General features: G+C 38.4%; 2 protein-coding genes and 1 long non-coding RNA gene across 11 annotated transcripts; 2 read left to right on the top strand and 1 right to left on the bottom strand.

Annotated features, from left to right (window-relative positions):
- Nucleotides 1-56,570: 56,570 nt before the first annotated feature.
- On the bottom strand, nucleotides 56,571-274,104 carry OCA2 (OCA2 melanosomal transmembrane protein). Of its 5 annotated transcripts, XM_034431376.3 has the most exons (24): nucleotides 273,766-274,104; nucleotides 240,767-241,050; nucleotides 221,915-222,013; nucleotides 220,598-220,789; nucleotides 214,874-214,931; nucleotides 214,106-214,178; nucleotides 202,826-202,974; nucleotides 201,339-201,421; nucleotides 199,865-200,018; nucleotides 182,316-182,387; nucleotides 180,677-180,742; nucleotides 178,607-178,663; nucleotides 176,274-176,398; nucleotides 171,302-171,440; nucleotides 168,118-168,250; nucleotides 137,160-137,307; nucleotides 135,108-135,165; nucleotides 131,636-131,744; nucleotides 122,744-122,871; nucleotides 105,770-105,829; nucleotides 104,008-104,112; nucleotides 102,369-102,462; nucleotides 92,528-92,621; nucleotides 56,571-59,688 (listed from the first exon to the last, which is right to left on the bottom strand). In XM_034431376.3, the coding sequence occupies exons 2-24, from the start codon at nucleotides 241,015-241,017 to the stop codon at nucleotides 59,604-59,606; spliced, it is 2,532 nt and encodes an 843-aa protein (XP_034287267.2). In that variant the 5' UTR covers nucleotides 241,018-241,050; nucleotides 273,766-274,104; the 3' UTR covers nucleotides 56,571-59,603. The 5 variants fall into 5 exon arrangements, with proteins under 5 accessions (XP_034287267.2, XP_087751455.1, XP_087751454.1 ...); XM_087895329.1 differs by lacking the exon at nucleotides 92,528-92,621 and having other exon boundaries at nucleotides 273,766-274,056; XM_087895328.1 differs by lacking the exon at nucleotides 105,770-105,829 and having other exon boundaries at nucleotides 273,766-274,056.
- Nucleotides 66,126-116,198, top strand: LOC148113521 (uncharacterized). 2 transcript variants are annotated; one of them, XR_015734527.1, is made up of 4 exons: nucleotides 66,126-66,608; nucleotides 74,695-74,747; nucleotides 114,402-114,509; nucleotides 115,821-116,198. It is a non-coding gene; the product is annotated as an uncharacterized LOC148113521 (long non-coding RNA). The 2 variants fall into 2 exon arrangements; XR_015734528.1 differs by lacking the exon at nucleotides 114,402-114,509.
- Nucleotides 192,398-210,668, top strand: LOC148113520 (uncharacterized). 4 transcript variants are annotated; one of them, XR_015734526.1, is made up of 5 exons: nucleotides 192,398-192,555; nucleotides 193,305-193,360; nucleotides 198,055-198,151; nucleotides 206,540-206,633; nucleotides 210,317-210,668. XR_015734526.1 is itself a non-coding variant. In XM_087895333.1 (5 exons), exons 1-5 carry the CDS (start codon nucleotides 192,814-192,816, stop codon nucleotides 210,465-210,467), a joined length of 318 nt encoding a protein of 105 aa, XP_087751459.1. In that variant the 5' UTR covers nucleotides 192,575-192,813; the 3' UTR covers nucleotides 210,468-210,668. The 4 variants fall into 4 exon arrangements, 3 of the variants coding, with proteins under 3 accessions (XP_087751459.1, XP_087751458.1, XP_087751460.1); XM_087895333.1 differs by lacking the exon at nucleotides 192,398-192,555 and adding an exon at nucleotides 192,575-192,838 and having other exon boundaries at nucleotides 210,422-210,668; XM_087895332.1 differs by lacking the exon at nucleotides 192,398-192,555 and adding an exon at nucleotides 192,575-192,838.
- Nucleotides 274,105-288,358: the final 14,254 nt, after the last annotated feature.

Here is a 288,358-nt window from a genome sequence, read left to right as displayed (position 1 = left end):
GGGCAAGGAGAAAGTGCAGATCACATCTTCATTAACACCAGCACAGTCTAAAGACTCTTCATGATACAATATAATACAATACAGCAATACAAAATATCAATGCTACAGAAGAGTAAAGTATCTATGATAAGCAAATTAGGAAAAATAAAAACAGCATTCATTTTAAAACAGCTGGAGCAACAATCTAGTAGCGATAATGGCATAATCATTTGAAATTAAAAAAGCTTGCGGGAAGAGGTTCAACTTAGATGACTTCTACAAGGCAAGCAACATTCAGACAAGTTAAATCTCCAAGGGAAGACTGTTCCAAAGCGCAAGGGTCATGACAGTGAAACATAACTTCCTGGCATCAATTACCCTAGCCTCCATAAGTGAGTGACCATCAGTACTTTTTCCTGTATTGTATTGAATGAGTCAGTTTCAAGTTGGACATCATGATCCTACAAGTGCTTCATTGCAAATCTTTTTTATCGGTTAGAGCCAGCACTTTAAATTAGACCTTAAGATTCACTGGCAATTAATTAGCAGATTACAGCACAGATGTAATATGTTTCTATTATGTTTCCCCAAATAGAAGACCCGGTCTTATTTTCTTTTCGGTCCCAAAAATAAGCACCAGGTCTTATTTTCAGGGAATGTCTTACCCTCTTACCTTAGGACCACTGAATCCCACACCCTGATATCTGTTGCACCATTGCCCAACTTCTTCTGCAGCCACTCACAGCAGGCTATGTGGTGTGTTGTGCTGTTGTATGCATAAGTGGTGGCAGCAGCACAACTTTGTGGCATTCTGCTGCGAGTAGTGGCGCCGGCGCAACAAATCTTGTGGCATTCTGTTGCGAGCGACTGCACTGGTGAGATGAGCCATGTGGTGTCCAGCTGTGAGTGGCCCCAAGTGGCTGCAGAATAAGTCGAGCAGTGGCATGACAGGTGTTGTGGCGTGAGAGGCCTGGCTGCAGCTATCCTAAGGTAAGCGGGTGCAGGATATGTGGGGCAGCTCCCCACCCTAGCTTGATTTTACACCTGTGCCTTGCCCTACCTTGTACAACCAGATGGTGGGTGGGGTTTAACTAGAGTTTATTGGGTAGGGCTTATATTAGGTGCAGGCGTGAAAATCGGGCTAGGGCTTGTTTTCGGGTTAGGTCATATTTTCAGGAAAACCCCATACATGGTTCACTGCAGTTTTCTACCATCTGCAGTTTCCGAAATATTGTGACTGAAAGAATTGAGCAATCCAATGTACCAGTGAGGATAACACATTTCTAAGTCAGGCTTTGAAGAATCCAGTATCTTTTCTTTTTTCTTGTCCTAACATATTTGTGCAACATTCATAAAAAGAAAATCCTGTATTCTGGAGTATATGTCTGCCAACACCAATCACAACTATTACCTCCTGCAACTATAAATATTTTACCAATTTTCTCCTTCTGTCTTTTTCTTCCATTTCTCATGTTCAGTCATTCTGTGGCATATCCATACACCAAAGAAATGTATTACAAATATTTAAATTGTTACTTTTTTTTTCTTTTTCTATTTAGGTTGCAAATACACAATTCCACTTTATCACAGAGGTCCCGGCAAGTGCAGCCACTTACATTTTTTACAATATTTGCCCAAGTCCTGACTGATGAAGATTCTCCTAATTATCTTCTTCTCCACTCCCAGGAGTCTATTTGTCCTGGACTCGCTAATCCATAACCCTGTGGCTCTATGGAAAGCTATCCAGGCAGTTAACCTTTCTTGCCATTTAATAAAGGGGACAGATGAGGTAAAAGTAGAAGAAAATAAACAATGGCATATGATTACAACATGAATACATAATAACTAGCAGCCATGCTCTATAAAAGAGACTATGTGGTCCTAACTGTAACGTGGCCTATTTACAGTCTAGGCCAAAAATATAACTGCTTCTTCACACACACCCCAGAGTCTAAATTGCCTAAAGGTGTGTAAGGATATGGTGCTCACCTGCGATATCCCCAGGTGGGTCACAGGGGTGGGTTCTACTTATCTTTACTACTGGTTTGCAATGCCCCCCCCCCGCGTGTGCGCTCACTTTGTGCATGCGCAGAAGCTTCCTGATGATGTCCGGGTCAGTGGGCGGAGCCTCCCAGCAGTTTTACTACCAGTTCTTGTGAACCGGTCCGAACCGTGGGTCAAGATTGCAGCTGAAAAACTAAGAGAGGCTTTTCTGAATGGAAGATGTGGGCTGAATGGCCTCTCTTCCCTTCTCTTTCCCATCAATGCTCTTTCCCATGAATGCAGAAAGTAAGGAGACAGGAAAGAGGAAATAAGTAATAATCCCTGAACTTCTCCCTTATGAAGGGAACATGCTGCACCTACTTTGGCCAGCAAGATCAGGGTTGCCAAATTTACATCTAAGCTAGCTAAACAGAAAGAAATTAACTCTGTCCTGCTAGAGTAGCAAATGTTCTGGGGACAGAACACTATTAATCTTTATAGGCACCTTTATCTTTGCTTCTTTAATAACAAATGGGTACATTTAGAAAGAAGGTAATTAGACTGCAAGCACTGTTCATTTTCACCTGTTTGGAAGAATCATGTGGTCTATTTGGAAATTAAGAGTTATTGGAAATAAATAGGATTCTGAACACTGGTGTTTTGCTTGGCAGTAGGCCATCTTCCTTATTTTTTGTTTGAAATTAAAATCCTACTTAAGTAAAATAATGTGTAGCAGGGCACCTGCTATAGGCTGCAAGAGGTTTCAGGACCATGTTGCTGACCATGAGTTTCTGATGGGAGATTTATCTTCCCCAAATATTACACGTTTGACTTTTACACTATTTTTTAAAAAATTAAAAAGAGTCTTGGGATGTCTTAAATATACAGAAAGTGGTCAATGTTTTTTGTTGTTGTTGTTTTTCTTTTTCCCATCTGCAAGCAAAAGATAAAGAACTTTGGAATTGAACAAGAGTTTAGGATTAGAGTATAAAATGCAAAATTCCTTCTCTTGCTTAAAGAGGCCCTTTTTGGATTTGGCAAAACTCTTTATTGCTCCAGTTTTTAAAAAAACATTATTTAACAATAATACAGCACATTCAGGTATATAAATCTAGCTAGCTAGAGATGTATATTCATTTCCCTCTTTAAAAAAGTGCATCATAAGTATGCTTTGTTTTTTTTAATTGTTATAATCCTTTTATTTTACGTAAGACAACAATGTATTCTCAAGAGAAATATTATTTATGAGTGAACAGATAATTACTGAGGTTGTACAATTATTACACTAATTGCATTATTTACTAAGGTTCCAATTATTACAGTTGGAACTTTAGTAAAGGTTCAAACGGAATATATATCTTTATGATATAAAAGGGAAGCAATCACTTTTATTTTAGTATCAAAAAATCCAGTATATTATTGTTTATAAATATTTTTAAAAGAAGTAAAAGAGGGGGGGAACCTAGTAAATATTTAATTTCTAAGTTCCTCTTTCATTGTATTCCAACTGATTTGCATTGTACTGTATGTTGGTATAAAGGTAAAGCTTTTTTGAATATCATTGTAACATAATATTGGTTTCTTTTATTTAAAGTCAAGATTTATTGAGCTCTAAGGATGGGTTTCAGAGTGAACAGATAAGACTTAATTCATGCCATATAGAGGCAGCCTTTCCTATTTGTAGATGACTCTGTCTTTCTTCTCTTGTACAGCCATTTCTGGATATGTTCTAGAAACACTTTGGACCATTTGATTTCATTCAGTACTGTATGTTTGGATAATGAATTCTGATCTTGTATTTGTTGAAGTCATAGGTGTACTAATCAGGTGTGAGTTCTGCTTACCTTTACTACCAGTTTGCATCGCGCCCGCACACTTGCTTTGATCATGTGCGCGCGCACTCTTCTGCACATGCGCAGATCACCTATGATAATGTCCGGGTCAGTGGGCGGAGCCTCCCACCAGTTTTACCACCGGTTCTTGTGAACCAGTCCAAACCAGGGACAACCCACCACTGCTACTAATACAAACAGATAACAATAGCAACCACTTCACAGTGCTTTAGAGCACTCTCTAAGCAGTTTATAGAGTCAGCATATTGCCCCCAACAATCTGGGTCCTCATTTTACTGACCAAGGAAGGATGGAAGGTTGAGTCAACCTTGAGCTGCTCAGGATTGAACTACTGGCAGTGGGCAGAGTCAACCTGCAATACTGCATTCTAACCACTGCGCCACTATGGCTCCTACAGTATATGTGATAGAATGGAATGGAAAACCAAAGCAAAAAAACCACAAAAAGGACTGAAGAACTGCAAAAATGAATTCAAACTGTCTTTTGAAATTTGAACACATAGTAATAAAAAACAAATGTACTGTACACAATGTTCTGTAGATAAATCTTTATGAAATAGTGTTGCAAAGAACCAAGAATGTTTTAGTTCACATAACAAAGATAGGTCATTTGAAAATAATCAATAATCTATTATTCCCATTTCCATAAGAATCAATTTCATTGATTGGACTGAGACTTTTCATCTGTCCAATGCTTCACCAAGCTGTGTCAATGCAAGGATCTTCCAAGACTCTTTTTAAACTGATTTTTGCAAATGTCAGAGCATTTGTTTTCTGGTAAACTAAATGTGGAATGTATGAAATGCATACATAAAATGTTGAATGCAAAGTAAAATATTCACAGATCATAGGAGCTAATGTTAGAATTCCATTATTGGGTAGTTTTCTCAAGCTGCTCCATTTTAGCTCTACAACTGAACAATATCTTATTCAATCCAAAATGCAGGTTCTTTAAATACAATCATGTAAGTATACTATAAGGATGAAGTCTTCAAGGGTTGGATGGTCTTTCAGATTTAATAAATACATATATAAATAAATCAGACCAGACGTAGAGTATTGTGTTCAGTTCTAGACACTCTACTTTGGAAAGGACACTGATAAACTGGAGCAGAGAGCAGCAAAAATCAAAGGCCTCAGAGAACAAAATATGAGAAAAGACTGGAGACATTAATCTGGAAAAGAATGCAAGGAGACACGATTGCTGTGTTCTAATACCTGAAGAATGTCAGCTAGAATACAAGGCAGAATTGTGTAGAGTTGCTTTGAAAGACAGGGCAAGAATCAACAGGTTGAAATTACATTTTGGTTAGACAGAAGGAAATATTTCCTAATGGTAACAGCTGTGCAGCAATAGAACAGAATGCCTCAGGGGGTGGTGGAGTCTGTTCACTGGAAGCAGACTAGATAGCCATTTGCCTGGAATGCTTTAGTTTTGAATTCCTGCACAGAGAGGGGTGAGATGTAGAAGATTGCCAAGATCTCTTCCAGGTCATATATTCTGTGAGTCCATAAAACTAATGGCAATATGTTGTATAACAGAGGATCCCAACATATACAACACATACTTCTTTAGCTAGGGCAAAACCTAATAAAATGCTGAGCCAAGCCTTGTTCTTCCTCATCTGTATCATCCTCCTGAACTCACTCTATGGATTCAATTGCTTGTCCACTTTGTGGTACCAACACTTCCAAAATTTCAAAGAGAGGATGTATATTGTAGCATCCCCCTTCTCTATTAGCTCTATTATTCTCAGTTAGCTATTATACTGTAGATCGATCTTGTTTCTTTGCAGGTGTATTACAATCGTACGTTCTTTACTTGTGTTTACTTGTGTCAATTTGCTTTAACTGATTTCAAAAAACATAATTTTATTATGCTGGCATAATTCTTTGATATTTTTGAATTATTTCCTGTCATCCTTCAGGCAGACCAATATATTGCATTGGACATTTATTGTCCAATATATTACATTGGACATTTATTGTCCAATTGTTGGATTTTTATTGGTACATTCTTGACAATAGACCACTATTGTCTATAAAGCACTGTCATTCTCTGTGACTGGAAGACATATGTGTTCCTCATAATCCTCTTTTTCCTTCCTGATATTCAATGAAAGAATGAAACAGATATGTGTTTCTGTTGGGTCTTGACATGACTTAATTCCCTTATTAAAACATGACTCTACCTTTCTCATTGTTTCCCTTTCTCTCTTTCCGTCTGCTCATGCCATCTGCAGTAGATAAACACTCACAGGCATGGATGAAATCTGAATGTATATAAAAGTTCCTCTGTTCCAATATCTTCTTGCCTCTCATTGCCATGTTCAACAATTGTGGATTTCTAGAAGTCAGCTAGATGGTATGGGACATTTTGAGACCAGTTATGTATCAATGTTTCCTTACCACTTAAACTTATATATGAGGTGAAAAATTCTGAATGAGCTCTGAAGTTTACAGATGATCTTAACCTGTGTGTTACCTATTCTAGTCTATAAGAAAGTCACCATATTCTTAGCCAGGCTTGTCCTTTAGCATCTTTGACACAGACTTACAGCACTGGGAAATATCACTCTTGGTATCAACAAAGAATTGCATCTGCACATTCATACCTCCCTGATCCCATTCTTAATTTTTAAAAAAGAGCCACCTAAATGTTTGGTGTCACTTATGGCCTAGTAGTATATTAAGTGCTTCAGCAAAGCACTTACTTTGCTACAAAGAAGTGGGGGTCAACCTATTCTCCAAAACTCTTGAAGGCAGGACAAGCAGTAATGGATGGAAACTAATCAAGGAGAGAAGCAACCTAAAACTAAGAAAAAACTTCCTGACAGTTAGAACAATTAATCAGTGGAATGACTTGCCTCTGTAAATTGTGGGTGCTCCACCAACACTGGAGATTTTTAAGAAGAGATTGGACAACCGTTTGTCTGAAATGGTATAGGGTTTCCTGCCTGAGAAGGGGGTTGGACTAGAAGACCTCGAAGGTTCCTTCCAACTCTGTTATTTTGTTATTCAAATCTGGCTGACCATTGATTTGAAGCTGCATCCTCTATGTGACACAACTTCCTTCTATTTCAGTTCCGTTGTACTCCTCAGGGCCTATTTTATTTCCACATTATGGCTATGCAAGGTGGAGTTGCTTAGCAACACTTCAGCAGGTCTCTGTCTTCAAAGACAATTGTATACAAATATCCATTTATTAGTAGAATTATCAGGTCTCCTCCCTAACCATTCCATGGAATGAATAGTCATTTTTAAAAGGACTAATTGGATAAGGTTTGATTATCTAATTTTGGTGTCAGCTTCCAGAACATTTATTATTGAACCTACTAACAAAAACAAAACATACAGCTCCTAATAAATCCCCAGTGCTCAGCTATTAACTAGAAGATCACAGCCCCTGAGACAACTTCACTTAAGGACTGAGTCTTGCCTGCTTGTGATTAGTGCTACGTTTGTGTATTCTACTACTCTCCATTAATCTATGTATTTAAACAAAAAAGAGAGAATTACTAAATGGGTCTGCATTGCTCCATGGCAACTGTATTTTCTTAGTGCTTATAAATTATTTTTTAGAATTCACAATCTACAAATAACCTAAGATTTGTTTAATATGGTTATAATTGCAGTCAATTATTTAAAACATTAGAACTAAATTAAATGGCCCAGAAAAATTTGCATTGTCCTCTCCCATTTTATTCTACTGAATTATGAAGCACTTTGTTTATTTATTTGTTTGTTTATTTGTTTATTTAATTATTTATTACATCTACAGTATATAGCCATCATCTTATATTGAAAGGCAACTCCCAAACAATAATTAACCATAAACATAAACTCCCAACCATAAACATTTACCATTAAACACCAAAGTTAATTTTCCAACATCCTTGTTAAATGGTCTCACCCTGTCTCCGTGCTTACTGGAAAAGCTACATCTTAAATGCTTTTCAGAAGGCTAGGAGGGTAAACTAGACATTAAAACCATTAAAAGGGGCAGAGGCATCACTGGAGAGGACCACCATTACAATTTTGAAGTATTCTGGAAAATGTAGCAGTACTCTGTATTGTTTTAAAGAGCAAAGAAGAATGGGGTTTTGGTGTCCCTTTTTTTTTTTCAGCTAAAACAATAAGATGCTGCTGGGTGGGTGGGTGGGTGGGAGATATAACCAATAAGGCACTAGGTCAATGAAGGAACATTTCCTTTCTGTGAGTTGAAGACAGTGTCTGATTAGACCACCTCAGTGCTATGTTTAATATTGGCTATCTTGACGTTAATAATGTAGTACTGGAAGGACTGGCAATTGCTAGGATGACCTGATGCAAAAAGGGGACAGATCTCCTGCACATGTAATAGCTGGGTGGAGGACAGCATATTAGCAGGTGTCTTTGCCAAGCATACTTCATTCCTTGATATCCTGTTCTGTTTGGTTACTGGAAGTACAAGAACACTCTTCTCCTTGTCATTTGGCCTTCTTTATTGGCATTGCTCATTTTTTTTCAACCGTCTGAAAGAGAATTGCAACACCATTCCAGAACCTGAGAAAAGGAATGGTAAAAATATCAAATGTGTTTGCCAATAATGACTGCACCACATGTGAACTTTCCCGATTTTCAAAATAACACTCCTGCCTCCGCAAAAATCAAACTTGGTATTGGCTACAACAGCTACAAATGAGGCTTAAAAGTGTCATAAACCTTTGATATGGAGATGTAATGATGGAAGGTAGTCTCTCGTATTATTTAATAGGGCACCTTCTGTAACACGATTCATTGATGTCTGGTACTTTGTTTCTAAATGCATTAGAAAAATCCAGAAGGATTGAAAAACATTTCTTCCACATCTGTAAAGGAGTAACACTTCAAAAATGTGTCAGAATGATATATTATGGCTTTAAAAAAGCATGAGAGAAGGAAATCTATAAATCCAATGATGCTTCTTTTATCCTCCCTGTCATCTTCAGAAATGACCAAGTATCAAGTCAAATAGGCTAGCAGTGTGTTTGAATAATACTTCTGTCACAAGATAGCTTATAGTTTTCTTTGGGAAACTGCAGAGAAAAAAGGGAGTTGTCTTCCCTAAATATTGTCATTGGATAATTTGTTCTAAAACAAAAACTAGAAGTACCATCAGTCTCCATTCTAATTTTTTGTACTTAGACATCATATACACTTGCAATGAAAAACCATTTGAGTTGTCTTTGATAATAATGTATGGTATGTATGGTATGAATTCTAATTGGAGAATGAGCATTTCTATTTTACATTTTAACATAGTTATTCTAAAGGTAAAAATAAAGGGAAGGCTGAAGACATTGTAGTTTGCCCCCCTCTTTATTCTCTCCCTCTTCCATTAAATAAAACTCTAAAGATGGTGAATATTTACTAAAGCCATTTATCAATTCAGATCATGAGGTTCCAGATGGGTTTGTTTAATTTTGTCTGAGTCTTATGCATCTTTGCATGGACTGCAGTCTATTTCCATCCACAGTTTTCCAATAGTTCAGACCAAATGATGAAAAAACACTTCTCCCTCTATCCTGCTTCCAGAAATCACCCATTGATCAAACAATCCAGCTAGCCAGAGACTACCGTATTTTCCGGCGTATAAGACGACTGGGCGTATAAGACGACCCCCAAATTTTCCTGTTAAAATATAGGATTTGGGCTATACTCGCTGTATAAGACTACCCCTCTTCCAACGCACACCCAAATAAAAATTAAAAAAACATCAACTGGCTCACCCACAATGTAAAAGCAGCTCTGCTAGACCCAAAATGGCCCCTGAAACAAGCAGGAACCTCACACAGCCACAAAAAGCCCAAAAACCCAACTTTCACACTTTACACACACAAAATTCCACATACAGCTTTGTGAGATTTTGTGTGTTTGTGTAGTTAGAGTGAAACACTACAGAAACACACTAAATCTCAAAAAGCTGCACAAATATTATTTTATTTTATTTTATTTTTATTTTTATATGAAAGCTAAATTTAAAACTTCCTAAACTTTAAATGGCTAGGTCTAAAAAAGAACAACTAAAAAAAACCCCAATTAACCATTTTTTTTAAAGATCCCAAAGGGGGAAAAAACTTACCCAATAGAATAGGAGTCTCCAACCTTGGCAACTTTAAGACTTGTAGACTTCAACTCCCAGAATTCCTCAGCCAGCTTTGTTTTGCTGGCTGAGGAATTCTGGGAGTTGAAGTCCACAACTTCCTGCCTGCTTGATTGCAGGCAGGGAGTTGCTTGCTGATGGAATGGATTCAGGCAAGCGAAGCAAGGCAAGCAGCTAAGGCAGTGGTTCTCAACCTTCCTAATGCCGCGACCCTTTAATACAGTTCCTCATGTTGTGGTGACCCCCAACAATAAAGTTATTCCTAAAACCATCAAAAATATGTGTTTTCCGATGGTCTTAGGTCAGGGGTCCCCAACCTTTTGAACCTCAGGGACCACCAACTTCATAATTTTAAATTTCGCGGACCACTAATATGAATCCAGTGCACCACTTGCTGAAACACCTGGACTCCCAGTATGGGATGGGGTCCTTCAGGCACTCTCCCTCCTCTCTGTCTCTCTCTCTCTCTGTCTCCCACTCTTTCTCTCTCATTCTCTCTTTCTCTCTCTCTCATTTTCGCTTTCTCTCTCTCTCTCCCTCTCTTTCTTTCTCTCCCACTCTTTCTCATTCTCTCTTTCTCTCTGTCACCCTTTCTCTCTCTCCCCCACTCTCTCTCTCTTTCTCCCTCCCCCTTTCTCTTTCTCTCTCCCACTCTTTCTCTCTCATTCTCTTTCTCTCTCCCCCTCTTTCTCTCTCTCTCCCCACTCTCTCCCTCTCATTCTGATTCTCTCATTCTGATTCTCTTTCATTTTCTCTCTCTCTCTCTCTCATTCTCTCTCTGATTCTTTGATTCTCTTTCATTCTCTGTCTCTTTCTCTGTCTCTCATTCTCTCTCTCTCTCTCTCTCTCTCTCTCTGATTCTCTCTGTCTCTGTCTCTTTCTCTCATTCTCTTTCATTCTGTCTTTCTCTCTCTTTCATTCTTTGTCTCTTTCTCTCTCTGTCTCATTCTGATTCTCTCTCTTTCTCTCTCTCTCTCATCTCATGGGCCAGCCAGTGTCTTGGGGCTGAGAAGAAGTCAAGCATCTCCCTGAGAGACTGAGGGCCGGAAGAAGTGTGGAAGCGAAGCACTACTTGAACTTGTGTGGCATGAGCATTCGCCTTGGTATATTTGCGCCAGCCGATGGCCAAGGCAGCCCTCATCTGTCTGCTGAAAGTGCAGCATCAGGATTCTGCCTTGGTATATTTGCGGCGCAAGGCAGCCTTCAGTTCCTGCTGCTTGGGACTCAGAGCGGTAAATGGTGACTGGTCCGGGGAGCAGCTGGATTTTGCTCTCCATTGCAGACACCAGATCGCCCCCCTGCAAGCTCTCCTCTCAAGCAGTCCAACCAAAGTTTCCAGCCCCGCTTCAGGGAGCGCTCCTCGAGAGACGAGAGTTTGCAGGGGGCCGATCTGGCATCCAGATTAGAGAGCAAAATCCAGCTGCTCCCCGGATCAGACGCCATTTACCAGGAGAGGAGGGCTGCCTTGCGCCACTGGCTGACACAAATATACCAAGGCGGAATGCTGTTGCCGTACAAATGAAAGTAGTGCTTCACTCTCACAGCTTCCAACCATCGCAAATGCTGCTTCTTCCCGCTTCTGCCGCCCCCTCCCCCACCGCCACAACAGCACCATTCATTCCGGATGGTGAGGGCTGCGCTTGTTTTTCTGTATTGCACCACCTGCAAAACCCCTGTGAAAGGGTTGTTTGACCCCCAACCACTGAGGAGGGGGAAAAGTTTTTCCCTTCTCCATGGCTCTGGCGATCCCAGCTGAGTTGCCTGATTAGCAGATCATCAGGGCTTGGATCGCCAGAGCCATTTAAGGCTCGTCAGAGCCTTTCGGGCTGGTCTGCCTGGTTACAGGAGAACGACACCTGGCGTATAAGACGACCCCCGACTTTTGAGAAGATTTTCATGTGTTAAAAAGTCATCTTATACACCGGAAAATACGGTAGTTAACATTGCTTTAAATCCATCTAAATTTCTTAGATCACAAGGAAAAGCAAGACAGTGCATTGGAACAGATGGGGTTTTAGTGAGTCTGAGACTAGTCCAGTGGTGGGTTGCCCCTGGTTCGTACCAGTTCTATAGAACCGGTAGTAAAACCATCGGGAGGCTCTGCCCACCAACCCCGATGTCATCAGAACGCTTCTGTGCATGCTCGTGGCCCTGTTGCAAACCGGTAGTAAAGGTAAGTAGAACCCACCCCTGGACTAGACTGTTATCTAAAGCAGTGGTCCCTAACCTTTTTGGCACCAGGGACTGTTTTGCGAAAGGCAATTTTTTCACCGGCTGGAAGGAGAATGGTTTCGGTTTTGCTTGTACATCCACTACTCATCTCCAGCTGTGTAGGCCTAAGCATTGGGGATTCCTGATCTAAAAACCAATATGTCTCTTAGTGTGTTATGTATATTATTTTTAAAAAACCTGGTGATTTTAAAAAAAAAACACTTTAATCATGTTGTAATTTTACTTTATAATTTATGGTCAGAACAATCCCAGTAAATTGATGTCATCTTTTATTGTGAGAGGAAGGTGCACCTCTTGTTAATTTTTCCGCTTATCATAACCATGCATTGCCTAGCTCATAATCACTATGGATTCAGAGATGCTTCAGAAATAATGTCAGGATGCTACATTGAAAGGGCTAGAGTTCAACTGGAGTAACGGACAAAAGAGTTTTTTCCCATCACGCTCACCAAAATAAAGGTGAGGAGCAGCCATTTCAGGCAGATGGAGAACACATAGATAATGCCATTTAAAAGATGTTTTAATGCAGCTAAATTAGTTTTAGCATTGTGGCCAGAGTGATCATTGAAATAACAAATGGATTGCTTGTTGGAAGCAGAGCCAGCAAATAAATGCTTAGGAGGAGGCTACCAATTTACATACTTAATATCGCAAAGATATTATAGTAGAATAAAACAATTTGGGGCCGGGTAATTCAAGTGAAGAGTAGAGCAATTACACAATGTGAGGGATCAAACTTCCAAAGGGAACAAAACTATTTTGCCCTACATATTACGAGGTTTAAAAACAGCCTAGCTGAAAGGGTTGAGGCAATAGTTTTTATCCAATGAATGAAAGGGACAGTAAATGTCCCCCTCCAGATTTGATGCCATTTGCTGCAGCTTTGACAGGATTTGGATAGATTTTTCCTGAACTGCTTTGTTGCCTCCTCTTGAGCTTATTTGGTGGTTCTAGTACAGCCATCATATACCCTTGACCAAAGATCACTATGCTCCTTGTATCTGGGATGGCTGCCCACTTCCACTAAGCATGCAGCTCCAGATGGGATGCACAAGGAGATATAAGGGAGGAAGGTGGACACCCGCCTAGCCAGCCGATCATCCAAATCATCCATCATTATCAATGTTAACAGATGTTGCAGTCAGACCAGTCTCACATATGTGCCACCTCTCTCTATGAACTCTCCAAGCAATAAACTTGAAGAAGCAGGGACTGTAAAGTTTTCCCCCTTGCAGAAAAAGACTTGAGAAGGTGGATATCTTCTCTAAGAGCAATTCATGTATTGATCTTGGAAAAGGAAACTCTTTTTATCTTGGGACATTTTGGACTATCTTCAAGAGCTAGAGAATTGTAAAAGGCTTCAATTTAAAGTGGGGACCATTTAAAAGAGAATGTCATGATTCTATCCATCAGCTGAGAGATATCCTCATTTCATATATGTCCATTTTAATTCTTGGAACAAAAATTGTTTTGTCTGCTAGAAATGTATAATAAAAGGAAGCTATTATATAACACGTTTAAGTGCAATGTTATGAATGTCACGTCATCAAAAGGTTCATTGGAACTCAAATATCATCAGACTGAAGTCTTGGACTATAATAAACTCAACCTGCCTCATTGTTTTTTTGTGGAGGAATGAAACAGAGGAATTTCCTCATGTAAGCCGTCTAGAAAAAATGGAAGGTAAATCACCATCATAATTTTATCCATGTCTACTCAGAAATACATTCCATTTAATACAATAAAAGCTAGTCCAAGTATATATGCTGAGGTCTATAGCTGTAGTTTTCATTTTTTTTTTAATATTATAGTAAAAAAAAAGGCTGCTAAATCACTATACTGTATGTATATTTCTATTTTTTAAAGATTTTTACAAAAAAACCCAACAACTTTAAACAGCTTTTTAGGGTAAGGCAGAATAAGACTATTTCAAAGTAAATACTTAAATATGTCACTGTACTGAGCCTTGAAATATGCTTGATCTAAGGCTGGAGTGAATACATGCTAAGTTACAACCAAAGCTACTCTTGAGCTTTTCTTTTTATTCCAGTGAACAAAAGAATAGAAAATATACTAGAACCAGTAAAGAATGAGTGTTCTTAAGGTATTCATTTAAAAATGATACCAGCAATTTTTAATTTATTCCTATGTTATGTTATTGTTTTCCAATTACACATTATCTTTGTTAAGTAACTCAGAAATACAGATTTCTTTTCAGAACTGGTTGAATCTTATTTATTCTATTTTTGATTGGGTTTTATTTATTTATGTTTATTTCTTATTGAATTTACAACTGCTTTTCTATTTATTTCAGCATTCAAGGCAACAAATATCTACAAATATCTGTCACAAACTCCACATGGCGTCAGGAAGAGCAACCGGCCAATAAATGCTCAGCTCCATCCAGTCGCCCCCAATTCTACCCCAAATTAAGGGATCATAAAAAGGGAAGGGTTTTTTTTAAGGCAGCTTACAATAAAAACTAACAAAACCCCTGCAATCAAAACTAAAATCAGCTCTTAAAATTATTAACCACTGAAATCTAGATGAAAAAAGGTTTCTTGTCATCTTTTTAATTGGGTGGGAATTCTTGTCATCTTTTTAATTTTAATTGGGTGGGAGCCCAATTCATCTCTTTATAAAGCATTTGCCATAATCTGGAAGTGATATTAAGGAAAAGTACTTTCTTCTGTACTTAAATAGTCAAGCTTCTTGCCATGGAGGCATCTCCTGCTGATGTAAGAAACAGTCATAAAAATAATCCAACCCTAAGGCATTTATACCTTTAAAGTTTAACATCAGCATCTTAAACTCTCCACAGTCAGCAACCGGTAGCCAGTTCAGATCATTCATTACAAGCTCTTACTATTGCTATTTACCTTTCCCAAGTTTTTAGCCATGCTATGTTTTTCAAACTTGCTTTCAGAGGACAAGCAGCACTGTGATAGCATCATCTTGCAATGTTTTAAACAGTTTGGTGGCATTTCATCAATTTCTGCAGTTTTCCTAAAAACATAAAATAGCCACTGATAGGTGTTTGTAAAATACCAGGCTGCAAGAGTTTATGAATAGCATGTATAAAATGTCAGCTTTCTCAGTGCCCCACTAGTAAATTTTATCTAGTAAGTGACAGCCAAAAAGTAGTGAAAGCTATTATTGAAGCCTAATTCAGTAACAGGATTTATTTATTTATTTTAAATAATCAGGCTATTTAGAAATGTGTTAACGGTTTTATAGGTCATCAGTTTTTAATATGTTAATGTTTCTTGGTTTTATATTATTATTTTACCTGTGCTATTTTATATTGTGACTGTATTTTAATGTATATTGTTGCTGTTTATGTTAATGTTGGTATACTCATTAACATAAACAGCAACAATATACACATTAAAATACAGTCACAATATAAAATAGCACAGGTAAAATTGTTGTGACATATACAGAGATATTCAAGGAACCAAGCACACGCAATAGTCCATTTAATATATTTAATAGATAAAAATGAATAAATATATATGAAAGACAGCTGGCATTCTGTGAGCTTCATAATGATTTGAAATGTAATAATTGTTAAAATTATAAAGTAATAGAGTGCTTAAGACAGGAATTTGAACGTTCTATTTGTTAACAATATTTTTGGAGACTCTTAAATGTTTTTGTATGATGAGAACAGCCTAGTGGTGAAATGTAAAATTTGGTACTACCAGTTCTATGGGCATGGCTTGGTATGTGTGTGGGATGGTGGTGGTGGTAATGTGACTGGGTGGGCATGGCCAACTTTTTTTTTTTTTTTTACTTTTAAAAGCATTTTTTCTACAATCTCTTCAGTTGAAGAGATTGTAGAAAGAATGCTTTTAAAAGCCTCTGATGATCAGGCAACTCAGCTGGGATCGTCAGAGGCTTTTAAAGGCATTTTTTTTCCTACAACTACTTCAGCCGAAAAGGTTGTAGAAAAAATGCTTTTAAAAGTTAAAAAAACAGCCTCTGATGATCCCACGGCTCAGCTGGGCATGTGGGGGGGAGGCGCAGGGATTTTTGCTACTGGTTCTCCAAACCACCTGCTGCCATCGCTACCGGATCGGGCGATCCGGTCCGAACTGGGAGCATTTCACCTCTGGAACAGCCTTTCTGCTGATGACTCTTTAATTCATATAACTGTTAGAGAGTGTGACCATTATAACCCAATAATTTGGAGAACATCAAGAAAAATATAGGCATCATTGAGGATCTGGTAAATTCATTACTACATGCCCATCTTACTGTTGTTTGCTGGTCGTAGTTCTTTAATAAAAGTATATGATACATGCACAAATAATAGCTTACCATCCCTTTCAAATGTTCTGCTACTTTCTAGTGTATATGTTAAAAGGTTTGTCTAAGAACTTATGTGACAATGGAATGAAGAATATCAATTATTTGAAGAATAAGCTACAATCATGTGAATCTATACTACAACTGCACAACACAAACCATAATTCATACTTTTAGAAACATTGTGTAAGTATCAAATGAGCTAAAGTACATGTCAGTTTATGGTAACTAGACAACTGATCTTCACAGTATTGGATAATAGCAGACTTCCCTAACTTCTTGTTTTCCAGAGATATTTGAATGACAATTTTTGACTGGCTGAGAATTCTGGAAATCATAATCCCAATGTCCCTTAAAGACACCAGCTTGATACATGCAGATTAATATCGGACAAGCATGTAGGACATAGACCTGGCAATTTCTAAAGAAAATACTATCACAGTTAGTTAAGGTTGGTTTTTATAATGATGTGCCCGGGTCTAGCATATGCCTGCTTGCTATCACTAAGATATACTGGGTCCAGAAGAATGGTTATGTGTAGTACACAATCTCTACTTTGAACAGAAAAAGTCATTTTAAATCAAACTTGTGACACCAACAAAGCAACAACATCATTTTTCAGTTGGTTTTGATGTCCTTATCTAATTTAAGCTGGAAAATATTTTTCAGATGGAGTAGGCCAAAATATCTCAGTATATATTGAAGTTCAAAGAAGACAAACTGGAAATCTTAGGGCTTTGTTATATGATATATAGTGTGTATATATACTACATAATCCTTCCTGGTGAACCAAATATGACCACCTTTTGAAATATTGCTTTCTGTGATCAGAAGAAACTGGTTCAGAGAAATTCTGCACAATTTGCCACCCAAATTATTTCAGAGAACTGAAACCTTGTTGCCACAGCAATATTTCACCATTCAGGCACTTCTCTCTTGAAAGATGCCTGCTATTTTTTCTTACTTGAGCTTCACCCTCTGTGTTATTTGATACAGATGGAAAGAAAGCTATTTTTGCTTTCTCTCCTTGCATCTTTTCCTGCAAAATAAGGTTACGACACAAAACCAATACAGAAAAAAAATAGTTTTCTTTTAATTTTAATAATCTTTTTCTTCAATAAAAAGCCAGGAATGAAAACTGTCATCCTTCTGCTAAAGCCTCACCTTTTGCTGGCACAGTGGTATTTTCTTTGCTTCTCATGTATCATAATTGGCATCTCAGAATCATTTTTACTGCAAATTAAAGCAAATGAAAGTACTAAGAAATAATAAATTAAAACAAACTCTTTGACAAATCCCATACGCAATTTTGTAATGCAATTTTCCACCTTTGCGGGGATTTTCAAGAGAACATATCCATTGAATTTGTCTTTTAGCAGAGAATGATGAGGTGTAGTATACAAGAGATGTTGCTTTCTTGTGCTGACATATAGGCTCTTTTGAAAATTCCCTGCTCAATTTGAAGGCAAGGAAATTGGGTAAATAATTGCTCTGAATTTCACCATCAGATGAGGTAAAAATCCCAAATGATTTCTCAAGTAAAGGTACAGTAATACTAATGGTATTGCTAATGGTAAATTGACAGCTACCAAAAAAGCCCTTGTGATTTAATTGACGCTTAGGATACCAATAAGGCTGCAGATGATTGGGAAGATGATTTTACAGAAGATGACAGATATTCACTCAAACACAGCATTTGGCCACCTTGTAACTAAATAAGGGCACAACTACCATTATCCACCCATGAGAATTTTCTCCAGAGCAAATTTTCTTTATCAATCTGAGTAAGAACTGATAAAGGAAAAGTACAGGGAAATGTTTCTGCCTAGCCCTATTGCTATCCCTCCATGTTGTAGAGGAATTGGCTTTTGCAAATAATGGCTACTAAAACTGTTCACATGGACGTAGAATGTAAACGTTCATGCCTCCTATTCAGTGATGAAATGATTCCTGGGTATGGTTTGAGACAATGAATCTGCACTAACAGGCAACTCTCTTTAGAGCAAACCTGACAATGAACTTGGCAGCTGTGGAAAGTTGAAGCATTCTTGTGTGAGTTAGAGGATGTTCTTGAATTTGACCTGATCAATCTTTAATGAAGAAGGTTTTATAACAATAACAGAGAAAAGAAAAGTAGAGAAGAGATTTATTAACAAAAATGCAATGTAGGGTTAGGCAAATATACATACATACATACATACATATATACATACATACATATTTGTAAATAACTGAGGATATCCTACCAGGATGAGAGTCAGAGAGCATAAGTCTGTGTGTATGTGTGTGCCAAGGAAGAAGGAAGTTATCTCAGACTAGCAATCTCTTTGACAAAGAGCAGGGATTAGTGACAAACAAAATGAGGATACAGACTATGTAACTGTCCATCTTCTCTCTTTACTGTTCTCTTCTGGTCAATTGACCATGAAGTGCTGAAAAGTCATTGCTGTTGGAATTAGGCTTCCCATATACCCTGCCTATGTTTAATGGAGTGACATGCTAACTAGCATGTAGTTGCTAACTACCGTGTAGATGACAGTGGATAATTGACTGTCTTGTGTTTTTAAGTCTGATAATCTTTTCACCCTCCTTAATTCTACATTCTATGGAACCGAGGGCTGTCAGAATTGGCTGAACACCAATCACAATGATCAAATCACATAATAGACCTGAAAAATGTCAGTATCCTGGCATGATTTCTCTATAATTATCAGAGAGACAATAGAAATGTATAAACATCTAAATAATTTAAATAGGGGGAAAGGTGAACAATTGTCACTTTATCTCTCTGCCACTGTGCCAGTTAAAGGTGAGGCTGCATGGCTGAATGTTGACAGCTCTTGTTCCTATTCTCCTTCCAGTGAGAAAGGTTATTTTAAAAGTTAAGTATATTCTTTTCTTCCCAGGTAATAATTGTACAGATTGAATTGCTTGATTTAAGCAAAGGAAAAGCCAGGCAAATTATATATCAAAAAGATTAGCTAAGAAAAAATGCACAAAATGCAAACTTTCAGGAAAAAAATCTCAATTTGTCTTATTTTTTCAGTCAAGAGTTGAAAGTAATGTTCGAGATTAATAGGATGATGTTTTGCTGTTGTAAACAGAAGAGTATGATGTATTCCTAAGAGAACATTTATTTCTTTATATATACAGGTGAAACTCAAAAAATTAGAATATCGTGCAAAAGTTCATTTATTTCAGTAATGCAATTTAAAAGGTGAAACTAATATATGAGATAGACTCATTACATGCAAAGCAAGATAGTTCAAGCCTTGATTTGTCATAATTTTGATGATTATGGCTTACAGCTCATGAAAACCTCAAATTCACAATCTCAGAAAATTAGAATATTGTGAAAAGGTTCAATATTCTAGGTTCAAAGTGTCCCATTTTAATCAGCTAAGTAAGCCATAACACCTGCAAAGGGTTCCTGAGCCTTTAAATGGTCTCTCAGTCTGGTTCAGTAGGAATCACAATCATGGGAAAGACTGCTGACCTGACAGTTGTGCAGAAAACCATCATTGACACCCTCCATAAGGAGGGAAAGCCTCAAAAGGTAATTGCAAAAGAAGTTGGATGTTACCAAAGTGCTGTATCAAAGCACATTAATAGAAAGTTATGTGGAAGGGAAAAGTGTGGAAGAAAAAGGTGCACAAGCAGCAGGGATGACCGCAGCCTGGAGAGGATTGTCAGGAAAAGGCCATTCAAAAGTGTTGGGGACTTTCACAAGGAGTGGGCAGAGGCTGGAGTCAGTGCATCAAGAGCCACCACACACAGACGGATCCTGGACATGGGCTTCAAATGTCATATTCCTCTTGTCAAGCTGCTCCTGAACAACAAACAACATCAGAAGCGTCTTACCTGGTCTAAAGAAAAAAAGAACTGGTCTGTTGCTCAGTGGTCCAAAGTCCTCTTTTCCGATGAGAGCAACTTTTGCATCTCATTTGGAAACCAAGGACCCAGAGTCTGGAGGAAGAATGGAGAGGCACACACTGCAAGATGCTTGAAGTCCAGTGTGAAGTTTCCACAGTCTGTGTTGATTTGGGGAGCCATGTCATCTGCTGGTGTTGGTCTGCTGGTAGACGGTTAACGCAACCGTCTACCAGGAGATTTTGGAGAACTTCATGCTTCCTTCCGCAGATGAGCTTTATGGGGATGCTGACTTCATTTTCCAGCAGGACTTGGCACCTGCCCACACTGCCAAAAATACCAAAACCTGGTTCAATGACCATGGGATTACTGTGCTTGATTGACCAGCAAACTCGCCTGACCTGAACCCCATAGAGAATCTATGGGGCATTGCCAAGAGAAAGTTGAGAGACATGAGACTGAACAATGCAGAAGAGCTGAAGACCGCTATTGAAGCATTCTGGTCTTCCATAACACCTCAAGCAGTGCCACAGGCTGATAGCATCCATGCCACCTCACATTGAGGCATTAACTGATGCAAAAGGGGCCCAAACCAAGTACTGAGTACATATGCATGCTTATACTTTTCAGAGGTCCGATATTGTTCTATGTACAATCCTTGTTTTATTGATTTCATGTAATATTCTAATTTTCTGAAATTGTGAATTTGGGGTTTTCATGAGCTGTAAGCCATAATCATCAAAATTATGACAAATCAAGGCTTGAACTATCTCGCTTTGAATGTAATGAGTCTATCTCATATATTAGTTTCACCTTTTAAGTTGCATTACTGAAATAAATGAACTTTTGCATGATATTCTAATTTTTCGAGTTTCACCTGTATTTGTATAGTTTTACTGCTTTTAACCTTGTAAGCCTCCCATAGTCTTACAAGGTTAAAAGTGTCAAGCTGGGCAGCAAATACATTTAATTAATTAATTAATTTCTCAGTCCATAATTTAATCAAAATGCCCATTCATTGTGAAACTGTAAGATCTGTGCAAATCCTTCAGAATTTCAGTTTTCTCAGCAAAGTGAAGGGGTTTGTACAAATACATGCATTCAAAGCATGTAACTGAAAGCATGAAGGCAGTTACTTTAAAAAGGGGATTCCATTCATATCCCTCATGTGTCAAAATATTTCAGTTGATAGGATTTGCATAATCCTAGAACCTGCATATCAGTGGTGGGTTCCTCCCGGTTCGGTCCGGTTGGGCCGAGCCGGTAGCGATGACGATATGACGTCACTGAACCAGTTCTCCCCCCCTCCCACCCCCCCACCCCCCCACGTTATTCTTACCTTTTATTTGGTCCCACCCCCAATCTATTGCTGCCTCCTGGGTCCCAGCTGATGACTAGAAGGAAAAAAACTGTTTAAACTCTTGCTGCGGGGCTTCAAAGGGCCATCCTACAGCTGATCAGTGTTAAAAGCAAACAAATGAGTCGGGTCGTAAATGCGAGGACTGGTCGTAAGTGCGAGGACCTTCCAGAAATGACTCTGACCAGCTAGCCACGCCCACCTAGTCACATGACCTCCAAGCCACACCCACAAAATAAGCCACGCCCACAGAACCGGTAGTAAAAAAAATTTAGAACCCACCCCTGCTGCATATGAAAGATCTTGAACTCAATAACTGTACAGTCCCATTAAAAATGTATTTACAGATCTAGACTGGATGAGTTTCAAGGCATAGCCAAACTAATTAACAAGCAAGCCATTACATAGGACTAAATACAATTGTCCTTTTCCAGTACATCTCCCTGCTTTGTAATACCAGTTATGAAGTGTTAGTTACAGTCTGCTACTGCCAGATGTGCACAAGTTTAGATGCTGTTACTTACGCTCTTGCCAATTCTTTTTTTAAGTCTAATGTTGTTCAAAGAGGATAGTAAAATATAAACAAATGCAAACTCTTTTCCAATGCACAGTTAATGTACATTTATAGATGAAATGGTGGCTTCTCAACTAGTACAGCTTATATTTTTATTTGAACATCTGTGCCTTCTCAAAGGGAATGTCTTATTTTCTGAGATGAAAGCAATTCAAGATCTCTAATCTCTTGTATACTGTTTCCAATAGATCTACCTTTTCACTTTCTGCTTTCTTTTTCTGTTATGGACATTCTTTTCTAGCATTGACCTAGATATACTCAAAGCTACATGTGAATACAGAAAGGTATAAAGGGTTCTTTATGTAACCTAATGCTAATTAAGCAGCTTCTCACTTTGTAGACAACTTAGAAGCTACAACTACTACAATAGACATCAGCCCCACAGCTGGTAGAGTGATCTCTACATTGCCCAATAACATCAATTTTACTGTCACTGCACAGGCTTCACTGCCCAATTCAGTGTTAGTCATTTACTTTAATGGTCTGTGTGACATAGTACTTTGAGTACTGTCATATCCAAAATGAGTCTGACTGTCCTGTTAAGTCGTCAAAATAAGGCTATTTAGGATGCCACCACCACAGCAAATAAAAAAGCCATGGACCAGGAGGCAGCTTCTTAGATTATACCCCTGTATAAACTCCCAAAACCAAGAAAAATATATTGAGGTTCTTCTAAGTGGCTTCCTTTATTGTTCCTCACCTACAGACAGAAATGTTGCCAAACTAAAGCAAACTAGTTGCATCAATAAAGATGTATTTTGAAAATTCCTAGAAAGGAATGACCTTAACTCTCTTTTTCTCAATCAAACTATCTAAATTTCACTGTCTCTTGCACCTCTAAAATGTATTCCCTCTCTCTTAGGAATCCAGATTGCATTCCATGAGTCACAGATTCCTCACCCCTACTTTATCAGAATGAGATGAGATGCTACTTTTTCCACTGTAAGACAGGGGGAAGTCTATTGTTATGAACAACTTGGGACTTTACACTCCAGTGTATTTGGAAGGCAGGAACACATGCACTGACTCTTAGTAGTCAAGCAGCATGCAATCCAATTACTCATGCAATGTATTTATTCAAAACATTTTGATTGCAATCAATCATGCCAATATCACTGAGGGACAACAAAAAGTAGCTTGCTGACATTCATGCCAAATTGACATTTTATCTTGAACAAAACATTGTTCCTATAGATGATGGACTTTTGACATTTCTGAAGCCAAAAGCTGATTCTTCAAATTGAAGACTTTGTATTCTTCTGACTTCATAGACCTTCCTCTCTGATTTTCCAATTTTCCTTTCTTTTCCTGAAAATGGGATTATGCATACAAACACTGTCAACACCAGCATTTTCATTGTCAACATCAGCATTTTGTCCTGATACGTCAACCCTTACAGAGGGCCTCCTGCTATCCTTGTGGCCATTTCTCCCTGACTTCTAGGAAATCCCAATCCCTTCCATTAACCTTATCAGAATATTGCTTCTATGAGCTATTAATAGGTCATATCCAGAAGTGGGTTTCAGTCGGTTCTGATCGGTTCTTGTGAACTGGTAGTGGAAATTTTGAATAGTTTGGAGAACCGGTAAATACCACCTCTGCATGGCCATACCCCCAATCTATTCACTGCCTCCCAGTCTCCCAGCTGATTGGCTAGAAGGAAAAAACCAAGGCTCGCTTTTCAGAGGGGAGATCGCTTGACAAAGAAGAGGAAAAAAAACAAGACACTGTCACTTTAAATTGACAAGCCAAGAAGCCTCCCAACTGACCAGCTAGAAAAAAATCAGGGCTCGCTTTTCAGCTGGGAGATTGCTTGGCAAAGAAAAAGAAGAAGAGGAAAAAACCAAGACACCGTCGCTTTAAATTGACAAGCCAAGAAGCAGCTGCTGGAAGGAGGTTTTTACTTGCAGAAGGGAAGTGACATTCAGCAGTTCATTTCTGGGTCAACTGAACAACAAACTGGATAAGAGGAGAGATTCTTATATGGTTCTATGTTTTTGAAATTTTGGGCTTTGTGCAACATGGGCTTTGTGTTTCTAAAATGGTTTGGGCAATTTCCATTGTGAAATGTCCTGTCTTGAATGAGTTTTCTGCCTGCTTGTAAATGGAGCCACTTTCTATTATCTCTAAGCACTGGTAGCTGTTTTCCTCTTACAAAGTTTCCTTTATGCAGCTAGCAGGAATGTGGAATGAGCCTCAGGCAGGTTTCTTTGTTAGCAGCTTGATTTTTCCTTGCTTTTCTGGGAGCCTTTTCTTATGAGTAATATTTTATTTGGGGATGTGAAGAGGGGGGAGTTTGATTCTTTCCCAGAGCAGATTAGTGGGATGGGGAGGAAATGGGGATTTTGAAGTAACCTTCCCCAGGAGTGGGGAGGGAATGAGGATTTTGCAGTATCCTTCCCCTGTCAGAGGACCTGGTTTGTGGGGGCAATAAGCTGACTTTGTATAAAAAAGAACACCACTTTGGGGGGTGGGGGCGAAAGCCCTACTAAGCAGGTATATACAAAAGTATGAAGGCTATTGCTTAACGCATTGTAAGCCGCCCTGAGTCTCCGGAGAAGGGCGGCATATAAATCGAACCAACAAATAAATAAATAAATAAATTTATGCATGTCAGAAGCATCACAATTAAAATAAGGCATACTATATGATATAAAATATAAAATACAAGCTTAAAATATGTACAAATTAAATAGATCTTGCCCAGAAACTAGTAACATTGGTTGCATTTTGTCATGCTGCCATGAGGTCCTCAAGTGAGTACTGATTGGGTCACAAAGGGCAGGTATACATATCTGTTGTTGTCTGCATGTCACCACAATTGCAAAGAACAGAAGCCACTGGATAATCATGTTCAGAGTATCTCTGGATCTTGTTGTACCCATACGCAATGATTTCCATACTTATCAGCTTTCATCAGGCCCAGGTGTCAGCTCCTGTTGGTTCTATCCAGCGTTGGTTCTTTGTAGCTTTCCATACATTCACTTTTCAAAATTTTCCATCAACCTAAGGAAGCTTTTCCTGGATTTTAATCTATGATGAGCTGGTTGTGGGACATAGAGAGGGTGTTGCCTTGATATTGATGATTTGAGTCTCCGTCTGTATGCTGTAGGGACGCAGTGGCTCAGTGGCTAAGACACTGAGCTTGTCAATCAGTGGTTTGAATCAGTAGCGCCGTGTAATGGAGTGAGCTCCCGTTACTTGTCCCAGCTTCTGCCAACCTAGCAGTTCGAAAGCACATAAAAAATGCAAGTAGAAAAATAGGGACCACTTTGGTGGGAAGGTAACAGTGCTCCGTGTGCCTTCGGCCTTTAGTCATGCCAGCCACATGACTATGGAGATGTCTTTGGATAGTGCTAGCTCTTCGGCTTAGAAATGGAGATGAGCACTGCCCCTAGAGCCAGAAACGACTAGCACGCATGTACGGGGGGACCTTTACCTTTACCTTACTGTATGCTGTTGTTTCTCTGTGAACAGCAGGGTGGGCAATGCCAACTAGGTGGTAGATCTTATGGAGAGGGGTAGGTTTAAGGCATCCAGTAATAATTCTGTTAGCTTCATTCAGAGCATTCATTCATTCATTTCCCAGCATGTGCTGATTTATGATTCTGAGCAGGTGTATTTGTCTGCTGAGTAGCAAAGAGCTAGAGCTCTTGTCTTAAGGACCCTTGATTTGGCACCCCAGGTAGGGCTGATTAATTTCTTGAAGATGTTATTTCATCCACTGACCTTCAGTTTAGGGTTGGTACAGTGCTCCTTATGTTACGGATTATAATTTTTTTATAGGCCCTTTTATTTCCTATTTTAAAAATAAAAATAAAATAAAAAATAAAAAATTCCTATTTATTTTATATGCTTTTTTATTTCTTATAAAATGCTAAAATGGGGGGAAAGCTGTATAAATGATGCATATATGTATTGTAGCCATTGAACTGAATTTATTGTAATGTGTGTTTTATTCAGATTCATGGCTATATATGGCATCATTGCATTGACAAAAGTAAGTCAATAGAAGTGGGATAGGCTAGCTGAGGTCCCTGAAGTCCAAATGCAGTACTCAAAGAAAAAGACTCCTAAGTGGGGGGGAAATCATATTAATATTATTATGGTATGTTGTACAGTCAGCCAGATGTCAGAATGAATTTGGTATTTTTGACTGCCTGTTGAGTGCTTCTCAAGCACCTGGCAGATGTGGATATTTGATGATATTACAGATATTGTCATAGGATATAAACTGTTCAGTGGTGGGATTCAGCCAGTTCGCACCACTTCGGGAGAACCAGTTGTTAACTTTCTGAGCAGTTTGGCAAACTGGTTTTTGGAAGAAATCATTAGGGCAGAGAACCCTATTACAAAGTCAGTTTATTGCCCCCACAGTCTGGGTCCTCATTTTACCTACCTTAGAAAGGATGGAAGGCTGAGTCAACCTTGAGCCTGGTGAGATTCGAACTTACAGTAATTGCAGACAGCTGGTGTTAATCACAATGCTATCAGTCTGCTGAGCCACCAGGCCCTTATTATTTTAAAGCATAGAGCAGATACTATCTTTAAAGGACAGAGCAGAGTATGATACTATAGCAATGGTGTTTCTGGATTATTTGTTACAATCAAAATACAGTGATGTTCTTTGGCACTAAATTGGGTTGCTCCGCCTTACTTCTATAGCTGACAAAATTAAGCAGAAATTTCCTAATTTCATTTTGGTTTAATGTGTTAACTACAATATAGAATAATGCTTCTTTTTAATGTGGGTTTAAGGCATTCTTTGATTTCTAAAACAGAAAGGACTTTTGGGCAGAAGAAGAGGAGAGAGATTAAATCAAGATGTATAAATCACTTCTAATTGCACAGAATTTCTAGATATAAGTCTAAAGTGCACATCATTGATCTTAATTATCCAAATTAGATTTTAAGAATAAATCACTTTGACTTGGTACCTTTCCTCTTCGCAGGTTTTTTTTATTATTATTTGACATTTTCATTTAAAATGTAAAGATTCTCTTGAGTCCTTGTGACTAGATTCTAGTGTTCTTGGCAATATTACATAGAAAGCTATCTATTTCTCTTTCAGGATACCCAAATGAAAACAAACATATTAGTGGAAGAGATTCATCACAATGTCTTTTAAAACATATTTATTAATGGAAAGATGCCAGACTTCTCATATTTGTGATTTGATTGCCAGGGCTGGCTTGCATTTCTAATGGAAGAAACTAATAATCTTATTCTGCCTATTTCATAGAACATTGAATCATAAGACGTCTACTAACCCAACTACCTGCCCAAGGCAGGAGACCTTATATTGTCCAGGACAAATGGCTGTCCAATCTTTTCTTTAAAATTTCAATATTTAAGGAAGCCCTAGACTAGACCCAATAATTGTTGAGAAAATGTTACTATATAGTAAAACAAAAACAAAAAAACCTCCAGGACATAAATTCACATTTTATACTAACTAGAATGCCTAAAACGTGTCTTGGGATTTTGGGATCAGTATGAGTCTGTTATAAAATATCCCTCTCAATGCCTAGCAAGGTCTCTACTTGACAAGGACTGTTGTTTTAAGAATTGCTTGAAAAAGATCTTCTGTGGAACTTTATTTTGTTATCATTTGAAGCATAAATGGCAATAACTGTTATTTTTCCAGATTCAGCCTGAAAGATCAATATTATGAATCTTCCTTCCTCAGATTGTACTTGTTTCTCTAAAGTTCATGGTAAATTCTTCACAGCTATAGTTAGCCCATTTTTTTTTCCATCTGTCCAAGTGAGACCACAAATTTTTGACTGAGGTGCATAAATAAGGGTTTCACTCAGTTGCCAATTTGGAGACAAGTCTGTTTTGCCATGTTCTGTTTGTATTATGGCTTCCAGACCTGAATATAGGTTTCTCATAAAGACAGTTATTTAAATACAATTACTTTATTTAGGCGACAAATACAATGGTTACAAACTTCAAGTAACATGACTATAATAACTGAGGACTCTTCTACGCAAGAAAATATAACTGCAAATGAGATCCTGATACTTTTAGAAATGTGACAGAAGTTTAAGTCGGTATTAAATGACTCAGCCAGGGCTGTTGATTGTCCACCATAGATGAATGATTTCTTACTAGTAAACAGTAAGCAGAGATGGAGAGAGAAATGCAAGACAACCAGCTTCCAGAATAAACTACTCAGCTAGTTAACAAAGTTTGCTAATAGGAACTTGCCTGTGGGGTTTGGTGGAGAGATCCAAATACAATGGTGCTCAATATCACCCATGATAAGGAAAAGTATAAAAGAAATAGAAACCCAGATGACACCAGAGTAAATGAAAAAGGGGGATGAGAGAGGGGGAAAAGAAAGAAGATAATAAGAATAAATGTACAATTCTGATGATAATACTGATAGATAGAATAGAAATAGAAATTGAAATTGAAGTATATACTATTAGAATACAGGAGTTGCTCAGATACCAAACAAGAAGAATATTCTACAGCAAAGAAGATAGAAAGGAGAGAGGAGTAGAGGGTAGGAAGAGGAGAGGGAGGGAGAGGAATGGAAGAAAGGGAAAAGGAGAGGAAGGAAGAGTAGGGGACAGGAGTAGAAGAGAAGGTGAGAAGGGGGAAAAGAAGAGAGGAGTGGGGGAAAGGAAGGGGAAGTAGGATGAGGTAGGAGAAGAGGAAGGAGAAAGTAGGAGAGAAGAGGAGGGTGGGAAGGTAAAGAGGAGAAGAAGAAGGGTTGTTGCGAAATGAGGGAAGGAAGGGTAGAAAAGCAACTCCGAATGTAATTAAAATGCATTATTTTAATGCTTTCTTTAAGGAAAATATGTATATGTAGGATTAATTATGTCTAAGAAAATGTACATTTTATGTTATGTGTATAAGAAATAAAGCTGAAAAACTTTTTTAAAAAAAGATAAGGAAAAGTATGATGAAACATGATGCAATACTATGGCATAAACTCTAGCTTTTCCTACTGGTGTCCTGATATCAAATGCATGTCATGTGGTTTGTGTCATAACATTGCAATACAAATAATTTTATCACTTGCTCTCTCTCTTTCAACAGATGCCTATATATCCATAATACCATTTTCTTTAAAAGCTTGCATTTGGCTAATCTGAAAGTCCAAAAGAAATAAGAAGAAAGACTGGCTTTCTACTACCGTGTTTCCCCAAAAATAAGACCGTCTTATATTTTTTTGAACCCTGAAATAAGCACTTGGCCTTATTGCCATGCGCTCAAAAGCCTGATTGGGTTTATTATCAGGGGATGTCTTATTTTGGGGGAAACAGGGTAATAGAAGATGAAAGTGGACATGGACGGATAGAAATATACCCTTTAAAGGCCCTCAACAATCTGGCATATATTTCCAGCAATGAAATTCTTGACTTCCTCTCTAAAGGGCATAAAAATACAGTTGTGCTAAGTTGATAACCCATTGGTACAAATAATTGAAAATAAATATGCACTGACAAGACCCATCAATTCATAAAGCATACTATCTGTCAGGCTTCTTAGTTCCTGTAGATCAGCCAGGAACTAATTATATAGGCTTACAATAATGCAGAAACTTGAGATAAGTAGTTTATTACAGAAAAGATAAGAAGCCATTACTAAATAACTCCAATTACTGCTGTGTATAAAGTGTGAATCTTATTTATAATAGAAAACAGTTATTTCAAAAAATGTGTGCCTCTTTTTCCAATAGGCTGGATAGCAAGAACAACTGCAATGAATTATTCTTTCTTCAGATAGTGAGAAATGCTACTACCAAGAACATCAGTTGCCACATAATCATGTATTTAGAATTTCAGGAAGAAACTTCAAAACCTTGGAGTTTATGTTATCTCACACCCTCTACTTGGGGCTCCCTTTGGGGTGCACCCAGAGGCTCCAACTGGTGCAAAATGCGGCTGCGCAGGGGATTATGGGAGCGATGGGACGCTCCCACGTGACACCTCTCCTGCGCGAGCTGCATTGGCTTCCGGTGGACTTTGGGGTGCGCTTCAAGGTGTTGGTGACCACCTTTAAAGCGCTCCATGGCTTAGGGCCGGGGTACTTATGGGACCGCCTTCTGCCACCAATTGCCTCCCACCGGCCGGTTCGCTCCCACAGAGCGGGCCTCCTCAGGGGCCATCACCCAGACAATGTCGGCTGGCGATCTCCAGGGGGAGAGCCTTCTCTGTGGTGGCACCTACCCTCTGGAACGATCTACCCCCAGAGATACGAGTGATTCCAGACCTCCGGACTTTTCGTCAGGCCCTAAAAACTTCCTTTTTTCAGTTAGCTGGGCTGGCCTGATTCCATGTTGGTTTTAAAGTTTGATACTGATTTTTAATTGAAATGTTTTAAATTATGGGCCAAATTTCATTTAATTATTTTTAAAATTATTTTAACTTTTGTGTACAAATGTTTTTATTTTGGCTGTTCACCACCCAGAGTCCAAAAGGAGAAGGGTGGTATACAAATCTAATAAAAGATAAAGAAAGAAAGATCTCATCAAAGAATATAAAAAGTCAATGGCTGACTAAATAAATGATATATGAGAGAGGTTTCATTAATTGGCCTTTGGACTAAATACTTGTATCATTTACAAATAAATTGTGAGCATTGAGTCATGCATTTCATGGGCTTTGTTGCAGTGGTGGGTTGCCCCCGGTTTGGACCAGTTCACAAGAACCAGTAGTAAAATCGGTGGGAGGCCCTGCCCACCGCCCCGGATGTCGTCATTGACGATCTGCGCATGCGCAGAAGCAAGGCGCATGCACGAGCAAAGCGATCACGCACACGCGATCCTGTTGTGAACTGGTAGTAAAGGTAAGTAGAACCCATCCCTGCTTTGTTGTGTGTACACCAAGGGGAAATAGATAAAATGTGTTTGAACTCTTAGTATAGGGAGAAAAATATAATTTAACTGGTTTAACCAAGACTTAGTAAGATAAGTCCCATGATTGTAGTACAACAGAATACAATTTGTTCAGAAGAAATGCAATCAACAGAAAAAGAGGCTACATTTTACTTTGTGTTGAAAGTATTAACTTCTGTTCAGAAATCTAGTTAATGAATTTAGCAACACTATAAGAGGTTGAACTAAAGTAATTGGCAGAATTGTTGGTATTTAACCTTCCTTATACAACCCAGGAGAGGTAGAAGGCAATGCTATCTAGAAATAAACTTCAGATCTTTCAAAAAGGCATGAAGTTGGAAGTATAGAAAGGTACACTATCCACCATTCCCATATTGGATGGCAATAATCGGAGCTGTAGTTCAACATATACAGAGAACATTATGCTACTACTTACAAACATGTATCATGTTTTATTTTAACTACAACTACATAACAATGGAAATCTTTCTATTACAAAGTCTATCCTGGAGTACTAACTCAAAGATAGTAAATAAGCCCAGGTAATGAAATTCAACAACCTATCTGCAATTTTGTTTCCAATCCTAGAGAGGATGATCACTGCATTCATCTAGTTCTCTTCTACGGTTTCATAGCAAACATGAATATCTTTCATCTTATGCATTCATTTATCTCTTTTGTGCAGCTTCACACCAAACATGCACATCTTTCATCTTGTACAGTTTCACACTTCACACCAACATGAATATATTTCAGACAGCTGAGGATGGGGTATGCATACTTCCACCATATTTTAGCTCCATAAGTGAGCAGAGAATAATTTTACCGCCCCTTAAGTGCATGTCCCTTCACTGTAAACATATGTTAATATTTATTCAGAATAATGTGTGAATATACCAATGTCTAAGCATAGAAACATAGATTTGGATCATGCCATGAGCACAGAAATCACATAAAATTTTCAAACTAGCCACATGTATACTTAATTTTCATGTCGTCTAATCCAGGGGCAGGTTCCAAGTCCCGTCGCTACCGGTTAGCTCGTGCATGCATGCAGACTTGTGTGCATGCGCAGCACTTCTGTGCATGCACAGAACATCTGGCCGGGTGGGTGGAGCCTCCCGCCGCCGCCGCTACTGGTTCCCCCAATCTGGTGCAAACCGGTAGCAACCCACCACTGATCTGACCCAGACTGAATCACTTAGTGCCATTTAAAATGGCCAACATCTAAAGTTAAGGAATATGTTCAGATAAACCACAGTATCCCTCAAAAGCCAATCTTAGTTTATAGTCCAAATTTGCATCCATAGTTTCATCTTCCTCACTCCATTTCACTTAACACCCCAAATCTTATTCACTTCTGAATAATTTCTGAATGAAGTAGGTTAACATGGATTTTCATCAGGATAAAATCTTTTATTCTGTGAATGCATCTAAGGTTAAAAAAAAAAAATCCTCACATCCTGCAATAGGATAAGATTGTTCCAGGGGTGAAATGCTCCCGGTTCGGACTGGATCACCTGAACTAGTAGCGATGGCGGCGGGTGGTTTGGAGAACCGGTAGCAAAAATCCCTGCGTACCCCCCCCCATGCCCAGCTGAGCTGCGTGATCATCAGAAGCTGGTTTTTTTTTTACTTTTAAAAGCATTTTTTCTACTACCTCTTCGGCCGAAAAAATGCTTTTAAAAAGAAAAAAAAAGCCCCTGATGATCCTGCAGCTCAGCTGGGATCATCAGAGGCTTTTAAAATCATTTTTTTCTGCAACCCCTTCGGCCGAAGAGATTGTAGGGGGAAAAAATGCCTTTAAAAGCCTCTGGCGATCCCAGCTGACTTGCCTGATCATCAGAGGCTTTTAAAAGCCTTTTTTTCTTCAACCTCTTAAGGTTGTAGAAGAAATGCTTTTAAAAGTAAAAACAAAAAAGTTGGCCACGCCCACTCAGTCATATTTCCCCTCCCCCACCAAGCCACGCCCACAGAACTGGTAGTAACAAATTTTAGATTTCACCCCTGGATTGTACCAACAAACATAATTGGTATGAAAGCACAGGTGACCTGGGGAAGCCTTTGAAGTAGCCTTTGAAGTAGTCATGTCAAATCTTAAAGATGTTGTAGCTGTCTCTGTGCTTCAGAAGTGGTATTGTGTTCATGTCACCTGTGAAGCACATCTCAAGCTTCTTAGCTTACGAGACTGTGATGATTTGGAATTAAATAAATGATGTAAAGACAATACTACTGACAGGGATGTATTGTAGGATGTCTGTTAGTTGATCACAGTGCCACATTGGAGCTTCTCATCTTGACTTCCTTGCCCATAGTTTCTGGACTCTCCTGACTATTTCTGAATGCCTGTATACTGTAGCATTACAAAAGAGCCTAAGAGTAAAAATGAAAATATTTCCATTGGGAATATTATTCTAAGGGTTAATGAGGCACTAATGAGGTAGCGCTTAATACTTTTAAACCTTCTATAATTATGAGGAAATACTGTATTAAAGAGTAAACAGAAGTATGTGGTAACCATGAAATCCCATAGAACTGCAAGGTTTAAAGAAAATCTGAAAGTATAATTTGTATTAGAGATCATTTGAATGCAATCAGGCAAGTGGGCAACTACTCCAAAAAAGATACTGTGATGCAAATTCAAATCTCAAGTTACAAATGAGTTCCAAGAGAGGCAGTGATTATCTTAAAGTTGTTGTACTGAGATGAACCGAGCTGACAAGATAAACATACATCTCATCAGATCAAGAATATTCATAAACATCTCACTCTTCTCATCTCTTTAGCTTGCATTCTTAGAACCATTTAAGAAGACTCAGTATGTAAATGATTCTAATCTGAGAGTTAATTTTTATTTCATCTCAATTACTGAATATTTGTATACAGTTACTGTACTTTAGAAACATGTTCTACATTTTTAATCTCCCCAGTTCTAGAAAACAGAAAAATTTGCATGGAGCACTATCACAGGCTCATCAAAAATGAGTTATGAGTTTGCTGCTGGCCGCCGCTAGACGTTCCTTTGGGATCGTCAGCTTCCACTGCCTGTCAGAGCCGCCTTCACAACGGAACGGCGGCTCGAAAAAACTCCGTTCCCATGAGGAAACGGAGATAGAGCCGGCAGGGGTGGGTAGAACTCTCTGCAGAGTCCCAAAAGTTTTTTTTTTACTTTTGGGATGGAGCGGATGAGATGCCCCATATCCCCAGCCGCTGCTCCGGGCTTTGGGAGACCTCTGCTAATGCAGAGCCAGGCGTCAAAAGCAAGCCTGCGAATTTGACAGATTACTCAAAGAAAATGTGAGCTGGACCTGTAATACTGAAGCGCAAGTATTTTACTTATCTTTTAAAAATTACTTAGGAGAATAGAGGAAGAGAAAGAGGGGGAAAAAAGTTTCTTTTTAAAATGGCGTCTGCCGCGGCTGGAGAAGAGTTTGAGAGGGAAAGTTCTTCCGTTTTTTATTATTACAATGTAGCGGAATAAATACCACTGGCTACATTTGTAGACAAAACTCCGCTCCTGTTTTTGTTTTTCTCTTTTTCCCCTGGAGGCATTGTTGCTGGCTGGAAGTCTTTTGTCTTGTTTTTTTTTTTTTTTTCTTCTAACAAAGCCTGCTTAGGCGGAAACATGGCACTGAGGCTTGTGAAGTCAGACAAACAAATAGGTGGGGGGGATTCCCCCACTAAGAATTTAAAGGAACAAGTTTTAACTCTTCAGTCCCAGAAACCTGATTTTAATATAATAGAATTTCTCTTAGAGGAGATTGAAAGAAGGGATGAGATTGTGAATCAGCAACTTGAAAAATTTAAGCAGGAAACTAAGGAATTGGTGAAATCCAAGTTTGACTTTTTGCAGCAAAAAATTTTAAAAGCGTCAGAATTCATGATTCGGTTGGATACAAATACTAATTTACTAGAGTCAAAAATGGATGAAATTCAAGATAAATTGGACAATAGAATTCAAAAAATTGAAAATGATTTGTTAAATATTCAGGATTATAGTTCAGAAGAAAAATTTAAAATGGATGCTGACCAAAAGTCTGGTAATGTAGAAAATCTGCAACAGAGGATTGAAAAAGAGGTTCTAAAGATACAACATAATTTCACAGAATATGCAATAAGACTTAGAGGTTTGCAGGAAAATAACAGAGATGACTTAAGGAAAATATCTTCTGAATTTCTAGCTGGGATTTTAAAGATTCAACCTGAGGAAGTGTTTTGTAGGATTGACAGAGCTTATCGAATAAACTCCTGGACTGCCAAGCAAAGGCAATTGCCTAGAGATGTGGTAATCTATTTTTCAGATAAAGAAATTAGGAATAAAATTGTGCAAAATTCCTTCAATTCTAATTTGCAATTGTATGGAAGAAAGATTTGGATTTACAAGGAACTCCCACCTAAGATATTAATGGAAAGGAAGAAATTTGGCTTTCTGGTGTCTGAGTTAAAAAGGAGAAATATTCAATTCCGGTGGGACGTCCCAGTTGGTATTATATTGAGATATCAAGGAGAAAGATACCAGTTAAATACTGTTGAAAGAGCGGAAGAATTTTATCAAAATAGGTTGAAAATGAATTTAACGTCTTCAGATATAATACAGGATAAGCAGAAGGAGCTGGAACTAAAGACAGAGACTGTACCAGATAAATTGCCTTTGGATTTATCGGATACCCCAGCTGGATTATCTACAAATTTGAGAGAAGTGCCATCTGATTTTAATGTGATGACTTATCAAGGCAAGGACAAGCATGGAAACCAATTAGAGGATATACAAGGGATAAAAAAGAAACGCGAGACACAAAAAATTAGGATGGAAGCCAAACCCACAAAAAGAAAACAAAAAAAGAAATAGGTTGTACAAAAATAGAAATTTCTAACCCAAGCAACAGTGAAGCCAGTGATTTTAAAATATGAATGATTATGTGAAAACATAGAGGAGGCGACATATTGGTCAATATCATCCTGAGGATAGTGGCAGATCTCTGCATTGCCGTAATTTTGGGACATGGAAAGAGCCTCAAATTGATGGTTTTGAATTATCTACTTTGAAACTTCTTTTTGTGTTGATAAATATATTATAATTATCTTGAATTATAAGGCAAGAGAATCACATTGGGACATGCAGAAGATCGGGTTGTTACCCAATACGATGATGGAAATTAATAATCCTGATGAAACCCACAATTATTATTATATGGAATATAATTATAATGTCACTCGGGTGGTTGTTTTTACTTTTATATATATAAGAAGATGTTTACTACTGATGGGGGCAGATATGATTGGAGATCTTGAATAAACTGTTGCATCAGCAAGCTATGTTACCCTATTATGGATGTTGGTTTTAACAATCCAGTGGAAAGACTTCAAGAAGATATTATATGGACTATAAATTTAAAGTTATTGTCTTTTCTTTTTTTATTTAGATATAATGGAATATATATATATATATATTTTTAAGTAGTGTGGGCAGTGAATTAAAGATATCAAGAATTGTTGTGTATGGTAAATTTGTAAGACAGTGGGTGAATAAGCTAGCTACAGACTGATTAGTTTAAGAAAAGGGATTTTTAAGTGATACATTTAGGGGAGTGGAGGAAATGGATAGAGTGGAATAAATGTTAAATTAGATTTTATGGGGAGCCCGCTTTGAAATGTTATTAAAGTAGGACTTATCGTATAGTTTTAAAGTGGAAGGTGGTTTTGAATTGTTGCAATAATGTATAGATATAAAACACTATTATGCTAAATTAGAAGTTATTTTATAATAGTTATAGTATAATGTGTTTGGTTTTTTTTGTTTTTTTTCTCTTCTTCTTTTCTGAAATGTATGGATAAAGGGGGATTTATAATACTTTTAGTAAGTAAAGGTCAGTATTTTGAGGAGGGAGTAAGTAATCTGTTATGAATTAGGGTTTTTTTTTGTTACGAAGAAGTCACAGGGGGGGAAGGGTGGGGAGGGGGGGTTAGGGAGGGGGGGGAGGGGGGGGGAAAAGGGGGAAAAATTTGTATTTGAAAACCTTTTCAATAAAAAAAAAAAAAAATGAGTTATGAGTTTATCTTGCCATGAGGGAATGCCTGCCTTTATTACTATTGCAAATAAATTCCTTCTTCTTTGCTCACATTAAAAAGGAGTTGTTTGAAGTTTGGCCTTGTCCCAATGCCTGCAGAGAATTGTTTTCTCATCATTCCGTAGCCAATCATCTCCACTGCATCAATGAATTTCTGAAGCTGTTTGCTCTGCCCATAACTAACTGTTATGCTCTCAACTGTTATGTCTGCACTCAACTGTAGTAAGGGGAGCTTCTCAGGAGCCCCTCAAATATAATTCTAATTCTTCTCCACAGCTGCATACGAATTCCATTGTTTCTGCTCCATGACAATTCCAAAAATACATTTGTGTGGGATGAAAATATCAGAATATTCACCAGAAAGATAATATTGCTGGATAATATTTTCCCAAACCCACCAAAACACAACCAGAGAGAATGGCAGTGCAGCAAAGAAATGTTTATTTGGAGCAAGAATAAGAACTATCCCTTATAATATGCAGAATGTTAAAGGAAAAGAACACAGAAAATGGTGTCAGGAGTATCTATAGAAGAGTCCGTAAAGAGAGACTGGTGACAATGTGACAACCATATGACTAAAACCCCATCCCTTTTTTACCTGGGTCACAATATATAAGGCAGTATATTTATTTTATTTATTTATTTTGTCAGATTTATATGCCGCCCTTCTCCAGTAGGACTTGGGGCGGCTCACAACAATAGAAAAACCTGACAATAAGTAAAAATTAAATAGTATTAAAACCAAATTAAAAATCCCCAAATACCCAAATCTGTGGCAGATCAGGGAAGTTGGTGGAAGAGCCATGTCTTTAGGTCGGCGCAGAAGGTGCGGAGGTTAGGGGCCGTCCGGAGCTCGGTGGGCAACCCATTCCAGAGGGTTGGTGCGGCCACAGAGAATGCCCTCATCCTGGGGACCGCCAGCTGACACTGTCTAGCTGAGGGGACCCAGAGGAGGGCAGCCCTATGTGAGCGCACTGGGTGGTGGGAGGCTGGTAGGAGGTGATCTTGCAAATACCCCGGGCTCATGCCATGAAGGGCTTTATAGGTGAGTACCAGCACCTTGAAGCGGATCCAGAGGACCACTGGCAGCCAGTGCAGCTCACACAATAGTGGTGTTATATGGGAGTAGCAAGACGCACCCGTAACTACTCGCGCGGCTGCATTCTGGACCAGTTGGAGCCTCTGGGTACACCCCAAGGGCAGCCCCATGTAGAGGGCATTGCAGTAATCCAACCAAGAGATAATGAGAGCCTGAGTGACTGTACGGAGGGCGTCCCTGTCTAGAAAAGGGCGTAGCTGGTGCACCAGGCGAACCTGTGCAAATGCCCCCCTTGTCACGGCCATTAGATGGTCCATTAAAGACAGCTGTGAATCAAGGAGGATGCCAAGATTACAAACCCTATCCAAAGGAGCAAGACACTCCCCTCCCATCAACAGTGATGGGGCAGTTAGATGATGGGATGCCGGAATCCACAGCCACTCTGTCTTGGAGGGGTTGAGTCTGAGCCTGTTCCTACCCATCCAGACCCTTACCGCCTCCAGGCACTTAGACATCAAGGAAAGGGCATCCGTAGGTTGGTCCGGGGTAGAGATGTACAGTTCGGTATTATCAGCATACTATTAAAGTGTGAAATTATATGAGGAATTCTTGCAAAATCATTAAACCACTACAAGCCATTAAAATAATTATTGCTTTATATTAAATTATTATCTAATATATTCTTCATTCTGTGTCTGTGGCTTGCTTTATTTTCTAAGAAAAATAAAAAAGTTCTTTTAAAAAGAATCATTATCACTTGACTTTAGTGGAAAATTTATTTATTTATTTATTTAATTAATTAATTAATTAATTATTAAATTTTATACCGCCCCCTCTCCCGAAGGACTCGGGGCGGTGAACAGCCAAGATTAAAAAACAAACAATATAAACATTAAAATACATTTAAAACAAAATTAAATCCCTAATGGCTTTCCCAATTTAAAACCCCTTACCCATAAAATTCACCAATAAAAATTTTAAGCCACCAATAAAAATTTTAAGCCAAAATGTCCATAGTTATGTTAAAAGCAAAAGTTTCTGGGGGCAGAAATGCAAAGAATGTAAACAGGACACTGTAACTGCAGACTGATTGTGGGAAATGCAAAGCAAGTTTTCCCTAAAGCAGGGGTGGGCAAATGTGGCCCTTTTAGAACCTGTGGACTTCAATTCCCAGAATTCCTGAGACAACCAAGCTGTCTCAGGAATTCTGGGAGTTGAAGTCCACAGGTTCTAAAAGGGCCACATTTGCCCACCCCTGCCCTAAAGCCAAGAACAATTCAAAAAGAGACACTGGAAATAAACCTAAAAGAATATAAGGAGGGCTACCAGCCCTAATTGTCAGAGGCAAACAGTTATAGTAATCCAATCAACTTCTGATGTTATTAAGAAATTTATTTATTTATTTATTATTTTATTGAATTTATATACCGCCCTACTCCCGAAGGACTCAGGGCGGTGAACAGCCATAGAATAAAACATATAGATACAAAATTTAAAATAAACTAAAACAAATTAATTAATTTGGCTGAACAAATTTAAAACCCCAATAATTTAAAACCAAATTTAAAATTTCCATTTAAAAAGGGGAAAGACTTAGGTCAGGCCAGCTTGATGAAATAAGAAAGTCTTGAGCGCGCGACGGAAGGTACGCAGATCCGGGATCCTCTATATCTCCGGGGGAAGCTCGTTCCAGATAGTAGGTGCCCCCATAGAGAAGGCTCTCCCCCTGGGGGCCACCAGTCAACATTGTTTGGCCGACGGCACCCGGAGGAGCCCCTCTCTATGGGAGCCTACTGGTCGGTGGGAGGCTATTGGTGGTAGCAGGCAGTTCTGTAAATAACCAGGTCCTAAGCCATGGAGCGCTCTAAAGGTGATAACCAAAACCTTGAAGCGCACTCGGAAGACCACCGGGAGCCAGTGCAGCTCGCATAGGAGAGGTGTTACATGGGAGTGCCACGTCGCTCCCATCACCACCCGCGCAGCCGCACTCTGCGCCAGTTGGAGCCTCCGAGTGCTCCTCAAGGGGAGCCCCATGTAGAGAGCGTTACAATAGTCCAGACGGGAGGTGAGGGCATGAGTGACCGTGCGTAAGGAGTCCCAATCTAGAAAGGGACGCAACTGGCGGATCAGGCGAACCTGATGAAAAATCCTCCCGGTCACGGCCATCAAGTGCTCTTCTAAAGACAGCCGTGAATCCAGGAGGACACCCAAGTTGCGAGCCCTTTCCGTGGGGGCCAATGATTCACCCCCAATAGTCAGCGATGGCACCAGCTGACTATATCGGGACGTCAGAAACCACAGCCACTCGGTCTTGGATGGGTTGAGCCTGAGCCTGTTTCTCCCCATCCAGATCCCTACGGCCTCCAGGCACCGGGACATCATTTCAAGGGCGTCGTTGGGCGTCTGGGGTGGAGATGTACAGCTGGGTGTCGTCAGCGTACTGATGGTACTCCACCCCAAAACCACGAATGATCTCGCCCAGCGGCTTTACATGAATGTTGAACAAAAGGGGCGAGAGGGGCCCTTGAATTTCAGTTCAAGCTAGGGAAGCTTCATCCACATTTTGTCCTACCATAGGAACCCAGCAAGGCTGACAGTTGTACTTTTGCTTGAGCTTTTTCTGCATTAACTATAAGGGCATTAACAGCTTCCACTGTCCATCCTTCCTTCTTTATTATGGGTTTTCTAATCAGGAATGCCATACCATTTGTATATTTTTCATTTAATTTTCAAATTTATGAATAAATAAAAACAGACAGGTACCAAGTTTTATGTTTTAATGGGAGAGAAACTTTAGCTGGTTTCCACTGTTTCATAAATTATACTTCCAGAAAACTTGCATTAGATTTTTAGGTCAAATTCCACAAGTAATCAAGTTCCATCTGCCCTTAAATCTATGCAGATGGATTTGTTTGTCTGTTTCATTTGCCTGAATGAATTGCGTGTATCTACAGCAGAGTAATAGAATCAGAAACTTTCCACTTCAAGTACCACAGTTCATACTGCTAAACTACTCTAAGCAAAAATTATTCTTGGGGCAAATTCCCAAGTCCGTGTAATGGATGAAACTTTGGATGAAAGTTTTTTCTAGATAAATCTAACTGTGCTACAACCTACATACCATACATACACATCATGCTTTTCCCTTTTCTGTATTATGCCATATGCAGAAAAAGTGTGAGTAGTACTAAATCAAAGAAATTAAAATTGGATTTAAAAATGTAATTAGGCATAGTTTATATCAATAGCATGCCCTATACCTATTCACATAACTTTCTGTCTATGCTATGCATGCTCTTTACAATATACTCATCCTACATTCCAACTACAGCTTTCCATACCACATGCTTATCAATAAATTATTTTTTTAAATAAACTTGTTAAATAAGATTAAGAAATATACTAAGTTACCTGCCTGTTCCCATGCCAAGTGTCACCTTATCTACTAACTGTAAGGACTTAATGTCTCAGTATGGACACATTTTAATTTGTGTGCCATAAGCATATCCAAAGTCCAATTTTATCCCAAGCATGCTCACACAGTTTTATGTATGACAGGGACTCTAATCTTACAAGTCAATATAGTGTAACCTTCATCAGACAAACTAGGAGTTATATGGAAAAGACTGACATACTTGGGATATGTGCTTTTATCTTGATTTTCTGAAGTTTTTGGATTTTAGAACAGGATAATCTTTCACCATGGTTTTATTCATTTGATTAGAATACATTGGCTTTAAACCAGTAGCATAGATGGCTCCTGAGTCACATACAGGTCCCTCCAGGGATCAGTTGTGGTCCCCACTATCTTTCCCAACAGTGTGTATGTATTAACCAAGCTTCTACACATTAATATATGATAACTACAGAGTGGCAATGGTTTCAAGAGGATTGTATGCCCAGTTATCTGCTTGCTTCTTTTCTATGGTTTCAACTCAGCCTTCCTATCTTCTCTTTCCTTTCAACTCAGGCATCCCTTAACTTTCTTTTATGTGGCCATTAGGTTTTGCATTGTGAGCCCCAATATGCTGCTGAAAAGCTAGTGCATCCGTCAGCCTTTGAAAGTTGAATGTTCCTGGCTTAAAGCTACAATTTGTAAAAGAATGAGCTGTCCCATGAGCGCAGAAGTATAGCAGAAGTTTCTAAATTGTTTTACTATTATCTCTTACTGCAAGCATATCTCAAAACAAGGGGCTATCAAGGGCAGCATACTATTTGATTAACTGAATTTCATCCTTTCTCTAGGACCTCAAGGCAGCTAACATTGGAAAACAAAAAATTTGCTTCCTGGGTGTTTTGGATGTATCTTTTTTTTTTTCAAAAATAACCTATAATGTAACCTATCACATACCATTTTATAGAAATATTCTGTTTTTTCACAATGGCAACTGTAACTTTTTAATATCTGTTAGCAATGCTGCACACATGGAAGAAACATACAAAAACATGAAACTGTTGTTGAAGCATATCTAATACACCAAATACAAATGAAATATCCATGGACTTCTAAAAACAGTGGTTCTGCTGCTTAGAATACAGTTCTGATATACCAAGTATTGTTGTTACATATGCAAATGGGACAACCATGCAAGAGAATCACATTACATTAAAAAGAAACTGTCACTCTGAAGAATTTGATTTCAGGGCAGAAAAACATGAACTATTTGTTGACCCAACAAAGATATTTTTGCTTCTGCTTCACATAAAACTTGGACTGATGAAATTTTTTATGAAAATGATGAACAAGGGAATTGAAGGCTTTCATTATCGGGGACAGATGTTTCCAAGAATAACTGATGCCAAGATTAAGAAAAGTATTTTTGTTGATCCACAGATCAGATATAGCATCAATGACAAGGGTTCAAACATTGTGGGACCAGAGAAAATCACCTGGAAAGATTCGAGGATGTCTTTGAGAATTTTCTTGGCAACTACAGAGCACCAAACTATATTCAGCTGGTTGACAAACTTCTCACAGCATATAAGACCATGAAATGCAACATCCCTGAAGATTCATTTTCTGCATTCTGTCCACATTTTGAACAGAGGACCACTGGTTTGAAAGAAGGGTCAAAGAGACCATCTATGTTAAAATTGAACAGCCCTCTCTCAATAGAAGAAGAAGGATACAACATTATCTATCTCCTGTCTACAACACAGTCCTTTCAGCAGTTCCAAGAAGGCTCCACACCCATTTGCACCAGTCAGGTGACCCTGAGGACACAAAGAAACTTCCAAATGAGGACACGGAGAAACATCCAAGTGGCTGCAATGGCTCTCTGAAGGAATGCAAATGACCAGCTTTCTGCAAGAAATATAAATCCTTCCATTGCCTATCATCCAGTCAGAGCTGAAGAAACTTCTTGGATGAGAAGTGAAATGTCTTCAAAGAAAAATGAAAGTCCAGTTGCCTCTTGAAAAAGCACCAAAGACTTCCTAGCTATTTTTTTCTGGTTGTTGTGATTCTTGCCTTGCTTTGGATTGACATCATGCCTTGACTTGGATCATGCCTTGTGAATTCTGGACTTTTCTTGTAAGAGGGCCTTGTGAGCCCTCTTACATTGTGGATTTAATTTTGCTTCATGGGTTTATTTTGATTGGAAAACTTTTAAGTGCCTTCTAGACTTGTTGGCCATTGCTCTGTGGACTGGCATTGGTCTGCTTGTGACCGGATTTAATTGGGACAGTTCTGGGTTTTTGGTGTAGGGAGTTGCGGGGGAATATTAATAAACCCAGTTACGTGTGTGAGAGAGAGAGCGGGACAGCACAGTAACTTGGGGATCTTGATTTTATTCTTATCACAACCCCATGAAATAGAATGAGCTGAAAGTGACTGTATTAAAGGCATATTTCCTTTGTTCCATATCTGTGCAACAAAGTTAAAACCAGCTTCCTACTACATCAGTTTTTGCCATGGGCCAAAAATTCAATAAGAATACACACTGTAGATCTGCCCTATATCTGAAACAACTGAAACAACACAGTGAAGTTCAGATTTCACACAAAGATCAATTTCAAGACAAGATTATATATATATATATATATATATACACACACACATACATATACATATACATACATACATACATACATACATACATACATATATATATATATATACATACATACTTATATTTCTCCTAATCTCTTCTGAACATTTCTTACTTACTCAGTTTAAGAGCATGGCAAATCTTTAAATCAGCAATCTCAAAAAGTTAGTAATCAGATCACAAATGTTTTCATTTTTTAACCATCAAAAAGAGGGAGTTTTGTTTCTTTTTTGCCTGCCAGTGAGTTCTATAATCATAAGGATATCTTTGAATGCATTCCACATGATACATCTGTGAAATATTCATATAATGAAGTGGTTGATTAATAAAAGTGTGCAGAAACCAGCTTGTGCAAATTTAGATGCTGTGGGCCAAAAAGCTTTTGGACATGAGATTTCATCACTAGTGGTAGACCAAAAAGAAAAAATGAACTAGAACCAAAGGAAGAAAAATTGCAGCTGTATCCACCCATTTGATAATCTCACATCCTATTGAAAATGCAATTTGGTGAAAAGTGCGGCCAAGAAAGAATATCAAAGTGGAATATTAGCATTGCCAAGACAAGGCCAGAATAAATGTGTGCATCCAATTTATGAAATCAAATTACTAAAGCAGCTGCCAATAAAGCTGTAAAGAGAAGAGAAAGGTGGAACAATTTATAGCATTGTTATCCAATCAAGTGAAACATAACTTTTTTTTATGTTGTCTTCTCTACAACCCAATCCACATCTCAAATCTGAAAATAATAATTACATTTGCCTAATACATGGCTCGTTCCTTAGGAACGGATATTTTCTGTATTTGCTTTTGTGAAGGTATATAAACCTGACATTTCTTTTCTTTTCTTTTCTTTTTTTTTTTTGTCTCTGCAGTCATGCTTTTATTTTCTACTTTGCATGCTGTAAAATGGCTATTTTCTTGAGCAATTAGAACAGGTTTTACTGCTCTTGCTGTGAAAATAGTCCAGATGATCAGGGGCAAGCGTTGGGGAAAAAATCCTTTCCATTACTAAGTTCTCAGGGAAACTGTTGATTGAAAAATCTACCACTAAATTGCTGCAGCCTATCAAAGCCATAATAGCAGCTTTCCGAATCATTATAATCAACGTTGGGATTGTATAACAGAAGCCTGTACCCTTTCCTACTGCTACATAATTTTGTCAAAATCTTTTCTGTTTTTTGTATTCATAAACATGAAAATTCTAATACTTGTCTTAGGATATGATAGAAACTATATTTTTCTTATTGGTTAGCATCAAATGCAAGTTCTTACGAAGTGTGCTTATCTCTTCTGTTCACACTGTTCCAGTGTGGAAAAGATCATATAAGAAGATAGTGAAAAGTACACACACCTGAAAATTACATGGTAGGGCATAGCATGAAAAACGGCTTCAATGATATTGCTCCAATCAAACTCACATTATTCTCACTGAAGTCACAGAATTGTTCTGTCAACTTCTCCACTCACCTTGTCATTGTTCTTGTGTGGTTGAGTGTAAACTTCTGTGTAGCATCTGAATGGAGCTATACTCTTTTCAGTTTGTTTTGTTATTATTTGTGAACATTGACATTCATAACTTTTTTATTCAACTTCTTCCTTTGGCACAGGTTTTTCTCACGCTGAGAACAAGATCTCAGCCATATGTCAATGTGCTAGGAAGAGTCACATTACTTGCTTATTCTGCATGTTTAGATTTTTGAAAAGAAGCTGTGATGAATGCACAATCTCTTACAATTGTCTCATGTATATAATTAAGTCATCACACTGCTGCCCAAGTAAGATAGATAGATAGATAGATAGATAGATAGATAGATAGATAGATAGATAGATAGATAGATGATAGATAGATAGAAATGATAGATAGATGATCGATGATAGATAGATAGAAATGATAGATAGATGATAGATGATAGATAGATAGAAATGATAGATAGATGATAGATGATAGATAGATGATTGATAGAGATAGATAGATAGATAGATAGATAGATAGATAGATAGATAGATAGATAGATGATAGAAATAGATGAGAAATAGATGATAGATGTTAGAGAGAGATGATAGAGAGATAGAGAGGATAGAGATAGAGGTTGAGGTTGAGGTAGAGGTAGAGGTAGAGGTAGAGGTAGAGGTAGAGGTAGGGATAGGGATAGGGATAGGGATAGGGATAGAGATAGAGATAGAGATAGAGATAGAGATAGAGATAGAGATTCACACACATGCACAAGTGCACGCATGCACGCACACATACACATACACATGTTGTTGAATAACAGGCTGCAGCCTTCATTGGTCTTTAGAGCTGAAGAGAGAGCATATTCAACATAGTGATGGAAATAGTGAACCACCAGCAACATGGTTATTGAAAGGAAATTGTGTAGAATGTTGGTATAGCAACAATTGGTTTTTAGAGAAGAGGTTGCTTCATACTAAGAGTCTTGTGGCCCCTCTGAAGAACCCTGACTGATGCTCTTGCAACAAACATATGTTTGGATTGTGACTTGAATTGGCACTGGTAGAATAGAAGACTAGAAAATGATTTACTACTCTCTTCGGATCTAATGACTTAGTCATTAGTAGTCTTTTAGTTGGAGATACACTTGGTGATTAAAAAAAATAGTCCTTGCTGTCCTTTTGTCTTTCATCCTGCCTTCCATTATTAGTTTCTTTAATGACCTCCAGTTCATACTTGCCAATGTTTAATATACTCCATCTTCCCATTCTTTAGAATAGACCCTCCCCTCCTATGCTGCCTTGCCACTCTGGACCCCATGATCCCATTGTTACGAAAAAGGGGATGCTAGTAGCACATTCAGCAACACAGCAGCAGGTCATATATTTTCCACCCCTTTCTATCATGTCTGGAAAGGGAAAGAGAATGGGCATTACCAGTGAATGTAAACAGGCATGTACATATAGGTAATGTGATCTGTCCCCGTCCACACACACACACAAACACAGCCAGCCGAGGGTTAAGGAAACACTTTGGCACACACCCAGGTCTTATCTCCAACTTGGCAGCGATATACACGCCGTCTGCCAAGTGCTTTTATTTCCACAAAACAGAAAGATAAGATACTTAGCGTACAAAAAGTCCAATCAGAATAATATTTCTCTCAGCAGTTCCGGACGAGGCTTTAGTGACTATCCAAGGTTTACTTTTTGTTCGTCACAAGGATCACTGGCCACCACCCTCTATTATATAGTCTCTGGGGTGTGGTCCAGTGACTCAGTTCTAATCCCTAGCATGCCTCCTGAGCTGCTGCAATCGTTTATCATGCCTTCGGAGGCGTGCGTCCAGGAATGATGTTTTTCCCTCACTCTCATCCGAGCCACCTGTCTCCCTGTTAATCTCCTCTCCCTCGGCCGGCACCTAAGACAGTGCCAGAGGGGAGGGGCCTGGAGAGGGAGGCCTGGCTGACTCCTCTTCCTCATGCTCGGAGCTTTCTTCTTCCGATGGGACAGGCTCAGAGGGCGGGGCTACAACATAATGCAGTTCACATTGTGCATTTGGACTTTGAAAAAGCTTTTGACAATGACCCTAGTCAAACCCTGTGAGTTAAGAAAACGAGCCCTCTCTGGATACACTGTTGGCTAAGAACAGGAAATGGAGCAGGAAGAAATATTACTACTAGAAGAACATTCATGAGGTTATTGTTATTATTGCCCTATTTCTTTTATAGACAGTAGCTGTTACAGAGTCCATTAATATAACATATTATAGAAAAATATAAAACAAAAAATAAGCATTTAAACATTAAAACATCTCATTCTGTTTATTCTTCTGCCCCTGGAAGTAGGGGTCTCTCTAAAAAAGATAATGTGATTTTTCAAAAATTACTATTTAATTTAACACTTTTATTTAATCCAGAATGTCTCTTCAGGATATAGCTTTAATTTTTAGTTCCGATTTTGTGAATAATTCATATTGAATACATAGTTTTAACATTTCATTTTGTAGAAATCCATCTATAGTATTTATCTAATCTTTGTTCCACAGCTTACTTACAATTAAAGAAGATGTTTAAAACATCCAGTAATTATTTTACTAGTCAATAAAGTTTTTCATCAAGGATATAAATAGAGATATTATATACTCTTTAGCTAGTGGAATTAGAAAAGCGAGGTTATTATATTTGTTTCTTATTTTAACATATTTTTTCTTTAGAGACCAGTTGTAAAAACTTTAAAAAATAAAATATATCCTCAAATAAAGCTCAGTTCCAGATAACTAGCCATATATAGCTGTGCTTGGCAACACTGACTAATGGGGTTGTCTTAGCTTTTTCCTAAGATGTTTTTTGAACACCCCAATTTTTATGAAGTGGTTTAATCTTTTGGAAAAGAAGCTCAAACTTCATTGTAATTATTCCTTACAAACTGATTAATGCAAGTAATCCTTTAGCCTCTTTCATCCTCCAGTGATATTCTTATCTGCAATCCAAAGTACAAATATGTATGAGTCTCAACTCAACTCAACTCAAATCTTTATTTTAGTCATAGATCAGTATAAGGAGGGAGGGTCCAGCCATTAAAAAGGAATAAAGAATGCATCAACAGTAAAAAATAAAGTTGTAAAAAATATAATAAAACTAGAAAATACATAAAGTAAAAGTTATACATAAAAAATAAAGTAACTAAAAGAAGGGGTAGTATAAAAGGTTAGTATGTGGAAGACTATATGAAGTCATAAAGCACTCTAATGTGATGAACTAGGTGCTCATTAAATGTAGTTTATAAATTTGGGTCCCAAACACAGATTAATATGCGACAAATTTTGAACACTGCTGCAAATCATAGCAATATTGTATGTTGTAGCATGGTTTGTATCTGAAAGCACCATAATGGTATAAAAATATGAACTCTGGATATTTATGTGATAATGATGACATGAGTCCAATATGAATGTGTCTGTTGTGGTGAGATTACTCACCTATGATGAAATTCTCAGCCTGGAAAGACAGAACAAGAGAACCATATTGATATTCCACTGTATTGATCAGGGAAGTTATAAGGTACCACTCACTTTCTAAACAGACAATCAGTATTATTTCAAATGATACCAATATATATCTTTTATACTGATAGCATATAAGGTATATAGTATATAAGATTTAGATATTGTATGTAGTATATATACTATGTATACTATATGGTATAGTATATAAAACTTGGAACAGCAGCATTTTTGAACCAAAGGAGTCAATTCATCACCTTCAGTGGCTAGGACAAGCTTCCGATTTCTTTGCAGAATTATTTCATCAGTAACTATTCCTTCTGGCTGAAGACTGAAAGATTATTTCATAGCAACTATAAAGAGTTATTTGTAAAGAAGTATGAGATCTGAGAAAGTTTGGGTAATGCTAAATTATTATGTAACCCCTCAAAGAGATATGCCCTTAGAATATCATTATGTGTAACAAGATATTTTTTTGAAGGCAATCTTGCAGAGAAAAAGGGAATGAGGACTAATTATAGCTTAAAACTACTAAGAATCAAAATAGGTCACAGCACCTGTTCAGGGAACATTCTTTCTCCTGTTTGCCTTTCATAAAGCTTTGATGATATGGCTCTATTACAGGGCATGGAGGTCAGTACATGTTGCAGAGCCCATGAGATAGCAAGGTTGGGGAGGGTTTGTGATTTTACCTTAGTTTCTTATTTTATAAAGGCAGGGCTAGATGAATTAAAAGTTAGAATTAAAATTGCTGGGATATGCAGATGATACCACTCTAATGGCAGAAAGTGAAGAGGAACTAAAGAGCCTCTTGATGCGGATGAAGAAGGAGAGTGCAAAAGTTGGCTTGAAACTCAACATTAAGAAAACTAAGATCAAAAATTAAAAAAAATTAAAGGGACAGGGAATAACCATAGATTGGTGGCCGTATCTTCAATCGCAATCTAGATACAGAAAAGATTTAGAGGAATTTGGATTTGAACTGAAATTTACACAATTAAATAAATTATTGACAGGCCCGGAAGAGAAATTATTATCTAAAATATATAATTATTTATTAAATTTTGATTTAGAAGAAGAAATTGTAAAGGGACCAATGATAGCATGGGCAAAAAATATTGGGCACAACATTGAGTTAGAAGAATGGGAAAAAATATGGGAGAAAAACTATACATTAACAAAATCCGTTGCATATAAAGAGAACCAGTATAAAATGTTCTATCAGTGGCACTTAGCCCCAACAAGACTCGCAAAAATGTACCCCAACTTAAAACCTAATTGCTGGAAATGAAATCAAGTACAAGGCACTTACTTCCATGTATGGTGGCTTTGCCCAGAAGTTAAAAAATTCTGGATTAAAATACAAAAACGGCTAAAAGAAATTACACACTATAAAATAGAATTTAAACCTGAACTGTTTGTTCTGGGGATTATTAAAGAAAATTATCCTAAAAGGATAAAATATTTAATTATTCATATAACTATAGCAGCTAGAATCGTACTTGCGCAAGCTTGGAAAATGTCCACTATTCCAACAGACTGTGCAATAATCCGGAAAATTTTCAAATGTGCAGAAATGAACAAACTTACTTTAGAATTAAACAATAAGGAAGACTCAGAATATTACTTAACTTGGGATAATTGGTATCAATGGATAGAAATGAAAAATAAGGAATGTATAGAACAAAATAAGATATAAAATGTGATTAAATATGTTGATTAAGTAGGAACATGTGGGAATAGATGAAGAAAGTTAAGAATTAAGTACTGTCAGAAAGACGTTGAATTGTAAAATTATTACGGATGTATTTTTGTTATAGAGATATTTTAACTTGTATTTTTGGATTTTAAGTGTTAATAAAGGTTTTTCAAAAAAGAAAGGAAAGAAGGAAGGAAGGAAGGAAGGAAGGAAGGAAGGAAGGAAGGAAGGAAGGAAGGAAGGAAGGAAGAAAGAAAGAAAGAAAGAAAGAAAGAAAGAAAGAAAGAAAGAAAGAAAGAAAGAAAGAAAGAAAGAAAACTAAGATCATGGCTCCCAGCCCTCTCAATTCCTGGCAAATGATGGGGAAGAAATGGAGGTAGTGACAGATTTTATTTTCCTGGGATCCAAGATCACCGCAGATAGGGACTGCAGCCAAGAAATTAAAAGATGCTTCCCCCTGAGGAGGAAAGCTATGGCAAATCTAGACAGCATTCTAAAAAGCAGAGACATCACCCTGCCAACAAAAGTGTGTATAGTCAAGGCTATAGTTTTCCCAGTAGCAATGTATGGCTGTGAAAGTTGGACCATAAGAATGGCTGAGCACCAAAGAATTGAGGCCTTTGAACTATGGTGCTGGAGAAGACTCTTGTGAATCCCTTGGACTGCAAGATGATCAAACCAGTCAGTCCTAGAGGAGATCAACCCTGACTGCTTTTTAGAAGGCCAGATCCTGAATATGAAACTGAAATACTTTGGCCACCTAATAAGAAGGAAGGACTCACTGGAGAAGAGCCTAGTGCTAGGAAAGATTGAGGGCAAAAGAAGAAGGAGACGACAGAGATTGAGGTGGCTGGATGAGTCACCGAAGCAGTAGGCATGGGCTTAAATGGACTCAAGAAGATGGTAGAGGACAGGAAGGCCTGGAGGAACGTTGTCCATGGGGTCACGATGGGTCGGACACAACTTCTCAACTAACAATATGTTGGATAACCACTGTTGAGAAGAGGAGAGGGGGAGGGGAGGGGAGGGGAGGGGAGGGGAGGGGAGGGGAGGGGAGGGGAGAGGAGAGGAGAGGAGAGGAGAGGAGAGGAGGGAAGGGAAGGGAAGGGAAGGGAAGGGAAGGGAAGGGAAGAGAAGAGAAGAGAAGAGAAGAGAAGAGAAGAGAAGAGAAGAGAAGAGAAGAGAAGAGAAGAGAAGAGAAGAGAAGAGAAGAGAAGAGAACTTTTCCTGGAACCAGAACTAAGCCATATATTTACAGTTGGTCAACTCTTCTTTAAGTTGTCAAAGCTTGAGAAAAGATATGTTACTTGAAGCTATATCTTCGAGAATGTTGCATTTGGGAAGACTTTTACTTATGTCCTGGTAGGATTTGTTTCCACTGTAATGTGTTGCAACACAAAGCTGAATTTAATATGTTTGCTGTAGGATTCATTCTTTCTAAAGGAATGACAGAACTTGATGCTATCAGCTTTAGGGAATGGCCCTCCAAATAATTCTTCAGCTCAGAAAACATGATTTTGAGCTTTCTATTCTTCTTGATCTCCAGAACTCTAAGACTGTTTTTCAAATTGAATTTTATTGTAAAATATTCATAAGCTACTAAAGCCACTGGGTTTTGGTGGTTTATACATTAGTTAAAATAAAAAATAAGGCACTGTTTCTGTTGGTCCTCCATTTGCCAATATACTTTATATTGGAAAGTGATATGTGAGAAAAATGTATCTCTCTGGTTCCCTCTCTACTGCCATACATATAATTTCCCCACTCCCAACTATGTATAGCATGTCCTTCTTTCTGTGAAGTAATAGAATTGATTTCCAAACTAATGTAGTATATAAAGAAAACAATATCTTTTTCCGCTATACTGTAATATTGCCTATATCTTTAATATTGTGATTTATTTTCAGATAGGGCATGAAGATATGGAAGACATATTTCAGTTCATTTATGTCTAACTGCATATTAGCATCACAATTACATTAGTATTGTAATTTTATTCACTTTACAGTTGAATTTTACTGCATTATCTCGAAATGTATAATATCGTCATTTTCATATATTCCAAGAAGCAAGCTAGCACAGATGGGAGAATTCCAGGAGCACATTTAATCATCTCTGTGCTTCCTCCAGTTAACATTAGATTACAATAATGAAAGGCAGATTGAGAGTTAGGCATAAACAAACAACTTCGTCTTGCATTATCCCTTATTTTGACATCTAGACTAGCAAGGAGACTTTGTAATTGCACATATGCATTACAAAGATGCTTTGGGAAATATATATTTTCGACAACAATGTCAGGAAGGAAAAACAGTAGATAGAAAACACTGCATTTATTATTTACTGCAGTTTTATCCTGCCTGTAAGGTAGGTATGTGGGGGGGGGAGGGGCGTGGTGGCTCAGTGGCTAAGATCAGAAGTGGCTAAGATCAGAAGTGGCTTGTCGATCAGAAGGTCTGCAGTTCAGCGATTCAAATCCCTAGTGCCGCATAATGGAGTAAGCTCCCGTTACTTGTCCCAGTTTCTGCCAACCTAGCAGTTTGAAAGCACATAAAAAATGCAAGTAGAAAAATAGGACCACTTTGGTGGGAAGGTAACAGAGCTCTGTGCTCCTTCGGCGTTGAATCATGCTATCCACATGACCACAGAGACGTCTTTGGACAGCGCTGGCTCTTTGGCTTAGAAACGGAGATGAGCAATGCCCCTAAAGCCAGAAATGACTAGCACGCATGTGCAGGGGAACCTTTACCTTTATCTTAAGCAGGGTGGATTTGATTTAAATCGAGTTAATTTAAATCACAATTTAAATCATGATTTAAATCACTAGTAAAAAGGCTTGATTTAAATCAACTCGATTTAAATCATAATTTTTAAAGAGCAACTGTCATCTCTGCTACTCCTTTGACCCACTGTTGACTCGCTGATAGTCCCAGTGTTGCAGAATATACAGCCTCATGCTACATAACTAAGCTCCATTTCATGCTGAATAAACTATTTATGTATTTTAAATAGAAAACTATCTTACATAGATTTTTACTCCAAAAGTTTTTTATTAAAATAAATTCGATAAAAATCGAAAAAAATTCGATTTAAATCAAAAAAATCCAATTTAAATTAAAAAAATCTGATTTTTTTGATTTTTTTTAAAAAAATCATTGATTTTTATTCACCCTAATCTTAAGGTAGGTATGAGAGAAGTCTGGAGCCCAAATCACCAAATGAGCTTTGTGGTCAAGTGAGGACTCAAATCTCTCCAGTCCTTGGCTTTATATATATTTATTCTTCAAGAGCTTGCCTCCAAATACCACTCCTTACTGAAGCAACAAAGAAGCACTTCAGATGTTCTTAAATTAAAGACATACACACATAATTCCCATACACGCTATCTGGAAATGTGTAGAATAGTATAGTATGGATAGCAGTGGTGGGATTCAGCCAGTTCGCACCACTTCGGGAGAACCGGTTGTTAACTTTCTGAGCAGTTTGGTGAACTGGTTGTTGGAAGAAATCATTATGACAGAGAACCAGTTGTTAAATTATTTGAATCCCACCACTGATGGATAGTATAGTATGGATTGCTTGTGAATTGATGTAATCTATTTAGAACTGTTTGGCTGTCCACATTTAGCCAAGTAGTATTGACCTCTGTACATTATTATTCTATACATTATTCTTCTGTGTTTAGTCCAGTTCTCTGCAAGAATCATGAATTCTTAATGGTATCATTATGAGAAATATTGGGAAATGTCTATTTTCTCTATACAATTCATAGAACATACAACATAATTACTTATCTCTGGTAGGTGACAGAGAATGAAGGAGTGAATTTAATTATTTCCTAATCAAAACCTGGACCCACAACTTGTATATTTTAAAGCAACCAGTGATTGAAAGGATAGGAGGCAGGTACTTTATCAAGATCCATTACAGCAATTACAGAAAGAGTAGGAACTTAATGTCTTCACCTCAGAAAAATGCCTTTAAGCTTGAGGATACCACAGTATATGGTAGGCAGGATTAACTGACAATTTAATTTTATTAAACTTGTATGCTGCCTGACTTTCAATGATTCCGAGCAGCATACAAATGCATGCCAGATCAATAGCAACACTGAGATGGTAGTTTTATACTACTGAGCTATTGGGTTTTGAATGAAATCAAAACAGTGGATGGATTGGCTGCTGGAAGAATGCACACACCTTGGTATACTGCAACAACTAGTTGCAAGCACTATAAGACTATATATGATTTGTCACACTTGTGCATAAAAATTATATATGTGAAACTCATTAAACAACTGATCATTAACCATCACTACATAACATTAATTGCCTATAACAATTTTGTAGAGTCCATGTAGTTTATCAGAATTAATCTATATATTACTAAAACTTCTTTGTTTGTTTGTCACCTTTAATTGGATGAAATGAAACAAAACAGGGCAACATTTTTTAATCAAAGTATCTCAAATAACCTGAGTTAAAAAATGCATCCAAGATCCAGAACCCATTATCTCTGTGTAATTGAAACTTCAAGGATCTTCACACCAGATGTATTCACAAAATTGTGGCCCACTGCAACATTGTCACAGTTAGACATGATCACATGACCATGGTTTCTAATGACATTTTCCAGAACCCCATTGGTTCCCTGTCCTCTTTCCTATCTCCCTCTTGCCTCTGCATTCAAACAGCTGGTAGCAAGTTCTGACTGGCAAGCAGTGATTGGCTGCTTGGGAACCAAGCCAAAATCTGAAACCTCTTACTGACAGTGGGCAGTAACAACAGGGAGGGACTCAGATGCATATTTGCAAGGTAGGGATGGCTTGGATGTGCTGTTGTTAGGTAAACACAAACTGGGAGAAAGAGGACCCTTTAGGACACAGCTTGATGGGGAGCAGGGCAAAGGTGGGTTTCAGCAGGTTCTGACCAGTTCTGGAGAACTGGTAGCGGAAATTTTGAGTAGTTTGGAGAACCAGTAAATACCACCTCTGACTGGCCCCGCCCCCATCTATTCTGTGCCTCCCAAGTCCCAGCTGATCGAGAGGAAATGGGGATTTTTCAGTAACCTTCCCCTGCCATGCCCACAAGCCATGCCATGTCTACCAAGCTATGCCACGCCCACCAAGCCACACCCACAGAACCAGTAGTAAAAAATTTTGAAACCCACCACTGGAGCAGGGTTGTAGTTTTCTTCAAGGCCAGCAACCCTTTTTGTTCCTGCTTCCCCTTGCAAAATGACAGGCAGTTCCATGGATCAGCTGAGTAGAAGGAGAAAGGAGGCGGCTTCACTAGGGCTCTGATGAGGTTCATGAGCGGAGGGAGAATAGCACCAGCCTATATTATATGTGGAAAGAAGGATGACCCTAGGTTTTCTAGTTGCTTATAATGTCTTGAAAAGTCATGTTGGCTGAAGGAACAGCATAAATCTAATAGTAGAAATCTAATGCTTCTAGAATCTCCAATTAGGTAACCCTTCAGTAAAGAACTACACGGTTTAGCGAGTAAAATTGAATCAATAAACTTTGAATTGTTATATTGTTGTTTTTAAAAATTATATTTAAGGAATATACTCTGGGGGGGAGCTAGTGGTAAGAAAAGAAAAAGACCCACACACTCATGGACAGGTATCGTGTATATTATTACAAAATTTCTTTTACAATGACATTTTTCTCTTGGTAAGGTACATCACTGGAAAAATACAGAATGCAGTTTTCTTGAGTTCTTAAGTTCTATTAAAAAAATACAATAGAAAATAATCCTATTGTGTGTATTCAGTATATTTAATCTTTTAAGCTCATCATATTTACTATTAAGCTCTCTGTAAGTAAATCATATATATGGATTTTTTTTTCCAGACAGCTGCTGAGAATGAATGAGAGAATTGCATATCTTCCATTCTCTGTTAGCCAAATGTCAAATGCACTGATTTTAATACAAAAGGAAAACTGTATTTTGTCACTCAAAAAATGCAGATTGTAATTTTGAAAGTTCTTAGCACTGAAACTCAAACTGTATAAAACGTGTCTCATATTATCAACTAGTTTAAGAAAATCAACTAAGGAATAAGATCAAAATCTATAAATAATATGTGGAATTATATTGACATTGGCATCATCAAAGAGAGAAAACAAGAACTTCACATTCATAATGTCATCACGTACTATAACATCATTGCAAAAAGGATCAAATTATATAACTTTACAATACTATTTGCATATCACAATAGGCTAACATTATAATAGATTCTTATATAGCACCTATTCATATTTAGCAAGAATAAGATGGTTTTCATTTGGTTTATTTTAAGTAATGTTAAATCTGGATCCAATTTATAGCAAATTATTTAATTCCTAGAACAGCCACTATAATACGATTAAATAGCAAGATTATGAAGGATTTTAAGGCAAAGGCATATTGTTTAATTCCTGAGGCAGAATCTTACTAAATGGGTTAAGAACTAAAAATTGGGAGAACAGCAGAACTATTATTTGATAACACATAATAGACAAGAAGTTCATCTATTTTATGAGATTGTGATGAGAAAAATGGGAAATCCTACATATTTCAGATTTCTCCTTCCATGTAACTGACACTGCAGTGCATTGAGCAGGATGTACGGTGTGTGTGTGTGTGTGTATTAGAGAGAGAGAAATGAAATATGTATTGCAGCAGTGTAATGCTATATCTACCATTACAGACTTTAGTGAGACACTGCGATGTACATGTGAAAGGATGGAGGATTTGTGTTTTGATGTCATAAGACATTTATCATCAATCTAGCGCCATGTGGGTAGGAATGATTACCTATAATAGCTCATAAGAGTCAGTAGACACAATCCAAAGAACAATCTTCATATCGGGAAAAAGTACTTATTACAATACAATATTGTTTTATTACATTATGGAGATGTTAGTACTGATTAAGAGCCAAGTCACATTTTAAATGGAACAGGCAGTCAGAAGGCCAAATCATAGGGGAGGTCAAAGAGATAGCAACTCTTCCTAGATTTGGAAAGTAGATATGGGAGCATAATGGATGCACTGCTTCAATCTATGGAGAAGTCATTCTCCACTTCTATATTTACAAACGTGATCCATAAAAATATTCTAACTAGTTTGCTATTCTTAAACTGTCCTGCTTAGCTAGAGCAACAATAAGCAAGCATGAATCCTTGATCACTAAATATATTAAAATTAAGCTGTTTACACATAGCCTTAGGTAAATACTCATGATAATTGTCCAAAATGTAGCTCATTTTGTTTATACATATGCATTTGAGTGAATAACAATTCTTCTGAAATTGGTAGAAACTATCACCCAAATTAAAATCATTGTTTATTTTAAAACAATGAAGTAATTTCATTATGCAAAGTATCCCTATTTACTTATTTATCACAGTAAGCATAAGGTGAATATCAGCGATCAGTGAGTAACATTACAAATTGGTAAACATATCACCAAGACAAAATAAAGTCCAAATGAGAAACGGAAAATATCTGTAATAGCAAGATTTTTACTCATGACTACACACAAAATTTAGCAATCCAAAATTTCAAGAGAAAATATAATCCCATGCACATTCATGCTTCAACTAATATAGATTATTATGAAATTATGTATATTTATTTTAGTGTTAATTAATAAATCTCCCTCCTTTGAGAATGTTTTGGATGAACCATTGCAGAAAAGTTTATTATTACTGCATAATGATCTTTACAGAAGATATAGACCTAGCATTTATTCATCTTCATTACCCTCAAGCATATTTTTTAAAAAGGTAAAGTTTAAATGTCTGGTTAGTCAAATTACCTTACCAAATTATTATTTCAGGAATGTGAAAAGTTATCTTTTATACATTTCACCTAGCCATAACTACTATCAGGAAGTCCATCTGGAATACATCAGAGGAACATTGATTTAGGACCGGAGCACATTATTGAAAGGGATACATGGCTTTTGTTCATCTGTGCCTTTTTAAACCAGAGACCCCAAATTGACATATCAAAGGGGAGGATTTTAATCTAGTTTTGACATGGTAGTTTCTTGACTGTGCTATCAGCCCTCCTGGGTAAATCAAACAGCAAATATTACTACTTTATTGTAATGCTACATTAACAGAATCTTGCAAATCTGAAGGCGCAAACTTCCCGCAAACACTTTTGACTGATTGACCCATTAATGTGGGTCCTTCGTAAGTTTGTCTTTATGACCATTAAGCCATTGGGGTCTCCTGCCTTTCTTGTCTGATTGTTTCCTAGGCAGCATCTCTTCCTTCCTTTTCTCATGTTCCATTTCATCTACAGACCACAATCTTTCCAATTGCAATATAAAATAGTACAAACCCTTCAAAGTTTGACATGGTAATCATAGAGTTATCACCTATTAAGTAAAATTATGGTGACTTGCATTCCACGTGGTTCTAGTAATCTCAGTCTCAATAGGGAGCACAGACTAAAAAAAATTTCCTACCAAAATCAATGCTTGATTTCATTCAGAAACTAGATTTTTTTGCACATGATGGAAAGCCAAGTTGGAACATTTTTTTTTTTAAAAAAATTCTGGTTTTCTTTCATTGTTCAAAAGATTTAACAAAAGCTGAAAACATTTGACAGAATATTTTGTTCATATAGTACATAATCAACATATAAAATTTAAGCCCATCCCAATACAACATGAGCAACAAGAAGATAACACATTCCAATGGTACAGGATATGACAGTCATGGGGAATCCCAACCTAAAAATTAAGAAAAAAGAAAGAAAAAAGGGAGTCAGCATTTTCTTGTTAACATTCTCATTGAAATTTAGCTATAATTAACAAGTACAATAACAAAGCAATGCCAAGTTAGCGTTGTAATTGATTGATGTGTTACAATTTTATAGACATAATTTACAAATGTATGTGCCTGTATAATACATCAGACAAAGGAAGGCAAATTATCATTATAAAATCCTGCTGAAAATACTAGATTAGAAACTAGTTTCAACCATGTATTAAAATGAGACTTAATTGTAATGATTTTTGATGGATTATGCCAATACATTGAGTAACAGTTATTTCAATTTTATTTAAATATCTAAAGTTTCATTCCCCAAGGGCATAAAGGAAGCATATAGTTTGCAGAATGAAGGTGGAAGAAAAAAAACTACTTTGCAGGCTATTTTCAGCCATTAACTGGAAATCAGAGAATAAAATTAAAGCCAGATATACCAAAGCATGTCTAAAAATACTTAACTCCTCTAGAATAGAGTACGTTACAACCTATTCTAAGTCTTCTATATTACTTACTACCAACTTGCTAGTGGTGTCTGAATATGCTTCTACAGTGTTGGCCATAACAATTGAGAGTCTAGGTTTTGCCAGCAAAGGACTGTTGGAAGAAATATCCTTCTGGGTTCAGTTCCAAGTGGGGAAAAAGACACTGGAAACATAGAGACTGTTTGGAAAGATGGTTTAATGGTGGACAGGAATCACATGGCTTGAGTTCCTGAACAGAAAAGGCGATCACATGCTTCAAGGTGTTGGGTGAAGAACCAAAGAAAAGGGCCAAGATGCTGAGAGTACCTGAGTTTATACCCTCTGTGGGCCCCACCTTAGTGTTTCCTGTTCCTGTATAAGAAGTGTATCCTGATTGGTTGTCAAACTCCCAGGGGGCAAGGTCTTAGCTAACTTTGTAGGTTGTCTTTCAAGCTTGCTTGAGCCTTGCCATGTGATGAGTTTCTGCTGCTAGTGAGTTTCTGTTGCTAGATGGATCCTATTGCGTTGCAGATGATGGCCCATTGACAAAGGTGGCGGGAATTAGTTTCTGCCTCTGGCCCATTGACAAAGGGGGGGGGGGCAAGAAGCTGCAGGGAGCTGCTTTGTCTTTAACATGTGTTTCTCCATTTCTCATCCAGGGAAATATAATATTCTGCCTTTTTAATATTTCCTAAAATATTTCATTCTTTTAGGAGAGGGATGGGTGCTAACTTCCTACAGAACCAAATCAGAATAATCATGGCATACTCTCACAAACCCCACATTATTGACTTAATGTTCCTCAGTAACATTGTTCTCTACCATATGGCAAATTTTGTATGATGCTCCTTTGCAGTATAAACTAAGACAGTAAAAGCAAGTGTCTGCTCTAAATTTAGTAGTTCAGAAGTTAAATAACACATCAGAATGGAGTTCTCTCCCTAAATGATCAGGAGAGTGCACCACAACAGCTGTTTATGTGTCCTGTTTTCCTTAAAGTGGTGCAGTTTTATCATGGCAGCCAACCCACAGGGAATTTTGGAATATTTGCAGCTTCTGATTTTTGGTGGCCTTTTGCTCACAGGCCACCAAACTCTCATCATGCCAAACCTTTAACCTTAAAATATTTCGTTTCAACTCCTGTCATGGCCTTCCTTCTGGCCACAAGAGGTTAGTTAGTCTCTTCATTCATCACATATTCTAACCCCCAGACATATCCTGTACCTGATCTCAGTTAGAAATGTTCAAATCACTGCCTAATTATAGACAAGACTCTTTTAACTCCTGGATGTTGAGCATTTTGTCTCTGCTCTCAATTTGCTATGTAGAAAACTACATTAAAAACCTTGCCATATTTTTTTTTAAAAAAAGGTGAATGACACCACTTACATTTATCCACCTATTTTCTTAATAAGAAAAATAAAAGAAACCTTAGGAGATTAGTTTCCTTATTAAAACCTATCTGTATGTTCTACTACTTTAAACAAAGCAATTATCCAAGTAACTTTTAAAGCCTCTTTGGACAGTTGTTCCAATACAGCAGAGCTGGAAGCATGGACCAGATGAGTATATATTACATTTCTACTAATTTAATTGAAATTCGGAAGCTCAAACATTTTAAAATTAAAAAGCTAATTTGTTTTTTAAAAGCCAGGGAAAGAAATTCAAATACTTTTGTATAGGAAAGCAGCACTTTCTAAAATGTATTTGCAGTTAGCAAATGCACCTAGCAGAAAAATGTCCTAGTTACATATATTATGGTTGGGAGCATTAGCGATGTGTTATTCATGTATCTAGAGGTAAACCTGGGATCAAGGGTCTGGGGTCTCCTCTGGAATTCTTAGATTAGCCTTTCATCTGATTTTACTCAAAACATATTTATCATCACTTTCTTCAGCTCTGCAATAAAATAGTAGATAAATAATAAATAAGTGGGCTTTTGTTTATACCATAGGCTGGAATCTCAGCATCGTTTAGCCTTTGTCTATAAACAGACATAGGACCCAAAGCTATTGAAGTTATTTTGAATCACAAGGCAGAATATCCCACAAGTTCTTTTCCCTTCCTCCTTTTGCAGTAAAGATTCAATAATATTATAAAATAAGCAACCATTTTATATGCATACATAACACCTCAAATCTGTTGTCTGAGGCAGACGTCCTTTTTACCTAATGATAGTATATATTTGCAGGCAATGATCAGACAAGACATTAGTCAGTATTCCATTCCTTCTAAAGACTGGGTATTTTTACATCTAGCTGTTTTCCAAAGCATTGACATCAACTCCCAGAATTTTTGATCATGTGCCTGCTAGTTGGATGTTGAAATTGACACATCTGAAAATTTCCAGGTTAAGAAGCACTGATGTAGTCTATTGCTGCCAAATTCACAGCAGCCTTCCATAGATACAAACAGGGAACTTTTTCTGGTACTTAACTAAAAAAAAGGATTGAAACTGAGCCTTTACATTGTGCTCTGATCCCTTCATCATGCTGTATGTGTGTACAGCCTAAACGTGACAAGCTGCTGCAACTGTGTTTTTGAGTTAAGCATCATCTTACATATATAACTCTTCACAATTCAGTTGGTCTCCTAAAAACAGTCTGAAATAGCATTTCTTCAATTACTTTTAATTATCTCATAGGTCACCTAAATGATAAGGGGAGAAAAGACGATACAATCTCAGTCTATTGCTATTGCATCTGCTGTTCCTCTGGCTTCATGGATTTTTTTAATGATTTATAAGCAGTTGACAAAAGGGGCTTTTCAATCTAATGAACTTTGAAGAGTCTCCACCACCAAGTAGATTTTTTTACTCATCTGTCTTTGAGTCAGCTGAAAACAATAACATCATGAAATTGTTTGACCATTGGTTAGGTTAGGTTAGGTTAGGTTAGGTTAGGTTAGGTTAGGTTAGGTTAGGTTAGGTTAGGCTACAGGAAGTAAAGGACCCTGCATGTATTTGAGTCTACATCTCAAAAAGAATGCCAATCCATGCTCATTTTTTCTCATCCATTGCAGAACCTAAGTCAAGCCTTTGTCCTAATAACAATTGGGACAGGTGTGGAATTTAAATATAAATTCACATTTAACTGATAGGTGGAAATGGTAACAAAAAGAAGCAAATAAATCACTTTACACAGAGGACAAGCATTGGATCGTGAGAACTGTCTTCTTGAATCCCCTAAAGAACACATTCATTTACACCATTACATCTGTTTGTTTGCATCAACATATGTTCACTTCACAGAAGGTTATGGCAATGTGTTAACAATCATATTAAATAAATTATTCTAAAATTAAATCTCCCAAACTTATTTCCTCATCATAGTTATATGCATTCATAACTTCATGGACTTTAGAAAAATAATAAAAGTAGTCTCTTTTAGATGGCATTGAATGAAAATCTCAATGGCTCAAACAGCTGTTTACGAGCAGTATTTAATCATTGTATTCATTATTATTTGCTTGTATGAATTGTTTTTATATGTGTTTTAGTCTTGTATATTGCGAGCTGTCTAGAATTTCTGGGATCCCCACCATACAAATGCAGGCAAAAAAGTAAAAAATTCAACTGTATCAGTCTGCAGTCACCCATGGCTCTCTAACAATCTGTCGTGTGCAACCTTTAAACATTAAGTGGACTCTGAGTTCAGAAATGATAACATGGATTCTTATAATTTTTTCATAGGAAATCGGAGCCCCTACTAAACTAGCAAGAAAAAGGAGAAAGGCAGAAACTTTAAAAGAACTCTAGGAAGAAAAAAAGAAGAGAGATGGATGTAAGGACTGAATTGTCCAACACAAGATTGCCTCAGCTTGCCTTTGGAAGTTGCGTGAGCTTCATCACTGGAGGCTTTCAAGAAGAGGCTGGACTGCCATCTGTCAGAAATGGTGTGAGGGTCCCCTGCTTGAGGGGTTGGACTAGATGACCTACAAGGTCCCTTCCAACTTGTCAATCTGTTAAATCTGTTAAATCCTGGGTGAAGCAGGGAGAGGCCTGAAGACCTATGAAACAATAAATGATCTGCCATGCGGCAAACCTGTCCTCCACAGAAAGTTTCCACGGCAGGTTGAAGAGAAAGAAGCCACCAAGAGAGAACTATAATGCTAACAAACATAATTATCAGTGAACTGGGAAAAATAATTGCAGCCAGGCACAAACACTTCTCACCTCATTTCCCTCATGCATTCATACATTCACTCACAACTTTATTCACAAGCATTCAAGCTATTGTTGCTACTGCCTGGATAATTGAGCCAGACCCTGGTATTTTCAAGGATATGCTAATGTCCAGAAACAGCCTCACCCTACCCAGGCTCTCTATTGACAAAAGTAAATGCTAGGACAGAGTGGGGAGATGTATGAAGAAGGTACATGATAAGCAAGTCACAGACAGGGAAGTAGACTAGAGGCAATATCTGGAGATTTGCAGCTGTTAAAAGCAAGCAAGAGGACTATCATTAAACTGCCAGTGAGTCACTTATCCTGGTGGAAGACCTGCTTGGAGCTTTGCCAAGAGGTTGGTAGCAACTATAAAATCAACCACACTGAAGCAGCTCTTCATCCCAACAACTATAAGAACCTTTGGAAGGAGGCAAAGGTTGTATGCTATTTTACAGACTTATCATTATTATTAAAGACTTATTTACATGACATCACCTTGCAAGTCCCAGAAGTGTGGAGGCAAATACACACTAAGTATGTGATGCAATAAAGCATTGTGCACAGATTTGCTACGATGTGTGGTGTGTCCTGTGAAAGCAAAGAACTCTCATACCCCATACTCATCTCTAAATAGGAAGTAGGGATAAAACCAGAGATGAAATACTACCAGTTCGGGCCGATTCACCCGTACCAGTAGTAAAAAATGCTACTGGTTCGCCAAACTGGTAGTAAAAAATATTTTTTAAAAAAGTTCCGACGATCAGCTGAGGAACGTGCGATCGTCGGAACTTTTTTTTTCCCCTTTTTTAGCATTTTTTTTTACTACCGGTTCTCTGGAACTGGTAGTTAAAAATGTTTTTAAAAGTTTTTTTTTAAAGTTCCGACGATCACGAGTCACTCAGCTGATCATCGGAACTTTTTTTTTTACTTTTTAGGCATTTTTTAACTACCGGTTCGGACGAATAGGTAGTAAAAAATGCTTTTAAAAAGTAAAAAGAAAAGCGCGATCGTCAGAGCTTTTTTTTTTTTACTTTTTTAAAGCATTTTTTTACTACCTATTCGCCTGAGCCAGTAGAAAAGGCTTTTGAAAGGTTAAAAAAAAGGTTCTGATGATCGTGCAGCCCAGCTGCGATCATCGGTGTTTGCATTTGGTGCACACTGCGTGTGCGCGGCACACATTTGGCGCATGGGGCACATGCGCGGCCAGTGAACCGGTAGTAAACTGGTTCAGATTTCACCACTGGATAAAACACAAGTATAACATTAGTCCTATTTAGTCAAAACTGGAGACTACACACATAACATGGTACACTTCAGTGGTGGGTTGCAATCGGTTCACTCCGGTTCAAGCGAACCAGTAGCAACAACAGTGGGAGGCTCCATCCACCCGCCTGAACGTCATCAAATATGCTATGCACATGCGCAGAAAACCGGTAGCAAAGGTAAGTGAAACCCACCACTGGTACACTTCACCAAGATATTTTATTTTAGTATTAGAGAAGTAATTTGTTTTATAATGCCTCAGCAGCTGCTCCTAACTCAGGCTACAATAAAAGAACACTGCCTAGAATCAAAGCTAAAGGATTGTGCTGCTTTGTTTGCTGACACAAGTAGTCTTTCATAGGCTCTGTCTTAAATCAAAATCCTACACACCCACAAATCCCAGTGGCATTTCCCCTTCAAAATCAGGAAAACTGCCCCTCCCATTGTGAAAGCACACAATTATTACATCTTCTTTTTAACACATGCATAAGAACATACACACTTCCTTTCTCTCAAATCCTTTCCCCTCCTCTTTGTTCCACCCAGTAACTGCTGATCTATTTCCCTTGATTAGTTTCTTCTGCCTTGGCTTTGGAAATCCTCATGAATGAATATATGTGTCCCAGGATAAATTGCAGGATCCAATCTGGGTCGGTCAGTGGGACCAGAAGTTTAGTCTTCCGAGCTTTCGGACTTCGTAAATCCTCCCTACCCCAACTTCTCCCAAATCTTATCCTCCCCACTTCTTTGCAACACTCTTCACCACTCACCATCTCCCCCATCTGTTCCTCAATTTTCCTCCCATTGGCTTTCTTTCTCAGTGTTTTTTGAAGGCTTCCTCTGCTGACTTTTCTGTCCCCTACCCAAATCACCCAACCTGCAATTAAACAGCTTCCCAGGTTTGGATTTCTTTGTTTTCAGATTTAACTAGAGGGCTTGGCTGGAAAGCAGAAAAGACTCTAAGAAAACAGAGCAAGGAGTGGCTGCTGTAAGTATTCACTATGTCAACTGTTTTTACATTATGAAGGGGGATATGTAACAAGATGAGTTTTAGTTCCAGTTTAAAAGGTGTTAATTCCCCAACACCGCCCATTTTATTAATTATATAATCTTTTAATAAAGCATCAAAACTACACATCTCCGAAATCTTCATCTATGTACAAACATGCTTTCAGACCCTCATTTTCTTCCATGTTAGAAGATCCTGCATTCCCTCTAATTCTGTGTGATACCATATATTGCTAAAGCTTCTGGGAAATCTTCTGATGTAACATGAAAATAGCTATGAATTTCCTATATTTATATAAAGATGCCTGTGCCCTTACTTTTTAGCTACCATATTAGTTAGCCAGGAATTGAAATTACAGGATGAAACCTATAATCCTGTTTTGTTCTGAATGCTAAAATTACAAGAATCACTTCTTATTTTTCTTCCCCTTGAACCTCTGCCCACTTTCTTCATGCAGCTGCTCTCAATTAAAAATTCTTAAACTAGTAGGAAATGGTGGGAATAGTTCTCAAGGCAAACAAATTAAAAGCTTGGTTAATTTATTTTTGTATGAAATCTGGACCTTCCCCCCCTCTCCGCCATCAACAAAATGTGCACTAAACATTTTCTTTGACCTTCTAGAGAAAGCACAATAAGCATCTCCCTTGGCAGCCGTTGACCTTGGGGCAGGATAGCTTCATGGGTTCTGCTGATGAAAAAGCCTTTTTTGTCGGGTGCCAGAACTTGGCATTTCAAGGTGACAATGTTTGAAAGGCCTTTTTTCATTAGATATTTCTGTTACTTGAGCAATCTGGCAATCTCATTTCACCCCATATCTCCATGCTTTTCTCCTGCTCCAAGGCCATGATTTACACAGCCATTTCCTATACCACAATACACTTGAATCTTTCACACAGAATGGCAGATTAGAGACACCTTTTGCTTAGCAACTTGTTCAGTTGCCACAGGAAGGAATGGATTCCACTAAGGGTCACTGGGCAGGGAAAGCACAAATCATAACCCCAACCCTTTAAAACTGCCATGGGTTCCTAGCAATGGTGGGTTTCAAATTTTTTTACTACCAGTTCTGTGGGCGTGGCTTGGTGGACATGGCAGGGGAAGGATACTGTAAAATCTCTATTCCCTCCCCAATCCAGGGGAAGGTTACTGCAAAATCCCAATTTCCTCCCGATCATCTGGGACTTGGGAGGCAGAGAATAAATGGGGGTGGGGCCAGTCAGAATTTTTACTACCGGTTCTCCGAACTACTCAAAGTTTCCACTACCTGTTCTCCAGAACTGGTCAGAACCTGCTGAAACCCACCTCTGGTTCCTAGCTTCTAACATAGCAAATCAGAAAAGAAGACAATTTGACCATAGGAACAATGCCTTGTTACTTTGTAACAATGTATTCTTCATAGGGCTATCTATGAAACATGCTCAAAAGCGATCAAAGTGCACGTGGCAAAAACAACAAAACGCTCTTTAAGGATATATTAGAGACCTTAGAATCATAAATAGAACAATATTTTTGAATTTTGACAATTTGGCTTGCCAAATGGTGGTATAAAACAAAACCTAACCGGAGCAATAGAAAATAATGCTAGAGGAGATGCAATTCTATTTCAGTCTTCCAACTTTAGGAAGCTTTGTAAGAATCAAACTGTAATGAAAAGTTAAGTATGTTCTATTTAATATGCATAGTTTTTTAAAAAAACAGAAAAAAACAGGTACTTCTTGTATAGTGACCACATTTGGGACTGACAACTGTGTTATGAAGCGAAGTGGTCACTAGATGGGAAATCAGATGACCGTGACTGTGCTTTCCCTTTTCCTACTCCTCCACCTTTTGAAATGCTAATTAACCCTGGCACTATGTTAGCCAGCTTGCAGCTACTTTCTGTAACTGACAAGACTGGTAGCTTACATACCTCTTGCTTTTGTTTTTCTCCTAATGATTTTACTTCATTTTCCCTTTTTCTCCACTCCCCCACTCTTTGAAATGCTCTCCAGTCACTGGGATAATTAGCAAGAAGCAAATTAATATTTACATTCAGTGGAAAGCAGACATGCTCAGAGATTATTGCTATGAGCACACTACATTAATAGTCTCGTGAATTTCCCCGCTGCGTATCTGCTTACTCTCTTGTAATTCCTTCCTCTCCAGTCTCTCCACTCAATGAGGGAGGGAGAAAAAAGCAGATCAAGCATAAGAGATTGCCTAGATTGCTTGGGTTATGTTTTTTCCCTCCTCACAGAGTGGACAAATTGCTTAAACAACCGAGGGGAGAAAAAAAAATACACCAGAATGTTTCCATAGCACTCTCAGGGCTGCTTGACATCCTCCACATTCCTTTCAATGTGCTCCCTATTGTTTGCCTGTTTGTTCTGTTGTAATTCTTTCCACTCCAATTTCTTCACTTTGCAAGAGACAAAAAAAGAAAAACGACAGGTTAGGCACAGGATTACATATATTGACTACGATAGTGTTCATGTGCCTGTGTATTAATGTTTGTATTTACATTCATCAGGAAGGAAGGAACTACAAAAGAGTAAGCAGACACACTGGAGAATGCACATTTAAAAGAATATGCTAATATTCCTTCGGAGGCAAAAAAAAAAAGTCTTCAGGATGAAATTAGGGTTAGGCAACACTACAAGCCTGCTACAGTGGTGGGGGGAGAGAGCAAAAGAGAGAGACATGCTATGAAGGTCATAAACATGATTCTTGATTGCAAAGTTACTTGCAGCAAAGAACCACTTTTATCATACAGTTATACCTGCAAATGATCATTATCCAAGACCGTCACTAAACAAGGGCTACCTGTATTTTGCTGTATTAAGAAGATGGTTTCTTAATTCGGCAATATTTTATGCTATCCATTTATGTACATCCATAGACATTACAGACAAGATAGTTCATTCACTAATTCTTAGGACTCTGCTTTGCAATTCAAGACATACAGGCCTCTCAAATTAAAATCGGTTTACAGTAATTGTTTATAAGCTATTCAAAAGTTAGACAAAGGATAAAGATATAATACCTTAACATATATGATGCTAAAATTTAAACATAGCATAAGGCAAGGAAGCTGAAGTCTGATGAATTTCACTTCGAGACATAACTTTAAAAGCAAACCAAAACATTGATTATAATATTGGAAACCACAGCTAGTGAATCAAATGATCTTGCTATGAAATTAATATTTGCAGAGCCCATCCAAAGTGAATATATCCAGCAGATATCTGTGAAGTTAAAAATTAAGGCTTGGAAAACTGTGATTCCAACATGTTTGCAGAACACAAATTGGGTAGTATAACAAATAATCTGATGGAAGTATATTGTGGATTCTCTGAATTAATTTTATAATATGTTAGCTGGAAATTGCACTACTTGGAGAAAAGTCCTAAAATCCACTGGCTGGACACTATAAAGGATGATATCGGAATGACTGTGGCAGATTTGAAGGAGGCAGTGAGAGACAGAGAGGCATGGAGAATGCTGCTCCATAGAGTGGCCGAGGGTCAGACATGACTGAATGGTGTACACGGACAAGATTATGATTAGAGCCATTCTCACTAAATAGTTTCAGATAGGTCTAGCACAATGATGGCTAACCTTTTTGCCATCGCATGCCAAAAGCGGGGGGAGTGTGTGGGGGGGTTATGTGCATGCATGCCCACACCCATAATTCAATGCGCCCCAACCCCCGCGGGGGCGCTTTTGGCATGCAATGGCACGGTGGGCCCAATAGGCCTGTTTTTGCCCTCCCCAGGCTCCAGAGGCTTTCTTGGAGTCTGGGGAGGGCGAAAACGGCCTTCCCCAGCCCCCTGGAGGCCCTCCAGAGGCTGGAAACGGCCTGTTTCCCAACTTCCAGTGGGCCCGGAAGGTCAGAAAATTAGCTGGCCAGCACGTGCATGTGGGCTGGAGCTGAGCTAGGGCAATGCTCGCGTGCCCACAGATATCGCTCCACGTGCCACCTGTGGCACGCGTGCCATAGGTTCGCCATCACGGGTCTAGCATATTCATAGTATATTTGCCTTAATGCAAATGTCTCTCTCCTGAATCAGCCCTGAAATCTTGCCTTAATCTCTTTGGAGATTCACTTCCTTAACAAACCAGTAAACAGAATAGACGATGGTAACAGATGTTCCACATTTTCTTCCTCAGTCAAATCATTGGATTTTTTAAAAATTCTCTTTGTTCTTATGAAACTAAATATTGCTGGAGGAAGAAAATATGAAAAAGAATATCAAGACATAATTCATTCACTGCATATCAACATGACATTCGTAGCTTAGATTTTTCATCATACATACACATGGTTTTATCTCTATGGCTTCAAGGATCCTTTTGTACTGTACAAAACGTTTGTACAGTAAGTAACTCTCACATTTTGCAAGCAGCATCTAGAATCTTGTTTTTAAAAGGTTGGCAATCTACAACCCTTGGGTTGTATGTGCCACTCTAGCACATCAACACCCACCATATCTAAAGACAAATCTTCTCACTCTTTTTAAAAAGTTATTATTTTAGAACTGGAGAACTCAGTGGGAAAACCAGATGCCTTAAACAAGTTGTTAAAATATCTCAAAGGTGCTTTTTTCAAAAGGCAACTGAACTTTGTTTTTCCTTGAAGACATTTCGCTTCTCATTCAAGAAGCTTCTTTAGTTGAACAAAAGCACCTTTGGGACAACCATGACCTGGATGACTCAGATTCTCCATAGACACCTTGTTGTGGCCCACCAGCAGCCTGCGCGGATCATAGCTGATCCTGACGACGAGGCTGGTGTGGTGTCGCGCCAGCAGCCTGCGGAGTCAGCGCTCGCGTCGGATAGCGAGGAGGCTGAAGAGGATGTGGTGCCAGAGGCAAAGACTCAGCCAGGGCCTTCAGAACCTCCAGAGTTCCTTCAAGTGGAGAGAGCGAAGTGGAGGAGCCTCTCCTCAATGCTCGAGCTTGCAGGGCTGCCAAAAGGCAGGAGTGGCTACTCAGGAGGAGGAGGTCTCCTCAAGAGTAAGGCTTGAGGATAATTGGCCACTCCCTTAGCCTATTTAAGTCACACGTGGTTAGTAAGTTTCTTGCTGGAAACAACTTGTAATTATCATCAGAGCATTTTTGGAAAAGTCTTATCGTATTTTGTTTTCTGGGCTGGTTGCCAACCTTTGCCGGACTTTGGTTTATTCTTGCTACTTAATAAATTTGATAAGGACCGTTGGTGTGTGTCAATATCCTCGGAAATCCGGAGCTGAGGCAGAACACACCTTAACTCCACAATAGATTTTACTAAAGACTCCAATTCCCACAGCATTCTTTGTATTAAGGTACAGTCTAACACGAATAACAACACAATTTAAGTTAACTATTTCTACATATGCACATTGTAAATTTAAGCTATAATTATGATGGAATCATACTTTTGAATAAAAGAATGACATTGAGATTACATAGATTTCAGTATAGAGTATGTATATGTTTCTGCATGACATACATATTCCTATGCACACATACAGACCACCCACCTAGATAAATTTTTATTTTGTACATTTGTGCATACTTAACTTGTGTATCATCAAATGTTAATATTATTACCATATTAAAGTCTATTGTATAGAAAAGTCTATTGTATAGAAAAATACATGTGTATTATGTTCAGTCTTTACCCACAAAGTTATAATCGTTATATGTGCCATTATATTGCTTCCAGGCACTTATTCCAGCATAAACATTTTTGTTGACTTTTTAATGAGTCTTGATTTAACCAATTTTTCTAGGAATAACAGTTTCTGCATTATTCCTGCCTATCAGGCAGATGGTCCACTTGCTTTTTTAAAAAGTATCATCATCATCTTTCTGCAAATTATAGTTAAACATTTTAACAGAAATTCTTTTTGTCAACATTTACTTATTGCAGTCTTAATTTTAGATTAGTATCTGAAATGATCTGCTTAGACTGATGGCCTTTTGTCACTTGCATCTAACAATGCTACAAATGTGTGCAGACTACCTTTTTATTCTGTCACATTCCTCTGATAGTGCCTTCATTCCCACCTCAGCTATGACCAGAGATTTATGACCTGTTCTGATTTCATTTTCCATTGAAGATAATCTGCCACACTTCCCATTTCATATTGGTGATGGCACAGTCCTGTATCTAACGTTATACAAAGATCTGTGTGGATGGATGAGCCAGTCGTGCATTGATCAGATTAGGCCACCTCTCTTGTTTTCTGAGAAATCCTTGACACCTTACAAAAGACACCTTATCTATGGGGTGCTTCACTGTGCAGCCACACCCCACTTATCAGTTGTCTCAAGATCAGTAACAGACAACTATATCCCTGTGTCTAACCACTAGTCAAAATCATCCACAAATCACATTTCTGGGATTGGTGGATGGTTTTTTTTTTGTTTTTTTTGTTTTTTTTAACAGATGATTAACACAAAAGTTTAGCTGTCTGTTTTCCACTAATTAGTGATACTGAGAAAAAATAAAGGTAGTTTAAATCCAGTGTTTTGCTTAATGTGCCCGACACACCCTATGTCACTACCAATCCAGAACAAATGATATCAGGCAGAATGAGAACTGGTAGACAAGACTGCAAATATCATGCTGTCACCAGCTGCCTCAAGAAAGCCTATAGACTGCTTTAACTAAGTAGTAGAGAAAAGCTCTTCGTAAAGAAATATTACCAAAACCTGTTTTATAATTAACTTAGATACATTTAAATCCCAAGACTACAGTTTTTCTTAAAGCTTGATATAATTAATATCATCAACTAATAATACAGTATATTCATCTTCTGAGAAGGAGTCCCACACAAGACTGTGATATTCAAAAATTACACCAAAAAATTTGGAACTTTCTTACTGATCCTATTTGCTCCTGAATCTTTCCCAAAAATACACTAAATACTTCTGACAAATAGAAGGAACTGTGTAAATTTAACTTTGAGAAAAGCCAACTGTTGGGGGGAGTTGATACTGTTATGTTATGTTATGTTATGTTATGTTATGTTATGTTATGTTATGTTATGTTATGTTATGTTATGTTATGTTATGTTATGTTATGTTATGTTATGGATATATATTCCCAATATATATTAAATAATATCATATAAAAATAAAGACTGGTTCTCTCTTTTCACAGAGAAAATATGAAATAGTGGGGTTTGGTTGTGAAAGACACATTACAATTGACTCTTATATATATATATATATACCTAAGATTAAGAGCAATTCAACAATGGACTTGGTTAATAAATTGCTGGGCTTCCCTTCAATGTATGATGTGTTCAGGTGGTGGCCAGTCAGCCATCTGTCTGTGTTACTTTCATCTATATTCCTGCATTGAGCAGGGATTTAACTCAGTTGCCTCAATATTCTCTTTCAGTATTTCTGTTAGTCCATCCTATGATTCTACAATGAAATCATTGTCTTTAACAAGCAATTCAAATACATACTGTCAAAGATGAGAGCCAAATATTGCTAGAGAATAATAGACTGTTGAATAAACAAATGGTCGGATAGAAGCAGATGCAGGGGCCTATCTCTAACATACATTTAAATATGAGATACTGCAATTTAGGAGCATACAAATCTCTCCAGAAGGAAAAGATTTCACAGGAACAAGCAATAAATAAATGGATGTAAATACTGGCATTTTAATTTGTTGAGCTAGTCAATAATACTTGGACAAAAGCCCAGGAAGACAGTGTTTAAAATTTAAGCACCTCAACCAATTTACTACTAAGTTCAGCTGGATCCAGCATATAGTTCCTCTTACCCATCTTACATCATCTTTTGAGCTGGGGCACAGCAAGAAGTCAAGACAAGTCAATTGCAAATTTTCAACCTACCAGAAAGAAAAAAATGCAAGTCCCAGAAATAAAGAAGGAGATTGGACACTAATAAACTTAGAAGGGTTTTGTTAATTGTGGAGATGTTCCTATGGTTGATCTTGGACTTTAAAAAAGTACATTAAAAAGGTTTATACAACAAAAAAGTCCAGAATCTCTGCCACACAAAATTACTAAATAAACTTTTAAATGTATGTTAAACTGAAGCAATTTCTCTTATTATTTCAGAGCTCATCCTACCCTGTAGTGGTTCCATTTACCTTCGCTACCAGTTCAGAAATGTGAGTACACGAACATGGTGCTTCTGCGCATATGCACCCGGACGGGTGGCCAGAACCTTCCGCTGCCGCCACTACCGGTTCGCCTGAACCTGGGCGAACCAGTAGAAACCCACTACTGATCCTACCCCAGTGTTATCTGGGGGAAAAGCTTTGGTTCAGGTTCTTGTTTGATAAAATAGTTTTTTTTTCCCCAGATCAAAGAATTGTTGTTATTTGCATTTCCCTAGTGCAAAGTCAAAAGAGGAAAATGTCATAGTGGCTCCATAGAAATTATTAGCTTTATGAATCTTATTATTCTCAAGTTCCCAAATCATTCCTGAGTGGCCTAGGTGCCAAATTCTGACAGCTGGAAACAATGTACTATATATTAAGATGCAGAATGGCAAGTTAAAGTAAGGAAAGCACATTTCATTTGCAGAAACATTAATCATCTATTAGATCTTTTGAAGTGCACTTTCCTTCAAAGCCAGCTTTGTTAACAAGATGAATTAGGATTGTCAATGAATTAAGAAATAAGATCTCTTCCTTGCCAGATGGACCTTTTAAAAAATATTAGACAACTTGACATTCAAACAGAAACTGAGGAAGGCCAAAAAAAAAAGACAAGTTGTGCATTCTAATATTAAGTATGTGAGTGGAGCAGGCCACGCAGAGAAGCTTGACAAGGTGATGCCACCTGAACTGCCACTCTTAAAGCCAAGAATGAAAGCACCTGCGAGACTGAAGAAACCTATTTCACCCTTTGAAGCCTCTAAAATAGGCGTCCCCAATCCCGGACTGCAGACCAGTATTGGGCTGCAAACCATCGGGAACTGAACTGCGCACGCAGCAGGCAAGTCTGTGGAACTTTATTTGCACATGTGAGGGTTTAGGTTACACACACAAAACCATCCCTTTCCGCCGCCACCATCACCATTGCTGGTTCATACAGCCAAAAATGTTGGGGACCATTGCTCTAAGATCAATGGGAGGAAAGGGGGTGGCATATACTTTGTCCCATCCACCAAAAGGGATATCCAGAAAAAGATGAATTAATTCAAAGGTGCAAAAAATTCAGCTGAGAGATGGAAAGAGAGCTTGTGGGCCATAAGTGATGTCTGCATTTTTTAATGCTTGGATTTGTCCACTTTTTTCATTACTTTTATGGAATTGGAATGCTGACTTAAGTTTTAATGGGATATCTTTACTGTACCAAGACTCAGTAGAATCCTGTCTGGATTATTAGAGTTTTCTTTAGCTCTTTCACTCTCGCTAAACCTGAGTCAATGCTTTGGAAACGATGGATCAGTTATCTGTTTTCATAATTCTCAAATAAATACTCGTGTTTGAACTATTGGTTCTGCCAATATGGTGAAAACAGGGGATTTATTATCGAAGACAAACATAAAAGTGTTCTATTTATGTTCTTCTGTAGAAGAGAGACTTGTGTCTTAGAAACAAATCCTATGTAATACAGCCATGGCCATGAATAAACTATACAGCCCTGGGTGGAAGGGGATGTTAAAAAGAGAAGAAGAAAACCAGAGGCTACAGGTTCAGATGTTATAGTTTCATAATAATCAAAAGAACTCACAATGATTTATCTTCAGGTTTTGTAAATTTCCAGCTCTACAAAGACCTAAACAGAAGTACTAGGTATTAGATGTTTCGAAGTTTTGAATCAGGTGGAATAAGGAACAACCAATGGAAAATTAGTGAGTAAGGAAGCTTAAGCATTTTTTTCGGTGCTTTCTTCAATACAATTCATCTTTTTATCAGGGTACTTACAAGGAACAAAGGTACATCAGGGTGCCACTCTTAGATCTCAATATTATTTGCAAGGTAAAAACTGTAACAGATCTGTAAGTATTGTTCTGTTGTCAGACTACTGGACATCAAGCACTAAACTGAGAATATAAGAAGCCAAATGAACTGATTATCAGTGAGACCTGGAAAAAAAAATCTTTGCTTTCATGTATATGATGTGAGGACTTCTAACACTTTGACTTTAATCTTGTTTAACTTTTTTTTTCCTTTTTCCCCCTCTTATAATTACACTGAAATTTATGACTACAAGGATACTCTTATCTCAAGAAAATTGCTCCCATGTTATAAAAGCAAGCAACTAGCCAGATACAGAAATTGATCTTTCCGGTTTTCTCTTTAATCTCAGTTTAGGAACTTCTCATTCATCTTGAAACATTTGTGCTGTACCAAATTTAGAAAATGGCTTAGCTAAAAGAAAAGGCTTAAAATTCACAGGGAGAGTATCTTTTAACAAAACATCATGTCTGAAGCATTATTCCTGGGCACCAAGGGAGCTTTTGATACATCTCCTATTGCATGGCAATGTAATTTATCAAATGTATGATAGATTTTCAGATCTGTATGAACACATAACTGTGTGTACATGAAAACAGATGTTCTGTTTTGTACAAGTTCTATATGCCATGCAAGTTGATACAGATATTGGCAATTTGTTTTCAAATAGATTTCCCTAGCCCCATTAAAAGTTTTCAACTATTCTTAGTAGCTGCAGCTTGTACTAAAATATTTATTACTTAAGAAATATACAAGAGCATCAGCTGCCAGGAGATAAATCACACTTCTTCCTCCAACCCTACAGGCACCCCATCCTTCCCCAACTGATGCCAAGAATAGAGAAAGACATGCAGAAAGAGAACTTAATAAAACATATGCAGAAGGCTTCTTCTAAGACTCATTTGTGGAATGACATTATGGTTAAGCAGGTAATTAAAGGCAATTGGGTACAGTTACAATAGGCTGAGCTTTAATAGACAGGCAAAATAGTAAGTAAATAAAAATGCGTAAAATCATAAGAATCATGTATAGTAAAGTTAAAATAAAGGCAACACGTGACATATTTCAGGCATTCAGTCAATATGTTGCCTTTGATCCTTATATAAAGAATGTCAGCCCATCAAGGCTGCCAAGATGAGGAAGCGCCACAAGATGACTAGAAATATACTTTAGTGAGACAAGCTATTGTAGTAGAACCTTAACAGAATAACAGAGTAACAGAATTGCAAACCTGTGTTTTTCCTCTTTTACCTCAGGGAATCAGAGGGGATCAGTTTGAGTTCCTTCCTAACATTTTCCTTGTTTCTTGGGCTCGAAGTATGTTTTTGCACATGTTGCTGTTGTAGCAGTTTCTGAATTGTTTCTCTAAGATCATGCCCATGAGTTTACCCTTTACAATTATTTAGTAAGTAGATCCTTTTGCAACAAGAACTTGATGGTTTTGTGCTCAAGCACATATAAGACACAGAAAGATGAAGCAATTAAATCAGCACTACCACAGATAAAATTGCTCATAGTGTATTATAGTAGTTCCAATCTTAGAACACTACAGAACAACATTCACTTTTTTTCTTTCCATATATTTAAGTACCAAATCTGAAGAATATGTATGTAACATGGCATGGTGGATGACACCAAACAACATAATTAAAGAGACTTCATTCCAAGAATTGCTTTCATAAACTTCAAACAATATATGAATCATTAGTTGGATACAATCCAAATCATAAAACGTAATGGCACTATTATATATTTCTACTTATTTTGGAACTAATGTTTATTTAATACAGATATGAGGATCTTAATTCTTTCAGACTGCTTTGGAACAACATTTTTTTTTAATTAATTTTTTATTAGAGTATAAATATTAAAAAAACATAACATGACATACACACAACACACATTTATACAACATATAAACAAAAAGAAATTATGTTTCCTTCTTAAGCATTGTTTCAAAGTGACATTCTGCTTGTTATATATTTCTTCCCCTCTCCTTAGTCTAATGACATTTTCTATACCGGTAATATTTCCCCTCTAGATTTTTTGTTTATTTCTAATTTTTAACCAATTATACCATTTATTCCATATTTTGTAGTAGTCTGATTCTTTTCTTTCTTGTATTTCTTTGGTTAACCTGTCCATTTCAGCGCATTCTAGAATTTTTTCTATTAAATCTGTTTCGTTTGGCGTTTTTTCTTGTTTCCAATTTTTTGCATATATTATTTTTGCAGCTGTTAGTATGTGAATTGTGAGATATTTAATATCTTTAGGGTATGATTTATTAAAAATTCCTAGTAAAAACGTTTCTGGTTCTTTATCTATCTGTGTTTCTGTTATTTGTTCCAACCATTTTTTGATGGTAGACCAAAATTTCTTTGCTGTCAGGCATGTCCACCATAAATGATAGAAGGTTCCTTGTGTCTTCTTACACTTCCAGCAGATCTTTTCCCATTTTTCCAAATTTATTGTATGTTTGATGTTTTGAGCCCATTTAATCATCATTTCCTTGACCGTCTCTTCTTCCATTTTATAGCGTAAAAGATATTTGTAGATTCTGCTAATTAATTTGTTTTCTGAATCTAATATAATTTTGTCTATTTCTTGTTTTTGTTTATGAATTTCATATATTTTTATGTGTTCTCTATATTTAGATTGTATTTGAGTATAAATCCACCAATCTATTTCCCTATTAAGTCTGTCTCCAATTGTTGTTTTGTCTTCAGTTTACCCTGATAGTCAATTAAATCTTTATATCTAATTATTTTTGTCTTATCTGTTAGATTTGGGTGTCTAATTGATTCTACCGGTGATAATCAACTTGATATTTTCATATAGTGTTGTTTTTTAATTTTAAGCCAAATTTGTAGTAATGAGTTTCTTATTGTATGTCTTTTGAAGTATGAATGTGTTTTGTATCTTTCGTCCCACATAAAAGAGTGCCAGCCAGTTTGAAGTTCGTGTCCCTCAATTGTTAAAATTCTAGAATTTTTTAATTCTATCCAGTCTTTGACCCAAGACAATACTGCTGCTTGATAGTATGTCTCCCAATCTGGAAGTGCAGCTCCTCCTCTATCTTTTGTGTCCTGAAGCAGCTTAAATTTTATTCGTGGCCTTTTCCCTTGCCATATGAATTTAGATGTCATTTTATTCAAATTTTCAAAGAATGATTTATCTATTTTTATCGGAATAACCTGAAACAGGTATAAAAATTTAGGCAGTATAGTCATTTTAATGGCCGAAATTCTTCCTAGGAGTGAAATGTGTAAGTTTTTCCATTTTTCTAAATCCTTCCTTGTTTGTTCTATTAGTTTATCATAATTATTTTCTTTTATTGCTGAAGTTCTTGTGGACAACCAGATTCCTAAGTATTTTATTTTTTTCGTGGAACAACATTTTTTTAATATACCTGGTATGTGCTTCTAAAGTTATTCTGAAAACCAAAGGAAAAAAATGACAAGTTTAGATGTTAATGGGCAGTAATACTTCTCAAAATCCTATGCAGTAGCCAAGGAAACTTTCTCCAGCTTTGTTTAGTATTTTAAAAGTTTGATATACTTACTAACAGAAATACGTGGCTTTTTGTAGAGACTTTTCCCTTCTCTTGTGCTTTTGAGACATAATACATGACAAAGTGACAAATGGATTCACATGAGTTCCAGTCAAAGGGTACAAAATTCTGTGATTAGGTCACTATACGAACAATGTGAGTAGATCACCCTCTCCATCACTGGGCTGTGAAATTATCTGAATGGTAGATAAATTTAATCTGAATATTTAGACCAGCCTGATATGACAAACCATTTGACAGGAGAAAATAAGGATTTTGTTTTATATAAGTTTCATTAGTAGAGATTAGATGTTAATTATCAACATAATATAGTACAGGTAGTCTTAGCTTAATGACCAATCACTTAATGATAGTTCAAAGTTACAACAGACTCAAAAAAAGGTATGTCATGTCCTTGACATTACAACTGCTTCCCCACCCCACCCCACCCTCACCCTGGAGCGATTTCGAGTGCTTGGCCACAGGCTCCTACTTATGACCAGTTACGTTCCACAATCACATGATCACAATTTACAATATTTTTGACATTTTCTGACAGAAAACAGCAAAAATTCTCATTGGATATGGTGAATTTGCTTAATGACCACACAGTTTGATTAATGACTACATGGTTCATTTAACAATCATGGTGACTCACTATACAGCTATTGTAAAAATAGTCATAAAATCAAGTTCCATCACATGATAACCATCTTAGATGGTCACAATGTCTTACAACCAAAATTTCAAAATTCCAATTACGGTATATAGAATAGAATAACAGAGTTGGAAGGGATCTTGGAGGTCTTCTAGTCCTACTCCCTGCTCAGGCAGGAAACCCTATATCATTTCAGACAAATGGTTGTCCAATCTTTAAAACTTCCAGTGTTGAAGAATTCACAACTTCTGGAGGCAAGTTGTTCCACTGGTTAATTGTTCTGTCAGGAAATTTCTTCTTAGTTCTAGGTTGTTTCTCTCCTTGATTGGTTTCCACCTATTGCTTCTTGTCCTGCTGTCAGGTGTTTTGGAGAATAGCTTGGCTTCCTCTTCTTTATGGCAACCCCTGAGATATCAGAACACTGCTATCATGTCACCCCTAGTCCTTCTTTTCATTAAACTAGATGTTTAGACTAGCTTAGACTAGCTTAGACTAGCTTAGACTAGACATGGTCATCAAGTGAGGATTATCTCAAATGTATTTCTCCATCACCAAGCAATTGAAATATCCATGTCAATTTATTTCATATGTTGGATTATGTCCATCCTTTGAGTATTTCTCAACCTTGGCAACTTTAAGACATGTGGACTTAAACTTCCAAAACCCCTATGCTAGATAGGGTCTGGGAGTTGAAGTATACACATTTTAAATTTGCCAACGTTGAGAAAGACTACTTTAGCCAAAAAATGTCCAAGGCTGGGAAATTTCAAGCAACTATGGCCTCCCTCTTGCATTCCCTTCCACAAACTTCCTCCAAAGAAATAGGGAATCCTCTAGAACAGTGTTTCTCAACCCAGGCCACTTGAAGATGTATGGATTTCAATTCCCAGAATTCTGGGAGTTGAAATCCACACATCTTCAAGTGGCCGAGATGAGAAACACTGCTCTAGAAAAGACATAGAGAACTACAGCACAGCAGGCTATAGAAAGAAATCAAATAATTAAACATTGCCCTCATCCTATAAAATATTTAAAGGTAATTGTGCTTTGCAATTATCTTTAATATTTTATAACCTGAAATAAGGGATATAAAAGAAACATAAGAAAGTTATAATGCTGCTTTTGCTGACCTAATTTCAATATATAAAGAGTTATTAACCTGAGATAGTGAAGATATCAACAGGAATTCTTATGAAATGTAGATACTAAAAATTTGGAAATCACATTCCAAAATTACTAGCTTCTGGAGTTAGGAATAGAAATAACTTGGAATATATAATTGATAAGAACCTTTGTCTAAGTCAAATTACATGGAAAATGTACTTATAGAATAGTCTTTATTTATACATCTAACAATTCTGAGGATAATGAGATCAGAAACTCATCAGATGAAATAAGAAATAATAGAAATCAGTTTAAAATAGCAGTGCTGTAGATATAAATAATTTTAGATTGGAATATTACAAAGATTTTTTTTCAAAAAAATCTTCATAATATTATAATATTATCAAGTTCCTGCCTCTTGCTAACACATCCAATTTCTGCTTATTCCTAAACCCAACAAACATCTTCAACATCATCGTTGTTGTTGTTGTTGTTGTTGTTGTTATTGTTGTTGTTGTTGTTGTTGTTGTTATTATTATTATTATTATTATTATTATTATTATTATTATTATTATTATTATTATTATTTAATCTTTAGTGAGATTCACAGTCTTTGAGGCTGGTTAATATCTCAGCAGCTCAAGTCCTAACCAAGGACCTAGGAACTGTTAAGGTATCGTCGGAGGATGTAAGCTGTTCCAAGTAAGGTGGTTTTTTGTAGAGTCAAAATGTTCAAGTCCGGTAAATTTAGAATTTCTAAATAGCAGGGTAACCCTTTGGGTATTGCCCCAAGGGCTCCAATTACAATCGGGACAACACACGATTTCTTTTTCCACAGTTGCTCAACTTCAATTTGCAAGTCCCGGTACTTTGTGATTTTTTCTTGCTGCTTATCTTCACCAGGTATTGCAATGTCAATGAACCATACTTTTTTCTTTTCAACTATTGTTATGTCAGGTGTGTTGTGGACCAAGTGCCTGTCAGTCTGAATCCTGAAGTCCCACAAGATCTTGAGTTTCTCATTCTCTAAAACTTTCTCAACCTGATGTTCCCAGTGGTTTTTGCTATACTCAAATCCAAACTTCTGGCACAATTTCCAGTGAATGATCTTAGCAACACGGTCATGGCGTTGTAGGTAGTCAGTTTGTGAAATTTTGCTGCACCCACTGATCAGGTGGTCGACTGTCTCATCTTTCTCATTACAGAGGAGGCATTTGCTGTTGGTGGTAACATGTTGAATTTTTGCCTTCATGCAGTTTGTGACTAGGGCTTGTTCTTGAGCTGCCAAAATAAAGCTTTCTGTTTCTTTTTTCAGTACTCCTGATCTTAACCAGTTCCAAGTTAGTTTCTGGTCAGCTTTGCCTTCATTACTTTTCAGGTATTGGCTATGCAGAGCTTTGCTTTTCCAATTTTCAGCTCACTGCTCAATTACTTCTTTCTTATATTCTGCTTTTGTTTTAGTTGTCTTTAAAAGGCCTCCTTTATTTACTTCCTTAATCATTGGTTCTTCACTTTTCTGGATGTAATCATTCAAGCTGTGTTTTTCTTCTTCCACAGTCTTTATTATTATTATTTATTGGATTTATATGCTGCCCTCTCTCCGAAGGACTCAGGGCGGCTTACATCAAATGAACAATCCCAATAAATACAAATTAAAACAGACTAAAACAGACTAAAAACCAATTTAAAACAGTAGATCCCATCAGTCCTGGCTAGGGCGTTTAAACAGCCAGGTCTTAAGCTCACGGCGGAAGGTACGAAGGTCAGGGGCCAGCCGAAGACCCACGGGAAGTTGATTCCAAAGGGTGGGCAGGGCCACAGAGAAGGCTCTACCCCTGGGGGTCGCCAGCCAACATTGTCTAGCCGACGGCACCCTGAGTAGGCCCTCTCTGTGGGAAAACACCGGGCGATGGGAAGTTGATGCTGGTTGCATGTGGTCCGACAGATATCCTGGGCCTAAGCCATGAAGGGCTTTATAGGTTAACACCAGCACCTTGAATCTCACCCGGAGGGTAACCAGCAACCAATGCAAGTCGCGCAGGAGCAGTATAACATGGGAGTATCGGGATCCTCCCATTATATATGTCATCATATCAGTCTATATTACTGTAAATCAGTTTAAAACTTACTGCCTTATTGGTTAATAGATTAAATACATTTTAAGTGATTACTTTTTTTTTTGGTCAATATAGGTATTTACAATGTAAATATAATAGATTCCGTCAGAAAGTATTAAATATAGTGAATTATAGCAAAGATGACAGAATTACTCTGACTTCTCTGCTATCTTCAAATTCTTTAAAATGTTTGATAGAGTGTAAAGTTGTTGGTTTTTTTATTAGAAATGGGATTTGAACACTTCATCAGCATAATTAATCAGTTATATTCAACACCACCAGCAGTAATTAGCACTAATGGATTAAACGTGGATGTCTTTCAAATAAATGGAGCCAAAAAAGATGCCCGCTCTCATTATGTATTTGATTTCATTATATACAGTATGTTTTAGCCCAGAAGATTAGGAAGAATATGAATACTGAAGGAGTTAATATAAAACAAAACATCGGTAATAAATATATTTGCAAATGATATGCTCATTTCCTTAAACATCTAAATACAAATATATCTTAATTGCAATTTTAATTAAGTTCCATGAAGTAATATATTTACAAGTTAGCTGTGATATATCTTCCACTGTGTTAATTAACATCCACAAACTATCATGGAAAGTAACAGCTTCAAAAGTAACATAGCTCCATATTGATTCATATGCATAGAGATACTTAAAAATAACTACTTCACAGCCTAGGCCAACTAAAAATATAATTTTAGCAATAGCAATAGCACTTATATACTGCTTCACAGTGCTTTCCAGCCCTCTCTAAGCAGTTTACAGAGTCAGCAGTTTGCCCCCAACAATCTGGGTCCTCATTTTAACCACCTCAGAAGGATGGAAGGCTGAGTCAACCTTGAGCCTGGTGAGATTCCAAATATCAGCAAGCTGTTAAGTATTAATCATTAAAATATTCCATTGGCAATATTACAATTCATTCAAACTATAAGATTGTTATTGTTCTTTAGAATGGGTTGGCAGGTTGACAGATACAATTCTAGCTAGATATGTATCCATTTAATTGTAATAAGCCACATTTTTAGTCATAATATCATGGAGTACTATATCAAACACTTTGCTGGAATCAAGATATATGATGCCTACAGCATTCTAATTATCTGCTAATGGTTATACATTTAAAAAAACAACAACAACAACAATCTGGTCAGATAAAATTAGTCTTCACAAACCTTTGCAAATTTTTATGGGACTCCACATTGTTCTTTGGGGGCTTATAGATTACCCTATGATCTGTTCTAAAAATTTTTCCAGAATTCAGAGACAGAAGAAAGTCCATCTTTGTATGAATCCATAGTACATAAAGGTGGCTGAACAGACCTGAAGTTTCTTTATTCCATTTGACAACTCTTTTGTGTCAAATGCAATAAGAATTGTCAGTACAAGCAGGACACACTAGCTGCTGAAACCAGCAGGATTGTAAGGAAAGGAGGCACATGTCCAGTTTCTACATAAGGCTTGCAATCAAGTTAAAATGTCAGATGGCCAACCTGTAGGAACCTCTATTACCTAGATAGCAAGTAATGTGCAGGAAATCCATTTTTTCTTTTCTTGTCCTTTCATGGGAATGTGTTTAATACAAAAGCAATGCATCTCCCTGAATAGCCAGCATCATTTTGAATTTAAAATCCATGAGATTGAAATTCTCTAGATAAATAGCCCAGGACCTGAATAGCAACTCTGTGTTGCCCTGAAGTCCTTAGTCCTTCGTTCATGTACCAATTTAAAAGGATGATCCAGTCATGCATATATTGAATAGTTAGGGAATAGCATTATTTACAGAACCTCCTTTTAGGTTTGATAAATGATGACTTAACTTGAATTTGAATAGAACTTATTATTTTCTAAAACCAGTGTATTAACTGTTTCCTATGTTAATTCCCAAGTTTAGATTCTTCATGTTAGCATAATGTAATCTCTTGCCTACAGTAGTGAGAAAAAGAAGAATTTTCTATTTGTATTAGAATTTCTCTTTCCCTTTGTGCGGAGGTTGAATTTAAATAACATGTCATCTTAAACTCTTTTATCTGCCTCATTTCTAAAGTCCTACCAATGTTATCAAGATACTTGCCAGTTCAAATCCGAATGGACAGACAGATTGAGTTACGTAAAGGTAGCCAAATTTTGTGTAGTGTTTTATAAATTCGGGGTGGGGAGTGGGGACTTGATTGCTGTTTCTTGGTATAAAAGTACTATTTTCTTTTTAACTGTGAAATTAAGATCAATCTGTTTTGTGATTTAGGGCTGAGGTTTTTGTTAATTTGAATCACCTTCTCGATGTGATCATACAGTGCAGCATGTATCTGAATTATAATTGACCAAAACAAATGGACCCATCTGGCTGTAAGGGTAGTTATACAATGAAAGCACAGTTGTGCCCTTGGAAAGCAAATATCATTCTTTCTTACATGCATAATGCAAATGAAAATTACAAAACTTGTATCACAAAGATATGACATCATTTGGACCTTTTGACCTCTGACTATCAAATGACTAATCAACTAGAATTTGACTAGAGTCTAATGAGGAGTAGCCACAGGAAGAGTACTCTCAAATTAAATACAAACAGAAACATAGATGGTTCTGCTATTCTTACAAAAACATGTTCTTTTTCTGGCTTTTCTGCTACTAATTTTTAATTGTACACATTGGAAGGCTTGCAAGATCCTGTGCAGATATTTGAAAACCAGTTGTAAATACCCCATTTTAGATAAGCCTTCCTCCTTGATAGGGTAGAACTTTAGTACTAGTTTGAAGGGTGTGAGATACAAGCAAGCTCACTTGATCAATAGTGCTCAAATCCCACAATTGGCATCTTACTTAATAATCTTACTGATTATTGCATTGGCTTTGTCTAATTGTGAAAATCCTGGTCATCCTTGAAAAACTCTCTCCAAACTCCACATCTTCAGTATCCAGAGCTTGGTGAAGAGAAAATTCCAATGACCAGCAATAAAGCCAGTTTGGTCTAAAGGTTAAGGCACTAGTTCCACCTTAACCATGAAAACTAGCTGGGTGACTTAGGGCATCTCTCTCACCCTAACCTATCTCACAGGATTGTTTCTGTGAGGGAAAATAGAAGGAAGAAGTGTTGAGTTATTTGTAAACATAATAAAGGTGGAATATAAATAAATAAATTAAAAATAAATAATTAAAATATTCTATCTAGTATATTATGCTGCTTCTGCTAAATGCTATACATGATTAACTGCAGTTTCTGATTCCTTACCTATTGGTTCCTGATATATCATGATCTTGCTTTTCTTTTTGCAGATGTTTCATTAGAAGACTATATAAAATTGTCAGTGTATGAGGAAATGTAATTTGCTGGCTGGATATATGAGGTAAACTTGTCCTGCCAACTATGATTCTTTTTCTTTTTTTGATTGTTCTTTGAATAGGTGATTATTTCTTCCTTGGCTGTTTCATTTCTCTGAATGTTAGTTAATAGGTGTGTAATGAGAAAGTATTGTTTAGGGCAGGGGTCCCCAACTCCCAGTCCATAGACCAGCACCAGCTGATGGCATGCCAGAAACTGGGCCGCACAAACAAGCGAAGCCCCATCTGTAGGATGCAGGCAGCATACAAAACCATGCTTCCTCCACTCTGTGGAAAAGCTTCTCTCCATGGAATTGGTCCCTGGTGCCCAAAAGGTTGATGGGCACTCACTGGTTTAGGGCTATTTGCCCTTTTCCTTCACCTTAAGATACTTTTTTTTTTTTGGAACTTATAGCAATATATCTGTTAATGGCTGATTTATGGGGTCCTTGGCGGTCTCTTTCTTACAAATGTTTCTAGGAAACATCATCAGTATTAGAAGGGAGTGAGTTTTGCACTCATTTTATATACTAGTGGCTTGCCCTGTCAATGTTAGTGGGAGTGGTCTTGGTGGTTGCTTGATTAGACTGTTGTTTACTGTTAGCTTATTTGCTTGCATTGGGAGTTCCTTGATTTGGGTATTGCTTACTTCTTGATTGTTGGTTGGATGTTAATCTTGGTGTTAATCTCTAATCATCTGGGTATTAATTGCCAGTGAGGAGGTGTTTTGGTCTTTTTGTTTCCTTTTGGATATTTTGATTTTTTCTTTTGAATATTCTGTAGAAGTTGTTTATATCTATGCACCTGTTGATGGTTGATTTGTTAGAGTACCAGGCTTCCAGGAATTCTCTAGCATTTTTGGAGTTGACTTGGTCTAGGATGCTCACAGTTTCCTAATTGAAACAATGGTTAGGTCTGTCTATATTCTGTAAAATTAAGGAGTTTTCATCACAGTTGGTCCTCTTGGACCAACTCATATACCTTTAATTCAAGAAAAAGACAGCATACAACAGTAATTCAGGCCACAATAATCTAATCAGAAGGCATAAAGTGGTGAGTTTTTGTGAACAGAGGTGATTTCTCCAGGAGGGAGGATACATCTGTTTTTTACAACCCTCCCTTGTTTTTCTTCAAAATTGGTTTTGGGGACTATTTTAAGGTCATGTGAAGGACTAAAGGATTTTGAGAACATGTAAAGGAAGAGAACAAGTCTGTCCCTACAGTTTCTTTACATCATATTAGATTCAACCCTTTGTTATTAAGGTCTGGCACAAATTTATGTAAAATATTTTTTCTTCTTTGGGGGCGAAGATGGTGGGAATGTTATTCAAGGATTATTTTTTATTTACTTAACAAGTAATTAAAGAATGAAATATTGAAAAGGTGATTTAGTACACTATATACTAAAGTACAACTTGCAAAAAATGAATATCTACATAAAGATAGATGATAGATAGATAGATAGATAGATAGATAGATAGATGATAGATAGATAGATAGATAGATAGATAGATAGATAGATAGGCAGGCAGGCAGGCAGGCAGGCAGGCAGGCAGGCAGGCAGGCAGGCAGGCAGGCAGACAATTGATAGATAGATGATTGATGCACAGGTATGGAATAGGTGGTACCTGGCTCAATAGTAGTAACTGTGAGAGGGATCTTGGAATCCTAGTGGACAATCACTTAAATATGAGCCAACAGTGTGCTGCAGCTGCCAAAAAAAATCCCAATGCAGTCCTAGGCTGCATTGACAGGACAGAATTAAGATCATGTGAGGTGTTAGTACCACTTTATAATACCTTGGTAAGACCACACTTGGAATATTGCATCCAGTTCTGGTCATCACAATATAAAAAAAGATGTTGAGACTCTAGAAGAAGAGCAACTAAGGGTGCATATGAAGAACAGCTACAGGAATTGGTTATATCTAATTCAATGAAAAGAAGGGTTAGGTGACATGATAGCAGTGTTCCAATATCTAAGGGACTGCCACAAAGAAGAGGGAGTCAAGCTCTTCTCCAAAATACCTGAAGCCAGAACAAGAAGCAGTGGATGGAAACTAATCAAGGACAGAACAAATTTAAAAATAAAGAGAAATTTCCTGACACAACAATTAATCAGTGGGACTTGCTTGCCTTCAGAAGTGAGTGCTCCATCACTGGAACTTTTTAACCACTTATCTGAAATGGTATAGGGTCTCCTGGGTGAGCAGGGAGTTGGACTAGAAGACCTCCAAGGTCATTTCCAACTCTGTTATTCTGTTATGCTAGATAATACATTAAACCTGTATTACCTGTACTTATTAAATAAGTAAATACCTTGAATTTATTTTTTAAAAAATCTAATGTTTGTTATAGCAACAAGAGATTGAGTGGAAAGTATCTATTGTTAACCACAAAAAGATTTTCATAATGATTAGTAGAGTTTTCAATAGTCTTTACATAAAATGACATCAAATATTACTAGGTACTGTTTTCTCATATGAGGATCTTTTTTAGAAGTAGTGCTGAAAATATACTACAACAGTGTGTGCATTAGATCAATATTTAAAACAACTTTATAACAATTTTCACTCATTATTTTTGAATCTGAACAAATGAATGAAATGTTATTATTTCAGTCATCAATCACTAAGAAAATAATCTGAAAATTGTGCTTATAACTCATGGTGTATCTTGAACATTAGGCCAAAAACGGTATAGTACAATCTATCTGTGGTTGAGTGGAAATTGCCCTTCAAAAGATTTTTTTCCCTTTACTTTTATGTAGTTAATCAATTTTTATATCACTTTGAAATCTCTTCCTTGTGGTATGTGCTGTTAAGACAAAAACTCATTGTAATTATGAGCATACTTATTAAGTAGATAATGACATTAAGTCTTAAATTTTGCTAAGCAGTATCACTTACACCTCAATGAAAGTTAATTAACATTGTGAAGAGAACAGGCTGAGTTAGGATTGGTCAAATTTATTATCTTCTCCTAGTATATATGTGCAAGAATTTTTTTTGTACACTGCTTTTTTGTGTGTGTTAGGATTGAATGTATGCTTTTGTTTTATTTTTATTTTGCTTGTTTTACTGTTTTGTATTTTATTTTCTGATGCGGGTGAAGAAGGAGAGTGCAAAAGTTGGCTTGAAACTCAACATTAAGAAAACTAACATCATGGCTCCCAGCCCTCTCAATTCCTGGCAAATAGATGGGGAAGAAATGGAGGTAGTGACAGATTGTATTTTCCTGGGCTCCAAGATCACCACGTATTGGGACTACAGCCAAGATATTAAAAGACACTTGTTCCTGGGAAGGAAAGCTATGGCAAAGTTAGACAGCATACTAAAAAGCAGAGAGGCTTTGGTTTTCCCAGTTACAATGTATGGCTGTGAAAGTTGGACCATAAGAAAGGCTGAGTGCCAAAGAATTGAAGCCTATGTTGCTGGAGAAGTTCCTTGGACTGCAAGGCAATCAAACCAGTCAATCCTAGAGGAGATCAACCCTGACTGCTCTTTAGAAGGCCAGATCCTGAAGATGAAACTGAAATACTTTGGCCCCTTAATGAGAAGGAAGGACTCACTGGAGAAGAGCCTAATGCTGGGAACGATTGAGGGCAACAGAAGAACGGAACGGTAGAGAATGAGGTGGTTGGATGGAGTTACTGAAGCAGTCGGTGTGAGCTTAAATGGTCTCCAGGGGATGGTAGAGGACAGGAAGGCCTGAAGGAAAGTTGTCCATGGGGTTGCGATAGTTCGGACATGACTTCGCAACTAACAACAACATTTTATTTTCTATGATAAAACAATATTATTTTTTAAAGTGTGGTTGGATTCAGACTGATAATGTTTCCCACCCACCCTCAAATTGCTGTAAACTATAGTAGCATAAAATGTTCTGACTTATTGCCAAAATCCTATCCTGCCACCATTGCAATGTTCCCGCTTGCTGTCAAATGATAGTATCTGAATGCATTGAGTTATTGTTTGCAGCTAAAGTTATTGATGAATTTGTTTTCATTCTTCTCATTCCTAGTCACGCTCAAACAGCAAGAAAAGATCTACACCAAGCAATGTAAGGATGAGGCAGGCTCTTCACTCTAGATTGTTTTTTTTTTCTTCCTAGTGTTTTTCCACAAGTTCAGATTCTGTTTTTTTTTTTCTTTCCGGATCAACCAAGTGATGATTTTACTCTAGCTCACATCACAAAATCAATATAAACCAGGTATTCTGCTTAATATATAGGCAGTCATTTTGAAAAGGGATGATTAAAGGAGCCTTCCAGGAAAAAAAAATCAAAACCAAGAATTTCAGAACAGTGGGGATGTTTGTGATTATTTTTGTAGCATAAAATCAGTTGGAGCAGAAATGAGATAAATAGAAAAAGAATAGGCAAAATCTACTGATGGTCCTGGTACTGGGAAAAATTAAGAGAGGAAGAAGGGACAAATAGTGTGTTCAGCTGGCTTCAGCTCTGCTTCAGACTGTAGACCCTCTAAGTTCTTTCTATTTAATGTCATATTTGTGGAATGAATTAAGGCGGTCATTCTTCCCCAACAAGCAAGTGACAAACAGAACTGTGACTTAGGGTTGGCAGGACAGACAGATACTTAGTCCTACCTTTCATCTGCAGCAGGGGTGGGTTCTACTTACCTTTACTACAGATTTGCAATGGGAGCGCATGCGCGCATGCTTCTGTACATGCGCAAATCACCCATGATAACGTCGTGGCATGTGGGCAGGGCCTCCCGTCGGTTTTACTACTGGTTCCATAGAATTGAATAGAACCAGGAGCAAACTATCACTGAACTGCAGCCTTAGGAAGTGATTAAGCAGGAAGGTACCCAGAGGTTGGAGAGATATGGAGTTTTGCTCAATGTGTTTGTCCAGCCGGACTTGGATGCTCAGACAGATGTCTTCGGTCTAAGGCTAAACCCAGCCATCTCCTCACCACAAAACACACACATAAATTCAAAGGGCAGACTTGATGGACCATTGGATCTTTTTTCTGCTGACAGTTTTCTATGTTTCTATATACAGACTTGTTAAGGAATAATCAACAAAATGCATTATTTTTTGTTACTGAAATGGAGACCCACTTAATTTACTCTGTTTGTTATGCTGTTGATTATGTAGACTTTCTTCTTTGTCATTTTGATTTTTTTAAATTAGTGAATAATCTCTAAAATACAATCAAATTCAAAACCAGAGAAGTGTCAGGTCTAAAACCTACCTGAAAAATTCCATGAAAGAAAAGCCATAGCCATGCTGTTCTGCAATGCCTGCACAAACGACATTTGCAGAGGCTCCAATCAATGTCCCATTACCTGAAATTCAATAAATAACAAGTAAAAAAAACCCAGCAGATATTTGGGGGGGGTCTCTATCTACGGATTTTGCCATTCAGATCAACGTGTAGCCTAAATGTAAATGGGGAAAGGAGAGGCATCATTTCACATTCACCTGAAAAGAAATTGACAGAACAATAACTTCTCTGCTTATAAACAGTTGCACCTTTTCAAAGGAAGCCTGTCTTTGTGCTCCTATTGTGAATGAGACAAGAGACAGGGAGACAAAGAAAAACTATGTCACTGTGTTGTTAAGATGACACATTCAAAGCAATTTGCTGATTATTTCTTTCAAATTCAAAAAAGTAACATTAAGATAAAATGAAAAGATTGGAAAAGACATCATTTTTTGTCTATTGACAGATGGAACAATGGAAACAGAGGGGGGTCCTCCATTTCCCCAGAAAGTTATGTAACAGTAGCACAATGTGTATCTTTAAAATATAAGATACCTATTGTATCTTATACAATGACTTTTAAACCTACAAACACACATGTGGGTACACATATGCACAGAAATCAAGAATTTCTCCTTCTGCCACAAAATGAAAGAATGCTGAAAATTTAACAGGATGCAATGTTTATCTCTATAGTTTCCTTCCTTTCTTGGGTTAAGGACCTTCTCTTGAAAAAAAATGCATACATGTAAAATCACGGAATTTATAAAGGAGTTTTTAAATATGCAATACGTTAAAGATACATTTCTAAATTGGTAAAAAATAACAGTTTTCAATCTCTAAACTTCTGATGAGCTGTATCTAGATGTTATTTCATTTTTTTATAATAGATTGCAGTAGACTGAGCAAAATGTAATCTGAATTAAGGGGCATGCCATGATTTTGAGAAGAACAGAGAATATAATAAATTTACAGAGGTGTCTGTTGTGATGTATGCAAAAAGAGTGAGGCTTCATGGTGTGGCCATCATTTTGACTTTTAGACACCCTCCCTGTAGACACCACTGGAAACCTGGGAATTGTGGCATAAAATACAGTAAAAGCCTAGAGAGGGAAGCTGCGGCAATGTTTTCTAACATGGAGAAACAGTGTGTGAACACAGAGATAAGCAATGGATTATCCATGGCAAACTATAACTGTGATAAGTCTGTGACAATTTCAGAATGGGATTAGTCCCAACAGTAACTGAAAATCAATTACTGTACATGCAATTTGGTTTGGTTTTTCCATTCTGTTGTCACTGAGCAGAATTTGAGTGTTCTTCCTCTACAAACTGGAAAAAAGACACCTTAGAGCATTCTCTCCATTGTTTACTTAAGAAATTGAGAGACTCATTGAAGTAGAAAAACATTAGGTGTTTTGCACAAGGAAAGTCTGTGCAGTTCAGAATGTCAACATGGATTTTGTGTGCATATGTGAATAAGTCATTATATGATAGTGCTGAAGCTGTCAGAGATCTATGACCGTGACTTTAAAAATGAAGCAAAAGACTGCGTTCTTCAAATGTTAATTTCATCCCAGTTTTCACACTGAGCATAACTATATCTGAACAGAAGGAAAGCATACTTATTTTGGACCATCCTTAAATCCTAGATTGAACCCTATTGCATTCCTCCCCCCCAAAAAATCACAAATTCACTTCTTTTTAATATGTGCAGGCTTCAATCACCCATTCACACACCCCAGTTTGAAATCTTTGGATTTCTCTTCCAGTGTTTTGAAATTATTCTCTAATTTTATTTCTCTGGGATCATTTGCTAAAGCCACTAACTGATCAAATGAACTTTACTTGACTGGGAATGGGGGCTACAGCTGCAGATTCTGTTGTATTAACCAATCAAAGGCAGGAAAACACCTTTATACACTATTTCTTATACTTGACTTCAAATTTGTCAGACAATGGGGAAAAGAACCAGAACTTTCCAGGCACAGAAACACACATTATTCCACTCCAAACTTCAGTGATATTTCTTATTACAGTGTTTTTCCAGTAAATAGTTTTCACTGATTTCTATGCAGTGGCCTTAGTTTAACAAACCATACAATCATATGCTCTTACATGCAGCTTTATAAAAGTCTACTTCCCTTATTCAAAATGGCATTCCTTATACTACTTGCTCACTTGGTTGGAGAGCTAATTTCACTTTTAAGTCTGCTTTTAGACTAGAGAGGAAGAGTGAAAGAGAGGACAACCATTATTCCTGAGCATTTTAGAATTCCAGAACTTTGATCAATCTTGCCTGAGTGGCTCTTGTTCCTTCCAAATGTTTCACTGGTTTCCACAAGTTCCCACATTCTGCAGATCTCTCTTTCTGACCTTGCTGCTCTTCCTGTTATATATATATATCACTATAAGGCAGATGTGCCTGGTCACAGGTGTCTTAATTAGACAATAAGATTATCAATGTCTACATGACTCTATGTATGGACATAGCACATAAACAAACAAGAAAACCATAACACTAATTTGTTACATTCATGTTCACCAGGGTATCAAATCCTAGTTATAATGCTGAGTTCATGATGGCTTTCGCTAATTTCTTTAATACTTAAAGTACCACACATTTCTTGAGAGTTTATTAATACTATTGTACCTATTTAGGTACTAATAAAAAGAACATCAATGGGGTAACACAATTCAATGACTAGGGACAATAAATACAGTGGGAACAGTTTGATGGAGAAGAATAGGATTCTATACACAAGCGTGTATCTTTAACCCTAAGTTAGCTGGTCCCCATCAAGTATAATAGGAGCAGTTCTTCAATTGTTGGTAGTTGCCTTAAGATTACCATTATGTTTGCCCAGGGAATTGGGGAGAAGTATTCACTTCTATACCATTCTGTTCCAAATGACTTGTGTTAACAATGATAACAGTTCAACAGTTCAGCTGTTATCATTGTTAACACAAGTCATTTGGAATGGAATGGTATACTATACCACAAATAACTTGTGCTAACAATAATAATAGTTCAAAATCAATTCAATACAAACTTAGTGTTTTTTTAAAACAAATAATCATAATCTTCTGTCCCACAAGGAAGATGTAAAAAGTTAAGCAAATGCAAATTCCCTCTGAAATAGTATTCAATCAAGTTTTCAAAGCTTTCTGAAGAATAGCAAAGTAGGGGCAGTCTGAACATCAGAAGAAATTATTCCGAAAGGTTGAAATAATGACCAAGAAGACCAGTTTCTCCCGTAGACCTCTCAGACAGAAAAAATCCAAAGTACTCCCTATTAAGCTGAATATACAAAATGGACAAATTCACTTTGTGAGAAATTTCCCACTGTTGGAGTAATTTGCACCAGTTCTGCAGATTTATCATAACATAAACAATGTTGCCTTCATCTTTTGTCTATGGAGACATTTGGTCCTTCTGATTTCATTTCTTGGTCAAGGTATGTTAACAACGGGGAACTATTCTTTGCTGAAATTGAACATCATTAGAAAATGCACCACAGTGCTGATTTTTATTGAAGCCAAAACAGAAACAGGAAAGTTTCTTACAGGAAATCCATTGGGGTGGCTAAGTAATATGGCAACAATAGCCATCATTTTGAATTCTTTAATATCTCTCTGTAAATCTCCTTCTTAGTTAGGTTTAGTCTAGCAAGTTGTCATTGTTACAGCTTCTGCACAACCACTATTTGTAGAACAGCATAAAGATACATTAAAGAAATAACAGTTATAAGTTAAATATTGTTTTTATAAATTTCAGATAAGCCTGGTCCTTTGTGGAATTGCTTGGTTCACTAGTAACATTTGATGAAAGATAAATCTACACACTGAAATCTCACCAGTTAAACACTGAGATGTAATCTATCTAACAGAACACATTTTCAGAGGATTAAATTTAATTACAAAGTTACCGCTTCTTAATAATATTTTTTATTGTAGTTTAAAAATAAAAGATAAAAACTAATGCAAATTAAGTAAAATACAAAAAGAAAAGAAAAAACATAAAAAGTGCAAGAAGAAATAGAAATGAGGGTAATGGAAGAAAAATATGAGAAAAGGATATGTATGTATGTCATGTGTATGTATGTGTGTGTATATATGTGTGTGTGTGTGTGTGTGTGTATACCCACACACATATAATTTGTCCCTTCTGTTTTTAATTTCAATAACATATCACCTTTTCTAACATTTTAACCTAAAATGTCTTCATTCCATATCTCGTCTTTTATCTATTAATAATAAAGCCTTATTATTGAGTCTTAATCAGCAAAACTAATTCTGTTTTCACTTTATCATTATGGGGTACTGAGTGTAGATTAATGAGAAAAAATGAATTTCAACAACTGTAGAATCAGGCTGCAGCATAACAAAATTGACAAAAGTGAAGGAGGTCTGAATACTTTCTGAATGCACTGTATAGAAATTTAATCTCTTCACAAATTTAACACTTTCCTTCAATTTTAATACCATAGTTTATGACTTTTCAATTTATTTTAAAATAAATAAATAAATGTGTTTATTTAAATTATTTAAATCTGTTGATTTAACAGGAAAAACTAGCTTCTTCCCATATCATATCTATAAACAAATCTTTAAAGCCTCAATATTCAACAACAGGAAGAGCCGTGGTGGTACAGTGGTTAGAATGCAGTACTACGGGCTATTTCTGACTGCCAGCTGCCAGCAATTTGGCAGTTCAATTCTCACCAGCTCAAGGTTGACTCAGCCTTCAATCCTTCCGAGGTTGATAAAATGAGGACCCAGATTGCTGGGGGAAAAAAGCAGACTCTGTGACCCACTTAGAGAGGAATGTAAAGCACTATGAAGTGGTATATAAGTCTAAGTGCTATTGCTAAGTGCTTTTGCTATTCAGTCCCAGTCAAGAAAAACCCATTTAAAGATGCTGGGTGAGGGAAAAAAACATTGTATACGTTATGATCTTAGTCAAATAAGTGAGTCTTATAAATCTTATTTTTACTTTTGAATGTCTTTATGTTTATTCCTTTTAAATATTATCTCAGAAGCCAATTTCTTTTTATTCTGTCTTTATCATTTTCTATGTAGCAGGGGGGGAAAAGGAATAAAAGGGGGTTTTGGCAGGAAGGGGAGGAGACAGAGGAAATGCAAGAGGAGGAAGGAGAGGCTTGGCTGGAAAAAAAGGAAAAAAAAGTGGGAATGTAAGGATAGGAAGGGATGTCTGGGGCAAAGGAGGCCTAAAGGGATAGGATAACAGAGGCTTCTGATATTTGAGGGAAATAAGGGGATAGGCTAGGAGAGGTATCTGGGAGGCAAGCCTAAGGGAGAGAAGGGGAGAGGAGAGGAGAGGCTTCTGAGAGGCAAGCCTGAGGAAGAGAAGAGTTTGAATGAAAGGATGTAAGCAGAGGAAACAACAAAGGAGCAGAGGCTGTGGAAGGAGAGCCCAGCAGGCAGTTCAAGAGAGAGTGAAGAGAGAGAAAGAGAAAGAAGGTCCAACCAGCCACCTGAATACCACCCCATCATGTGACCCGCCTGCTGAGAGGAGGCTGACCACCACCCCATCAAGTGACCCTGGCAAGTAGAGGTGCATCAGAGAGGGACCAGTGTGGACTGGCAGCCATATGAAGAGGGCCACACTGGAGTGTGGACTCCAGTGACCCTTACAAGGATTAGCGTTACATCTATCTTTTCACAAAATAGTAAGATCAGAATGCCTTTTCAGGATTTTGAGAATGAGAGAAAGAGTAGACTCTTCCCAAAAATTGCAGAATCAATACTTCTTATCAGATATTAAACATATCAAAGGATGTTTTGAGTTTTGCAAATTTAGAGAGAACTAATTTCTGCCACAAACGAAATTGAGATAAAATAATTCAGTACAGAATTTTCCTATCCACATGCAATTTTCAACTTTGGAACTTTCCAGCATAAAAGATTAGATTCAGTGCATGTCTAATGACAAATCAGAGATTAGAAAGACAGCCTTTCAGAACACTAAAATGGAAAATGTAAATTGACATTTCAAGACCAATACAGTACCAAAGACAGAAAAAGAGGGGACTAAAGAGGAAACAAATTTAGTAACTATTTCTTATAAATCAACATTTTATTATGGTCATTAATCATTCCAAGTAAGACTGCAAAGTAAATAACCATTTTCAGAAATGGAATTTACTAGTCTTGAAAAGAAAAAAAATGGCTAGGTTAAGAGAAATAATAAAAAGGAAATATAAAATATGTCAGAGCTACCTGGCCTGTGAGTCAAAAATAGAAATGACATGAATCAATCAAATATCTTAACAAAATGGTCACCACAATAAGACATGCGTCAGAGATTCAGCTTCTCTTGAATCACAAAGGCAGAGCCAGTCTCCCATAGGGATATTATTAATTTTACCTTCCAAGAGTAAAATATAAGGAAGCCAGAATTTAAAGACCTTATTTTTCCTTGAAGTGGTTGGGTTGTGTAAGATAGCAGGCTAGTTGAAAAAGGTTCAAAAGTTCTCTGGGGGTACTGATCGCTTAGCCAGATCATGTGGATGCTCACAATCTAAAGTTGTTAATCGAATAACAGACTTGGCTTTTTAAAAACCTACAGATGATAAGGCATTAAAACAAAATCCAGATGAGGCCAATTTGGTTTCTAGATTTCAGTGCCAAGGAGACTGAAAATTGTCAATCACAGGGATAGGTTCTAAGCCTACTAGGAAGAAATTTAATTGAAGCCAAAATTAATCAGTAAAATCCAGACCTTGGCTTCAACCTTAATCAGCCTGCTTCTGATCATAGTAATGCTATTGAGAAGACAGCCTGAAGGAAGTCTGGTCAAACTGTTTGCAGCTTAATCAGAAACCTGGTCCTGAGACCCATAAAGCAATTAGCTCCAACTTTAAGCAGCAAAGTTTTTGACATCTACTAGAATATCTAAATTCATACTGAAAAAGTTGAAAATAGCTACTTCACTTATCAGAGTGTTATCAGTGGCAAGCTATTTATTTATTTATTTTGCCCCAAGGCCTAGTTGCTGAAACACTCTTCCTACGTATTTAAAACATGATATTTGGTCTATAATGTTGCCATCTGTTCATCTTTTATCTTTTGGTAAACACCATTTTGATCTTGATGTATCTTTCCAAAATTGCTCACAACAAGATGCAAGAAAACAGGGAAAAAATATTAACTACCTCAAAATATGAAGATAGCAGCTAGATAAATTCTTAAAGAAGCAACTGAAAATCTTTGAGACTCAAATCCCAAGAGGAAACTTTAATTCTTTAGAAGTTATGCATGAAGAAGGAGCAATGTCCAAGTAATCAGGAAAAAATAGGATCTGGTCCATTCCACTACAAAAGTCTTCTATATGAATGATTTTTAGATACTCACAAAATTTAACATTCTTTTGCAAAAAAAAAAAAGAGTCAATCTATCTTCTGCAAGAAATTGACAAACTTCAGTGCTACCCTATGTATGGTAAAGCAGATTCAATGAGTCAACAACAACCAATAGGTCTCTTTCTGGAAAATGGCCATTTTAAACAGCCTAACAAATCTCTGGAATTAAATTAAAAGAGATATCATAAATCAATTCACTCATGATCAAAACTGTAGACATATCCATAATCTTTTATCAAGGTGTCAAGCATTACACAAAAATAGCAAGTTCCAATAAAAAGTTTGGTACCAGAATTACAAAGATAAAAAACAAGCCTTCCTGAAGGAAAATGGGTGATCTAGAAACATGAAATATAAGTAAATAAATAATTCCAAGTGTCTAAGTTCGCATTATAGCAGTAGCAATAGCACTTAGACTTACTCTTACTCTTACAGCACTCTTTAAGCAGTTTACAGAGTTAGCCTATTACCCACAACAATCTGGGTCCTCATTTTATTGACCTCGGAAGGATGGAAGACTGAGTCAATCTTGAGCTGGTCAGAATCGAACTCCTGGCAGTCAGCAGAATTAGCCTGTAATATTGCATTCTAACTACCACTGTCAATAAGAGATTATCAATATCAAGGATAGACTATTAAGCTCATTGTTTCATCAAGGCTTTAAACTGCTTAAATACTTTTCTCTGTAATTCCCACCAACTCTTGCTTAGGTTCTGTAGCCATGATTTTGTTGAATTCTGATGCTGCAAAGCTTCAGGACCATTATCAGCTTCCTTTGATAAGCAATCAATTATTGAGCTAACTTCTGGCTCTCTACAAGTTGGTTTTAGTCTACTTAGGCTGCAAATTCTTTTCTTTTGTTCAGATCATAATTCTTAGCATCAGAGTAAAGAAGTATTAGCAGAGAGACATAAACCTTCTGCTTCTGAAATACTAGATTCCATGGACTGGTTTCCTTGGCTGAAGATGACTGACTGAGTCCTGATTAGATCCTATTTTAGAGATCAATGAAAAGGGAGGAATACTGAATATGAAAATGAAGGAATTACTATCATGAGCTTCTGCAGGAGGACTGTGGAGACCAAATGATAACACATGCATCATCATTATGCATGTCCCACAATTTAGATATTTGTATTAAATATTATAATGCAATATGTGATTGCAGCATCAAGAGCATCACCATTTTTGTCCTTGTGGCTTGTTACAGACATCACTGATCTCTAGGACCAGTCAGCTTGGAAAGCATCTTCCTCATTCTCACAACAGAGTTCCTTTCTCTTCCCAAAAAGAGATCTAAAAACACATTGGTGAAATTATGAGGGGGGGGAATCTAAATATCCACTCAGATATTGTTCCAGCATGCAAGATGCATATAATCAGTGGTCTCACAATGTACTAGTCCAATTTTTCAAGAATGAGGTGTAGAGGTAAACTTAGCTTGGTTCCATTTTATGACACCGAATCATAAATATCATAGACCAATGTTCTGGTTAATGAATCAAAACTATAACCATATCTATAATCACCTCAAATGTGGACAGACCTGGTTGCAAACTGAACAGTGCTGAAAAAGACATTGTAGATGACTGTTCCAATGATGGTAATGATACATGGTCAAAACCACTTTAATACATATAATTATGACAGCTGGATAAAGTATGGTGTTTGAACGATGGCGGTGCTAGTGATGATGTCTACCAGCTCCTAGTAGACAAGAATATTCATTTATGTTGTATCATAAGATGACTGAGAAATAACTCTGTACTATGGTGAGGAATGCAAGGAAGAAAAACACTGTGAATATCCAATCAATTGGCCCCAGGCAATTTTGAGCAGAAAAGATATTAGAGATGATGCCGATGACAATTACCCAGTTAAGAATACTGAAATAATAGTTGCTTGTAATAACTGTTGTGTTGCATCTGAGAAAGAGATTGAAATAGGAGAAGATAGCCATAAGTTAGCAGATACTACCTAAGGGACTATCTGCATTCAAGAGGCAAATGTTCCAGATTGTACTCTTCAGAAACAGAACTAATGAGATGGCTTGCAATACTTGAGAATATTATCTACAATATCAGGATGAGAGTGGCCAATATAGATGGAAATTGTAGAATGATACTATCATTAATACCATCACTAATACCATCAATAGCCAGACCAGTGAAATCAAGCATGAAGTCAATTTCAGTCCCACTTTCTAAAGAATTACTATTTCTTTGAGGATATAAAAATACTGATTGCATGTGCTAACAGGATATATTTTTAAAAAATGAATATTTTTAAATGTGCAATTTGATTAGTTATGGATCACATTTTAGTTAACTACAAAGGTGTTTAATCTGACTGAGAAATTAAAAATCACAACCCTAAATTTAGTATGTTGCTTTAGCTCTCACTGATAATATATATTTCTTCAAACTATTATTATCACTGCTTACCTCCAAGACAGGCACCTATGGCTAATGCAAAGATCAGTGGTTTTACAGGTAAGTTAACCTCAGGATCTTGACTTAGATTGAGAAGTACAGGAATCTACAAAAGGTACATTAAAATAATAAATAGTAAGAGAAACAATAAGATTAAGATTAAAGATAATAACCAGTTACATTGAAAAATAAGAAACTTAATTTTTAACTTCTTTTAAAGGTGCTTGGTACAATTATCCTGGGATGAGGTGAGAGCTCATGTAAGTGCCCTTCATCTAAGTGCTTTATGGATGAAAAGTAGCATAAAGGGAAAGGCTATTCTAGAATTTCCCTTGAGAACTGCAGGGGCTTTTAAAAATAATCCCACCAAAACCACAAAAGCACACAAAATATTAGATCCAAAGATTGATCAACCTGGGTTTTTGCCAAAAAAGCAATTAAGGGACAATGTGAGAATTATTTGAATGTCACTGAGTATTTACAGTACCACAAGGAGAAACAAACAGAGCAGATATATTTTTGCACAAAGAGAAAGTTCGACAACTTAAATTGTTTTAAGTTTTGGAAAATATGGATTTTGGGAAGAAATTTATTCAAGGGATTAAGTCTGTTTATGCAACTCAGCAAACTGACATCATCGTCAATGGAGGTTTGATTAAAACATGAGAGAGATATAAAAGGGTATAAGGGAAGGGTGCCCTTTATTTTTTTATTTTAGTCAAAGTTTTGACTAAATATATTAGACAAGATGAGAAAATATCACATCTGAAATTTATATATATATATATATATATATATATATATATATATATATATATATATATATATATATATATATATATATATATATATATATATATATATATATATATATTCTTTAACATTCTGGTTAGGAGTAGACATAAAGAAATTTCATAATTATTGTTATAGCTGATTGAATATAACATTTTTAGGTCATAGTAATAAAACTGAAAAATCTTAACAGATGGCTCACAGTTGGCAGCATATACTGTACTGGCAGTTTATTGAAATAAATGTGTAGAAAATAAGGTTTTCCCAAATAACACTCTGAAGGTAGAACCTCTCAATGATTCTATCATTTAAAAAAGAGAGAGAGAGAGCATCAAGGTGTTCCAGAATGTAAAGGTCACCACTGGGATGACATGTGGTCACTTCACTCTCCTCACCTCATGTGTGATAGGGACTCTTCCCTTCAAGAATGCACATGCCAATTCTATGGCTATCTTCAAAAAGGGAAAATAGAAGAACCAAAAGGGTTGCAGAGGGTGATCAATATCTGAAAAGATTCTTGATCAAATAAACATAGCTTCATTTCTAAGCACTTGAAAAGTGATGGATTTATTAGCCTGGATTTGTTAAAAGGAAATCTTGTTAGACTAATCTCATTTTATTTCTTTTAACTGTTAACTTTTTTTAATGGAGTATGGGAATTGCTATGGTAACTTTCACACCTCAGAGCATTAATGTAAGAGTCCCCCTGGCAATAAAGTAATGGGAAAGGTGGAAATTACTTTAATAAATTAATATCTGAAAGTACCGAAGAAAAATGTATAGTGATCTAAACATCTAGTGACATGCAGTTACTCTACACTGTATCCCTAACAGAAGGATGCAAAGACATAGGACTTACCATTGTAGCAGTGAATGGAATATTGTCAATTAGAGATGATGCCAATGCAGAGACCCACAGAATTAAAATAATAGCAACTGTCAAGCGTTGTTCTTCAGGGACTACCTGGCAGACAGGCAGGACAGAAAGGAAGGATTAAATAGATGGCCTTTTTCATGAAAGCAATTATTTTGCAAATAAGATTGTCATCGATTTATCCTGCTATAACTCATATTAAAATTCTGCAGATTTGTATATAACTCAATGTTAGATAGGTCAACTTTATTACGTCTTTGAGCAGTGTAGTAATTTTAAATGTTTTGTTTTAAAAACTCAAAAATGTACATTAAAAATAGCAAAATTACCTGATTCAGTAGAAATAAGAAAAAGACACAGAAATATAAAATTACATAGAAATGATATTCTATGTTCCAGCTGTATGCCAAATAGTTTTGGGAGCAAAAAATTAGTCCAAAATTTACAGGGCCCTTTTCCCAGTTATAGCAATAGCACTTAGACTTATATACCACTTCACAGTGCGTTACAGCCCTCTCTAAGCAGTTTACAGAGTCAGCATATTGCCCCCAACAATTGGGTCCTCATTTTACCCACCTCAGAAGGATGGAAGGCTGAATCCACCTTGAGCCTGGTGAGATTTGAACTGCCAAATTGCAGGCAGCCAGCAGCAGAGGTGCTATTCAGCAGGTTCTGACAGGTTCTGGAGAACCAGTAGCGGAAACTTTGAGTAGTTTGGAGAACTGGCAAATACCACCTCTGGCTGGCCCCAGAGTGGGGTGGGAATGGAGATTTTGCAATATCCTTCCCCCAGGAGTGGAGAGGGACTGGGGATTTTGCAGTATCCTTCCCCTGGAGTGGGGTGGGAGTGGAGATTTTGCAGTATCCTTCCCCTGCCATGCCCACCAGGCCACGCCCACCAAGCCACGCCCACAGAACCTGTAGTAAAAAAAAATTGAATTCCACCACTGGCCGGCAGGCAGCAGAAGTAGCCTGCAATACTGCACTCTAATCACTGCGCCACCGCAGCTCAAAATATAGTTTTTTATTATATCAACCAACTTAATGGCTAGTTATATAACGTACAATATATATATGCAATAATATACTTAAACATATCAAGAACCATCTTTATTTTTTAAAAAAAATTGCTCTGAGATTCCTAATAAGCCGCATAGCTGTTCTTGGAACATCAAAATCAGAGGTGGGGGGAGGAGCCTGTGGCCAAGGGCTTGATTTATAATTGTGACTATCTGCCTCCTCCCTCAAAAAACAAAAATCAGCCACTCTTCAAGGGAATCATTATGATCGGTAAAGAAGCAAAATTACCATTTTTTTTTCTTTTAAACTGCTATTCTGCAGCTGTTGAGTACTGTTGCAGCTACTTTGTGAATTATTTTTCATAAGTTTTTAAACACTCATGATGTGTTTTCTGCATCAAATATATTCACAGGTCCAAAGGATTGGAAGAGGCTCTCGTACAACCAAGGGTCTAAATTTGATTCCCTTTCCCGACGGTAACAGTAGCCTGAGAATAATAATATCCAAATCCAATATTGGAGCTTAAAAAAAAAAAAATCCCTGATTCCCAAGTTCCACCTTCTAACAATTCATCTAAGAGGAAAAACACCAGGATTTCACTGCATGGCTTGCCTTTGAATCTAGGACTGTATCTCTGTCAGCAGAACATAATCATTAATTTAATACCATAACTATGAAAAATATAACTTATCCCTTCTAAATTTAAAAAACGTATTGTAAACTATACCTTTATCAACAAAGCTGTTTGTTCTCCTATGTATTCTATTAAATGAAGATGAGCCAAAGCCTATTTTTTTATTTTTAAAAAAAGAAAAGAAAGAAAGAAATGAAGTAAATTCAGCAAATAAAATATGCATTCTAAATTATTAGGCAAAATTGCCCACTTCCAAGAAATGATTAATCCAACAAAAACACTGGTTACATATCTAACAAAAGTTAGTAAACTGGAACCTGGGTTCTCTCCCTCTCCCCCCAGTAATTAAAACAAACATTTGTTTTTCCCTCAAGAAAGACTGGTGTAATTTTTCAGTTAATATGGATTCTCAAGCAGATGTTTAATGCTCAGAACTATTTATAGGAATTTAGGAATTATTATATTCTAGCCATGTTAAGAAGACTGAGGTCAGTAGCAAAGAATAATTTTTTTTATACCAAATGCTCTAGTTTTATTGCCTTGAACAAAAGCCTAGAAAACAAATTCCATGGAATGTAGACAGTTGTTGATGAGATGGACCAACATTAGGTAATATGTAAGTACTGAATTAAAATTGCAAAAACAAATTAGAAAAGGATTATTTAGAGCTAGCTGACTGAAATTCTGCACAGCCTGAGAATGTTCTAAGAGGAATTTTCCAGGAAGGTAGATGAAGATCTGATTATGATCATCATACATTATAAATGGCTGATATATAATCAAAAGGAGGATGTCGTTGACTATGACCCTGTATGTTTACATGTTGAAAATGGCAGATGAATAAAGTACAAAGTCTTCTCATAAGCTTCATCTAAGTGCAAACATTTCATAAGTCTCAGCACTGGAACTGTTTCATAGAAGCCTCTATAAATTCTTTCAGACATTCCCACTCAAAATTCTACCAACAGGTGAGGATGAAGAGACATGCTATAAGTAATGTTGATCACTAACTTAGCTGGCTCCAAAAACAGTTGGACCAATTCATAAAAGGCATGGGAATCAATGGCTATTAGCCTTGTTGGCAAAATGGCTGCCTTTGAAAGTCATCTGCTGGGAGATTAGTGACTTCCTTAAATTGGTCAACCATTGCGAGAACAGATTGTGGGACTAAATGGGGGCTAGTCCAGAGGGCTCTGTTTACAACATTCTTGTCCTGGGATATGGAAGTCACACAGTCAAAACAGTCAAAAAATGTTCATGACACTCAGTCCTGGCTTGAAACTATATATAAATATATTTTACAAAGAAATCTGGTTACAATGAGTCATATATTCAGTCAAGTGAACAGAATATATGTTTAATAATATCTGACTAATGCAGAATAAGAAGATTCTTGCTGTCACTCTCTTTTCATCCTATGAGGCAAGTCTATCCTAGAATTTTGAATTAAAAACTTTATTTACAGTAAGATTAAGTCCTTAATAATCTCTGAACTTAATTGTTTGCTTCCAAATGTTTCATTACCCAACTAGGTAGCATCATCACTCCTCAGTTCAACCCTGAGCTATATATATTCTTTTCTATTGAAACAGTAAGACCCAAAACAGCTGAACTGAGGTCTAAATAAATGAGAAATGAGACTGTTTAAATGGCTTAATCCAGGAAGTAATAAAGTCCAGAACACCTTTTAGCATTTATTACTACCATCCCAATTTATATTGTCTCCATACAGGCTATTCATTCACAATATGTAACCCAGCTACAAAAAATTATACAGATTAGTAGACTTGACATTATGTTAGAACATGCTACTCTGTAAATCACCCTTAATCAAAAGATAGTAATGCAAAATTTTATTCCTATTTAAATTTAAATTTCAACTTTCACAAATCAGATCCCCTGAAGCAAATACATTGCTTTACTGCTCGGACTCTTAATATTTTTAACAGAAAACCGCATGCAGTTCTAATTCTGAAACTACGATATTTTAGACAGTTCTGCTTGATCAAATCTGTTTCTTGAAGTATTATGAAAAATTAAACTATATTTTACTTATAACTTCCCTGCCTTGGCCTGATTCAAGAGGAACTATATTCTCTCCAGTTTTTGTTTTTGTTTTTTTATTGGAAAAGTTTTACAAATACAAATTTTCCCATTCCCCCCCCCCGCTTTCCCTCCCTAACCCTCCCTAACCCTCCCCTCCTCCCATGACTTCCCCAAGGTGAAATCCAAATCCAAATCATATGTTATCATACTTTACCGCCCTTCTATTCTCCCCCCTGTATACTATACATTTCTACATGACATTGAACTATTCTACCCCCTATATACTATACATTTCTACGCAACATTCAACTAAAAGCTATCTGGTACTTCCTAGTTTGGTATTTATTCTGCACATAATCTATCCATTTCTTCCACTCCCATACATAGGTCTCTTGAGTCCGGTCTTTTAAGTATGCTGATATCTTCGCCATTTCTGCAAAACTGGCCACCTTCAAAGTCCATTCTTCAATAGTAGGCATAACATCCCTTTTCCAATATTGACCAATCAGCAACCTAGCTGCTGTCACCATATACAATATTAATTTTGTTTCACCCTTTGAAAAGCCCTTAACTATGCCCAATAAAAACAATTGAGGAGAGAATTGGAGTTTTTTCTTCAAAACATTTTGCATAACCCACCAAATTTTTATCCAGAAAGCCTTCACTTTTTTGCAAGTCCACCATATATGATAATATGTAGCATCCAAACAATCACATCTCCAACATTTTGGTTGAACATTAGGATACATGCATGACAATTTCTTAGGATCTAAATGCCACCTATAAAACATTTTATAAAAATTTTCCCTCAAGTTCTATGACTGCGTAAATTTAACATTCAGAACCCATATTTTTTCCCACGTTTCCATCATAACTGGTTCTGTAAAATTTTGCGCCCATTTTATCATACAATCTTTAACCAATTCATTTTCTGAGTCTCTTTCTAACAAAACATTATAAACCCTCTTGATGTGCATTGGACCTTTCTCTTTTATCTGTCTAACCAGTTCTTCTTCATGCAACATTAAACCAGTTTTTTGATCTTCTCTCCATCTCAGTTGAAGTTGATTATACTGTAACCAAATTAAATTAATCCCTTCTTCCAACAGTGTGTTTAATGTCTTTAGTTGCCATCTGCCCCCATCATTAAAAAGTACTTCTTTGTATAAACCCCCCCCCCCGAGTGACTTTATATTTATATTCTGTATAATATGACCAAGATCCAACCACAACGGAATTTTGTAATCCCATTTGAACCGGTGCTTCTTCCATACTCTCATCAAGGAGTTTCTAAGCATATGGCTGTTGAATACTTTATCCACTTTATTTTCATAAAGTAAATATGCATGCCAACCAAATTCAAGATCATAACTCTCTATATTCAATATTCCAGTCTTTGTCCTTCCAAACCAATCACTTGCTTGTGTCAACGCTGCTGCTTCATAGTACAGTCATAAGTTTGGAAGTTTAAGACCACGTGAAAGACCTTTCACGAACATCTTGCATAATTTTCAATTTAACTCTTGGCTTTTTCTCATTCCAAATAAACTTATTCACTCCTTTTTGCCATTCCATCAGCTGTTTATCACTTTTAAGCACCGGAATCATTTGAAACAAAAATAAAAATCTAGGTAGAACATTCATTTTAACTGCTGCTATTCTTCCAAGTAAAGACAGCTGCAGTTTGTTCCAGGTTTCCATGTCCTTTTGTACCTTTTGCCACAACACCTCATAATTGTTTTGGAACAGTTTTATATTTGAATCTGCAACTTGAACTCCTAGATATCTCACCTTTGATACTATTTCAAAGCCTGCCTTCCTTTCAAGTTCCTTCTTTTGATCTTCTGTCATATTTTTAACTATCATCTTGGTTTTTTTCTGATTCAGTCTAAATCCTGATACCATACCATATTCTTCTATAATGTCTTTCATCTGAATTATTGATTCCATCGGCCATGCTAGGGTAACAACCAGATCGTCTGCAAATGCCCTTGTTCTGTAATCCTCTTGCCTTATAACTATTCCATTCAAAGTACTCGAGTCCCGTATTGTGTTCAACAAGACTTCTAGAGTTAAAATAAACAACAATGGGGATAACGGACAACCTTGTCTTGTGCCTTTTTCTATACTAAAATTTGTAGTTAAACTTCCATTAATGATGATTTGTGCTGTTTGCTCCTGATAAATTGCTGAAACCACCTGCACGAACTGATCCCCAAAGTCCATCTTTCTTAAAATCTTTAATAGAAAGTTCCAGTTCACTCGATCAAAGGCCTTCTCCGCATCCAGAAACACCAGCACTGCAGAGATGTTTATTCTTCTCAAGATATTCCAATAAAACTATAATTTGCCTCACATTATCCTTCATGTATCTGCTTTCTATAAATCCTGCTTGATCATGATGAATCACCTCTTGAATAACTGGCATTAATCTGTTGGCTAGTACTTTTGCAAAAATTTTATAATCCGTATTCAGGAAAGATATTGGTCTAAAATTTTCCGGTTTTGTAGAACCTGCTTCCTCTTTCGGTATCAAAGAAACAAAAGCTGCTTTCCATGAAGGGGGCATTTTACCCCCTTGTTGTATGCTACAAAATAAGTCTTTAAGATGTTCAATCATTTCTACTTGTAAAGTTTTATAATACACCGCAGTTAAACGATCCGTTCCTGGAGCTTTAGCTGTTTTCAGTTGTTTAATAGAAACAATAATCTCTTCAGCTGTTATTGGTAGACTCGTTCTTTCCTTTTGATCACTAGAGATTTTCATAACTCTCCTTTCTTCTAGATATTTATTTATAAGTTCATTCTGTATATCATCTTTGGCATATACTTTAGTATAATAATCTAAGAAGGCTTCTTTAATTAGTCTTTGTTGAAAAACATCCTTCCCTCCATACTCAATACTGCCAATAGTCCGAGTACTCTGCTGCTTCCTCAGTGTATAAGCCAACCACCTGCCCAGTTTATTAGCATTGCAAAATGTATTATGTTTCGCAAATTGTAAATTAGTTGCTGCTTGTTCCGCTGTAAGCATTTGAAATTGATCTTTCAAAAGTTTTATAATTCCTTGTAATTTTTCATCTGTTGGATTTTTTATGAGTAAGTGTTCTTTTTTCTTTATCTCTCCTTCCAATTCTAGTCTTTTTCTTTGTCGATCTGATTTACGCTTAGAATTCATATAGATCAGTAGCCCCCGCATATATGCCTTGCTCGCGTCCCAGACAATTTCAATAGGGGTACCCTTATTCAAATTCATTTCAAAAAATTCCTTCATTTGTTTTTTAAGTTCATTTACATTCTTTTCATATCTAAACAAATTTTCATTTACCCTCCACGATCTTCTCTCATTCTTTCCCATTTCTATTTCTATCCATACCAGGCTATGGTCAGTTAAAGTCCTCAGAAATATCTTTGTTTTCTTTGTTTTTAAAATTAAATCAGCCATAAGTAGAATAAAATCAATCCTAGAGAAGGATCTATGTCTATCTGAGAAGAAAGTAAAGTCCAATTCTTTTGGGTTATGCACTCTCCATATATCTTTCAATTCCAAATCTTCTTTCATATCAAAAAAGATCTGTGGTAATTTAAAACATGACTTTGCCAAACTCTTTTTATCTTTTTTGGGATCTATTACTCCATTCCAATCTCCCATAAGTAAGATAGATCTGTAATTCCATTGTAATATTTTAGAATACAAATATTTTATAAAAATTTTCTTGTTGCTGATTAGGAGCATAAATTCCAATCACCAAAGTTGGACCATTATATGTGTAAAGTTCAATTGCTATATATCTTCCACAGTCATCTGCTTCTATAATTTTAGCTGGCAATCTTTTATTTATATAAATCACTACACCATTCTTCTTCTCCGAATTTGAGGCTATGAAATGTGCTCCTAATCTAGAATTTATCAAATATTTTTCATCTTGTATTCTAATATGAGTTTCTTGTAGACAAATAACATCATTATTAAATTGTCTCAGATAATGAAATATTTTCCTTCTTTTCTGTGGTGAGTTCAGTCCATTTACATTCCAAGATAAAAACTTAATGGTCATTTGTAGTCTCCTGAAGTGTTAAGAGCATTTGCTGAAGTTTCTGTTCCAAACTGGTAGTCTTCGGCTTAGCTCCTCCCATAGCTTCAGATTTTTGTATTTTACCATTAACTCCCTTCTTATCTTGCGGTGGCTTAGACCTCTGCTGTTGTTGTTTCTCTAGAATTTGTTTATAAGCTGCTCAAGTTATATGCTGATCTTTAGCTTTATATGACATCAGATCGAGATCCACTGCCACTTCTCTTGTATTTTTGGGTGATCCACCTAAAACCTCTATAGGAAGATCCAGCAACGGTTCATCCAAAAAAAACCCTGTTGCTCCTTGAGTTTCCATTGCCTCCACCTCCATCTGTTTCCGCTGTTCTTCAAGCTCTTGTTCAAATTGCTTCTCTTTCTCACCCACCTCTATACCTAACACTGAGGATGTACGTGGAGATGTTGCGCCAGTTTTAAAAACATTGAAGTAAAACTCTTCCGCTTTTTCAACAGTATTTAATCGATATTTCTCTCCTTGATACCTCAATATTATGCCAACTGGAGCATCCCATCTGAATGGAATTTGTTGTTTCTTTAATTCAGTCACCAAAAATCCAAAATCCTTTCTGTCTCTTAGCATCTTAGGCGGCAACTCTTTGTAAATCCCTATCTCCCTTCCATACACTTGAATAGTAGAAACAAAAGACTTTTGCAAAATATCATTTCTTATTCTTTTATCTGTGAAGTAAATCACCACATCTCTAGGTAATTGCCTTTGCCTTGCCACCCAAGAATTCACTCTATAGACCTTGTCCATCTTGCACAAAATCTCCTCAGGGCTAACCTTTAGCATCACAGCCAGGGCATCAGCACAAACCCTTCTCAAATCCTCTCTGCTGTTTTCTTTTATTCCTCTCAGCCTTACAGCAAACTCCATGAATCTATATTGCATCATTGTCACTTCATTTTCAATCCTTTGTGCTTTATTATCAACATTAGAAATTTTATAATCAGCTTCCTTAATTTTAGATTCTACTTCTGAATTATCTCCAGTTTTTGAAAAAATTAAAAGAAACATACAAGTCTTTAAACAGTGTTTCATGGCAATAAAATATACCATAGAATTAAAAGTTATTTCTTCAAGTGGTCTGCACTTTGTAAGTCATTTACCAACTAATATTAAACATTCCTTTACAAATTTCTATGCTTTTTGAAAAAAAAATTCTTACTTGCTTTATTCCAATTTATTTCAGGCAGCATACCCAGTTCAAGTAATCCCATAGACAAAATTTAGCAAGTCTGCAAAGCCTTTGGTCAAATTTCTCTTAGGTAGAAATTAATGATCTGTATCCAAAATCTGCTTAGTTACTTTGGGTTAGCATTTGATGTGTCTCTTGACAACTGCAGACAATAACTTTGTCCACAGTCTTTTCTCTTTCTCCATTTTCTTCATGAAAATAATATTGATGACCTTTCTTCTGCCACAAGCAAATGCAGAATATTTTTTGGTATAGCAGGTACTCCAATTTAATTCTTGGCATTTCAAAGATAGGCTTTCTTCATTTTACAAATGATGATCTATCATAACTATGCAATCTACATTGCAAGGTGACCTATGGAGACCTTTTCCAGTTTCTCTAAGTTGCTCAGTGCCTTTAGTATTCTTCAGTATCCCAGGCTCTTGCACATAGTCAGGTTTTTAGAACCTTGTGAAAGGCTAACAAAGTCAGAGCCATCCTGAGCTCCAAAGGAAGAATGTTCCAGAAGGCTGGAGCTACAGCCAAGAAGGTGCATCTCCTGGTCCCCTCCAGCCAACTTTCCTTGGCTGAGCTGGCCCACAGCATCCCCATTTTATTGCAACAAACATAGATGAAAAACTAATAAATGCACACTGCCACCTAGACAATTATATTTACAAGTATAAAGCCCACAATGAGTTTCTTAGAATATGTGGTCCAATTCAACTATTTCTCGGGCTCAGATATGAAGAAAATAAACCAAGAATCATTGTCAAGTTTGCAATGGTCAAAATGTGATGGAAGTACTGTATGCAAAGAAGTGTGCATCCATGCAGAAGTAAAAAGGAAAAGCATTTAAATCGTATCTGTCTACTGCTATACACAAGAATCTAAAAATATCCTCTGCTTCTACTGTAGTAGTTCCAATCTTTTAAAGTTTATTTCTATGTTTCCCTGTGATGGGAAGAGATGAACACTCAGAGAGACATGGCAATAAAAACAACAGAGCAGTTGGAGCTATGATAAGTTCTGCAGAGAAACAATTTGGCTAAAAGTCATTAGTGTAGCTCAGCTGGTTAGAGAAGTTGAGTGTGGCATACTCAAAATTCCAGAAGAAAATTAGACTTGAAGACAAATACACCTGCAAGATTTACTCAACTGTGATTGGGGGCTACATTCTGAGTTTATTTATTCATGCTGTTATCCCGCCTGTAAAAAAACACCTCAAGTAGAGATGTGTATCTCTACCTGAATAGTTAAATTTATCTTGATTAACTTAGTTGGATGTGCATATGGAGTTCTTTCTTGCATGTAGGATTTCTGACTTGACACTGTTTAAAAATCATTACTGCATCCTAAAATTATTGCTAGTTATTCTGTTACTTATACTCAGAAGTTTGCCTTTCCTAGGATTTTTGATTGAACTGAGGACAAATGACACCCAGAATGATGCCTGTTTTACTATAAGCACACCTGAATTAAAAGAAACAATTTCAGCACTCCAATTCTGCTAACTTTGTGAGTTTATAGAGATCTGAAGTGTCTTTCAAATTAACATAGTAACTTCTTTCTTCATTCATTTCATAGAAGTGCCTTTACCCTGAATATTGTAATCCTATCAGTTCAGGAGTTTAATCCGTTTAGCAAGAAAACAAGTTGGGAAAAGTACAATTTACCATATACAACATACATACACTGTGAAAACTCACATTGTATTTATCTGTTTGTCATTTGTACCCTCAGGTTAGCCCAAACAGTGCATTTATACCACAGCAATTTTTGAATTGAGGTACCTAAATTCTGCTAATTTATAGAATTCATATTCTATATAGAATTTATAGAATACTTCAGCCTCAATCACAATAATACACAAGCAAACAATAGATACAAGCTTAAAGTAAACCACTCCAAACTCGATTGCAGAAAATATGTCTTCAGCAACAGAGTGGTCAATGTCTGGAATGCACTACCTGACTCTGTGGTTTCTTCCCCAAAACCTCAAAACTTTAACTTTAGACTGTTTACTGTTGACCTCACCCCATTCCTAAGAGTTCTGTAAGGGGCGTGCATAAGGACACCAACGTGCCTACCGTCCCTGTCCTACTGTCCCCATTTATTCATATCCATTTCCTGTATTCATAATTATGTCTATGCTTGTATCTGTTACCTAATACATGCTTGATGAAATAAATAAATAAAAATAGAATGCATTTTAAAAATCCAGGCTGTAGTACTCTCTGCCAGAAAGCAAAGTCCATGGGGAAGCTGTCAGGAAGTCAGAAGTCATTCTAAATCCCATTGCTTTTCAGCCCACTCGTGGTCAATCTGTTTAGCTAAGTAAATATTGATTTATTATTGAAGTTCAGTTGCCATTACAATTTTTCTATTTATAATATATACTCTTCTTAGATTATCATAATACTGTCCAGCATTGGGGTAAGAAAATATGGTCAGCTTAAAATTTAATGTTCATTCTGTTCACATTAGACTGTACTACTTTTCTCTCAAAGAATGACAGAATGGGTCAAAGGGTTGTCTACTTATTATCTAAGGAGTTTTACAAAGTGCAGCGGTGCTTATTCTTTACAATGATCAAAACATTGTGGCATGACTTATACTAATTTCATGTCATAGGAGAGCATAGGTCACACAATGTATTTTTCCATAGTTACCCTACTCTATTCATCAGCAGAAGAATTTTCTAGGCTGGATGATATAACTGGATGAAAGTATTCATTCTTTCTCTTTCTAAGATTCTTAAACCTACCTAAATTTTATATCTTATTTGCCTTTCCGTAAGCCTCACTGAATTTACTTTTGATTACACAGATAAAACACTGAAATGGGAAACACGGCACCCGAGAGAAATACAGATGAAGATTTGCTTAATTCATTGAACTCAAAGTAAAAAAGCTTGCTATTTGGGACACAGCTGAAATCTTTGCACTGATCTTGGATTTACCAGATTTTCCCTTGCATAAGATTACTTTCTGTAATATGAATAGTCAATCTTCACTTCTTTCAAGGAGTAAAGTCCTGTCCTTAAAATTTTCCTTTTTAATGTGGGCCATGTGCTCAGTCAAAAATGACAATAAAGGTTATCTTATCTTATCTTAATCTTAAGGATCCCAATGCTCTGTATATCAGGATTTCCTCTTCAGTCCTGCAAGTAGATAGTAATTGTTATGTATGTAGATTTTGGGCGGGCAGTTTGGATTAACTGACCGTCAGCTGATTGGCTGACCACCACAGCTGCAAGGTATATAAAGGGAGCTATTTCCCCTGGTCAGTCGCTGGGTTCTCACCCTACAATAAAGAGCTGTTGTCACTCACTGCCTGGCTTGCTGCATCCTCATTCACCCAATTTAACATTGGCGATGAAGGTGGGATTTTGAGGCCAGAAGCCATGGAAAGAGCTGAAGCCACGAGCCGACAAGAGAGCTGCAAACCCGAATCCAGCCAGGCGAGCGAGCGGAGCACTTGGAGAATCTACCGATGATGTCTACCTACGTGCTGCCAGCACCTTTCAACCCAATGGAAGAGAAGTGGGGATCCTACATGTCCCGCTTCCAATGCTTCCTGGTGGCCAGCGACCTACCGGGGCTACCCGACGTACGGAAGAAAGCCCTGTTCCTGAGCCATTGTGGACCCAAGGTCTTTGATATGGCAGAGGCCCTGTTGGGACCGAAATCAGTCCACACCATCTCATGGCAGACTCTTCAGACACTGCTGAAGGACCACTATGCCCCAACGCCATTGAAGTACATCCAACGGTTCGACTTCCGGCAACGACTGCAGCATGAGGGAGAATCGATCAGCGAGTACGTTGCTGCCCTGCACAAGGCCGCAAACCAGTGCGAGTACTGAGACCTCGATGAGATGCTGCTAGAGCAACTAATCTGCGGAGTGAGAGATATTCGTTTGCAGAGGAGGTTGCTCGCAAAGACAAATCTCACTCTACACATCGCACTGGATGAGGCGATGGCTCACGAATCCTCATCCAAGGCAGCCGAGAGACTACAGGGGACGACGCAGAGCAGAACGGCACAGAAGTCAGCCCTGGTTCACCAGGAAACCATTGGCATGGGGAGCGAGGAGGAGTCGGAAGAGGAGGTCTGCAGGACCGAACAGTATTGGCAGGACCGGTGAGGCCAGCGAGATGCCTGTGCGAGTTGTGGGGGACCCCATCCAAGACGCCATTTGCTGGCAATGCGAGCGGAAGGGGCACATCGCCAGAGTCTGCAGAGCCAAGCAGAACCCCCATTACAAGCTGCGGAGCAACGCTAGCCAATCAGAGACGGTGCAGCGGACGAGAACCAATCCGAAGGGGGGCTACAGGAAGAGCGAGAAATCCGAGGATCTCGAGGCCTGCACCATCCGAATCGGCCGGACCTGCACATCCCCCGGGGAGAAGACCTACATGACGGTCAACATCGAGGGGCAGGAATGCGTAATGGAGATCGACACCAGATCCCCAATTACCATCCTGTCCTGGGACAAGCTAAAGAAGGCTGTCCTCAGCATCCAGAGATGGCAACTACGGCACCAGCGGCTGGGACTGCGCAATTACCAGGGGAACCACATCCCCGTGGAAGGAATCGGCAAGTTCCAAGTGGAGTACAGGGAATTCCGGGAGAAGCTTCCCCTCACCGTGGTCAGCGGAAAGCTCCCAAGCCTCCTTGGCATGGACTGGTTCAGAGCCCTGGGCATGGGATTCACCGGAGTCCGCAACATGCGAAGCACCCTGAAGGACGACCTAATGCAGGAGTTCCAGGATGTGTTCGACGAGTGGCTTGGCAAGTATCTGGGGACCCCTATCTCATTCAACCTTGACCCCAATATTGTCCCCATCTGGCTGAAACCCAGGAGGGTACCCTTTGCCCTAAAGCCCAAGATCGACGTGGAATTGGACAAATTGATAAAGCAGGGGGTGTAAGTGCCAGTCGATCATGCCCGGTGGGAGACCCCAATTGTGACCCCCGTTAAGCCAGACGGGTCTGTGCGCATCTGCGCAGAGTATAAGTGTACGATCAACAAGGCCCTGCAGCAGAGCGCTTACCCGGTTCCGATCGGACATCATCTACTGCATTCCCTAGGGCCAGACAAGATCTTTGCTAAACTCGATCTTGCGCAGGGGTACCAGCAGTTGCCAGTAGATGGCACTACCGCAGAGGCACAAACTATAGTAACGCATAGAGGTGCCTTCAAGTGTACCAGACTCCAATTTGGAGTCAGCATAGCTCCAGGACTGTGTGGGCATGTGGGACGGGGACAGAACAGACTGTTCCAGAGCACCATGGAGCGACTGCTACAGGGGATCCCCAGGGTGGTCCCATATTTTGATGACATGCTCATCACCACAGAAGACGAACTGCAGCTAGGGGAGAGACTGAGACTGAGACAAGTCCTAGGGAAGTTCAGGAGTGCAGGACTCAGGGTCAAATGCAACAAGTCCTCCTGGATTCACGGCTGTCTTTAAAAGAGCACTTGACGGCCGTGACCGGGAGGATTTTTCATCAGGTTCGCCTGATTCACCAGTTGCGTCCCTTTCTGGATCGGGACTCCCTACACACAGTCACTCATGCCCTCGTCACCTCCCGCCTGGGCTATTGTAATGCTCTCTACATGGGGCTTCCCTTGAGGAGCACCCGGAGGCTCCAACTGGCGCAGAGTGCGGCCGCGTGGGTGGTTATGGGAGCAACATGGCACTCTCGTGTGACACCTCTCCTGCGCGAGCTGCACTGGCTCCAGGTGGTCTTCCGTGTGCTTCAATGTTTTGGTTACCACCTTTAGAGCGCTCCGTGGCTTAGGACCTGGTTACTTACGGGACCACCTACTACCACAAACAGCCTCCCACTGGCCGGCACGCTCTCATAGAGAGGGGCTCCTCCGGGTGCCATCAGCCAAGCAGTGTCGACTGGCGGCCCCCAGGGGGAGGGCCTTCTCTGTGGGGGCACCCACTATCTGGAACGAGCTCCCCCCGGAGATACGGAGGATCCCGGATCTGCGCACTTTCCGCCATGCTCTTAAGACCCTCTTATTTCAGCAAGCTGGCCTGGCCTAATTTTTCTCCCCTTTCTTTTAAATTTTTAAACTGAAATTTTAATTTGTTTTTAAATTATTGGGATTTTAAATTGTCATGGGCTAAATTATTTAATTTGGTTTTAAATTGTTTCTAACTTTTGTATTTCTGTATTTTATCCTGTGCCTGTTCACTGCCCTGAATCCTTCAGGAGTAGGGCAGTATACAAATTTAATAAAACAAACAAACAAACAAACAAACAAACAAGTGCATGATCACAGTCCCTTCCTTGGAATTCTTGGGGTACCGGGTAGACAGAACCGGCATACACCCCACTGAAAGCAAGATTAGGGTGATCCGAGAGGCTCCCATCCCCAAAGATAAGGCGGAACTACAAGCGTTCCTGGGACTATTGAACTTTTACGCAATTTTTCTAAGGGACAAGGCAACAGTAGCGGAGTCCCTGCACAGACTGTTGGCCAAAAAGTCCAAACGGGTTTTGGGGAAGGCTGAAGCTACCATGTTTGCTGCTGTAAAGAAACTCCTGTCGGCCGAGAGTTTCCTAATTCAGTACAATTCTACGCTTCCCTTAGTGCTAGTCTGTGACGTGTCCCCCTTCGGCATGGGGGCCATCCTGAGCCATAGACTACCGAATGGTCTAGAGGCACCCATTGCCTACTATTCCCAGACTCTTTCAAGCACCAAACGGAACTACAGTCAACTTGACAAAGAGGCCCTGGCAGCTGTCTCAGGAGTCAAGAAGTTCCACAAATACCTGTTCGGCAGAGACTTCAAACTCATCAGAGACCATTGCCCCCTTCTGGGTCTCATTGCAGGGGACCAACCCATCCTGGCAGCCCTATCTTCCAGGATGACACGCTGGGCCATCTTCCTGGCAGCATACACCTATCGCCTGGTACATCGACCAGGGGTAAGCATGGGCAACGCCGACGCCCTCAGCTGTTGCCCATTACCAGACAGGATAGAGGACCCCACACCCGGAGTTCCAGTCCTGCTGATTGACGTCTTGGACTTGGGGCCCATCACTTCAGCAGAGGTAGCAAGGGCCTCAACCAGAGACCATGTGATTAGGAAAGTCACGAGATGGGTCATGAGGGGGTGGCTGGAAAAGACTGAGGGCGGGGAATTCAAACACTTTGCGAACAAAAAGGGCAAGCTGACAATGCAAGGGGTTGTTTTTTTGTGGGGTGATTGGGTTATTGTTCCCTTGTGCCTAAGGGAAAAAGTTTTAAAGCTATTGCATGAGGGGCACCCCGGGATTGTGAGGATGAAGGGGTTAGCTAGGAGTTACGTATGGTGGCCCCTAATGGATAAAGACATCACTGAGTGGGTGGGGAAGTGCCAACCGTGACATGAGTCTAGGCCAGACTCCCCCACAGGACCGGTCAGGGAATGGGAACTGCCCCAGGGTCCCTGGTCCAGGATCCACATAGACTTCGCTGGCCCATTCCATGGGCAGGTATTTATGGTCATCGTGGATGCTTTCTCGAAGTGGTTGGAGATCTGACTCATGAAAACCACTACCACTGACGCTGTCATTAGGGAGCTAAGGCAGTTTTCGCCACCCATGGCCTACCAGACACCTTAGTCTCAGATAATGGGCCACAGTTCATGGCCAAGCAGTTTGAGGGGTACCTAGCAGAGTTGGGGATCAGATATGTGCTCTCCGCCCCATTTCATCTGGCTAGCAATGGATTGGCGGAGAGATTTATGAGAACGGCTAAGGAAGCTATCTCACACCTAGGTCCCGGGGACTGGCAGGAGAGGATAGATAAATTCCTAACGGCCCAACACGCCACACCATGCACCGCCACAGGCAGGAGCCTGGCGGAATTTCTGATGGGGAGAAAGCTCCGAGGAGTCCTAGACAGGCTACACCCCAGTTATTCCCCTGACAACTTCAAAGGGGCAGAGAAAAGACTTAGGGAGTTTACAATAGGAATGCCAGTATTCATTAGGAATTATGGGAATGGACCCCTCTGGGAAACTGGGACAATCATGGAAGTAATCGGGCCCAAGTCGTATAGAGTAGACATGGGAGATGGGAGGATTTGGTGCTGACACATTGATCAGTTACGGAAGCATTGGGCCACTGACACAGAAGACACATTCGACGAACCGCTCCCTAGCTACCAACAGAACTCTCGACCTAACTCAAACCTGAGTCTAGCGGAGGACTTAGCTGTCAGCCCCAAGATCCAGCACCGCCCCATCATGGAAGATTGACCAGCCGCAGAAGTCGCCGCCCACAACGAATTCTCGGAGATTCCATTGGCGGAGCAGGGAGAAACAGGGAGTTCCTCCGACCTGCTCGACGCCACACCTCCAACTGAACTGCGCAGGTCAACTAGGGTGCGGACAAGCCCTGGTCACCTGAGAGACTGTATGCTAATGTTCCCAAGAGACTTCTGGGAGGGAAGGAGTTTTATGTATGTAGATTTTGGGCGGGCAGTTTGAATTAACTGACCGTCAGCTGATTGGCTGACCACCACAGCTGCAAGGTATATAAAGGGAGCTGTTTCCCCTGGTCAGTCGCTGGGCTCTCACCCTACAATAAAGAGCTGTTGTCACTCACTGCCTGGCTTGCTGCGTCCTCATTCACCCAACTGTAATAATTACAAGTAACTTGAGAATAATTTCCTAAAGTTCCTTTTGCTTCTTTTAATTCACACAATTTTGGAGTGACGGGATAGATCACTTTGCTTCAGGCTGAGGGCTACATATTTTTGGGGTAGCATTCTGGGACCTGTGTTCAAAAACATAGAAGGCCAAAGGAAAAAGTGGTTGGGGTGAGAGCAACAATGAAATTAATTTTATTACCTTAATTAAATATAATTAAGATATTCATTTCCCATACAGTTCATATATTCCCCCTTTGTCACATTCAGTCATATTTGATGACACCTTTTGCAGGGGGGGCACAGGCTGCATTGGAAATATTCTGAGGCCTCATGAAAGGTTACATATCTTGACTATTATAGAATCTCAAACCAAATCAGAACTAATCCTGAAATATTAACATGGATAGTGTCCGATTTAATTTGCACCCAGCACACAATCAAGGCACTCAATTCCTATATCCTGATTAGATCAAGCACTCAAGCCACTCAGTATAGCTAGCAAAATTATAATTCTATTAAACTCAAAATATTTAACAGACAAAATGAGAGAGAAAGCACGAACAACAGGCAAGCATTTACATCAACGGTATCTCAAAAGACATCATACTACCATTGGAAATTCCCAAAGGGTTCTTGGTTATGTCAGCCTTAACCCTTTTATGTATGTAACAGAGGAAAAGTAATACATACACTGATCCTTCCTCTATGCTACACCATATAAAAAACATATCGGACGAGGACGATATATTTCATCTCTCTGTATTTTCAAAGAAACAGTTCTTTACACTCTTTTATTCAGAGCATATTTATACCAAGAGTTCCTAACTCATATGTCTTGATCCAGAAATATTTAGTCCATACCTGAAAATTCCAGCTGCAGAATAAATATCAGAACACAGAAGTTGTGCAGTACTGCCTTTACAAGACTAACTTCACATCATAATTGTAAATTAATCATTCTGCAATATGCAATATGGAGCAATCCATATTTCACTTGATTGAAAACCAACTCAGGAAAGTAAAAATGAAATGGTTCTTCTTTGCTGTCACCAAGATTTTAAACACTTTTTAAAATGTCTTCATCTTACCTCCATTAAAACAAATAATGCTGCAAAGAAAAGGAGGGTTGCCCATTCCACTCTGTTCAGAATCATTTCAAAATCATGAATGTTGGCTAGAACAAGAAGCCACACAGCTCCCAACATAGCAATCCATCCTACATAAAAAGAGAAGAAAGTTAGTCCATTTTAACCAGCTATGTGCAAATCTACCGTACACATACCCTTTGGGTACAGGAATATTAAAAACATATTTATACTGTAGAATAGCACATAATCATGGTTAAGCTTGCAACTTATTTTCCCCCAGGATATAGCTTATGTGCTTTTAATATCTCAACTAATATAATAGATGGATTTTCTCTAATATCCTTATTTCCGTATTCTACTTTCTTTCATGCCCTATAAAGGATAATATCCAGGATTTATTTATTTTTTTTAAAAAAAGAAATCTGGTTATAAACCACATAGTTGTAACCCAACGCCTTGTTTCTTCCTGATGTGAATCCAACACCAAAAATTCAAAACAAGCCATACTTTTAAAAAATCAGGCTTGCCTATGATTGTCTTGACCCAGAAAAATTTAGTCCATGCTGATAATTCCAGCTGTGCAAAATAAATATCAGAACACAGATGTTGTGCAATAATATAGCTGCCTTTACTACAAGACTAACCTTACATAATAATTGTAAATTAATCAGCCTGCATGAGAAGAGCAATCTATATTTCACTCCCATTTTTACCATATGAATTTAGAAAAAAATGTAAAATTTAATGCTGAAATTAAGTTTTTCTAGATTTCTTTCAAAGTGGGCAAGGTATCATGTTTCCAAATGGATTCCATATTGAGCTGAATAACAGAATAACATAATATCTCTCCACAGCTATTGGCAGGATTTGTTTCTGTGGACCATACCCATTTCTGTGTTCTTCAGTTACCGTTGTTAGTTAGAAAAAGAGGAATTCTACAACCAGAATATTATACCTTGGGAATTTGTATATACTGAACTTATTCAAAGGACACATATTACGTGTTATAAAAGTGGTTCCTATGTTTTTTATTCTTGTTTGTGTTAAGGCATTGTAGATTCTTTATTTATCCATAGGGAAAATATTAATGGGATATTTCTTCAAATATGTGAATGACTACTAAAAACTGAATTTCTCAAAGAAAATATTCATACAATATACTATAAAAGAATAAAATTCAGATGCAAAGAAACAAAAGAATATAACAATAGCTGCAGTCTTTCAAGATAACCTTTAAGCCTCCTTAGTGTATTCATTCCTCTTTGAATGCAATCAAGACTGAGTTTAAAAACCCAACTAAAACTGAAATAGTTATCTGTAATATGAAATAAACATTTTAAAATGAAAATATTCAATACATGCTTATAGCAATCTATTAATATCATTGATACTTTCCACAGAGTCATAATGTATTGGCATACAACAAATATAAATAAAAATAACATGGTTACTAGCAGGGACAATTTAGATATTTTCAAAGGGAATCCACTGCAATAGGGCAGTAATGTCTAATAATTGTCATAAAAATTAAGAAATATTCCCAGAACCCAAAGAAAACTCAAAAATAGGCATTTTTTTCCAGATGTACTGGACTTCAACTTCATCATTCAACAATGACAAATAATATGCTGGCTGGAAGATTATGTGCGTTGAACTCATTTGCAAAGTAGCAAGTTGTGGAAGGTTGTCCTAGAAGGAGGTGCAGCATATATTGTAGTGACTGAAATGTTACATAGATGAGAATTTTGAGAAAATTGCTAAAGGGGATAATCCAGAAATTTGGAATAATCACCACCACCTATAGATAAATCCAACTCTTTTGGTCAATAACATCTTCTGTACCTACTGACCTAAAGTCTGGCAGTGTTTTCTCGAAGGACAAACTGCCTTGGAGACATTATTTATCTTTACCACGACAGCTAAAATAAACCCCAACTACATAAGAATATCCAATTCTTCTTGGATAAGACAGAGTTACACACAAATGCATGCACACCAGGCAGACAACCCAGCCTAAAGGATCTGTTTTATACATAGTTGGATTAAACTCTTTTTCACAGGAGGGACACAATGATAATTATAGTGATCATCAGTCCTTCGTTTTTAAGTCTACCTGTGAAGACTATTGCTGCATTTTGAAGGAACAGAATCAGAGTCAGTGTCTGTAAAAGGAAAAGTTTTCCAAAAGTCCAGATAGATATTCCAACCTTAAGTGAAGAATCAGTCTACCTGCTGAGGAATCTTTAAAAAGGTGATCAAACAGCTCACAGAGATCTTGCCTTAATGAATTCACCAATTAATGTTAACTGTTTATTCAGTTTCTAAGACTTTGTAATCTAACTCCATTTTCTGGCATGTTTAATAAGAAAATATGAATTTAGCTTCTTTTGTCGCACAAGCCCTCCCCTCTTCTCATTTTATACTTGAATCAAAGTCACACGTAAGTTCCAAAAGGACAAGTAAAACATCATATTGCTGAGTTTGGAGTTCTCCTTTTCATAGATGCCACTGCCAGAATCAATTCTGCAGGATATTAAACAAGGATACACTGCTAATAAAATACTTGGTACTGAGCAACTTTATTTAAAAAGCTTTTTTTTAAAAAAAATAATGCCATAAATTATTTGTTGGACTCTGTGTGTAGTTTCCATGGCATTGCCCTTTTAAATGTAAATGTCTTTTCTGGAATGAAGTTTGAAAATGATTTCAGGAATAGATCAAAAATAAAAAGAGTATGTAAGTCAACTTTCCCTGTTCAAAATATTGGGGAAGGGAGTTGAAATAAACCCTTCAAAGTTATGATAGTTGTATACATGAAATCTTCATCAAATATTCTGTAGAAGCTTGTACTGATTCTGCCTTTAATCCTTATTAAAAGGAGACAGGGCTTTTTGTCAAAGCAAAACATTGCTGAGGTTCATTCAGTATCACAACATTATTCAGTACACAACATTATACAAAAAGTGATACACTTTTTTAATATTCTGTGGGCTGTGGCTCTATATATCCAGGCTTATTCTTGGATTTAACAATCAAGTGATCTAGAAGAAATGGATGTGTAGGGTTTAACTCAAAGGTGGGTTTCAGCAGGTTCTGACCAGTTCTGGAGCGGAAATTTTGAGTAGTTCGGAGAACCGGTAGTAAAAATTCTGACTGGCCCCGCCCCTATCTATTCTCTGCCTCGTGAGTCCCAGCTGATTGGGAAGAAATGGGGATTTTGCAGTAACCCTCCCCTGGAATGGGGAGGGAATGAAGATTTTACAGTATCCTTCCCCTGCCACGTCCAGTAAGCCACACCCACAGAACCAGTAGTAAAAAATTTTGAAACCCATCACTGGTTTAACTGTAAAATGCAGGTAGTCCTCAAGTTATGACTATAATTGAGCCCAACATTTCTGCTGTTAAGTGAGGCATTTGTTTAAATGAGTTTTGCCTCATTTTATGACCTTTCTTGCTACCGTTAGGTGAATCACTGTAGTTGTTTAATTAATAACACAGTTAAATGAAACTGGCTTCCCCATTGACTTTGCTTGTCAGAGGTCACAAAAGGAGATCACATGACCCTGGGACACTGCAATCGTCATAAATATGAAACAGCTGCCAAGCAACTGAATTTGGATCACATGACCGTAGGGATGCTGCAAAGTGTGAAAAATGGTCGTAAGTCACTTTTTTCAGTGCTGTTGTAACTTTGAACAGTCACTAAATGAACTATTGTAACTGAATGATCGGTGTGATTTTAAAAAATCGTATTTAGTAAAGGAAAATGGATCAGTTTTTACATGAGGTGTAGAACAAAATGCAATAATACTTAACTTCGTTTTCCTGTGACTGCCAATTTTGCTACATTGTCCTTACAGTAATTAGGACCTTCACTGTAAAATATAATTGTTTCTGCTTGCAGGCACAGTTAAAAGAAACATTATGGTGTCAACAGGTTGTAAGGTTATACTGCTACACAACAGACTATGTTTACCCATGAGATCATTGAAAAGTGCAACACAAGGTTTTCCTGTGCAGACTTTGCACTCTGAAATCTAAAATATTATTTTTCCCTATGGGGAGAAAGAACTAAAGTAGCTTTAGAAAGGCAAAATATGGGGGGTGGGGGGGAACATTCTCATACTAAGCTCAGGGCGGAATTCAAATCTCAGCAGTCTAATTCAAGCAAGATTTTCAAGAAGAATAACAAATTTCAAATAACATATAGATTTGCTTCCCAATTAAATATTTATCCCTTTCCAACTCCCACCCATATCTCTTTGAATCTCCTGAACTGAAATCATCCCAGACTCCAAATTTTCTTTTGCCTATTTATCCAGAAACAAAGGAAAGCTTTACTAATGAAAAATAAAAAACAAGGACAGTAAGAGTTAACATCTGAAGCAACTAATTGCCCAGATCTTTACCTGTTTGTTTATCATTATTATGTATAATAGGATTTAATCATATTAAATAAGGATGCACAGAATCTCTGCTGCACATCTGTCTTGTTGGGGAATAAACAGCTTACTCAGAAACTAACATCCTGATCAAAATTACGTGCCAAATAATACCACCTGCTGAGAAAACCAGTATGGTTAAGGTGCTGGACTAAGAGCAGAAGGACCCAAATTCGAGTTATCTTTTGGGCATGTAAGCCAGCTGGGTGACTTTCTCTCAGTCCTAGCCTGGGAAATTGCAAATCAAGCACTTGGATATCACTTCTGCAATATTGCCAAGGAAACCATGTGGACCTGTCCATGAAGTCACCAGAAGTTAAGACTAATTCCCAAAAAATCAAAACAAACAACCATTGAGCATAATGGTACTGACATCATAGTAAAGGAATGGAAATCTATTGCAAAGAAAAATTGGAAATTAACTTAAGCTGAGCTTGACTTGGTTCATTATCTGATCTAATGCTAGCATAGTTGCCATGAATTTAAAAAGGTTCAGAATAAATATAATTAGCTTCTTCTTAAAATATTTTGAATAGACATATTCTTGGGGTTTCAGATTAATAACTTCCATTTGTTTGTATGGGCAAGGAGGATAAAGGACAGAAGCCTGACAATTTCTTCATGCAACTCATGCAACTCATAAGTTTATTGGACATCATGATATAATCACATAATTTTTGCTAGGATGTCATGGCAGAGAAGTAGCCTTTCTGATATCAGTGTGGTTGATAACAAAAGGCCAATTATTGAAGAAGTTCGGCAACAATTCTGTACTTTTTTCTTGCTAAGGCATATTGCTCTTTGCAAACCAATCGTATTCTGTCTGTAATGAATAAGGAAAAAATGGCAGGCAGAGGCATAGCTGTGCATGTATTGACGTACAGCAAACATACTTAGCTGTACATCAATATATTTTTAAATATATATCCCAATTTTACCTTACAAATAATGCAGAGAAGGTAACAAGATAAAATATAGACCCTAACAATGAAGTCATTTTAATAAGGACAAGCTAATACAGCTCTCACTATTCCTCATTTTGAAATTTCAGAAGTAATTTCTAGTTGAGCACATGAGACACCCAAGAGTAATGTAAACATTTTATCATTGCTAGACAGGGCTTCAGGAAAAGGTCACACATGGCTACTTTGCAATCAGTCTATTATGTTCATTCATTTAACTGTGGGAAATTACTGCAAAATCTAACTAACCTGCATGGCTGTCCAAGCAGCAACAAAACTGAAAAATAAAAAGCACTTACATGTGCAAATCCTGCCATTTGTAGTTGTTTGCTTATTAAGATACAATATCCCCTGTGCTCTGCATAATACATTCAGTTTAAGGCAGGGAGTATGCCAAAGGGGCTCTATTGTTGCTCTTTCCAATTAGAGTGCTTAATTTCTCCAGCTTTTTTTAAAGTTCTTAGGTAAATAAATCAATAAATACGCCAACCTCTTTCTGAAGAAATAACAATAAAGCCAGAATCTACTAATCTGAATAATTCAACCTAATGTTACTGAATGTCCTGGCAATAATATACTTTTATAAAGAAATTAAATGGTAGACTGAATAAAGTAAGATATTTTAAAGTTTTCAGGGGATAAACTTAAAGCATAGACTACAAGAGTTGATTTCTTCAGCTGATTTCATAGTTTCTTTAGCATAACACTTTTTCATTGAAAATATGCATTTTGTACAGAGCATAAACATTCATGGGAGACATGATGAAACATACATCCTAGTCTTATGACACAAACCAATGTCATCTTTAAAATTTCAACATAAATGACAGTGTTTATTTTATTATACCATAGCACATATTTCATCCTTCTTTCCTTGCTGAGATTTATACCAGATGCCTATGATGTAGACTTTTTCCTAACACGTTTTTTTTAAATTGACAAAGGGCTTAGCAAAATTTGAAGACCTGCAGTTTTCAAAAGTGATTAAGTTTTGATCCATGTATTGATTTGAAAATACGCAATTAGATAAGATGGTTCTCAAATCTAAAATAAATTCTTTTTTTTCTCCCATTCCTGTGCTAAAGTTCTATTTCATCTTTAAAATATGCATCAGGAAAAGACAATGAATATTTTCATCACACTGCCCTCTCTGCTGTCACTATCAATAGAAAAAGAATATTTTGGCTCCACATGCATAAAGAAACTCATTTCCAACATGCAAACATTGTGTTTCAGCCTCACAGATATAATTCCCCCAATTTCTCCTAAATATCCTTTACATTTACAAGTTTGTGAGAAGTCCCTGTTCTTCTCAAAAAAAGTTCTAGCTAACATAGTTCTCTGGGGGAAGTTAATGACTTTTAAATCAAATTAAAACTAGGATGTTGATAAGAGAAGTCAGATGGTAACCAGCTGCAGAGATGTAGCCCTTAATGTTAAAAGAACTGCAAGCTTTGTAGAATTTTAAAGTATATTTAGTTTAAAACCTAAGACATAGTGATAATCTAGTACCTTTCCAAAGATAGAAGTAATTCTCTTCCAAAGACTGAATTTACTGATAGACATGCGAATATCTTAGCATAAATTTATTGAAAATTAGTTAAGTAAAGTATTTCAATCTTGCTTTTCTGATAAAAAGTATTCAAAGCTGCTAACAAAAATAATTAAAAATAAAACAACTTAAAACCTCTCCCAGATTCAAATGTATAGTATACCTCTATACTTAAAATATTGTTGCTAGCTCTGATAAACCATGCTTTAGAATTGAAACATTTAACATATCCTATTGATATTCAAATAGTTGCATTTCATTAAAAAACAAAGGGAGTACTATTTCTGTAGCACTAAATATGGCAGGTGCTACTAAATGTATATTTCAAGGCTGGGCAAACCATATAAAAAGAAGCACACTTTCATATTCCTAGGTCCTGAGCTTGGATTCCCCTCTGTAATTTTCGGCTTCTAAAAGCAGTCTCTAACTACAACCGAAATTGCAGTAAAGCAAAAACTCATTTTCACTAATTGTGGGGAGGATGTCCACTATTCATAGAATCTGGCTTTGAGTAGGTGACTGTGCATTGCAATCTGCATTATTTGCCTAATGACATCATTGTGCAAATGATGCAAATCACCCAATTTCTGTCAATTTGTATTATTTGTATATTGGAATTTGCATCCCTTGTTTAATTATGTAATTAAGCAAATCAAGTTAATCGATGACGAAAACTGGTACATTCCATGCAACACTCATTATATCCAGATCTACTAACTTGAGATTTCACTGCATAGAGAAAGGCCTCTAAGCCTTTTAGCTATAATTAGGATGGACAGTAAGGTTTCTACTGAGCCCCCTTTCTTAATCGGGGTTCTACTTCTGCAGCTAACACCAGTTTGGAAGATAACTGGGACACTGCTTGAAATGCAGAGAAATGGTTAGGCTCTCTTTTACATGCATTCACAGAAAATTAAACGTATACATGAAAAAATGTATTCCCAAGTGTCCTCTGTAATCCTAGTATGTAGAGTATATGTGCTAAAGTATTATATAAAATGTCTTCAACCCAATCTATGGTACATTTCTTTAAAAGATCACTGAACAAAATCTACCTCTATCCATACAAATCCAGACCAAGAACTTTAGAAAAAGAATCTTATTTTCCATTTTAAAAAAAGGTATAGTAGTTGTGGTACTAGTAGCACAATATATAAACTATATTTCAATTATAGTTTATATGATTAATTGTCAAGAACCCAGCAACAGGAAAAACCAGAGAGAAGATAGATAAATCTTTTATAGTGCAATATAAGAAATGTACCATCAAGCCTTCAACAAATGAGATAGAATTACATAGTCTTGAAGTATATAGGAATTATGCTTAAGAATATATATATACACAAGCACGCACGCACGCACACATACACACACACACAAACATGCATGGAGTACTGCATAAGTGCAGTACTGCACTTAAATAGCAATAGCACTTACTTATATATCACTTCACAGTACTTTACAGCCACTCTAAGCTGTTAACAGAATCAGCATATTGCCCCCAAGAATCTGAGTTCTCATTTTAATGACCTCGAAAGGATGGAAGGCTGAGTCAACCCTGAGCTGGTGAGAATTGAACTGCCAAACTGCTGGCAGCCGGCAGTCAGCAGAAGTAGCCTGCAGTACTGCATTCTAATCACTGCGCCACTACAGCTCTTGTAGTGTCAGGCACAAAAAAGCAGGACCATTTGTGAGGTTGCAGCATAGAAGATTCATTTAAAGCCATACATAAGAATCTGGTCAACAAAACTTCAACACTAAATTGGCCAATGATAAGGGTCAATGGAATTCAGGAGAGGTAAGACTTGGAGCGCTTGTGGGAACTCGACGACTCTAAACGAATGATGCACCTAACTCTGCCCCCAACTCTGCCTGCTCGTCTCCTACAAAAGTAGAATATATTTAAATACCAATAAATAATCCAAATGGAACTTACCAAGATCTAAATGAATTCCTGGAACAAATGAATTGAGAAAGTACATGAGAATAACAATTCCTAAAACCATCAGGCATTTGATGAGAAGCAACTTGTCTGTTATTCTGTGCTGTTCAAAAGAGAAAATAGATGAATCAAGTGGAAATAGTCTTCAAATATACTAGCATGTTTCCCAAGCCAGAACCAAATATGATTGTAATATATGTTTTCATTAAAATGGCAGGGGAAACATCTAAAGTATTAAAACAATATTTTAAATTTAGAATGAAACACATTTGGATTTTAGAGATTTGTATTACATTCCAAATAGAACCCTATTGACAATCTTGGGAACAGCAGCAAGTCTTTCATCTCAATTGAAGAAGTTTTCATTTTCATCATACGAATAAAATTAGATCTCATGCTTTATTATAGCAGGAACAGAAACACCAGAATGAAAGTCCCTTAATAATGTTTAACTACCAGGAACCACACATTCCAGGACTAAACAGCCTCTCAACAGTTACTATGTCAAGTTATTGACAAATGGCATTAATTATGGTTACAATACAGGTAGAGCATTGTATTTTTCTTCTACTTTTACACATTTATTATTGTATATAGTATTTACTGTGATTTTCCCCCATGCACAAACATGCATTTAGAAACAAATTAAATGAATAATTTGACACAGACCTCCACTTTAGGAAAATATCTTTATTCAAGATCCATAAACCCCCCTCTGGGTAACTTTTAAGAATGAGAAAAACAGAAATTTGCAGTGGAATCTTTATTCCTAATTTTCCATTGCAGGAAAAAGCTGCAATAAATTGATACCAGCATTAAGCTAAAATGTACAGTTAGGAATGCTGTCCATCAAATCCCAGATTAGAAAGAGAGTTTACCACATATCTGTATCCAATCTCTAGGCATTCTTTTCCAGAAGTTCTGAAAAAGCTATCATGTTCTCCATATACAATACTAATGCATAAAGCAGTTTTGAGCACTTCTTTAATTCACAAGGATTGGATTCTCTCTCCATTTACATAATCAAATCAGTTATGCTATTAAAAACATTTTCAAATAAATATTAGCTAATGGAAATATAAAATGGCTCACAAACTAGGCTGAATTAAATAATGTTTTAGCACTCTGCAATGTCTTAGAGGCAGTTCAGACATAGTGCTTCAGAACATGGGGATGTGGATGGATTTTTGTACAGACAAGCAATTCTGGAAATAGATGCAGCTGCTTTAATGAGTCATAACCATGCAGCAGGCAGAGTTCCCATCTGGGAGTTTGCAATTATATATTGCACAACTCCAAGAAATTGGCATCAGTCATTAGATCTCATCACTAGATATATTATTTTATCTCTATAAACTATGGAACAATTTTTACTAACAAACCAAACATGACAATTCAAATATGGCTCATCTAACTATGACAGGTTGGCAATTCTGCATCACGAGAATTGGGACAAAAAAAATGTAAGCAAATTTTTCAAATGGCCCAATGTGGACTCAATGCAGCTCTCCACAAAGCTGCTAGTGTTACCACAGTGGATCTGCAGACATGGATCTTTAACTATTGGTTAAGTATATCCTATTTAGGACTAACCATAGTAACATCCACCTGATAATTTCTTCACAAGATAGAAAAGATCTATATAGCAGAAAATGCAGTAGTAGCACTGCATTTAGTACTACTAATAGTATATTTTCGGAAAATCTTTTAGCATTAGATTTTCATCCATCTAACTAGGCAGGAAGGCAATACATTACAGCCATGGTCAAACCTTCTAACAGATTTATTTTTAGAAGGCCAATCAGCATCATCCCAACCAAATATTTTGATCAACTAAAGTATCAAAAGTTAGAACAACCTTATTACTACCATATTTCAAAGTACTGAAAGTCTAACTGAGCAATTTTAAGGAAAGCTTAAAGGAATGCCATATGCAGTCCGGCTTTGTCCATGTAAAATGAGGGTCACTTTCTTTTATATTGTGCTTTTTATAAAAGTATATGTGCTTGATTTTCAACTTGTCTTTTAATCAAATTCCCAAGAAACTCAGTTTTCTCACTAGTTATTGTCTGCTGAATGTTTTTAATGTTTCATCGTTTTATATTGTGTTTTTATATTGTTGTTAGCCACCCAGAGTTGCTTGGCAGTGAGATGGGTAGCATATAAATATAATTAAAAATAATAAAAAGTAGAATCATCCTGAGGCAGATAGATAGCTTTGCAGAGAGAAGAGTGGGGAGTTGGCTAGCAAGTAACAGAAAGCAAATACTGCATACTCCAAAGATCTAAAGAACTTGCTGAAATTTATTCTCCTCAGTTCCTTGAGTGTTCAAGGATAATGGTTGAAAACATGAACAGACACTGCCTCATCAGTCCAATCCTAGAACTCGAAGTAATTTCAATATCAAATGTCTAATCAAGGTGGTAAACAGATCTGTCAGCAACAGTTTGAGGCTTGTTCTCCTGTCTAAATAAGTCTTCCAGCCCCAGCTGTGTGTTTATGAGCAACTTCTCAGTGTGCAATTTTTGACCTCTTGCTTCCCTCTGGAGAAGGCTTTATAGAAGAGAGGAACCAGCTCTCTTTGCCTAGGCAATGAGTTGAGTTTCAGCCAGGCAGCATAGAAGTGTTGGGGTGCTTTCTATTTGTTGTCCTCTGGCACTCACTGCCTCCCTCAACATTCTTCTCCAAAACCCCACATCTGTTCCTATTAGGCACAAAAGATCAGATCCACACATGAAGGTCCAATTAAACTGATTTATTGCTACTTATGCCTATGTACAGGAATATTCTCAACTAATGGTTATCACCTGCTTGGAATTAGATAACGGTCAACAGAATTCAAGGGAGGTTGGACTTAGTTTGCTTATGACTATGTAGGGATTCTAGACTGATACCTCTTTTAACTCTGCCCCAGGTTGCCTCATCAGAACAATATTTATATATAACAGGCACTATGTCCACAGATACTCTGCTGCTATGGTTTAGTTAAATGGAAAGTGGTATTTTTCCTCCACCACACATATCATCCCTTAAATATTACTCAGTTTTTGTATTACTCATAATTGTATTGTTTTATTGTAGTGTGTTTTGTTCATTATACCTCTCTTACTGGCTTTTGTTTTTAATGTTTTACTATTTTAGTTTTATTTTATTTTTTATTGAGATTTTAGTGAGATTGAGCATAATAAACAATTGCATAATGGTACTGGCTCTTCTGAAATGCAAAGCAACAAACCAGTTTCTATTTCAGACAAAGATCGTCTTGTGAAGTAAGACTATCTTTTATATATGACCTAAGGGAGAGTACCCATATGCGCACTTCAGGCTCAAAATAATTTTTCCCCAAATATTTTTTGTGTCCTTGGCAGATTTCAAAATAGAAGATTTTGTGCATCTGCATTGTTCTCAATATTAAGAAGAGTAAAACATTATAGATGTAGGTGAACATTTCTCAGAATTGTTTACCTTTTTTTGGAGCTCCTGGATATTTGTTTCCCAGTTTTTATCTTCTTGTGAGATTTGTCTGAAATATAATATATATAAAACCACACTAATAGAAAAAGAACTTAGATCATTATTTGTTACTGATAATTATACTTAATATTTATGTTCCATAAGTGACACAACTTATACTGTATCTATCTTAAACAATACATGACACTATTATATTCCAAAGAGTGGAATTTCTCCACATTTCCAAGGAATCTTAAATGCAAATGCTAGGTATGATGAACAGTACCTATGATTTACAACAAGATCCCTCAAAAGCTTAGAAGAATTTGTGGTGTGCCCCATGGAACTTCGGATCGCTATCTACAAATATAACACATCCATGACATCGTGTCTAGTTAATTTATCCAAAAACAACAAGGTTGTATCCTCATGAAACATCAGTTACATTTTATATGTGCTTTTTGTGTCTGACATATCCAGTCAAAATCTTCACACAATACCTCAAGAAACTGACACTATCACGCTATTGTTTGTAAGTTTACTCCCCAAGTCAAATGCCAACATGCTCCAAAATAAATCTGTAATCTGTGAATACTTTTCACTCCAGTGCTTCCTCCTTAAAAACAAGATAAGTGACGAATACAGAATATAACGTACATAATACATTAAAGCATTTTATCAACAGTGGCTATAGGAAGCATCTGTGTTTTCTTCTCCTTTCAAAAAAATATGTTGCATTTCTGTGTGTGTTTCTGGTCTCGCCTCTCGTTCAGTCTGGGTATGTATGTGTGTTACTGAGAAATAGAAAAAAGTTTGCATATATTTTGCGCTGGGTCAGATAATCTGGAGGGAAGATAAAAGGTCCTAGAATTGAATGGTTGCAATTGCCTATTTTCTAGGGATGGGCCAGAAGAAAAAATAATGGAATTGTTGGGCTCATTTTTAAATGAATCTTTCTTTTGTCAGCTCCTCTAACTATACCAATTGTGGTTTGTTCTTTTTAAGTTTCAAAGAACTATCTTGCTGATGGATAGACCCAAAGAGATTCACCCCTTCACATAATTTCTTTCCAACAATCCATGAATTTAAAAAGAATGGATATTTCACTAACAGTGAATATCAATAGAATTTCTTGGGCTATTTAATGGTGTTTCTCTTTTTAATATTTGTAGTTGGGGGTAACAAAATTAAAAGATTCAGGGATGCAATTCTGAGCAATTGTTTCATTTAGAATGGTCCTGGACTACCACATAATAGAAAATTCAGATTTCCCATTAAATTTACACTCTATAGCAGCTGCAGGATTCCTATTGAGGTATATAATATAGATACGTTTTCAAAAAAAAAATCTCATTTACATTTAATGTGTTTAATTAAAAATATTTTTGAGTTCATTTTTTGTTGCTGCTTTTTTATCACGTTAAATCTCGATCGAACCAGATTTCATCCTGCACCTTGACTTCTGTTTCTCAATCCACTTTATACCATAGCTAAACATTCTCAGGTCAATTTCCTCTTTCTCTAGCTCTGATTTGGAGGTACACAGGGCTTGGTACATAACATTTATGCATCACTTCCACATATATGAAGATAATTACCTTGAAAATCTGCTGATAGATATTTTGTGAAGACTTATTTACTGTATATATAATTGCCTATTCACAGCCTGGTAAGGATGCAGAAGACAGTGGAAAAATATCCAACAATATCTGCATATTTCTTAGTTTTCCAGGAAATGGGCAAGCAACCCATTGTTTGACAAGAGAAACATTTGAAAGAAAATACAGAATATTACTCTAAATATGAGAGCTAAATGAGGCTCTAAAATAAAAGTAGTCTTAAGTATTGAGATTTCCTTAACTTTATCCAGTATTTCTCAAGCTCAGCAAGATGTGTCAATTTCAACCCCCTGGCAGGAAAATTCTAGGGAAATGAAGTCCATATATCTTAAAGTTGCTAAGTCTGAAAACCCTGAGTCCTAACCTTTCATTTATAATAAAGCTAAAGAAGATTCAGTGTAGGTCTTGTTTTCAATAAGACTAGCTCTCAAGAGCCTGATGTTACCTGTGGAAAGTTTTGAGCTTTTTCCTTAGCAAAAACTCTAGAGTTCTAACTTTTTGCATTAAGAGGCACTTCACAGCTGTTTCTTCTCTGCTTGCAGGGTTAATTCTCTGGGCTGTCAGCTTCCAAACATGGATTTCATGTTTCAGTTCTAAAAAGAAATAAAATTATTTAGCTGAGAGTGACAATATGGCACATTTCAATTTTCCTAGTCACAACGGAGGTATATATGATATCCAGTGGTGAAATCCTCTGCGGGTTGCCACCAGTTCACTGCCTGTGCATGCGCGGTGCAAGCCAAATTCACGTTGCATGCGCATGCATGCACAGTGCACATCAAACATACTGTGCATGCATGCACAGTGCACAGTGCACACCAAACACACACTGCATGCATGCGCATGTGCAGTGCATACCAAACACGCACCTTTTGAAGGTAAGCAGAACAGCGAGAGGGTGGAACAGCTGTGCCGCGCGATTTAGATTCACTAAACAGGATTTCCTGCTTTCTAGCGAATATAAATCGCGCGACACAGCTGATCATTGAAAATACCGGTTCAGACAAACAGTAGCATTTTTTTACTCCCAGTTCACCCGAACTGGTAGCTTTTATTACTACCGGATTGCCCGAACCGGTGTGAACTGGTAGCATTTCACCCTAAATCAGAAATTGGTCAGGCAATTATACAGGAACAATAAAAAGAGCACTAGTTGATGTAATCCTGCATCTCCAAATGGCACTGAATAATAACTGCTAAGAAATTGATGCAAAGCAACTTAAGATAATATTTTATAGATGCTAAATATTAGATCCAGGAGCAAATCAGGTGGTCTGGGGATCTCTATTGATCCAGTATTATTGCATTTCTTTTCTAGAAATCCATTAGGGGAAAAAATAATAGTGCATGAAATCATGGAAATGGAACTTGGTTCCAAAGCAATCACTAGTCATTTTATGTATTTATTAGAAAGTTTACTTTACAAACATTAAAGTTTACTGCAAAAATTACAAATGCAGTCATTCAAGTGAACCATTCTAATTATGTCTGAAACTGAAAGAGGTTTGGTGTAGATAAAACTGCACAACAGATTAGAATGTTTTTAGTATTTATGTACTATGATTGGCTTTTTGTTCATTTATATACTTAAATCTTATTCTTAGATATGTTAAATATTCATAAAATGATATTCATAGCTATGCCAATTTTTGTAATTACTTTATGTAGAGAGCATTGAAAATGTGAAATTTATTCAACATTTAAATCCTATTCTTTCTTTTGGCAACAGATCTTTTTGATATACAAAAGATTAATGTACAGTTAAGTTGAATCTTGAACTCTTTTGGCTAAGCATTAAATATAATACACTGTCAATTTAACATCCTGCTGTTTAAACTTTTGATTTGAACCCTGAGTTCTTTTTAAGAAATTACTTGTACCACACCATTTCAAATGTTAAAACATATCTAACATATAAAGGATCAGTTCTATTTTTTGAAATTGAGTATTTCAATCAGAAGCTAAGCTAGAATATAACCTATCATGAATTGTTGTGATGGACTAGGATACTATAGGCCATTAAAAGATCCTGGGCAGAATACATTGCCACTTTTTTCTACCAATAATTTCAGATCACACATTCTGCTTTTCAGAAATCTAAGATGGGGATAATCACATGAAAAAAACCTGAACAGCTGCTTCTATTAGAGCAGTAGTGTCAAACTCACGTCATCATGGCGGTGTCACGTGACTTATCGGGACTTTTTTCCCCTTTGCTAAAATGGGGATGGGTGTGGCCAGCCCATGATGCATCCAGCCCACAGGCCGGGAGTTTGACAGACCTGGCCTACAGGATCAGCATGATCAAAAATGTTAATAATAAAGCAAAGCCCAAGTGCTATCAGTTCAACAAATGATCCACATTGATTAAATGAATGCAACAGAAATTAGATCATAGTAATGATGGTGACAGTGAGATCATGGTTTGTTACTTTTCATCTTGCCTTATCTCATTTGAGTTTCCTTTCATTTTTATAGACACAAAGCCCAGAATTAAGAGAATGTCTGAATTAGCCCCCTATTGAATTCCCATGGTTGTACTAAGGAGGGAGATGTGTCATGACCTAAATGGCCTTTTTCAATTCTATCGTTCTAATTATTTATAATGTGAAGATTCAAGCCATTTGATAATCATGGCTTAGAATGCAATGGTTCAAAATTGTGCACTAGGTTTTTTTTTTATCATAGTAATTATTATGGGCATAATTTCTATATGTTTTTGCAAGATAGAAAATACTTTTTACTTTTGCAATTTCACAACAACCCTAGAAAATGGTTAGGATGGGAGACAGTGACTCAGTGAAAATTATCTAGTGAAGTCTCATTAGTTAACTGAAGATCTGAACCTGGATTTCTACAGCTACAATTAGCATTACACAACTGTACATTCAGCTAACACAAATGTTCAATCAAAGAAAAGACATTTTGACAAAGAATTATAATTCAGCTGTCAGTTTTTTCACACAATCTGCCATCTAAGTGTGGGCAATGTATCAAAGTCTTACACTTTACTATTCTTCAATTTATAAAAATGTCTAAAATGGTATCAGAAATACAATGTTCTTTTACTACTGAGATTTGCAGGACTCTCTTTCCATCATCCATCTGACCCTTACAGCTACTGAATTCTGACCTGAGTGGTTCATATGCCATAAAGTGTATTTTTCATCACCTGTTTACTTATTTATCTGCACAATACCAATTTTAGGTAATTTTCATCTGCAGTAAATCAAATTCAAAATCACAAATTACTGCTCTTCACTAAGATAAAAAAAAACCCTGACAATATAATTTGTTGCCAAGAAGATTGCATTCAATCTTGAAAACTATCAAAACAATTGTCATTTATTCCATATATAGACACTGCCTCTCAAAGTGTTAGGTTCCTAGGTTACATCATTTCCAAAACCAAGCTGATAACATTTTTCAAAAGGTTACTCTTTAGCAACTATCTGGAGAAAAAAGTCTTTCTGCAATTCATTCTATTGTTTTCAGACAAAGATTGTTCCTTTCAGTTAGTGTATCTATAATATGCTGTGGTATATATTTCTGCACAATTAAACAACTGCTGGGATCAAGAAGAAATCAATTGATACAATAATCTTCTAAGCCTGATATACTCACTAGTCTATTGACTGGTGTGGGGATAGTTTGAAAACAAATCATTAGAGTGTGTGTGTGTGTACTCTAAATATATATTTACCAGTGGTGGGTTGCCCCCGGTTCGCACCGGTTCTATAGAACCAGTAGTAAAACCGGCGGGAGGCTCCGTCCACTGACCCTGATGTCATCAAAATGCTTCTGCGCTTGCGCAGAAGAGCGCACACGCGCGAGCCAAGCAATCACGCACGTGTTGCCCCGTTGTGAACCGGTACTAAAGGTAAGTAAAACCCACCCCTGATATTTACATATGTTTGTATCAGGAGTGGGTTCTACTTACCTTTTCTACTGGTTCGCAACGGGGCCATGCGCGTGTGATCGCTTTGCTCGCGCACACACGCTCTTCTGTGCAAACGCAGAAGCTTCTGCACATGTGCAGAAGCGTTTTGATGATGTCACGGTCAATGGGCAGAGCCTCCCGCCAGTTTTACTACCAGTTCTATAGAACCAATGTGAACCAGGGGCAACTCACCACTGGTTTGTATGTTTGAAATTATATTGGCCATCACCCTCATATTCTCTTTGCAAGTTTTTTAATCAGATTTATAGACCTTTGGATGTAGTTGGAATATAACTCCAATATTCCTTGACAATTCCCTATAGAGGTAGAGGTTGGTTGATCAGACCTTGGGAGACAGGAGGAAGAGCCATAGCCAGGGGAAAGGTTGGATAAGAGACAGCTAGTCCTTTAGTTTAGTCTGCAGAAGGAGATGAGGAGATATAGATAGGCCTCAACTTATAACTGTTCATTTAGTGATGGTTCAAAGCTATGTCATTAAAAAAGTGAGTTATGACCATTTTTCACACTTATGACCATTGCAGCATCCCCATGGTCTTATGATCAAAATTCAGACACACAGCACCTGGTTCATACTTACGACGGTTGCTGTGTTCCAAGGTCATGTGGTCACCTTTTGCAATCTTCTGACAAGCAAAGTCAATGGGAAAGCTCATGTTACTAATTTAACAACAGCAGTGATTCACAGCAGTAGCAATAAAGATTATAAAATGGGGCAACTATCTAACAACTGTCTCACTTAGCAGCAGGAAATTTGAGCTCAATTGTGGTCATAAATCAGGAACATCCTGTATATATTTTAAGACTGGCAAGACTGAGATCAGCTTTGCGAGGTAGTCCAGACAGGAAGCACACTCATAGAATAGTAAGGCTACATTAACAAGATCTTGCAAATCTGAAAATACATTTCTCCCATATTGCTTTATAGCCCAAGAAACTAAGGAGGGACCTTTCTAAGAAGTTTGCCATGCCCACAATTCTGCTGCAGCCTAAACTGCCTCTAATCTCACTGTTCACTGACTGTGGCTCTTCCCCCTGTCTCCCAAAGTCATTTCCACATAAGACTACAATAATCAAACAGTATTTGGAGTGCCAGTTATATTATACTTGAAAAAAAAAATCTTAAATTCTGTTGTGCTGCTTGATCATAGTCAGGGGGAGTATTTCTGGAAAAGAAAAATGAAGAACATCAGAACTGTATGCCAGCATTATGTATTCCCAGTAGAGTCATTCAAGACATGAAGGTTCTTTTTTTTTTTTTTATTTGATTTATATGCTGCCCTTCTCCAGAGACTCAGGGCGGCTTACAATGTTCAAAGCCAGTGATGGCTAACCTTTTTGCCATCGCATGCCAGGAGGGGGAGGGCGGGGGAGGGTCACGCGCGCACATGCCCACGCACATGTGTGCGCAACCCCCTCCCCCCTCCCCCCCCGCTCCTAGCACATGATGGCCTGGTAGGCCCATTTTTCTTTCTTACCTGGTTCCAGATCCTCTCTGTGTATCTGGGAACGACGAAAACAGCCTTTCCCACTCCCTTGGAGGCCCTACGGAGGCTGAAAAGGCCCATTTCCCAACTCCCGGTGGGACAGGAAGTGACATTTTTTGCTGTCCCCAGCCTCCAGAACCTCTCTAGGAGTCTCTAGGAGCCTCTCTAGGAGTCATAGCCATAGGAGTCTCGCGTGCCATAGGTTAGCCATCATGGTTCTAAGCAATATTCTTCCAGGTAAACTAAACAAAAACCTACATCAAGCAGTAGCAATAGAAGATGATGCTGGAGATAGATGATCACTTTAATGACAACCACAAAAGCATCATTTTACTCCATAAGAGAAGACTATCATAAATCACCCCTGAACTTGACCAAGAAACCAAATGAACCATCAGCTCTTTGAGGGAATGTTCCACAAAGAGTTCAGAACTAAACTTCATTGAAATAGGTTACATTAACAGAATTTTGCAAGTGTAATTATGGTGTAACTCTTCTACCGTCACTCTTTATACTCCCATGAATCAGGGAGATGTTGCCTGAGTTGTTTCTGAATATCATCTCATTTCTTAGGTCTTTAAAATGTTTCAGACTCTTTTACCTAGGTAATTGTTCTTCAATATTTCTCTCAAGATCATCTTTCGTACCCTCTATACCTAAACATAGAAGCATGAACATAGGAAAAATGAAATAAATAGATAAACACTGATATCCTAGGCATCAGTAAATTGAAATGAACTAGAATTGGACACTTTCAATGAGAAGACGCTGTTTACTACTTAGGACGCCATTAAAAAAATAAAAGAAAGATCAACATTTCTTACAGGTTCAATAAAATATAGCAAAGATAATATTATTCAGGCACTATGCAGTCAGTGGCTAAATAATAGCTATTAGACTTCATGGACACCTTTTAATATGTTTGTTATCCAATGCAGATGAATTTTATGATAAGGTTCAATCTGAAATACAGCTGGAAGTTCAATCTGAAACTCATCTTGACAGAAAATGCAAGATGCAGTACTTGAGGTTGGAAACTGGTATACCAAAGTTGAAAATACTGAGGAAATAAGATTAGCTGATCCATATGGCTTAGAAAATAGAAATAACGCAGGAGAATTACACTTAAATTTCTGTTCCTGCCAATTCTATCATTTCTTTTTTTCTAACATCATCTTCATACAACTAAAACGATGTCTCTACAGTACACAGGGACATCTCCAAATGAGGTACAGAGAAATCAAATTGACTGTATTACTGAGACAAAGAGGTGGAAGAGCTCAATTATAAAAATCAAAGAGATGGCCAGGGACTGGCTCTGGATGACAAGTCAAGCTAAAGAGAAGGAATAAAGTAGTTTCATCATATGATTTCAAGCAGATAGTCACCATTTTCAAGATTAAGTCTAAAGAAGCCTAAACTAATGACAGCAGGTACAAAAACCATTGTAGAGCTGAGAAAAAATTTGGAAGTGTGCCTTTTAGTACTGAGTATAACAAAATAAAACAAAAAAAGCATCCAGCAGTCAAGAAATACAGTATGCCACAGACTAGCAATGAAGGCATTAGAAAAGATAATCAGATGCTATGACATGTCTGTACTTACAAAGATCAGAATCATGCAAGGAATGGTATGTCCTGTGACACTCTATGGAAGCAAAAGGTGGACTTTGAAGAAGCAGAATATAAAGAAAATTGATGCTTTTGAACTTTGATGTTGGAGAAGACTAGTGATATACACTTTCCCCAATAGCCAAGAAAACAAACAATGGAAAATAAAGAAATTAATCCAGAGTTACTGTGATCAAACTCAAATTATCATACTTTGAACACTTTATACAAAGACAGCTCTCTGGAGAAGTTGATCATGATAGAAAATATAAGAAGAAAGGGATGACCAGATGATGAATTAAGTTACAGCAGAAGTCAATATACTGTTGGAAGACCTGCAGAGCCAGGCTGGGGACAGATCTTATTGGAAAGATCTGTCTACATGATCATTAGGTGTAAAGACTGGCTTGATACATATAATCAACCATCAGCCAATCAGTGAGTCAACATCTTTGCAAAAAGGTCATGTTTGGGGGGGGTTTTTTGCATTTTCTGTCATGATCTCCCAGAGATTCAAAAAAAATGCAGATTATTTCTAACTTTTGAAAGACCTTGTCCTAATTTTAAAAAAAAAGTTAACAAGTACAAAACATAATAGGACAAGTCATGAAAACAGTGAGCATAAATGTAATATTTTAAATATAAGAGAAACAGCACTTTTTTCAACATGAAGCCCCTTTCAACTTAGTTGACAGGCCAAATGACTCTCTGGCTCCTTTTTAATTGGCATTGCTTCTCATATAAAATCTAATAGTTATTTTTTGCTGGGGACAGCAAAAAAGTCACTTCCTGTCCTACCAGGAGTTGGGAAATGGGCTGTTTCAGGCCTTCGGAGGGCCTCTGAGGAAGTAGGAAAGGCTGTTTTCACGCTCCCCAGATGCATAGAGAGGATCTGGAGCCAGGTGAGAAAGAAAAACGGGCCTTCTCCACCACAACCCAGGCCCTCTGGAGGCAGGAAACAGCCTGTTTCCCTACTTCTGGTGGGCCCAGAAGGCCCAAAAATCAGCTGGTCGGCGCACGCATGTGCGCCAGAGCCGAGCTGGCGTGCCCATTGATATGGCTACGTGTGCCACCTGTGGTAGAGCTGTCTCAGGAAAAACAGAAAGCGCGAAGTCTGTCTGACAGCCCTTATATACCGGCTGTCAGACAGCTAACCAATCATCGAACGGAATGTTACTTAGTATTCCAATAGGGGGGCCTGCCCATGGAGCAGGCTCAATACATTACACCCATTTCCACCTGGACCGCACATGCGTAGTCCCGGAGGTACGCAGGTCAGCGCCGGATTCATCCAGCTCATCGGGGGCTCGCCTCTACCAACTGCTCCGGCGGGGACCAATCTCTTTCACGTCCTGGACCCGCCTCGGCCTCCTCAACTGCTTCCTTATCCCCTGCTTGACCAGGACTTCCCTCAACAGCTTCAGGTAAGTCTATCATTCCACTCCGCTCTCTCAATAGGCTGTCGATGCGTTCCGAGGCTCATGTTGTGGCGGGTCTTCTTGGTCGGTTGCTGGTAGCCCCCTCTGTTCAAGCATCTCTGCTTCCCTAGCGGGCCTTCCACCCCTTGCTGCCCATGCAAGACACGCCATCTGACTCTTAGTTGGTCCTGGTGGTGCCGCCAGTCCTGGCCCTGGCCAAGATCTATCTTATAAGAACAAGACCCCGTGACATCCACCACTTTTCCAGTAACCACAGCGGCTGTCCCCCATAGTTCCGGGCACATATATAATCCCCTACTAAGAATGCTCTGGGGGTGCTTGTAGAGTCCAGCGGCTTTCTCGGGGCATAACGGGGGTGCAACCTGTCCAATATGGTACGTATCTAGCAGCCCATTAATAAATCAGCCAGACTATGATTGGTGACCTGACATAGGGTGGTGTGCTGAACTAACATATACTCTGCCAACCGCTCTTGCCATCCTCCGGGGCCCATCCTTCCCAGTGCCTCCTTTGCAGACCTGATGGCTCTTTCCACAAGCCCATTACAGGCCGGGTGGTAAAGAGATATTAGGCAATGGCAAATCCCTAATTTGGCGAGGAAAAGCTCAAAAATGGTGGCTGTTAATTGGTGCCCATTGTCTGACACCAATAGGTTGGGCAATCCGTGCATGGCGAACATGGAACAGAGGGCTCTGATGACGGCTTCAGAGGAGGTAGAGTGCATCAGTAAAATTTCAACCCACTTAGAGTAGGCATCAGCTACCACCAAGAACATCTGCCCATGGAATGGTCCTGTGAAATCAATATGAATGCGGGACCATAGCCCATTGGGGTCCTCCCATTCCCAGGCCTTTCCCTTAGGCGGCATAGGCCGCAATTCCTGGCATTGACGGCAGGTTGCCACCCATTTGGTAATACATTGGTCGAGGTTAGGCCACCATAGGCCCGTCCCAGGGCCTTCATTCAAACTATACCGGGGTGCCCTGAGTGCAAGGATGCCAGAATGGAAGTACATAAAGGCTTCGGCACCACCACCCAGAGACCCCACAATAAACATCCCCCTTGGGCTGATAATTCCATTTTCTGTACAACGTACAGTTGCCACTCCGGGCCTAGAGTACTAGTGGGCAACCCCCTCAGTACCCAATCCAGGACTCTGGATATCTCCGGGTCCCGAGCTGAAACTCGAGCGATGTCAGAGGTGGTCAAGGCAAACGGCGAGCTGTCAATCAAGAGGATGGCCAATCGAGAGGCCCAAAAAGGGTTGGAGTTCGGCTTTGCTTCCGGGAGGTGGAGCGTCGAGGATTGCCTTAGTTTTTACTGCTGTCAGATGTATCCCCTTTCCATCAATCAAAAATCCCAAGAATTCCACTTGGGGAATGGCGACAAGGCATTTCGTTTTCTTCACTTTGAGATCTAAACATTTAAATTGTGAGAGAACCAATCGGACACTGTCCAACAGTTTGGCAGTGCTGGTAGCCGATACCAGCACATCATCGAAATATGGAACAACCCCGGGGATTCCATGAAGCAACCTGTTCTTCAGGCTCTGGAATATCCCCGGGGCGACGCTGACACCGAATTGGAGGTGGTGGCACAGGAAAGCTCCACGATGGGTAACGATTGTCTGCACGTCAGCTGTCAGGTCGTCCACAGGCAACTGTTAGTAGGCCTGCGCCAAGTCAAGTTTACCAAAGATAGACCCGTTCCCTAATGAATGTAACAGGTGCTGAACCACAGGGACAGAGTATACATGGGACTGCAATGCCTGGTTAATTGTCGCTTGGTAGTTCGCACATATGCGGATAGAGCCATCCGCCTTCATTGCTATGATGGTTGGGGTTTCCCAATGCGCGTGATCGACAGATTCCAGTATGCCCTGCGCAATGAGCTTGTCAAGTTCCACGTCCACTTTTGGCCACAGCGCAAAAGGCACCCGGTGCGGCTTAAGCCGTCACGGCTGTATTTGAGGGTCCAGACTAAAAGAAACTGGTTTTCTGGTGTACCTGCCCAGCTTGTCATTGAAAACCGAGGGGAATTCCTTACACAGAATCTCAAGTTCTGATGATCTAATAGTATAGACCCTTGGATGGTGAGACCCAGGGCATCGAACCAATTAAGGCCCAAAAGTCTTGGAAGTGGACCGTCAACAATTACTAGGGACAAACTGCTGACGGTGGACTATTCTGGAGGGGGCTGGTGTGTAATGCCTTTTAAGCTTTTTCATGAAGTCCTCCCACGTCCCCGAATGTATAGATTGTGGAGCCATTAAAGTCAACATCTCTGTCCCACAGAAGCTCAGAAAATACGCACATTTGCGCTCAACTGTCAAATTCGTGTAGTCGTTAGCAATCAAAAAACATTCAAAATAGGCAACATAAGCATCAGCCCCGAATGTATAGATTGCGGGGCCATAGTGTCAAACATCTCTGTCCCACAGAAGTTCAGAAAATACACACGTTTGCGCTCAGCTGTCAAATTCGTGTAGTCATTAGCAATCAAAAAACATTCAAAATAGGCAACATAAGCGTCCCACATTTTGGTTCTCAGATTGAAAGGGGGAAAATTCTGTGCGGACGCCATTACTGCAGCTTGCTATTCACTCGCTGCTGCGACTGTCGTCATGGACTTACTTCTATTTAGCCGGCATGTTACACACCATTCACCATTCTGTGTCTTTCATTTAAACAGGTCCGATGGAAGATCCCACCTTCGTCACCAGTGGCATATACCGGCCAGATTGGAATGACGGACTTAGGCGATCTGAATTCTGAGGTAAACCGTTTAATAATAACAATCGACAGCTAGGCGCACAGAGCTGTCTCAGGAAAAACAGAACATGCGAAGTCTGCCTGACAGCCCTTATATACTGGCTGTCAGATGGCTAACCAATCATCGAACGGAACGTTACTTAGTATTCCAATAGTGGGGCCTGCCCACGGAGCAGGCTCAATACATTACAGTCCAATTCACAAAAAACTACTCTGGGTGGTGCACAGAAATCAAATATATAACAAACAATCATTATAAAAATATTCTAAAATCTTTTTTAAAAAGTGTCAAAAATTTAAATATACAAACAATATTTTTGTTGAAATCCACAGTCACTTTTCAGAGATTACATCAAAAATTGGAAATAACCAATGCAGTATCTTTCCCTGCTTTTGCCTGATTACCAGGGAGAATTACGGTACCTTTAAATATTTAAAATATATCTGGACCACAGAATCAGCAGCCATTTTAATCATGTACTGATTATCTATGGATAAGATATTTATACTGGAACAATTCCCATTCTGACCGTTATTTCTCTACACATATCTAGCAAGATTTGTTCAAGAAGGATGCTGTGATTGCCCTTTACTACATATAGTAGTTCATGAAACACTTCTTAAATGAGGTTTTTCCTTTTGGGAGATTACTAAGCTATCACCACCATAATCATTCCAAGAAGCAACATCATTATGTGGTAGTTCAATCTTCAAGCCATGTAAAGTGCTTCACATCAATCCCGTCAATCTGTCCCTAAATCAAGCAGAGTATTTCAGTTCTCAGAAAAGAAATAAATTATGTATGGGCAGGTAATCATATCAAATTTGATATGAAGGAATGGTGTGATGATAGCCTAAATACACCTCTATCAAGCTTTACAACCATTCAGATTCTATATTAGATATGCCTTTTTAGGAAAACACAAATATTTAAATTATTGCTCGTCTGACAGCAAACCAAAGCAAAAGTAATTGTTTCGCATTTAACCATGAAAAGATCTGCTCATACAAATGGCGTAGAAACAGTTCTCTAATTGTTTTAGCTTTCCAAAATTTGGGATGAGAACTCGGAGAAGAAGCCTTAAAAGAAGAAAAAAATTCATGGGAATTACAGCATGTTCCTTATATAATTGATATGAGAAGATTATCTCCAGGACCAGTTGTATATAGTACACTGGTTACAGTAACTTCAGCACTGGTTATTTATTTATATTTCACATCTCCATGAAAGAGGAACTCTGGTTCGATCTTGTTCTGTTTTATTCAGTGAAACTTGTTTCATCTGGCAGAACCCCTCCAAAATGGTTCCAAGGAGAAAGAAAAATCCTAATTCTTTTTAGCATAGCCTTCCCAAACTGAGTAACATATTGATGGCATCTGCCAGAATTACCAGCCAGTTCAGTTAAAAAAAAATTGCTTTATTATTTTTTGTTATTTATTATTTATTAAATTTATTGGCAGCTCATCTTACTACAGGATAACTTTGAGCAGCCAATAAATTTAATCACTGCTCCAGAATTACTATGGACCTTCAGAAATAGCAGTTTGTTATACCATATCTGTTTTTATTTATAGTTTATTTTACTTGTAAGAGTCAGCCATCTAAATTTCCAAATAATCAAAAGAGTGATTATTAGAACTGACAACTTTAAAATATTTAAATTATAACTCCACAAAATCCTGAAATTCCAGAAATTCTGAGAGTTGAAGTCCACACATCTTAAAGTTGCCACCTTTGAAAAACGCTGCTCTAAAACAATTAAACCAGCGGTCTAATACCAATTTAGAACACATGAAACTTCCTAGTTTATATGAACATAGTAAAATTGAACAAAATTATTATTTTGGTGACAGGGATAAAATGTTTTAAAAGAAAAAAATAATTGTTATAGACCTATCAAAAAAGATACTTTAATGTCTTCCTAAAAACCAAAGTGAGTGGCAGTCCCCATCACATGACTCATATGAGTCACGGTGGCGCAGTGGTTAGAGTGCAGTACTGCAGGCCACTTCTGCTAACTCCCGACTGACTGCAGTTTGGCAGATCTAATCTCACCAGGCTCAGGGTTGATTCAGCCTTCCATCCTTCTGAGGTGGGTAAAATGAGGACCCAAATTGTTAGGGGCAATATGCTGACTCTATAAACCGCTTAAAGAGGGCTGTAAAGCACTGTAAAGCGGTATATAAGTCTAAGTGCTATTGCTATCATATACTGGGAAATGAACTCCAAAGATGAAGGAAGCTCAAGTCTAAGTAATAATCAGAGAGACCATATGCCTTTAGGAGTGAGCCTCCCCAGATTTCCTTAGTTCAAAATAAAATTTTACAAGAAGAGGTACTGTCCCTGGTGTTACAGACAGGTTCTTTTCAGACCATCAAGTTATTTTATTTTATTTATTTATATCCCCTTTTATTATTTTTACAAATAACCCAAGGCAGAAAACATATCCAACAAATCTTCCTCCTCCTGTTTTTCTTACTACAACAATCCTATGAGGTGAGAATGTGATAGGCCCAAAGTCACCAGGATGGCTTTTATGGCTAAGGTGGGACTTGAACTCATTGGCTCAGTGTGAGAGTCCAAAATGAATTAACCCAACAATCTAATCTCCATCCCCTATCTAGTAATTTATTTTACTGTCTCATATTCAATCATCACCTGCCATCCAATAATGTGATGCATTATTCCATGTGCCGCATTCTGGAATGAGAATGAATCTTAACTTTCATCTACATGACACCTTTAGAGGAATTTGAAGAGTACTATCATTTCCCATCTTTGCCACTTAGTTTTTTCAGAACTAAACATAGTCAGCTATTTCAATAACTTTTCTTGGAGCTTAGTTTGTAGCTCCCCGATTATCTCGGTTGTTCCTTCAAAAGTATGACACCCATAATTGGACACAGTATTCGATGTGGAATACAGTATACAGAATACAGTATACAGAATACAGTAGAACCTTCGGTCACAAATGCTTCTGACCACGACCAAATCGGGTTCCGACCAAAAAAAATCACAATTTTTTTTTCAGCCGATTTCCCCTTCCGCGCCATTTTTTTTGTAAGCGCCAAATTGCCAAAATTAGGTTCGGGTCAGAAACAAATCGGGTTGCAACCAACGTTATGGAACGAATTATGGTCTTGACCAATGGTTGTTCTGTACAGTGAAAATATCATATCTGTGATTTGGAAATTTTATTTCTGTTGATATAGCCTAAAATGCATTTGTCTTCATTGTAACCAAATCAAACGTCTGTCTGTTTTATTCAATTTGCAATAAGCTACTATTCCAAGATCTATTTTGCATTTTGCATTTTATTTCTATCTTCTGTAATATTAGCTATCCCAAACAATTCTATATCATCAACAAATTTCATAAGCACTCCCCCATTCTCCACCCAAACCAAAATGTTGAAGAGTAAACAAACCAAGACTAAACTTTCTGAAATCCTAATTTATATTTCTTTCAAATTCAATGAAAGATCATTGATCAGAACTCTGAGTCTAATATTATGGACAACAGCATATCCCCTTCCTTGTCAGCCAGCCCACACTTAACAAGCTAGCTTCTGTTCATGACAAGGTATATTATGACCACTACATTACAATAATTTATTAAGGTTATTAATAAATCCAATTAATCCAATTTTTAAAAAATGAGATAAAACTAGTCAGGCAAGATTTGTACTTAACTCCATAATGGCTTCTGATAATTACTGCATTGTTTTCAAGATGTTTTGAGATCAATCTCTTTATGATGAATTGTGCAAGTACTAATACTCTTCAATATCTTCATAAATGACTTAGAAGAGGAAATAGAAGGGGAACTCATCAAATTTGCAGATGACACTAAGCTGGCAGAAATAGCCAACACCCCAGAAGAAAAGCTCAGGATCCAAAAAGATCTTGACGGACTTGAACAATGGGCCCTATCCAATAACATGAAATTTAATGTGGAGAAAAGGCAAGGCTTTACATCTAGGCAGAAAAAAAACCAAAGATACAAGTACAGATTGGGCAAAACCTGGCTCAAAAACAATAACTGTGAGAGGGACCTTGGAGCCCTAGAATACGATCAGTTAAACATGAGCCAGCAGTGTGCAGCAGCAGCCAAAAAAGTTAATGCAATCTTTGATTGTATAAACAGAGGCATAGAATCAAAATCATGTGAAGTATTACTACCATTTTATAAATCCTTAGTAAGACCATCCCTGGAATACTACATTCAGTTTTACTCAAAGATGTTGAGATTTTGGGAAAAGTGCAAAGAAGAGCATCTAAGATGATTAAAGGCCTGGAGACAAAAACATATGAAGAATGGTTGCAGGAATTGGGTATGGCCAATCTAGAGAAAAGAAGGACTAGGGGGTGACATGATAAGCAGTATTCCAATATTTGAGGGGCTGCCACAAAGAAGATGGGGTCAAGTTATTTTCCAAAGCACCAGAAGGCAAGACAAGAAATAATTAATGGAAACTAATCAAGGAGAAAAGTAACTTAGAATTAAGGACAAATTTCCTAACAGTGAGAACAATTAACCAGTGCAACAGCTTGCCTTCAGAAGTTGTGGGTGCTTCATCAATGGAGGCTTTTAAGAAAAGACTGGACAGCCACATGTCTGAAATGGCATAGGCTCTCCTGCTTGAGCATGGGATTGCACTAGAAGACCCCCAAGGTCCCTTCCAGCTGTATTCTATGTCAGCGTTGCAACGCTGCCATAGAGAGAGCAGAGGACAGCAAAAGATAAACTCTGAAACTTTTGCCTGCAAAATCCCTTTAAAGCTTGGTTGTCGTGGAGATCGGGAGGGGCACATTCCTGAGAAATGACGGGGAAAAGAAGTCTGAAGAATGACTTGGAAGACAGCCAATGAGAAGCAGAGTCTTGGAGGTCGGAAAGGGAAGGATTGGGGGCAAAAGGTCAGTCTTGTCCGCGCGGAGTCATGATCCGGTGGCTGAGCTCAATTAAAGAAAGATTTCCTTAAATATTGGCAGTTTGGAAATTCATTTAATGAATTTGAGACAGTACCGCAGTCTGATATTCTAATTAATTGATTGAACCAAAATAGGAATTGAGTAATTCTATCTCTTCTTTATAATCTGTTAGCAATTTGTCTTCTTCATTGAGCAGCTGATATCTGATAATTTTCCTTTTATTTTGCCTAGATCTGTTTAAGCAGCTCTGTTTGTATTCTTTATTAACCTTGGCTCAATCCTAGCTTTTGTTTTCTGGTACATGCTCTACAATTTCACACACTGTGTTCCATTTTAAGACCTTGCTAAGCTTTTTGTGTAATTCATTAACTTCTTTTCTTGCTCCCTATTTCTCTGCTATTAAAAACATTTCCAATTATGCTTTGAATATCTCCTTCAGTACTCCCACCCATCTTGAGCTCCTTTTCTGATTAGTTATTCCTGTTAGAACATCCTACTTATTGTTCTGTTGAAATCTACTGTTCCAAAGTCCAAGAAATGTATTAGACATTGCTTGTAAGGATTTAGTAGCAGAAACATAGTGATGGTGACTGTGTAATGCTAATGTTCTTGACTTTAAAGAAATATAAATTTCTATAAAATCAAGAACATTAGCATTACACAGTCACCATCACTATGTTTCTGCTACTAAATCCTTCCAATGGATCACAATGAAATAACACATTGTACTGTTCCCAAAAGCAAGCCTGCAGCCATTGTAAACATTTCAGAATTGGTATAAAATATGACAGATGTTTCAGAGGCCATTTGAAATTGCTAAATAGTACAGAAGGACAACCTTATGTGAAAATGACAAAAAAGAAATCTGGAGCTTAACTGTAACTTTCTCATAATTCTCTATGAACTGATGAAGCTGGCACATCAACTAATACAAATCAAAGTGTTTCTGATTATAAATGCCATTAAAGAAAGAAAACTATCTATATTCAGACTCACTCCAAAGCTATGTATCTTCTCATTCTAAGAAAGTATGACTATATCTAGACAGTTGTATATAATTCTGGTATTAAAATCCAATAATGAGTCTTCCCAATCCATCTGGACTCAATGTTATTTTTCCTCATCTAACCCATTACCATTTGCAGCCAACTTGTCAAGGCAGTTGTGTTTTATGATGTTGTCATAGAAAAAGGTATTTGAATGTCATCATCATATTGGTAACATTTGCTTTCAAATCTGCTGCTGATCTCTTCCAGACTGTTACATATCTGTTAAAAAATGTTGGGGATTAAATGAAGCTTATAGGGATGAACTCCAAATTCATGGAACTACAAGGTCAACTGTCACCATCTAGTACCTTCCTAGCAGATATGAGCAGAATAATTTCAATGGAGATCTACTCAAACTGCCAGGTGATCTAAAAAGATATTGGGGTGAGTTATATTGAAAGCCACTGAAAAACTTTGGAGACTCAACAGTTTCTTTATCTCCAAATGAAAACCATTCACCAAATAATTCAATCCCATAAACCATCCTAAAGTCAGTTTGCATATTTATTTCATATAATCTATCTGAATCACTCCCATTTTTCCTACACAGCCATAGAATTCTAGGAACTGGCCTATAATTGAAGTATCACATTTCCATAAAGTTGATTTTGTGGATGCAGATTTATACAGTTCATTTCCCTCATGGAGGCATTAAAATTTACCATTCCAATACACTCTGGGCAATTTACAAAAGCCAATGCATGGTTAAAACAATTAAATACAAAGAAAAAATTAGATAGTCCACACTAAAAACAAATAAAAATATGACAGGCATCCCACAAATGCACCAACCCCAGACCTGGGAATAGAGGCATGATTTTCCTGAACCACAGAGGGTGGATGGCATCCAACATTGCCGCTCAGTCTTGTCAAAATTAAACCAAAACCCTGAACAGGATCCAGACATTGGAGTCCAGAGTTGAAATGTAAAGTTCTGAAGTCAAAGAGTGTGGAATTCCAAAAGGCACAGATTTTCATGAGGAACAGAGATTTCCAGATAGTAGTATAAGTTCCCAGAAAAAGTCTACTTGCTAGCAGTCACTCTAAAATAGAGCTCTGGCCAGATGCAAGCAATAATCAATAGAAATACACTTGCCTCATGAGAAGCCATGCAATCCTCTTCTGTTCTGCTCTTCACTCAGCACTTCATGTTTTAATGCTAGAAGGAGGTCCCAGCTCAGGGCCATTATCCTCTGTCATTTCCAACTGCTCCGAATGCTCTATAGCCAAATCAGCCCCAACTATCTCCCTGCTGCTGCCCCTCCTCCAAGTCGGAGCTGCCCTACCCAAAGAACTCACTGAAAATGCCACAGCAATCTGGGTGTTCTTTAATTTTAAATGAAAGGTTGAAGTCATTTGTATATTCTTTCACAACACTAAATAGCTAGCTGTATAAGAATTTGTAGAGGCAATCACATTAGTACTTTTTGGATTATATTGCCATAGTACATTATAGCAGAGGTTCCCAACCCCTGGTCCATTTACTGGCACCAGTCCGTGGCATGCCAGCAACCAGTCTGCGCAAATAAGCAGTGCCCCATCTTCAGGATGCAGGTAACATGTGAAACCATGCCCCTTCTAGTCCTCAGAAAAACCTCTCTCCATGGAAGTGGTCCCTGGTGCCCAAAAGGATGGGGCACCATCCTTTAGCATCTCAAATAGGCTCTACATTGTGTTTTCAGGGTCAGTATTCCAGTACTTGTATTCTACATTTTTTTTGCTTCATGCCATCTTTTTGGGGAGACTAGTTCAACTCTTGATATTGAAGAGTAGCCTTAAGCTTGGCCTTCAGCAAGCAGTGGTCCATGGCAATGGGATTACTAAAAGGGAAATTGTCTAAAGAAGGCTATCCCAGCAAATGATCAAATCAAGTGTGTGATCAGCATTATGTGTTGGCCTATAGATATCTTGTGTATTATAAATTCTTGAGAGGCTGTTGACATCATCTAGCACAGTGGTTCTCAACCTTCCTAATGCCACAACCCTTTAATACAGTTCCTCATGTTGTGGTGACCCCCAACCAGGGGTGGGTTCTAAATTTTTTTACTACCGGTTCTGTGGGCGTGGCTTATTTTGTGGGTGTGGTTTGGAGGTCATGTGACTGGGTGGGCATGGCTAGCTGGTCATGTGACCGGGTGGCCATGGCTATGTGTATAGGGACTACTCAGAGGGCTGAAAAAAGTCATTTCTGACTGGGCCTCGCACTTTTGACCGGTCCTCACACTTATGACCATCCTCACATTTATGCCCGTGCAGCTTTCTTAACAATCATGTCACTCATTTCACAGCTGCTTCTCTTCACCATGGTGACAAGATAGGGCAAAAACGTAAAATGTGAGGACAGTCGTAAGTTCGAGGACTGGTCAAAAGTGCGAGGACCAGTCAAAAATAACTTTTTCAGCCCTCTGAGTAGTCCATATGCACAAAAGGACTACCCAGAGGGCTGAAAAAAGTGATTTCTGACAGGTCCTCGCACTTTTGACCGGTCTTCGCACTTATGACTAGTCATCATTTATGCCCATTGTAGCATTCTTAACAACGTGTCACTCATTTCACAGCTGCTTCTCTTCACCATGGTGACAAGATAGGGCAAAAACGTAAAATGTGAGGACAGTCGTAAGTTCGAGGACTGGTCAAAAGTGCGAGGACCAGTCAGAAATAACTTTTTCAGCCCTCTTAGTAGTCCATATGCATAAAAGGATACAGCAATAGAGAGGGATGAAGGAAGGGAAGGGAAATTAGAGTAGGAGTGAGGGTAAGAGAGGGAGGAAGAGAGGAGGAGAATGAGAAAGAAAGAGGAAGTAGGGAGGAGAAGAAGAGGGGGAGGAAGAGAAAGTAAGAAGGAAAGAAAAGAGAGAGGTGGTAGGTTTGAGGAGAAAGATTGCTGTACAATAAAAAAGGTGAAATGGAAGAAAGCCAACCCCAAACAAATATAAAGATATTAAGATAAAGAATGAATTGTTAAACTTTAAAGAATAAAAGAGAACAAATATGAATAAATAACAATAATTAGAAACACACGTACAAACATACAATGTATTTTCTTTGAACAGAGTATTTGGCCGGTTCACAAATTTAAACAGTGTTTAGTCATTTCAATTAAATTTACAATTTTTATATTTCCTTTTTGCCATATTTATTCCTCATCTATTTTTGTAAAAAAACAATATTACCCTTCATCCTCATGTCTAATCTTAATCAAATTCAATTTTTCCCTTCTATTCTATATTATACCCCTTCCCATTGTCATCTATTTTTATATCCATCCTCACATTGGTTAATTATGTAATATTACAGTTGTTTAATATAAATTCAACATTTTAATATAAATCAGTTATATAACGTATCTGGATCCGTTCCAGTCGGGCTTCAGGCCCGGGTACAGCACGGAAACGGCATTGGTCGCGTTGGTTGATGATCTCTGGAGGGCTCGGGACAGGGGGTGCTCCTCTGTCCTGGTCCTGTTAGATCTCTCAGCGGCTTTTGATACCATCGACCATGGTATCATGCTGCACCGGTTAGAAGAGTTAGGGGTGGGAGGCACTGTGTTGCGGTGGTTCTCCTCCTTTCTCTCTGACCGGTCACAGTCTGTGTTGACAGGGGGACAGAGGTCGACCCCGAGGCCCCTCATATGTGGGGTGCCACAGGGGTCGGTCCTCTCGCCTCTCCTGTTCAACATTTATGTGAAGCCGCTGGGCGAGATCATCCGTGGTTTCGGGGTGGAGTACCATCAGTACGCTGACGACACCCAGCTGTACATCTCCACCCCGGATCACCCCAACGATGCCTTGAAGTGATGTCCCGGTGCCTGGAGGACGTGCAGATCTGGATGGGGAGGAACAGGCTCAGGCTCAACCCATCCAAGACCGAGTGGCTGTGGTTTCTGTCGTCCCGATATAGTCAGTTGACGCCATCACTGACTATTGGGGGCGAATCATTGGCCCCCACGGAGAGGGCTCGCAACTTGGGCGTCCTCCTGGATTCACGGCTGTCTTTAGAAGAGCACTTGACGGCCGTGACCGGGAGGATTTTTTATCAGGTTCGCCTGATTCGTCAGTTGCGTCCCTTTCTGGATCGGGACTCGTTACGCACAGTCACTCATGCCCTCGTCACCTCCCGCCTGGACTATTGTAATGCTCTCTACATGGGGCTCCCCTTGAGGAGCACCCGGAGGCTCCAACTGGCGCAGAGTGCGGCCGCGCGGGTGGTAATGGGAGCGTCATGGCGCTCCCATGTGACACCTCTCCTGCGCGAGCTGCACTGGCTCCCGGTGGTCTTCCGGGTGCGCTTCAAGGTTTTGGTTACCACCTTTAAAGCGCTCCATGGCTTAGGACCTGGTTATTTACGGGACCGCCTACTACCACCAATAGCCTCCCACCGGCCAGTACGCTCTCATAGAGAGCGACTCCTCCGGGTGCCGTCAGCCAAACAATGTCGGCTGGCGACCCCTAGGGGGAGAGCCTTCTCTGTGGGGGCACCTACCGTCTGGAATGAGCTCCCCCCAGAGATACGGAGGATCCCGGATCTGCGCACCTTCCGCCGCGCTGTGAAGACCTTTTTAGTCCATCAAGCGGGCTTGGCCTAATCTCCTCCCTCTTTTAATATGTAAATTTTAAACTGTTTTTAAATTATTGGGGTGTTTTAATCTGTCTGGGCCAAAATGATTTAATTTGATTTTATCTGGTTTTAAATTTTGTGTATTTATGTATTTTATTGCTTGGCTGTTCACCGCCCTGAGTCCTTCGGGAGTAGGGCGGTATACAAATCAAATAAACTAAACTAAACTAAACTAAACTACCTTTTTTGTATATTAATCAATATGAACATGAATATTCCAATTATTTCCATGCAATCCAATTTCTTACAAATCAATTAATTATATTTACCAATAATAATAAACCAAATAATTTCCCCCATATATTCCTCCAAACCACAATTTAACCATTTCTGCTTTCAACACAATATACAATTAATAGTATCTCAATTATTACAATTCCCTGGTTAAATAGAGCTTTTTTTCTTTTGTGTTTTAAAATCTTGAACTCTCCTCTTTTTCCCTAAATTTCCCATTGTTTGCACCTATCTTTTTTGGTGAGGAAAAAGAAAAGAAATTTGCCTGCCTAATTTTCCAACGTTGCAACAATAGCAAAGCCAACAGCCTGCTTTACTTTCAGTTTCCTTTTTCAGCATAGCTAGGGGGAAAAAAATTGCTCCAGCGCTCTTTGCAAACAAGCAGCAGAGCCCTGAGCAAAACAGCTGAGAGCAAATCAGCTGAGAGTCGGGAGCTGATCTAATCAAGGGCTAATTAGCCTATGCTGAAGCTCCGCAGGCCAATAAAATTACAAAAAAACACCGAACCATTTGTTATTGGCAATAAATAGTGGTGCGGAGGGGCGGGGCGAGCCAGCAATTTAACAAAGCCCCACGGCAAGAATTTAAACAGTTTTTTTCCTCTAACCATCAGCTGGGACTCAGGAGGCAGCAATAGATTGGGAGTGGGCGGGGTAAGCAAACAGCCCGCGATCCAACAGAGCAGAGAGTGAGGGTGAGTGAAGGCGTGGGGGGTGAGAGAGGGCTTTGGCGACCCCTGTGAAATGGCCGTTCGACCCCCAAAGGGGTCGCGACCCCCAGGTTGAGAACCGCTGATCTAGCACTAATAATATAGATGATTTAAGTATCTCTGCAGAGATCAGCTTAGTCAGCTATTTTGAAAATGTTCAGAAGAATCCCTAGCCCAGGGCTGTCAAACTCCCAGCCTGCAGGCCGGATGCGTCACTTGCTGACCATCCCCACGCCTGGTTTAGCAAAGGCGGGGGGGAAAGTCCTGATACGTCACGTGATGCCACCGTGATGACATGAATTTGACACCCCAGCCCTAGCCTATCCCTTGTTCTCAGTTGTACATACACATATTCATTAAAGGCCAGGGATCTGAACTGAATCTTACCAAGAGTGAGATATCTCTATAGATGACAAACTCTTTTCTATACTTAACCCACTTCTGATCAGCTTCAAATGAGGATTTATGGTGAACTAAATGTCCCTGAAAGAGCAGGTACAATATTTTGGCAGAGCTGGACAATCAGACAGTGAATTCTAGCCACTACAATCTCTTCTGAAAAAGAAGAGATTGTGAGATCACCCACTTATGCTTGGGCAACTGCTGTTCATGAATAAAGTGCAGGAACTGAGATTTTTGTGGTCAGCTTGTAAATTGAGTGGCTGGGAGTTGAGGGATTTCAATCAAGCTCATAGCTGTAATGCAACCTATAGGGATATAAGATTAGCCTGAGCCTCATTTTTAAAGCACTTTCGGATATAACTAATTTACAACTAAAGAGAGGTTTTCCGAGGGACAGGAAAAGAAAATCTCACTTGGTGAGTCAACAGTCTTTCTAGTATTAAAAAGAGAGGAAAAGGTTTTAAATATTTAAAAGCTTTTTTTGCAAAAAGTTTAACAAGGAGTGAATATAAGACAGCATAAAATGGATAATTATTTTGAAAGATTATTTTTGGTGAAAGTGCTTTTGAACAAATTGGAGTTAAAAAACAATTAACTGGAAGAATGTTTTTGCTTGCTATTAAAGAGTCCAGACAATTGGTGAATTTCACAGATCAAAACATAAGGATAATATTAGCCAAACTGTGATTCTCACTGTAACTGCAGAGTGCCATTTAAGATGTACGTAAATATTAAGGACATAGGAAGACAAAATGAGAAAAGGGAGGGGAGAAGCTTGCTTTTTGTCTTTCCCTTTTTAAAACATTTTCATTTTTGGATGATAGTATCATAATGGCAACCATGAGAAACGTAGCAATAATAAACAGAGGGAGGAGAGGATTGCAAGAGCAACCTGCAGAGAGAGGAATTATACCAGATTTTCTTCAGAAAATGTTTGAGCAACTGTGAAAATGCTTGAGCAACAAACTATATTTTTCCAGTGTTAGCTAAATCACTTAATAAATTGATAGCTTTTGAAAAAAATTAATGAAAAATTTATAAAAATGAAAGAGGGAGTGAAAGAAGAAGTTAAGATGATTGTAGTTCTATAACACAAGCGCCTGCAGATGTAGAAGAACAATGAAAAAATAAACTTTTGAAGAGTAAGATAGAAGTTATAGAGAGTTGGAAAGAGAACTAGATAATATAGTTAATTTTTCTTTTGTTCAGAAATAAAAATATACTCGTCAGATCTAATTGTCATTCTCTAATAGCTTTAAGATGGTTAGATAAGCAATTTCCAAAAGTGATTAGAAAATGATGTTAGCAAACTTAGTGTCCTTTAAAAGGCTCCTCTGCAGTTGTGAGCTTGATGACTGATCCCTTTGTCTCTCAGTGCTTAAATCTATGGAAAATTGTTGTTGTGAGGTCTTGTCATGAAACACATGTGGATGATCTTTCATCCTCTTCTTGTCTGGAGAGGTTCTGAAGAACTGGTTCTTTGATGTTTGCCACCATCATTGTCTCTGCTCTCCTGGAGACATGTTTAGTTAATGATGGGCCAGCCTACCTACAGATATTCATCAAGTGTCTCTTTCTTCCATGGCATTGTCAAAGTTTTAATAAATGTTGATTAATTTTAACAGTTGGTATGGTTCCTGTACAGTTCGGTATGGATAGAGGGATTTTTGTTATTATTTGTTGGCTGTTTTATATAGTTTATAGACCGATATGTTTACTGAGGGAAAGAAAGATGTTTCCACAAAACCTTAATGTGGCACAATCTTTACTATTGTGTAAATGCTAAGAGATAATTACCTCAGGATTTTCAGGTTCACTGTACTTCCACTGCCTAATGACAAACATGTGAAAACTAGGGGGTTGACGGGTTTGTTATTCAAATTTTTAGTTAAATTTTTAAGGGGTTCTAGGGAGGGGGAGGGTTTGATTTGAATGCAGGTGGTGGGCATGGGGGATAGCCTACTAAGGGGCCTGGCGGGCCTGGCAAGGAAGCACGGCGTGGGAGGTGGGGATCCTGGGGTCGAGGGGGGAGTCAGAGTTTGTCCGGATAGTGCTTTGAACATCACTACTGTGAGTGGGAGGGGTAGATACAGCAGGAGCAGGGGGCCATATCGAGTCAGGGGAGTGCACACCCGCAGTTTACGAGCAGTGGTGCGCTCCAGCCCCCAAGGCTCCACCCGTTCCCCAGGTTGCACAGACCCTCAGGGCCCGGCCCTCCGGCTGATGCTGTGCAATGCCAGGTCCGTAGTAAATAAAGCCCCCCTCATCTGTGACCTAATTGGTGAGGGGGGAGCGGACCTGGCAGGTATTATGGAGACCTGGTTGGGCCAGGAGGGGGGGTTCCCCTCATTGAAATGTGCCCGCCAGGTTTCCTTGCATTCCATCGGCCAAGGTCACGGGGCGGGGGAGAGTAACGGTTATTATTAAAGAAGGTCTGAGACCGAGGGAGGCCACTGTTCCTCAGACGGCCGGCTGTGAGTCCCTCCTTGTGAAGTGGGGTCATGGGGTTCAGATGGGTGTGCTGATCACGTACCTGGCTCCCTGCCACATGGCAGCAGCCCTGCCAAAGCTCCTCGACGTTATCGCCGCAGTGGCAGTTGATACCCCCAGACTTATGGTCATGGGGGATTTCAATCTGCCATCTGTGGGTGAGATGTCGGAGGTGGCTCAGGAGTTCATGGCTTCCATGACAGCTATGGACCTGACCCAGTTAATTCATGGCCCTACCCACACAGGGGGAAATACGTTAGACCTGATTTTTGTCTCTGGACAGTGGTTGAGTGATCTTGAATAGGAGACATAGTCACCGAGCCCTTGTCATGGTCGGATCACTCTCTCCTTCATCTTGACCTTCAAACTGCTATACCCCGTCGCAGGGAGGCAGAGCCAGTAAAATGGTTCCGCCCCAGGCACCTGATGGGACCTGATAGGTTCCAGATGGAGCTTGGGCCATTTCCTGAGGCTCTGGCACACGCCTCGACTAGGGACCTAGTGGCCGCCTGGGATAGGGTGGCTGCTGGAGCTCTGGATAGGGTTGTGCCTTTGCGGCCTCTGACCCGGCGCCGATCTCACCTAGCTCCTTGATACACTGAGGAGCTGAGGGAGATGAAGCACCGAAAAAGACGCCTAGAGTTGGAGGGCCAGTCTTTCTGAATCCGACCGGACACTGGTAAGATCTCATATTAAGAATTACCTAGTGGCAATAAAAGCAGCAAAATGTACATATTTTGCTGCTCTTATTGCATCATCAGATAATCGCCCGGCCGCTCTGTTTAAGGTGACCCGCTACCTGCTCCACCAGGAAGCGCAGGAGGATCCCTTGGAGGGTAGAGCCGAGGATTTTGTTCAATATCTGCATGACAAAATCACTCAGATTTGGGAAGATCTGGACTCCGACTGGGTAGTTCCAGGGGGGGATGACTGAGGCAGGTCTTGAGAATGTTACCTGGGATGAGTTTGATCCTGTGACCCCTGACGACGTGGACAGGATTCTGGGTGGACTGACCGCGACATGTTTATTGGACCCGTGCCCCTCCTGATTAGTTCTGGCTTCCCGGGGGGTTATGTGAGGCTGGCTCCAGGGGATTATAAATGCTTCGTTGGATGAGGGCAACTTCCCCGCCACCTTGAAAGAGGCGGTGAAAGAGGCCTCTCCTCAAGCAGTCTTCCCTGGACCCGGCAGTGTTGGCTAATTATCGTCCTGTCTCCAACCTTCATTTCGTTGTGAAGGTTGTTGAGAGTGTGGTTGCGCGACAGCTCCCCCAGTACCTGGATGAAATGACGTATCTGGATCCATTCCAGTCGGGCTTCAGGCCTGGGTACAGCACGGAAACAGCATTGGTCGCGTTGGTTGATGATCTCTGGAGGGCTCGGGACAGGGGTTGCTCCTCTGTCCTGGTCCTGTTAGATCTCTCAGCGGCTTTTGATACCATCGACCATGGTATCATGCTGCACTGGTTGGAAGAGTTAGGGGTGGGTGGCACTGTATTACGGTGGTTCTCCTCCTTTCTCTCCGACCGGTTGCAGTCTTTGTTGGCAGGGGGGCAGAGGTCGACCCCGAGGCCCCTCATATGTGAGGTGCCACAAGGGTCAGTCCTCTCGCCCCTTTTGTTCAACATTTATGTAAAGCCACTGGGCGAGATCATCTGTGGTTTCGGGGTGAAGTACCATCAGTACGCTGATGACACCCAGCTGTACATCTCCACCCTGGACCACCACAACGATGCCCTTGAAGTGATGTCCCGGTGTCTGGAGGACGTGCAGATCTGGATGGGGAAGAACAGGCTCAGGCTCAACCCATCCAAGACCGAGTGGCTATGGTTTCCGACGTCCCGATATAGTCAGTTGATGCCATTGCTGACTATTGGGGGCGAATCGCTGGCTCCCACAGAGAGGGCTCGCAACTTGGGTGTCCTCCTGGATTCACGGCTGTCTTTAGAAGAGCACTTGACGGCCGTGACCGGGAGGATTTTTCATCAGGTTCGCCTGATTCACCAGTTGCGTCCTTTTCTGGATTGGGACTCCTTACACACAATCACTCATGCCCTCATCACTTCCTGCCTGGACTATTGTAACGCTCTCTACATGGGGCTCCCCTTGAGGAGCACCCGGAGGCTCCAACTGGCACAGAGTGCGGCCGCGCGGGTGGTTATGGCAGCAACATGGCACTGCCGTGTGACACCTGTTCTTCACAAGCTGCACTGGCTCCCGGTGGTCTTCCGGGTGCGCTTCAAGGTTTTGGTTACCACCTTTAGAGTGCTCCATGGCTTAGGACCTGGTTATTTACGGGACCGCCTACTACCACAAGCAGCCTCCCACTGGCCGGTACGCTCTCATAGAGAGGGGCTCCTCCGGGTGCCATCAGCTAAACAATGTTGACTGGCGGCCCCCAGGGGGAGGGCCTTCTCTGTGGGGGCACCCACTATCTGGAACGAGCTCCCCCCAGAAATACAGAGGATCCCGGATCTGCGCAATTTCCGCCGTGCTCTTAAGACTCTCCTATTCCAGCAAGCCGGCCTGGCCTAATCTTCTCCCCTGTTTTAAAATTCTTTTAAATCAAATTTTAATCTGTTTTAAATTATTGGGATTTTTAATTGTCTTGGGCTAAATTATTTAATCTGGTTTTAATTATGTTCTTAACTTTTGTATTTATGTATTTTATTTTGTGCCTGTTCACCGCCCTGAGTCCTTCGGGAGTAGGGCGGTATATAAATCTAATAAAAGAAACGAAAAAGAAAAGAAAAGAAACTTCCTTTTAAATGTGTGTGTGTGTGATGTAAAGAAAACCTTCAAGTCAAGCCTGAATCCTGGTAATATTCATGTCCTTTTCTTGACAATATGAAAATATTCTTTCCATATATCTATATAGATATATTATAGATATCTTCATCTTCCAATCTAGCCTGGTGTCAGCCCAATAATGTAGGACAATGCAAAGGTTACAGGTTGCTACATTTTTGTTATAGGGTATAATAACCAAATCATGAAAGCCTTCTACATTTTTTTTCACTTCCTTTCTATCAAATAGAATCAAGGTAACATTATTTTTTAGTTTTGTGGAGTACTTGGTGCTCTCTTAGCTTGATTATTTCCTTGCAGATGTTTCATTACCAAATTAGGTAACATCATCAGTACTGCCTTGAGTTTCTTTTTCATGCCTTCTGCTTTCTCAAGATTCATCTGTCTCTTATCTTAGTTTCAGTGTTCCTACTTAACCTTCTTCAAGGTTATCTCCATCTATAATCTTGGAACTGCCTGGTAGCCCCCACCCAGATAGTACCCAGGTCCAACCCTCCTGTGTTTTCAAGTCTTAGAAATGATCAACCCTATTTATTTATTATTTATTTATTTATTAGTTCGATTTATATGCCGCCCTTCTCTGGAGACTCAGGGCGGCTTACAATGCATTAAGCAATAGCCTTCATGCTTTTGTATATACCTGCTTAGTAGGGTTTTCGGACCCCCCAAGTGGTGTTCTTTTTTATACAAAGTCAGCTTATTGCCCCCACAATCCGGGTCCTCATTTTACCTACCTTGAAAGAATGGAAGGCTGAGTCAACCTTGAGCCTGGTGAGATTTGAACTTGCAGCAATTGCAGGCAGCTGGCAACTAAGTGCTACTTTAACAGCACTTAGTCCACTGCGCCACCAGGCTCCTATTTACCCCGTGACATGAGGCTATCTGCTAGTATAGATCTAGAGCTAGATCTGGAAATTGAGTTAACTGACATCAAGTAAATCAATAAATAAAGCAGATTATAACAAGTAAAAATAATGATAATGATTTGGACAGAAGAAAAATGACATGGTGACGTTACAGCCTGTGCTATAAAATTATGAAAATGACAGAGGATTAATATTTAAGGTTTTCAGCTTTTCAATAAGCAGCATTTTCTAAGTCTCTAAATTTTAAAATGTCAGGAGTCTCCTTGCATTTCAAAGTGCAATCTTGTGAATTCCTTGCTCATCCTAAGCAACTGAATAGCAGTAGAACACCCTCAAAAAAGAATATGAAAACCGAGGAAATTTAAGCAATGGAGAACAGTGAATGAGGTTTTTTTATAAACATTCAGTACTTGTTTGATTGGTAATCAGAGGGCAACTTTGCAGACACTAAATTGATTGAAACAGCTGTTTCAAACAATTTGTTGAAGGTTATCACAGAACTACAGCAATTAAAGACTGGAAAGTCCCATTAAGACATCTTGCACTCATTCCGTTACTTCTCTGAAGCCAAATTGCTTCAGATCCCTTTTAATGAAATGTACTTTGATCGCCCCTCTCATCTCCTTTCTCAAAAATCATTAATAGAACTAGTACTTTAGTATTTGCTTTTATTGAGCAATGAGCAAGTACTGATTAGCTTCATCCTGATGTAACCACTGCTGATTGTAGGAGGGAAAAAGTTTACTAATTATGAGAACTGCTGAATCTGAAGATAGTAATGAGAGAATAACACAGATGACGTCTAATTTGAGTTTGAATACGCTTCTTTACTGATTATATTTAACCATTTTGGTTAGTAAAACGCAAGAATATTGTAGATGATTATACTCTTTTAAATAACAAAGCATAGGATAATACCATTTTCTTTAAAGACTTCAAGACATCTCAGCCTTGGAATGTTCAACTCCTAATAGTTTTCAGAGTAATTGCTATTAACTAACAGCTGCTCCTAAAAATGTCTTTTATGCTTGCTAACGATGATTTTTAAAAAATAAAAATAAAAATAAAGCACATCTATAAAGAAACCACTGCCTACTAATTTAAAATATTAAACAAAAAGGTGGAATCAAGACTGACGTTGTAGTCAAAGTTTACTCATCCTTCCATCTTTCAGTAAAATGAGGACCTAGATTGTTGGGGGCAATATGCTGACTCTGTAAGAGAGGGCTGTAAAGCACTGTGAAGCAGTATATAAGTCTAAGTGCTATTGCTATTGTAAAGAATAAAGCTGGGGATTGAGGAACCATATTAATTCTCACACTAGACAGAAAGGAGAACCAACAGCTGGATCAAGGCTCTCACAAGTTCAGCCAAGTTGTCTTGTTGATTCTGGAAGAGGAAAACACCTAGAATTTAAACTTGGAGCATAGAATATATAAGGACTTTGATTTCTTTGCACTACAATAGAAAATTTGTGTAAGTGTATACAGCTTCTTTTCTGTCTGCAGTAAAGAGATTAATTTCATTCCAGTCATGCCCATTAGCCTTTTGTCACATAAGCCAATTCCTTTGTAAGCAATTAAGGGTCTGTGCAGCTGAATTTAAAGCCATACCTTTGTAATGCCTGACATCAACATTTGGCACATGCCAGCCCAAGTGACTTTACATCTGATTCCCAGCAAATGCTCTTCTAAATCAACTACCTGTGTAGCATTCATTATATCTGATAGTCTTAAACACAATCCATAATGTGCTGTCCATAGCAAACTTAATCAAATCAAATCGAATAGAATTCTTTATTGGCCAAGTGTGATTGGACACACAAGGAATTTGACTTGGTGCATATGCTCTCGGAGTACATTAATCACTGAATAAGCAGATAAAATAATTCTGGAAAAGGAATATAACAAATTCTCAGGGTTGAAGCTCACTATAAATCCAATCTATATTCAAAACAAAACACTCTTCTTAATGTTTCATTTTATCAAGTAAATCAGATCTATATCTACCTTGTTTCAAATTTCCACTCACCAACAATCTCACTTGGCTCTTTGTTATAGAGTTTCTTATTCCAGTAAAGTAGCCGTAGAAAAGGAAAGGAAACCAGAAGTACAAGACAAATTCCAATAAACATATGCCCCGTAAATGCAGCAAAGTCCAACCCCTAGAAAAAAATACAGTTGAAATACAGTCAGTTACAATGGTTCTACTCAGTGAAAATGGAAATCAAAAATAGCATCTGCTGTTTTAGGTGATCGGACTATCTTTTTAATAGCACATTTAAGGTCATGTCTCTCTTAGAAGAAGTGCATCTTAAGGTGAGCTCTCAAATTCCACTTACAGTCTGTCTTCCCCCACCTAGCTTTCCATTGCAGGAAATGTGCCCACCATTTCTGATAAAAAATGGCTGCCAAGTGAAAGAAATTTAGAATATTACTTTTTACACACACACACACACACACACACACACACACACACACACACACACACACATTGTTGCACCAAAGCACCTCCTTCTTGGTCGGTTACACTATCCTGGAAGATAGTTTAAGATAGCATTTGTCAGTGTATCGTGATGAATTGGCTTAAAAAATAGCTTTCGCGTCCCGAGTCTTTAAAATATGTTTATGAGATCAAAAGGTAAAGTTGGAAGACAAATTATAATTAATAATTTTAATCTTTCTAAACCATGAACAAAGTAGAAGATAGTAATACAAAGTCACTTCTTGTGAGATGAATGGCCATATAGATTAGTAAGTAAGTAAGTAAGCAAGTAAGTAAACAAACACATACATACATACATACATACATACATACATACATACATACATACATAAATACATACATATATACGTACATACAATACCATTTTTATAATACAAATAAGTGGATATAGTTTTCAGTTTTGGAAAAAAACACAATTTAAAACAGAACCTATTGCAAATCAGTTATGTTTGTTAATAAAGCACATTCTTATTGTCATACTGTAACAAATTGTAGCAAATCTAAATAGATTCAGTCACTATGCACTATATTTTTAAATCAAGTATGACTCAGTAGAGGTACATCAAGAAAGTTTTATACTAAACACAAGTACAGGTAGTCCTTGCTTATCAACTGCCTCATTTAATGACTGTTCACAATAACAACTATTTGGAAAAAACAGTTTTGCAACCAATTTCTACCAATTGCAATGTCCCATGGTCACATAATTGCTATTTATGTGTTTCTCAACTTCTGAGAAGCAGACTTAATAGAGAACACAGAAATGAAATCACAAGTCACAATCACATGATGACTCAATAAACTATGGCAATGATTCACTTAGTGACCAAAGCAAAAGGGAGGTCATAGATCCATTGCAGACACATGATGTCGACTGGCGGCCCCCGGGGGGGGGCTTCTCTGTGGGGACACCTACTATCTGGAACGAGCTCTCCCCAGAGATATGGAGGATCCCGGATCTGCGCACTTTCCGCCATGCTCTTAAGACCCTCCTATTCCAGCAGGCCGGCCTGGTCTAATTTTCTCCCCTTTCTTTTAAATTTTTTAAACTGAAATTTTAATTTGTTTTTAAATTATTGGGAATTTTAATTGTCTCGGGCGAAATTATTCAATTTGGTTTTAATTATGTTTTTTAACTTTTGTATATATGTGTTTTAATTTGTGCCTGTTCACCGCCCTGTGTCCTTCGGGAGTAGGGCGGTATACAAATCTAAAAAATAATAATAGTAATAATAATAATAATAATAATAATAATAATAATGATGATGATGATGATGATGATGATGATGATGATGATGATATTTCACTTTATGAATGTGGTGCCTAGCAATCAAGTTGCCAGTCCCAATTGTGGTCAGTAAGTAAGAACTATCTGTACAATGTTGCCTAAAAGAGCTGCATGTGCATCAAAACATATTCAGGAGTAGTGCTTCAGAACCTGTGAGAATGCATGAATAAGTACTTCTGTAAAACAGCCATATATTGGCACCTGAATATGCATCACTATTTTAATGAGTCATATGAATGATATGCTACTTTAATGAATTCAAATTTGTGCAGGTCTAAAAAAAGGTGTGGTTGCTTTAAAGAGATACTGTGCTTGCATTCTCATATATTCTGCAACATCTCTTGTGAGTCACTTTCAAAGCATATTAAATCCTAAAGCCAAAAAGCGAAAAGACAGTGGTTTATTTTCACACTGTAGCGTCTTCTTTCAAATTTCCTTTACTAATGTGCAGACATACAGTATGTCTGAAGTCTGTAAGTCAGAAGAATTTCCTATGGTCTATGAAGTTACCTATGACATATGCCAATGCTAAAATAATTATCTTACAAAACATTTTAAATTATATTCTGAGATCATTGACTATGGAACATAAACTATTTAACACTATTGATCCTTCCTACTGCCCCCACAATTTTACTCTGAGCTGAGATGAATTAAACTACAATTATGTAAATTAGCCACACAGCAATATTAACACTTTTTCCAATTATAAAAGGTAATCAGATTTCTTAAAAACGTACCAGTATTTGAAAGTTTAAATGTTTAATTCAGAAAAAGAAAATAGATATATTATTGGGCAATTAGAAATGCGTTATATCATGTCTTGTGCAAGATTAAAACAAACGATTTTTACAGAACTTGGTACATATTGGTTTTTTTATAGGGTTTTTATGCTTTTATCTGTAACTGCCCAGAGTCATTCTGAGAATGAGTTGAATAGTTTTTAAATTTGATAAACAAATTAAATCAATCAATCAACCAATGAAAAATCTTATGGACGTAATAAACCTTCCCATCAGCAGGCACAGTTTTGGTTATTTGCATCCCGTATAACACAATTCCAATGTATGTCAACTCAGAAATGAATTCCATTGATTCTTTGGGACTTAATCCCAAGCATGTGGATATAAACTTGAAGGCTTGATAATAAGGTAGTTACTACATATTGATGATGAGAAACAAATTGAACTTTAAGATTTGAGGAGTTTTTTGGTCTAATATTCATTTTTCTAATTTAAGTTATTCCTTGAAGAACCATTCTGACAGAGGGGAAGTGAATGTTTGGTTATGTGTAACAGTGTCAGAATGGATATGTTCTTTTTTCAACACAGTGGAATGAATGAATCAGTAATACACAGCAACATCTGTTCATAGGGATTTGTTGTTGTTGTTTTAATTAGCACAGCAGAGAGCAATACGTACCATCTTCCTGAGTTCCTGATTTGAAACAATAATCACATTTGGAGGATCCCCAATAGCTGTAGCAGCCCCGCCAATATTTGTGAAGATAACTTCAGCAATCAGAACATGCCTGGGATCAAGATTGAGCACCTCACATAACCTACAATTCCACAGAGAAAATACCAGATAATATCCTTGCTGGATGACTTTTTAAAAATGTTATTAATATTTCTCTTAAAAACATAACAACAAAACAGAGCCTATTAAGAGCACTCGAACTATCATACAAAAATTAAGAGTAAACTAAAGAACTAAAAACTAAAGGGATGCGGTGGCTCAGTGGCTAAGGCACCGAGCTTGTCGATTGAAAGGTCGGCAGTTCAGTGGCTCGAATCCCTAGTGCCGCATAATGGGGTGAGCTCCCATTACTTGTCCCAGCTTCTGGCAACCTAGCAGTTCGAAAGCACGTAAAAAATGCAAGTAGAAAAATAGGGAAAACCTTTGGTGGGAAGTTATCAGTGTTCCGTGCACCTTTGGCATTTAGCCATGCCAGCCACATGACCACGGAGACGTCTTTGGACAGTGCTTGGCTCTTCGGCTTTGAAACAGAGATGAGCACTGCCCCCTAGAGTCTGGAACGACTAGCATATATGTGTGAGGGGAACCTTTACCTTTACCTTAAAGACCAAAAGCAAAAGATATCATATGAATAACTTGAGTTTAATGTTAAGTATTAACATAGTTTGCCCTTTAATTTTTGCTTCAATAAAATTAAAGTGCAGCATGGAATATACGTGATAGGCCTTCCTTTAATTTTCCTTAAATATCTCAAGCTTCCAATTCAAAAACTGGAGAAACAATAATTTTTGTCTCAGGTTTTTTTAAAATTGAAATGGGTGGGCTTCCTGACAACTTCTGTAAAGTATAAAACATAATGGTGATAACAGAAGTTGGAGTCCAACAGTGTTGAGACAGCTACAGGTTGTCCAACCCTACTTTATAGTTTGAGGTTGGAGAAGAACAAATTAAAATGGATGTCACCAGTGGTGGGATTAAAAAATTTTCACTACCGGTTCTGTGGGCGTAGATTGGTGGGCATGGCAAGGGAAGGATACTGTAAAATCTCCATTCCCTCCCCATTCTAGGGGAAGGTTACTGCAAAATCCCCATTTCCTCCCGATCAGCTGGGACTCAGGAGGCAGAGTATAGATGGGGGTGGGGCCAGTCAGAGGTGGTATTTACCGGTTCTCTGAACTACTTAAAATTTCCACTACTGGTTCTCCAGAATTGGTCACAACCTGCTGAATACCACCTCCGGATGTCACAGAGTATCTTAAAAAAATAAGAATGTCTATGTGTGCAACAACAGTATCACTGGACTAGAACAAATTATTTTGCAAAAACATGCAACATCCATAAAACCAATTCTGACAGGTAAATTTTGCCTATTAAGGGATGTTATAGGATTCCCTTCTGGATCCAGATTTATTTCCAATTTTTCATAATGTTTTATATGAAGAAGCAATGTTGAGTAGCAGTGCCATGGAAACATGAGTGAGAACTGTGGTTTTGTTTTTTTTCTTAAACACAAGCTGTGGTCTTTTCTTTTTTAAAAGTGAGTTTGCCACAAAACCTAACAAGAAAATAAGATCATATTTCATGCATCATTGGTAAAAAGCTAAATCCCTATTGTCAGGGAATCAGGAGAATTTGCTACTAAGCTTCATCACCATGGTAATAAGAGCTTACAAAATCATTTTAAAATTGGACTGAAGAATCCTGGGAAAGACAGTAACAATAACTGGATGATTAACAAAACCATGTAAGAGAAGAAATATATAACTTATTTAAAAAGTCTTGTTTTTTAAAAAAACTATTACTATATGTGAGATGCCCACTATAATATGAAAACATTTGTTTATTCACTCATTCAAAATGTGTTCCTCATTCTATTTGGTAAGACATTCAAGGGAATAAAAAATATTTGAATCTAGAAATTGTGTTTAATATAGTGTCCAATTAAATCAACATTTCAAAGCCTATCAGAAAAAAAATTCACCATAAAATGCTAGTTTTGTCATTTCCTTAGAGTGAAAGATGGAGTTCTGCCAACTTGGTAAGAAGAAATAAATTAATTCATAGTTAAACTGCTATTGTATCAAGCAGATCTGATTGTTTAATCTTCTGTTCTCACACACTCAAATCAACAAGCAGGCAAGGGAAAGGAATCTGTAGAACATCAGCCCCCAACTAGGAACCAGTTCCATGGAGAGAGGTTTTTCCATGGACCAGAGGGGACGTGGTTTTGCATGCTGCCTGCATCCCGCAGATGGGGCTTTGCTTGTTTGTGCAGCCTGGTTTTTTAGCATGGTGCAGACTGGTGCTGGCCCGTGGATTGGGAGTTGGGGATCCCTGCTCTAGAACATGAGTGGACAAAACTTGTGAGTATGATGCCCATAATTCCTTAACATGTTGACTATGATTGATGCTGACTGAAACAAAAAACAGAAGGAAGGAGTGGGAAAATACACCTAGAAAAAGAACTGAATGAAGTAGAGTGCAGGGAGCCATGTTTGGAGTTGATATGCAAATTAAAAAGGACAGTCAATTCTTTTTTTCAATGAATGACTTTACCTCACCATTGTGTTCATTTCTAGACTATGTTTAATTCTGGAAATGATCTGGATTCAGAGACAAAAAACTGTCCAAAGAAAGGTAACACAGAAAAGTGAGGGCTATACCTACCTACCTACCTATCTATCATCTATCTATCTATAATTTATCATCTATCAATTATATATCTATCTATCATCTATCTAAGCATCTTCATTAGTTCCTAAAATGTGATGTTAGGCAGGCCAATGATACTAGATTGGGAACCTAAAATTGGAGAATACCAATAGTGGAAAATTGTTTAGATATAATCTTAGCAGAAATCTGATCAAATTCAAGAATGGTTTCCTTATATAGAACATATTACACAACAAGGCACACTTAGACTTTGTTTCTTTGAGAAAAAGAGAAACTGTTTAAAAAGGTCATCCAAATGATCCACATAGATATGAGCAATAGTTGCAGATATCTAAAGTATAGTATAAAATATGTAAGCAGAAATTAGTGGCTAGGGTGGAAAAGAGAGGGAAAGGAAGACCACTACAATGCTTTGTCCTATAATATTCTTTTTTCATCCTTTTGTTTGTAATCATCATATTTTCATGTCAAGTTTTGTTCTAATGTATATATTATGCAAAGGATTATGTACCATCAAGTCATTTTCAATTTTAGCAACCCCACAGATATATTTTCTCCTTGATTATTTTTATGTATGTGTATTCTTTTACCTTTTTGGTTTTTGCTTTTTTGTTGTTTGTTTAACCTAATTCATAAAATAATAAATAAAACCAGTGGGGAAGTATGGTTAAAAATGTAACAAAAATGTGACTACCAAATATAATCTAGGAAGCCAATTCTATTCTAAAAGAATCCAACAGATTGAGAAAAATTAACTCAGTACTGACAATACAATTAAGCAGAATTGATAGACATTGGTCCACTGGGGTGAACATTATTTTAACCCAAAGGAAAAACCAAAAAGAGACAGTTGTTAAAACAATGTTCATCTTATTAGAATCAAACTACAGATATTTGTACACAGTGGTAATCGTAATGGTAAAGGTTTCCCCCATCCAGTTGTATCCGACTAGAGGGCGGTGTTCATCTCTATTTCAATGCTAGTTGAGAGAGTTAGCATTGTCTGAAGACATTTTCCATGGTCATGTGGCCAGCACGGCTATAAACCAAAGGCACATGGAACACTGTTACCTTACCACCAAAATGGTACCTATTTAGTGTGGACTAAATGGTCACATTTAGTGTGGACTAGTGTGGATAGGAGCTGGGGCAAGAATAGGAATTCACTCCATCATGCAATGCTCAAATCCCGAACCTGGGCTGACAGCTTCAAGATTGCTGAAGCATTTCAAAAAATTACATAAACATAACAGCTCAGTATGATTGCCAGTTGCAATTTTGGCAAAAATTGGCTTGCTGATTCTCTTCCTTCTTTGATTATTCAGAATAGTTTTCATTTATTCCAGCAGAAAGATTTCAGTATGGATCTAAAGCATTGTTGTCTCTCAGCACAATACCTTGTTTCACTGGTCCTGAGAGAATCACAAGTGACTTGAAAAAACGGTTTTTATATTGCCACTCAGATAGTGAGTACATACATTGTTATAGTGCTGATCCACTGGGAAATGCTTTTACCCTGCTAAGTACTTTTCTAATATTTTGTGCCAATCACAGATTAATGCTTCCATGAAAGGACCTTTCACAACTTTCCATTTCAGAAATTTCTGCCCTTGACAAATCTGGTGAAATTAAGACAATACCACCACTTCCTTTTTTCTCGCATGGCACACAGATCTATTAACATGTCGATAACCTTGGTTGTCTGAATTAGGAGAAAATTCTTTCTTTTTAATTAGCCGATAAATCTTCAGTAATGTTCTTTGTAGCTAACTCAGTGTAGAGAATCTAATTTCAGGAGCAATTATTTTATACAGACAGATTTTAAACTATGTTTACTGGTTTTAGCTTTTGCTTAAGTATTGACCAATTTTACTGTGATTTCTGAAAGTTTGATTTTTTTTTTTATAATAAAGCAAAAAAGTAAATGAATTAAAACTTCAGAAACAGCTGTACATCTTCATCTATCTCAGAATGCTGATTTATTATTGCTAAAGGAAGGAAAACCGGGGGGTGGCTATGGAAGAGGACATGTCAGACTTCATACAATTAAAAAAAACTCCTTAGTTTCACTACAGATTCCACTTCTATTTTTATAGTATGCTATTTTACTTCTATTTATATATGCTTCGTTCATATATGACTATCTGAACCTTTTAACTCCTTGTCCAAAGTGGAAAAAATAAAATAGTAATGCAATCAAATAGATTATGTCCTGCAATACATATGACAATTCGAAAAATACCTTATAGTTACTGGAGTAAAGAGGAGCACCGTAGTAACATTGTCCAGAAAGGCTGATAGAATTGCAGCAAAAAAACAGAGAATGATAATCATGGCCCACACTTTACCTCGAGAAAGTCTATAAGCCTAATAAAAAGATGCAAAAAAAAATATTAGTGAAATAGATGAAGGTGATTAACAACATGGTGCAAATTTCAACATATGACATATATTAGGGACTCTGTTGATCTCAAGAAAAGAATTGAAATTCTAGAGCAGGGATGTTAAACTCAAGGTCCAAGGGCCGGATCTGGCCCATGGGGTCCTTAGATCTGGCCCACAGGACTGCCCTGGAAACAGCGAAGGATTGGCCTGCAGGGCCTCTGCCAGCGAAAATGGGTTCCCAAGCTCCATTTTTGGCTGCTACGGCCTCCTGCAACCCTCTGCCAGTGAAAACAGAGTTCGGGAGGGCAGCCCTCCCAAGCTCTGTTTTCGCTGGCAGACGGTTGCAGGAGGCCATGGCAGCCAAAAATGGAGCCCGGGAACCCATTTTCACTGGCAGAGTGCTCAAGCCCCACAGGCAACCCCGACGTGAGTGATGTCAAGCTGGCCATGCCCACCCCAGCCCTCCAAAGGTCAGACACAACCCCAATGCAGCCCTCAATGAAATCAAGTTCGACACCCCTGTTCTAGAGAGATTTTTTATATATACTTCTTAAACTTTTGTGACTGTTTACTATAGTGTAACCTTCAATTGGGCAAAATATTCATCAAAGGGCAAAATGTTTTCAGCAAGAGCACCTCAGAAGGGCTAACTTACAGAATACTGGGAACCCATTATTCCCATAGGAGTGAAATTTGGGGAATGTTTTGTCACCTTAGTGACACTGCATGGCTGCTGTTCAACACCACTGCCACACTGCTGCAGTCAACTATGATGACATGATCCTCATGTTCAACATTATCTGACAACGTCCCACAGGTCAATGGGGAACTGCAAAGGAACTGATACGATTACCAACAGGCCTACACATCTTACCATCCTCCCATTGACAAAATCTGCTTCTGGGAAGCTTTTAAGGAGAAATGAAGAAGTGAAGAAATGGTTCATTTTCTCCAATTACCTATTGTTGCTTTTCAGAAATTAGGACCTATGGAAATTGCAATGCTATATGGGAATCAATGTCTACCTATAGTCCCTTGGTTACCACCGTAAAATTTATGATTGTTTATTATTTCTATCATAAGACCTTTTGGGCAAAAAGTAAATATTATTAAAGTTTACTTTTCAACATTTTGAAATTGTTCACAGTAGTCTAATATAGCTCCAATAGGAAACAATCATTTGTCAGTAAGTACAAAGTCTTTGAGTAATGGATTTCTCCTGATTTTCTTTTCATTTAACAGACAATTTAGCTTCTGATTTCAATTAACAACAAATTTTCAGTGATAAACCCTGAATCATAATCATAATTAAAAATAGCTACTTTCATAACCATGGTTTAAAGCAGACTTATTTATTTATTTATTGGTTCGATTTATATGCCGCCCTTTTCCGGACACTCAGGCCGGCTTACAATGCGTTAAGCAATAGCCTTCATACTTTTGTATATACCTGCTTAGTAGGGCTTTCGGGGGCCCCCAAGCAGTGTTCTTTTTTATACAAAGTCAGCTTTTTGCCCCCACAAACCGGGTCCTCATTTTACCTAACTTGAAAGGATGGGAGGCTGAGTCAAACCTTGAGCCTGGTGAGATTTGAACTTGCAGTAATTGCAGGCAGACGGTGTTATTTAACAGTGCTTTAGTCTGCTGCGCCACCAAGGCTCTTATTTCAGATACCCAATAGAAGACACTACATGTACTGTAGCTCAGGGCTGAACTGTGGCATCCTTGGTGTATTTTGAGCTTGCTTGTTGCTTGCAGACATTTCATTACCCAACTAGCTAACATCATTGGTGCTAATGAATGTACGGTTTCCTCCCTGTTTATTTCCAGTCATTTGCAAAGAGTTATGTAACACAGCTATATAGTACTAGATATCCAATATTTGACATCACCTGATGGATGAAGCTATTGTCTCAATCTTATTGAAGTTAAGTGCCATGTAAATGCTATTAACTGCAATAGAGATTAAGAATGTGTCCTGAATGTTTGACAAGTCTTCTAAAATAGTACCTCTAAATTTCATCAAATTGGTTAAGATCTTTACAAAAGAAAGGTAGCGTTTCTGTAAAGACAGTCAGCATTACTCAGAGCAGAATTGAAACAATTGAACCGAGAATGATTCAAGCACACTTTTCTGTGTAATGTACACACAAAGTATTTGTAAATACTTACCATTAGAAAAAGACTCACCTTTACTGCACAGTAATCAAAAAACCCAGTTTCAGAGAAGATAGCAACCAAAAGCATCTAGAAAGACAGAAATCTTTTAAAAGAGCTGTGCTGCTATGTTTGAATTTGTTTTACATAGGTAAATATGACTCTTTTGGAGAATCTTTCAGATGAAATTGAACGTGCCATTTTCCTTCAGTGAACTAATGTCATTAAATGAATCCCAGAGCAGATTTTCAGTGCAAATTCTTTTTCAGAGTTGAAAACAATTATTTGGGGGCTTCTTTTTTTAGAGTGGATAGGAATGTGCATCCACTTTAATGAAAGATCTTAAAACATATGAATGGTCACGGAGCGAGTAGATTATTCCTAAATCTTTCTTTTGAAAGTATTTCAGTTTTGGATAAACCCAATATTGATACAGGTTTGAATCATTCCTATGCCAGTTAAAAGGAAAATTGCTAGCCATTGGGAGGCAGAAGCTGCAACTTTGGGATTAATGCTATATTCTTGCAACTTGGTAGTACTCTACCAGTGACTTTTATTTCTCTAATATTTCAAGACTTCTGTGTAGCCAATTATGTGTTCCTTCTGCCCTTTGCCTCACCCAAATGCACTTACACTACTGAACATTTTCAGGAAAACAGGACATAGAAGGAGGACTCACTTAGTAAATGTTTCAGGTGCTACTATAAAACTCAGAAACTCTGTGTGTCTCCCCATCCTCATTTCCACAAGTTCCATTATGAAGTGAGCTTCCTCACCCATCCACCCACCCACCCACCACCAATCCATCCAATTGTCATTCGGCTATGGGCATCCTCAATCTCCACAGTCTCAGTCCCAATTTCTCTACAACCTAACCATACACCTGGTGCAACCCAAAACCAATAGGGCCAACATCCTCCCCTGGGTGCCCAATGAGGGCACCACTAATTCCACCAGGATGGTCACAGGGACCACATGTTGACTTACCAGGGGGTCGTCGTCAAAATCTACATATTCCTACATATGTACATTTGAGTATCTCTCACTCCCACTTTATCTAGCACTCTGGGGTGAAAATGCTGCTGATTCCCTGGTTTATATTCCCATAGGGAGCTACTATGGAACTAAATCATATCCAACTGTGTTTTATGCAGAAAAAGTATAGCCATTTGTTGATATTTTTTTTCACTTTAGTTAATGGAGAGATTTTTCAAAGCAGATTTATTCATTTATACATAATAATTAACTCTAATGAGAAATACCACCAGGCCAAAATCAAGACATTTAGAAACTATAAGCATGTAAAGCAAGATCTTGGACTCACAGCATACATTCTCATCTACAGTATATAGTGAAAGAATGAAGATTGCTCTTTTTCAACAACTAGCTCAGAAACAGCCATCCTTGAACTGATCCAAATTCAGTAACGTTCTAGTTGTGAATGGAGTGGCCTGCCAACTAGGAGATGATGTAGAAATAGTCTATCTCTGTAAAAGCTCTCACAAATAGAGGTAGTTAGCAATATCTTTATTGGCAGCAGAATTCAGAATAAGAAGGAGTGTAGAAACAGAAACAGATTTTCTGACTGGACCTGGCATTGCTCAACAGCTAAACTAAAAAGATCTTGGATCGTTTTAGAGAGGGAAATCAAAGCTAGGTGCTTAGAAATTAAGCCACTGAGAAGAGTAATTGCCTGTTCTTTCCCATCCAGATTCAGAGAAAGGATTGGGAAGAAACAGCATTTCTTCACCTAAAACCAAGTGGTAACAGTTTAACTACTTGCCCCAGGTAAGACATTTTCTCTCAGGGAGATAACTACACCCTGATACCCTGGAAAAGGGCTGACCTGAAAAAGCCTGAAGGGATTGGAGAGCCCAAAATAGGGACCGGCAGGCTAGTGGTACATATTTGTGACCAGTTCCCTGCCATATTTGGGATATGACTCATACTTAACATTTTAAGCCAAAACAGTTTAAAAAGGAGCTAACGCTGAAACTCTTTCTGCCCAACCACACATATGAATGATAGTAACCTGTAGAGTTTATATATAGTATTTTTTTAAAATTTCAGATCTTTTAAGGTGTCATGAAAACATTCAGTTACCATTCCAAACAATAGTGCCAGAGTTTCGAAATCAATCCATGCCACTACTTTGATCAAGCTCGGCTTCTGCAATTAAAGAATATAATTATCACTGAATCACATTGATATTTTTATCTGGTCATTGAGTCTTGGAAATTCAAACTCTATTTTAAAAAACAATTTCTTAAAGAAAACAACTCAATATTTTTGAGAGGAACCCAGATTGGAAACCTCTTTGTATTGGTAAAGGTAAAATGTAATGGGGTTTATTTATAACAATATTGATCATAAATTAAAATAAATGAAAATAAATAAAAATTCTATAAGCACATGCCTTAGTTTTACTGACAAAAATACTAGTAGCATTTGAAAGAATATAGAGAGAAACAGTTGAAAAAAAATAAAACAAGGGCAAAAAGGCAATTTTTTTAAAGTAGCATTTTTCAAAATATCTGCAGTGATGGGCTGCTAAATGAACATCTGGACAATATGTGGATCATATAAAGAAATAAATATTTTTCAGTCCGCAAAATTGGTGGGGGGTTGGCAATTACATAATAGCATTGTTGTGTACCTTCCCATCCCGTCCATTTTTAAAGTCTTTCTTGAAATTCAATTTTGAACTAGCTTCTCAAAAAAGTAAGTGTTTATTACTTTGATCAACCGGTTTTCAACCAGTGATCCATTTGTGGAAACAAACTGAGTGACAAGGAGCATGGGGAATTGGGGGTTGCAGCAATGAGCGAGCTCTGCCCTAGTCAGCCAACTGGCAGCCAATTGTGCCTGACAGCCAAATGGAACTCTATGATAGATAATTTGTACATTCCCAGGGACCACCAGAGGCTCCCAGGCCACATTTTGATAATTCCTGTTGTAAAATTGTCTGTGCATTATGGAAACTGAGAATGAATGAGCTGTAAAGATGAGAAAACAATGCCAGCAGAAAATAACCACTAGTCATTCATGAGTGAACATCCAAATAGAGCATGATTTTTTTTTCCTTATCAGAAAAAAGCAATGCGTAATTTCCCCCTCATTTAAAAATGCAAGCAATGTTTTGTTTTTTGTTTTTGAGTTATGATATCATGAAGCAAGTTTCAATCTTCGGGCATCTTTGTGGCTAGCCATGGATGCCTCCTCAAATAATGGCTTTGATGTTTTGACAAATGAGAATCAGCTGTATCTCTGGTGATCTCAGGAACAGGCTTTACTGTTTTGTTTGCTGAGCCTTATCAACAGATTTGTTGTAAAGAAAGGAGAGCTGAACTAATGCTATGTGCACAGAGAACATGGGAATCAAACAGAGTTAAGGCTAAGGGTAAAACAGCTGAACCCTAAAAATCAGCAAATTTCTATTCCAGTGCCATCATTAATATTTGTGACCTACATCTTCAAACTAGATGAGATTCCTTTTGAATGCATTTTGAAATTGATTCTGCCTTTTCCCACTGTACCTATAAAATTATTTTCATGGTTCCTATCTTGGTTGACATGTTTTCTTATATATCTTTTTGCAGTGTTGTGTCCTTACTAATCTGGGAGTTTAAGTACAGATGGCTTCTTTAGGCAAAGACATGTACTATTCATGGCACAGCAAAGTTAAACCAGAATCTGTAGCCAAAAGTTCTGAATAATACAGATAGGAGAGCTTGCTACTTACATCACCAATTGCAGCTAAGGCAGCCAAGGCAGCCAAAGATCCCAACATTGCAGCTAATGTCCTGTGGACAATCTGTAGCAAAAGTAATGGACAATTTTGTAACAGAGTCTTTTGCAAAATTAAAATTCAGTTATTCAAACATTATATCTCCCACAGTCTTTCTCCAATAGGTCTTCAGTATGATACAAAGATCTACTCACAATCACACAGCATTGTTTAGAGACACAGTTACTGCAGTGGTGAAATCCAAATTTTTTTACTACCAGATCTGTGAGCGTGACTTGATGGGCATGGTGTGGCTTGGTGGGCGGGACTTGGTGGACAGGGCAGGGGAAAGATACTGCAAAATCTCCATTCCCACTCCACTCTAAGGGAAGGATATTGCAAAATCTCCATTCCCACTCCACTCTGGGGCCAGCTAGAGGTGGTATTTGCCAGTTCTCCAAACTACTCAAAATTTCCACTACCGGTTCTCCAGAACCTGTCAGAACCTGCTGGATTTCACCCCTGGGTTACTGTATTCAAATTGACTCCTGGCTTAACTGTATAGGTAAATCAGGCCATTAAACTACAATACATCGCTCTTTTACTGAGTTTACAGGAAAATGCATGATTTAAACATGCATAGTCAGGTTCAAATCAGATTTCAATTGCTCATTGCAACAGCTAGATAGCCTTTTGTATAAATATTTCTACCAAGAAAACAAACCTTTTCATTGAATTTTTATATAGAGGATGCCACCATTTATAAATATTTTAAAATAAAGGAGCAAGGTAGAAAACCTCAGTAAATATCTCAGTGGTAGCTTGTTTAATGCATCCTTCATATTGGGCCTATAAATTGAATTGGTGTCATACCATTAAAGGGAGTAATTCCATTAAAGAAAACGCAACAACAAAAGATTTTATATAATTGAAATTCTCTGTTATCATTGACCTCTGTTCATATGAAAGGCAGGATATAAATAAATAAGTAAATTAAATAAGTAAATTAAATATGATCTAGCAAAATATTATTCAGAAGAAACTATTTCACAAAATCTATTTACTGCTAACAGTACTAGAATATGTTTGGATATCCAGAAAAAAATAAAATAACCTTTGTAATTCTCTCCATTTATTTCTATTTCAATGTGGGGGGCAGAGTAAAAGAAAAGGGTTTTTTTATGTATTTATTACCACTGGAATGGAAATTTTAGAATTACTACATTGCAATCAATAAGAGAGAGATTGAAATGACACATCACATCAACTCTTGATTAGCACATCAACGCTGCATATTTTGCTTCCTGGTTGCCAAATATTGCCAAATATATGAACATATGAATAGCTTGGCATGGTTGCCAAATATTGCCAAATATATGAATGGCTAATGAGAACATGTTTAAGTAGACCATGCAACATAGCTGTTGATGAATGTGCTAAATATTGTCCCAACAGCATAAATTCTTCATCAGTCTGAATAGAATAGAATTCTTTATTGGCCAAGTGTGATTGGACACACAAGGAATTTGTCTTAGGTGTATATGCTCTAAGGAGAATAAAATACATTAATCAAGAATAAAAAGATACAACACTTAGTGATAGTCAAGGTTACTAATAAGCTATCAAATCATACTAGGAAACAAATAAACAGTGTAAATTGAAAGATACAAGCAACATAGTTATAGTAATAAGTGGAAAGAGATAGATACTAGGAAGGAAGAGAAGAATAATAGTAATACAGTCTTAGTAAATGATTTGACAGTGTTGTGGGAATTAGTTGTTAAGCGGAATGATGGCATTTGGGAAAAAAAAAACTGTCCTTGGGTCTAGTTGTTTTGGTGTGCAGTGCTCTAAAGCCTCGTTTTGAGGGTAGAAGTTGAAACAATTTATGTCCAGGATGTGAGGGGTCTGTAGGTATTTTCACAGCCCTCTTTTTGACTCATGCAGTATACAGGTCCTCAGTGGAAAGCAGGTTGATAGCAATGGTTTTTTTCTGCAGTTCTAATTATTTGTTGAAGTCTGTGTTTGTCTTGTTTGGTTGCAGAGCCAAACCAGACAGTTAATGTAATGTATATCAATAATTATTCTCCCGAGAGACAAGGGGGCACTTTATAACAGAAGGTTAAATGCTTACTTACATATATGCTTAGGTTATAGAACAGACAAGAATCTCCATGCAAAGTTAGCACGCTATGGGAAGGAGATGTATAACAGCTACATACCCTCTTGAGGCACAGCTAGAGTCAAATGAAACACATAAATAATTTCCATGCACTTTGGTTTTACTTGATTACAAGCAGAGGAAGGATCCTTGCCAGAACAAGTACAAGAATGTATCTTTCTGTTCCAGGATGACTGGAATGAAAACACACACCTGCCCCATGCATCAAACAGTATTAGAAAAATAACCCACACTGTCACAAATTATTGTCGCTAATGTGAGGTTATTTTCTAAGGATCCCAGACATGTGAAAATCATCAGTTTATTTGTTTTGGGAAGGAAGGGGAGAAATTCTCCTTCTAGATGCCATGTTTCTATTAAGGCTTTTCCTTTCTCTCCTATAATTAGTTAAATATGTGGGAAATAAAGAGATTTTCACACCACCACTGTTTTCATTTCCCAACTCTCAAAAGCCGTTTGAAGGCAAGCTGTGATTGTCTTCACTTCTGGAGACCTAATAAGCTGAGAACAACTGAAAATTATTACTTTTATGCTGAGTCCCACAACTGCAAAAATCCCTTCATGTCTCACTCTACATAAAAGGGAAAGAAAGAAAAGGTTTTTAAAAACATCAATAATATGGCATTTTGTAGGGTCCTTCTTGCTTGGACTGCCCTGAAACTATATGTAAGGAAAGGAAAAAATACCACTAATGGAGAAACAAGGCACAACATTTCAAACAAAAACAACAACAACAGGTATAGCAGTTTTGATTAGCCCAGAGATGAATCGGAAACAAAACATCTCAGTTTTACAGAACTGCTGATCTCACTGGAATTCAGAAGACCAAAACTGCTTCCGAAGTGGTGTACAATCTATGTTACAAACCAGGCTGACAACAAAATGATGTCCCTCCAGAAGATGTTTATACTTGTGTGGAAGTGTGCATCAATTCCTATCATATAAAGGATAATATTTTACCTTTATTATAGGGATTATATTAACAGCCATCATAGGCAATATTTGGCTAAATGAAACAGAAAATCCTTAGAAGATGGAATAGTATAACATGCTTTCTCTGTGTGTATTATTATTATTATTATCATTATTCATTAAATATGAAACTCAGTCAACTGAACATTCAAAAATGCATCACAAATACCATTGACTGGTGCTAATGGTTGATACGGGTTGCTGCCAGCGTCCTAGGTATCAACCAAATACCTTCTTAAGATGTACGATGTTCCAAGTAGCACAGTTTTTTGCAGTTCCGCTGGTGTTATTGCAGGAAGCTGCAATTTGCTGATGTATCTTATAAAATTCTTGGACATGGTACCAAGTGCCCCGATGACAATGGATATCACTGTTACATGTTTCATCCATAGTGGTGTAGTTTTGATGGCCAGGTTGCGATATTTCATGATTTTTTTTTCCAGTTCTTTTTCTTCGACTATGGCGTCTCCTGGTACCACAATGTCAATAAATTGTACGCTTCAGTTTTCGACAACTGTGATATCTGGCGTGTTGTGTTCCAAATGACGATCTGTCTGTATTCAAAAGTCCCACAAGAGCTTCACCTTCTCATTTTCTATAACTTTTTCCATGTTATGTTCCCATGACTTTTTGGATACAGGAAAGTCGTATTTTTTACATAATGACCAGTGGACTAATTTAGCAACTCGGTCGTGTCTAGCTTTGTAATCAGTTTGAGAGATTTTTCTGCATTCACGTATTAAATGTGAAACAGTTTCAACTTTGTTGTTGCAAAGTCGGCAGTTTGGATTGTCGGTGGATTTTTGTATCTTTGCTTTCATGCTTTTTATTATTATTATTATTAAATTCATATGCCACCCATCTCACCATCGAAGTGACTGTGAGCAGCTTAAACCACCATAAAAACAAGAATACAAAAGCATTAATAACTTTAAAATTAACAGGGACTGGAAGTAGGAACCAGTATAGGAGTGGAATGGAGTTGGGATTGTCTTTCTTAGTCCATTAGGCACTTCCAGCATGGAATGCCCCAGGGGTGAAATCTAATTTTTTTTGCTACCGGTTCTGTGGGCATGGCTTAATTAGTGGGTGGGGCTTGGTGGTAAGGTGACTGGGAGGGCGTGGCTTGTTGGTCAGGTGGGTGTGGCCAAGTCAATGTCACTTCTTTGCCCTTTTTAAACCTACAAAACACAACACAACACAACTGGCTCACCCACAATATAAAAGCAACTGTGTTAGACCCAAAATGGCCCCTGCAATAAACAGGAACCTCACACAGCCACAAAAAGCCCAAAAAACCAACTTCCACACTTTACACACACAAAATTCCACATACAGCTTTGTGAGATTTTGTGTGATTGTGTAGTTAGAGTGAAACACTACAGAAACACACTAAATCTCAGAAAGCTGCACAAATATTATTTTATTTTAATTTATTTTTATTTTTATATAAAAGCAGCTAAATTTAAAACTTCCTAAACTTTAAATGGCTAGGTCTAAAAAAAGAACAACTAAAAAAAAAATCCCAATTAACTATTTTTTTAAAGCTCCCAAAGGGGAAAAAAACTTACCCAATTGAACAGGGGTCTCCAACCTTGGCAACTTTAAGACTTGTAGACTTCAACTCCCAGAATTCCTCAGCCAGCAAACCAAAGCTGGCTGAGGAATTCTGGGAGTTGAAGTCCACAACTCCCTGCCTACTTGATTGCAGGCAGAGAGATTCAGTTGCTTGCTGATGCAATCGAGGGATTACAGCAAGGCATTGCGACCAGCAGCTAAAGTAAGCAAGCTGAGGGGGGGAGGGGGAGGGATTTTTGCTACCGATTAGCAGGCAGAGCCATTTAAAAGGAAAAAAAGTTTTTTTTTCTTTTACATGGCTCTGGCAATCCAAACTGAGTTGCCTGATCAGCAAGCAACTCATCTGGGATCGTCAGAGCTTGGCTGGTCAGAGCCATTTAAAAGAAAAAAAAGGCTCTGATGATCGCGCGGCTCAGCTGAGCATGGGGGGCAGGGGCAGGGATTTTTGCTACCGGTTCTCCGAACTGCCTGCCGCCATCACTACCTACTCGCCCGAGCCGGTCCAAACCGGGAGCATTTTACCCCTGGAATGCCCCAATCAGACACCAAAGCCATTCAGCAGAGAAGGCCAAGAGAGTGAGGATGGATCTCCCCTCCAATAGCATTTTGTTCCAGAGGGCAGGAGAAAAGGTTCTCCCAGACCCCACCAATTAAACATTGAACAATTGGGTCCGTAGCATGGGCCTTCTTCCAGAGTGAGTGGGATGGGCCACTCCCACTGGGGTGAGACAGTTCTTGAGGTAGTTTGATCTCATGTCATGAAGATTTTAAAGGTAATTTTTAAAAAATACTTTCAACTGAATTCAAAGCAAATTAACAACCACTGCAATTTATATAACAGCAGTGTTACATAGGCCATTCTAGGGGTTCCTAGAATTGTCCACGTAGTTACAATATACAGTATATTAGAGTTGTGCTTCAAGAGGTCATGTGCACATGCAAAGACAGGACTGTTAATGAAGCCATGGCGCGAGCATAGTTTCCCCCTCTGAGTAATTGGCAAAGTCCTATTAGGGGTGTATTACATACATATATCATTGGAGGTTCCATAGGGCTTTTTCCATTTATAATGAATTGAATCTGCTTGTTTGATGAGAATCTCTCCAAAAGGCCTAGTTCTTTCTTCTTAGGGGTAAATAGACAAGGAAGCAGTTTGCAACAGTTCTCAAACTTTGGAACTCCCTCTCTTTAAACTCCTTCTCTCATGGCATTCAAAAGATCACTGAGACAGTTTTATTTCATTGAATCATCAACCCAGATTAAGTACCATTGGTGTTATCTTGGGCTTTTTTATTGCTGGGCATTGTTTATCACCTTTAAAGTTTTATAACTTGTACAGAATCTATTTATTGCGTGGAGACATTAAATAAATATATAAAGTTTTCCCCCAGTTTGGGAGGGGAAACCATGAATTACTCTGATTATTCTGTATTATTTTAAATACAATAATTCCCTTTAGATAATTTTAACATAATAATACTTTTAAAAAATAATAATAACCAGGTGCAACAGTTTAAACATGGCTGCAGAACCTGTCTCCCTCTGCCTAGTAGCTAGGCACAACAACAGGAGAATGAAATCTGATAAATTTCATAAAGATTGATTTTCTGTACATTTCCTTTCTCCGTGCAGCTTTTTGCCACATATCTTGAGTGAACCTTGGGCCCTCAGAAGAGACTGTGGATAGCAGTATATTTATGTAGCCAAGAAGTAGGTGGTGAATTCCTATTGGATGAAAATTCTTCACAGACATTGCAATACTGTAGATGCAACACTTTTGTGTCAAAATGTCCTTCCACTCTCTCATTCCAGGAAATTTAGGATTAAAAATAATAACTTGAAAAAAGCTCTATATATCCAATAAAGCTATATTATCGATCAAAAATGTATACACCCTGTCATCATGATATTTTGAAATATTGTCACTTACTTCTATAATATATTAACTAACTTGAAAAAGCATTCGAGAAGCTAATACTTGCAGAAGATAACAGTGGTCTTATAACAGATATTTGTTTGCCCAAACCAAACTTTAAAAATGTCCCCTGGAATTCCATATTCATGCACCCATGCATGGACACAACATATAACTTATTTCTTCTGCATAACATTTTTGATTTTCTTCCTCAGTACTTAGTTTATAAATGTTTGGTACAAACAAATTTCATTGATAGTAGCATTATGTCATTTATAAAAAAAGATTTATGTGCTGGGATCCAGACAATCTTTTATATGTCATTATTATTGAAGTAAAATATGAAATCAAGAGCATGTCACATTTATGGAGAACATTCATATATAAAGGTTTACATTTCAGGGCTAACCTTCTTCAAGTGGAGATAAGATTAAAACGATTAAGATTAAGACTAAATACATCACAATTAAGCCCTAAGCATTAATGTAGTCAACCTCACCAAAGATGAATTCTGAAATAGTAAATAAGGTTTTGTGGATAAATAACAGTGGCTCAAGCATGACCTTCTCCTTATACCAGGGGTCCCCAACTCCCAGTCCGTGGATCGACATTGGGCCACAGCATACCAGAAACTGGACTGTGCAAACAAGCAAAGCCACATCCACAGGATGCAGGCAACACGCAAAACCATGGCCCCTCCAGGCCACGGAAAAACCTCTCTCTTCAGAACCAGTCCCTGGTGCCCAAAAGGTTGGGGGCCGCTGTCCTATACAATAGGGATCCTCACAAATCTCATCAGATAGCCTTGCATTCTCCATAATGCTGTTCTATATCTAATTAAGGTGCAAAGGTGTTATTTACTCAGTAATCTGTTGACATAAAAATCTTTGGAGGTTTTTCTAATAAGGAGGAGGTAAATTTTATCTAAAATATCATAAGTCACATACAGAATTAAATATTGGGTCAGATTTTACATTTCTAATAACATTCTTTTCTGCTTTCTATATGCCAGTGATGGCTAACCTTTTTCCCATCGCGTGCCAGGAGAGGGGGGGCAGGGGAGGGTCATGCGCGCACATACCCACACCGATAATTCTATACGCCCTGCCCTGTGCACGCAACCCCCCCCCTCCTGGCACATGCTGGCCTGGTAGGCCCGTTTTTCTTTCTTACCTGGCTCCAGATCCTCTCTATGCATCTGGGAAGAGCGAAAACAGCTTTTCCCACTCCCTCAGAGGCCCTCCAAAGGCCTGAAAGGGCCCATTTCCCAACCCCCGTTGGGACAGGAAGTGACTTTTTTGCTATCCCCAGCCTCCAGAGCCTCTCTAGGAGTCTCTAGGAGCCTCTCTAGGAGTCTCTGGAGGTGGGGAACAGCAAAAAACATCACTTCCTGTCCCACCGGGTGTTGGGAAATGAGGCCTTTCAGGCCTCCGAGGGAGTGGGAAAGGCTGTTTTCGCCCTTCCCAGATAAATAGAGAGGATCCGGAGCCAGGTAAGAAAGAAAAATGGGCCTCCCCCACCCCCCCAGGCCCTCCAGAGGCAGGAAACAGCCTGTTTCCATACTTCTGGTGGGCCCAGAAGGCCCAAAAATCAGCTAGCCGGTGCACGCATGCGCCCCAGAGCTGAGCTAGCGTGTCCACTGATATGGCTCCATGTACTACCTGTGGAACATGTGCCATAGGTTTGCCATCACGGCTTTATGCCATCAATGTGTAACATTTTAGTGTTTTTGATATGATCAACTATATTATTCCCTTCTAGTGACCTCCAAGATACATTTCTAAAAATAGAACAGGCTGAAACAAATTCAGATATCTGACATCAATTTTATATCCCTTTGAGATAAGAACTTGAGTGGATTTCACTTCACTTCAGTCATCCTTGAAAATGTTTTTTCCTTCCAAAATTCCAAAGACAAAGGGCATGACACCGGAAGATCCCAGGTGGTAAAAAAAAGAACCTGCTGTTTTGATTTTTAAATCATTTACTGCTTTCCCAGCCAGAACTAAAAACATTATTTTAAATTATACAATGAACCCAGCAAATCTCTTTGCCTTCATTTCTTATTATTTGGGTTAAATGAGTGTTACATGGCATTGCTTGTTCCCCAGCATTAGATGTTTCATTCCTAATTGCTGGAGAACATGTTCTTCTTTAGTGTTCATTGTTTATTTCCTGGAATGCCATCTAGAGTTGCTTTAGTGACTGAGGCAACTAATACATTGAATGAATGAATGAATGAATGAATGAATGAATGAATGAATGAATGAATTTACCTCTGAAATGAGCTTGCAGTGACCTCAGTGTAAAACTTTAAATGAAACTAAAGGCATGTTGCTAATTCCTATTGATCCCTCTCATATTTGTTTTTCATGATCTAAATATATCTGTTTCTCAGGAAGAAATTTATTTTGGTTTAGTAATAATAGCAATGTTCAGTAGTTGCCATTGTAATAATAAAAGCAGAGTTGCCTTTTTCCCCAGTGGCCATCTGCCACAAAAATGTACTGGGGAATATTTGTTGTTGAAATTTGCTACTATCTGGATTAATAAGGAGAGAGACAGTAAAAGAACGAGCCCTTAGAGGTAAGCCAGATCAAGGAACAAGCAAGGGAAGGATTCCAAGAATGCTTTTGTGGAAATAACAGAATCTTTGAAGCCAGACCAAAATCTCCACTGCCCTTTTGGAAGCATAATAAGGCGGTTTTGAATCCCTCTCTTTGCGTTTCTACTTTCCGAGGGCAGAGCAAACTTGTCATTCTCCCATTTCCTTCTGAAACCCAGAGCTAATTTCCTCTAGAGAAAAAGACAGATCCATCCAACAGTACAGGTAGTCCTTGACTTACAACCGTAATTGAGCCTGGAATTACAGTTGTAGATCACTGTCATTAAGCGGTCCACCATGTGACTCTGCCTGATTTTACATCCTTTTACGGTTAAGTGAACTGTTAAGTGAACCAATTGTTCACCAAGGAGGATTTTTGCCCAGCAACTGGAAGTAAGCACCAGTTTCTGGGCAAAACAATGCAAATCACAGTCACGTGACAGTGGGACACTGCAAGCAGGCAGAAATGCAGGCCAGTTGCTGAGCACCCAAACTGCAGTCATGTGACCTCAGTGGGAGGTGAATGTGTCAGAGTTTGTTGCAAAAATCAAATCCAGAAAGCACACACAGGCAGATTGATGCAGCAGGATTCATTAACTTCTTTATATATATACTAACACAAGTAATATATACAATACCAAGAGTGGATTTCTTCCAACGTGGTAGCAGCTACAAGCGAAACACAAGCAGAGTACAGCAGACTAGTTTCAGTTCTCAGCACACACACAGAGCTGAGCCACGCCCAATCTACAAAACTGTTTCAATTTCTAAACAGTCCCCATTGGCTGACTTAGTTGCTATGCCTATTCATTGGCTGACCTTGTTACCATGTCTCTGCCAGTTCATGAATATTCTGACGAATGTTAGCCCTGAAGCGAACCGGGCTGAGGCCATCTTTGAGGCTTCAGGGTTGCCACAGAATTTCGAATCTGGCAACCTTTCTGAGGGTACATCATAACTTTAAATGGCTGCTAAGCAACCAATCATAAATCAAAGACTACCTGTAAGTTAAATGACTATTCACACTTTGAGAATAGTTTGACAAAAACCCTTAAGATTTCAGACAGACAAGACCCCAAAAGAACTTTTGTTTGTATGGGTTAAGTTAGTTGATACTTACCAGTGGTGAGTTGCTACCAGTTCGCCCCAGTTCGGGCGAACCGGTATTAGCAGTGGCGGGAGGCTCCGCCCACCCAGCCGGACATCATCAAATACACTCTGTGCATGCGCAGAAGCTTCTGTGCATGTGCAGAAGTGGCGCATGAGTGAGCGAACTGGTAACAAAGGTAAGTGAAACCCACCATTGATACTTACCATATTAATAACTAAAATTGACCCATTCACTGCTGGCACAGCCTCTCACAACTGTTTGGAATTTAATATTGCATTATTTTTCAGCATAGCCTGACAAATAATTTTGATATTGCGGACCCCTGAGAGGTGTTGGGGGGAAGGGGTCCTAGGACCATGCTTGAAGAAACACTGCATTAAAGGAATCAATATTTATTCAGGCTTCTGCACAAAACAGAAAATGTGCAACACCCTCAAAAGGTACATTAACTTTAATGAACTGATATTTTAAAGTAAACACACCTTTATCAAGCTCACATGGAAAAAGATAGGCTGCTTTCATGAATAGCCAAAGGGCTCTGCTTCAGCAAGTTACAAAGCATTTCTTCCAAATTATTTTCAAAGTGTGCAGAGCTTTTGTAATTGGAACACAAATCTTGTTATTGATTTCATCATTTACAGAAAGCAACAGTGAAATACAAATAAAGAAATACAGAAGAAATGCAAATAAAAATGTGGTAAGTACAATTAGCATAATTTTTCAACAGCACTTGGATATCATAGATAGAAACTATAGAATTTTATTATAGAGTTTAACAGGAAAAAAATAGCCCAAAATATATTAAGGTAAGCCTATTTGAAGCCTGGCAAAATCATTCTATTACACTCAGTTCCTTCAAATCATAAATGAAATGTTACTTTGAATTTTAACATGCTATTTGAGTGTCTGTCATTTTTGTGTGAAAATTTAATTTATTGTAAAACAATGTTGGTGTTAATATAAAGCTGAGCACAATTGTTTAGAAAAAGTTGGTTTTGATAAAATCTAGCCAGATTCTTTTCCAAAAGACTGTAGTTAATTAGAAAGCTTATCTCAGATAGTTTATTAGATTTGTACTTTGAATGTGTTCTATTTTTAGGAATTAGTTACTCTATGCCATCTGGCAGAGGGTCACCAGAAAAGAATAAATTAGTTGCTAATAGCAACAACACTGCAAAACCTCACACTTTGGAGGCATATAATAGAAATCCAAAAATTTAAATAGAAATTTGGCTGATGATTTTTCTAGAGAGACAGTTTGCATTGAGTTCCAATTCTATGAGATTCCTACAAGTAAAACAATCTGAGAATTTGGCTGAAGAATTAATGAATACTGTTGTTCTCAGGGCCATATGGAAAACAGGCTAACAGTTGGTTAACACTACAGAGTAATGCTAAAAGTAAATTCATGTATCTTGGTGCACAACCATATCCTGTCCATAAATAGTATTGTGAAAATTCAAAGTTCTGTACAGGATTATTTGTTCACTGAATTAGTTCAAGGTACATAACTCTTGATCTTATCAGGTTGAAATATAGGATTTTTACTCAATTTAAAACTCTCAAGAAGAGCCCAATGAATGAATATTGATTTTTTTAACTACCTTTACTGTTAAAACCTTTAAATGCTAACCATATAGCAAATCTTTCTATTTAGTTATATACAAACCTACAGACTTGCCTGTTTATTTATATGGAAATAATTAATCTGATTTTATAGAAGAAAATTTGTCTTGAACTTACATCAAGATTTGCTATGAGTATATTATTTAAGGCAAGTAAGTGTTACATAGCTATAAGGGCACAATGTTTAAGACAAGACTTCTTCCATATAGTTTCTTATTTGGAACTATATTTGTTTGTATAATTTAGATATCACCCACCTCACAGCAATGACTCGGAGTAGTATAAAAGGTTAAAGCAACAGTTTAGCAATCTAAAGCAGGATGTCCAAGGTCAAAACAATCACAGCAACTAATAAAAAGCAAAATAAATCAGCAGTACTCATCTAAACTCTCAAACTGAATGCATTACAAATTTTGCTCAGAGACTGAAGCATCAATTGGTCAAACATTCTTGAATACTGGCATATTTTTAATGACTCCTGGCAGTTAACCCAATAAAATGCACATAGAACATTGATCAGTACTCAATATTAAGAAATTAAATTCATGTAATACAATCAAAATGTCCATCTTAACAAATAATAATCAGTAAAAACTGTTCATAAAAATAAAAATAGTAAAACATCAGAACAACGCACAGCATTATTTAAACAACCATAAAAATCTCTCCATAAGACTTCGATATTTACTGTCCGAAAAGTAAATAATAATGGGGAAATCTTATTTCCAGGTAAAAGCTGCTATATTCTATAATACCAGGGCCATAATGGAAAAGTTATACTATCTGGCCTTTAACACCCACACTGCCTTGTCTCACTAAAGTGGGGAATTACCAAGAACATCTCAAAAAATGAGCATATTGAATGGAACAATTCCTGCTAAAAAGGAGGCTCTGGAAATATTTTGGGCTAAGCCATATAGTACTCTAATATTACATACTCTGGAATTATATAATGCCTCAGAATAGTTTGAGTTAATCAGTGGTTTGGTTAAAGATAGATATTCTTTTTGAATTTCTATTTCCTTATGACAAGGTGCATTGGGGAAACCAGCAGGGCCAAAACAAAATTGGGCATTCCTTCTCTTGCTTAGCCACCTTCTATTCAGTCTCTCATTCATTCATTCTCTCTTACATATAGTTTCCCTAACAGGGTTCCGACCAATGCCCTAATTAAAGCAGGAGTCTCAAGCCAGTTTTCAAGAAAAATCCAGTTATTTATTCGGAGTGCCTTGTCGGCATGGACCAAGTGAAGCCAGCTCTGACCCCACTCAGTTCACGCCTTGCCTCTGACCCTGTTTCCCCCTCTCCCCAAGGTGTGTCATCACTCTCATTCCCCAACAAAGCAATTTCACGGGTTGTAGAAGTCACTCCCTCCAGCCGTTATTGGTTTCTGTGGAGATGGCCTTGACTTTGGCTGGCTAGGATGTGTGTTGTTTTGACTGAGGTACAAATTCCTCGATGCAGCTGCGAGGCTCGGTTCCCTATCCCCCTGCCTATGGCAACTCAGGAGCAGGTTAGGGAAGCTTCGCGAGTTGACACTCCCATTATCTCTTCAACCATCATTCTTTATTATTAATCATATTTCCACCTACATCCATGCACACATTAAAACACCAAATGTAATAGCCTCTGGCAAAGCTACCCAACTAGCTTATTATGTATGCTATCACCTCCCTTGTACACCCGCCAGTCAGCTAGTCAACTAGGTTGTTCCACCCAGTTATCTCTGTATTTGCCCTCAGGCTATCAGCCACTGTTTTTGCTGTCATTTTAAAAGCATGTCTTCCACCAATCAAAAAATGTCAAATGGCCACAGGGTTCTCATAGTGACAAATAAAGAGTGCGTACCTGCATGGCAGTTGAAATAAACCTAGTACACAAGATGGTGCATCCATTCTCTGAACTTGAACAACTTAGGACATGATATATATGTAGATCTCAGTGCAGATAGCACCAATTCTCACATTATTCCCCATGACAATGTTGGTGATTAATCAGACCAGCGGAAAAGAGATTTGATGGAAGATTAAGCCATTCAGCTATTACAGGACAGCATTAGCAGCAGTTTTGACAATTTACAATCAAGGCAAAAAGAGACAGATATTTAAGACACATACAGTTGCTCACTGTTCTCTTGGGGTGATTTAGGAAATAGAGTACTTTTGAAGTAACTTCTTGTTCAAAATCACTAGGCAACATAGAGACACTTCCTTATAGAGGGAAACCTTGATTTAACAGACCAGTTGTGGAAAAGCGATGTCTGTTATTCATGATTGGCCATTAAATGAGAAGGTATTTCATCCATTTGCATGCTTACATTATTTCTCTGATGTTATAATCTAACAGTTTGGCAATATTATTTGCAGCATTATCATAATAATTTGATTATATAAATTATTTAAAATGACGTAAACTCAACACAAATTTCATTTGCTGCATCTGAAGTCTATTATGCTGAAGTCCACTAAATCAGGATTTTTGTAATCCTGGGTAATAAAGATGAAAACTAGTGTAAATAAAAATGAAAGTGCCACCATGCTGGCTAGAAGCTAAAAATATCCCTATATCCCTTGAACAAAAGAATTGTTATAGAATGCACTGCAATTTATTGAAGGGTTGATGGATCCAAGTTAATACACTACAGATACAGTATGTAATTTAGTATATTCACACCAACAGTTAACTAAGCATTTGAGCTTCACCATAGATTTAAAAATCAATGTATATAAATAATAAGCCCATTCCCTGAAGGTGCAAAATATCATTCATAATGAATTGTACTTCACCACAAAACGAATTTGAGTCAGTAGAGTGACACAAATGCAAAGACAGGCAAGGGCTACTTTAGGCTGCAATTATTAATATATAGATATATAGCTATGAAATCATATAAAGCAATATATCTCTACTATCTTCAGTGATGGTCAGAGCCACATCAAATACCATTTCTATTTCTAAATACCACAATTTTAGAAGTATTCAGAAGTAGTAGAACAGAAATGGCAATGAGAGTGAAGGGCCTTGAAGAAACTACCTATGTTTAACTTTGAGAGAAAAAGGATCAAACAAAACTATATTATCCTGGATATACATATGGAGTAAATAACACTGAGTTTACTCTTTGATATATTTTTGGAAAGGGTAGTTAACTATAGTTACCATTTCTGGATCAAACCTCAGTTGGGGATTCTTGCAAGTAATGGAGAGGGAGAGGAGGAAACCTGACCAAGTTCCAAATTATAACTTAATCATAATAACTAAGGAAAATTAAAACAACTTCCTGAGAAATAATACATTTGTACCTGGATGACTGAGATCTCCACATTTTTACCAGGTTCCTACTGCATCAAATAAGAATACATTAGCCAACCCCACAGAATTTCAAAAAAATAAACATCTGTATTTAATTTGCTCATATCATTAAACTGCTCTATTTTTGTTGCTTTCCCTGAAATATTGTGGATCCTAATGATCAATAACAGCTGCAAAATAGTTCTCATTTAAAAAAAAAAAAAAAACAAGCCAAGCTTTCCTTAAAAGCCTACTTCCTTTAAAGCCTCATTTTCTCCAGTTCAGTATTTCTTTTGGTATCTGTAAATATTACGGGAGCATTGTGTCTTTGACCAACTCATTCCTTTTGAAACCATTTGTTTTCTATATATACAGTATTTATGTACATGCCTGTGCACATGCACAGATAAGTGGAAGACTGTTGTTGTAACTTGTTCAACATTAAAAGCTTTTTTTGTTTTGTCTTCCCCTCAGTGTTTTGGGCTTACTGACCGTGGCATTGCAGCATTCAATTTACCCAACACAACGCCATCAAAGAAAGAAAACACGAATAAGCTACAAGATGGGAAATGTACGTCACTCCTATTAAACAGTGGAACTATTCAATCTGAATGTCATGAAGCAGGAGAAAATATGAAACTTTAAAAAGTAGATGCCCTTGAAAATTGAGGGTTTTTTCCCATTAAGGGGATGGAGTGGCACCCTCCTGATGTTGGTCGAAAAGCATTTTCTCTCTGTGAAAAAGCATCTCAAAAATCAGAACAATTGCTACAATTTAGAGTAGCAAGCAGTGCCACCCAGTGTTTAAATGCAATCGTAATTTTCAGACCAGGCCACTTTTTATCGTATTTTAAAGAGACATAAAAATCTTATATCTATTGATGGGAGAAGAGATGGTCTTCAAAAATTATAGTGGAAATGGAACTATTTAATTTAAAAAAGTAATTACTGCTCTGTGAAATAAATTCTGCTATGAAGGAAAAAAATCCTAACATGGAAGATTATAACTATAAACTGCAAATCCTCTGTAGCTCCAATAGTGCCTTAAAAAAGGAGGGGGGATCAGGAATCAGATATGTTTCCAAAAAAATGATCAAAGTAAAGGGGAATGACCTCAAAACAGTACACTATTTCCCAAGCTATTCAAGAATTGTATCTCTAGGCATCCAAGAGTATATTAACCAGTTGATGACAGATGCGAAAGTTTTACTTCTTCATCTCTTCATAATGGCTTAGTAACCAGGCTATGCTTCAAATCCTTCATATCACAGACCCATTAATTGGTAGGGGTCTATATTTGTTTTTCATTTGTTTTTCACCTTACCAAGAGCCACCAGAGACATGATACTGATGTCACCATGCAGCCAGACGATGATTTATGGCCCTTTTCCATGAGAAGACAGTAGATTAATGGAACAACCATAGTATTTCTTTTAGCCTCTTCATGGAAAATAGTATAACCATAACTGGAGGGAATTCTGATGAAATTAGGCAGCCTGAAAGCCAGCTGGGTGACCTTGGGTCAGTAGCCTTAAGAAGCAGGCAAATACCACTTCTGAAATCTACCCAAGAAAACTGCAGTCACTTGTCTGCAGGTTGTTGCAAGGAATCAATGCTGATTCAAAGGGACCATCCAAAAAATCTTGTTGGGGGTCGGGAGTTGAAAAGACGGGACTGAAATGACATATGATTGGTAGGTTGCTCATAGATTGGGCTCTCTAGTTCTGCCTCAGAGTTTAGCAGGTCAAACTATATTATGCTACTTCTGCTCCAAATCTTATGCAGGCACAAGAGTATTATGAAGTATTGAGAGATTTGGAGGAAGGAGATATAAAATGACTTTTTTCCCCTTTTCATCACAGATTCCCCATTCCAGCCTGGCATCCTTCTGACCAAAAAGACAGCTAAGGACCAAAATAGCTTCCAGTGTGATTACTAGCAATCAGAATGTTAAGCACTTCCTGTTTAATTACTATGTTCCTATGAAGGGTTGATAGGATTGATCAGAGTTCTAAGTGATCTTTTTAACAAAAAAAAAAATTAAGTATAATTTATCATGGAGATCTATGTTATAATTGGTTTTTAACTTCACAGAAACAGGGAGTTTAAAATAGAATAAAAAGTTACTGAAAATCAATGGGAAAAAAATCAGATGAAAGGATACTGAGATTGATGTAGGCTTGTAGGCGAACTGAACTGAAATGCACCGATTCTTATCCCAATTTAATTAACTGACAAAAATAATTCTGCTTCTGTTTCCCTTGAATAAAATGATTATTCTTACCTCAAACACGATCAGAACATAAACACCTGCTAAAATGACTGAAGCTATTGTGACTTGAGCCTCTATATTTGCATGAAGATACTGATGTGTCATAGAAAGAGGAATGATTTCTGATTCCTGAAGAAATGCCTGGATTCTTAGGGAGCTTTCTTTTCTGTTGAAAGAAATTTTAAAATTCTATTTGATAGCTGGAGTAGAAATGACCACAGGTTCATACCAGGGATGAAATTCAGCAGGTTCTGACAGGTTCTGGAGAACGGGTAGTGAAATTTTGAGTAGTTCGGAGAACCAGCAATTACCACCTCTGGCTGGCCCCAGAGTGGGGTGGGAATGGAGATTTTGCAATATCCTTCCCCCAGGAGTGGGGAGGGAATGGAGATTTTTCAGTATTCTTCCCCTAGAGTGGGGTGGGAATGGAGCTCTTGCAGTATCCTTCCCCTGCCATGCCCACCAAGCCACGCCCACAGAACCAGTAGGGAAAAATGTTGAATTTCACCCCAGTTCATACTGCTAAAGGTTTTAAGCATTGCTATTATTCTTGTTTCAATATTGTCTATGTGATGATTTAGAATATTTCAAATTATTGAGAACTTTTTAGGTCATTTTCACAACCAGCACAAAAACAGAACTTCTGAAGAGAGAGATTTAGACACAAGGATATACAGATATGCTTAGCAATGGCCTCAGATAGTGACCATTCATAATTAAAACAATGATGAAAAAGGAACTTGGCAACCAATTCCTATATATATGACAAAAGCAGGCCTTCCATGTGAAATTGATTAAAGTTTGGTCAATTCTGGGCAGCAGGGAGCCAGCCAGAGGGTTTTAATCAACTAATTAAGGTTGCAGAGATGAGCTTGTTAACTTGTGGTTAGCACTTTTTAAAGGAACACAGCTGCAGAGAAAAACAGCTCAGAAGACATGGCCTGTTTAAGCAATCTGTCCACTCCGATGAGGGCAAAAAAGAAGAGAAGAAAATTGGTCAGGTTCAAGGTGCTGTATAAGAAAACCTTATCTGAATGAGATGGCAGCATCCAGCATCTCTTTCTTTTGCTCCCACTCTAAGTTACATGGTTTGATTAGCAACCATATCTCTTAGCAACCATTTCATTGGAACTAACTAGTCACTAAATGAGGACTACCTGTAGATAAATACACATCAGTGTAAACATTCATAAAATGGCTTTGCTATCTTTTATTATGCCACCTGAAGAATTAAATATTTAGGCAATGAAGAAAAAAGGATATGTCTTGGCAGCCTTCTTTTTCCCAGAAAAAGAAAAAAGGAGGGATCCATGAGACAGATTGCAAGCTTTAATTCAAATGATTGGAGAGGAGCATAATAGTAGCACACGCAGTGGTGCCACCCATTCATCTACTGTCATAATGTATTCTAATTAGAGCAACTGTATAAATAATTATTAAACATAAAATATTTTTTCAGTGAGTTTCATTGGATTCATGAACCAACCTATTCATTGTCTCGAAGATTCTAGTCACAATAACTTGCTCATTTTTCTTCAGATTTAATGCAAGAGTCCAATTATATAAGATCTGCAAAAAAAGAAAGAATTAAGAAGTTTAATAGGTTTGATTACTTATACACCAATTCCAGTTGCTAATTGGATAGAAGAGACTCTAGGCATATTGGCATATAGATATCTTAAAAACCAGCAATATATACAGTAAATTGGGCGACAGTCATTCCTTAATTAAGCTAATAGCTCAAGATGGCCAGTTGATCAATGGAAGTAACAGGAATTATATCCTATTGGGTGTGAACCCATTAAGGATAAAGAATCAGTGTGTCAGGGGATCAAATTAGAATGGTGTACATTCAACCCATGGTTTTCTGTTTGCTTTAAAGTGTGGGGGAAGGGGGCATTTAGGAGAAAAATGCTTTGAACTAGCTAGGTTTCATTCCCCTTTTCTCTACTTTTTGTTGGGAAGAAAATACTAAATCATACCCTCTGCCTGCTCTCACTGTATGGGCAAAACATATGCATGTATTTAACAAATATTCATATAATAAATGTTGCCTATAGACGGAAGGTGGTAGTTTAAAATAAAGGAATTGGTGTATTGTAAAAAACAGAGAGAGCTGAAAAATGTCTAATTGCAGTTGGCTGTAATTATACTGAAATTGCCTATACCTGGAAGCTCCCCAGATTTCTTACTGCCTTATAACTATGCCTGCTGATCTCTTTTCTTGCTTGTCTATGTAAACTAAGCAATTAACCTTATAAATTCAAACATTGAACACTACGTCTTCAATGTTCCATCATCCAGACCTGTTCTAATGTCTTTGTTTACTAATGAAATGGCAAAGTTTCCATATATGCCATGCCAACTTTTAATATGCTAGAAAGAAGAGGTGTAAATGTTATCAAATCCTTTTAAACTGCAGGCCTCTACTCCTATACCTGATAACCAGTTAGAAATAATTAAGATGACATGGCACACAAATAAACATTCTTGGCCCATTTGCCTTGTTAATACAATTTTCATGTTGAAATCTGCTTTAGTCTCTAGAATCTTCTGCATCTTTCTTTCAAGATCCATAGGACTTTTGATTCTTCCCATATTGCCTCAGTGGTGCTATTCAGAAGGTTCTAGAGAACCGGTAGCGGAAATTTTGAGTAGTTCAGAGAACTGGCATATACCACCTCTGGCTGGCCCCAGAGTGGGGTGGGAATGAAGATTTTGCAATATCCTTCCCCCAGGAGTGGGGAAGAATGGGGATTTTTCAGTATCCTTCTCCTGGAGTGGGGTGGGAATGGAGATCTTGCAGTATCCTTCCCCTGCCATGCCCACCAAGCCACATCCACCAGGTCACACCCACAAAACCAGTAGTAAAAAAAATATGAATTCCACCACTGTATTGCCTGATAGGACTATGAGCAGATCTGTAAGCGGGGGTGGGGGGAGAGGGAGAGATTCAAATTTTTAAAGTCTTACTTGCTGTTGACGTCTCCTTTTAGGACTGGTGTCTTCTATTTGTCCAATTTGAACTACAATATAGTCTTTTGGTTGTCGCTCGGTTACAAAGGGCCCTCCCAGTTCTACCTTTAAAAGAGCAGAATCACTGAAACTGCTAAAGTTCCCAGCTGATAGAAAGACAGTTAAGGACTCCACATTTTTCTACAAATGAAAGACCTATGGTTTTCTAAGTTATAAATTTTGTGATGCCACCATAAAAAACTAATCATGGTATCATCCCTTTTCCACATTCTAATGTGATCTGATTTTTTACTCTTTCTGTAACTTTATATAGTTAATATAATTAATTCAAAAACAGGAAACTCCTATTTCAGAGATTTAAAGAACATGTCTCTTTGAAGAGCATTCTGCCTAAAATTTTATTAACTCATCTGTGATGAATGGAAGTAACCATTGATAAAAAGGAAAGAGAAAAAAGAAAGAAACCTCCTCAGGAGAAAATGTGGTTTGTCTTCCTTCTTCCTCATTGTTACTTATAAGATTGAAAGATCTAGATTCCCTTGATATCAGGAAATCATTGGAGGGAGAGACTTAGCTTAGAAACAGTCTCACAAAGACCTCACTGCAGGTGGAGAAGATGGGGCTATGATAAATATCAAAAAATATTCTGCCTCTAAATTCCATTTTTCCTACCCTGCATACTCATGGAATACTTTGGACAACATGTTAGGTTCTTCTTCATGGCCAAAAAAATGAGATAAGCACATACAGAACCATATGTTGTTATGAGTGTCCCAAGTATTTCTTGACAACATTGGTTTTTTCATCATTCTTGTATATATCTTCTGGCACACAGAAGTTGCTGGGTTGTTTCCCAAAGTTCCCAAGTAGTTTCAATATAACATACTGAAAAGATACTGGGTGTTGATATGGCAACTTCCCATACTATGGTCAGATTCATATGCAACCTGGTACAATACATCAAAAAGTTATGCAGCAAAAGGTGGCATCAAAAATTGATAAAGATGATACACCATCAATCACAATCCTTATAGATATACAGTAGAGAGATGATATAGAGATATGAAGAGATATGGGTGGAAAAGACGGGGGAGAGAGAGATGCACTTGTAGAATCTCTATTTACAGCAGATCTAACTCTAGATCTAGGTCTAGATTTTCAAAAACCAATCTTCTTTACATCCATGTATCTTATACGACAGAGACATCTTAAAAATCAGAATTGGTTTTTAAAGATCTAGACATCCTATAAGTTCATTTTTTAAAAATCATCACTATTGTTATAATGTATATGCTTTCCAAATAGACCAGACATTACACTGCCTTCAACTGTCTATAAAAATAGACATATAATATTGCTACACAAACATAGTAAGAATATTATACATTTGTTTCCTATAATTGTCTGCAACTTTTAAAATATTGAAGTTTTAAATGACTGCTATAATTTCCAGGTTGATTTGTATACAGTGCGCTTCAGATCTTGACTCTTTGAATTGTGGTTCAAAAGGTTTGCTGACCTGTATTAATTAACCTAGCAACCCAAAATACTTTGACAGCCTGTAGCTAATTTTACAATATAGCCATAATTTGTATCCACAAGAAGCTTCAGGTGCACATAATTATAGCTGCTTCCTTGTTCACAATATGGCTAAAATATACTCTGTAATTACACAAATAGCATATTTAGAAGCCATTATAAAAATTCTTCAAATTATTGAAGAAAAAATGGAACTCATTTCACAATATATTAATATAGAACAAAGTGGCCAATGTGTAATTGTTACAGCTTCATTTGAAACACTTAACCAGAATGCTTATGGTTGTGTGTCAGTTCAGACAAGAAATGCAATTGACCTACTGAACAGAGCAACAGGATCTTTAGCTAGCTTCTTAGCAATTGAATTTAATATTCAATATGTTGCTTTTAGAGGGACTCAGTGGCTCAGTGGCTAAAACACTGAGCTTCTCCATCAGAAAGGTCGGCAATTCAGTGGTTCGAATCCCTAGTGCCACGGAACGGGGTGAACTCCCGTTACTTGACCCAGCTTTTGCCAACCTAGCAGTTCGAAAGCACATAAAAATGCAAGTAGAAAAATAGGGACAACCTTTGGTGGGAAGGTAACAGCGTTCCGTGTGCCTTTGGCGTTTAGTCATGCCAGCCACATGACCACGGAGATGTCTTCGGACAGTGCTGACTCTTTAGTTTTGAAAAGGAGATGAGCACCGCTTCCTAGAGTCGGGAACGACTAGCTCATATGTGTGAGGCAGAAGTGGGTTTCAACAGGTTCTGACCAGTTCTGGAGAACCGGTAGTGGAAATTTTGAGTAATTCAGAGAACCAGTAGTAAAAATTCTGACTGGCCCCAACCACATCTATTCTCTGCCTCCCAAGTCCCAGCTGATTGGGAGGAAATGGGGATTTTGCAGTATCCTTCCCCTGGAGTGGGGAGGGAATGGAGATTTTACAGTATCCTTCCCCTGGAGTGGGGAGGGAATGGAGATTTTACAGTATCCTTCCCCTGCGATGCCCACCAAGCCATGCCCACCAAGCCATACCACGCCCACCAAGCCACACCCACAGAACCGGTAGTAAAAAAATTTGAAACCCACCACTGGTGTGAGGGGAACCTTTACCTTTACCTATGTTGTTTTAATAGCTTAAAATAGACCTAGAACTAAAGTCTTGGATTATTTGCTCCCTGGGATATCCATCTAGGGGCTATCTTAACATTTTGACAGATATATTCCTGAAGACCCTTGTGCTCATTCCCCATTTATTTCTGATATTTTTTCCTCTTACTTTCCTGATCTTTCTTTCCTCAAATACAATATTGTCATTGTGGATTATTTCCTTAATATTTCTTTCTCATTCTCTAATCATTTTCTTCATATTTCAGTTCCTTCAATTGAGGAGAAGAAACCCCAATTCTTCATTTCCTTTTGCTTGCCTTCAACTCCTGAAAAAATTATCATAATGTGTGTAGCTTTTTCATATACTGGTATATATTTCAGATATTCATTTCATTTGCTCCATTTTTATAAATTCAAAATTACCCAATGTCCAGAATTTCTCCATAAGAAGACAAGAACATAGATGGCAAAGTTTGGTCCATTGAAACAAAGGGCTTTCAGTGATTGTCTCACAAAAGTCTGAGTTTTAATTCTTTTTTGTTCAAACATGTCTCTAATTACCAGCACAGCTTTCATACACAGACAGATACAATTCAGCATGGCCCCTTCAGACATGGCCAAACTGAATTTATTCAATCAATCTGGCAGGTACAGATAGGTGAGAGAGCCAAGTGGTTCTGTTTTGATAAAACATCAATATTCTCAGCATTTTTTAGAGAAGCTATGGGAAATACCTCAGATTCAAAATCATTGGATGTGGGAGCAATCAAATCTGATAAATTTATCTGTCAGAACCACTTCTATCCTGTTGCTAAGAAAACTGTATAAATATGTCCAAAAGATGAGGTTGACTCAGAGCTATTTTGACCTGGTATAAATGTTATACTTCTGGTATAAATGTTATACTTCTGGTATACCTCTGAGTTTGACTCAGAGATATTTTGACTTCTGGTATAAATCACCAGAAGATGAGTTTGACACAGAGGAGACTTTACCTTTAAAATCTATCCATTAATCATCTCTTTAACTATTACTTAATTTTCTTGCTTATCTATTTGTCTGTCTTTAATCTTTTCAAGATTCAACAATTCAACAATTTTCAACATATCAAGAGACTTTTCCACACATTCAGAAAAAGTCAAGAACTAATTTCCAAGTAAGCATCTTGTGCAGGTAATATGAATCACCAAGCTAGAAATAAATCACATACTTCTCTATGATCTGCTAGTTTGAATTTTGGTTGCTGGCTTATTTCATAATTTGTAGCACTTTTTTGGACTTTTTTGTAAAGTGTTTTATTATTTCTTGCTATTTTCTTGCCTTTCTGTTATACTTTCTGTATTTTGTTATTCTGTTCTTTGAACTATTAGAGGAGTATTGAAGTATTAGAGGAACCTAATACTTAGGGAAACAGGATGAGGCAGTCGGGATGATAAGCTATAAATGAATCAATTTTTTAATGTTGAAAGTGGAAGACAAAAGCAAGAAATCCAATTACAACAACTTCAGCAAATTCTTTTTAAAATGTCAGCAAAACTTGTTGAAGCATGAATTTAGGATCACAGTATGCTAATCGTTATACAAAACCCCTAAAAATAATCTAGTAGCCCCAAAGGAAATGGCACACAAGATGAAAACCCTTTGAATATATATTAAAAAAATACCATATTAGAATGGCAGTACAAAGGTCTGTAGTCATCCAAGGTGGAGGATGACTTTTAGAAACAAAATTTCAACCAGAGGGTCATGAGAATGCAAGCTCAGCACCACCCCATTTGTTTCCAGCTCCAATTTGCATGCCATGGATTGGTTACACTAAAATGGTGATTTTAATTTATGACCAACTTTTTCCTTGCTATCAATACTAAAACAGATGAAATTAAAATATATATGTAAACTATAGAGCCAGCACCAAAGCTATGTAACAGCAAATATAGAAACCCTTATGGGAATGAAGTGTAATAAAAAAAAATACAGAAAGTAAAAAGTGAAAGCTGGAAGTAGCAACAGTTGATAAAAAAAGAGAGAGAGAAAACAACAGTACACTATCAAAACCATTCCAAAACCAATCAGCTTCTTCTCTTAGAATAGCACACCCATATACCGTGTTTTTCTGAAAATAAGACCCAGTCTTATTTTCTTTCGGGCTCCAAAATAAGCAGTAGGGTTTATTTTGGGGGGATGTCTTATTTTTTTCATGTACAGGAGGTGGCAAGTGCAGGGACTGACGGGAGTGGGAGCGCTGCTACTGCCGAGCTGGTCCTCTCCATCTCATTATCTGCTTGCCCGCAGCCCTGCCTGCTGGCCCTGCTGCTGCTGGCACACTAGAGCTCGGGTCTTGCTCAGGCTGCTGCTACGACAAGGCAGAAGGTCATGGAGTGCGCCGGGATCACCTCCCCCTCCCCCCATACCTCTCTCCTGCTGCTGGGCCAGCTGCACCTGCTGGCCTCATGGGGCTCTTTACCCTCCTGGCCATGCTACTCTTGGCCACCCTCCTGGGCTGCTCCTATCTTGCACAGGGCAAGTCGGCCCAGATCTATGATCTCCAGAGTACCTCCCCCCACTGCCGGCCTGCCACAGCCCCTTCATCAGCAGTCACAAGTGGAACCATGCCACCTCATCTGCCATCACCTTCAGGCTCCGCCTTTCCCCTGGCCTATGTGGATTTGGCAGGCAGGAGCTCCATGGCAGCCCTGCAGTGGGACAGGTGGACAGAGGAGAGAGGGGGAGATCACCCTTTCCTTTGTGTCCCAAAACCCCATCTTCCTTGAGTACCCAGCCTGCACCCCTGTGCTGGAAAGGCGAGCAAGATATGCAACTCAATGCTACCAGTATGCCGTGCAATGCAAGTCATGCAAAGCAGCCCACCCCGACCCTCTTGGCTCCAGGGATGATCTTGGATGGAGGGGGTGGGATCTCTGGGATAGAGGCCACTGGGTGCAATGCTTTGACACAGCTCCAGAACAAACCTCCCCCTTCCCCATGCAGGATTGCAAGTCTGAAGGCTACTGCAGCCTCCGCCAACCAACCCCCATCTGGTACCAGCAGCGGCTCCTGCTGCTGCTGGCCTTGCAGAGGATCTTCATGCGCCTGCTCTTGGCTGGGTTGCTCCTGCAGCAGATTTCCAAGGCCTCTAGTTGCCATTCCTGGCTTGCTTGTGTTGCATGGTATAGCATTGAGTTGCACATCTTGTTCATCTTCCCAGTGCAGAGGTACAGGTGGGGGCATGGCAGCCAGGAAAGATGGTGTTCTGGAGTGCAAAGGAGGAAGGCATGATCTCCTCCTCCCTCCTCTGTCCGTCTATCCCACTGCAAGTCCTCCATGGAGCTCCTGCCTGCCAAAGCCACATAGGCAGGGGATGGGCACAGCCTGAAGGCGACGGCAGGCAAGGAGGCCTGGCTCCACTGGAGACCACTGGCAAAGGGACCCTGGCAGGCCAACAGCAGGGGAGGTGCTCCAGCGGTCATAGATCTGGGCCAACTCTCCCCACAAGGCTAGCAGCAGCAGGTGCAACTGATCTAGCAGCCAGGCAGAGGCACGGGGGGAACAGACAATCCCGACTCACCACACAGCCTTCTGTCTTGTTGTATGGTAGCAGCAGCCTGAGCAAGACCCGAGCCCCTGGCCTGGTGGTGGGCAAACCATGGGCCAGAGCCACAAGGTGAGCTGTGGAAGAGAGAGGCCCTTGGCTGCGAGGTTGCCTGGTGCCAGAAACATCTCCAGGTTTACAGAGAAATGGAATGAGAGGCAGCTCCTGGTCCTCGTTGGTTCAGCCAATCCACGGGGCTGCAATTAATGGGCGGAGTCAGGTCCAAGTCAAGGTCAGGGCCGCACTTTACCCACATTGCTGATCCCGCCATTATGCCAAGTTGCACCATGCCACCCTCTCATGCACAGACCTGGCCACTGGAGTCATATTGGTGGGGAGGGAAGTGGCCAAGCCTCTATGAGGTTATCAGGGAAGGGAAGGAGTCATCATGCTAAGTACCACCTCAGGGATCACTGCCCCCATTTGTGAAGGGACATGTAGTTGGGTGGGTGATTGTTAGCTGTTCCCAGTCTGGAGGATGGGGGAGGGGGAATAAGTTTTCTCCTCTAGCTTCATTGCACCTTCCTCGGCTGGTGTGGGGGGTGGTGGTGTTACAGCTTTGACTCAGGCCTTCAATTTATGTGGGCTTCTGAATCAGTATACCCAGAAGCGAAGTAGAACACCTTCCCTTTAGTTACTTTTTTTTTTTTGCAGTGTTTTATTTTCTGCCCTTGGGTCTAACCTGTTTGAGCAATTTAAACATCTGTCATGCCTGCTCACTCCATCCCTCTGCTTGTCTGCGGCTACTGCCAGAAACTCGCTTTGTGTTGGCCACACCCACCCCCTTCAGCCACACCCACCCTTCAGCCATGCCCACCCCCCCTTCACAAGGGCTTATTTTCAGGATAGGTCTTATTTTGGGGGAAACACGGTACTATGGAAATTCCCTTCTCTCTCTGAATACATAATGTTACAAACCAGGAGAGGTAGATGGCATAATCATTAAGTTATAATTCACTCCTTAAGTAAACTTTTGACCTGCCAAGTCTATACAAACAATTTGCATTGGCTACCCAGTCAAAATATGTGACAGAAGATTTTCTAACATTGAAGCAACCCTCAAAAGAGTTATCCAAATGAGGAAGTTCTTGGCAACTTTCAAAACTGCACCATGTGAAGCCTTTAAAGATCAGCAAATGTGATGCTTATGTGTGAAAGTGCTCACTGACATGCTGAATTATAATTATGTCTTCAAAATTTGTGTTTCAGAGTATGAAGACTGATACTCTAATGGGATTGTGCTTTTGCATTTTGTATTTTTCTGTAGACTTTTACAGCAATGCCGGGATATTTTAATGCCATTTAGCCCTTCAATGGATGAAGGAAAGGAGTATAAAAAGGGAGAATAATACATGATTTTCTCTCCCTTCAGGTATCACATGTTTATTGGAAAGTCTCATACAGGTTTTTATCTGTGATTCCATGCAATTGAGCCAATGTTTTTCAGCCTTCATTACATTACATTAGTAGAGGTGAGATGGAGTGGAATGTCTCCCAAACTGTAGATATTTAGAAGGCTAGTCATAATGTTTATGGATATAAATGTTCAATTCAATTGAATAATGTCACTAAAGGCTGCATTTCTCTCAATGTATCTGCAATAAAATTCTATAAAAGGATTTCTTGAATATATTTCCCTACGCAGAAATTTGTGTATTTAAGTATAAATGTGCATAGATTCCATTTTTACCTGGATATCAATTTAATGGAAGAGCAGACATAATTCTACATCTCATCTTCATACACTCAGCAAAAAGAACTTCTGTATAGGTTGATTCTGCATTTATAGAGGAGGATATGTTTTTCACTGAGATTCTTTGGTAAGTAGACTGACATTTATCTATAGGAAGCATATTCAGTAATAATAAAATATTTATCACTAGTCTTCCATAAGTGGAAAAACAAAGGGCAGTTTTCTCCAATAGAATCTGTAAAATGACAATTTGATTATTTCAGCTCTTTGTCCTCCATTTGTCTGTATTACACATTATAATTCTGCATACAGCTGAAGTTATTAGGAACACAGCATGAAGGAAAGTGTAGTAATGAATGACAAAGTAGAGAAAGTAATTTAAAACAATCCAAGTTGTTTGTTTCATTGGGGTGAGAGACATTTAATCCATTTACCCAAAGCTTGTGATACTAGTGATGATTTTAAATCTATGAAAACTAGGATAGTTTGTTTGGTAACCATAAACAATAAAATATCAAAATTTATCCAATTAAAGGTGTGGAGGGGAATGAAGGTAATTTCCCAGAAATATTTCTCAGATACTGATCCTTCATATTGCTGGAATGCTGTCAGAGATAATTTTAACTAGTCAGGTATCCTTACTAAGTAACAGTATTTTACAGAGATCAGCTACCATCTTAATGTTTTTGTCAACCTCCCTAGTTCAAACCCAGAAGCTTTCCAGATACTTAACATAGTTTGGCTTGATAAGAATCTTGATTTTACTGTAAAAAGAGGCCACTTTTAAGTCAGAATAGAGCTGGAATGGATCTTGGAGGTCTTCTAGTCCAACCCCATACTCAAGCAGGAGACTCTAAACCACTTCCGACAAGTAGCTGTTCAATCTCTTCTTACAAACTTCCAGTGATGAAGCACCCAAACTTCTGAAGGCAAGCTGTTCCATTGGTTAATTGTCCTCACTGTTAGGAAGTTTCTCCTTAATTCCAGGTTGCTTCTCTCCTTGATTAGTTTCCATTCATTGTTCACTGTGCTGCTCTCTAGTGCTTTGGAAAATAAGTTGACCCCTTCTTCTTTGTGGCAGCCTCTCAAATACTTGAATGTATGATATCATCTCTACTCCTTTTCTTTAAATTTGCTAAATAAGCACTTAAGGAAGTTGATTTCTCCCTTTCCCATAGCTTCTTAGATACCTTGCTCATGTTCCTTGGACTTGGTGTTAGATGGAAGCTGGTTGTTGATATAACTGGTATTCCTGCTGTTATATGCACCCAATGTAACTCAAACTGTTTTCATTATCTTCATGTTTTTTCTTTATCTTCCATCACAACACAAAAATGGAATTGTCCCAAGTTATATTAGGAACTGTCCAACTCCTTAGATATAGACATCTGAAAATTCTTTTCAAATAATATGCCTAGCAAAAGCTTCTGGTCTTGAACAAAAGACTGTCTCTACAAATGCTTTCCATTGTCAAGCTTTTGATCTTTTCAGTCAATAAATCACCAAGGAAAAGGAACAGCAACCTTACTGTTTTGGAATGTTACACTAAAGCTATTTAATTTGAATCTTTGCCAGTGTGAGCAAACACATCAATAAAGTTTAAGAGCAAATCTTAATAGACATGAAAAATGCCCATTAGTTACAGCATGGTGAAGGGGTTGATGATATTAGGAAGGGTATAATTTCTCTGGTTTAATATCTAACAATAACAGCCAATCCATGTTAGCAGAACACCAATTGTACATTAGAGAAATAGCCAAGCAAGGTAAAACAATAAAGGGTAAAGAAGAAGAGGAAACAAAATCATTTGAAGCTGTCAGATTCATCACTCTTAAAATATTTTATCAACTTCTTACAGTACTAGGGAAGGGGGAGGGGGAGGGGAAGGGGGGAGGGGAAGGGAAGGGAAGGGAGGAGAGGAGAGGAGAGGAGTTCAGCAAATATCTATCAGCAAGATCTCTGAGATAACCTTCACATGAAGTTCATGCACAACATTCACACTCTCCACTTTTCTTATTTTCCCAACCAACCATCCAAAGCCAGGGGAAATAAACTCCTTAGTGCTTCTAAAATCCCATCAAAATGTGTGTATATGCCAATATGTGCATATAATGTGTGTGTGTGTGTGTGTGTGTGTGTGTGTGTGTGTGTGTGTGTGAACATCCTTGAGTTAAGGGAGACTCACTGGATTAGGGAAAGAGGCCAGCCTAAAAGTCAATCTTTAGCAGGAGGAAAACAATTTTATTACAAATGAGGATGTTTCTTGATTCTTGATCTGTTAGAAGCACAGTAGGCCTTTATCAATTCATACCACAGCAGGCTACCATTACCAATCAATGAGGGAAAAACAAGATGAAATAGGGGCAACTTATATAAAGTACCCTGTGAAACATCTTCTGTCAACCCAAACCCAAAATAAAGATATGCAATGCAGCATCCTTGACATGAGTTCATTGCAGAGATGCAGAACATGTTACTTCATGTACTGCCAATTCTATTCCATGTTTTCACCCAGCCTTCAAGATATGTATCAGTTCACTTTACTTAACTTCCCTCACTGCTTTGTAATGACAGTTCTGTTCTATGCACTCCATTCAAGTGTTGCTCTTATTGCTATGCTGAACTTTTTTCTGGAATTCACACCATCTGGAATTTCTTCTGAAATTCACAACTCAAACTACAAAGCTAAGTCAATAAAAAATGAAAAAGCATCCATCACAGGTCAATAGAATGCTATGCCAAGCATGCTCTTTATAGCATCTGACCCTATGTTTCTTAACATGGATCACTAGTTATTGTACTTTTCCGAAAGCCTTTCTCAATCTGTTGCCTCCCAGATATAGTATCCCAAGCCAATGTTCTGATAGAAATAATGGGACTTCAAGTCCCAAAATGCATTTGGAAGAGAAAAGGTTGGAAATGCCATAGAGTAGTCCACAATGGACAGCCTGCATTCCATGCATCATTGCTGGGTGACAGTTATAGCTGTATATAAAACACAAGGTACATTTTAATTTAAAACTGAACATTTGCTTTCATCCAAAGGTATTAGGCACTCTATGATGGTTATATTTCTGAAAGTAACATTTCAGGGAGAAGCTAAAAGAGATATGAAATCAGATCTTCAATACCACTTGGTTTGTGATCTTAGAAAACAGTTTTGCAAATATATTAATTATTGGTTTTAAAAACAGAGAAGTACTTACTATCAGGATCTCTAAAGAAAGAAATCATTGTCAATATTTAATTGAGCAAACAAAATAAAAGCCATTAAATATCAAGCATGTTTTTGAATTGGCCTATTGTCAGCAACTTGAGTCTACACTATTCTGCTGTTGTGATTTCCAAAAAGGTAAAGGATACTGTAAATGTCCATAGGTGAAACAGCCAGCATCTGCCAAGATGTTCTGTTTTCAGGATGAATACTAAACAAAATCTGGGAATACATCCAATAATTGTATTTCAGTTAACAAGTTATTAAATAAACTCTCCCTAAACTTGTTTCTATTGATGAAATAACTACAAAGAACAAATGCTTTCCAATCATGATTCCCTAAAATGCCCCCCTCTTCCATGGTCCAGTTCCGAATGGGGTGCAGACCGGCACTAGGCCACAGACCAGGGGTTGTGGGGGGTCCCTGATCTACTTCATTGCTGCCCAGCCACTGCTACTTTTCCTATCCTTTCCACGAAAGTGCACAGGTAGTGCCTTAAAAATATACTCTTTGCTCTATTCTTAGTATTACAGAATGGCATGGGGAGAATACAGAGTTTACAATAGAGCAGAAACATTGTTTTCTTATGCTTTCTAGTCTTTTATTTTTAAATTATATTCCAATAGAATGTTCAGGGGAATACTACCGGTATTAAAGAAAAAACAAATAAGCAAATAAGATTATTACCAATATTTCTCCTTTATTGCTATTTGTGTTCAGTAACATTTCTTTCACTATTCCATATTGAAATAGGAAGGGACAAAATCTGAAAAGCACCTTACCAATGATCTCCTCAAAATTGGAGCCAGGCTCAGGAATTATTAATAAAACATCCCACAATGCTATTTTGTAGGTCTTGTTTATACTATCAGTTTTAGCTTTTGGATAGGTATCATTCTCAAAATTGAATACTCACAGAGCATATAACTACAAAGATAAAAAGGCATGAAACCTTTAGGAGTTTTAAGCAGCATCTGTAAAATAAGAAGAAAGATTCACAAAGAACACCAGGAAATAACATAAGTCATGAAGTCATCAAGGACTGTGTTTGAGGACCTGAGAAAATGTGATTGATTAGACAAAGATTACATAATTTCTACAGATGAGTTTTTAAATTGTTTTATGCTATAAATATATAAGAAAGTTCTATGCACTGATTCAGTCAGTTAAACTCAGAACTATTTAAAACTTCCAAAAATAATCCTTTCGCATTTCTAACTTCCTGGAGACAAAATTGCAAAACACATGGATGACTAGAAGACCTCCAAGGTCCCTTCCAACTCTGTTATTCTATTCTATTCTATTCTATTCTATTCTATTCTATTCTATTCTATTCTATTCTATTCTATTCTATTCTATTCATCACACAAATTCTGTCCACACCTTTTGATGTCAATAAAAATACCTCTTGTTCTCATTCTGCAATACCTTGCATGGAGTTCCCAAGGAGATAGGTACCAATGAACTGCTCACCCCAGGCAGTTCTAATCCCACTTTAGGCATGAAAGCCAGCTGGGTGACTTTGGACCAGTCACTCTTTCTCAGCCCATAACATCAGGCTCGGATGACAAGCTGATAGGCTAATTTCTGTTGAAATTAATGCATCAATACTTGGTTAATTAAGAGCTGTGTGGGGGAAGCAGATACTGTATTTTTAGGAAAATGCCAGGAAGAAAAAAAATGTAAATTATCAGGGGGGAAAATAACCTCAGTAGGAAACCTTTTGTACTAGAAAAATCAGTGGACCCTAAAGCAAAAGTGGTATTTGGTTTGGGTTTTTCCATAATGATTTTGTTGCTTTAAATTGATGCTCTATTTTGGTATACTGACGATTTTGCCCACAGAAAGGAGGAGATTATATGCTGTTCTTTTTCCTAAATATATGATTGTGAATATTGGGTGTTTCATCAGGATTTTATGGGCGCATTAGTTTTCTTGGGGTAGGACATGATTCTAAGTTTGTCTGCCTTTTTGCTATATTTTCCCTGAATTTTGGAGAGCTGTCTGATGCAATATACATTTTGCCTGGATTTATGTGCGATGTGAGTTTTGCTCAAGTTTATGGCGGGGAAGAGAGAGATGTATGTATGATGTGAATGACTGTTTTGCCTTTGTGGGTGGGATTGTCTGAATATCAGTTTTATGAGAAACAACTACTTTGCTTTTGTAGTGGCAAACAAGTAACTCATCATTGGAAGCTCAGAACACATTTAATTTATCTTGACAATATTTCGGGCCAAGTTATTGGGCTCTGCATTTATCGGTTTTCCTTCTATGACGCAGACATTGCGAGCTCTAAACTGTTAGTTCTAAAAGTATCATTGTGTTCTTTTAATTTGACTCCACTTCTATAATAGGGTTAGTTTTCTGCGCAAATTACTTTTCTTTCAGCATCACTATTTTCTGTTGCATGATTAGTCATAACATACAGTGATAAGTGTTTGCAAATAGGTAAGCTCTGTCCATCTCATTATGGAAGAAGCCCCTTAAAACTCCAAACAAGCCACTTAGAGATACTTGACTTAACTGCTAATTAGCTAAATAACTCATGTTTTCCTGCCCATATCATGGATACGCAAGGGTAACAGCAGTAGACTATACAATGCAGTCTACATTTTGTCCTTTTTACTAATGATGAGAAAGATTGAAACAAAATGAAATTTCGCTATTCTACGTGTAATACATATATTATATCTGACATGTCTTGTTTTTGCAGTTGACAATGCCTCTACACAACTTTGTCTGCCTCGGAAGCAAAATGTTAATAGTTGAATGAGAGACTACCAGGGAATTCAGGGCTATGAACTAGATGGGAGAAGTCAAAAAATATCCTGAAAGAATAGGAAACCACTTGCATAGTTTTTATGAAAAAAGGAATGCACTTTGCATTTTGGGAGTTTGGGCGTGCATGCATGCTCACACTTTGGGCACTTGGTCCAGAAAAGGTTAGCCATCACTGTCATGCTTGGTAGAGCCTTGGTAGTACAGGGGTTTAAGGCACTCTGTTATTAAGCTGATTATTAAGACCAGCTGCCTGCAATTACTGCAGGGTTCGAATCTCGCCAAGGCTCAAGGTTGACTCAGCCTTCCATCCTTTCTAAGGTAGGTAAATTGAGGACCCAGTTGTGGGGGCAATAAGCTGACTTTGTATAAATATACAAAAGGATGAAGGCTATTGCTGAGCACATTGTAAGCCGCCCTGAGTCTTCGGAGAAGGGCGGCATATAAATCAAATTTAAAAAAAAACTGTCATAAACCAAAGACAAGCTTTAACCTTTTGAATTAAGATTTAAATTTAAAATGTGATGTCTAGAAAAAGACTGTCCATAATAGCAATAACAATCAGGAAACATTAAACTAACCATTTAAATGTCCAGAAAAGCACTTCCTTAAAATAATAAACTCAACTAAGTAATCAGGAGATAGGAACTTGTTAATCAACTATAACACCTAAGAGTATTCTTTTCACTGACCAGCAATCCTTTAACATATTAGATAAATGCTCTGATGAGTTGAATTAGCCATAATGAAGACTGGTCTTATAAACAATTGCCATCCAAATATCTACCCTAGAATTCATTGTATTGAAGTTTTACCTTTGCCATTTGGGACTTGCTTTGTTTGCAGTTATTTTTTGCCTATCGTGTTGATGACTGCCCCCCCCCAAAAAATGAGGTGTTTTTTTTTTCTTTTCAGATCTGCATCACACATGGCACAGCTATTTCACAGTAACTATGCAGATTTAGGCCACCTCAGCGTCTGGAAACTCCAGTATGTTTATTCAACAGGACTGCATGAAAGTATTTTGGGGAACAATTTATCAAGTGTGTGTGTCTGCTGCAGCACCAGGGATACAATGCAGGACTAGCTGCCAACTGTTCTGCATAACCAGGGCAATTATATTGGGCTGTGCTTACACAGCAATGATACAAACAAAGAAAAGCTGGGCAGCTTTTAATGTATTCCTATATTCATAATTAAAATAGAACAGGGAAGGTCAGGAAGGAAGGAAGAGTGCAAAAGAAAAATAATAGGCATGATTTCATACTGATTCTAGGAATTTATATCTATCTTCTTGCTGCCAGCTGAGCTGTTGTATGTGACAGTAATTAACAACAGGGAATATTTGCTGCTGTGTTTTCTGACTCCAACTAGTCAGTACATCAGTACCAACAATAATACATTCTTCTTTTATTCCTTTATTGTCTCAGAATATAAATATGGATGGGTTGTTTCAAAGAGTCTACTATGTGAAATGTGAATTTCTGAGCAGATTGTCATGCCTCAATAAGACTTTCTTCATAAAAACAGTGCCAAGTTTACACAACTGTAGTTGTGCCCTTCTGCCTACGAACACTTTAATATAGTATGAGCTAGGATGACAGATAAGCTCACAGGATATGATATTAATGATTTCCACATCCCTAACCTAGATGCATGGCTGCACTAGGCAATGAACCAAAATAACTAATGATCTGCAAGAAATATATATTGCCATTTGCTATATTTTTGCTGAAATAAAACCTTTTATTAAACTATATGATATTTTGTTATGTCTTTAATATTTTGGTTAGGTAAATGGTATGTGCATATATGGGCATCGGGAGGTGGGGTGGGGAGGTTAAATGGGTAATTCATTTTAAGAAATAAAATGATCATTGACTGATTGAATTATTAAAACATAATAGGAAATAACAGAGTTGGAAGGGACCTGAGAGGTCTTCTTGTCCAACGCCCTGCTCAAGCAGGACACCTATACCATTTCAGACAGGTGGCTGTCCAGTGTTTTCTTAAAAGCTTCCAGAGGGAGCACCCACAACCTCTGAAGGCAAGCCATTCCATTGGTTAATTGTTCTCATTGTTAGGAAATTTGTCCTTAGTTCTAGGTTGCTTCTTTTCTTGATTAGTTTCCATCCATTGACTCTTGTCTTGCCTTCTGGTGCTTTGGAAAATAGGTTGACCCTCTCTTCTTTGTTTCAGCCCTTCACATATTGGAACACTGCTATCATGTCATCCCTTTTCACTACACTAAAAAGGTAAAGGCTTCCCGTTGCACATATGTGCTAGTCGTTCCCGACTCTGGGGCGGTGCTCATCTCCATTTCAAAGCCGAAGAGCCAGCGCTGTCCGAAGACATCTCCATGGTCATGTGGCCAGCATGCCAAAGGTGCACGGAAAGCTGTTACCTTCCCACCAAAGGTGATCCCTATTTTTCTACTTGCATTTTTTACATGCTTCCTAACTGCTAGGTTGGCAGAAGCTGGGACAAGTAACGGGAGCTCACCCTGTATGCAGCACTAGGGATTCGAACTGCTAAACTGACAACCTTTCGATCGACAAGCTCAGTGTCTTAGCCACTGAGCCACCACATCTACACTACACTACACATACACTAGACATACCCAATTTCTGAAATCATTCTTCATACATTTTAGCCTCCAGCCCCCTAATTATCTTTGTTGCTCTTTTCTGCACTCTTTCCAAAGTCTCTACATCTTTTTAGAAACTGGTGCATAAAGAGAGTGCAGACTTGGTACAAAATATCTGTGGGAAATGAAATTATGTGTCTGCTTTTATGAATTGGGGAACTGCTCTAAAAAAAATCTAGAAGTAGATTGCGAAATAAGAGCAAAAATTGACTGATAAGACATGCTTTCTCACATGAATATATGTAAGAAATCATACAATAAAACCACATCTGTTTGAATTATGCATCCACTAAATCATCTGAAATACACATATTAGTAGTGATGTTTTGCAATAGATTATAGAAAACAAATAAAGTGCCATTACTTTATTTCCAATGCTTTTCAAGGGCAAACACATTTTAAAATGTATTGGGACTTAGTTGGAAATAAAATATAAATCTATTTATTTTCCTTTCATCTACTTAATTAGGGTACATCTTTCCATTCCAAGTTTTAAAAAATCAGTAAGACCTACCTCTGAATAGTTTCCAACATAACAGAAATATGTTTTTGTGGTGTCTCTTAGCAAGATAGGTTAGAGGGAATAAACCCATATCTACATGACTGAAACTTGTACATGTTACAGAATTGTCACAGTATGAATTTTTAGTTGACCATGTGATGCAGAAATCACAGAAGTCACCAGTTAGATAGTGTGCAAAGGGTTTTTTTACTTTACTGATTCCATAGATTAAAAAGATTCCTTAAATCAGATCATGCTTTCAAATGCAGATAAGGGCCTAAGCAGAGTTGAAAGAGAAAAAACACCATTAAACTATGTAGGGCTTATTTCTAAATTTATAGCTAGGATTATTTCTTTGTTTACTTTATCACACATCTTTCTCTATAAAACTAATGTAACTGAGAACACAAGTCAAAGCATAATTAAGAACACTTAAACAGAAATAAAAACAATAATCTTCCAGCAACCAAAGCGTACTTAAATTTTAACAGCATTGTTAAAATAAAAAGGGCATTCCTTCACATAAAGTACCTTGTAGGGAGGTAAAGGAGGTTATATTCCAGAATTGTAATATTATAAAATAGCTATAAATCTGATTAGATGTTATTATCTATCTCATTGGACTGTTCTGCTTGAATCAATAGCAAGTTCTAGCAAAGGAGTGTTACTTTATTTATTTGCTGTAAAGAAAAAAAACCCCAAAACAATACCTCATCTTGGATAAATTGAATTTGATATGAAAATTGTCCAATATTTCACATTTTTCTGAGCAGGAAGCAGATCTGGACAAGCTGGTCATTTCACTTCCTGGCTGAGACCTCTGCTCAAATTCGGCAGAACTGTTTTCCCAAGACTCATCATCTGTGATGAAATCTGTATTGTGAACATCTGTACATCTTAACCTATAAAACATCATGGAGACAGCTATCAGTATAAATTATGGTCTGATCTTCTCGAATTTGTCCCATTGGGAGCTAGGGCTACTGTAAAACAGCAGAATTTAAGGATGCTAATCTTTTTAGAATATGTCTGCTTGTGAACATGATATGTCTTTAAACCTGTGAGGAATATAACTTAATGTACCATTTATACTTTGCAATAAGTAACAATGCTGACTTTTTCCATTACAGGAGAAACCTCAGCATTAGAGCACTTTCAATCAAAATATTCTACACTTCTGGGGTTTCAGGGAGATGTTCTCTCACTACCACATTGCTAAGCTTGAGTAATCAATTATTTTATTTATTTATTCACCTTTGATGGCCATCCAATTCACAGTGATTCTGAGCAGTGTACAAACATATTAAAAGCCATCATAAAAAGAAAATGATACATATCAAAATAGCAAAATAAACTGAAAATCAATACGCTACAGTATTTCCTAGAGTTGAGAATTAGGTTGGGTTCACTCAACCATCTGGTCTACAGAAAGCTCCATTTAAAGCCTATTGATTGTTATCAGTCAACCAAGAGTGTATCCCATGAAATTATCCATGTCATCCTTGGGGAAATGGCTAAATAAAGTATTTCTAAGTCAGGAATCCTCCTGAGTAATCTCAGAATATCCTAGATTTTAGGAGGAAGAAGAGTTGCTTTCCAAGGATAACTCCAAGGAAAACTTATATATCTTAGCTAGATAGAAGGAAGAGTACAAATATATTTCCAAAAATGATTATATATTTTTACTGTTGATCAATGTCTTTATAGATCCATGACCAGAACATAACTCCCCATTATTTGATAAGATATAGGGTTCTATTATAGTTGTCTTATTATAGAAGAAAGAGAACGTCAGCAATGCTTTGTTGATAGTTATTTGTGTATCTACCAGTAATTTATAACTCACTTTGCTTCGCAAACTTAAAGTGGTATACTTCACATTTATTTCTCTAACGTTTAGGTTATTTATGATATACCAGTAGAAGCATAGGGATGAGCCCCCTTCAAAGAAGTTAGGACTTCAGCCATTAATAATATATTCTGGGCTCAATATCAAGTAAGATACACATTTTAAAAAACACTCTTACCCATTGCTTTTAGTGGAAGCTTTCATCAGAGGAGTCCTTTCTGTAAAACAGTTATCTTCTGATCTTGTGCTGAAGAATTTTGGCAAACTGTAATGATACCTTTAAAAAATGTAATTGTTAATTGTTAGAGTAATCATCTCTCCAAAGCAGTATATGTAGTTCATATGTCAGTAGACAAACTGATTTAATATTAGATTAAGCAAATACATTGATTTTTAGGATTTCTGTTAGAACTGGCAAAAAATATTATCTGTTTTTCATTTTCATTTCTTCTTGTAGTAATAACACTGCTTTTCTTACAAATCTTTTTTTCCAAGAAGCATCTGCCCATATATCCAAATACTTTTTCTCAATTCCTGATCAAAGTAATCAAGGAAGCAATTATTTCACTTCTGATTTTTCCCCAGCTACTTGAGAAATGTATTTTTATCTTCATTATCTAGAAGCTTAAAAATATTATTGATATACATTTTCCAATCAATCTTCCCTTCTTGGGGTACCAACTCAGAATTCTGCCTCTTATGTAAATCTTTGTAAACCATCTTATTTACGGTTAGGAGGGATGCTGAGGAAAAAAGGAGTTTGCTATAAATATATACAGTGTAAAAACCGTATAGCTTGAAAAATGAAGTTCTGGTGCACCACCAATCATTTTTAAAATGGGAGCAATTATATATTTTACAGCAATAAAATAATAATAAATACTTCCAAAAATGAGAGTAATGTGTTTTAAATTATAGCACCATCAACAATAGTTGAACCTCATTAGATTAACATTTTCTAATTTTCTAGTATAAATTTGTATGATGATATTTTCAACAAGATAAAACTAATGGAAATATTAGAAAAGAAACACAGAATTTAATAAAGTATAGTGAATATATATTTATATATATATATATATATATATATATATATATATAGGGAACACGATGGCTCAGTGGCTAAGATGCTGAGCTTGTCAATCAAAAGGTTGGCAGTTCAGCGGTTTGTATCTCTAGTGCCACGTAATGGGGTGAGTTCCTGTTACTTGTCCCAGCTTTTGCCAACCTGTCAGTTCAGAAGCACGTAAAAAATGCAAGTAGAAAAATAGGGACCATCTTTGGTGGGAAGGTAACAGTGTTCCATGCACCTTTGGCATTTAGTCATGCTGGCTACATGACCATAGAGACATCTTTGGACAGCGCTCGCTCTTCGGCTTTGAAACGGAGATGAGCATCACCCCCTAGAATCGGGAACGACTAGCACATATGTGCAAGGGGAACCTTTACCTTTACCTTTTAGTGAATATATGTATATATAAGAAAACAGGAAGAGAAATAAAAATAGAAAAGAAAAAATATCATAAAAAAGAGGTGTCCAATATTTTTGGCATAGATTATAAATGCATTTATATTTTATCCCTTCTCTAAGTTTTTTTCATAATTTCCTTCTTTCCATAAACTACTGTTTCTAATCTTCAAACCCATAAATTACAAATCAAATCTTTCTCTTTTTTTCAGTAAAAAGCCAGAAAGGGTTTGCAGGCACTAAGCTTTCTGTTATCAAGCTTAAATGCAATTGTAGACCTTAGAAGTTACCAATGATTTCTCAAAATATGGAAACAGAACCTTGGCAATCTCTGAGGACTAATATTGTAACAGTGTTTATTCACCCATGATTGTGCTTTGTTTCTAAAATTTCTTTTAGTCCTAAATGACTAATTGCTTCATAAACATGGACTGGGTAGCAAAAACATGCCCATGAATTTAGTCCACTTGCTGACTGGAACATGCTAGTTGAGGCTTTTTCAATAATCTAGAGACATTGTATGGAATATACTTAGCATGGAAACATTGCTACTCATTGTATCAAAAACTTTGAGACTTATGCGATGAATATATATGGTTGGCTTTGCTATTTGGAAGTAGGTTCTGCATGCTTTTGCCCTTGAAGAAATGGATTAGCAAAAATTATACTTACTGAAAGGGTGATTGTTCTTAAATATAGATAGTTGACTGACGACCATTAGTGTGAAGTTACAACAGCACTGAAAAAGTGACTTTCAACCAGCCCTCATATTTATGACCATCACAACAGCCACACAATCACATGATTAAAATTCAGGCACTTGGCAACTAGCATGTATTTATTACACATTTAATATCCAGGTATCATGTGATTGCCATTTGCAACCTTCTCAGCCAGCTTCCAACAAGCAAAGTCAATGGGAGAAGCCAGATTCACTTAACCATGGCAAAAAGAGCACAAAATTGGGTGCAAATCACTTAACAACTACCTTGCCTAACAGCAGAAATATTATTCTAGTTGTGTCATATGTTGAGGACTACATGTATTGCTCTTATTCACAGGTAACATACCAGATGTATGATGTTAATTTAACTTTAAACCCATCCTATATTCTGGCTTTTGCACCATCGCAAAACATAGTTATGCTGTGCAACAGTTGATCATCCAAATAGGGGTCCATAGGCAGGTATGTTCAAAGACTGCTTGCAATCAATGAGCCATGATTAAATTAATGAAAAGAGAATTTGACAAGTTTTTTTTTACTGCAAAGCCTCTATAACAGGAGAAGACCAACACTTCATTCTTCCCATTCCTTAAGGACCAGAAAAGGCATTGACATATATAAGGTCTTCACCAGTGGAAAGAAAGAAATTTAGAGGGTTTTTTCATCAGTGCTGCTTAATTTTTATTTATTTATTGTTGTACCTTCAAGTCAGTGTTGACTCCTGATGATTGCCTGGACGGGTCCCTAAATTTTATCAGCTTAAAAACCATGAGAGCATTCATATTATCATTCTCTTTATTTTCCTAGTATATTTCCATTTCTTCCTTCTATAATTTACAGCAACTCAGTCTCAAATGGAAAAAATACAAGAAACATCATCATAAACTGCAGTCTTATAGCATCGAGGAAGTATCCTGAGATTAGTGGAATCATGTGTATATGGTTTCTTCTCTGAGATCAAAGAGAGAATTCCAGCCTTAGAAAATAAAAGGTCCCTCCCATCTGAGACTGATTGGAGAGTTTGCAAACAGGAAATAGAAATCCCCAGTAGTCTATCGAGAAAGAGGAATCAAAGCCAGGAGGTCATGAATTAGGTTAATAGCATAAGATGTAAATCAGTAAACCAGTCAAACAGCAACTGAAATATCAAGAACCAATGAAGGAAGATGATTTATGAACTGACTACTCTAGACCAAGCCAAGTGTAAAACGCTAGGGAATTCCTAGAAGCCTGGCACTCTGACAAATCAGCCATTAACAGGCACATAGACATAAACAACATCTACATATCATTCAAAAGAGGCAATCAACAAGCCAAAAAGGGAATAAAACACCTCCCTACCAGCAATCAACATCCAGGTGAACATAGATTAATACTAAGATTAACATTAGATTTACAATCAAGAAGCAAACAATACCTTAATCAAGGGACTGCCAAACAAGCTAACAGTAAATAGCCCAACCAAAGGACTACCAAGACCACTCTCACCAACACTGACAGAGCAAGCCATTAGAATATAAAATGAGAGCAAACCCCATTCCCTGCTAACACTGATGATGTTACCTAGTTTGGACAATGAAATGTCTACAAAAAAACCAACCAATGTAGAGAGCACCAAAGAGGCCTCATTTCAACCTGGAACTACAAATATTCCCTTCTTTCAATTTATGAATTGTGTTTGCTTCATCCAGGCCTTTAGTAAGGGAGAGTAAGGCCTTAACTTCATTTTCATCTTTTATCTTTCATGTTTTATTGGTTTTATTGTAATTTATTTTATAGTTGATTTGCCACTCAGTCATTGTGAATTAGGCAGCACAGATGTTGAATAAATTATGATCATTTTCATTATCTTCAGAATTGAGTCTGCTTTGACTAGAAGTTTGTGGACTTGAGTAAGCTCTTCTCTATGACAAGTGATTCTGAGCGAGCTTAGGGTTTGTCAGAAATAGATTTATGCTTTACTCTCTGTCTTTTACTCCTTGTAGAGCTTCCTATGTCTGTGAGGTGATGGGAGAAATCCATAATATTTGTCTGAGGAGAATTCATGCTGTGGCAGCTAGAGTATTCCTCCAATTATACAAGTTTCTAAGCTGCTTACTTCCCTGAAAATGAATAAGAAGATTCATTTAAAACAATATGACAGCAGATCCCTTTTCCCTGGTCTCTTTAGAAACACCTGCAGCCTTTCATTCCCTGATATCAAGAGTTCCAACATTACATGAGGGTAAAAGACCTGAGAGTGAGTCAGAGAGAGAGTAAATTCAGAAATTATTCTATTCTAATTATTCTATTCCTATTAGACCCACAAGGCAGAACTGACTAAGAAATCAATGCCATGTAAGTCAGGTGTCAACTGTCCAATTGATGAATCCAGAAAAAGAAACTCCTGGGACATTATTTTACCAAGAATATAAACTTTACTGAATAAACCACATTGGTATATTTTATTTATTTATTTATTTTGATTTGATTTGATTTTTATACCGCCCTTCTCCAACAGGACTCAGGACGGTGAACAGCCGAGATAAAACATAACATATAAAATTTAAAAACAATTTAAAAGACATTAAATAATTTCGGCCCTCAATTTAGAACAAGGATGTCAAACTGGCAGCCCGTGGGCTGGATGCATCATGTGCAGGCCATGCCACCCCAAAAAATGTCAAAAAAGACAAAAAATGTCATGATATATCATGTGACATCACATGACACAACAAGTTTAACACTCATGGCATAGAAGAAGTGAAACCAGCTCTGGGTTTCCTGTGCAAAAGCAAGCATAGTTAATTCCCACTTTCACTACGGGCCACTCACAGTCCATTATATCCACCAATCACTTCTATTCATTTTGTTATGGGAACCAGCCAGCCATGCTGGGATATCTGCTCAGTGTGTCCTTGAGGTGGGAGCATGTCTCATGGGAACCAATGATGCTTGGATTCCATTCCCCCAAACTTGCATTCCATTCTACCCCCTCCCCTTTTCTTTGTTAAGCTGCAAGCAAAGTGGAACATAGGTGAAAGTGCAAGTCAGTTGTGGGAAGTACCCCAAAAGGACCGTGCCAGAAACCTCATAGCACCAGAAACCTCAGAAAATAGTGCCAAGAGACTCAAGCCTTTCCCCCTTTAAGAAAACGAAGAAGCACCAGCTGAAAGAAAAACACAGAGCAGCCCTGCTAACAGAGCTGACAATAGAAACACTTAAGTAGAGCCATTAAGATAATGGGAATCAGACTAAAAATAAACTCTCCAAGGTAAGCCCTTCTTCTCTTCTTCCTCCCTTCTTCCTGCCCCCTGACAGTATTAACCCTTAAGGATGAATAACAAAAGACCTGGGACCAAGATTAACCCACCAAAACAGGAAAACAAAACCCAGGGCAATCAGAAACACATCAAAACCCATCAAGCTGCAGGAGCTTCAAAGGAAAATTAAGTAGGAAAAGGTACAGGCCTGCCATCCCAATCCGCTTGCAAGCCAGAAATGCTCGAGATGTGTCACTATTTTTCTTGCCTTCCTAAATTAAAGAATCCCTTTTCTGCAGCTGGCTTTCATATCTATTTCTTCTCACCATTGGTGACTGCTTCCCAGCTGGGAAACGAACACAGGGAAATTTCTTCCAATATTTTGGCGACCACAAAGGGACTCCCCGCAATCCAGTTCCCAGACAGGACCTGGAGGACCATTACCTAGCCAGCACAGACCATTTGACTGAGGTCCACGGACCCTGCCTGGACCTAATGGGTAATAAAGAGAGATTCCAAGTCTTGCACTCAACAGCTGTCAGAAAGAAGGTGAGTACCTCTAAATTTTAACTTTTAAAGCCCAGAAAAGTTTGGGAAATGTGTGTATGCCTTTGTCTGTAAGTGAGAGGACCCTTCTCCCAATCACAGCTGGATCTTGCTCCTTTTGTGCATTTCCTAACCACAGAAAGACCAACAGTCTGGAGAGCATGGGGGATTGCCAGAGCACAGGACCTTCTGTTAGGGAAAAAGGGAGAGCATGTGTGAAAGTGGAATGGACAAAAATGAATGAGAGTTGAACTTTGGGTAACCTGATGGGAAGCCCTGTGTATTAAGAGGTGCCCGTACTTGACTGCCTAAGGCAGCAGGTCCTCCCAGACATCCAAGAATCTGAAAACCAATGGCAGTATTCCCTACAAAGGAGGTACTCATACTCTGAGAGGGAACCAGAGTCCTCACAGATCATTTTTGTCTGAAAACTGACAGCACCAGGCCCAGCTAAGCCAAAGTGAACCCCACCTCCTAGGGAGGGTTTCTGTCACTACCCTCAAGCTACAGCTTCCCATGTTTCCCTTCCACTCCTTGGTCTTATTGATGTTAAGGACCAGGTTATTTTCTCCACACCATGAAAGCATGTCTTTCAGCCCTGCACAGATGACTCTGCAAACTGTGGAAGCAGAGCACACGAATCCAGATGCTGCCTCCAGAGGAGACCTTCCATCCATTTGAGCCAGAAAATTGGGTTTGGATCCAGCCATCTATCTGCTAGACATTCATCATAGCAACCAGAGTGGAGCAAAATGCTATTCACAAGGCATTAGAAAACTAGAAGTTTTGCTATAGGAATGCTCAGAACTAGCAAGCAGGAAGGTTCTTCCCATCTCAACCACGGATTACATGAATCCAACATATCTGGAAGGCAACAAGTAGGAAAGGTGTTATGTCAGGTATGAAAAACCAGGTCCACATGTGATGATTCAAATTAACTGATTTATTGCTAAAAGCACATGAATCTTCTCAATTTATGGTAAGCACCTGGTTAGAACCAGATAAGGGTCAACGACACTTGAGGGGTTGGACTAAGTTTGCTTGATGCTCATAATAATTCTAAGCTCATTCCTCTTTTCACTTCTCCCCCTGCCAGTCCTTCTCCTACAGTTTAGGACTTTTCTGTGTATGTCCATCCTTTGGGATGAAGATGGAGAATGGGAAAAAATGCTTCTCTTTCATAACACTCCTCAGTATAATCACACAATGCAACAGCCTTTGGGGGGAGATTCTAGATTAGATTATTAGTATCTATTCCCTCTCTCTTAATAATTTGGTTGATTTTATTCTCCAGTTGCAGAAAGTGTTGGCAGATATGGCTTGCTCCTAAGAAAGCATTTAAATACAACCGATAATACAAAATCACCTAATTATAAACCAATCATTTTAAACCTTAATAAATTAACCCAATATTCCTTACTTATCAGGTGTCAACTGGGTGAGTATGAATCAAAAGCAAGCTCAATTCCCAGTCCATTAATCATGTTATACTTTCTTTTAAAAGACTAATTCAATAAACTAGTTCAAGTATTTAGACAGAACTTTAATCATGTTCACAAACTATTCCTCGCAGATGGATGCACATGCATTGCAGTAAATTCAAACTTGGTGAAGGGAAGGGAGAAAAGAACATTCTCAAACGTAGCTAAGATTGAAAGATCATCCACTACTTATGGAAGGCTTGATGGGACAAAGGTTGTGCAATTGAACTGATATGGACCATTTATCCAGATTCATGAAGAATAACTTACTTGATTGAATTGCATAAGATATCCTAGTGCAGTGGTTCTCAACCTTTTCTTCACGGGCCCCTTTAAATACTTTTTGTAGCTATTGACCATGGCTATGGACCCCTAAGACTTAAGTCAAGATTTAAATCATAACATTTCTTCAAGCCTTCATGGACCCACTGCAGTGGTGGGTTGCTACCAGTTTACCCCAGATCGGGCGAATCAGTAGCGATGGCAGCGGGAGGCTCCACCCACCCACCCAGACACTTCTGTGCATGCACAGAATTGTTGTGCACGTGCACAAGCACGCACCCACTAGCAAACGGTAGCAACGGGTTTTAAACCCACCCCTGACCCCCAGTGATGATATCACAGCTCCCAGGGGTCCACAGACCACAAATTGAGAACCATTGTCCTATTGCAAGCTGTAGCATGGAATCATGTTGGATTCAAGGACAGCCAAACTAATGAAAAGAAAACAATCAAAACATTTTCAAAACTTTTTGAGCCACCCTAAACTTTTCAAGCAGCCCTGGAATTGAAACCAATGTATGAACTGAGAGTAGACAAAATGGACATTTTGCTGGATTTAAATGATATTTGGCCAGGCTATGTCTTTGCTGGGCCTTCATACCTTGTGTCACTTTGTTATTTTATTTAGCCACCATTTCTTAAACAAACAAAACTGGCTGGGTTTAGACTTCATATAGTGTGTAATCATACAAACCACAAAGCCTGGGTTCATACAATATACAAAACCAAAATATTGACTGATTTTCATTTAGGGAAAGTCACAAGGTTAGAAAGAAAAATGAAGCTGGCATTGCAAAATTGATCAGAGAACGGGCATTCTTTGAGAAATTAATGGAACTTGCAAACTGATTTGTATCTAGCTGCCTGGATAGTGTAGTGAATCTTCTCTGCCTAAAATGGAGATTTTCTGAGTATATCAACGAACAGGCACCCATCTGATCTCTAAGCTTTATTTCTGTGTAGCTCTGCATGACTGCAGGGAATTAGCATATTTCTAAAAATATATGAGGCATAAGCAAAGCCCTCCACTGTGATGCTCTAGATTGTGAAAAGCACTGACCTTTCTAACATCTCTCACTTATTCTGTGCTTTGTGCTCAATTTTAAATAGAACAGATAAGGACTATGCTGGGTTTTTGTTTTTGTTTTTTGCAACATGTCTACTGCCTAGCAATTCTATCATCACAGTGCTATATGCACACACACAAAAAGCTCCCCTGTGTATCTTGTTCTGCTTTGGGTCAGCAAAAAGTGCATGACAAGCATCATCCATTCCTTGCAGAAGATTTGGTGAGTTAAATGTTGCATAGCTGAGCTGATGTGGGCCAGCAGCCCAGATTTATGAGGAATGCCTTACTAGATATTGGAGTATGCTGAAATGCATAAATATGCAATTACTTTGCAAAACTTTAAAGGAGGATTTAAAAGTTGAATGTGAGATACAGTGTTTCTGGAATAATTTGATGCCAACAACAATATGCACAGAAGAACCACAAGATGTTGATCTAAATCATCAGTGACTGCTTTAATGTCATGTCTCCAGCATCAGCGACACAAATCTAATTAATATCTGAAAACCTCTGAATAGTCAGCTAAAGAAGTCAACTAGAAAGGAGACTAAACACCAAATAGATTCAATACGATATTGGTCCCCAATGTGTGGAGTTTATTTATAGAATAATAGGGAAGTTAGCCAAGCAAGCATTCAGTGTTATAAAATGTGACAGCAAAAACAAGGAGGGTTTCCAATTTTTTTTACACCCACAAGATTCTGTTCTCCAATGCGACAACTAGAATATGCCACACTGATGGATTTTCTACCTTTCTCTTTCTGTCTTGGATGACCTATAACATCTTTCAAAGAATGTTACATCACTGTTCCTCTTTACCCTGTGCTTGACCCTGCCCCGCCCAAATGTGTGTCTTTCTACCAGTTATTCTATTGTTCACCTTGAAGCAGCCAGAACAGGGGTGAAATCCTACCAGTTCAGACCAGTTCGGGCGAACTGCTAGGGATTATTGGTATTGGTTCGCTGAACTGATAGTAATCACCCCTCGTTGGCCACACACAAGCTTGGCAGGTCGCCACTCACCTCTTCCGGCCGCTTGATATCCCACAGAATTCAATGTTAAATGCAGCAGAGAGAATGTTAACTTTTCTCCCTCCATTCACAATGGAGCTGCTGCAGCCTGTCCCTTTAAGGTAGTCCCCAGGAGGGAGGGAACCATAAAGGGAGCAGCAGCTCCATTGTGAATGGAGGGAGAAAAGTTAGCATTCTCTCTGCCACAGAATTCAATGTTAAATGCAGCAGAGAAAATCCTAACTTTTCTCCCTCCATTCACAAAGGAGCTGCTGCAGTCTGTCCCTTTTAGGTAGTCCCCAGGAGGGAGTGGGATGGGGGGAGCAGCTGAAATGGAGCTGTTTTCCGGGAAAGGCAGGAAAATGGGGAAGGGGACATTCCTCAATCTCAGCACAGACTGAGGGAAGGATGGTAGGCAGGAATATTCCCCTCATTTTCCTGCCATTCACAGCAAGGAGTGGCTGGTTCCGGTGAGAAGCCCCTCGATGTGAGTGATGTTGAGTTGGCCATGCCCACCCAGTTACATGACCTCCCCCAACAAGCCACGCCCACAGAACCGGTAGGGGAATTTTTTTAATTTCACCATTGACCCAGAAGGCCTAATGTATGAAGGAACAAAATGCCATTGGGTATATTTAAAAAGACAGCTGAACACACGTAACCCATCTCTGTTATAAGGAATATCATTTCATACTGAAAAGGAACTGAAAGCAAGGGAAACCCAACAAACTAGGGTCTACCACACCCATGAACTCCTAGTGATTTTACCTGATTTCCCAACCACAAAATGTTATAAGTTAGTTGACAAAATAGGATATATTAAATAAGTACTTTCAGATCATTTCCTCATTAATTACATGAACAAGTCTAATGTTTTGACTCATTTGTTTAATTACGGTCTCTTTATCTAGTTTTAGGACTCATGCAGAGAATAGATCGCAGTTAGCTCGTATTTATGCAGAAATATTAAAAATTTACAAACTTTTAAGCACCACTCTACATGTGTAAAAGAATCATTCTTGATCCATACAGTGTGTTAATATTTCTTATATTTTTTGCTTTGTGAATGCTGAAACGCTTGGTTTTCAGATTAAAAAGAAAAAATCCAATATATCTAGAATATAATCCTCTCTGTATGACTTGAATAGAGTTGAAATAACCTTCTTTCAGGATTTACTATTTTTGTCGTCCCCCTCCCCATTTGTATTTAATCAGATTTGGGGCACAGCTATTGCATTCCTCAGTGCAGTGAAAATGAGCAAAACCTAATAATTTTAAAAAACAAAAAAATACATCCTTTTCTTTATTGATTCCAGGCAAAGCATATGAATGGTAAATAAATCTTTTTAATTAGCACAGCTTATTTGGTCAAACGTCAGCAGGCTTTTAACCCAACTATTTTTAGATCAACAGTGTACAGCTTGTAATAAAAATAATGCAGCACTTGTAGGAAACCAACACTAATGCATTTTCTATATTGCAAAGCAATACCCTCAGCCAGTATTTAAAGCTTCCATTTTAAGAGAGATTGAGAAAATCCATAAAATACAGTCCTTCTGATCACATCTACATATCCTGAGCAACATGAAATCAGATACTATCATAAAACTAACCTCAATACAAGTAACAAGTGAAGAAAAATATATTTTTCCAATCTCACTTCCTTCCCTCCCTCACAATTTTGACTTTACTGGTTCTATTATCAATCTTAATGATAATTAAAATCAGGTTCATAGTATTTTTTCTGAATGTTACATAATGAAACAGTTGTCAATAAAATCCTAAAGAGGATTGATGCTCATATCATGTTGTTAGCATTATGATTGCATGAGCTACTGTTGCTGCCTATATTCTTAGAAACATTAACGTCTCTTATCTGCTAGTGAAGGTGCAGAAAATGGGAAGCAGAATTATTTAAAAAAATTAAAGGCACATATACACTATCAACAGTGGGTGAATTGATCATCTTAAGAACTTGGAAAGAATACACTAATTTAAGATGACATATTGTTTTAGGACACTCACATCATCACAGCAGCATCGTGTGACGTATCACGACCTTTTTTCCCTTCGCTAAACTGGGCGTGGAAGTGGCCAGCACGTGACGCATCCGACCTGTGGGCTGCGAGTTTGACAGCCCTTTTTAGGAGATCTGTACTATATAAAGCATATTGTATATTGTATAAATATAACAGTAACAATTTTCCTTATATATGAAAATGGGGGGAAGTGGATTTCTGGAATATTTACTTACATAATCTGAGTATCCAGACTTAAACTGATTGAGGCAGCTATTTCTAGAGAGCTCACACATAGGGTGACTTAGTATCAGTCAAACTCTATAATTTATCTCAGCATTCCACAACCATATTCAGTAGTAAGAGAAGTGGTTTATACAATCCCACAAATATGTGTGCCATTTCACACAAAGAAGAGGGAAAAAAAGAAATGAAAACAGAAGAAGAATATGTGATAGGTTCATTTCAATCTGCTAATAATGGCATCTTCCAAACAACTCTGTGGCACATGAAAGACAAAAATACAAGGTCTTCTGAAGGAACAGGAAGCCTCATATGGATTGAGAGTGGGTTGATGGTAATGGACAAGGATATTGGAAATAACAATAAAAAGTTGCATGACGCTTTCAAAAACTGTGCTAGCATCATTCTTTGCTTCCTTTTATTTATTTATTTATTAAACCTGTTTGCAGAACTGATTCACAAAAGCTCTCAGCAATAGTACCTCAATGCCCAATCACACACGCAAACATTTTTGCAGCAGTATATGACATTATTCTTAAAAAAGCAAAACAATGTGAGCTACTGTTATTCTTCTGTCCTTCCTTCCTTCTTTCCTTCCTTCCTTCTTTCCTTCTTTCCTTCCTTCTTTCCTTCCTTCCTCTTCTTTGTTCAGTTATGGATTTCAATCCTTTTGAAATAAACAGAAACCTGATGCCTACTATATTTTGCAAATCTCTTTTTAAATGCATGCAATTATTACTACCTTTTTGTTTTAGGAAAAAGCAGTTTAGAAAATTAAGAGTGTTATGAAAAAGGCCAATATGAGAAATTAGCTATTCTCAAAATACTAGTGAATGGATAAAGTGCATGAATGGCAGTTGCAATAATAGTATCCAGATTATCCATCTTTTGACATCGTCATCATTTGATGTTCCAGAAATGATCAATGTGACAAGTGGATTGATCTCATTCAGCAAGATCAAAGCCACACTTATCTCTTGATTCATCATCAAGACTGGGTAGCCAGGTCCTTTCCCTTTTTGCTGCTCCATTAACTCTTTTATACTTTATGTTGCCTTGAATCCTCCTCTCCATCTGGATCAAAGAACTTCGGTTCAGCCTTTTCAGAGGAAAGACTATCCCTTCAGCAAAACCAATAGGTTTCCAATAGGCTCCTTTAATAATGGATTTATTTACCCTTACCGCATGAGAATATGCTATCTGGAAAGCGATATGAGAAATCCTTTTCATTATTTATTTATTTATTTATTTTATTTATTTATTTTGTCAAACAAGATAACAGGTATAAGTATAAACATGGACATGAGCATATGAAATGAGTACAAATAAATGGGGACAGTAGGACAGGGACGGAAGGCACGCTGGTGTGCTTATGCACGCCCCTTACAGACCTCTTAGGAACAGTGTGAGGTCCACGGTAGACAGTTTAAGGTTGAAGATACGGGGGTTGAGGAAGTAACAACAGAGTCAGGTAGAGCATTCCAGGCATTGATCACTCTATTGCTGAAGTCATATTTTCTGCAATCGAGTTTGCAGCAGTTTACCTTGAGTTTGTATCTGTTGTTTGCCCGTGTATTATTGCAGTTGAAGCTGAAATAGTCATTGACAGGTAGGACATTGTAGCAGGCAATTTTGTGTACTAGGCTTAGGTCAGACTGTAAGCGATGTAGTTCAAGGTTGTCCAAGCCCAAAATTTCAAGTCTGGTGGCATACAATGGTAACATTCTAGATTTGTTTAAACAAAAAACAAGAGGGGCAAATGGTACCTACTCCAGAAATTATATATATAAATTAGTTTGGAAGAAAGTTTTCAATCAGCAGGGTTCTCTAGGTCTTTAAGCAAAGATCTTTTTGTTTTATTTTTAGTATTTAAACGTCAAAAAACATTGCAACTAGCATTTTTAAAGTTAATCATATTGTATTAAAACTAAGTGTCAATTTAATGGTTTAACAATAGTAATATTATAAAATAAAATTATAGTTTAGAATGGAAACTTAATGTATTATATTTATAAAAAATGAAGTGAAGAAAATTAAACACTTAAACATATTATATTGTTTAAAATAAAAAATGTGAAAATGTGAAAAAATGTGAAAAACGTAAAAAAAAAATCTTATAGTAAACTTATCCTATAGTAAAAAAAATCCTATAGTAAACTTTAAAAATTAGGATAAAGCAAAATATTTATATGTGTAACAATATCTTTTTCTAAATATGTATTTGTCCATGTGGTGATTCAATTTTTACACAAAGACTTGAACTGGAGCATTCAAAATTAAATTATCCAATAAAGCAAAGATGGTAACTACCATACTACCTGTGAATATAAATTTAATTTAACACTGTAAGCATGTGGGTGGGTGTGCATAAAAGTGTGTTTTATGTATATCCAGGAATACCCACCAACAGCAAGGAAATTAGCTGTTGTTTTCACTGAACAAAAAAGTGAGAAAACACAGCAGCAGGGGAATTATCCAAAAGCAGAATGTGGTAGCTAGACTGAAAACCTTGCAAACTGCTGCCAAGGTTTTTCGGTTCACAGGATTTTCTTAAAGTGGCTTACAAGTTTAGAGTCGAGCTGGCATGAACACAGGATAGGAGCAGCTTACATTGCTAAATGCAGGTATGCAAATGGAGTCTAAGACTCCAAATATGTGTTGTCCAAGTCCACCCGCCATGCTCATGAGTTCATCGAAGCCTGGCATTCCACAAGCAATTCCATCAACAGACACATTAACCTACAACCAGCCTACGAACTCCTCAGAATCTAAATCAACCACACAGTCAACCAGAGACAGCACTTGTCCTGACCTAGGCTTCCTGAGACAGTAAAAAGCACACAATTAGTCCCAAAAACCTTCTTTTTATTTCAATGGCTGTGAATTCTGTTCATTCACAGCCCATAATGAGTCACAAATAGTTTGTCTGCCACAGTCTTTCGGGATAAGGTTGATAAGCACTCACCTTTATCTCCCTTGACACACTGCCAAAGACCTAATTGGCAATTAGCTTTGCAAGGCCACAAGGAGCACAGAGTCAAAACAGAGCTTCAGAATTTAAACCAACCAGAACGAACAAGGTTGCTTCCTGCAAAGGCTCACGTGCCTTTGCTCCTCCCTTATATCTTATGGGAGGGGCCAATCATCTCCAAGCCCTACTCCCAAGTAGTCCCTTTTGTCTTAACTGTTCTTGCCTTCTGGCAGTTCTGCGCATGAGCGTAATGTGAATAAAGTAGGAATCATACAGGGTCAGTTACATGAACACTAAAGGACCCTCTCTATTCACATTATTATAAGGGAGAAATGTGCTTGTTTGGAGATTATATTAAAAATCAGCTAAATCCCATTATTGGTAATACATCTTCTGATGAGGCCTAGCTATCACAGAAGGACAGCCATATGGAAAACATCTGAGGGGCCTCATTGTCAAAGACACAAGGACATGTATGTTACAAAGAGTTACTTATTACCTAAGGACAGCAATAAATCTCCCGTATTAGTAATTACAGAACTAAGGAAGGTTGTCTAGCTAAAGATAATCTTATAAACTAGACAATAATGCTTTAGTAATTAGGAAATGTCAATTATCATATAACAAGTGTATGTTAAACATATATGGAAAAATGCATGTGCTCACCAAACCCTTTGTCTTGGAAACATATATAAGCAGTTGTATCAGAGCTTTCCGGGGTTCAGAATTTCAGGTACAAATCTGGCTCTGAACCTGCACAATAAACTGTATCTGGCTGACCCAGGAATGTTTTTCAGTCTTTCATTCCATAACAAGCGCACTGGGAACAGACTCCACCTGTTCATTTGCCTTGCTGATGTCCAACTCTGGAGGCTCCGGAGGTGGCACATAACTCCCAGATGGACCTGGCCCCCTCGCTGCCTCCGACACAGAGCCCTTGTCCGAGCCTTCCCCAGACTCCAGGACTGGCCCATGTTCCTCCCCAGCCTCCTCACTGTCCAACTCCGCTGCCAGCTCTGCAGGCTGCCAGTGGGCCACAACACTACCAACCCTCAACCAACCCATGAAAACCTTCCCCCAACCAGCACTTCACATCCCAATGACATCACCTGATGTAACTTCCCCATCACAAGACCCTCATTGACACACCCATACCTGAAACCCTTATAAACAGAAAAAACACTGACATTGACATACCTAAACTCCACTGAAGATGTTACCTAGCCTGGTAATGAAATGTTCAGAAACCAGCCCACAAACTTGGAGAACGAACCCTCATCCTCAAATCAATGTTCTCCAGATATCTTAGGAGGAATGTTACTCCTGCATACTCCAGACTATTTTTAACCAAAATCATGATATGTTGGAATTGAGGGAGTTGTATCAACTAGATAGCAATAATGAGATAGGACATAAGATGATCTAAATAATTTATCTTACATTCATCTTCCTACATTAGCCTTTTCCAATCTATTCCTTCAGAATAACAGAATAACAGAGTTGGAAATCTGGAGAACATTGATTTGAGAATGAGGGTTCGTTCTCCAAGTTTGTGGGCTGGTCTTCTAGTCCAATCCACTGCTCAAGCAGGAAACTGTACCATTTCAGACAAGTGGTTGTCCAATCTATTCTTAAAAGAGTTACAGTTATAGTTCCCAGAATCCTCAGCCAATATTGACCATGCATATTAGACTTTCAGAGGTAGCCCTCACAGGTTGGGAAAAGTTATCCTCGGTGACAGTCACTTTGAAAGAGTGAAAGCATTTTTCCATTAAAAACAGTTTGGATCATTTATGTCTATCACAACAGGCAGATCAGGAATGAACAGTCTGTTCTCTTAGTTCAGGTTTATGAAATTGTACTTTACCAATTTATATCTGAGTTTATTAGTAAAAAATGATGTTTTTCCTTGACTTCATGAGCACTATCTTTAAATTTTAAACAATCAATAAGGAAAATGGAAAATACAACAGAAAACAAACACATCCCCATAGCAACTATAACAAGAGATATTGATGCTATGGAAGTTGCAGGTGGAGTATCTCCCCACAGGATATTATCTTAGTGGCTTCCTAAGTATAAGCTTCGTTCCTGTTTCTCTTGTTACAGAAAGATGCTACATAAATCATTTATTGATTACTGAATGAAAGGGTAAAACTAGTATCTGAAGAAGCACACTCTATTTAGTATTGAATTTAACTCTGTCACCAGACAAATGAATTTATTACATCACTCTACTCCTTTCAAGCCTTGCAAGCTAGTAGCAAAGGCCAAATCTTGTATGAGTAAATCCAGTGATTATATCATGCACTGAATAAAAGATACACATATCAGGCTATTTTTCTGGTGTTATTTAATCTCACTCTGTGTTGTAAAGCAAGGAACATTGTTTTATATCAGCAGGAATGTGACATTCATAGGACTCCGGAACTGAAGTCCTAACTGAGACATCACTCAGGAACTGAATGGAGACTGTCTGCCTGGAAACATATTCATCATGCTAGTTTATGCCTGCAGTGGCTTGATCTAAATCAGGAGCCCCCTTTGTTTATAATATATCTTACATCTCCTTCAGCAGGGTAACTTATCCCTTTCATCATATGGTGTTAAGAAACCAGCTGAGATGGTTCTCTGCTCCATTACTGCCATGATAAATCAAGTCCTCAATACAGAAGGTCTACGTCTTTCTTCTACAGTGAGGATAAATTTCATTGTATTTCTATAATGCACTTCTTCCCAGCTAAGCACCAAACAAAAGAAAAATTAGTGGAAATGATGTGCAACAAATACAATAGCTAATAAAACAATCCTATAAATAATATAGCATTAATTCTACAATTGTAAAAACTGTATGTTTTTCCTATGTAGTTTTAAAATACATAAGGTTGTGCATTAACATACTATCATACTATACTATACTAACGGACATATCATACTATATCACGCTTTTGGGTAATGCAACATTGAGCCAGTATGAAGTAGTTGGCAAAGATTGCATGAACTAAAAATTTACAGGTTTAAATCTTATACTCAGCCATGCAACTCATGGGATTTGGGGAAACCTTAGCCCAGACCTATTTCACTGCACGTTTGTTAAAATAAAATGGCAGAAAGGGAATATTATGTACTGAATGCTCTAGAAATGAACTTATATTAATATTGCTCAACTTCCAGAATCATTCACTGTAATCATGTAAGGAAGTGTTGATGGCAGTTATGCTTAGCAAAATATGTGAAGAGACATATTTCTTTTCTGCTGCCACTTTCTGAAACTTTTAGAAGAATTAACTTTCAAGAAATCATTCAAAAGTTGCTGTATACACTTGAGACCAATACAATTAAACAACAGTACAAGATCAGAATTTTAAGAAATCTGATATACCAGAAACAAAGCCTGGTAAAGATTTTAAAAAGCGAAAGCAAAATGACTTTTGGGATATTCTTGTATTTTTGTGCGTCTCACTTGATGGCATCAAATTATTTTTACACACTCATCACCCAGCTAATGAAATGAATAATAAACAAACACCATTATTACTATCATAACTGCAGCTTCATGCCTTAACTTAATCACCTGAACAATCACCCATAATTACAGAACTGGGTCTTGTAAACTTTTGATTTAACAATTTTGGCATAATTTTATTTGCATAAAGGGTTTGTGTGTGTGTGTGTGTGTGTCCTTTGAATGTTTTGTTTAAATGCAAAGCCAAGGAAGACAAAAAGATCCTTGAAAATAGAGGCACAAAAAAAATTTGCTCACAGAGCTGCTATAAAAACATGTGTTAGTTCTGAAACCTGCTGAGAGTCTATCCCTTTGCAGCAATTGTCTGTTTCGGTTCCTCAGCTAAGCTTTTTCCCCACAGTTGCTATTAATTGTAGGAAGATGTTAAATAAAACATATGGATTCTTGAGCCAATGAATAAAACCATTAAAAGGAAATGGATATATTTAGTTCCCTTTTGGGTTTCTTACCTCTGTTGCATAGTGAAAGGACTGAATTCTTTCCCCAAAGTAATACACTGGTCTGGCTCTTGTGCAATTCTTGGATAGGGTTGATGTGATGCTCCCTGACCAATCATGATCTCCTTCAAGAGTTTCAGTTTGCTGACATTGTAAGAAATTGGCTCTGTTGCTCCATCTCCAAGCACATCCATGTGGTGAGAGTCCAATTCCATATCTATGTTTCTGGTAATTGCACCATCATCTTTGTTGTCCAGGTACATAGTTCTGGTACCAGATGAATTGTGTTCTCTGTTCTAAAAAAAAGGATACAGACTAAATTAAACACTCATTTTTATCTCTTCTGTGCTAATGCAATGTGTTTTTTGTCTTTAATAGAAAAATTGGCCTACATCCATTTGCCATAAAAGTATCAGTACAACTGCTGGGTTGGTCATTGTTGGGTTTTCTTGTGATCCAAAGTATTACTTTTATAATACTCCATTGGTAATATATTCAGTTAATTTAATAACATGCACAACAGGTACATATTAAAAAGCAATGTTTTTATGAATCATTGGAGCATCCATTTTTATGCACTATATTTCTTTTACATAAACTGGTGAGCCATACACTTTATTTGTTCCATTTCTCTGGCTATCCATCTCAGTCAATTAACCTGGGCATCTTATAATTCAGAAAACATATTACAATTAAACATTAAAAAATGTTAAAGCAATGAAACAGTAAAACCAGTAAAAGCCATTAAAAACATCCAATTTGACATACACAATTGAGCAAAATATTTGGTCAGTTAGTAATATGGGCAGGGAACGGGGCCATTGGCACATGTGGTGCCCCAAGAACATAGCCAGGTTTTTAAGACTTTACACAAGACTAACAGGGTTGGGACCATTCTAATCTCTGAAGGAAAGGTATTCCATAATGCAGGGGCCAGTGTGGAAAAAGGCGAATTTCTGCTTGACCTAGTTGAATGGGTAGAGACTCTTGAAAAAAGACAATTCCTCAAGTACTCTAGTCCCAAGCCATGTAGGGCTCTATAAGTAATCACCAGCACTTAAATTGTATCTTGAATTGTACACATCAGTAACCAGCGCAACTCATGCAGATATGGTGTTACATATGCCATATATCTGGTACCATTTATTACTTGCACAACCACATTCTGCACCAGTTTGAATTTTTGAATGATCTTCAAGGGCAGCCTGATTAGAGCATATTAGGTAAAGGTAAAGGTTCCCCTTACACATATGTGCTAGTCGTTCCCGATTCTAGGGGGTGGTGCTTGTTGTAGCGCGGGAATAACGAGAGGCACAAGCAGGCTAGTAACAACAGCTCTTTAATTCAGGGTGAGACTTTAGCAAAGGAACACAGGCAACAGCCCTCTTTATATATTTTTCAGGGGCAACCAAGAACCGATCAGAATTCACTGTACATTTGAATTTCCCGCACAAAATAGATACATACATAACACCCCTCCACTCCCAGAAGGCACTTATTCTATCTATTTACATATTTACATACAAAATCATGCAGGTGACCAGGGCGTGTCTTAATCCTGGTTGACCTGCGCAGTTCAGTTGTTGGCGAGGCGTCGAGCCGGTCAGAGGGACCTCCCGTCTCTCCCGGCTCCGCCAATGGAACCTCCTGGATTTCTCCAAAGGTGTGGCTATCTCCGGCTGGGAGTGTCGGCTCGCTGGGGCGGCGCTGGAACTTAGGGTTGCCAGATAAGTATTCCGGCTTACTCGGGCTTGAGGTAGCTGTGTCAGGAAGACCTTGAAAGTTAGGACATGAGTTTTCGTTTTGCAAACGTTTACGCAATTGATCTATATGCCTCCTCCAGATTTTACCATGCCCTATATCGACTGTATATGACTTTGGGCTGGTAATTCCTACGATGGTTCCCTCTACCCATAAGGGCCCATTGGTGTAACTTCTAGCAAAAACTGGTGTTCCTTCTTGGAACTGTCTTAGTCCTCCCCCTTACCCCCTGAAGCTATCGGGGGAGTAATTGGGATGCAGTCGGTCGAGAACGCATCTTAGCTTTCGGCCCATTAAGAGCTCGGCTGGGCTTTGGCCCGAGGTGGGGCACGGGGTGGCGTGCTGTACTGCTAAGAACTCATCTATTCTAGCCTGCCAGTCCCCTACATCAAGCCGGGAAAGAGCTTCTTTGGCCATTCTTACAAATCTCTCTGCAAGGCCATTAGAAGCTGGATGAAAAGGAGCGGATAATGCATGTCTAATGCCTAATTCGGCTAGGTAGCCTTCAAATTGAGTTGCCGTGAATTGGGGCCCATTGTCAGATACCAAGGTGTCCGGCAACCCGTGTGTTGCGAATAGTTTTCTGAGTACTTTGATTACGGCCTCAGAAGTGGTAGATGGCATTAGGGCAATTTCGAGCCACTTCGAATATGCATCTACAATAATAAGAAAGTTCTGGCCATGGAACGGGCCAGCGAAATCAATGTGAATCCTCCCCCATGGCCCTTTTGGTTTTTCCCATTCCCGAACGGGAGCTATGGGCAGATCTGGGCAGGACTCCTGGCAGGGCCTGCACTTCCCCACCCACTCAGTGACATCTTGGTCGAGATGTGGCCACCAAACATAACTACGAGCTAGGCCTTTCATGTGAACAATTCCGGGGGGTCCCTCATGCAACATTTCCAGAACTCTGTGCCTTAACCGCGAAGGAATGACCACCCTGTCTCCCCACAACAAGCAACCCCCCAACATTGACAGTTCATTTTTTTTGTTAAAGTACAATTGAAAGTCACCACCGTCCACCTTGGTAGGCCAACACCTCGTAACCCAGCCCATTACAGTGCGCAAAACAGAGTCTCTGGCAGAAACCCTCGCCACCTCGTTTGAAGAAATGGGGCCCGGGGAAACAATGTCAAGCAGTAGAGCCGGGGCTTCCGGGGTCGGATTGTCCAACAATTCGGGCAAAGGGCATCGGCTGAGGGTGTCAGCATGGCCCAAGGTTTTGCCCGGCCGGTGGAGCAGTCTGTACAAGTACGCGGCTAAGAAAATGGACCATCTGGTCATCCGGGGGGAAAGAGCAGCCGGGGTCGGTTTATCTCCAGCCAAAAGTCCCAAAAGAGGCTGGTGGTCCATAACAAGTTCAAAAGTGCGACCAAACAAATACTCGTGAAACTTCTTGACCCCAGCTACAGCCGCTAGTGCCTCCCTATCTAGTTGGCTATAGTTTCTTTCAGCACTAGACAAAGTGCGAGAGTAATAGGCGATGGGCGCCTCTAACCCGTTCGGCAGTCTATGACTTAAAACCGCACCTACACCAAAGGGGGAAGCGTCACAGACCAATACTAGAGGTAGTTCGGAATTGTATTGGATGAGGAAACTGTCCTCAGACAAAATTCGTTTTACAGCGCTGAATGCAGCCGCTTCTTGCTTGCCCCAAACCCACGGAACGTTTTTTCCAAGGAGCCTGTGCAGAGGCTCCGCAACGGTGGCTTTGTGTTTCAGAAACATCGTATAGAAATTGAGAAGGCCCAGGAAAGCCTGCAGTTCAGATTTCGACTTGGGGGTGGGCGCGCCTTGGATGGCCCTAACTTTGCTTTCTGTGGGGTGAATGCCCGTGCCGTCGATTCTGTAGCCTAAGAATTCCACTGATGGAACCGCTATCTTGCATTTTGTTCGCTTGAGTTTAAGTCCCGCTTCTCTGAACCTCGTTAGGACTTGTCTAACCCTCTGACCTAACTGAATCTCGCCTTGGCCACTAATCAAAACATCGTCGAAATATGGGACGACACCTGGGAGGCCCTGTAGAAGGCACTCCATTGTGCTTTGAAAGAGTCCTGTGGCGATGCTGACCCCAAACTGAAGCCTGGTGCATTTAAAGGCACCTCTGTGAGTTACTATTGTCTGTGATTCTGCAGTAGCGTCATCTACTGGCAGTTGCTGGTACGCCTGCGCAAGGTCTAGTTTTGCGAATAGCTTGCCAGGCCCCAGGGAATGTAGTAGATGGTGGACTATCGGAACTGGATAGGCGCTCTGCTGCAACGCCTTGTTAATTGAACATTTATAGTCGGCGCAAATTCTAATTGAGCCATCAGATTTTACAGGGGTGACTATTGGGGTTTCCCACTTAGCATGATCTACGGGAACTAGCACCCCTTGCTTAATGAGCTTGTCGAGCTCTGCATCAATTTTTGGCTTTAAAGCAAATGGAACTCGTCTTGCTTTCAGTCTGATTGGTGCTACGTTGGGGTCTAAATTAAAGGATATAGGGGTCCCCATGTACTTGCCTAGAGTCTCTTCGAAAACATCCCGAAACTCATGGAGTAGGGTTTCTTTAAGTGATGATCCGCTGATGCTGTGAATGCCCGTGAAGCCCATGCCGAGGGCCCGGAACCATTTCATGCCCAGTAGACTTGGTAGGGGCTTGCTAAGGACGGTCAGGGGCAGCTCTTTCTGGAACTCGCCGTAGGTGACCCGGAACGTGCCCACGCCTTCAATGGGAACTCGGTTTCCCTGGTAGTCGAGTAGGCAGATTTTCTGATGGGACAGCTGGTTCTTCTGAAGGTTGGGCAGGAGTGCCTTGAGTGTTGACCAGGACATGATCGATAATGTAGACCCGGTGTCGATTTCCATTTCGCACGATTTGCCATCGATTTCTACTTTCATGTAGACATTTTCCTCGTCGGTTGTGCTGGCTTGGCCGATTCTCGTGCTGTAGGTCTCCCGCTTTTGAGGTTCGCACCATTTTCTCGCGCCGTCATCTTTGATTGGCTGTTTTGAATGAGCCGGTTCTGGTTGGTCGCGGTAGTCACGTGGCTTTCGACTACGCGGAAATTGAGCTCTGCAAACTCGTGCTAGGTGGCCTTTTCTATCGCAACGCCTACAAATGGCTTCTCTGTATTTACACGAATGTCTCTCGTGATCCCCGCCACAGCTAGAGCAGTTCTCGTGGCGGCGGGTTTGTTCGCTTGATTTCTGTTCTGTATGGAAGACATCCTCGTCCGACTCTTCCTCTGTGCTGGTTCGCACCTCTTCTCTGTGGACGGGGGCTATTTTCGGCCCATCTTTGCTTGAACTGGGTCGCTGCAGCGCTTCCGAAGCTTTCATTGATGCCTCATGTGCTCGGGCTTTGTCTAGCACGCCAGCTAGCATTAGGTCTGGCTTGGCTAGAAGACGCCTTTGTAACCAGGTGTCTCGAACCCCGCAAATCAGTTGTTCAAGCAACGCGTCATCTAAGTCTCTGTAGTCACAATGCGTTGTGGCTTTTCGAAGCGCGGCCACATAAGCACTGACCGGTTCTCCTTCTTTTTGAACTCGTTGCCGGAGTTCATAGCCCTGAATGAATTTAGACAGAACTGGAGCGTAGTGGGCTCTCAGGTTGGCCTGAAGGACGTCCCAGGGAACCGTCTGGACTGGGGTTGGCTCGCAGAGGGATTCGGCCATCTCGAATACGTCTGGCCCACAATGGCTTAAGAACAGGGCCCTTTTTCTGTTCGCAGAGAGCCCTTGCATTTCGCTCGCTTCCAGGGAGCACTCGAACCTGGTCAGATACGATCCCCACTTCTCTCGGGTCGGGTCGAAGGGTTTTGGCGGAATGTAGGCAAACATGCCGTGTCTCCATGTTCGCTAATCACCCTGGCTGAAACTCCAAGCTCTTTTTGATTTGCCTCTTGTGGCCTCTATCCCACCTTCGTCGCCAATGTTGTAGCACGGGAATAACGAGAGGCACAAGCAGGCTAGTAACAACAGCTCTCTAATTCAGGGTGAGACTTCAGCAAAGGAACACAGGCAACAGCCCTCTTTATATATTTTTCAAGGGCAACCAAGAACCAATCAGAATTCACTGTACATTTGAATTTCCCACACAAAATAGATACATACATAACAGTGCTTATCTCCGTTTCAAATCTGAAGAGCCAGAGCTGTCCAAAGACGTTTCCATGGTCATGTGACTGGCATGACTAAATGCCAAAGGCACACGGAACGCTGTTACATTCCCACCAAAGGTGGTCCCTATTTTTCTACTTGCATTTTTTACATGCTTTCAAACTGCTAGGTTGGCAGAAGCTGGGACAAGTAAGGGGAGCTCACCCCATTATGCGGCACTAGGGATTCGAACCGCTGAACTGCCAACCTTTTGATCGACAAGCGCAGTGTCTTTGCCACTGAGCCACTGCATCCCTTTTTAGAGCATGTTACAGTAGTCTAATCTGGAGGTTACAAGGGCATGAGTTACTGTTAACAGGACCTCCCGGTCCAGGTATGGGCACAACTGGCACACCAAAGTGTGCAAAAACCCTCCTAACTGTGGCTGTCACCTGCTCTTTGAGCAAGAAATGCAAGTTCAGGAGGACCCCCCACATTGCACACTGGGTCTGTTTGGGGCAGTGTAACTCCATCTAGAACCAGAGATAATAGAACCTTATATTGAGGGCGGGGTCCAAATACCCACAGCCACTCTTTTGCTAGGGTTGAGTTGGAGCCCATTTTCCCCATCCAATTTCCAACAGCCTCCCCACGTCCTCATTGTCCCCTTCATCCAAGGAGCAATTCAGACAGGCTTTACTATTTCTTGAAGCCATGTGATCAAGTGAGAACAAAGAGGATGAAAAGAGCTTTAATCAAAACAATTACCTTTGAGTCAAAAGAAACTACAAAGCACAGAGTGAATTTGGAAAACATGGTCCAAGCCAATTATATGCCTGACATAAACATGGAGAATTAAACAAAAAAGAACAGCATCTCCAGTCTCTGCCACTAGAAGCACCTGAAAAAAACTCTACCTGTATGACCTATAATTTCCTCTTACCTAATAACAAAAATATTTGAAAATATTGTGCTGACTTGGGCTTCTGTTTAAAATAGCACACTTCCCAGGTGTACATGAGTTAACAATTAAACTGATCAATTCTTGAATTGATCCCCATTGCTAAATATTTGATTAACTTATCCACCTTACAAAGCAGCATTATATATACCTTTAAGCAATGATCCACAGCAAAAATCACTGTAAAAGACACGAAATGCTATAAATACAGAATTTGTAATCTCTTTCACCTACATTGTGGTATGATGGGTAACAATGTGCATTTTTACAAACAAATAAGCATACACTGACCTCTTGTGGCAGGCATACATCACATTTAAACTGGTATTTTGGTAAAAGAAATGTGCAAATGTAATCTGTGCAAAGTGGATCTAGTTACAATATATGTGGCACAAAATCATCAACCCATTCCCATTATATTTAATAGTCTACTTCTTGGAAGTAATAAACCAACATCTGCCCATGTTAAGAGCATTATTTATTTACCCAGCATCATCGGTAGCTGCATATTCTCCTGGGAAGCACCAGCAAATGTTAGGTTCCTACACTAAAAAGTTCACCATGTAAAAATCACTGGGAATTGCTAGTCACTGGATTTAAAGCAAAAGTGGGGAGGCATCTCCACTGCTCCAGTAAAGTTGTGAGCAATTCTTGAATAAGCACATGAAAAGGAAGGAAGGAAGGAAGGAAGGAAGGAAGGAAATCTGTTTAAGAGAAGACACCAATAATGTTATGTTCTTAGTGCATGCACAGATGGATTATATTCTTTCTGAATTAAAAGATTTGAAGATATCAGGATTGACTTGGGGGGGGGCTAGAGTAAAACTGCCTGTTCCTTCCAATCAACTGACAGTATAATCTTGATGATACTTAATCCAGTGCGAGTCTACTCAGATGCACAGGTAATATTAAATTCTTTAAAAGAGCAATGACTCAGAATTGGTCAGGTTCAAGGAGTTCTTTCTCAGTACTTGAAAAGTTAAATGATTGTCCAAATATACAGATCTTATAAAAAGCATTGCAATCCACTTCCTTTCAAAAAAAAGTTATCTTCTTTTCTATCAGGTCTGAAAACTATGTAGAAATCAGGTTGCAAAGCAGTTTATTTCTGTATTCCATTTCATTAAGGCACAATATGCAGCTGTCCTTAGGAAGTAAGAGACAAATTAACCAATTTCATCCCCATAATATTTCCTCTTCCCTCATTTTCATTAAATATTTACAGTCTCCCATAAAACTATTTAGAGGAAAGTCAACCATACTGCTATACATAGCTGTTGGTTGTCAATATTATCACTGTTGCTACTCCAGATGAGACTAATAAAATACAGGTAGTCCTTGACTTGTGACGACATCTGAGCCCAAAATTTATATTGTTAAGTGAAACATTTGTTAACTGAGTTTTGCCCCATTTTACAACCTTTTGCCACAGTTGTTAACTGAATCGTTGCGGTTATTAAGTTAGTAACATGGTTGTTAAATGTATCTGGCTTCCCCATTGACTTTGCTGGTCAGAAGGTCGCAAAAGTTCATCACGTGATCCTTGGACATGGCAACTGTCATAAATACGAAACAATTGCCAGGCATCTGAATTTTGATTACGTGTCCATGCGGATGCTGCAATGGTCATAAGTGTGAAAAATGGTCATAAGTCACTTTTTTCACTGCCAGTGTAATTTTGAACAATCATTAAATGAATTGTTGTAAGTTGAGCCCCAATAGCCAAGGACCTTACACGCCTCCTTCAAACCACTCACATAGTTCCTCCACTTGGTTCACCTACTACCTGATTATTTTGGATTACTTCAGCAATATTCTAAGTGGCAGGTCACTTGTACAATGAAAGCGTTATAAGCAGTGGTGGGATTCAGCCAGTTCAGGTGAACCGGTTGTTAAAATTCTACACCCCACCCCACCCCACCCTGCCCACCCGGCCCAGTCACTCCTCAACTTGCCTGCTTGCCCGGCATAGCTGCTGCTGTTCTCTGTCTGGCTCCCTCACTTGCCTCGACTACACAGTCTCTGCGGGCCAACCAGCTTGCCTGCCTTTGCCACCACGACATCCCATGCAGCGCTCTGCCCACAGCCCAGCTGAGTAGCTCTGATCTGCCTGAGTGAGCCTGCAAGGAAGCCCAAAATCCTGGCCTAGCTGCCTTCCACGTGGCCCAGCCAGCTTCCACCACGGCCTACCACATGGCCGCTGCGGCCCAGCTCTCTGCCTCTGCCTTCCTTCGCTGATCTCCGCTCTTCCTTGCTTACCTAGTCTAGATTTGCCCAGCTGCCTTGGCCTTCTCCCACCCACTCCAGCAACAGAAGCCTCAAGGCAGAGATAAGCATGGCCTGGCACCCCCCCGGGGAAGCGGGGCTGGGAAGGGTGCTCATCTCCAAAGCCTCCCGTTTCTCTTGCCCTCTGCCTCCTATAGCTTCTAACAGCCTCAATCCATTTCTCTCCCTCAGCCCCCTACCGAGGCCCAAGAAGCCTCAAGAACAGCCCTCCTCAATGGAGCCCTTCCTGGGGAGCAAAGCCTTGGACAATCTGATCTGTCTCAAAAGCCTTGAGGAGCTGCAGACTTTTCATGTGCCTCCACCAGTCTGAGTGCCCTGCCCTTCAGATCCCAATAGGGCCAGTGCCCGCCGGCTGCAGTGCTCTGGGAGGGCGGGCATATGTACCGGGGCTGCACACACACAATGCAGTGGAGAGAAGTTTTGGCCCCAAGGGCCGCCTGCCATCAGCCTTACCTTCACGAGCAGCCACGGTCTAGCCCCGTTGGGATCTGAAGTGCATGGTCTTTAGGCTGGCGAAGGCATGTGAAAGATCTAGAAGATAAGGACAATGCTGGCAGCGGGAGAGGGAGACCTGCTGTGCTCGGATGAAGTGCCGCCTCATGGGGACATGGCAAGGTTTGCTCACCTTTTGGGCCTGGCACACTCAGCTTCCGCAGGGCCTCCGGGTGACTGCTGCCCGCTTGCCTTCTTCTCTGCCTCGGGTCCCGCATCCTGCCCGTGACAGGGGAGTCACCACTTCCACGCTGGGCCAGCCAGTGGATGGGCAGGTGGCCTTCAGGGGAGACACTGAGCTGGGGCCAAGACTGCTGCTTCGCTGCGGTGCACATGTGCAACCCCAGGACATCTGCCCACCCTCCCGGAGCACCACCACTGCCACCACTCTGGAGCTTGCCTTTCACCACCACTACTCTGGAGCTTGCTTTCTTCCTTCTGCCACCGCCGCTGCTCTGGAGCTCACCTTCAGGACAGATCAGTTCATCCAAGCCATGCTTTGCTCCCCTGGAAGGGCTCCATTGTGAAGGGCTGTATGCCCAGACCAGGCGCTTTCTCTCAAGCCTCCTGCCTCGCATGGGGTGGTGGGACGAGGAAGTTTGTGGCCAGGAAGGCTGCCTGCAGTTCTTGCAGCCAAAGCCGGGATGTCTGTGAACCCGCAAGTATATACAGTAGGAGATCTTCTGCCTTGAGCAGAAGGTTGAACTATAAGACGTCCAAGCTACCTTCTTCTAGCTTATGATTCTAATGTCTCCAAGGCAAGGGAATTTGCTTAAATTGTGTGTGTGTGTGTGTGTGTGTGTGTGTGTGTGTGTGTGTGTGTGTAAGAGAGAGAGGGGGGAGGGAGAGGGAGAGGGAGAGAGAGAGAGAGATGTGGCTTCTTGGGGGTGCATTTTGGAGAAGTATCAAGAGAAATGCCAAAAGGGCAATCACTTTGGGATTAAATTCCAAATGAAACTGGGTCTTCAGGATAAGGAGACATGAAGAACTTTCAACTGCAGGTTTCTAAAATACTTATTAAAAGGAATATCGAGAGGCAGCTCTTTAACTCATTAGTCCAGAGGAAGAAAAAGAGATAGGTTCCCAATGAGGGACTTAGCTATTTAGCTCAGGGATAACAGAATAACAGAGTTGAAAGGGACTTTGGAGGTCTTCTAGTCCAACCCCCTGCTCAGGCAAGAAAACTAAGGATGCCAAAATCTGAGTAGAGGGCCTGGGAAAGGTGTCAGAATAACAGAATAACACTTGGAGGCAGTGGTGGGATTCAGCCAGTCGCATCACTTCGGGAGAACCGGTTGTTAACATTCTGAGCAGTTTGGCAAACTGGTTGTTGGAAGAAATCATTAGGGCAGAGAACCGGTTGTCAAATTACTTGAATCCCACCACTGCTTGGAGGGGAACCGTATACCGTATGTCCAGTCTTTTCTTAAAAACTTCCAGTGATTGAGCACCCAGAAATTCTGGAGACAAGCAGTTCCACTGGTTAATTGTTCTCACTGTCAGGAAGTTTCTCCTTAGTTTTAGGTTGCTTCTCTTTTTGCTCAGTTTCCATCCATTGCTTCTTGTTTTGTCTTCTGCTTCTTTGGAAAGTACATTGCCCCCCCCGCCTTCTTTCTGGCAGCACCTCATAACCCTGTTTTGTGACCTGCCTATCACACCCTTGGGCAAAGCATGTGAGCCATTTCCTCCTTTCAGTGGTCCATGAAAGTACATCTATAGTATGTAGATAATAAAGTCGAAAAAAGATGAACAACATTTTTACAGAACTAAAGATATGTTGAGGCTGGGTGTGACAAGGAATGGCGGGGAGGGGAGGGCCCAGGCGAGGTACCACTTGACGTGAGTGACATTAAGTTGGCCGTGCCCACCTAGTCACATGATCACCTAACCATGCCCACCTAGCCACGCCCACATAACCTGTTGTTAAATTATTTGAATCCCACCACTGATTATAAGGACTCATGAGGCATCTCCATTCCACTTCACCATCTGCCTGTCTACTGTACCTATTCTCTGACTAAAAGAGAAAACAGACTGAACTCTGGTTAATTTCACCTAGGATCTAATAATGCCCAATTGGATATACTCAAAGGAATGTCACTTGTGCTTCTTTAAAAATTTCAAAAGACCCACTGTGTACTAGTTTAGCAACAAAAAAAGCCTAATGCTCTTTCCCAAAAAGTAATAAAAGGAGCCCAAGTATCATTGACATTTTGGAATGTGCAATGAGGTATCACTCTGCTGGAAGCAGTCTCTCTCACAACTCAAGCCAAAATGCCCTTACAGGGCAAAGTCTAGTGGTTAGAATGGAGCAGAAGTGCCCACAGCTGCCTCAAGTGGCCAAAAGAAACTGGATAGAGCCCAATATCTATCTATCTATCTATCTATCTCTCTCTCTCTCTCTCTCTCTCTCTCTCTCTCTCTCTCTCTCTCTCTCTCTCTCTCTCTCTCTCTCTCTCTCTCTCTCTCTCTCTCTCTCTCTCTGCATCAACACCAAAATCATAAATGATTTTCATACAGCAAACTTATGTCAGGAAAAAGGGTAATGACTACTTGAAACCAGGAACAGCTAAAGATGAAGTTAAGTTGCCTTGCAGCAGCTGAGAATGAAACAAAAGTGATCTCATGAGATATGTCCTTTAGCAAGAGGTCTTTATACTATAGTTAATAGGTTATAAGATTAAGCCATAGATTCTTATTCCCAGGTAAAAGGATATTTGCTGAGGCTTTCTTTCTGCTTCTGCATTACATCTGTATTCTTGTCAAATCCATGTTCTGATTAAAATGTGATAGTGTCACATAGCAATGCATAATGTTCTATTAGGTGGTATGGTGGAATCGACAGCTGAAAGATAGGTAGAGGAAGTTAAGAGTTAAGAAATAGTCCAGCCTGGACTCCATAACTGGAAGGAAGCATATGAGATCAAACAGTTAGGTCTATATCAGGCTTTCCCAGAGGAAAGCAGGAAGTCTGGCAAGATTCTTGTGAAGTGATGAATTAACAATAAAGATTTGACCTAAGCCTCAAAGCTGTTCTGGTTGCTTGCTCCTGACAGATGGGGAAGTAGGAAGAACTGGAAGCTATTTTAATTTGAGAGTATACCATGATCACCTGTCATTAGCAGCTAAAGCTATTGTAATTTTGGTACAAATAAATAGCATATCAGGTTGCTTTTTTACTCACATGCAGAAATGACAAATCTAGATAATATTTCTAGGGAGGGAGGGAGGGAGGGAGTGTTGTTAGTCAAAGATGCACACTTATATATTCATAGAACCATCATCTTGTCTTGGAAAAAAATCCATGATTTTGTTGACTGCTCATTATTTTTGCTCTACCTGCATCAAAGGGAAGTTGTGGGGAAAATTCTAAAACATATTCTACAACTTACAGGGAAATTACAATCAACATGAAAGATTACAAATAGTTTGAAGGAACATATTAAAAAGGGAGAGACATTACAAGAAAATGGTTAGGGAGCATATCTTGTGCTGCATAAATAATTCAATGTAGCACATTGTCCTGAAGGTAAAAATGTATTAGCCATCCTTGTAGAGATTTGTCTGTGTTATACAAAGGTCACTGCTGCAGGTAGGTTTAATCAACTGTAAAGACAGATTTTGCCTTGCAGTTGTTCAGCATGCTCGTAAAATATATAAAAACTATATAACAGAACTGAAAAAAACTCTAGGACGTATTTCTACAACACAGGCTCTCCAAATGGGTTGAACTATGATGTTCAACACCCCCATATACCACATATCTGTGGATGAGAAAATTTCAGGTCAGCCCATTTTTGGCATGTGACCTTTGACCTTCTGGAAAGTACCAAAAGTTGGAAAAGACCAGCCTAAAGAGATACTCCAATTTTAAACCATTTCCAATAATTTCCCCTATTGGTATTATAATTGTTTATAATAAAGTGAAATGAAATAAAAGATGTATCAGTTTTAAAACATTGGTGGCTTACTTGTTAATTTTTAATATATTTATTGTTCACAGTCATATATTCAGGCTTTAATTTATAGTGAGGCCAAATCCTGACCCTTAAGTACAAATGAAATTGTTCTTAGCTGTGACATACTGAATTTCTGTGTCTGTTCGGTTATTATACAACATATCCAGATATCAGGGATAGAGAGAAAGATCAAAGAGTATTATTATTAAAAAGATCTGAGACTTGGTCTCACTTCTTTTGGAGATTAAGCACTTTAAAAGTATAAATTCAGTACTAGCTTCCCCTGCAACAATACAACACTGCAGTGATTCAAAAATCTATCTGAAGCTACCCGGCAGCTTTTCATGCTGAGAAGTAAGCATGCTAAAGTACATTTCAGGAGGGAGAATAAAAGTATTATCGTACCTACGTGACATCTCTGAATTATTGTTATTCTGCAGCGTCAATCTTGCTTAGGTCTCCCTTGATAAACAGCAGGTGTTTCAATTTTGTAGCTCTGCACCAGCATTCTAAGGAAGTGTCGTCCCTCCCCAAATTCTAATGATGCACCTCTTCAACCCTGATTAGCCTAATTTTCTTTTGTAAAACATATGTTGGCAACTTACTTTCTCAATCCAGATTTTTTTTTCTCCTTAGCCATCCTTTTCTTGAGCCATCTGAGTGTTGAGTGACTTATGGTGTTGCCATACTGACAATGTGTTTCTATTCTGAACTTTTCTTGCTGTTTCTGACTTCGTGTTTTCTCAACTTTGTCCTCTACTCATTCCAACTTCACATATTCAGTAGAACAGGTGATCCCCTGTTTGGCTGGATACCTCTCCATATCTATAGCGCCATACCCTGTTTTATATATTTTCATCCAGATTGTGTTTGGAGTTGTAATACAGTTGCCCAAACATGAAAATAATTAATGAATGCCTTTTGAGTCAAATTGCTTACTTACCTAACCTTCCACTACTTTCAGTTCCTGTGTTAGCAGATAATCAAATGCCATAAAGGGACTTTAAAAGGTCACAATTTGCCCTAATTTCTTCTGAAGATAATTAGGGCAAAATGTAATAAAAAGATAAAATATTTGATGTTACATATATTAACGGCAGCAAGGATTGCTTTCGCACAGTATTGAAAGATAGTATACCGCCCGAGGGATTAGTTATTCAAAAATATTTGATTGCGTGGAAATAGATAAACTCACGTTAGAGTTAAAGGGAAAGGATGACTCGGAATATTATGCGGTATGGGAGAAATGTTATGAATGAATAGATAATAGAAATAAGGAATGGAAATGTACATAAAGGTATATAATGTTTAGAAATAGAATGTATATAATGTACTGAATATTGGTTCTAGTTGTATGAATAATATCATAGATCTGTTAAATATGTAATAGGGATATGTAAAAAGAAAAAATGCAATTAAAAAATATTTTTTAAAAAAAGGTCACAGTTATAACAATCTCTCACATTCGGTGAGAGACAAATTCCCTGAGGATGGGCTCCAGCACAAGTGCTAAAGATTGGAAGACTAAACCTCTGGTCCTGGTGACTGACCCAGACTGGATCCTGGTGACAGTTATGTCCTTTTTCCATCTTATGTTTTTTTTTTTTTCAAAGAAGCTCCATTCCATTCTCCACTATGGTTTTTCTTTCTGGCTCTCCAGTGGATCAGCATTTCTTGATTCACAGACCATATTCAAACCTTAGGCTGTTTTTAGAGGGAATTTTGAGAGAATTTTAATTTCTAAAGGAATACTTTTGATATTTCTGCAAACTTCCTTGTTTTCTATTAACTCTCATTTCTGGATGCATGGATGTTGGGTACATAACAGTGGTGGGTTGCTACCAGTTCGCCCCGGTTTGGAAGAACTGGTAGCAGCAGCGGTGGGAGGATCCACCCACCCACCCACCCGCCCGGACGTCATCAAATACCATCTGCGCTTCTGCACATGCACAGAAGTGGTACATGCACGAGCAAACCGGTAGCAAAGGTAAGTGAAACCCACTCCTGCTACATAACAACTGATATTTAAGAAATGAGTAATTAACTGATTGTATAATACAGCGGCATAGGCTCTCTTGCATTGAATGTAACTCTTGGTGATTGTATGCAAACATTCATGTTGTTTCTTGGTAGCAGTAATGTGAAAATGGTTTGCCATTGCTTTCCTCCAGGTGATTCCCTGCCTAGTTTATAGCATGGACTTCCTCTTGGTCTCCCATCCAAAAAGGGATCCTCTGCCAAGATTGACTAAATGTGCCCATTCCTGTGGCAAGCAAATGGCACAGGTTGACTTAGCCTCCCTGCATCTACAGTATACCACCCAACATGATCCATGGAGTGGAAAGTAATAATGAATCAAGCCCTTGAGTTGGGCTCAATTTCTTTCTTCTGGAGTGCTGGGTAATAAAATATAAAAAACAGCATTTTTATAAGTCATGAGTTGTTCCAGACATTACAGTTTCTTTCCCAGATCCAGGACATCTTGGGAGATCTCCATGGAGAAGCATTGTCTGTTAAAATCACCCACTAAAGATCTACAGTAACACTTCTCAACCTTTTGGGTAAGATCAAGTATAAGGCACAGTAATACGTGATCAGTTTCTATTTTGTTTACCATGCTTATTTATTTATACCTCTGTAAAGGATTTAGTCCCTACTCTTCAAGCAGGTAGATTCCCTGTATGACTTATAAATCAATAAAAAAGCAGGAAATATTTTTTCTTCTGGTTAAAAATACATCCCAAATAGAAAAAAAAATCTCAAATGCCAGTCCTTAATGTTGCTCTGTACTAGTCAATCAAGAAAACAAACCTCACCCCCAGGTTCAAAAAATACCTATTTTCTTCAGTTTCCTCAGAGTAACCCTAATACCCTAAAAAGAATTAGGGGTGACATTCTAGCAGTATTTCAGTATTTGAGGGGCTGCCACAAAGAAGGGGAGGTCAAATTATTCTCCAAAGCACCAGAGGGCAGGACAAGAAGTAATAGTTGGAAATTGATCAAAGAGAGAAGCAACCTGGAATTAAGGAGAAATTTCCTAACAGTGAGGACAATTAACCAGTGGAACAGCTTGCCTTCAGAAAGCATAGGCACTTCATCACTGGAGGTTTTTAAAAAGAATCTGGACAGTCACTTGTCTGAGATTGTATAGGTTCTCCTGCTTGAGCAGGGGGCTGGACTAGAAGACCTCCAAAGTCCCTTCCAGCTCTATTCTATTCAATAGATGGCAACTATTCAATTGTTGTTGTTGTTAGTTGCAAAGTTGTGTCCGACCCATCACGACCCCATGGACAACGTTCCTCCAGGCCTTCCTGTCTTCTACCATTCTCTGGAGTCCATTTAAGATCATGCCTACTGCTTCAGTGACTCCATCCAGCCACCTCATTCTCTGTCGTCCCCTTCTTCTTTTGCCCTTAATCTTTCCCAGCATTAGGTTCTTCTCCAGTGAGTCCTTCCTTCTCATTAGGTGGCCAAAGTATTTGAGTTTCATCTTCAGGATCTGGCCTTCTAAAGAGCAATCAGGGTTGATCTCCTCTAGGACTGACTGGTTTGATCACCTTGCAGTCCAAGGGACTCGGAGTCTTCTCCAGCACCATAATTCAAAGGCCTCAATTCTTTGGCACTCAGCCTTTCTTATGGTCCAACTTTCACAGCCATACATTGCAACTGGGAAAACCATAGCCTTGACTATATGCACTTTTATTGGCAGGTGATATCTCTGCTTTTTAGTATGCTGCCTAGATTTGCTATAGCTTTCCTCCCCAGGAGCAAGCGTCTTTTAATTTCTTGGTTGCAGGTCCCATCTGCGGTGATCTTGGAGCCCAGGAAAATAAAATCTGTCACTACCTCCATTTCTTCCCCATCTATTTGCCAGGAATTGAGAGGGCCGGATGCCATGATCTTAGTTTTCTTAATATTGAGTTTCAAGCCAACTTTTGCACTCTCCTTCTTCGCCCGCATCAAGATGCTCTTTAGTTCCTCTTCGCTTTCTGAAATTAGATTGGTATCATCTTCATATCTGAGGTTGTTGCTATTTCTCCCGGCAATCTTAATTCCAACTTTTGATTCATTTAGCCCCGCCTTTCTATTCAATACCCTAACCCTAAGACACAGGTTTCTCTGGTGATCCTGGCTTTCAGGCATTTTGCTTACATCCAGTTTGTGGCTGGTAAGGTTTGGGAGCTCATATGATATCTTTCTGCCCATTCACCTCCACCACCAAAGGCAGATCATGCCTGCTGCTCTTCTTCATAAGGCAGTGGGTTCCAATGACCTCTGAGAAAAAGGAGGGGGGTTAATAAAAATGGCACTGTAATGGTTAGCTCCTTCTTGCAGGCAATTCTGGTGGTCTCTGTGAGATGAAAGGAAGGAAGGAAATGAGAAGATGGCAATTCCGTCTTGTTCTTGCTTCTCTACCTGCCTACACACAGCTACATACAGAAGAGAGGCAAAATATAGCATGTTCAGCATATAGTTTGGCGCAGGGGTAAAATGTAAAATCTGTTACTACTGGTTCTATGGGCATGGCTTGATGGGGGGATTAATGTGACTGGGTGGGCGTGGCCAACTTTTTTAAAAAAAAAATTTTCCAAGCATTTTTTCTAATGCTTTGAAAAGCCTCTGCCAGTCAGGCAACTCAGCTGGGATATCAGAGAGGCATTTTAAAAAATATCTCTCTTCCGATCAGGCAACTCAGCTGGGAGTTGCCAGAGACAACTCAAAGCATTTTCAAAGCATTTTTTTTACCACCTCTTCGGCCAAGAGATTGCAGAAAAAAATGCTTTGAAAAGCTTCTGATGATCCCAGCTGAGCCGCGTGATCATCAGAGGCTTTTTTTTTAATTTTTAAAAGCATTCTTTCTTCGGAAGAGGTTGTAGAAAAAATGCTTTTAAAAGTAAAAAAAAAAAAGCCTCTGATGATCGTGCGGCTCAGCTGGGGGGGGCAGGGATTTTTGCTACTGGTTCTCCAAACCACCCACCGCCATCACTACAGATTGGGTGATCCGGTCCGAACCGGGAGCATTTCACCCCTGGTATGGCGTGTCTACTCAACTGTTCAAAGAAGGAAAATGAAGTCCATATTGATTTGTCACATTTTTCCATTGTTACATTCCTAACCTCATTTAGCTCAGTGTTTCCCAACCTGGACAATTTTAAAATGTGTCAACTTTAACTCCCAGAGTTTTTCAACCAACAGAGCCATTGCTAAGAATTCTGGGGCTTGAAATCCACACATCTCAAAGTTGCCTAAGTTGGGAAACATTGCTCTAAAATAGCATCTCGTTCCTGCAATAGCAGTCATTTCTCATGTCACACATGCCTTAGTTACTTCTTGATTGGACTCTTGTACACTTCTTGAAGCACCCATATAACATTTTACCCTGAGACATGCAATGATTGCTGGTTGTTGGTTGCTACCTTAAAAGCCCTTCATGGTTTGAGGCTGGATATCTGCAGGACCATTTTCTCCCAATAAAACTGCCCAACTAAGAATTATTAACACTGAACAGTGTGCATGGATAAAGAACGCTAGAAGATGGCCAGTTTAATCAGCTGGAAGAGAATAAAATCCATCCAGAAAATCTGAGCAAGCTGTAAAGGAAAGTCTGATCTGGAGCTCTGACAATAGATACTACATTTGCCCCCATTCCCATGTCTTTCAGCTGACTGGCTTTAGGCTTATGTAAAATTGGCAGCGGTTTAATGAAACCTTCAGATCATTTTTAATAACAGCTGGATGCTCAAAAGCTACTTCATAGAAAGGTTAAGACAGCTGACTTGGGTTCACGTATCCCCCTCAGATATTCTTTCTGCTAGTGCTGCATACTTGTAAAAGCGGCAAGCTGATCACATGCAGAGTCATCCCAAAAGAGTCAGCCTTGCCAACATTTCAGAGGAAAGCAAATCCTTTGTCTTCACATTTACTTTAGAATTTTCTCTTCCCACATTTAACTTTATTCTGTTAATTTGCCACAGACCATGATTTGCATCAGAAAATTGTCTACGCAGTGTTGAAACAAACACTAGTTCCCAAGCATGACATTGTAAAGATAACCGGCTTGGATTTTTTTTAAAAAAATGCAAGAAAATAGCTTTCTCGATTATGCTAATGAATCGTTTAGGTTGCTTCAAATTAGAAAGCAAAACTATGTACTACAAAGCTTGAAGCAAAGCTAATCAAATCTTTAATGCATTGTTTAAAACATCAATGATTTGAGATTATAAAGATGGTAGAACCCAGTTTGGGTGGTTATCATTTAAAACTGCCACTAAATATATTACAGGAACAAGACAAATGGAAGAACTATTACAATTCATAGAGGGGCGGGAAAATAATGCTAATGTTCACAAGCATACTAATTTGAAATTTGTTCCAAGCCAAAAAAAAAAAGAAAGAAAGAAAGCATTTATATTTTCAAAGAAATGTCTTTGTATTTGATGTGAAAAAGTCACTTTACTCATAATTTAAATGGATATGAAGAGTGTGAATGGGAAGTGTGAAGGGTAAATGTGGCATGCAGTACTAAAATGGGAAAAAAATGGGAAGCCTGCTAAAGCTACGTGTTAAAAAAAAAACTTGTACTTGTCTCATGTGGCCCATTAAAACCACCTCATTAAACTGTACGAAGCAGATGCTTAAGGCAGAAGTTTTCAGGAGTGTTATGAAAGGGCAGCAAACTGGTTCTTTTTAAAATTGTTATTGTATTTTTATTGTCTGGGATGGAGAAAGGTGCATGTGGAATAATATGTCCCATGCGACAAGATAACTTAACCAATTTTGTGCCTTTGATTGGCACAGGTTGTCCAGATTCAGGTGTTAGGTTGTTATTATTTTTTCATACCTTGCTAACTGAGATATCAGGGGATGAATAAGAATTTTCCACCATCTAGCACGGCACCCTGACTTATAACCTTAGAAGAATCTCTAAGATGCCTGGTTGACATTACAGTATCTGTATTTTTGCCTTCTGGAACAATTTTGCAGCTTGGATAGAAAACCCTTTAAAACAGTATCAAACAATATAGCAATCCAGGCCACCAATGTAATTAATTTTCAACAGTTTTTTCCTGCAACACTAAAAGGGCAAGCATAAACACTACACTTTCCAAGTCATGGCAGGTGAAAATGTTGTCAAAATCACACTTCCCACATTTGATTGACCCAACAAATTGGCAATAGCCTTCTTTTGCTGTTACTGAAAAATATGAATAAGTAAAAGTCAAGGGAAAGGTGAAATTATATGCTCTGAAAATATTAATTTAATTGCCATTGTTCTCTGATACAAATCTATAATTGTAAGTGAAATTGATCGTACAGTCCTATCTACCTGCCAACTTAAAATAATACCCTGAATATATTTTGTACCTGTTGAAGTCAAATCTAGATCATAATAGTGTCATGAAAAATGTTAATGTTAATTTAAATTAAAAATTTTTAATTTAGCTGGTGATGACGGAAGGAAGTCTATGTTTACAGTATTTCCTCCAAATATTTAAAAAGGCTCAACCCTAGACAGATGTAGTCTTAGAGGGATCACATAGTTTATTTTTGGATACTCTGTTTCTAGTTTACTTTTAGTCTAATTTACAGCCCAACATTCTCTAGAAACCTTCTGTTTAACTCCTAACTAGCCTAATCCTACTTAATTTATAAACTCAGATAAAGTAGATCAGCTTGTAAGAAAGTTAGCACCCACCCACCTCCTAGAAGAATGAAATATTCTAGGAAATATTAAAAGGGCAGGATATATTTTTTAGTCTTTTTTAGCTTTTTAAATTGTCAAATGGGTTTTAGTTTTCAATGTTTTAAATTTTTGGGCCACAGTTATTTAATTCTTTTAATAATTTTAAATTTTGTATTGATATGTGTTTTAGTTCTGGCTGTGCACCGCCCTGAGTCCACTAGGAGAAGGGCGGGATATAAATTGAATAAATAATAATAATTTCCCTGGATGAGAAAAGGAGAAACATGCTCCCTGCGCCTGCCCACCCACCCCACCCACTTCAGCTCGAAAGTGATGGGATTAAGACATGGCCCTCAGGACATGATAGGATTAGCCCTCTACCCATCTAGCAACAGAACTCACCACATGGCACCTGGGGAGATTGCATCACTCAGCAAGATTCAACCAAGCCTGGGACTCAAGACAACCTACAAAGTTACCCCTGCATGGCCCATTGGATTCTGACAACCAATCAGAATGCATTTCTTACACAGGAACAGGAAGTGCCAAGGTGGGGCCCAAGAGAGGGTATAAATCTCACTCTCTCTCTCACCCATGTGCTCATTTTGCCCAGGACCTCAAACCATGTGGTCCTGTCCACCATTAAACCATCTAGCCTCCATGTTTCCAGTGTCTTTCTCCCCACTTGGAACTGAATCCAGATGAACATTTCTTCCAACAAGATGATGCGACCCATTGACTTTACAAATTTTCATTTAATAAAAAAACCCAATAATATTAAATTGGCAGCATACAGCAAATATTTCATAGATGTCAGCATAAGTTTTTACATAAATTGGAAGCAAACGTCTGTCCTTAATTTATTAAAGTTGTGACATGGTCACAAGGTTCCAGTTGAATTAATTAATCAGTTACATGAAATATTTCTACTTAGAAAGCATTTAAAGCACTAGTTAATTAAATTAAGTACTCTCAGCATCTAGAGCCAAATTACCCTCATTGCTATCATCAAAAAATTCAAAGGGAAGAAGAAACATTTGCATTTGGATTTTTTTTTCTTGGCACTTTGCAAAGGCTTCCTAATAAGGGAGCAGTGATTATTAGATAAGGATTTGTGTGCATGCAATTAATCAATGTGGATGTATCCTTACTGTGATGTTTTAGTGATAGTTGTGAAGATTATATGTGAAGATTGCCTTCATTATAGGATAAAATGCCTATGATTTATCACTAAGAACATTTTTGTTGTTTTTCTATAATTGTGGACCACGAAATACAGGAAGTGATAGCTCCTCACAGACCTTAAAAAAAAAAGGCTAGAATCTGATCCAGCAAGCAAGATAATAGGCTCAACATCCTGGAAGAAGGCAAGGGCAAACTACTTCTATTTTGTTGCCCATACTATGTGGATATTGTCCACAAAGTCCCCAAGATTCAAACCAGATTCAAGTGATCCGGGGTGAAATGCTACTGGTTCTCATCGGTTCAGGCGAACCGTTAGTAAAAACAGCTATGGGTTTGTTCAAACCGGTATTTCCAATGATCAGCTGTGCCCCCCCTCGCTGTTCTACTTACCTTCAAACGGCTCCTTTTTCAGCGCAAAGAGCGTGTTTAGTGAGCATTGTGCATGTGTGCGTGTGAAGAATGTGTTTGGTGCGCACTGCACATGCATGCACATACAGTGTGGCATTTGGCATGCACTGCATATGTGCGTGCAGCATGCATTTGGCATGCACTGCACATGCACAAGTGCACTGTATGCATTTGGCACGCACTGTGCATGTACATGCAGTGTGCATTTGGTGCGCAGTGCATATGCACAGGCAGTGAACTGGTGGCAACCCGCAGAGGATTTCACAACTGAAGTGATCCCATCTTACATTTGATTCAAACCCTTAAAGCAAAACTCTTCTATTTTTCCCATTGGCTAACTGTGCCAATGAGGAGAAATAAGCTTCAAAATAAAAATAGTTCTGGAGGCTGACATTATGATTTGTAACAAGCTAGCATTCTCCAATATTTTTTTCTTTAATTTGTAAAAAGCAGTTAAAATTTAAACACCAAGATGGGCAGCAATTACAAAGGGGACTGTTTGTGAGCACCACCATAGAAACCCCACTTGGAGTAAATAGAAAGTAAATGAAACCTGTCATTCAAATTCATCTATTCCCAAACTATTTGGGCCTTTGTTGAATGTGCATGTATCACATGCAGAAAAATTGCTGTGGCTCTTAAGCATATTAACTAAATAGCATTTTAAAAGTGGGGAATAGTTATAGTTAAATCAAGAAGGAAATTGTAAGTTAATGAAGAAAGTGAGACCACTTGAATATAAACAATTGCACTTGCACAAAATGGAATATTGATGTGTGGGTATGAAAGTAACAATATCCTATACTATCTAGTCAGGGGTGAGTTCTAAAATTTTTTACTACTGGTTCTGTGGCCGTGGCTTGATGGTCATGTGACAATTCTTTAGGATTTAGCAGAGGTACTGGTCTACCAGGCTTTTAACTGCTTGCAGAGCTGTACCGGTCTACCCATTTGTTTTTGGGGGCACTGGTCTACCCATTTGTTTTTGGAGGCACCGGTCTACCAGGCACTGGTCTACTCATTTGTTTTTGGAGGTACCGGTCTACCACCACACTGTCTTTTAACACTGATCAGCTTTAGGGCGGCCCCTTTGAAGCCCCGCAGCAAAAGTTTAAACAGTTTTTTTTCCTTCTAGCCGATCAGCTGGGGCTCAGGAGGCAGCGAATAGATTGGGGGCAGGGCCAAATAAAAGGTAAGAATAATGCGGTGGCGGGCAGCTCCCGAACAAAGAGAAATGGTTTGGTGACGTCATATCGTCACCACTACTGGCTCAGCGGAACTGGGCGGAACTGGGAGGAACCCACCACTGTATCTAGTGTTGGGAAAGATTCTTGGACAAAATATGATATTTAACAGAATCTCTTAGAACTGCAAAAGATCTCCAGTAACATGTTGAGTGCCATCCAATTGGAGGGAGCCTATCATCCAACTCTATATTGTCAAACACTTTATGTTGCATTTCCATATAATTTTCTTGCAAATGAAAAAATGGCTGACCATTGCCTTCCCTACATAGTATTAAATCAGGGGTGTCAAACTCAAGGCCTGCGGGCCGAATGCGGCCCGTGGGGTGTTTAGATCTAGCCCATGGCCCCACCCTGGAAACAATGAAGGACCGGCCCGCGGTGCTTCTGCCAGCAAAAACGGGCTCCCAAGCTCCATTTTCACTGGCAAAGGGTTGCAGGAGGCCATCGCAGCCGAAAATGGTGCTTGGGAGGCCATTTTTGCTGGCAGAGTGCCCAGGCCACCACAGGATCTGACATGAATGACGTTGAGCTGGCCATGCCCACCCTGGCCATGCGCACCCTGGCTCCCCAAGGTCAAACACAACCCTGATGCGGCCCTCAATGAAATCGAGTTTGATATCCTGGTATTAAATGATTTGTTTCATGTTATCATTGAAGAGATCATGCAGGATCTTCATATATCACTACCTGCTTGATGCCTACTTGATTTAGCTGGGCAGTAGGATGGACCTTTGGGTGCCCCTTTTGGAATTATACCATCTTGATTTACATTCCTGGCATTCTTCACTAATCTCTCCAACAATACCACACTGTCCCTCCCCCACCTGTGCCATGATGCACTGTGGCATACTAAGATTTGAGAGAAAATAGAGTAATTCACAAATAGCAATGCAATGTTTGTGACCTTTCAACTAATATCTATTAAATATCATGCCTAATTCACTTATTTGGTCTCACATTTTATATTCCAATCAGTGTTAAGAATTGAGTAACATTCCTGTTGCAGTTTTTCTTCATCAATGGTTGCAATGTGAAACAGATCATCAGGATTAACACTAACTGCTTTCTGCTTTTAAAAGGATTTAACAATAACTTCTAATTGGTGGCTATGAGTTAATCCCTTAAATCTCAAAAGGGCTGCTAAAGCATTCCATTTAGAAAATATTTCTCAGGCTCTTCTTTCTATATATTACATACACACTCCATGATCACAAACATCTTACTAAACCAAAATTTTCTAATCAGCTACCTTTCAAAAGAGTGCAACTACAAGAATTCCCAATGTCTATGCTTGATCAAGATATGCTAGGTGGGAAATCTGGAAACTATATTTTCAACATATATACAGGGCAAGATGTACAAGTTAGGGAAAATTCTAATAAGCAATCATTTAGATCCATTTCTATTCTGTATCACTTTTGCACATGCTGATTCATAAACATATAACTACTCACATCTCCTGCAATAAGCTGTACATTTTTAAAATCTACACAAAATGTATAGTTTATGTTTTCTTTATATAATAATTTTATTAAAAATAACATAGATAAAACTAATACAAACTACAAAAGATAAAAAAAGAAAAATGCAGAGAAAAAAGAAACTTTGCCTCCACCATATATAATAAACATTATCAGTTTATCTCTTAAAATACAATCAATAATCCTTTCATCCCACATCCCATCCCATCCCATTCTCTATAAAATAAGTCTTTAAAATTTCATCACTCAATCTTAATTGGCAAAGGTCCATTAAGATTCTGAAGTAACAACCTAACTATTGCAAATCTAACAAACCCACTTTGAATCCTTCTTTTTATATTTATTTTTCATTTTCTATTTAAACAAAATTTCCCTATCTCAACACTTAAAATTCAATTCAATTCAATTTTTATTACAGTCACAGACCAGCATTAAAACTTTTAAAACATTGTCCTGATCCATTAAATATTGCCAGAAATAGCAATCCATTTATTTTAGCCTTGATCAAATAAATCAATTCTTTATTCTTTCTCCTTTCTCAAAACAATCTTTAGTCTCCTGAAATACTATCTAAACATCTGTTTCCTTTTTATGCTCTCATTGCTGACTTTAGCAAATCCTTTTTGTAGATTCAGCATAAAGATCCATGTCACTCTTCATATTCTGTCGATTCTCACAAATCGTTGACAATTTTAACAAACTCTTTGTAAATACAATATTAAAAAAACTATCCATATTGCTCTTCTCATTTAGTATTTGGATGTTGTTTTTAATTATTAAATAATAGCTGGTTTCATTTGTATATCCAATGGTTCATCTTTTAGTGTATCCACTGTTTCATCTTTTTTCAGCAGCTTATACATTTTTAAATTCACATTTAACTTGGTTTCAAATTAATTTGATAAAATCTGTTCCTTTTCCATAATGCCATCTAATTTATCTATCATGGTAGATAATTTTAACAATTAAAATTGTTTTCTATGCTCAAAAATATTAATCTCAGCAGAACCATTTCCTTCTGGTTTCCTCTAGTCATCTTAACACTTATCCAGATGTTGACATAGAATATTTCCCACAAGAAGTAGTCATTTAATTAACTTCAAAATCCTACTTCAAGTCCATTTAAACCCTTAAATTTTCCATTTTGGAATACACAGCAAAAGAGTGATGTGAGTATTGATTTAGAAAGTTTTACTTTCTAAATCAATACTCTCATCACCCTTTTGCTGTGTATTCCAAAATGGAAAATTTTTATAAAATCTTAAACTTGTAATCTTCTTTCTTAAATAATTGAAGGAATATGGCACCCACTAAATATGATAAAACTTTGGTTCTGAAGGTTCTCAATGTTTAAAATGTAATACAAATTTTTTTAAAAGTAAAATCCAAAATGTTTAAGAAATGAGACTTTGTTGAATCTTGAGTCCATGGAGGCACATTAATGATCATAAACTCAATGAAATCCTGCAACTTCCAGCTGATTTCAAGTGCCACAAAAACCTTGGTTTCTGTTATCTAGTCACATAAAGTAGCTGCCCAGAGTATATGTATGTGATCTTGAACATCTCTTCTTTCTCTAGAGAGATTTTGGCAATCCATTTTTAATCATAATGTCTCCCACCACTCTGCAGGATATCAATTCATTAATTATCCTCATTAAGAGTTTTCCATTTCCTCATCAGAAACTTCTGAAATTCATAGTTTAAATATTTTTCAATATTTAAACATAAACATTTGTCTAAATATATCTATTCTAAAGTGAAACCACTATAAAAATGTCAGATCAGAAAACTGTGTTTTAATTTCTTTACCAAATGTTCCCCCTCTTCAAGGCTTCTTAGAATGTCCATGTGAATCATATACAATCATATCACTATTTGAACACTCCAGATAAAACTTCAGAAGTCAAAGTAGCTTTTTAAAAAAGCTTTGTTTATCTTGCATACTAAATAATATAAATGTAATCTTCTGCTGCAAGTTCCCCTCTTTTTTTAATCCTGCTGAAGAGGGTTTTTTATTCTGTGGACCAAACTCTAATGTTTAGTTTCAGCAGAATCTGTGGTTGAAGATTTTCTTGGTTAAGCTTCATTTAGGAAGATAAGCAGATAAAAAGCCTACCTTACTTAAACCTAAATCTTTGTTGGATATTCAGCTAACTAAAATATCCACCAATGAGATCAAAAGACAAATCACAGAGCTAGATCAGTGACAGGCAAACCAATGTAAAATACTGACAGAGCAGCACTAATTGCCCACTCGAAAGTATCATCAATAAGTTGTGCTCTATACTGGACATATATTTGGACTCAGACAACTACCCAATTTAAAATAACCTATTACTGGCAGTAAAAGGCAACAAGAAAGCACAAACATGGGGACCAAATTCTGCAACGAACCCAGATATCACTCTGTCTCAGGTTTCATATGCATATACACATAGACACAGTTGCTAAGGAGCTGAGTTATTTACTAAGCAGATAACAGAAGAAAAAGATCATAAATAAAGGTTTGTACAAAAGTGTTTGCCTGAATAAATCCTTTTGAAATTCAAGCAACAATAGAGTAGTCCAATTTTTTTTTTTTTTTTGAAGTTTCAAAACCTGAGTTTGGTAATTAGCTGCTCCATTACTCAAGGGTTCAAGAGTGAGGTAAGACAAGAACAAGTATCATGAACTGTTGTTTCCAAAAAAAGGCAGAAGACAAAGTAGCTACATAAATCTCTCTGCAGACAACTAGCTGAAATTATTTTAGGCCTTGCCCTTTGTGTAGTAAGGAGCCTCATTGAGAGCGCTGCTCTGATCATCACTGAATGTGGGGAGGCCTGGGGTTTTGAGGTCATGACTTATCATCCGACTGCTTCAGCTGATCAGGAGATGCCTATGGTTGATCAGCCTCCTCAAATCATGACTTGAAGACTCCCGAGGTTGACAATCCACAAGTTCAGCTGAAGCAATGTTATCAGAGTATCAGATTCTGAAATTGAATTGTGGTTCATGACAGATGCCAACTCTGCCCCATAATTATGCTAACAACACCATAGCAAGCCCCAACCTCTACTGTTAAGGGCACCTTAATATGCTCATTCTCTAAAATGGTGTTTTTCATGCTGGCTGGCTGCGAAATTTGGGGGGCTGAAATCTACACATATTAAAGTTGCCAAGTTTGAAAAGCACTGCTCTAACATGATATATTGTATATCATCATCTGCTAATAATGCTCCTGTAGATTTTAAACTGGAGAAACTAGTCTTATTCTGTGCAAGAGAATAATTGGACATACTGTAAATGGAAGGACCACACAGTGACAAGACAAAGGTACAACATTTCAGCCTCCGGGGATACTTCATGACTAAAGTGGCTCAAAGAGAAACTTCATCACCCACTCTGCAGACCGAATTACAATACAGAACATTTTTAAAAAAATAATCAAATCCATTACAGAAGACCTGAACAACAACAGTGGGTTCTTAACCCATTATGCATAAACTAATGTTCAGCCTTTCTCTCAATCTCCACTATTATGTAAATCCATTAACTTCTCACCTTGTTTTTTTTCCATCGCTTCCCCCTCTTCTACTCTATGTTTAAAATCCTATAATAGCAAATCCATTATTTGCATTTAATAAAGAGAGCTGTTGCTCACAAAAGCAAATGCGGTAATGTATTTGGTTAGACTAGTCTCTGTATCTGCTAAGTTACTTAAATTTACCTATCCTGTCTATATCCTGCCCAATTCATTTCCTCGTAAAGACAAATGCAGAATTGGCGTTAGGTTCCTCTACTCTCTCTTGGTCATATGTTAAGATTTCCCTATTTGGATTAAGCAGTGAATTTATTATCTCTTTTGTTTTCTTCTTCCAGTTGACGTATTTGAAGAAAACCCTCTTTCTGGATTTTTCTCGTTTGCAAGTCCTAGCTCATTTTCCACCTTTATTTTCCTAATCTTATATTTATATCAGGGGTGGGGTTCTACTTATCTTTACTACTGGTTTGCAATGGGGCTGTGCCCACATGCGAGCGAAGCAAGCATGCACGCACACTCTTCTGCACATGCGCAGAAGCTTCCTGATGACATCGGGGTCGGTGGGCGTAGCCTCCCGCTAGTTTTACTACCGGTTCTATAGAACCGGTCCGAATCAGGGGCAACCCACCACTGATTTATATATAATTATATTTCTATATTTATAACCCAAATCTTCAGCGCTTTGGTTGATAATTAGCTCTATTTTCATTTCCAATGAATATCCACCTTTTGTCTCAATGCTACATTATTGTGAGCTGCCTATTCAACCACATTGCTTCTTTAGATGTCTCTTAGTTTTCTTCCTTATTGAGACTTTGCTATCCTAAATTCCCTTTTCAAGAAGTCCTCACCAAGACACCACATTTGCCTTTGGTTTTTTTCCTTTGACATGCTCCTTATTATTTGCCTCACTTTATGAAAATCAGCCTTTCTAAAATCCATGGTTTGTAGTTGTTGTTGTTTTAATCAGGAACTCTAATAATGCATGGTCATTTGCACCCAAAGTGCAAGGAGTAATATAGAAGAAACCCAAAAGGAAATCAAATAAAGGCAGCATTTGTGCAAACAGCAAACACAACAAGAGTTTGTTTTGGCAATTCTGTTTTATCCCAAACTGTCATATCTTTGGATTGCTTTCCCACATCTCATCCTGCATTTATATCTTGGTCCTTTGAATAATTTTGGTGACTAAAATTTTTGCTGTCTAGATGTTACTAGGCGTGTCATGATTTAATGTTCTCGTTGTTCTTGGACAAAAGGTGTTTGTCTGAAATTATGAAAGTCCATGAATGGGAATGGCCCCCAATCTCTGACAGGTTCTGGAATTTGAATTTGATTCATTTGCTAAATATTTTTTTTTCCAATCTTATCCTTCTTTATCCCAAGATTGTAATCATTCTTTTGCATCAACACACTTTTCCAAAATAGGTTTATGTACTAATGGCTATAAAAAATAAGCAGCCCAAGAAGAAAGATCTTGAAATGACTCTAGTTGCTCTCTTTCCCACTGATCTAAATTCAAAAGCTTGTGTCCCACTGCTTAAATTGGTTAAAAATAAGGCAAATAATGTGTGTGACCTGTACAATTATTAGAAAATAAAAAATAAATCTGTTGTCTTATTTTAAAAATGCAATTGCTTTGGTTTATTTTGAATTGCAGTATGTCATTCTTTTTAAGGCAAGTTCTCAAGGACTCTGAAATGCTTTAATATGTATCAAAATAAGGAATGGTGAAAAAGTTTTAGAATTTCAAAGAAAAAATCATTTCATGTGAATAATTCTCCTATGACTAGAGATTGTCATTGTTTCTTAAGCAGGCTTGAAACCATTTTTAGATCAAAGACAGAACTGGAATGGGTTTATTTTCAAACTTTCTCCTAATTGTTTTCTTTTCCAATTATTAATATCAAATATTATCCAATTTTTGCTGAATGTTTAATATTCAAAACATATTAAATTTTATATATTCACCAATTATATTTAATTTCAGTATTTGTGCAGTCATATGGAGCAGATGACAGTATGAACATGCAAGAACAATAATCAGTCTTCAAACGTATTGTTTTAGAGAAAAAAATAGAATATACTTCAATATCAGCAAAAAGCTTCTGTTTCTCTTCTAAGCTCCATTGTCATAAACTCTGTGACAAATTTTACAGTTGCCTGAATTTTAACAACTCATTAACACCTCAGGTGAAAATCATTTGTCACCAGTATAGGTAATATTCAGAGTAATTCAACTATTTTGAAATTCAAACAAAAAATAGAACTATTGTAGGATGCTTACAATTCCATATAACTTATTCAGTTGTCTTATTTTCTTACCCATCTTATTCAGAAATAGCCCTCAATCATTAAAAGCTCTAAAGCAACTGATGTTAGATAATTACAAAGGCCAGTAATGCAATAAGAATGTATTCATGCTGCTAAATATCTTAATTTTTTATTAAATAAAGCCGTGCAGATTGACTATATTTGATTTACATTGCTTCTTTTTTGAAATACGGATTCCATTAAATTACATACAAACTTAGATAGAACAAACTAAACTAAAACATAAAGGCAGATGCTATAATTCTAGAGAAAACCTAAGATATCTTAAAGCTTCTTTAATAAATTGTTAAGTATGAAAAATACAATAATAAGGAAGATTCGAAATTACTAGCAATTATTTTTTTTTGTTATTGGGAATAATTAAAACTACCATATTAACATTTAAAATATTCCAAAATTTCTAGAGAAATTTTAACCAAAATAAAGGGTGGATTTGAGAGTTCCCCTCTAAATCCCACTGTTTGAAAAACTCATTCATCTTAACTCCACAAAATTTTCATTACTGTTGAAGACAATATGTCTGTCAATTGGATCTGAATGTTTCACAAATTGGATTAAAATAGTTTGTTATGCATGTATGTTATGCATTTTATCTGTAACTTTTTCCATTAACACTATTTTTAATTATTTAGAGTACCAAAGATGTAAAGATCAGAAGTTTAATTTCATCTTATGCTAGATACAATCCAGTATAAATATAATATCTTTATTTTTAATATTTTAATTTTACCAATGAACAATTAACATTAGGAGAGACAATAAATATTAAATATAGAAATTTATGTGCTAGTCTAGCAAATGATAACTCTGTACATGGTATCCAAAGATTTCATTGACCACGGAAGATACAGCTACTGGAATACTTTAATTATTACTTTTATCAGTATAACCATTTAGGACACATTCGTAAAAAAGATATAAATATCAAAGCTAAAATTGAAGTCAAATTTGCCCATCACATTAGAAAATTTAATCAGCTTACCAAAGCCAGGGTTTTGTTTTTACCTCTGGTTTGTATATATGTATGGACATATATGTATTGCCCCTTAAGACTTTATGCATCTGCTGAAGTAGATATAGCTCATGCAAGATCATGCCATAATAATGTGTTATTCTTTATGATGTCATGAGGTATTTAGTTTTCTGCAACAATAAACTAAAACTATTACTTCTGGGAGCTGACTTAAAAATATTTACTGTTCAAAATAATTCTATTGAGTTATCTTAGATAATATGAAGAAAGAATATAATGTCTGAATTTTATCACATTGGTTCCAGTACCAATTTGGAAAAGCAATTAATTTCTTAAATATGAATCAGTACAGTGTAATTATTTATTTTTACCATTTGGCAATGTCGTTTTGCAGAAGTTGCCAAAATGTTACATAACAAATTGACCAATGAAAGATTGTTAATATATATAGAAATTGATCCTAAACCGTTAAAACCAAATTTCACTTGAAATAAATAAATGGTATTCCAATAACCTAAGAGAAATTAGGACAAATTGTGTCCTCGGGTACTGGTTTCAAATGTTTTAATCATACACTTTCAATAATTTGTCACTCAGATGATGAAAAAAATATTTCAATGGGGAGAATATTTTACCTGGTCTTGTAGATTTCTTGATACCTTCTTCAAGTCCACAAAAGGAAAAAGATACAAGCACAATCTGTCTCCTGTGGAAACTCTAAACTGTTAGCATTTTCCTGAAGAGAGACTTCAGGAATCTAAAAATCACAGAGAAGATGAGTTCAGTATCTACAAATCTACAAGTGTCCATTACATTCTTGACAAATACAACTGAAGCAAAAATTCTTAGGTCAATCATCATGTGATACTACCAGCTTGGATGCTGGTGCTCATTTAACAGCCACTAGCAATATTCTGACTTCACAAAGCTCTTTCTAATCATCCTGTGCTTCAAGTGCAGGGAAGGAGGGAGGTGGAGGGAGGAAGGAAAATGGATCACATACACACAGACACCCTTATATTATGAAGTGTCTGGATTATAAATTGGGCAACCGTATTTAAAGTATTATAAAGTATTTGTACTTTATTCACTATTAGCTTATAAAGGAAGCTTTTTTCAACCTTTATTCGTAGAACAGAAAAGCAAGTAAATGAATATAAAACTTTTTGTATTCACATTGTTCTTCATTTTGTAAATGATCTATGCACACATTTAAATAATCAAGACTAAGAAGATGTTTCTTCAATGAAAAAAATTGTGTTTGTAGCAGTGGTAGGTTCTAATCAGTTTTACCACCGATTCGCTTCGCGCAAGCACATTGAGAAAAAAAACAGCTGAGGCATGGCAATCCCCTCTGCCGCACCTTACAGCTGACCAAAAAAACAAACGAAATAAAGGTAGGTATAGTGGGTGGGCAGGGGGGAGGGCCCAAATGACATTCAGAGCGAACCGGTTCGCTCTACTATGAAGATTTCCACTACCGGCTCTCCCGAACCTGGGAGAACCAGTAGCAACCCACTACTGGTTTGTAGTATTGGATCTTGAATGAAATTAATAACTGTTTCAAGCTAGGTCTGAGACTCATGGCAAGGAAATTCCAAATCTAAGGTGGGGGGGATGTTCCAGGTCAAAATCTCAGGATCTTAAAACTCAGTTGCTGGAACTGAGCACTGCATCTGGAGCCTGAAGTAAAGTTCAGTGCTATTGCCCAGCTGTATTTCATGCAAATGAAGTTCCGACAAGAAAGAAAATTAGCCTATTAAGGATTAGCCTACAAGCTTTTACAAGTTTTACAAGTTTTAATCTTGCTTGGGGGTTGGGTTATATTGTTGGGGGAGTACTTAGTGTGTTGTCAGAAACAATAATGTATTTGGACTATGGTTTAATATATTATATGAATTAAGAAAATGGATTAAGCAACCCAAATAAGATTCAGTGCAAACCCATCTGAAGCCACTGTAAGAATAAAATTGCTTGGGGGATAGTTCATCTTTTGAAAAAGGATGTTGGACATCAAAGCTTTGATGGTCCTACTATCTTTTTTGTTTCCCTACAATTTGCTCATATCTAGTTAATTAACTAGTCCTGTGGGAACTCAGCCTTGACCTACAGAGACTCTATTGTAACTCAAATCCTGCTTTTATAGAACCCTGACTTGGTGTTTAGGAGTTTATCTCTTAAATCCAATTGTATGCACCCTGCCAAATTATTACATTTTGAAGCAGTTTATAAGTTGATTGCATTTAATGATCTGATTTATTATTCTGCCTTTTATTCAGGAGGGCTTTTACATAATATACAATGTATTTTCTCCTCCTAGTTTTCCCCACAGCAATGTGACATAGGTTGAGCTGAGAAAAAAATAGTTACCCAGTCATTCAGGGACCTTCCCTGATTGAGGGTAGATTAGAAACTGGGTCTCCCCCACTCCTAGTCCAACATTTTATCCATATACCACACTGAATTCACAAACTGTATTCCCAACACTGCTAAGCCATGAGGTTGGAGAAGAATCTGCTATTGGTATACAATCCTGTAGAGCAGGGGTGGGTTCTATTTACCTTTACTACCGGTATGCAATGGGGCCGCGCACACGCATGACCTTTGCTCGCGCACACGCGCACTCTTCTGCACATGCGCAGAAGCATTTTGGTGATGTCAGGGTGAACCGGTGTGAACCGGGGGCAACCCACCACTGCTGTAGAGAAGAAGGACAATGGAGGAATCAGAGATCTAGGTAACAGTACTTTCAGCTATAAGTTGGAAACTGCTTTGGGATGGATTGATAAGGCTGGGGGTTGTTTGAAGAGTAATAAAGGGAGTAATAAGTAATAAAGTAATAAATGCTGAGTTTGTCGATCAAAAGGTCAGCAGTTCAGCAGTTCGAATCCCTAGTGCCGCGTAACAGGGTGAGCTCCCGTTACTTGTCCCAGCTTCTGCCAACCTAGCAGTTCGAAAGCATGTAAAAAATGCAAGTAGAAAAATACGGACCACCTTTGGTGGGAAGGTAACAGTGTTCCATGTGCCTTTGGCATTTAGTCATGCCAGCCATATGACCACGGAGACGTCTTTGGACAGCACTGGCTCTTCAGCTTTGAAACGGAGATAAGCACCACCCCCTAGAGTCGGGAACGACTAGCACATATGTGCAAGGGGAACCTTTACCTTACCTTTAATAACCATCAGAAAGAAAGATTGGGGCTTTGCAAATTAGTTTCTGGCCTCTCACTCAGAAAGTTATATCTTATGACAAGCATGTGGAGGTGAAGAGGAGGTGAATACAAAATAATTTGTCTGCATTCCTGGCAGACTTTGAGTTCAGTGCAATGAAACAGAAGGGATAAAGTGGAGGAGAGGAGAAAAAAAACTGCTCTGGGCTATTTTTCATATTTGCATGTTTCCAGTAACTTCAAGAAAGCAATTCATACAATAGTTACTCTATATCAGTAGGACAACCATTCAAGTCACAACTCAATGAATGAAAGTTAAACTAAAGTTAGCATTGTTCTTTCTCTTCTATGATATGGAATTCATGAAGATCTTGGGTTTAATCCCAAGCATTGATTGTTCTTTTGTTTAAAAAAAAAGGAAATTTGGAAGAGAACAAAATATGCCCTTTTAAAGTATGTAAAAGTTGTAGATAACAGCAACAGACTAAATTTGACCACAGCAATCAGTGTCCTGTGACAGTATAAGCCTTATGTAATTAATTTATGTTGTCACAATTCAGTAAAAATATTATAAGAAAGCATTAAAAACAATGGCCTCATGCAGGCTATGAATGGCAGTTCCTTCAGTAGTCACATTGACTATGGATAATAAGAGCTGAACTCAAACATGTGTGAAGAACTCTCCCTGAGCTATATGTGTTCTTCACCAGCAACAAAGCATGGGTGCAAAATGAACACAAATGGGAGAAATTCATATTTAGGAAAACCTCCCTAATGTTTTTCTGCATAAAAGCCTACAATTCAAGGATGGTAGGACAAGCTGCTAAATATAAACAGTTGTTAACTGTTTCCCCATGTCAGAGCACTGATGATGTTACCTACAATGGTAATGAAATATCTGCAAAAAGAAAACAAAGCTCAGAGAGTACTAAGAGCTCAATAACAAGAACAGAGGTGAGTATAAACCTAACTGATTTTAACAGGACCCACTTTTGAATATAGGAATGCCTTGTAAATTAGTTTTTGAGTTTCCTTTTAAATCAATGTGTCTTAAGTATTAATTTGATTGATTAAACCTGGTATTGTCTAATTCAATATCAATCTCAAAGCTATACGTATTAATGCCTTTGGTTCATTAAACACACTCATCATCTCTTAAATATCAGCTCCTCTCAAGCTGATAAACTGCTCCAGCAGATACTTTTATGGGTATCAGCTGTATTATTTACAAACTACATCAGATAATGTGAAAAAAACTTGATCTGGAAGGAGCTAGAATGAGGATCATTCTACTTAATACCAAGGATTCTTGGAGGCAGGTGACATATGAATGCTGGCAATTATCACTAGTGCAAGGGGATGCAGTGTTCAAACCAGCTTCATTCAGAGCAAGCGTTGTCTACCCCAATCCTTGAATCCTCAAAATATCTTAATTCATAGACTCCACTTACTTTTAAGTGATTGCACAATACATGGCAAGATACATGCCTTTGAATTCTTCTTCACAGTTAAGTTAAAAGCAAATATACTATTTTTTTTTTTAGAAAGTTCTTAGATGAACAGTGCCTGCCCTTTGGAATATCTTGCCCTCCCCCCTCCCCCAGTGAGATTGGTTCCAATCTTCCTTACCTTTAGTAAGATCCTAAAGACTTGGGTCTGCCAGTTAGTTTGGAACTCCAATGGAGGAGAATCACAATAAAGATGGTTGATAGATTAATAATGGATCCCACTCCCACCCCCATCCTGCTCCTGCCTTCCTATCTTTTAATTGGGCCTCAGTATTTGGCTTTGTGTAATATATTTTTTTAGCTTTGTACAGTTTTTATCTTTTATGATTGCAAGCCTCCCAGAGTTACACTGAGGTAAGGTGGGCAGTCAATAAATTTTACAAATAAATAAACAAATAGGGCATCAGACCCTTAGGAGCTTGCTGGAGTTGTGCAGCAATTAAAGACTATGATTACAAATTGGTGGGATTTTGTCTGCATGTTGGAAGAAATGTCCATCTAGGTTCAATTCTAAGTGGGAAAAAACACACTGGAAACATGGAGATTACTTGGAAAGATGGTTTTTAATGGTGGACAGGATCACATGCCTTGATGATGTTGGGTGAAGAAAAAAAGGGGAAAGATGCTGAGAGTGCCTGAGTCTTATACCCTCTCTGGGCTTTTGAATTTGAGGTTGTATTCTGATTGGTTGTCAGATTCCCATGGGGCCATGCAGGGGCAACTCTGTAGGCTGTCCTGAGTCCCAGGCTTGGTTGAGCCTTGCTGGGTGATGTAATCTTCCCAGGTGCCATGTGGTGAGATGGGTAGAGGGCTAAGCCTATCATATCCTGAAGGACATGTCTTAATACCATCACCCTGGAGCTGAAGGGAACTGCAGGAAGCTGCTTTGTCTTTAAAAACACATTTCTCCTTTTCTTATCCAGGAAAACATAATATTCTGCCTTTTTAATATTTCCTAAAATATTTCATTCTTCTTGCGCAAGAAGGGTCTAGGCCAGGAGCATCAAACTCGCAGCCCGTGGGCCAGATGCATCATGCACTGGCCATGCCCACACCTGGTTCAGCAAAGGGGGAGAAAGTCCCGATACGTCATGTGATGACGCCGTGATGACCTGAGTTTGACACCGTTGGTCTAGGCCATCCAGCAAATACAGCAATAGCAGCTAGAGTTCTGAGTTATTTACTTAACCAGGACTGGTAAAAATGTGTTTGGCCTAAGGATAATGAGATTATAATTAAAAGCGATTCAAACTATACCCCGTTGAGAATGGAAATGGAAAAGCCTGAATTAAGGACCTGAGAAATTAAGGGCCTTGTCCTACAGGAGGGGGGGAGTGCTTAATAGGGCTTTTTAAACCAGTCATTAAAAATCAGACATAACATTGGTCCATAAAGTTCACTATCTATACATGCTCCAAAATATGGGGAATAGAGAGGATGAGCTTAGGCTCTTAGCACAGAGAGTCAAAGAGGACTCAGTAAGCATAATAAAGACCAGGTAGGATGATTCTCATGACTGGAATGTATCAATTAAAAAAGTGCATCCAAAACCTGGGCATCACTCTTTAACTTTAATTTTAACTTTTATTAGATTTCTATACTGCCCTTCTCCCGAAGGACTCAGGGCAGTGTACAGCCATATTAAAACACAGATAAATTACAAAATTTAAAAAACCATTAAAATCGAAAATACAAAAATTTGGCCGACAAATTAAAACTAACATACACCCATTTAAAATTCATATTCATGTTAGGCCAGCCCAGCTTGTTGAAATAAGAGGGTCTTCAGGGCACGGTGAAAGGTGCACAGGTTGGGGATCATATGTACATCTAGAGGCAGCTCATTCCAGAGGGCTGGTACCCCCACAGAGAAGGCTCTCCCCCTGGGTGTCGCCAGTCAACATTGTTTGGCCGACGGCACCCTGAGGAGCCCCTCTCTGTGGGAGCGAGTTGGCCGGTGGGAGGCTGTCGATGGCAGAAGGTGGTCTCGTAAATAAGTAAACTCAAAAAAGTGGGTTGTTTTTCCGTTGGAAAACTACACACAAACTCACCACCCAATCATAACAGGGACATTTAAATAAGGAGTTTCCAATAAGCAGTTTGGGGCAGGGGTGAAATCTACTTACCTTCCCTATAAGTTCGGAAGTGCATGCACACGGACCCTCTTCGCATGCACAAACCTTTCTGCGCATGTGCAGAGGGTAAAAAACAGGTTACATCCTGCTTAAAACAAGGATGTAATGACGACCGGGTGGGTGGGCGGAGCCTCATGCTGACGTCACTACCGGTTCTCCGAACCACCCGCCGCCATCACTACCAGTTCAGCTGAACCAGTCTGAATAGTAGCATTTCACCCCTGGTGTTTGGGAAGAACTGAATTAAAGGATACAGTTTGTTCAAAGGTACTGACACAAGAGGAAGAGAAAGAAGCCATTGCCACCCATTCATTTATGCAAGATGGTAGCAGCCAGGCATAAGGCTTTCATTGCAAAAGGTGCTTTATTATTCAGTCAGACACAAAATGTACTGATACTAAATCAGTACTAAACATAGTACTAACAATCAATACTAAACATAGTGATTTCTTATTTGGGTCCCTTTTAAAACATAACCCTCTGAAAAAAATGTGCTTTTTTCTTTGTTACACTAATGCAATTTCCTAGAGGTTTTAGTTTTGAGCCATGAACTCTAGTTATTGTTTTCTCCATCTCAACAGTAAGTTCAGCTCTCCTGTTTTCAACTCCTTGATTTATCACATTAATATTTTACCTCTGTGGAGATTCTCAGTCATAAAGCTCATAGTTGTCTGAAAAGTGCTTTTTCCAAAAGGCAACTGGAATGTTTTTTTCCTTGAGGAAGACGTTTCATCTCTTAGCAAGAAGCTTCATTGGTTCTGGCAGGATGGTGGGGTCAATGGAAGGAGTCATCTGGTCGTTAGCATTCTCCCTGAGAGCTCTTGAGGGCACTTGGGAATCACTAGATAAACAGATAAACTCCCAAGTGGCCTCAAGAGCTCTCAGGGAGAATGAGCAGATGACTTCAAAGAAATATGATTCTTCCAAACCAACCCCCCAATCCTGTCAGAACTAATCCTTCCATTGCCCCCACCATCCTGCCAGAACCGATGAAGCTTCTTGGAAAAGAGATGAAAGATGTTCCTCAAGGAAAAAACATTCCAGTTGCCTTTTGGAAAAAGCACTTTTCAGACAATTGTGACCTGCATGACTGAGAATCTCCACAGATGTGAAGTATTAATGTGATAAATCAAGGAGTGAGAACTGGAGAGGTGAAGAATGTACTGTTGAGATGGAGAAAACAATAACCAGAGTTCAAGGCTCAAAACTAAAATCTATAGGAAATTGCATTGAGACTTTACCCTTTTTTTATTGTTTTACAGATCAATTCTGACACTTTTTGAAATAGTAATTTCTCTTCTCCCCTTGAACATGGACTTTAAGGACAGCCCCCTGTAGAGTGTCTTATAATAAAAATGTCAGGATAATTCCTCCCTACCCCCGTCCCATTTCTTCTGTCCCAGGTCTGCCTTGTGGGGTATTTCACACAGAGAACAATGTTACAGTAACAGAATCTTGCAAGTCTTAAAGTACATTTGTCTCTTTTCCCCTCCCCTCCCCCCCCATCACCTTTACAGCCCAAGAAACTAGAGGTAGTCCCTTCTGGGAAGTTTGTCACATCCATGTTCCTTCTGCAAATTAAGCTGCCCGAATTTACCATTCCCCTGGCAGTGGCACTTCCCTTTCCCCCAAGGGCATTCCCACATACTGTTTACAGCCAGTATTCCAGTAATCAGCTGGACTACTGTAACTACAGTTTCCCCACTTCCATCTTCTCTATTCAGATCCACAGTTACAAAATAATCACTCATCAATCCACGGAATGTCTTCTTAGGCTCACAATTTCTATGGGCTTTTGTGTTTTCTAGTTTTCGTTTCTTCTCTGCCACTCTGGCATTCTCATGAGTAGCATCCCTTTTTAAATGCAATAGCTCTTCTCAGTTGCCAACTCTCAATTGACCTTATGTCATTTTTCTCACTTCCCACCTCCCCCATTCCAGAGAGGTACTAATCAGAGATGGGTTTCAGCAGGTTCTGACTAGTTCTGGAAAACTGGTAGTGGAAATTTTGAGTAGTTTGGAGAACTGGTAAATACCACTTCTGACTGCCCCCACCCCATCTATTTGCTGCATCCCAAGTCCCAGCTGATTGGGAGGAAATGGGGATTTTGCAGTAACCTTCCCCTGGAGTGGGGAGGGAATGGAGATTTTGCAGTAACCTTCCCCTGCCATGCCCACCAAGCCAAGCCAAGCCACGCCCACCAAGCCATGCCACCAAGCCACACCCACAGAACCGGTAGAAAAAAAAAATTGAAACCCACCACTGATACTAATTTACAAAGGCATAACTGCAAACTTTTTGAAAGGGGCAGGAAGAGAACAGTGGAACAAGTCACTGTGGCTGCACAGAAAATGAAAAAGTGTAAGTGAAAAAAGATATCAGACAAGAGGAAGAATTGAAGAAATTCTGAAAGATTAAAGTTCACAGGGAGCCGAAGTTGGCAAAGAATTCAAAGAACAGCTAAAATGGCATCTTCGTGTTCAAAATAAAAGGAAAAATAATCAGGATACCAGCTGCTCAGTGAAGATGTGTACAAAGAAAATACAGAGCTACTCACCATTTTGGTACAACCAAAAAGTATACAGTGCATTCAGACCCCTTTGTTGCAATCTGATTCTACAGTTGTTGAAATTCATTTTTTTCTCAATCTACCTTCAGTACCCCCTACAGAATTTTAGAAATGTTTGTAAATGTATTAAAAAGAAAAAAACTGAAATATCACATTGGCATAAGTATTCAGACCCTTCACTCAGTACTTTGTTGAAGCACCTTTGGCAGCCTCGAGTCTTTTGGGGTATGATGCAACAAGCTTTGCACACCTGGATTGCGAGATTTTCTGCCATCCTCCTTGCAAATCCTCTCAAGCTCAGTCAGGTTGGATGACGACCCTCTGTGGACAGCCACTTTCAGGTCCCTTCAGAGATGTTCAATAGTGTTCAAGTAAAGGCTCTGGGCCACTCTAGGACATTCACAGAGTTCTCCCTAAGTCATTCCTGTATTGTCTTGGCTATGTCCTTAGGATCATTGTCATGTTGGAAAGTGAACCTTTGGCCCAGTCTGAGGTCCTGAGCACTGTGGAACAGGTTTGAAGATATCCCTGTATATTCCATTCAGTTTTCCGTCAACCCTGACCAGTCTCCCAGTCCCTGCTGCTGAAAAACACCTCCACAGCATGATGCTGCCACCACCATGCTTCACTGTTGGAATAATATTGGGCAGGTGATCAGAGGTTTTCTCCAGACATAATGTTTAGAATTGAAGCCAAACAGTTCAATCTTGGCTTCATCAAACTAGAGATTCTTGTTCCTTGTAGTCTGAGAGTCCTTCAGGTGCTTTTTTGCAAACTCCAAGTGGATTTTCATGTGTTTTGCACTGAGGAGAGGCTTCCATCTAGCCACTTTGCCATAAAGCCCAGATTGGTGGAGAGCTGCCATGACAGTTGTCCTTATGGAAGTTTTTCCCATCTCCACACAGGATATCTGGAGCTCAGGCAAGGTGACCATCAGGTTCTAGGTCACATCTCTTACTAAGGACCTTCTCCCCCGATTGCTCAGTTTGACCAGGTGACAGCACTTGGAAGACCCTGGTTGTGCCAAACGTCTTCCATTTGAGAATTATGGAGGCCGCTGTGCTCTTAGGAACCTTCAGTGCAGCAGAAATTTTATTGTAGACTTCCCAAGATCTGTACTTTTCAATAACCCTGTCTCTGAGTTCTGCAGTTACTTTGACCTCATGGTTTTTGCTCTGCTACAGTATACATTTTCAGCTGTGAGGCCTTCTATAGAAAGGTGTGTGCCTTTCCAAATCATGTCCAATCAATTTACCAAGGTCAACCCCAATCAAGGTGTAGAAACATGTCAGCAGCAATCAAGAGAAATGGGAAGCACCTGAGCTAAATTTCAAGGGTTATTGCAAAGGGTCTGAATATGCCAATGTGTTATTTCTGATTTTTCTTTTTAATAAATTTACAGGCATTTCTAAAATTCTGTTTCCTCTTTGTCATTATGGGGTACTGAATGTAGATTGAGAAAAAAATGAATTTCAACAATTGTAGAATCAGGCTGCAGCATACCAAAATTAACAAAAGTGAAGGGGGTCTAAATATTTCCTGAATGCGCTGTATACTCCATCACAGCTTCTCCGGTACTAATGGAGTTAGCTACTGAACTCCCCAACCTTTATGTGTTCCCTTTGAGAAGTCTGGAATAGTGAAATGGTAGATGACTGATGGGAGAGCAAATACTGGTAGTTCTCATTTAGCGACAATTGAGACTAGCAACTTATTAGTTAAGCAAAGTAGTCACTAAGTGAAACATCATGATTTTATGATCATATTTCCGTTTTTCTTTGCTTTGCAGACCTACAATGGTTGCAAATGCAAGGACCAGTCACAAAGTTACTTTTACACAACCATTCTAACTGAACAATTGCTAAACACTAAACAAGGCAGTTGCTAAATAAGGACAATTTTATTTTATTTATTTATTTATTTTAAATTTATATACCGCCCTTCTCCCTGAGGACTCAGGGTGGTGTACAGCCAGAATTAAAAAAACATAAAATACAAATATTAAAAAACAATTAAAATATATATAAATTTGGCCCAAAATTAAAAATACAAACCAATTAAAACATTTAAAATTTCTTCTTAAGCCAGCCCGGCTTGCTGGAAAAAGTGGGTTTTAAGGGCACAGCGGAAGGCCCTAAGGTCTTGGATTCTCCTTATCTCTGGGGGCAACTGATTCCAGAGGGTAGGTGCCCCCACAGAGAAGGCCCTCCCCCTGGGGGTCACCAGCCTACATTGATTGGCTGATGGCACCCTGAGGAGGCCCTCTCTGTGGGAGCGCACGGGACGATGGGGGGTCGTCGGTAGCAGCAGGCGGTCTCGAAGATAGCTAGGCCCGATGCCATGGAGCGCTTTAAAGATGATAACCAACACCTTGAAGCGCACCCGGAAGACCATCGGGAGCCAGTGCAGCTCGTGCAGGAGCGGTGTTACATGGGAGCGCCATGCTGCTCCCGTCACTACCCGTGCTGCTGCATTCTGGACCAGTTGGAGCCTCCGGGTGCTCTTCAAGGGGAGCCCCATGTAGAGAGCGTTGCAGTAGTCAAGGCGAGAGGTGACGAGGGCATGAGTGACTGTGCACAGGGAATCCCGATCAAGAAAGGGCCACAACTGGCGAATCAGGCAAACCTGACAAAAGGTCCCCCTGGTTACAGCTGTCAGATGTTCCTCCAAGGACAGCTGCATATCCAGGAGGACTCCCATCTGTATCACCTATCATCAAAAAGACGAGAAAAGAGGATCCAGCAATTACAAGCCAGCCAATGGCTTATCAGTGTCTGTGAAAATTCTGGAGTACAATGCAGACCTTTTTATGATATATTCTCTAAGTTTGAAAACCATGCAGTAATAATCAGGAGTCAGCAAAGATTTGTTGCACTAAGTTCTCAGATTTTGATTAGGGAATTTTATTCATACATCATGGGAATCCTGTAAATATAATGTCTTCAGCAAAACCTCAGTCGACTAAGGCAAATAATAAGCACTGTTTTATTAAGTTGCTTGTTTTAAAACATTTTGAAGAAAGTTCATTTCAATCAATGAATTAACTAGTGTTTGTGTCCAGCTATGTGACTTTTACCAGCTTAGCCCTGGAGCAAATAACTGATTTGAAAGTAATGTGGGAGAATTTAGTATGTTCTTTTAAAAAAGAACCCTAAGTTTAGTTTTTCTTGACATTCCTTCCAATTAGACTACTTTAAGGGGAAAAGAAGACTGTTGGAGTGTTAGAATAAAAAGAAATTGTTTCTGTACAGTTTTTATAGTGGGAGTTTTCAAAAGTTTTAAACGTAATCTCTCTGGGCAATTTGTCTGAAAGTTGGTTGGTAGCATCAAGGATAATTGAAACACTAGATATCTTTTGAATCCTAGGGTGAAAAACAACAGGCTTGACTTCCCATTTTTTTCCCACGGCAAGAACGCTTAAAATTTTTCAAATATTGTTCCAACAAAATACAGAATATGGAATAGTTGAGTTGTTTAAATTTTGTTCTGCAGTCACCTCAGAATACTCCAGCAGAATATTCCTAGTAAAGATATTTTGTTCTGAATTGGAAGCAAAATACATTTTCCATTTCAAGCATAGCCTTGACAATAGTGTGACATTGTTTCTGATCCCATTCTATTACTCACCTATTACCAATTTCTGCACTCTCTCTTTTTTTAATCTAAAGTTAACACTTCACAATGACAAAGCCATCTTAAGGATTATCTAAAATTAAAGTTTTAGGGTGACATTGTCTTTTACACAACCCTGTAAGTTGTGTAAAAAAGAAAAACTCCTGAAGTGAAAAACTGAACTCCTGAATCTACGCTCCAATTTTCAAATAAAACAAGGTAGCTAGCCCCATTGTTAGATATTAGATTTTAACTAAACAAAGCTACATTCAACAAGCAGGCTGATAGTCGACATATGACCACAATTGAGCCCAAAATTTCTGTTGCTAATTGAAACATTTGTTAAGTGAGTTTACCCCATTTTACGACCTTTCTTGCCATAGTTGTTAAGTGAATTATTGTAGTTGTTAAATTAGTCAAACTGTTGTTAAGTAAATCTGGCTTCCCCATTGACTTTGCTTGTCAGAAGGTCGCAAAAAAGGAACACATCAGGGATGGGGTCTACTTACCTTAACTACCGGTTCGCAACATTGATGACGTTGGGGTCGGTGGGCGGAGCCTTCCGCCGGTTTTACTACCGGTTCTATAGAACCGGTGCGAACCAGGGGCAACCCACCACTGGAACACATGACCTTGGGACACAGCAGTAGTTCATAAGTATGAACCAACTGCCAAGCATTTGAATTTTGATAACATGATCATGGGGATGCTACAACAGGTTGTAATTGAGAAAACTGGTCATAAGCTACTTTTTTCAGTGCCATTGCAACTTTGAACGGTCACTAAACAAACTGTTGTAGGTCAAGGACTACCTATAGTTTAAAACTCCTGTTCGCTAGGAAAGCAATATAATTACAAAAGAGCACTTATGATTGAGAAAGCAAGACGTGTGAATTACGTATTATAAATATAATTTTCCGAGATTTCAGGCCTGTTTCTTCATATAAACCAAGGCTAGCATTTTCACCAGCAAGCTAATATATATATATCAGGGGCAGGTTTCAAAACCTGTTGCTACTGGTTCGCTCGTGGGCATGCACAGAAGCATCTGGGCAGGTGTGCAGAGCCTCCTGCAACCGCTGCTACCAGTTCGCCTGATCCGGGGCGAACTGGTAGCAGCCCACCACTGATGTACATATTAGTTGCTCTCACACCCAAAAAGTAATTGACACATTATATTTTTAAGCCTGTATCTTGGTAACATCTGTTCTTTTACCTTTCTCTGGGCAGTAACAGTACATGCAACCTGAAGCATTTAGCCTTTGGAGACAGGCTCCAAATGAAGTTCCAACCTATATCCTCAAACCCATAGTAGCAGGAAGTCAAATCATAAAACAGCTGCTTGAATCCTAAACACATTTCTGGTTATAGCTTGATGATGGTAACAAACAGAATGGCCACATGATCTAGTTTTAGTTTCTAATTTATACAGAATTTCTACAATTGGACTTCTCTTACAGAACAGTGAGTGAAAACTTGTTATGTGCCTTATATAAAGGGTTGTTTCAGATTATGATATGTTACTTTCCAGTTGGCCTCTCTTGAATTCCAGTAATTGTGGTTTAACTTTGGGTTAACCCAGCAAGTAAATATTAGGGCTATTAGCAATATTGATTCCAGTTCTAACATCTCATTTGGCATTGGTACCAAATTTTCAATTCTGTATGATAGGTTATGTAAAAAATCCTTTGCCATGTGATTTTGAACAGTGCTGAAAATGCAAGAGCAAGGGAAGTTTCTTTGCAAGTCAAAAACTGAGCCAGCACAGGGTTTTTTTAAGTTAATGCAATAACAAAGCCAAAAGAATTTGCCCTTTCAATGAACAGAGCCTCACACTGCTTAGTGAAATAGAAAAATATGAGATAGAATGGGATAATCTAAGATTGTTAATGAAAACCTTATTGTAGGGGGGTTGTGTTAGTTTTTAAAACACTGGACCCACTTTTGCAAACTAATCCTAGAGAGAGACAAGTCAAGGAATAGCCAGAGATTAGCATGGTTTAAAGGAGCTTTTAGGAAACCCATTGTAAAGTGGAAGAGCAACACAAGGAAAGTTATTATTAAAGCAGAAATTTGTCAATGGACCTAAATTCTGACTTAAAATTTTGGAATAAAATTAAAAATTTGCCCTGAGCTTAAGCAAATTTACTATTAAAAATAATCAAGGGACAATTTTCATTTCCTAACTACTATGAGTTCCAATTGATCCAACACTATGCATTTTAATTTAATAA

Source organism: Pantherophis guttatus, chromosome 5 (assembly GCF_059756535.1).
Source record: "Pantherophis guttatus breed Tessera chromosome 5, ASM5975653v1, whole genome shotgun sequence".
NCBI lineage: Eukaryota > Metazoa > Chordata > Lepidosauria > Squamata > Colubridae > Pantherophis > Pantherophis guttatus.
Note: the sequence above shows the minus strand (reverse complement) of the source record. Positions and strands in the feature narration are given on the sequence as shown.

What these genes read in the sequence shown, in the direction of transcription:
- OCA2 (XM_034431376.3), bottom strand. Translation starts at nt 241,017, where the DNA reads ATGTACCTGGACAACAAAGATGATGGTGCAATTACCAGAAACATAGAT. An exon ending in AGAGCCAAGTGAGATTGTTG is followed by an intron (nt 137,308 to 168,117) that starts GTGAGTGGAAAT and finishes ATTTCTTTTTAG; the next exon opens with AACTGAAACATGAAATCCAT. An exon ending in AAGCTCAAAACTTTCCACAG is followed by an intron (nt 135,166 to 137,159) that starts GTAACATCAGGC and finishes ATTATATTTCAG; the next exon opens with ACAAATCTCACAAGAAGATA.
- LOC148113520 (XM_087895332.1), top strand. Translation starts at nt 192,814, where the DNA reads ATGAGTGAGCGAACTGGTAACAAAG. An exon ending in TGAGCGAACTGGTAACAAAG is followed by an intron (nt 192,839 to 193,304) that starts GTAAGTGAAACC and finishes CATCATTTACAG; the next exon opens with AAAGCAACAGTGAAATACAA. An exon ending in GAAATGCAAATAAAAATGTG is followed by an intron (nt 193,361 to 198,054) that starts GTAAGTACAATT and finishes TCTTCCCCTCAG; the next exon opens with TGTTTTGGGCTTACTGACCG.